General features: G+C 41.8%; 9 protein-coding genes and 1 long non-coding RNA gene across 15 annotated transcripts; 8 read left to right on the top strand and 2 right to left on the bottom strand.

Moving 5' to 3' along the window:
* Nucleotides 1-22877: 22877 nt before the first annotated feature.
* On the top strand, nucleotides 22878-25643 carry LOC131315216 (abscisic acid receptor PYL5-like). The gene is made up of 3 exons (XM_058344380.1): nucleotides 22878-23419; nucleotides 24340-24558; nucleotides 25024-25643. The coding sequence occupies exons 1-3, from the start codon at nucleotides 23321-23323 to the stop codon at nucleotides 25240-25242; spliced, it is 537 nt and encodes a 178-aa protein (XP_058200363.1). The 5' UTR covers nucleotides 22878-23320; the 3' UTR covers nucleotides 25243-25643.
* Nucleotides 25644-26868: 1225 nt separating this feature from the next.
* Nucleotides 26869-33202, bottom strand: LOC131315091 (rhodanese-like domain-containing protein 4, chloroplastic). 2 transcript variants are annotated; one of them, XM_058344271.1, is made up of 8 exons: nucleotides 32291-33202; nucleotides 30068-30170; nucleotides 29886-29972; nucleotides 29071-29145; nucleotides 28890-28964; nucleotides 28114-28194; nucleotides 27769-27978; nucleotides 26869-27206 (listed from the first exon to the last, which is right to left on the bottom strand). In XM_058344271.1, the coding sequence occupies exons 1-8, from the start codon at nucleotides 32941-32943 to the stop codon at nucleotides 27159-27161; spliced, it is 1332 nt and encodes a 443-aa protein (XP_058200254.1). In that variant the 5' UTR covers nucleotides 32944-33202; the 3' UTR covers nucleotides 26869-27158. The 2 variants fall into 2 exon arrangements, with proteins under 2 accessions (XP_058200254.1, XP_058200176.1); XM_058344193.1 differs by having other exon boundaries at nucleotides 26869-27978; nucleotides 32291-33113.
* A 2994-nt stretch (nucleotides 33203-36196) lies between these two features.
* Nucleotides 36197-41235, top strand: LOC131298030 (histone H3-like centromeric protein CENH3). 3 transcript variants are annotated; one of them, XM_058323314.1, is made up of 7 exons: nucleotides 36197-36567; nucleotides 36729-36751; nucleotides 37226-37262; nucleotides 37400-37515; nucleotides 39104-39178; nucleotides 40046-40121; nucleotides 40819-41235. In XM_058323314.1, exons 1-7 carry the CDS (start codon nucleotides 36513-36515, stop codon nucleotides 40872-40874), a joined length of 438 nt encoding a protein of 145 aa, XP_058179297.1. In that variant the 5' UTR covers nucleotides 36197-36512; the 3' UTR covers nucleotides 40875-41235. The 3 variants fall into 3 exon arrangements, with proteins under 3 accessions (XP_058179297.1, XP_058179280.1, XP_058179289.1); XM_058323297.1 differs by having other exon boundaries at nucleotides 36723-36751; XM_058323306.1 differs by having other exon boundaries at nucleotides 36199-36567; nucleotides 36726-36751.
* Nucleotides 41236-101240: 60005 nt separating this feature from the next.
* Nucleotides 101241-203300, top strand: LOC131334497 (uncharacterized). The gene is made up of 6 exons (XM_058369536.1): nucleotides 101241-101412; nucleotides 101552-101605; nucleotides 180650-180702; nucleotides 201045-201333; nucleotides 202532-202732; nucleotides 203200-203300. The coding sequence occupies exons 4-6, from the start codon at nucleotides 201187-201189 to the stop codon at nucleotides 203239-203241; spliced, it is 390 nt and encodes a 129-aa protein (XP_058225519.1). The 5' UTR covers nucleotides 101241-101412; nucleotides 101552-101605; nucleotides 180650-180702; nucleotides 201045-201186; the 3' UTR covers nucleotides 203242-203300.
* Nucleotides 103891-108706, top strand: LOC131334470 (uncharacterized). Its single transcript, XM_058369503.1, has 3 exons — nucleotides 103891-104235; nucleotides 104331-105239; nucleotides 105397-108706. Exons 1-3 carry the CDS (start codon nucleotides 103926-103928, stop codon nucleotides 108699-108701), a joined length of 4524 nt encoding a protein of 1507 aa, XP_058225486.1. The 5' UTR covers nucleotides 103891-103925; the 3' UTR covers nucleotides 108702-108706.
* Nucleotides 109017-109916, top strand: LOC131334477 (uncharacterized). Of its 3 annotated transcripts, XM_058369528.1 has the most exons (4): nucleotides 109046-109169; nucleotides 109275-109380; nucleotides 109497-109565; nucleotides 109740-109916. In XM_058369528.1, the coding sequence occupies exons 2-4, from the start codon at nucleotides 109288-109290 to the stop codon at nucleotides 109914-109916; spliced, it is 339 nt and encodes a 112-aa protein (XP_058225511.1). In that variant the 5' UTR covers nucleotides 109046-109169; nucleotides 109275-109287. The 3 variants fall into 3 exon arrangements, with proteins under 3 accessions (XP_058225503.1, XP_058225511.1, XP_058225495.1); XM_058369520.1 differs by lacking the exon at nucleotides 109275-109380 and having other exon boundaries at nucleotides 109017-109169; XM_058369512.1 differs by lacking the exon at nucleotides 109046-109169 and having other exon boundaries at nucleotides 109210-109380.
* On the bottom strand, nucleotides 127843-133527 carry LOC131330845 (uncharacterized). The gene is made up of 2 exons (XM_058364580.1): nucleotides 133407-133527; nucleotides 127843-128141 (listed from the first exon to the last, which is right to left on the bottom strand). Exons 1-2 carry the CDS (start codon nucleotides 133525-133527, stop codon nucleotides 127843-127845), a joined length of 420 nt encoding a protein of 139 aa, XP_058220563.1.
* On the top strand, nucleotides 177011-189303 carry LOC131330840 (uncharacterized). Its single transcript, XM_058364578.1, has 3 exons — nucleotides 177011-177093; nucleotides 188062-189173; nucleotides 189272-189303. The coding sequence occupies exons 1-3, from the start codon at nucleotides 177011-177013 to the stop codon at nucleotides 189301-189303; spliced, it is 1227 nt and encodes a 408-aa protein (XP_058220561.1).
* Nucleotides 192994-195144, top strand: LOC131330833 (uncharacterized). The gene is made up of 3 exons (XM_058364567.1): nucleotides 192994-193085; nucleotides 193903-195014; nucleotides 195113-195144. The coding sequence occupies exons 1-3, from the start codon at nucleotides 192994-192996 to the stop codon at nucleotides 195142-195144; spliced, it is 1236 nt and encodes a 411-aa protein (XP_058220550.1).
* Nucleotides 203301-204886: 1586 nt separating the features above from the next.
* Nucleotides 204887-205560, top strand: LOC131325190 (uncharacterized). Its single transcript, XR_009199608.1, has 2 exons — nucleotides 204887-205161; nucleotides 205293-205560. It is a non-coding gene; the product is annotated as an uncharacterized LOC131325190 (long non-coding RNA).
* The last annotated feature ends 82798 nt before the right edge of the window (nucleotides 205561-288358 follow it).

The following is a 288358-nucleotide window of genomic DNA, read 5'->3' as shown; positions in this document are numbered from 1 at the left end:
CATGAACGTACCAAGCACATCAAAATCGATTGCCATTTTGTTTGTCAGCATCTTTAGTCTGCCACCATTATCTTACCTTTTGTTGCCTCCATGTTGCAGTTGGCTCACTTCTTCACGAAGACCCACACTGCATCCCGGTTTTGTTTCCTCTTTGGCAAACTCTCGATGCTTCCCGCTCTCGCATCCCAAGTTTGGGGGGGGTGGATGGGGGCTTGAATGGAATGTATCTTGGTGTATCATATTGTAATCAAATCGTAGCTATTTATGGCAAAGATTAGACGTAATCCTATCCTACTATTTATGGCAAAGATTAGGCTTGATTAGACTTACCAAGCATTGTAATCTTTTAATTATCAATAATACAGACCAGTTTTTCTCCTATCTATTTTCACGTTTGTCTTGTTTCATCCTTGGCATCTAGTTTGTGGACCCCTTACAACCACCACCAAGAAGTTTAGGCAAAATGTTTTTGACCGAAATGAGGGAAAAAATATTGGAGGAAGACTTTCTCCTCTCCTAGGCTACGAGCTCCCGACGTACTAAAGAGTATAAAAAAATTCGAGGTTTGTCGAGAGGGAAGATTTTCTTTTCTTTTTTTCCCCCAAAAAATAGGGACTCTTGATTAAGTTGGAAAGTTCATTCACTTGCTTACATCAATCCCTAAGGTTGATCTGCTGGTCAAGGCCTGAGATTTAGGAGTTTGTTCCCTCCTAAGATTTTAGGTTTGAAACTTCTTGGTATTATCAACTCCTTTGAGCAGTCCATACGGAGCTTTGCTTTAGCTTTAATTAGGTTTTCTGTAAGTGATCGAGGTGCGTGTAAACTAACCCGAACACCTTAATTAACAAAAAGATCTAGATTTCCTCGAAAAGACATTGCAGTGAAGTGTTTAGATGTCCAGCTCCCGAATCATCTAGAAAGATTCAAGAACATAGGAAAACTTTAGACCTAACCTCATCATTTCCTATAAAAATGTAAAGCCATTCCATCGGTCCTCACAGAATTATGGACAGTCTAACTAAATTAGAAGGATCCCACATAACGGTGTCCATTCATAGTGTTTGCTTTTCCCCAATGTCAGTGTTTTTGTATTTTTCTTTTGTCCACTAAAGAGGTAGAAAGTAGAGAACATTTGGAGTGCTAGCTTTTCTTGGGAAGCTAGTTAGAATCTTTTTGAAAGACGTAACATCACTCCAAATTGTTTGCAATAGGTGTCATGCGGATCCGGGAGCCTGTAGTGAGCAAACTCACTAAATGGTGTAGTGAGTAATCGCAGCCAAAAGTATTTTCAACAATCCAGATCCGCATTATGCAACTTTGTCAAATGTAGTCTATTTCTACATCCGGTCTGTTGTTATGCAACTTTTTGTCGTTGGATTTTAAGTTTTTAGGTGGAGAGGTCCAATATTATAATAAGTAATCACCCGTATCCGTTACATATCCAACCGTTGTGAGGTACTTTAACACAACGGTGTGGAGTATTTCATCCTCTAGGTAAAGTGTTATACTTATTGTGCTATGTCAAGTGGTAGTACTCAAATAGTATTTCATGTGCTAAGTAGTTATCGTTGTAAGAACGTAAGAGTATCACTCTTCTTGCATTTTCAAATTTTAGCGGTAATAGTTGTAATTACGCTAGCATAATCAATCTTTCTCGTTCATAGTGGGCTTATTATTTATATCTAGTATAAAATCCTATAAAATTTGGGACCCCTAATTTTAAAAGAAAAATTGAGGGCCCAAGACGGAAGCCTTCCTCGCCTTCTCTCGGGGACGGGCCTCGTGTTAGTATTCAAATAGTGTTATTGTTGTTGTGCTAATCCATATTTTGTTTGAAGTGACATGATCTAATCCAACCAAATTTTATGTTTGTGAAGCATTATTCTCCTATAGTCGCATATGCTGAAAGATTAGGTGATGTACTTTTAAGAATCTTTGAATGTGGGCTTTATTCTGGAGTCACCCAATAATGGAATGCCTCTTGGATAACTCCATAATGCTAAGATGCTCTGACTTGGGGTCGCGTGTCCTTTTATCATGTTTTGTGCTCTGTTTTAGTTGACCCCTAATTTGTCCCAACCATGGCAATTTTAGTTGGAGTTGGACCACTTTTAGAGGGGTATATGGCGCATGGTACCCAACTTGAATTCCATCTGACAACTAAAATTAGCTGATCATTAAACTCTGGTTTGAGTGCAACACTTTTCTCAGGCACTTGGTTGCTTCTTCGAGCTTAGTTTACGTTCCGATTCGGAACTCTTTAGGCCAACCGATGGTCCGGTTAAGACAGTGGTGGACCAGTGCAAAGACTCAAGTTATCCGTTAGGATTCCGTGAGCGGATTTGGACCCCTTGCTTCTTAACTACAATTATAGTACTCAATGTTGAAGCACCCTGAGTGGTTGGTTGGGATTCATTTTTTTTTTTGGGCAAAATTGATAAAGGCTATTTTGGACATGGGATAACCTTAGGAGAGACATAAGGTATTTGTTGATTGTGTTGCGCGAGCGGGCAGGTTGGTGGAAGTATGATTCACCTCCTTCGTTTTCAATTTACGTGCAGATAGAGATTGCAGATTGGGGGTATCCCGTGGAAATTAAACATCTCCACTGAATCTTGAACTTCTTTTACGAAATTAACTGTACGAAGAGAGGTTGTGGGTCAGATTGTAAGATGAAAGAACGTATGGGTTGTTTATGTTCATACAACTTTGAAAAAAGTAAGACAGGTTGTGGGTCAAATTGTAAAGATGAAAGAAGTTTTGGGGCTGTTTATGTTCATTAAAAAGGACAACGGGTAACACAACTTTTCACCATATGCTTCTCTCTCTCTCTCTCTCTCTCTCTCTCTCTCTCTCTCTTATATTAGTATTAGACTAGTAGTATTCTTTTACATCGTGGAGGCACTTTGGCAACAAATGGGACAGGAACAATGAACATGGCAGAAGGGTTGATCATGTATAAAGTTTACTGTTTATATACATACACACCCATACGTACATAAATAGGTAGTATTTGCTTTGGGGGTTAGGTATCTCCGGATTGAAAAGTAGAAAATTAGTTTTAGAACAATTATGTAAACTTTATAAGTCCACAAGTCATCCTATTAATTTTGGAAGGTCTCAAGTCTATTTTAGGGTACTCTAGGGTTTAGGCATTTTCATAAAATTTTAAGGTGCATTTTTTTATTATAGGATAGGGTACCCTAGGGTTTAGGCACTTTTATAGAGTTTCAGGGTGCACTTTCTTATTATAGGATTTTAGTGGTTTAGACACTTTCACAGAGTTTAGAGTTTTCGTTACTTTTACAGGGTACCCTAAATTTAGGTTGTGTGGACTTGTGGGCATATGAAATGTCTATAGTTGACCTATCATTAAATCTCCCTTGAAAAAGACCTGTTGCTCACTCCAAGTATAGTTTGGATGCTGGTTATCCACCACTCTTTCAGTTGGAGAATTTGTGTATGTATAGCCCCTTTTTTATGGTACCAAAGTAGCATAGGGAAAATATGGTAACTCTTCTTGTCCTCCCCTTCTAGCCAATAATCCTGCATTATCACTTCTTCTTCTTCTTTTTTGGTAATTTTTGGTAGTGCGAGGTGTCTGAGTCCAGTTTGCGTATATCTTGGACTAATCCCTATAGTCCTTCGTTTCACATGCTTACGGGTGCGGTGAGGTGGTCCAAGAGTTACTGGCAAAGGGAATCGAACCTGAGGCCTTAGGAGGGAACAAACCCATAATCTCAAACCAAGACTATAAGACCAATCCGGTGGGGTTAATCCTGCATTATCTTCTCCGGCTAGGAGTGAGCAAAATGCATTTACTCAAGTCTATTATTGTAAGCCACCAACACACCCAACGAACCATATATATAGTTATGAATGTGAACTTTTTCTTTTTGAAAGAGCATCTTCAACCCAATACTCCCAATCAAGATGAAGGGTCAAAATAATGTTTTATATTCAAAAAGTAAATTTAGAGTATGTTACTACTCACCTCTTTCCCAACCAACTAGAGAAGAGTATGAGTTGGAGCTCTCCCACACTCTCAAATAGAGATTTAGAGTATGATTGGAGATGCTCTTAATTAAAATTGGATACCTTCTTGGAAGTTCTATAGAGTTTATCTTTTTATCCCCTAAACTAATCACTTTTTTGCTACCAGCTTCATCCCAAAACTATGAAAACGAACTATTTCATCCATCAACTTCCCAACTGCAACCCATTTAGTCTAATAGATAACAAGAGTTCAAATCTTGGACGGGAAAAAAGTTAACATGGCCACCAAACAAAGAGTCTACTTGCATAGATGGGGCCCATTTTGAGAAATATAAATCAAAAGTTAGCAGATTGGAATTAAGAACTTGTGGTCATTTGATTGAGCTGATTTTTTACAATGGTACCCGAAAACTTATTTTAACTTAAATGAACGTTTCGAATTGTTTGTTTGAGACCCCGAAATGGGCCTCGTCTGTGCGCGTAGTTTTATTGTTTGGGTGCCACGTAAACTTTTTTGTCTAAGATTTGAACTGACTCCCGTTATCCGTCATGTTTGTTGAAGTTATACTATGGATTTAGGATGTTGTAGTGCACTCTAAAATACGTAGCAAAATAACATAGTTTGCTCCTATTAAAAGTTGTTTAAAGCTTAATTAGGTTTATTTTGATTTAGACAGGTGAAAATAGAACCTAATTCAGCTCCTAAACAACTTTAAGTGAAAACAAATGTATGTCATTTTGTTGTGCAATACCACTGTAGTGCACCCTGCACCTTGGACAGGCCCGGCCCTGAGTTTTTCGAGACCCTAGGCGGAATTTGAAAATGGGGCCTTTTAAATGTTGATATATAAATTAGTTGTTCAATAATGGAAGCAAGATAGAATTGTGGCTCAGTGGCTAAGTTATTGTACTGCCCCTTTAGAACCTTAGGATGCGAGTTCGATCTCAAAATTGAAATTTTGAAACCATTTTTTAAACTCTTGGCGTTAGAAAAACAGAGAGGCTGAGGATCGAACTCGATACTTTACACTTATTGCCCGCGCATCTTACCACTGTGCCACATTAGCCTACTCATAAAATTCTTCACTACATAATATTTAATATATTCTTGTATTTCGGGGCCCAATTATTGGGCCTAAAATGAAAAGCCTTAGGCGGTTGCCTGGTGGGCCTATGCCTAAGGCCGGCACTGACCTTGGACTGCAACACCCCTCTATCCGCCATGCACACTCCCTGGTACTTTACTCGAAATATGCAGTGTTTTTTCTTTGCTAAACTTCCATTGGCGGGTTTTTTTTTTTTTTTTAGAAGCAACACTGCAAATATATATCATTAATAATATCCGAGGTTACATCATTACAAAATTGTATCAGGGAGTTCCCGATACCTAGAAGCAAGAGTATGGGCCTCCTGTACTCCAGAACGATGAACCTTCTTAATAATAACATTACACATCCTACGAATACTGAATTGAGGAAGGTCCATGGCAACTCTACCAAGGGAGGTCGGTGTAATTTCAACAATTACACAGGAGCCTTGTGTAATTATCAGAACTCTCGGAGATCTTTTTTTCGGGTATAGAATTGTGTCCACTCATTAAGTTAAGGAAATTGATATTCTCGCTCCCTTTTTTGATGCAGACACTTCACTTTGTTCATGAAGTTACTGGTAACTTCACCTTGAAAGTGGAGCGCCTGCATCAAAAAAGGGTGCGCGAATATCAATTCTCTAAGATAATAATAATTATTATTATTAGTAAAACAAAAGAAGTTAGTAATTGAAAAGGGTTGTGCAATAATGAAAAACAGTTAAAGTGCAGAACACAAGTGAAGTGAAACCCCTAATAAACTGAAAAGCTAGAAAGGGAATTAATTAAACGTCCTAAATGAAGTGGGGGGCCAATAGAACTTTTCATGAAAATACTTAAGTTAGTTTCCAAAAGGAGGACAAATTATTGGACAAAACAAGGGTACACTAAAGCCCCAATGCCTTTCGGCTTTACACTCTTTGTCCAGTGTCTCGGTCAAAGTGGCTTTGCTATTGTGGACAGGATTCTCCATAGCCAATCCGAACTGGTGAGGCAAACGAGCTGAATTGAGTTGAGTTTTAGAATGTTTATGCTTGTTTGTTAAATTTTTATTGAATTATATAGCTCGAGCTTCATCTCAGTGAAAATTTGGCGAGATGAGTACGAGCCGAGCTTGTCTAGGTTTGAGTCGAACTTGAGCTTGTGCACGAGCCTTAACAAGTTAAGAATATTGTATATTTATCCTCTCGTACAAGTTTGGGGATCGAATAAAAGTTTAAATTTGTACATAAATAAGTTCATACATATGTAAGATTATAAAAACAAGTAAAACTATAAATAAGTTTTCATAGTACTTTTGAAAGTTTATTATACATGCATATACATAGACACTTATACATATTTAAGGTTATAGGAGTATATAAAACGACGCGCATGCGCGCACACACACACTAACTAGGTTCATTAGCCTAATCGAGTCGAATACTGTCAAGTTCAAGTTCCGCTCCTTTATTGAATGAACCTAACATTGAGGCTTAGGTTCGGTTTATTTAGTAGATGAATTAAACTCGAACAAGTCCTTATTGAGTCGAGCCGCGAGTAGTACTTCACAAACAACTCAGTTCATCTACAACCCTAATCCAAACTAGTGGTTGTGTTCTCTATTGGCAAGTTTTTCTTGTGTATTGTTTTAAGACAAAGTGACCATAGATATATTAATAATTAATGTTCAAGTGCAAATAACAAAATCAAGGAACGTTTGTCTGCAGGATGAGAAAAGTGGAAGTATGAGATCCATTTTTTCTGTATTTGATTGTACAGCTTCATGTGGTAAGATAGTACACAATTCCCTAGAGGTGTATGTAGACACCCGAATTTATAGCTTAGCATGTATTTAAGCCTCACTTTGGATATTTTCCGATGATGAATAGGTTCTCGTAAGTATCTGGCTAAGAGTACGAACTCCTGCTTAAACAGTTGTAAACCTAAGTTGTTGGAATACTCTCTAAAATTCCTTTCTAAGCTTATCCACACCCTTATCTTCCCTTTCTAAACTAGTCGCCACTTTCAGAAGCAACAATCACCACTAATTTGTGTCGATGACTAGATATACAACTGATCACCACCTTCCTTCTCTACCTTACCTTTGCTGATCGCTAGATAAATAGTCGATCGCCAATTTTGGTGTCCATAGTCATTTTCCTTCTCGTCTAGAACCACAACTACCTTACCATTTCTGTCTATCGCCATTTTTTCTGGCGAGTACTGCTATATACACCGACCATTTTGGACCGAAACCGTACCGACGGCCGCGCGCGGCCTTCTCCGGCCACCGGACGGCCGATCCGAGCCGTCCAAAAATTTAAAAAAAAAAAACCGAGGGGCCCAACGCGGGAATCAACGTCATCCGATGTGTGTAGGGTGCTTGATCTAAACACCCTATTTTTCGTGTATATATGTATACACGAAAAATAGGGTGTTTAGATCAAGCACCCTACACACATCGGATGACGTTGATTCCCGCGATGGGCCCCTCGGTTTTTTTTTTTAAAATTTTTGGACGGCTCGGATCGGCCGTCCGGTGGCCGGAGACGGCCGCGCGCGGCCGTCGGTACGGTTTCGGTCCAAAAATGGTCGGTACACATAGGATTTTCCTTTTCTGGCGATCATTGATCTTGGTTTTTTGCAAAACATAGTTTGAATCCTCTTCGAACTTGTGGACACACGCCCCTGAAATTTCATTTATGTAAAAAAAATCGGGCGTGCCCTTTTTGGAAAAGCGCGGCAAAGCGTTACAATTCAAAGTCACCACTCGCGTTTTAGCAGTGAAACACCCAAGGAACCGAACTTGAAACATTTGCTACGTTTTGATTTGAAGAAGGCTTTTTAGACTGGTCCGTCGTCACCTTCGATATATGAGGTTCGGGAGCCGTGTTACGAGAGGAGAAAGGTTTTATGGCACCCCTCTGGCCCAATTCGGAGATCGGTCTCTACTCGGGCATTTTATAAAATATTTGCATTTTTCTCTCATTAATCATTTTTTTTAGCCATTTAGGGCGGAAGAATAGTTAAAGGGGATTAAAACTGTAACAAGCTGCATTTATGTGGCAAAACGTGATGGATGATTTGCTTTATTGAAATAAGTAAAATAGATTGAGAACAAGCACCTGTGAATGTTTTAAACAAACTAGAACACACTGACTCGAAATGATGTACACAGGAGAGAAACCTGCATGCAGAGCAAAAATGACCTGTGTACTCCACTCCACGACTGGTGTGCACCGGTAAGTTCAAACCCACAGCTTCTATTCTCAACCCTCTAGGCTCTGGAAAGGACCAGTGCACACCCAAGACAAACCACGCAATTTATATAATAGGGTATATACAGATACAGACAGTAGAAATGGATCTAAAGAAATACAATGAAAAGAACACCCATAAACAATGTGGGGAAATAAACATAGGCCAAGGCCTAAAGACCGTGCAAGGGTCAGCCACTGGGCTGGATATGACTGACGTACGCCAATCATCAGGCCCCGTACGCCAGTTGTACATCTTTGTCCAGTGCTTGGCTTTGCATTCTGGGCTCTGGATCATGACCAGAAAGATCCCAGAGGCATTCCAAAGCAGATATAAACAACTATTGAATGCTACAACTACGCAGTTCTAAAATACAGAAAGCTGTAAACTGGTTTTTAGCATGCAAGAATGTGATGAAAATAGAAAGAAAATAGAAAATAACTGATCAGTGATCCCCACGTCGGCATTGCACATGCAACTATGACTGGCGTACGGCTTAACCTTACTGGCATGCGCCATTGATAGCCTTGCACGATCCTTGAAACCTTGCCAGCTTTAGGGCTATGACTGGTATTGATTACCAGCCTTGACCTTGCCAGTCCCCCTTAGGGGTCAGAACAGAAAGTTATAAAAGGTGGTATACCTTTGGTTTGGAGGTTGATGGTGTGTTTTGAGCTTTGAACTTGAAGTTTGAGGGATGGATGATGAGTGAAAGGGTGTGGATGGTGTATGAAAATGGTTGCTTGCTTACTCTTTCAAGAAATGGAGCAAGAGAAAACAAGGAACCAAAAGAAAGAGAGGGAAAAAGGGCTTAGAGCCTTTATGGTGGTTAACCCCTTGCATATAAATGCAAGGGGGTATATATAGGCCAAGGAGTGAAGGAGAGGGGGTGATAACCGGGCTGGTTTAGGGCTGGTTGGGTTAGAGAGGGAGTCTCCCATGCATTAAATGCATAGACTAGTTGATGGAAGGTGTAGGAGAGAGGGGGCGAACATCCTCTGCACGTGTATAATCATCAGAGGAATGTACAGCGTACTGGGGTGGCTCAAAAGTCTCGCGCACGTGGTTGAATAAAGGTGATTTGACTGGTTTTGACCGGCATACGCCCATCCTGTACATGCATGCGCCAGTTGAAACTTGGTCAATGGTCGATAACTGACACATGGCAGTCTACCAGCGCACGCCAGCATAGTACCAGCGTAAGCCAGTAGGGTTTTGCTGAGGCCATTTGGTTCTGGCTTGAAAGGTTTGAAAAAGGGTTCGAAAGGGTTTGAATGAGGTTCGGGACATTCAAAGCTCAAACACTCTAACAATCTCAGGGTGTTCTTGACTTTAATCATCATTGGAGAATCAAATACCGTAAGTAAATCAATCTGGACAGTCCAGAATAGGGTGTCTACAGAACTCTTCCTTCCTAATGCTGGTTATACATTCCAGATCTCATACAACTCTATTTGATAGAGTTACAACCGGATTAAACACTCAATTTCGGATTTAATTAATGGGTAAATTTCACTGACCTCCCCTGAGGTTTCTGACAAATGCAGGAACCTCCCCTGAGGTTCTAATAATTGCACTGACCTCCCTTACTTTACAAACTATTGTTCAGATTCCCCCATTCCGTTAAATCCACACTAACACCGCTAGTTTTTGTTATTAATTGACTAAAATGCCCTTGAATATTACTAAACTAAACAATCAAGTCATTTTCTTCTTTTTTGTACTTTAATTGGAGTTTCTCAAATATTAAAATTGAAAAAACAAGGGTTCTCTATTAATCCGTAAAAAACCCTAAAAGTATGAATGCGAATCACTAAGTTACTATACCAGCAAAAACCATGCAAGCAAACAATCCCACAACGCAGAGATATACGTGGAAAACCCCTGAAAGGGTAAAAACCACGGGAAGAAATCAAATCACTATAATCATTGTGCAGTTACAGATATACCTATTCAAACGATGTAAATCCTCACAACGTTCTAAGTACTACCTGTCGAGTCACACGTACACCGCACCCAGTGATCTTGATTGCCAACGGCCTTGAGTCCACAAGCCTTCCAATTAACCTAAAAGAAATCCTTTCACAAATAGCACACAAATAAACTCGTTGCTTCCATCTCTGCTTCGAACAGCCGCCTACCTTTCTCTTATAAGCCGTGAATATATATGTGTAGTATATGTCGCACTTTTCTTTTTCTGAAACTTTGCTTTATATAATGCCCCCTCCAAAACCTAGGAAGAAACAAGTCCATATATAGAAACCCCTTTTGTTTTTTTTCGTTGCTTTTCATTTAAGAACAGAAGGTATCGATTGATATTCAGATTGATCCCTCCATCCATCGGTCTTTGCCAAGATCCCCGTGTTGCAATAGTCGACCTCCTTTTTTAACCAATACACTATCGATTACAAATAAAAAAGATTTCTTCCACTCTAATCCTATACAAACTCACTAGCCTATAAAAAATAATAAAATTACAACTCGATATAAAATATGTGTTTTGTCGAACGGAATTGCCAATACAATTAAGACCCCGGAATTTGGTCATTACAAAAAGTAACATTACACTGTTTATATAAGGTAATTTTAACATCAAATTAGACTCAATTATACAAACTTTTGTTAAATTTGAATAATTAATCAATCATTTTACATTATCATAGTCATTGTTTTTCCTTCTCTTCAAGGTGTAATTTTCCAAATAGAGGACTCAGAGAGATATCTAATCCATCATACTAGAGGGGAAAAAAAACATGGCTCTTTTCAATTTTTCTAAGAAATAAACTCAATTTGGTTTACTCATTGATCATTCTTTAAAGATTTCATCTATTTTTTTCTACTAGTACATTTCTGATGAAACATAATTATCACTAATGAAATAAGAAGGGAAAAAAAAAAAAAGGTTAAAGAACTTTTTACACCAACTTAATTTCGTTAAAAAATACAAGATAGTTTTTTTTGTATGTTGGAGTAGGCATTTGCATGCGTCTCTTATTTTCAAAATTCACGTCAGGGAGGAAAAAATAGACCATGATTATCAAACTGTAAAATGCATAACTCACGATACAAGTTTGACCAAAGTATGTATAACTCAAGTCTAATTTTGTTAAATAGTATTAAATCCCAAGTCAAAGAAAAAAGTAGCATACAAACATGAAAAAAAAAATTGAGAGAAAAGATACATTGACTTCGCTCATAACAAATAAGTCGAAATCAAGTTTTTTTTTTAATTTTTGTTTCGGAATGTGATGAGTTAGAAAAATACAAAATATTAACTTTATAAATAAAATGAGATACATGAAAAAAAATTAACTATATGAAAATAATGATCATTGAAATATAAGATGTATTAGTAGTTATTGAAATTTGACCAAATATATTTAGTTAGTTATAATTTAACATTAAAATTACCAATTAGAAAAAATAGAACGAGAGGAATTGATTTTTAGTTTACAATTATTCGAGGGCATTTTAGTCATTTAGTAGCAAATACTAACGGCGTTATTGTTGATTTAACGGAATGGGGGAATCTGAACAATAGTTTGTAAAGTAAGGGAGGTCAGTGCAATTATTAGAACCTCAGGGGAGGTTCCTGCATTTGTCAGAAACCTCAGGGGAGGTCAATGAAATTTACCCTTAATTAATTCACGTTTCTCTTATAAATAGAGGCCTAAACCTCCGAATTAAATAAGTTCAATCCCTCTCAAACCACCTTGAAGCTCTGCGAAAATCCCTACCCACTACTCAATCCCATAAAGCAAACCCTAGTCTTCAAATCGTTGAATCCCGAAGTCCATAAATATTTTATGTATTCACCAAACCTTCCAATAACCGAAGTCTTCCCTATGCTTTTAACCCATAAAAGCTAAGAAACCGTGCTTCGATATTTTACTGGGCATTGAGGGATCAAGGTGGGATAATCCACTAGCCCCGGTGAGCTAGCCATCTTCCGTTTTGGTTTAATTCTTTTACTCCTTTTTTTTTTTTTTTTTGCGTTTTCCTGTGTTTCTGTTGTCGTGGTGAAACTAGGAGTGGCGATCATCACAACTTTGTGGCGGTCGCCAGTGTTTTATATTGCATTTGGCAATCGAATTCAAGATCTAGCACTTTCGCCTAACCGTACCCTTGGCACCCGAATTCAAAATCTCGATCTTTTTGGTTTCTTGGTTCCTAAAACCCAGTGGCGACTCTAAACAGAATAAGTGCGCCACAACGGATACTTCTGATCAAACAAGGCATGCCGTAATGAGTGTCTACAAAAGAGTAGTTTCGCTAATTAGCCATCCTGTATGGTGAGACCTCGAAAGGAGGGTATCCACAATTTGATAACTCAGTAATCAATGAATAAGAGGTGGACTAGGTGGAACAGTTTTTAAAAAAAAATCTATAGACAAAAGTACTCAGGCTGGATTTTTTTGTTTGACGGGACTATATATATAGTAAAAGGACATATAATGTCATAGAGTACGTAGTTCCATCAAATTAGTAGTGATGTGACAAATAACATCACATTTCCTATGCATTGTATCCATTGGACATTTAATTTGGACGTAAGATTTACTTAACCAATCACCGAATACGTGGTTCCTACTTCCTAGCTAGATACAATTCAATCTGATACTAATATTCGGTTAATAAGCGGGCTTTTATTGAAGGAGTACATGCTAGTGTCTTTCATAATTAGTATATCTTATCATAATGCGAAATACAAATTTCCCGCCTATGAGATCTCTATTTCAGAAAAGTTCCTTATTCTTTATTTTAGTGTAAATCTTGGCATAACGCTAAGGTTTTCGTTGCCTGATGTGTTTAGCAATTCGAAGATCTCAAAATTTTCTTGCTCCATTCTGTTAAATATGAGAAACGATGTATTATTGATTGTATTCAAACCATAACTTAGCACGCCTTTATATAGGCTACTGGACGCATAACAAGGAAATAAGTATAATAAGGAAACCTAGACTAACTAAGAAACATAAATAATAATCTGCCTAAATTGGAAACATAATAATAAAGTTTAGAAAATATGGCAACATAATATTATGAAATATTATGTTGACATTCCCCCTCAAACTCAAGTAGGTCTACCAACTTGAATTTGAAAAAACAAAGATAAACTAGGAGCAGCCATGCCAAGCCAAAAGAAATCGAAAGACGCCAAGAAAGAGAAATGACCAGGAGAGCCAAAAACAGCCATGAGCGAGAGAAGCCATGACAATAGAAATTTGAGGTGAAATCTGAGTGCAGGAGTGCTTAGCCTCCGAACCTCGCCTTCCAATAGGGTTGAAACACCCCAAGCGTAGAGCTAGGTCGTCGATAGCATAATAACCGGAAAGTTCGGGATCGTACCCACAGAGAATCAAAAATAGCTTAAAAGGATTGTAGTTTGTAAGGATTTCGGCGTTTAAGACGGCCAACTTTCTGTTTTGCTTTGAAAGTGGAAATGCTAAATAAAAAGACTAGAAAAGAGATTTATAAACTTAACAAGGCAAGTCTAGAGATCGTCTATCCCTTGACAAAGGTCGCTACCGGTTCTCAAAATAACTCAAGCGAGAGACACGACCGCGTGCTCACACCCGGAAGATTTAACTTTAACGACTACGTTTATCAAAAGATGTGATTAAACGAAACTAAACCAACCTATTTTTGCTAATGTATCTAACACGTAAGAGGCCACGAGCCCTCGGTATGCTGCTTGCCAAGACCGCTTGACTAAACTTCATATCAAGGAGTTAATACCCCTCGCTTAGACCAAAATGGCTAGGTTAATGAAATTCCGAAAATCATGATTTTAAGCCCGAGGGTTCGAGAACCAAATAACACCCTAAGTCTTTAGGAAAGAGTAGCCCAAGACTTAGCCAAAAAACTACTCACACATATTGAAAAGGCTAGAAATTATACTAGGAAATGAAAATATGATTAACCGATAAAAACGAAAATAAACTTGATATTAGTGAGAATCAAATCTGTACAAGCAACTTTAATAAACGGGAAATTAACAAACGAGAAAGACTTACAAGTGTTCTTGAAAGATTTAACTAAGAAAGCTTGAAAGACATTAATGGAGAAAGACTAACTTAAACTAACTACCTACTCTTCACAAGTGAGAGAGAGAGGAGTATTTATACAAAAAGACTCTCTCTCTCCTCCAAAATATTCAGAAACACACCAAAAGTAGAAAGTTGCCACTTATGGAAAGTTAAAAGCTGTCAAAAAGTAAGTCGGTAAGCCTCCCGTATCGATACTCCAGAGTTGTATCGATACTGAGCTGTCTTGCTCTGAAACCCAGGATTCCCCGTAGACAACCCGTATCGATACTTCAAGATCCGTATCAATACGCTAAAGCTTGTAAAACCCACTGTTTTAATGAAGTATCGATACTCCAGGAACCGTATCGATACGGTTCTGTTATCCTTGCATCTTGGCCACAACTTCAACAGACAGCTCCCAGCAGCTTCACAGCTCCTCAGCATCTTATTTTCATTATCTAAACTTAAGTAAAAACTATATTTTAAACCTTTCTTTTACCTTTTTTTTACTTTAATTTATTTAATAAAAATAAGAAAGTACCCCCCATTTGAAAATAATGGTATTACCAGAATTTTAAGATTCCAATTAAATCAAAATGTCAATCCCTCACTTTTAGTACAAAACTGAAAACTGCACATTTTTCACAGGAGAAAATGGCTCAAAACATAACCTTACTCTTCAAATAAAACCTTGCAACTTTGTAGTTACTCTTAGAAAAATTCAAGAATCAATTACCGTCATTTTTTATCTCGAAAATCGATACATTTTCAGAAAGTCATTTTTTCATACTTAGACAAATTTTAAAGGGCCGATAGGGTCTTCGGGTACTTGGAAGCACTTAGGTCATCCATGGCGTTGAAATGCACCTTATTTGCACGTTTTATCTGAAAACACTAAAAATACATCTTACGTGCAATATCACTATAGAAGCTAAATAAACACAAGATAAAACAACATAAAACAGGACCAGTCGCACAAAATATCTACAATATTGGGTGCTCATCAACGAGCCAGTTACATATTACTACGAGTGCCCAGCGGACAATGATGAAGTTTAGGCCGCTTGTCGAGAGCAAAAATTCCACAGGGTACGAGTGCTTGGCGAACTGTGACGAAATTTAGGCTGTCCACCGAGAGCAAAAATTCCACAGGGCTTAGATCTTATAGCTCTGATACCATATTAGATATGAGAAACGATGTATTATTAATTGTATTCAAACCATAACATAGCACGCCTTTATATAGGCTACATGACGCATAACAAGGAAATACGCATAATAAGGAAACCTAAACTAACTAGGAAATATAAATAATAATCTGCCTAAACAAGAAACATAATAATAAAATTTAGAAAATATGGCAACATAATATTAGGAAATATTATGCTGACATGTTAGAATAAATGCTTATACAAAATAATATTGCGATCAAATCGTGATCTTGAGATTGTGATTTGATTGTAATTAGGATGATTTTACTTTATAGTTAATCAGTATGATTTTCTTTCCATAGTTAGGCTCTCTCTTCTTGTATAAATAGAGGCCTAATTGTATGATTTCAATAATTGAATTCAATAAAACATTTCTTCTCTCATATTTAATATGGTATCAGAGCTATAAGATCTAGGCATTGTGGATATTCGCTCCTGGCGGACGGCCTAAGCCTCGCTGCCATCCGCCGGGCACTTAATTACTTTGTCAATTTCCTCCACACTTTTCCGGTTGCTATCACCCACCAGAATGTCTCTTCATCACCAGCACGCCTCTTCACAACTAGCGCTCGTGGCTTTTCGATTCATGGCTTCTTCGTTTCTTTTCTTTCAAACTCAAGTTGGTACACCTACTTGAGTTTGGCTTGGCTTGGCTTGGGGTGGCACGGTGGCTCCTGGTTCTTTTTGCTTGGATGTTTCTAGTTTCTCTTGATTTTTTTAAACTCAAGTTGGTAGACCTACTTGAGTTTAGAGAGGGATGTTAGAATAAATGCATATACAAAATAATATTGCGATCAAATCGTGATCTTGAGATTGTGATTTGATTGTAATTAGGATGATATTATTCCATAGTTAATCAGTATGATTTTCTTTCCATAGTTAGGCTTTCTTCTCTTGTATAAATAGAGGCTTCATTTTATAATGTCAATAATTGAATTCAATAAAACATTTCTTCTCTCATATTTAACAAAGTTGCACCAAAAAAATGAGAAATAATTAAAATATCAATTTTCTTGTAATTTTCAATTTGTTCAGTTACCAGAAAAATTATAGAATCCACAGCTTCAACTTTTTCACTGAAAAACATTACTTTCCTGCAAAATAAGTCTTGCTAAAAGGAATGACTTCTTGTTTTCTTGTAAGATTTCTTGTCAAGAGAACACACACAAAAATACTCCGTAAATTTTATTTTCTATTACTTCATCTCACTTCACTTTTCTTGAAAATCAAATTTTCACACAATATTCCTGGCTGAATAAGCCAAGTAAATTGGGACGGGAAAAAGCCAAAGGACGACAATGAAACAGTATTTGTTGAGAGAGAGAGAGAGTAAACGACAAGCTGGGAAAGAGATAAGGGATTGGTGTGGACGATACGTAATTGTCCAAATATGCAGTATTGATTATTAAAAGTACTTCTTTTGGGTATTTATCTCCAAACACAAATACTATTCACGAGACAAAGGCTTAGGGATACCACTATTAGCTAGCCCAAAAAAAAAAAAAATCCTCCGTCCCAAAATGTTTGTCCGGTCTGCAAAACAAGAACTAAAAAATAAAGCATTTCTTTCAAGAAAAAATTCAAACTTTTTTCATAAATTAAAAGAACTCATCGATATCTAGTGAATTGATAAAAAAAAATTAATTTTTTCTTGCAAAAATTATAATATTTTTACGTCTTCGTTTGCGGACCAGATCAATATTTTGGAACGTAGTATATGAAAAATTAACTTAACCATAAAAAACGTAGGCTTACAGCTTACTCTTAACTCTTGAAATGATGCACTAGTGTTTTTTCCCCTATAATCCTCGGTGTACTCTGTCTCTCTCTCATGTTAAAAATTCTGAGCACAAGCAACATATGTAGGGACCCGAGGGCTCTGCTGCTCCAGGGGCGCAGGAGCCCCTGCCCACACCCACAAAACGGCAACGTTTTGATTAAATGAAAAATCTCAACCACTAATTTGCAATTCTATGAACCAGAAACGTGATTATGAGAGCTTTAGAGACAAAATTTGATTATGTCTCTTTAGAATAATATGATCAGAATAGTAAGATCTTCACACTCGTTCAAACAGATTAAAAATTGGATCACTTAATTTTTTAACCATATTTTTTAATATATAAATGGTCTCAAAAAGCTCAAATTTTCATCCATTTAAATCAGTGCAAAGATGTTATTATTCTTATCCTATCATTCTGAAGGGTCGTAATTCATTTTTATCTCTAGGGCTCTTATATTAAGTATATATTCTTTATTTAGGACCATATAGAGCAGAAATGTGATTACGAGAGCCCTAGAGATAAAAATGAATTACAACTCTTCAGAATAATATGATAAGAATAATAAGATCTTTGCACCGATTTAAATGGGGTGAAAATTTGAGCACTAATTTTTTTTAGACCGTTTATATATTAAAAAATATGGTTAAAAAATTAAGTGGTCCAATTTTTAATCTGTTTGAACGGGTGTGAAGATCTTACTATTCTGATCATATTATTCTAAAAAGACATAATCAAATTTTGTCTCTAAAACTCTCATAATCATGTTTCTACTTCATAGAATTGCAAATTGGTAATTGAAATTTTTTATTTAATCAAAACGTTGCCGTTTTGTGGGTGTGGGCAGGTTTTGTGGGTGTGGGCAGGGGCTCCTGCGCCCCTGGGGCAGCAGAGCCCCCGGGTCCCATATGCAGTGTCATGGCTTATATGGGTTTGAGTTTTGGAGGGTCGACTCTTAAGCAAAGTGGAAAACAAAATGCGGAAGCAACTAGCTCACAATTCATTGGAGGGTGATTAAGATGCAATAAGTATTTTCAAAAACACGAAAAAAAAATGTATGGCAGTTATGCAAAATATTACAATTCAAATTATAATTTTCTTGACTTTTTTTTATAAAGTAATGCTAAGTAAACACAAACAAAAGTACACAAACTCTCATAAAAATGTGTCTAGAGCTATTTGAAGCACGTGGAAACATACACCTTCCCCTCCCCCCTCCATATACCTCTGACCATGCATACACATTGGGCGATTCTAGAAGCATTCCTGTCCGGATATGGACACTCTTGTCAGTGACAATAACATTTTTGCTCGTTATATTAGTATAATTAAGAAATGCATAATAATGACAAATGCTTGGCAATACCCATAAATTTCCACCAATGATATGTTCAAACCCACAACATTTCACTGAAAATAACTTTTGGATTCTGGCCAACTGGAATAACCTCATTGGGTATTGATGCTACAGTCCCAATAAATAACAAAAATGCTCAAGCAATCTCTATTGGTTTGGAAGAAAAAAGATGAAGTTTTTTTATTTATGGGTAAATTTCACTAACCTCCCCTGAGGTTTCTGACAAATGCATAAACTTCCCCTCAACTTTTTGAAATATCACTGCCCTCCCTTCCTTTTTAAACTATTCTCCACACTCCCCCTTCTGTTAAGTTAACGTTGAATTTCTGATAGAAAAGTATGACATCACCATTTAAACTTTGATTTATGCCAAGATTACCCTTGCAAACATACCAACTACACATCCAAGACGTAAACAACCTTTTTTTCATTTCTCTTTTCTCCCTTCCCATGTATATCTCATACTTTTAATAAAATTATTATGTAACTCCATATATGCAAGTAAAATAAAAAGTTCATGTTTGTTTAAAAATTTTGTGAAGTTGCATAGTTTTAGAAAACATAAGTATTTTTTTCCGATAACTTCACAAATAAAAATTAGTTCCTTTATTTGTATTTTAGATATTGAGGAAAAATATTTTTGTTCACATAAATACTAATTGGATGTCTCTTGGAAAGCTGGAAGCTAGCTTAGGCCCTATTCCACTAACTAAAATAAGTTTTTTTTAAATAAATATTTATTTTTTGAATTAAAAGTTATATATTATGAGAGAACGACATGTCTCATAAAGAGGGAAATAAATACTTAAAAAATAAAAATCTTAACGAAATGGGGCCTTAACATTTTTTAACAGTAGAATATATCATAACGATAGCTTGTTTTCAATCAATTTGATATTTTAACAACTTGCTAAAGTGATATTTTACATTCAAAAATTTATGATTTCGATAGATATTTACCGAGCATTGACATTTATATTTTCGGTGGATTTTGGGTAGTAGAGATAAGTGTCTTACTTTTTTTTAAACATAGTTAGCTGACTTTTTTTAGAATAAGTGTCTTATAATTACAATCCATCTCAACATTGCTTAGCTTAGTATTGATGTTAGTGGAATAGGCTTTGAAATGGGATGTTTGGGGTTTGAGTTTATAAATAGATTTTGAATTCCCCTCAATTGTTAACTTACTTTTAACTTTCCTCTAACCCCCACTAATATATATCATCTACTAAGAAAAAACGTAGTTTACCCAAAAAGTAATACTCATCCCGTCCCATAATTTTGGTCTCTTACAAAAGTCCGTGCAATTTTTAAACTTTGAAATAATGTATTTACTAAAATAAATTTTTGATTTTTTTACATCATTCAAAAAAAAATTCGTGATCTATCAAACAAGATCCGTATTGCACAAAAAAATTTCAGTAAGTACATTATTTGTAAGCTTAAAAGTTGCACATAGTTTCATATGGACCAAAATTATGGGACAGATGGAGTAAGAAATATAGAAAATAGAAAATATTTTACAGTAATTAGCCTTCATGGAGTTTAAAGCACTATAGTTAAATAGAGTGTTGCGTAGAGTGTACGTCAAAAAATGGTTAGTTATAGAATCAAAAAGTAGAATTTGGAATTAGCTTGGTAGAGTTTTATAACAAGCCTATATTTACATGTAATCCCTCCGTACCAAAATGTTTGTCCGGTCAGCAAAACGAGAACTCAAAAATAATGCATTTCTTTCAAGAAAAAAATCAAATTTTTTTCATAAATTTAAAGAGCTCATCGATATCTAGTAAATTCTTTAAAAAAAAAAATTGGAGTTTTTCTTGCAAAAATTGTATTATTTTTACGTTCTCGTTTTGCGGACTAGACAAACATTATGGGATGGAGGGAGTATATGTTTTGCACTGGATTTTATATTCCAATAATCCAATCTATATATTAGTGTATTTGGCTATATAAAGTTGACGTGTTTGGTTTTTTGAAGTAGCGTGCTTGGTTACATCTATAGCAGGATAAAAGTGATATCGAATAAACAAGTCAATGTTTTCTGTTAGAAGGGTAATTTTGTCATTTAATCACTGAACTTAACACCATCTTGAACTGGATAACAGGAGGGGGGGAGTCTTGATAGTGTCAGCAAAAGCAAGGGAAGGCAGTGACATTTCAGAAACTTGGAGGGAGGTTTCTGTTTTTGTCAGAAACCTCAAGGGAGCTCAGTGAAATTTGCCCTTTATTTATTTACGAGGCACGCTTATCAATGAAAGCAACTCAACTTTATTTTTATCAAATTTATGCGTCTACAATACTCTAGAAACTCCTACAATGAACTGCACACCTAATTTAATTGTATATTAGCTCATTTGGTCATAGTTTTTTTTTTTTTTATGACTCATGTGTCTAGATCAGTTTACACGTTCCTCCATTAACCTTTATGTCTTAATTTTAACTGTCAATTTACTTAAAGCCCAATTAAAATTAGAACAAACCTCCTTATGCGCTGACCCCAAAGAAATTGACAGTACTCGAAATGTTTCGAACTTGAAATCCGAAAGGGGAAATAAATCCCAATTTCTAGGCTGGCCTTTGGGGGGTTTTTTTTTTGCCAAGTGCCCTTTCGGGGTTCTCATAGTTGACATCTAAAATCAATCAATCAATTAAACATAAATAAAATAACCAATGGGCGGTGCATTTGATGTTAAGTGGGTCCATATACAGCATGTACCAACGACCATTATCCCCACAATATAAGTGTATGCGGTCTATAATTATTAAACATTATGTGGAGATAATTTTGTTTAAAAGGGGCATGTCTCGAATAACTACGGGCTATATTTTAATGACCTCGTTTGTAATTTTTTTTTTTGTATCCAGAGTCTAGGAAAAAAATAGTGTTTGGTAATTACCCATCACATTACTTATTATGACTGAAAAATACTAGCAGTCCTCAATAGATAGTAGCGTTATAATCCAGCAAAATGTATAAAAATCTATGAAAATATAAATATGTGACTTTTAAATTGCAATATTTGATTTTTCAAGAAGAATAAGGGTCTATGGTAATTGAGTTAGCTGCTAATTTTTAATCGATGATTTGTAGGTCAAACCGTATAATGTACATTAACAAATAGAAAATTCTCGAAATTACTAAAAATCAGTGCATGGGACTGTATTAGGCTTAAACAATATAGTGTTAAAAAAAATTAGTCAATGCCCTTAGGGCACCAAGTAGCAACGCCCAAGAGATAGATTACTCCATCATTAGTGGACAATATTTTTTTTCCCAATAAAAAAAGAAAGTAAAGACAAGCTTATTTCAAATTGGTAAGTAATATTACACAAATGAAATGAATATGCTATAGACTGTTCTAGATATCTGCCGGGGACATTGTCTTCAACGCAAGATATAAGAATTGAAACCTCACTTAAGATCCTCACAGGAAGTGATCATTTGAATATCAATCCTCTTCTTATGAGGAATTCTTTACTTAGATTAAGTGTGGACCTCGTAGATTCCGATCGAATTTTGATAATTCGAACCGTTCAATATGATTAATTTATGATTTTAAGGGTACCTGAAAGAAATTAGCAAAAAATATGACTGGAAAGTGCTTTATTCGAGTAGTTTTTATTAAACGGTTCAATAAAAAACTGCTCAAAACAAGTACTTCCCGATCATATATTTTTGCTGATTTCTCTCAGGGGACCCTTAGAATCATATTCTGTACACATTGAATGGTTCAGATCATTAGAATTCGATCGGAAAAAGGAAGTCTGCACTTAAGGTCCTCACAAGAAGTGATTTTTTGACGATCGAATTTTGATGATCCGAGCCGCTCAATGTGTTCAGAACGTGATTTTATAGGTCCCTTTTGAGAAATCGGCAAAAAAAAATGATCGGAAAGGGCTTGATTTGAGCAGTTTTTTTATTGTACCGTTCAATAAAAAATTGTTCAAATGAAGCCCTTCCCGATTCTTTTTTTTTGCTGATTTCTGGCGATTACTCTTGAAATCACGTTTTGATCACATTGAGTGGTTCGGATCATCGAAATTCGATCGAAAAAAGAGAAAAATGAGGAAGTCCGCATTTTAACTTAAATGAGAACGTTCTTGTTTGAAACGGACTTCCTTATTTAAACCGTTGAATATATGTTATGGCCCCAAGGCGTCATACGAACTGAGAATAATGCTTTAATTCAGCCCCACTAAATAGTAACTATATAGACTTGAACTCCAAAGTATAGCCGGAGAAGAGAAATTTGAGTAACCCTTTCAGCCAACCACTTTGTGGTAAATTTTCCTCAACTTGTTTACATAATTACATTGTCCAATAGGTGCTGTCGCCAAGTGAACCGGTTTCCAGGTCGACCGCAGATTTGGAACCAACCGGGTTTGGGGGCATCAAACACCATGCAGGTGCAGTGCCCAATTTCTTTTTTCTTTGCAAAAAGTTAAGACTCTGAACTGAACTGAACTCAACCACGGAGAGAGAGAGAGAGAGAGAGAGGGAGAGAGAGAGATTATTACTGGATTATATCAGAAACGAGAGAAGGAAGCTAGTCTGAGGTGGTGGTTGTTTGTAATTGAGTTTGGATTGATTGTGTTGGAGTAAGAGAAGAATAATGGAAGGAGAGCACATAAGGAGGCACCACAAGCACGAGCCCAAAGACAACCAGTGCACTTCCGTTCTCGTCAAGCACATCAAAGCCCCCGTTGATCTCGTACTCTCTCTCTCTCTCTCTCTCTCTCTCTCTCTCTTGAGAAATTGAGTTGGTATTTGATTTCTTTTTGGTTTAATTTGCCATGGTGTTTGTCTGGATTTGAGTTCTGAGACTTTGGTTTGTGAATTTAGAGGCTTGTCTTCTGTTTCGAGTTCTATTTCGGATGGAAAATCGTTTTCTCTTGTTTGGTGTGAAAGAAAACTGAGGGGAGAATAACAACAAAACGAAGAATTAAATTAGCACAGTGAATTTTCCTATACACTTTCTTCGAAATTTGTTTTTCCTCTCCTTTCCTCAAGTTCCAAACGGGGCCGAGTGCTATTTACGAACGAAACTGCACAACACAGGATTCACTAGTTTGGTTTTTTTTCTTCTTTTCAGATGTTTTCTAGGCTACTAAAGGAAGGGATGATCATTTACAGTTTGATAACAGTTTGGTTCGCTTGTTTGATTTCCTTTTTCAGTGCAGATGTGAGAAGAAAAAAAGTTGGATTTGGGTACATTTTGTTTTGGTATTTTTTGTGTGTTTTGAGTTCTGAGACGTCGTTTGGTGAATTCAAAGACTCTGTGTATTGTGTTCTGATTTTGAGTTTCTTTTCGGACTACTGTTATCCTATTATCTTTTTTGAAATATGATTGGGTTTATTTGTGTTTATGTATTTGGTCGCCAAAAAATTTCAGGGAAAGTAACGAAGTTAGAAGCGAGAACTGCAAAACGCAGAATTGATGTGTTCTTTTTACCTGAGAGGAAGATGTTTATTTAGCGTTGGTCTACCTCTATAACCTTTGCTAACCCCTGATATCGAAAGCCTTGATTGATGCTGAGGGACTCTATGAACTGTTTTCTGTTTTCTCATTATTTTTACTTAAAAGGTTGAGCTGCGCTTCTTTCGCTTAATGAATTATTGTGATTTTGTTAGGTTTGGTCATTGGTGAGGAGCTTCGATCAGCCACAGAAGTATAAGCCGTTTGTGAGCCGATGTATCGTGCAGCAAGGTGACCTTAAGATTGGGAGTCTGAGACAGGTGAATGTGAAATCGGGACTTCCGGCCACTATGAGCACTGAAAGGCTCGAACTGCTTGATGATGAAGAACACATCCTCGGTATCAGGATTATTGGTGGTGATCACAGGCTGAAGGTACATTTACTGTTGTCTCATTCCCTGATTTCCTCTCTAGTTCATCCCGGCTAATATACAGGATTGTTCAGCTCTAAAACACCCTTATTTTTGCTGCTGTTGAGGGGCAATTATTTAACATTTCGAAACATTGGGTTGTTTCAACGCCTGTTTGAAAAATCCGATGACAATTTCGTAGAGCTCAAAATTGTTTCAACGCCTGTTGAAAAATCTGATGACAATTTCGTAGAGCTCAAAATTCATTTGTATGTTTCCGAAACCTTTTTTTGTTTTGTTTCCTAGCTGACTGAAACAATGTACCGAAACGAAATTATGTGTATCACATCATTGCTGTTTTTTCTGTCCCTTATACCAAATTCCTCCAATCATGGAGCGCTCCAGAAACTTTTTTGCTTTCTACTTGGGTAAATGCAGTTTCTCCAGAAACATTCAAATCTTGGTTTCTTTTGTTTCTTGATTCTGCAGAACTATTCTTCGATCATCACTGTTCACCCAGAGATAACTGAAGGAAGGCCGGGGACCGTAGTGATAGAGTCATTTGTAGTCGACGTGCCCAATGGAAACACAAACGATGAGACATGCTACTTTGTTAAGGCCCTCATCAACTGCAACCTCAAATCTTTGGCTGAAGTCTCTGAGAGAATGGCCATCCAGATCCGGGGAGGACCCACAGTGCGAGTCTGACTGGCGGGGTGGCAGGATTTTTAAAGAATTGTGATGGCTGTTGGTAAAAAATCCTGATTCAGTCACCCACAAGCTTTGTAGAGATTGGTTGGAGCAGGTCTTTCTCTTCCACTTTCGCACAAGTTTTGTATGGAGTCTTGCTCTTAGAGTAGACATTATCATCCTCTTTTCAATTTTAGTTTTGTCCTTGTTTGCTTCTCTTAAAGTGCTGCTCTTACTATTCGGTGAACTCTACGTATAAGAGAACTTTGTTCTCTTCCACTGGAATGTTCTTGGGTTTCGAGCATGGACTTCTGTAAGTTGTAGTGGTGTAAAAAATGTAAATATACGCGAAAAATGTGTTGTCGAGTTTGGATTTTCACGTTTGTGGTGGAAATGGACTTGTGGGGATGTGTTTCTTAGTTCCTGAATCCTGCATATGCTCTACAAGTCATCTGTGCATTTTGCATATAGTTATTGATTTTCTTCTTCTGTCAGTAACCAATCCTAGTGTTTGATAGGTCCATGATCCAAATTCAGTCAAAGGAGATGTTCTGATCATGGGTTGGAAAGCGATTTTTTCAAGTAAAAGAAGTAAAAAAAAAACTCCTTCGCGTCACTACGTTCTTAGTGGCTAGGTTTAGAAATCTTGTTCTTCAATATTGGCTCCGCAAAATCCTGGTCTATCCAAGTTTTTTGGGAAAGTTGACTTCATATGAAGAAACAAGCCAAAGAGATGAAGGGTATATAGCCTTGAAAAATCCAAACAAAGACAGACCCAACAAATCCATACAGGACTACTGGAGTAGCTAAAACCCAGAACAACTAACACAGACCTGAAGTTATTAGCACAGATGGCCACTTGACCACATGGAGCGAGATCAATTGATAACTGAATTTTGATACAATTATCTCCTCAAACCTTCTTATTTTCCAGTTTCTCGGGTGAATATTGAACAATAATCACCAAGTCATGTTACAGCTTAATCATTGCTGATTGCAGCATTTGCTGGTTCAGTTGGATAGATAGAGTTCTTTATCCTGAAAATGAAGATGTTCTTGGTGCAGAAAACACACCACAACAAGGTACTCATTATTTGCTGGGAACTGTCAAAATAGATCACAATCACTAAACCGGAACCAGTCATTTTTCCTTGATTCTCTCGCATCTTTGGAGGCCAAACACGTGATTCCTCCAATGTCTTTGCAGAATTATGCCTCTTCTAACTGCTACTATCTTAGTATTTCTTATTTCTGATCGAACCTTTGGTGCCAAGAATGGTTTTAGTTGGAGACAAAATCTAGATGGTTGAAATTTTTGCATGGGAGGGTTAATGTGGTTTTTGTGAAAAAAATCAAAGCTGGATCAGCAAGACGCGTGGCTTGGTGTACAGTACTGTAAGGCTCAGCACTCCATGAATCATAATGACCTGCTCCACATGCGATCGCATTTAGTTTCTTTCTTTTTTCTGGTATGCCAATTTGCGGGAAGAAGGAATTTACATAAATTCAGCCTAATGCCAAGAACGTACTCTGCCCTTCGAACTTCGAACATCAAAATCAATACGAGAAGGGAGAGGGGAGGGGAGGGGAGGCCGAGGCAATTTATGCATAATAACAACAGTGCTCTTTAAATGAACAATAATCTGAGTTCAACTGAGGGTACTTCATGATTAACATGTCGCAAAATTTTCTCTTTTATTGTATATTACACCCCACATAACCCTGGAAGTATTTCTATTAATACTAAAAGTTGAGCCAGTAGAACAACCACCTTTACATAAGAAACATACTAGAATGAGTAGCACAAGAAATACAAAAAAAATAAGATTGTGGCAAACTAGGAACTATTTGAACTCGTAAGCCAAAAAATTATACTGAGGAGGAGCATACATTACAACTCATGGTACCTGAGACTTCAATTTCAAGTTGCATCTCTATGGCTGCGTGGGGGTGGGAGATGTTGGAGGCTTCAAATCTGGATACTGCAACCAAAGAGGTAAGAGAGAGAAAAAACAGTTACTCGACACTACTACCCCCAAAAAATAGAAGAACTGTATAATCACAGGAAAATTATACAGGAACTATACAAACTGATACGGCAGATGTGAGTTTTAACGTTTGCTATTTGAGACCAAAAGACCCACCAAGACAGCCCATTGTTTAGAAAATGCCACGGCCACATCATTCTCATTGTACTTGCTACATAAGAACTCTGCAGAACAGCATTTTCCAAAGAAAAACAGAAAAAGAAAGAAAGAAAGGGTATGGAGAGAGATTAATGAAGAGCGAAAGAAAAAGCATTGGAAACATAAGATCAAAATAGAAATTCTCGATGTATTTAATGTATAAAAAACTCTGCAGGAATTCATTTTTCCCACAAAAGAAAGAAAGACCATGGCGAAAGATTCTGAGGAAAGGCAAGAAGATAACAAAGCGAACTCTTTGGATTCCCTGCCATTTTTCTGTCCCTTGAACCATAAATCCATGATAAGGGTACCAAAAACAGCATATAAAGGCTACTATGAGGGTGAAAACGAGAATTACAAATGGGTATGGCGAGAGTGGTCTTGAATTTCCAGGAAGTGATTCTGCTTTGACTTCTTCCTTGGAGACTGAATTGATTTTGGGAGCAGGTTCAGCAGCTGCTTCTACTTTCGGTAAGGACCCATCAGTGAGGGTAGGGCTTGCCTCCTCCACAGGTCCCGGAAGAGCCTTGCTAATATTAAGGGCTGGTAGAAGGGCCCTCCCAATTTGCTGGGTTTTAGAAAAAGAAAATCGGTGTTTAGGATATTAGATCATGGACTATTATAGTAATTATCATAAATTCCAAATGGAAAGTCAAATACATTTGAAACGGTCCATTGCTGAGAGTCAGGACTTCGTGAGTACCTTTATATCATCTCCAAGTTCTTTGGGGGCAACTTTGGTTGTCAATAACTCATCAACTTGTTGCAAAGTTTGCTTCCGGTCCTGTCATGGAAAATGGAAGTGACCTAATCTTTCTACTCACAAAGTACACTTCGAACTGTTTGCCAATATTTGGCAAATCGCTTCTCAGAAACAGTGTTTTTTGAAACAATAATGCTCATCATTTCACTTCATATTCATTTTCATAATTGCCAAACATTTCAACCATAACAACCAACAATACTTTCACAATCTGATCACTGAACAGTAATGCAAAATTTACATGATTAGCACTTCAAATATACGTGATTATCTTGCGAATCCCCAGTCCCGGCGTGGATGGCCTGCCTTTGACCGAACCGGGGAGGGGAATAGTCGATGTGTGCGTAAGCTGGCCCAGACACCTTGATTGTCGAATCAAGAAAAGAAACAAACCAGTAGCGTATTCCACGACACAGACATTTATACTATATTACTATGAAAATAACTAGAGATGTATAGCATTGGCAAGTCTTGAGGAATTCTGGTTAGGTTTTCATCATCCAAACAATTTGAAATTTGCTCAAACTGTTGCTCTACATAGTGCATGAGTCACCCACTATGTGTGCATATGGGACCTGCACACGAGTGTGTGTGTGTGTGTGGAGAGAGAGAGAGAGAGAGAGAGAGAGAGAGATTTTTGTGTCCCAAAGATGAAAACCACTCCTCAAGCTCTATAGTGAAAACAGAAGAATAAAATTCTAATTAACTCAACAAACCTCTGCGAAAAGGAGCTTCTTGCTGATAACTTGAAGAAGTGCAACTGAGCCTAGAAGTTGGAGTATTGTTTCTACCTAAAAAGATATGGCAAAAACATCAACAACGAATTTGTCCAAAAAATTGCACAAGACTTAGAAAATGCATAATCTATAATGAAAGCCCGAGTCTCAAAATCTCAACCTCTGAAAATGCCAATAAACCTAATCCCGTAGCAGCAGCAATCCCAAGGGTAAGAGATAATGCATCAGAGCCCTCCTGAAAAATCAACATGTCGCAAACAATTAGCCAAAATGACTCCAGGAATCTGTCATTTGCATTTTGGTCGCATAGCTGAAAATATAGGATGTGTATCCACTGATGTATTTATTTCAACTGAAAAGAAAAAGCTAGATTTGTGCTTGTTTCAATGGTGAGGTGAGGAATCTTTTACATCATCTTTGATAAGAGATATGTCACTAATGTTGTGTTTGGTTTACTGGAATGGAATGCGCAGTCTCTCGGAATCCTAATTCTGAAGTCTGGTTCTTTCAATAAAATAACAGAATGCAACTAGAAATGGAATCATCAATCAGCATTTTAGGTGAAGGGCCATTCCATTGGCAGACCACAACACTATTCCATTCTTTTCCTAATCAATTCAGCGAACCAAAAACTACCTAAAAGAGTTTATTCTCCTGAATGCTAAACTTGGCATCCAAATCCTCTCATGCTGTTAAAGCTTTGACTGAAGGGTAACAGATTTCTCAAAGAGGGAAACAGTCAACTTGGTTCACTTCTCAAGGGATTGATAAATTCATACAATTACTACCTTATAATAATTATACTAATATACTTTCTCCAGTCTAAACAATCAACTGTAGTTCAACACTTCATTAACAATGGAAAATAACACTTGTTTCAAGATTATGGGATATGAAACTGGAAAACAATACTTGATTGCTGAAATGGAGAAAGAGGTCAGAGTGTTCAGGCAAATATGAGGGGAAAATACATACTCCGATTGCACCTCCAATTGCATCTGTCAAATTGCTCAAATCAAGACTCAATGTTTTCTGTGGTAGTATCCAAGGAAGACCACTATTCTGCAAACACAAAGATTCGTCTTGAAATTTCATCAAACCGAAAATATAACGAAATAAACTTGGATGCCAAGTAGGAAAATGAGAATGGTAATTACCATCCATCCGCGGGGCCCTTCTGCGCCATCTTTTATGGCATAAGCAGCTTTGAATCCATTAGAGGTGACGAGCTCTGCAACCAGTTCAGAGTTCCCATCGAATCTGGCTTCCATCACAAACTCACAGCATTAGTTGCATGTGTTAGCTAGCAGAAGGAAACCCGTAAAATATTTACACCATTCAATCGAAAAAAAGAAGAAGAAACCTATGATTATAAATAAAATAAAAGAAAGAATAAAAGAGGCAAGGAGGGAGAAAGGAAATGAATAACTAGATGGAAGAAGCTTCTTGTCAGGCTTGCCGCCTTGAGCACGTTGTTTGATGCCATTTTCAGTTGCATACGTTAGGACACTTGGAGCTCTGAATCTGTTCATGTAACTGCTCAGGTGTCCAAGTTTGTCATTCTAAGATTATTTCTCATTAATTAACCTTTGTTCTGCAGAATAAATAGCTTATGCTTTTGGTGCACGGAGAAGATCTGATGCAACTCAAACCTCTAATATCTTTTGATTTTCTTGTCTGGCGTTGAGGGAAAAAAAGAGGATAATTTCTCAAATGTTATCTAAAAATGAAGTATGGCTAATGTCTCTTAAGTTCAGGTATGTAAAATCTGGAATCTATTTCGTTTTCCCGCTCTCCTTTTGTATCTGTGCACTAACAAATTCTTATTTAACCAAAGATATTCCATAAAAATGAAAGATAATGCCCTTCGTAGGCTGCTAATGTTGGAACAGCATCCATGTGAGGAGACTCGATAACTTGAACCGCTGCTTATTGAGCTTCGTTAAGAAAACTCCCTTGACTTTGAAGTGGAAACATTGTCTGTACATCAGTTTCTCTTGAGGCATAACACCTTCAGAAATTTTTTGATCCGCCAAAAAAGTTCTTTTAAGTATAAACTGAAAAGGACTTCAATGTAGAACCCATGTTGGATGTGTCAATGGACATAACCTTTCTGTTCTAGTTATTGCTTAGTCTATTCCTTTTCATTCCATTGGACACTATGTGAGTGCTGTTGACACAGGGATTTTGTATCTCTCACCAAATTTGCATCATTGTCTAACCATTACCACAATAGGCATGGCTAAAGATGTTCTTCTTTTCCTCCTCAATTCTCGGTTTGATTTTAAATTCATATCCTAAATTTTCTCTTGATTTTCCGCTTTATCCTCACCTTAATTACACATAATGAATTACAAATTTCAATCCGTAATTCACCCAATTCACAATTTCTCCAAAAAAACAAACGACGACTTATTCTTTCAACTATGGTTTTCATCTTCCACCCAAATTCAATGATGCATAACTCATTTATCATATCATGCAACAAACTAACAATCTATGGGTTGATAGGTAACCTCACAATTATATCATATACAATGTCAACTTTCTTTGTCAGTGACACCTATTATTACACTGGGCAATCTATCTATCTATCTATCAATATAGTATAGAAATGTAGTTGAAGCCAAAAAGCTCCCAACCCTCAATCTTAAATTCTTAGAATTTAGAGTTTCGTTTTTTAAAAAAATGAAAGAGAGAAAAACGTGGGAGTGGAGGAGGGGAAGAGAGAGAAAAGGAGGGGGGAGGGGAACGTGGGAGTGAGAGAGAGAGAAACTTATGAAAAGTTATTCTATGCCCCAACAAGGTACTGTCACGTAGTACTCTAAATTCAATTTACACAACATATGTCATTTAGTGTACAGAATGAGACTAATGTTACCGTGCATCGAACATGAGACAAAAAAAAATTAGATTATATTTTTTATCACTAGAGTTGTACCCGTTCGATACACATGGTTGAAAAAAACTAATGTTAATTTTTTATCTCAAGCATTGAACGGGTACAATATTTGAATTTTTTTGTTACAAATTAATTTGATTTAGTTTTTTTCAAGTAATTTAATTTGATTTAATATTTGTTACAATCTGAGTCGTTCATTGTAGAGCATGGACAGTCCGGATTTGCCCAACACTCATGTTGTTCCTGAGGGATAGCACACACTCCGGGTTTCTTTTCTATCAACTAGCGTCGTTTTCGTTCGATGCACGAGACAAAATATTCGTGTGGCTCCGCTACAAAATATCGAACTCACACAAACGACGGTAGTACATATTATTGCACTGGGTAATTAACTACTGACAACTAACAAGTAAAATGCACAATGCATATTATTATATAGGGCAATTAACTACTAAAAAATTGTGGGTCGAAAACTTACTTGTCTAGAATGAACAATGTGGTTTTTTCTGGTTCCTTGAACTTCAAAGAAAGCTTCTTCAAGAACCCTACCTTATCCTCCCCTCGATACGCAACCCCCACCGGCCTCTTCTTTAAACCCCGGATATCTGGACTGCCCACTTGCCTCACCTCAACCGGTGGCCTTATATCAACCAACTGACAGGTGGAATCATCACCCAATTTTGTATAAGCATTTTTTGGAGACTCAACTCCCCATGGCTTAGGGCTACTGAAGACCTGAGACAAAACTAGGGGCACCCCTAAAAGGGCAACCCCACCTGCTATAACTAGAGGGTTCTCTACTCCAAAATTAATGATACTATCAATAAACCCACCAAAGTCAAACTCAGAAGATTCCACAGAAGGGGATGAGCTTGCTGATTGTTGAAGTGCTTCCTCGTATGTCAAAGCCCGAGCAAACCCAGAACTAAGAACTGAAGACAACAGCAATAGACCCCCATGAAGATTTCTGCTGAAATTCTTTGAGATTTTTTGTGGGTTGTGGCTAAAATTGACAGAAAGTGGGAATTTGATAGGAGAAGAGGTTGGGAGTGATGAGATTTTTCTGGGTTCTGTTCTTCTTTCAGAAAGAACAGATAGGGGTGTCAATCCTACTGCATTGAGGGCTTCCATAGCATAATCACAAAGACTGCTTCTGAGGTTTCAGAGTATTGGTAGAATTGCCTTAACCACCATTAGAGTTGGATGACTTGGATCTTTCTCTCTCTTTTTTTGGCAGTTACTGTTCAATGTGAAGGCGGCCTTATTTTCTTGAGTCCCGGTGCAATTTGGCTGGTAGTTTTGAGTGTGGGGAAGAGAGTCGTTGGCAGGAGGGATGAGCTTTTGGCCAGTTGTGGTGTGACACGTAGCTAGTGAAATCAGAGGTTTTGTTATCATGTTGGCATTGGATGGGGGTGGTGACTTTAGCTTGCTTTTGTGTGGTTGAGAAGATGTCTAAAGAAAGTTATCGAAGTAGTAGTACTAGTCGTAACATAGGCAACTATATGTACATGTCATGAAGTACACTAGCACATGCAACTTAAAACACATTAGTTAAGCTGCAAAATATTTTCTTTGTAATTTATATTAATCTACAAGAGAAATAAACACACTCTATAGGCTCATCGATTGCTACTTGAGATCAATTATAAACTTGAAGATCTTGAGTTTAATTACCATTAATAACTCCATGACCTATCTAAATCTTGTGATTAGTTCTACGGGTAAAAACTTTTACACTATCTTGGTCAGAAGATCAACTTTCATAAAATTGAAGTCATTTGTTTCAGACAATATGAACTATATACAAAAACGCTTGTCTAGCATCCTTCAAATCCACTGATTCAATGATTTGGGGCTTTACATGAGATGCTCAATCCACCACACCAAACTCGATAAGCATACGTACTAGTTTTTCATTTAGAAAATCAATCATAAGCTGGATTGTTGGAAATCTAGATGCTTGTCATGGCAGGTAGACTCTGATTAATTCGGCTATACATGCTTATTCTTGCAAACCCATTGCTTCCATAAATCTATCGTCAATGCTCTTGATAAAACTAACCATGATTTCGTAAGTGGCTCGAGGATCACAAGAAAATTCACTTAGTTAATTGTGAGAATATTGTGATCAAACGAAAAGACTTGGGACTGCGAGGTATTACATATATTGAGATGCTGAATGTTGACGTATGCCCCATTTGAATCGGAGATTGGAGAAGGAACACTATTCCTCAAGGCCCTCCAATGTTTGCACAGATCTAAAAAAGCTACTAGGAATGGTCCTATTGGCCATGGCCCCTTAGCCCCTTTGGATGGTGGGATAAAAAGGAGAGTCATTTCTTACTAAATTTGGGTGAGAGAAGAAATGGCCAATCAAAATATTTTATTTTTGTAGTTTTCTCTCCATTTCTCACCAAAATATTCAATCCAAATGAGTGATTTTGCTAGAAACCACAATCCTTTCTTTTCTTTTGTCATGAAATCACTCCATCCAAAGGGGTTAAGGGATCTAGTTGAGGGCTACCTTTGAATGAACTTAATTCAGGATTTGTGGTCAGCGAGTAGATGGGATTTCTCTAACCTCTGTTATTCCCCAAGATACCACACAGAAAATTGAGAGTGTCACGCTCCAGCAATCCAATCCCCAAGTTGACCTTAACGTGGGGAAACATTCTTTTGTACCTCTATTCCTAAGCATTTCAGGCCATTGGATTAAGTTAAAAAATTTAAATTCTTTAGAAGTTTCAAAGAATTCAATGTCCAGAAACATATCGGAACATGGATATACCAAATTTCCAGAACACTTGGCGGATAGTATTTTCAATTGTAAGAGTTGTTCAACTGTCAAAAATTAAGTTGCTGCCTCTCATGTTTTTGATATTTGGTCTTGAATCTGAAAATCTAATGCCAAGCCTAAAATTCAAAATTTCCTTTAGTTGAAGCGGTTGTTTAAGCACCAAAGGCAACCTTGACACTGGGCATATAACAACGTACAGATGACAACTGCCCAATCTCCTTCTTATAATGCCATTGAGAGAATGCTTCCTTAATTAAGACCCATCTCCTTAATTTCCAGCTCTCGAGTGATTTGAATGGCCTATTTAAAGAGTGGATCCGGGGTGCTGTAGTGCACCCGGCACTATACGTGTAGTGTGGTCAATCCGGCCGTCCATCTCGACAATAGACGGCTCAAATTTTCATCTGAACAATAGACGGCTAAGATTTATAGGAGTTCGGATTAAATCCGAGCCGTTCGTGCCTAGATGGATGACCGAATCGACCGCACTACACCGTGTAGTGCGACGGGTGCACTACAACCCCTCCCATTCCTTAAATAGTAGGTTTCTTCCGTTGGAAGACAATTTAAGTACTAGAAAAATAGAGTATATTTTTACTAGTGATTGTGGAGTATCAGAAAAATCAATGAACTTATTGGACGGGTTTATAAAATAAAGTTTCAATAGGACTGGTCCCGTTCCAGAACGGGTTTTAAGTCCTTATTTTTTAAGAAGACAATTTCAAACTCAAAAATTATAGGCTTATTTAAATCTAAAAATATGAAATATGGATCTTGTTGGAAAGTTTTCGATGAGATCTTTTATACGATGCAAAAAAATTTAAAAAATTATTTTTCATTTACATTATTTTTTAGTTTGAAAATGTGAAATAAGCTGCTTATTTTTTAAGAAAATTTCTGGAACGGGGGTATATAACTTGAAAAATCCTTGTTCGGTTACCATTTTAGTTTAGTTTTAGTTTAATTTTTCAATCATTACTCTATTTTTCAAATTATTACTTTCTCATCTCTCTTTATCTCTCTCCAATTATTACATATCTCTTCAATCATTATCCTATTTCTCTCTCCACCCACTACCAAAACTAAACAAAACAAAAACCTAGTAGTAATTTCCGTTTATTTCTTGGAAAGGTTAGGGCATGGGTACCGAAGAGAAATTGGGTCTTGAATTATGGCCTCCTTTCGGTTCCTCCGCCCTAACCTTAACCCATATAAATTGGGCCTTGAATTTACGGCCTTATTCTTTTTGGGGTTTCAAAATTTCTGTGCACGATTTCTAATAAATTTTTTCTATCCATCTATTTATTCGTTTTAGGTCTTTCATATACATCTATTTATTCGTTTTGGGGTTTCCAAATTCTTGTGCACAATCTCAAAATTCCTTATTCGTTTTAGGTCTTCCCTTCAGGTCCTCCGCCCTCGCCTTAAACCCATATAAATTGGGTCTTGAATTACGGCTTTAATCATTTTGGGATTTCAAAATTTCTACGCACCTTATTTATCTATCTTCCCTCATTGTTCTCAAAAACCTCTCTTAAAATCCGAACCGACCCAACCCAACAATTATGGACGCCCTTATGAATCTGGTTCCAAAACCCGAATTGAAAAATTCTCGCAAACGGCTTCGCTCCGTGTGTCTAGAAAAGCATAATCCCGTTGAAAAAATCGAAAGTAAAATCGAGCGGGAATTTTTTCTTCTTTTTTTTGGGCGCTTGGGAAATCTATTTTCTTGTGTTTTTCACAGACTGCTAACATACTCTTCGAAATTCGGGAAAAAAAAAACAGGAAGGCAGAGAAAAATCCCAAGATCTCTTCTGAATCTCTCAGTCTGAAAAATCCTCATTCAGATTAGAGACAAGAAGAACAAGTTTAATCAGTTTTTGAGGAGCATTTCGTTAAAACCATGACCAGGATCAAGCATGTGGCCCAACGGAAACCTAATCCCCGTCGTCCCTCCGGTACACCTCTCTCTCTCTCTCTCTCTCTCTCTCTCTCTCTCTCTCTCTCTCTCTACAACTCTGCTCTGTTCAAATTCCCGAGCATTTTGCCTGATTTCTCAAACCCTAACTCCAATATGTTTCTCTCTCTAAAACAACAACTAAATGGGCAGCAGCAGCAGCAGCAGCCGCTGGAACTAGTTCGGTACTCTCTCCCTCCCTCTCCCTCTCTATGCTTTTAATATCTAGCTGCATTTAATATCTATGTTTTCTCTTGTTTTACTTCACACAGCTTAACATAGCTATACCTTTAGTTGTGTGCGTGTATGAATGGGAACGTCTTTCAGCTTTATTAGGTCTAAAAGTGAAGGGGTCTGACCTTCTAAGACTATGAGAGTAGCTACAACTTAGGTTTTGATGAATGCACACTTCCATGTCGATATTCGGAGCTTTGTCATTATGGAATTAAACTGGCTATTTAATAGGAGTGTTTTGAAATCCATTAGTGTCCCCAATAATACCTATACAGCTCCAATTCACCTTCCACTCCAGTTGCAATACGGCTACGCGATTAGGAATTTGTTGAAATTGAACACTGGACCACTTCGTTTTATATCTACGTCTATCTATATTAGAGTCTCGATGTAATATTATTGTGCTGTTTTACCCTCTTTGGCAGACGCCTATGAGAAGAAGTCCGAGGGCTGCTCCTCCAAGTGAGTTCACATTTAGTCTTTCTTTTTTCGTTTGCTGTTACCCTGTGTATTTGTTCGAATTGGGGATGATGATGTAGTACTTATTTGCGCTGGTTGTAAGCTTCTTTTTTAGAATGATTTGGGCATTTGATGTTCAGGTTCAAGCCAGCAAACAAAGAGGAGAAAGCGCCCAGGTACAGCTGCTCTTCAGGAGATTCGGAGATTGCAGAAGTCAACACAACTTCTCATTCCAGCTGCTCCTTTCATTAGAAATGTGAGCTCTCTCTGTCTTTCTTGCGTTCTCCCTACACACACACACACACACACACACACACACACACATGTATGCATAGCATTCCAAGAACTTTAATGGAGGAGCAACATGCTCTTTTGGAGCATGTAATGTAATTTGGAATGCTGAAACTACCCTCTAAACTGCTTTAGTTTTTGATTTCTCAACCTCTTTCAAGCACTTCAGATTCTGATGCTTCGTTTTTTCATTCTTCATCTTCTTTCAATTGCATCAATTGTTTTTCACAGCAAAGCCACCAGGGGTGCATGCCTTATTATATACTTCTCTGTGTATATTCTTTTATCCGAACTGTGACCTCTCTAGCTATCTATATGTGTGCATGTGTCCGTTAAACAGAAGTCATCTGATTGTGAATTACATTAAGTAGATCAGTATTATGATTTATCCCATGTAATATTCAAATACAGCTATGTTCTGTTAGGTTTTTGTATTTCTTGTTCAGAGAAATGTTGAAATGAGATTTAATGCCATTCATGCTATCTCAGATTAACGTCCTTGAATTCTTGATATTGACTGCTAACAAGAGGACAATAAGATGTATTAGATAGAATGAGCGTGGTCTCACAACTAGTCCTATGAACTTAAGTTCATGTTATGGTTTGAGGCATCGAATCCCCAAAACCATTACCTTTAAGTACATGTTATTTCCTCCTTACGAATCCAGATGTTGATGTTACCATGTCAAATGCTTATGGTAAAGTAAAGTCCCTGAAGTAGATTCCAAAGTTCTTTTGTTTTATCAAAGTGACACCATTCTGATTTCCGTGTTTTAATTCAACAACTCCAAATTCCATGCCTCAATTAGATAGATGGAACTAATTTCAATGGAGACTACGCTTTTGGAAAATGCTAATGACCTTGTGATCCAAAATTTTGCGGATGTGCCCACTAGAATGGTACTAATATGCTTTGTTTATCTACCGTTTGAAAGAAAACTATATAGTAGCTATCCTGACAGATTCCTACTATTAACTTTATCAACTGGGTGGTGCTAATGCCAAAACTGTTTTTGTTAATGCCAAAAGTGTTGTGCATAAAAAGCTTGTACCATGTGCAAAGTACAAGACTTTTATGCACAATAGTTTTGGCATTAGCAAAAACAGTTTTGGCATTATCATTTCCCTATCAACTTATCATATTACTGTAAGGACGTTTCAGTGATAAGTAAGAGCTTACTGTTGTTAAGGGCACAAAAGGGACACAACCTTGTTCCTTAGGAGTATAGTGTGCACAACCTTTTTACTGCAAAAATTGCAAAGAGTGAGCTCAAGGAAAGGGGTGAACAATGAGCATTAGTGAATGAGGGTTTGCAGAATTCTTACACTTGTTACTGGTTGCTTGACTAATGCAGTTTCCCATAGGCTATAGCACCATACCAGGCAGATTGTTTCGAAGGATACCTGCTAGTGTGTGAATCGAATCTAATATGAAGATCTGAATTTTACTTGCAGATCCTTGCAAATTTTTTTGAGTTTGTTTACTTCATCCCATTTGATCTTAGTGCGAGATTTTATTTGATATAGACTACAATTCTCATCATTTATGGCAGGTGAAAGAGATTAGCAACTTTATGAATCCCGAAATCACTCGGTGGACAGCTGAAGCTTTAGTGGCGCTTCAGGAGGTATTGTACCCTTGTCTAATTCAGTGAGTGCATGGACGTGGAGTTTTCTTTGATTTTTGGTCAACTGATTATGATGGTTGGGACTTTGCCACAACATTATTAGTTTGCAATGAACTTGCTGTAATAGTTAGTTTCCTTAACTAATTGAGTGAGTGCATGGAGGTGGCAGATGCTATATGGTCATATAATGAAAGCATTTTGACGTGGAGCTGATCACACGAATCTGAAAGTTGAAACAGTGACGAATCAGTAATTAGTTTGGCATCAGAACGAGAAAACATGGAGAAACCATATGCCTACTTCAGTTATTACATATGGATCTGGATTGGAATTTTTTTATATTTCCTGTAACTCAATCAGTCAATCGTTGCATAGCAAAAATAAAAATAAAAATCAGTCAATCATTATTACAAATTATGTATGGCGCTGTTGTCGCTCAAACTGGTGTCTGTTCATAAAAATAAAGACATAACTTTATGTTTGTATCAACAACTTCTAGAGGCCGCCCATCATGATTCTTGGAACTAATCTAGCCATCAAGCGAGCTGTTCATTAGGTGTTTATTCTTGAACATGCTCTATCTCGTATTCCATAAAAACTGTTCGGCAGATAGAAAGACTCTAGATGCTTTATCAATTTGACAATATATGCACTCATCAATGTCATCATCTCAACTGAGCTTCAGTACAACTACTTCTAATTAGCTACAGCTACGCCTCTCTAGATTTCAATCGTTCAAGTGCCATTTCTTGGTTCAAATCCTTGCCTATTGTTTTGTAAGATCATCACAGTGAGTAGCTGATACAGATGCATGTTGTAGTTTTTATGCCTTAATGGGTTGTCACTTTTTGCTGCTCACTTTTGTAGGCAGCTGAGGATTATTTGGTTCATTTGTTTGAAGATGCAATGCTATGCGCCATCCATGCAAAACGTGTAACTCTTAGTAAGTGAGAAAATTGATAGGGATTATTTCAAGAATTAGTTTTATTATCCTCAAGTCTCATCTTTCATGTTCTTGTTTTTTTGTGGTTGGTGGCTATGTATGAAAGCATTTGTTCATTGGTCTTTAACACAAAAGAGAAAAACTGTTATTTAAATTTTGTATCCGTAGACCTGGTCTTGTGCAATGGTAAGCATAGAACCAGCGGTCAAACCCGAGAGCTGCCACTTTGGACGAATGATGCTTGACCCCTGGCATCCTTAATTAATGGGAGCCAACACTAGATACTACCTTTCCTAAGTTTTGGTATCTGATTGCTATATTAAACAACTCTATTATGAGTGCAAATGACTATAGCAGCTGATTTTCACTTTCAGAAATTTTGTTTGCCGCTATTTGCTCTCAACAATTACCCACTGTGATCGAAGTTTTACGTTTTCCATTTCATTATTATTTTGGTATTCTTAAATAAGGACGAGGGTATCACAGAAATGGTAAGGATAGCTCAGGGGATACCATTTGGACTCCTTAACCATTAACATTCACTTAGTACGGCACTGCAATACACGCAATGGTCACTGCTTATGTTTTAGATGTTTAAAGCTTTTATCAATGTTGCTGATTTGGCTCTTCTACTAGCTGTACATTGAGCTTCAAACCGTCTAAATTTGCATCTTTTTTCTTTCTTTCCCTTTTTCAGTGAAAAAGGACTGGGAGCTTGCGCGGCGGCTTGGAGGGAAAGGCCAACCATGGTGATACCATGAAACCAGTTACCCATGATAGCAGTGGTGATTTGACCAATTAATTGATCTGTCGTTTTGTTGTAGTAGGAAGTAGTCCTAACCATTTAGATACACCATATCTTGAGCTGTAGCTAGTCCAATAGTTCAGCAGCTGTGTAAAGAGCTTTGAATTCTTCTACATTGAGCTTATTCTCCTTTGTCAGACGGTTGCAATAGGATGCAGAAGATTTTTACGTAGCTGACAATTTGTATCATTCACCATATAATAGCGGTGAAGTGTATAGACTTGTTGGAATACTTATCTACTCATTCCAGTTGTTCTCCTGCTTCATGATAAGGGAAAAAACTAGTATTCCTCTGGAACGTTCAGAGTCTCTGTTGTTTTGTTAGTTTAACTGTTCATCGATTTTTATGGTTGAGTTTGTGGGTAGTGATGTTTGCTTTAGTGATTGCATTTGCAGGTAAACATTTTGGATATTTCGTTTAGAGTTCAAGTTCTGTATCTCTTGAGGGATGAAGAGGTGAACGCAACAAGTAAATAGAATTGGGTAAATTGCAATCACCTCTCTTGAGGATACTGACAATTTCACTGACCTCCACTGTTTTATCTGAAATTGCGCTGACGTCCCCTGTCAGACTTGGTAAGTATGATCCCGTTAACGGAAAATAGTAATAGTAAATGACGTTTTTGACTTTTCTGAATATGGAGCTTTATGTCTCTAAGGTCAAACAATCATATGATCTGCAAAAGTATTTTGTTGTCATCGACTATATGTCTAAGGTTTTTATCGTATATGGAATTAGGATTTGACTTTTTAAAAAGGAAATTGAAGATATAATAGTTGCTTGCATTGGAGGAAGATTGGTTAAGTTTTACTATCATTTTGGAAAGCATAACATATTGTAATTTATATTACCATTTAAATGATAGAAAGTCTATCCACACAGACTTTTTGCACAGATTGTGCACAGTTTTTTTTTTTTTTTGGGATTCATCACGGGTTCCACACAAATGATTCAAATCGTTCAGTAAATGTAAAATACTTTTTCAAGGGTTTTTATAAAAAATCAGCTCAATTCGATATCTATAGATGGTCGATCAAATCATTTAACTTTTCATTATCCAAAAATCTCAATAAAAAGTTTGTTGATTGGATCGAGAACATACAAGTATTGGATTGAGTTGATTTTTCACAACAACCTTGGAAAAAGTGTTGTACATTTATTGAGCGGCTCGGATCGTTTGTATGAGACTCGTGGTGGGCCCCGCAAAAAAAAATGTGCACAATCTGTGCGCTTTCATTTGTGTGTGTAGCAGCCTTCTTTAAATGACGATATGTGTGCTGGAAAATGTTTGGATCACTGTTCGGTGTTCTAACTCAACGTAATCAATTCTAGTACTTAGGCCCCGTTTCGGAACTAAAAATAAGTATTTATTTTTTAAGAAGGCAATTTCAAGTTAAAAAATAACGTGTTTAGGCAAATAATTTTTCGAGCAATATGGATCTTGTTTGATAGATCTTATCGAGATCTTTTATACGATGCAAAAACAAAAATAAAAAAATTATTTTTTATTTACATTATATTTTAGTTTGAAAATATGAAATAAGTACTTATTTTTTAAGAAGGTGTTCTGGAACGGGGCCTTAATATTTGAAACATCCAGTACATTATTGAATTAAAAACATGCTTCTTCTTTACTTTCGTTTCGTTTATTTTTAAATTATTATGGTTACCAAACATGCTTTTTGTTTTTATTTTTCAATAAATAAACAAAACTCGTTTCTTATTTTTTAAAAGCAAATGCAAAACAGTAAAAATCTGGCAACTTTACCAAATAGAGTTTTAAGTAAGTTTCTTTGAGTGTTTGGTTTGCAGTTTTGAGATAAAAAAGTTTTATAGATTTGTGTATTTTTTCGTCTTTAGTAAATTTTTCTAACATTTTAACAAATTTTTTAACTTTTTGAATAGAGGTACACTATGTACATTCAAAAAGTATAAAATAAATAAAAAATTTGACAAAAAATCACTAAAGACGAAAAAGCACGGACGATGAAACAGTCAATTTTAGAGAGATTATTTCAGAGAGGAGAACCAAAACATCTTATCAACAACTTATTCACTACCGGAAATAACTTGACTTTTTTGATTTAATAATTTATTCACTACCGGAAACACTTAACAACTTTTTATCCGCAAATAAAAATTTACAAATTTTTCACTACCGGAAACACCTCTTAGTTGGGTTATTTTCTTTCTCCTTTTTGTGCGGGTGGTGATTACAATTTTGGATCAATCACTCCCCACGATGTTCCTCTTCAAAATTTAATCTCCAACCACTTTTCTACATTTCAACCACCACAATATAAATTTATTAACGGTCCTGCTAACGGGGTGCTTGATAGCATTGGATAAAAAAGCACCGTCTGCCATTAACTTATTTAAAAGTGATTGTTGGACATTTTAACTTATTTAACCCTCCGTAAAGCTTCACTACGTTCATTGAGAGTTCTCATTAACCTTTTTATCTAAAATTATTTTTATTTAAATTTTTGCCGTAATTTTTAAAATAAAACATTTATCTCGACAAGAGAAATCATATACAAATATGGACCAAAATTAAAAAAAGTTCGTATAACACGAACTTTACTTTAGACCAAAAAGACAGTTGTTAGATTCATGTTAAATTTTTTAGATTCACCATTCGTTTCGATGAGAGGAGTATACTGTAAAAAAATTACTACCAAAAGTATAAAAAACAATTCACTGAATGAACAATATACCAAAAACAACCATCTTTTTTGTATTTAGTATCGTTTTATATGAACATCTTTCAATATGGGTCCACATTTCTATATTTTCTGATAACTACCTCTTGTTGAGACTCAAGATAAAATATTATGACAAAAAGCTTAAAAAAAATTAAAAAAGATGGTATGGCTTTGTACCTATTGTTATGGCGTAAAAGATGCACTATTACTCAATAAAATTATCTTTTATCGAAAATTTTAATTAAAATGGTCATAACACAATTAATAATTATGAACCGATTTTTTAGATCAATAATGTTAGAGTCAACACTCCACCACAACACTAATCACACCCACCTACATGGTACTACATGATTAGTAATGGAAGAACATACACTTTAAAACTAGTTTACAACTGCCAATCATACAGTTCCACATTAGTGACTGTGGTTTGTAATGTGGTGAAGTGTTGTGTCCATAGTGTTATTAAAATTATCTACAGTGCTACGTGCACAGCAAAGAAACCCAACAAGAAACACAACCAATCTCTAACCGTCTATTATTGTAATTAGTGGTCATGATTCGCTCAAACACTTCTTCGAAAAAGTTATCTTTATCGTGGAATTTTTTTAAAAAAAATTTAGACCGTTCAAATACATCTTGACGATCAAAATTAGTTACACAACCTTCACAATAATTGTGCCTAGCATTTTAGTAAACCATCTTTTGTATACTATTGTTTTTCGGTTGTGGGACACCCGGTCTTGCTTTTGTGCATGGCTTTTTGTTGGTGTGTGAAGTGTTGTATTTTTATTCTGTGAATGGGGCCAATTTCGTCATTTTGCAGTAAAAGTTAAATAGTCTTTCCTAAAGCTGACAAGAGTTTGACATTCACTGCCGTCAAAAGTAACTGGCCACATTTGACGCGTGCGTTTACACCACTGACGGGGCATTGTTCCGGTGGTTAGCTTTTGCCATTTATCAAGGAGTGGTGCTAGGGACACACCCACTTACACACCCAAACACACACCCACCACTCACATGAGTGGTGGGTTCCACACATACTACACACTTTAGTGTGTGTATGGCACCCACCACTCATGTGAGTGTGGGTGTGTGTTTGGGTGTGTGAGTGGGTGTGTCCCTAGAATTATTGTTGCGTCAATCCGAGTGGATCGCGGCAATGGACGACTCAGATATCATCTTGATCGAACAGCTTAAATTTGTTCAGTCGTGGTTAAATTTGAGCCGTCTATTACCGAGTATAAACGACTTGGATTGGCCCAATACGCATGTACCTGGGGTTTAAATTCATCCACAATTAATTGGAACATTAATTTATTGGTACTGTAGGTGGACAAATTCAAGTAGTGCTTTGAACAGCACTGGAATGCTACGGCTTCACGTGCCTCTTGAACGTAACCTTAATTTGTCAATGAAACCCCTGTCCTGCAAAACAGACAAGGAGTGAGTGCACCTTTGCCTCTCGTGGCAAAGGCCCTCCGATGCCTTTGTTAGTATCACGTACTAGCAATCAAACCCTAATTATCAGTAGGAAAGCAAATAGAATGCAGTGTATTGCGTACCTTTCACCTCTAGGTTTACCTCATATTTATAGATTTATGGATGCTTGCTGCCCAAGCATCCATGTTGCCATAGGATTCCTAACTCGTATAGAAAACCCAGGATATCAAGGAGTCTCGTTTCCTTTATCAGTTTATGGAAAAGAGTCCTTTTAGGAGTCTTTTCCTTTAAGAGCCGAACATCCCATATTCGTTGGGTATCTTTCTCAGATCCTATATTCTTGGGATCTTTATCCCTTTATGGGACATGACTACTCTGGAACCTTCCAGAATGTTCCCTCAAATAGTACTTCTCTCTCTGTTCGGCCATCTCATGGCCGAACAGATGGCCTGGACCAATTACCTCACGTGTTACTGGTCCTAAGGAAACAATTTGAACCATATCCTTTGTAAGGAACTCTCCTCCTGTTCGGCTCTCTCTTGCCGAACAAGTTTCTATGAACAGTGGCATTTCATGTCATTTTCTTTGTATTTGGTCCTAATAACGTCTCATGTTATTGCACCGAGAATCGTACAACCTCTCTGGACCATTGACTTCTCATATTACTGGTCCACAGTGCTTTGACCCTTTTTTTGACCGTGCTCGGGCTCATTTTGCACCTGTTCGGGAATACCTCTCTACAATTGCTCCCCAGCTTTGCTCATTTATATTTTACTCAGATGACGAGTAAAGCTCTTTTACCGAGCGAAATCATTTTGTTCCTGCAATGTTTCATCACGTTGCTAAGAAAAAATTCATCTTTTCTTGTGGCCGTCACAGGCTTTTTAGCCCTAATCTTTACACGTGTCGATCATCGTATTGCTTTTACATTAAATGCGAACGAACGTGTTTATTGGAAAACGGAACGTTCAAACGGCGTCTGGGGTGACGTTTCACGTACATCACCAACCTTTAGGGTATTTTTGGGTTTTCGTCCCATTTTCAAAAATCTCAATCTTTCTCTTAGATTCCCTTAGCAGAAAGAGGCGATTTCAAGGTTTACCCGCCATTGAAGCTCTGTTCATCATTTCAAGACCTCCTTCTCTCTGCTTTTAGGGATTCAATCGACTATTTTTCGTAAGTCATCATTCCTCTCCTTACTGCTCTATTTCTCTTGGTGGATTGTTCACAATCTTTCGTTAGGGTTTCATCGTCCCCTTTCTTTATACTTCAAAGAACCCCAAAAGCGTTTCTGGTAATGGGGAGATTTCGTAGACATTGTAATACTCCTCAAACCATGGCTAGTTTCAGATCTCGATATGGGATTCCTGACAACGTAGCTACTGTTTTGGCTCCTGAGGATGCCATTCGTGAAAGCTTCGATTTTGACACCCTTCACATTCCAGTAGTAGCCGTCGTCGAAGGTGGAGTTAGGTTTCCCTTAGCCCCTCTGCTCCACCAAGTCTTAGCGTATTACAGGCTTTCGCCAATGCAGGTTTCTGCTAATTTCTTCCGAGTAGTTATGGGCATTAATACCCTAAACCAAATGTTAGGGACTTCTCTAGGCCTGTACGATATTCACCATTTATACAGTATTTCCAAAACTGGGGACACCCTCACTTATTATCTAAAAAGTAGGGATTCTAGAAAAAAGCTAGTCCTTGAACTCCCTGACTCTGCTCGAGGGGATGATGATGACTTTCTGATCGTTACGGGCAACTTCGAACCCAGAGACGAGGACGACCAAGTGATTGGTTTTCATGCCCCTCACATATTCGGGAGCCCACGTTAGTGCTCTCCCTTAATTTCATTTGTTTTGTCCTCTTTCATAGGAAAAGCTTTTTCGTGCTTCTAATTGCTTATGCTTTGCTTTGTTTCAGCATCAAATATTAACCGTGGTTATAACATCATAACCCCACAAGTTCACGTAGCTGATATCAAACGAGCACTTGCGTTCAACGGCGAAGGAACATACCTTGCAGGCCGAGCAAGAGCAGCTCAAGTACTTCTCAGCTACAAAGCTTCGTACGGTGGGTTTATTGATCGGAGAACCCGAGCAGCTGACATCCCTGCAATAGCTGGTCCTTCAAGACCATTCCCCGAACAAGAAGAGAGGCGTTCCCAGACTCCTCCAATCTCTGACGAACCTATCCCTCTTGCTGAGGAAGCTTCCAGTTCCACATCCAACTCGTCTTCCAGCGGCCGTACCTTCTCAACTTCAGAGATGAACCGGCCAATTGACTTGGGCAGCCTCCTCACCATTCCTGGTCGAGGTCGTGGTCGGGGCCAAAGTGTTCAAGGTCGTGGTTGTCGCCCCCAGACTCAAACAGATGCTCCCCCAGGATTTTCCCTTGAAGAGATTGAAGCCCTTCACCGTGAAAAACGTCAACGAGTGGAGGAAACTCAAGAAAGACCCCCAACATCCTCTTCATCACCTGCTCCCATCTGGGCTCCTCCATTCTCACACGGGAGCCGAGCAATCACTGCTCGGGACAGTGTCAAGTCAGAAGGCACTGCCCTTGCCCTGTCTCAAGCGTTTCTGCTGCCAGGAGATATGCAGAAGGAGGTGGCAAGCTCGCCTGACAACCTTTTAAGCTCGTTCATGTCTCACAATGCTAAGGTAAAATCTCGCTTTGTAAACCATAGCTTTCCAGAGCGTTTGGTATCCATGTTTAACTGTTTTGAACGTTCCAGGTGATGCAAAAAATGGTGGCCATGGCTCAAAAGCTTAGCCAGTCTGAGCCTCAACGTGTCAAGCTTGTAAGTGAGAACACCAAGCTCCAACGTACCATCATCAGGCTCGAGAAAGAAAGGAACCAAGCCTTGGGAGTGGCAGATGGTTTAAAGGGACAACTGAAGGGGGCGGAGGACAGTCTTGCTCAAACTTTGAAGGAGCTTGAGACGACCCAGACTGAAGCCAAAGCTGCTTTTGAGAAAGGATATAATGAAGGAATCAAGGTTGCCACGGAAAGCTACACAAGCCAAATGCCTGGGATACAAGACCAAGTCTGGGTGGCCTCTTGGACAGCTTGCCTTGCCAAAGCTGAGATTCCTGAATCATCTCCTCTCTGGACCAACATTGAGCTACCCAGTGCTGCTAGTCAAGAGGAGGATATTGCAGAGGAGATAAATGATGAGCAGGTGGTGAACGTGTCTGCTGAGCAACCTGTTTCTGAAGTGGAGACTCAATTGGATATGACCAACCCTGGCCAAAAGGAAGTCAGTGATGGTCAACTTGGAGATGAAAATACCACAGATGATGTGATTGCACCAGTAGCTCCTGTAATTGCTCCTACAACTGTGCAAGATCTCACTGAAGATGAATGAGCTCTGTCTTTCTTTACATCTGTTTTTGAATTATTCCTGTCAAGATACCTTTTCCACATGTTTCTGTCATGGGTGTTTTGAAATGTTTAAGTATTTCGTACTTAAATCGTTTAAATGTTTAAAGTTTCACGTACTTTTATGCATATATTCGTATGCTTCCAAGTTTGTGCATATTTTCGTATGCTGTAGACTGTTGATGCATATACTCGTATGCTTTTATGCATGTCTGTAGAACAATTCTCAAGTATTTCGTACTTGCGTTCTCACAAGTGTCACGTACTTAGAACAATTCTCAAGTATTTCGTACTTGTTTGAAGTTCACACAAGTGTTTCGAACTTGTGTTCAAGTGTCACGTACTTAAATGGATATCCTATACCCTGCTCCCCAATACGAATGAGGGAAACCAATGTCGTGATTCGTATTTAAAACAAATACCAAGAAAACAGCAGTCTAGACAAAAAACGTAACTTCATTCATAAACTGTAAAACCCAAGAGGGCGTTACTCGTATCCCTTGTAAAAATAACAAAACTAGAACACAAGAGAGTTTTATTCGTAACTCCCACACAATCACGATGTGCATAAAGAAAAATTATATAAAAAACTTTCTTAGATTATGGACATTCCAAGGTCTTGGCACTGGGTTCCCATCCAAGTCTGCCAATCGATAAGCCCCAATGCCTGCGATTTCTGTAACTCGATATGGGCCTTCCCAATTTGCCCCTAGCTTTCCCTCATTAGCCACTTTAGTATTGCCGAGCACTTTTCGTAGCACAAGGTCTCCAACACCAAACTCTCGTGGGTGTACATTCTTGTTATAACTTTTGATGAGCTGCTCTTGGTATGAGGCCAAGTGCACCAAGGCCCGTTCTCGTCGTTCCTCGGCTAAGTCTAACTCAATCTCCAAGGCTCTGTCATTTCCTCCACTTTCAACCAAAGTGGTCCTGTTGGTCGGCAGACCTATTTCTAATGGAATAACAGCCTCTGTTCCATATGCTAATGAATAGGGGGTCTCTCCCGTAGACCTCCTAGGCGTTGTTCGGTATGCCCATAGAACCAATGGCAATTCATCGGGCCATTTCCCCTTTGCTTTATCCAAACGTTTCTTAATCCCATCAAGGATTGTTTTGTTTGAAGCCTCTGCTTGTCCGTTGCTTTGAGGGTAAGCTGGAGTCGAATAATAATTTCTTATCCCATACTGGGCACAGAAAATTTTGAATTTCTTCTGAAATTGCGACCCATTGTCTGTAATCAACGAATAAGGTACCCCAAAGCGAGTTATGATGCTTTTCCACACGAACCTTTCTATCATAGGTTCAGTGATCTTGGCCAATGGCTCAGCCTCAATCCACTTAGTGAAGTAATCTGTTGCAACTAATAGGAATTTTCGATTCCCAGTTGCCTTGTGTAGTGGACCCACTATGTCCATTCCCCATTGAGCAAACGGTCAGGGACTTGTCAGTGGCACTAGGTCCTCGGCTGGTGTTTCGAATCATTGGTGAAAATTTCTGACACTTCTCACAAATTTTTACGTACACCTTAGCATCTTCTTGCATGTACGGCCACCAATACCCTTGGGTGATTGCTCGGTGGGCTATGGACCGACCACCAGCATGGCTTTCACATGTCCCCTCGTGAATTTCATGGAGGAACTTTTGCACCAACTCAGGATGCACACAAAGCAAGTAGGGTCCTGTAAAAGACTTCCTATATAGTTTTCCCTCTGGGGATAACCAGAACCGAGCAGATTTGGTCCTGATTTTATGTGCCTCCTTTTTGTCCAAAGGGAGTATTTTATCTCGTAAAAACTCCACTATTGGGTCCATCCAACTTGGTCCTTGGTTCACGTCCAAGACCATCTCCACACTTCTCCCAATGCTCGGCTCAGTCAGATACTCCACGGCTATTTTTCTTTTAAACTCAGATGGCACAGCTGCGGCTAACCATGCCAATGAATCTGCATGAGCATTCTTTCCAGAACTTATCTGCTCAATATACACCCTTTCGAAGGTATCGAGCAGATCTCTGGTCACCTGTACATATGCCGCCATCTTCTCGCTCCGGGTTTCATATTGCCCGGACAGTTGATGGACTACGAGTTGTGAATCGGAATACACCCTAATACGTTCAGCTTTTAGGGTTTTCGCACTTCTCAAACCAGCTAAGAGTGCCTCATACTCTGCCACGTTATTTGATGCATTGAACCCTAGCCGAACAGATAATTCCAACATTAACCCTTCAGGGGGTAAAAGCACAACTCCAATTCCTGAACCGGTGTTGCAAGCTGACCCATCAACAAACAACTTCCATTCTAAGGGATCTTGTTCGGCTAAAGCCTGTTTCTTCGTTACAGGAGGCTTTGCTTCATACTCCTTTCTCGTAGGAGGCAAAGGTGCAACTGCCGGTGAGAATTCTGCCACAAAATCTGCTAACACCTGGCCTTTGATTGCTGTGCGCGGCTGATAGTCGATGTCATATTGGCTCAACTCAACGGACCAAGTCGAAATCCTTCCCGAGAAATCTGCCTTTCGGAGCAATGATTTTAATGGGAACTCAGTGTAAACCACAACTTTATGGCTCTGGAAATAATGTGGCAATTTTCTAGTTGCTGTCCTTAACGCTAGGACCAATTTCTCGAGGGGCAAATACCTTGTTTCGGCATCTAACAATGTTTTGCTCACATAATAAACTGGGATTTGCTCGGATCCCTTATTTCTTAGAAGTACTGCACTTACAGCATGCTCAGAAACAGCTAAGTATAAAACTAGAGGCTCACCTGTTTCTGGAGTCGAAAGAAGGGGAGGAGAGGCCAAATATCCCTTTAGATCTTGGAAGGCTTGTTCACATTCTGCTCCCCATTCAAACCCTTCCCTTTTCTTCAACAGCTGAAAGAAAGGTCTGCACTTGTCACTTGATCGGCTAATAAATCGATTAAGAGCCGCTGCCATCTCAGTTAATCGTTGGACTTCTTTCGTTGTCCGAGGACTTTCCAGATTTTGTAAGGCCTTTATTTGGTCGGGATTCGCCTCTATTCCCCTTAGAGTTACAAGATGGCCCAAAAACTTTCCAGAGCCGACTCCAAACGCACACTTCGAGGCGTTGAGTTTCAACTTATATTTCCTCAAAATCTCAAAAGCTTCTCTCAAATCTGCAATATGGCCTTGCCCAGATTTACTTTTTACCACCATGTCATCTATGTAAACCTCCATAGTTTTGCCGAGCAATTTTCTGAACACGATGGTTGCCAGTCTCTGATACGTTGCCCCTGCATTCTTCAATCCAAAAGGCATGACATTATAACAGTACAACCCTCGTGGTGTAATAAAAGACGTCTTCTCCTGATCTGGCCCAAACATTGCAATTTGATGATATCCTCGATATGCATCGAGAAAACTCATCCGTCCATATCCCGCTGTTGCATCAACCAACTGGTCAATCCTTGGAAGAGGAAAACTGTCCTTAGGGCACGCCTTGTTTAAATCTGTGAAGTCAACACATACGCGCCATTTTCCGTTCTTTTTCTTGACGACAACAGTATTGGATAGCCATTCTGGATAATTAACTTCCCTTATTGCCTTGGCTTCCAACAAATGATCTACCTCTTCAATTACAGCGTCAACGTGCTGTACGGCTGCCCTTCGTTTCTTTTGAATGACCGGTTTATGCTGTGGATCTATATTCAAATGATGGCAGATAACATCTGCATTCACCCCAGGCATCTCCTCTGGTGTCCAAGCAAATACATCGACATAAGTTTTCAAAAAACTAATCAGTTCATTCTCTTCCTCTTCTGGCAGTGATTCCCCAATTAGAAAATACCTATCTGGATCAGTCTCGTTGATCAGTGTTTTCTTCAAATCCTCAACTACCCTCTCGGTTGGGTCTTTTCCAATATCCTCAATGGTCGGCAGATCCAGAATTTCCACAGTATTAACATGGTGGGTATTATGGACTCTTTTTATGATGGATACCAAACATTGTTGAGCTATCTTTTGGTTTCCTTTGATGTGCTCAATCCCATTAGACCCTGGGAACTTCACCATCTGATGGAAAGTTGAAGAGACTGCCCTCATCTTGTGCAACCATGTCCTCCCTATAATCACGTTATAGGAAGACGGTACATCTACCACCAAGAAGTCGGTTCGTAGCACCACTGTCCCAACCCGAACAGGCAGAGTTACCTTGCCTAACGGCCAAACTGCTCCTGCTCCAAATCCGACCAATGGAGTTACTTATTGTACCAAATCTTCTTGTGTGAGCCCTAGTTTCTTGAACGCATCATAGTATAGCACTTCGGTGCAACTCCCTGAATCCACCAGGATTCTCTCCATATCATATTCCCCAACTCGTAGGGTTATGACCAAAGCATCATTGTGAGGTACCTGGACTCCTCCCAGATCTTCATCCGTAAAAACTATGCCCTCGTTGCTTGCCCCTTCATTGCGCCCTCTTTTCTTCCCCAACTGCATTACATGTTGGTCATGTTTCACTTGTCTCTGGAGCAATCTCACCTCATTTCTCGTATAAGGTTCGGCTAATCCATGTATCATATGGATTACCCCTTTTGGATTCTGTTCGTAATCCAACTCCATTGCCTTGTCTTTATCATTGGAATCTTCTTGGATAAATTCTTTGAGGTAACCTCATGAGACCAAATCATCAAGATGCCGTTTAAACATCTCACAGTCCTCAGTCATGTGACCCCAATCCTTATGGTAACTGCAGTGCTGATTCGTAGCACGTTTTGCATCTTTATTCCCACCAAGAGTTGGGGGCCATTTAAAATAAGGTTGATTCTTTATTCGATAAAGAATCCTGTAAATGGGCTCTTTCCAAACCGTGTTTATGGAAAAGAACGACTTGGGATCCGGGGCTTGTTTATTTTTGTACTGCTCTTTCTTTGCCTGCCCATAATTTTTTCTTTCACGATAAGTTTTGGGCTCTGGCTTGTCAGCTTTCTTTATAGGCCCCTTTACTTGCTTGGCGGCCAACTTACCATCCTCTCGTAGGATGTCATCCTCGTTCCTGGCGTGCTGTTCAATTCTCTCCATCAATTTTGCCAATGTCTGCACGGGACTCATGTTTAGAGACTTACGCAGTTCCCCCCGAACAGGTAAGCCTGTTTTGAACGTGGCTATTGCGTATTCCTCACTACATCCTTCAATTTCGTTGAAGGTTTCCCAGTACTTCTTTGCATAAGTCCTGATCGGCTCGTCCTCTCCTTGTTTCATAAAAGAAAGACTCTCAAAGGTTTTGGGAGCTTTCCTGCTCGTCAAAAACCGTGCAGTAAATTCCTCGGCCAATTGCACCCATGTTCGGATGGAACGTGAGCCCAATTTGTGGAACCAGGACAGAGCAACCTTCCCTAAACTCGACGGGAACATCTTGCACATGATTGCATCATCTCCCTCATGCATAAACATCGCTTGCTGGTAATGCTGTATATGGGCCACAGGATCAGCATCTGTCTCGTAGAGGATGAATGTTCCGTGTTTTACCCTGGTCGGCAATCTTGCCTCCTGTAACCTTTTGGCAAAAGGGGAGGATGCTATATTCTGAAGTGCTTTCCGTGCTGCTTCTCGTGCAGTCATGGCTTCATCCTCTGGTCCTTTCTTGGATCTAATTCTTTCCCAATCGAAATCAGGTCTCTCGTACCTGTCCCTATGATGTTTCCTACTCCCTTCCTCCTCGGGGGTGGAGCTTCGACCTCTGCTTCTCCTTTTTCTCGGAGATACCCTCCTTCGCTCGGGTGTTCGGATCTTGCTCCTTCCTTTTCGTGGAGAAGCTTTATGTCGCCTTGGGGTCAGACTTCTGCTTCTGCTCCTCCTTCCTCGTGAAGGAGCCTTTTGGTACTGTACCAAAGCGTATTCACTGCTTCTAGAATTTTTTCGAGATAGTCCAGAGTCCTCCGGATGTTCTCTGATTCTCTCTAGTTCTCTGATTTCATGTTCTCGTTTTTTGATCAAACGAGCATACTCCTCAATTTCTTCTCTTCTTATCAAGAACGTCTTCGCTACGGTATACACTTCTGGAGTGTGCAATCGATTCATCCCCTCGATGGGATTTAGTCCTTCTCGTGGACTTCGATGCCGTCTCTCCATCTCTATTTCTGGAGTTGCCGTGGATAGTAAGGGGGTGGCCCTTACTCGTGGTCCTCTTGTGTCCTCCTTCGGGCTTTCTCGGAGCCCCGGGTGGAGATTTATCCCCTCCTCCAATTAACACATCCTTTGGGTCGTGTGGCGTTGCTGGCTCTACTTCCACCATGGTCGTATTTCAAAGGGAACTCTTTCGATTCCCACAGACGGCGCCAATTGTAGGTGGACAAATTCAAGTAGTGCTTTGAACAGCACTGGAATGCTACGGCTTCACGTGCCTCTTGAACGTAACCTTAATTTGTCAATGAAACCCCTGTCCTGCAAAACAGACAAGGAGTGAGTGCACCTTTGCCTCTCGTGGCAAAGGCCCTCCGATGCCTTTGTTAGTATCACGTACTAGCAATCAAACCCTAATTATCAGTAGGAAAGCAAATAGAATGCAGTGTATTGCGTACCTTTCACCTCTAGGTTTACCTCATATTTATAGATTTATGGATGCTTGCTGCCCAAGCATCCATGTTGCCATAGGATTCCTAACTCGTATAGGAAACCCAGGATATCAAGGAGTCTCGTTTCCTTTATCAGTTTATGGAAAAGAGTCCTTTTAGGAGTCTTTTCCTTTAAGAGCCGAACATCCCATATTCGTTGGGTATCTTTCTCAGATCCTATATTCTTGGGATCTTTATCCCTTTATGGGACATGACTACTCTGGAACCTTCCAGAATGTTCCCTCAAATAGTACTTCTCTCTCTGTTCGGCCATCTCATGGCCGAACAGATGGCCTGGACCAATTACCTCACGTGTTACTGGTCCTAAGGAAACAATTTGAACCATATCCTTTGTAAGGAGCTCTCCTCTTGTTCGGCTCTCTCTTGCCGAACAAGTTTCTATGAACAGTGGCATCTCATGTCATTTTCCTTGTATTTGGTCCTAATAACGTCTCATGTTATTGCACCGAGAATCGTACAACCTCTCTGGACCATTGACTTCTCATATTACTGGTCCACAGTGCTTTGACCCTTTTTTTGACCGTGCTCGGGCTCATTTTGCACCTGTTCGGGAATACCTCCCTACAGGTACTTAGGCTCCGTTCCAGAAATTTTCTTAAAAAATAAGCAGCTTATTTTACATTTTTAAATTCAAAAATAATGTAAATGAAAAATATTTTTTCAATTTTTTTTACATCGTATAAAAAATCTCATTGAAATCTTTCAAACAAGATCCATATTGCATATTTTTAAATTTCAATAAGGCCATAATTTTTGAGCTTGAAATTGCCTTCTTAAAAAATAAGGACTTTTTTCTCTTTCCGGAATGGGCTCTTAACCAAAATACCAAATAGACGGGAATGTAGAATTCAATTTCCAATATATACTGTAGGGAATGACTTCGGTGTTCCCGGTTATTTTGGGGACACCGTAACTTTTGGCATAACAAAACCACTATGTGCATAACCAAAATCTATTATAAGTATAACCAAAACCATTATAAGCATAACTGAACCATAACAAGGCATAACTATATGCCTTGATTGTTATGCCTTGGTTGGGTTTGGTTATGCCTTGATTGGTTTTTTAGATATTCCTTGGTTATGTCTTGTTTGGGTTCTGTTATGCTTGTAATGAGTTTTAGTTATGCTCATAATGGTGAAATTATGCTAAAAATTACGGTGTTCCCAAAATGACCGGGGACACCATAGCATCATCTTATACTGTATATATATATATGTTTTGACAAGAAAATCTTTACAGATTGATCGATGTACTGAGTTTTTTTTTTGAACTTCCGTGTAGTGGGAATGTGAGGATTTTGTACTGCATTTGGGATGTAAACTTCTTGCGTAATTATATGTTGGCTATAGCCAAATCCCTCTCATGTTGGGAACTAAACATCGAAAATTTGGTATTGAGGGTTGGAACTTGGAGTTAATGCTAGTATTTTGAAGAGAATAGATATGTATGTTTCGGGGGGAAAGCTATGGTACACAGGGTATACCGTATGTGTAAATTACGACAATTTATGATTTTCATTATGCCGATTTTTGGTTTTCTAATGCATATTTATAGTGCTAATTACCACTTGTACTTTAAAATTTACTTGTTGAACAGGTCATTAGCAGGTTATCCATAGTTAAAAAATATTGTTATTATATAACCATAATTATTTGTACCAAAATTCATAATACTTGTATTCTAACCAAATATATGTGTACAATATCAAAAATTAAATAATGCTACCCATAAATGTTATGACAACACCTAAAATTGTCATTTTCTTACCACAACTTGTCGTATCAAAATAAAACATATGTAAATACCACAAATTATGTAACAAACCACAATTGTTATGACAATACCATAAATTGACGTTTGTTTACCATAATGTGTCATACCAAAGGAAATTGATTAAAATATTTCATAATAAGACATGTCTAAAATACCACAAATTCAGTAATATAACCAAATTTGTTATGACAACACCATAAATTGATGTTTTCATACTCACAACGTGTTGTATAAAAAAAATTCAATTAGCTTGTTTAGTTAACGATAGTTTTAATCGGCAAAATACCATACCATAATTAAATAATATAACCACAATTGTTGTAGTAAAATCATAAAGTGGCGTTACCTTAGCACAACCTGTCGTATACATTTTGTGATGATATATTCCATAACAAAATGTAGTAGGCCGAGCACAACTGAGATCGCACCAGGGACCATTTCCACTCCACTGCCACCGTCAATTGCCGCATGGGGCAGCAAACCCACTCCACTGGGCTCGGCCTGAGAAGAGGCAACCAGTCGTCGGTTCTGCGTTTGCATTGCGTCCGGCGACCTAGGCGATTCATGTCAAGGTCGGCCACCATTTGGGGGCTACCTCGCAAACGATGTTCGCCCAGCCCAAATCCGCTTCGGTCTCAGCCTCCCATCAAGCTCGGCAACCGACAGATTCTTATGGGTTCGGCCATTTGTGTGGCCACGTGCCCATCCACGTGCAGAGGCGGTTATGCCAAGGAATAATCATGAGCGCACATGGGAGTGCCAGCTCACCCCCAAAAACGGTTGCCAGATCTGTTCGGTGACGTCACGGTAACGTCGCCTGGCACGTTCCCGTGCTTGGAGAGCAAGTTGGAGAGGCTCTATAAATACCTAGCGATGGTAACCCTAAATAGGTACATGCTACTACATACTCACACTCATTGTCTTCTGCCTCCTCTCTCTGCACAATACTTATCCTCTCGCCGGAGGGCCTTGCCGGGGCAACCCCCGGCCAGGTCTTAGTCGTGCGCTCCTTGTGCAGGCTAGGAGAAGACTCAATAGCCACCAGCGGAGGAGAGGATTGAGGATCACGGGCCACACAATTGGTGAACCTGACGTGAATCGCTTCTGATTCAAACGGCTCTCACATCCTCCAAACCCCCCTACTCCTCCGTGAAATAACGACCAAACCACTCACCATGGGTGGAGATCAAACGGATGTAGCCATCTCAGGGACCAAAGACGCTAGCGGAAATGTCATGCCCACAACACCCCATGAGAGGCACATGTCCATGTCCCTTGCCCCAGGATCCGGTCTCTTACCCGTCGCGGACGACGTAACGACGGCCTACATTCGTTTGCTATAGCGTTGCGATGACGAATGCGATAACGAGTTGGTTGCGCTAAGGGCGGAGGTGGCCCAAATGAAACAGCGCATGCAGCAAGAGACCACCCCATCCGCATCCAGATCTGGTGGAGGGGGTAGGAGAAGGCGAACGCCACCTCCACCACCACCAAAAAGGCGTCAGAACGAGGGAGGCCAACGCGGATCCGTAAAAGACCGCCTAGGCTTCACCCCGGCACTGGGGGACGCTAGAGAGATAATCCTTTACAAGCAACCCACCGCATCTAGAACACACCGCTCAAAAGAACACCACGATCGAACCAACACTAGGGATACCGAGTCATTTACAAGCACATACTCGACTGGTCGCGCAGAATTCTTTTGCACAACGGTTTCCCATCGTAGCCGAGATTCTGGGGAGACCAGACGCCATGTATCTGAACGACTCGGTGAAATCCCTGCAGAAAAGTTCGACAACAGCAACCAGGCTCGACGGAACGAAAAGGGCGTGCGTATTGACGAGCCAAACAACGAGACCAAATCCCGTAAGGACAGAGGAGAAACGGTTGACGAACATCGCCGGCTGACAGCAGATTTACGAGACAAACTCCGGCATCGAAACCGCGAAAAGTCTCCAGATAGAGAGTCCAAGAGAACAAAGACGGATGAGCACGGCAGGCCGCCACGCCCTGGTTTTGAGCGGCAGCTGAAGGATCTCGGCGTTTCTCCCTTCACACCCCACATAATCAACACGACGGCCGAACCCAACTTCCACCTGCCAAAGTTTACGAAGTTTGATCCTACCACATGCGAAGCCTACACCCACCTTATCCACTTCCGTCAAACCATTGAGCTATGCACCACAAGGGACGAAATCAAATGCAAAGCGTTCCCATCCAGCCTCGGCTCCCTTGGACTCCAGTGGTTCAACAAATTGCCCGTTGGATCCATACGGAACCTGGCCGACCTTGAACGCGCATTCAACACTCGCTTCATCACCAGTAACAGGACAACCAAAGAACCTGAGTCCTTGTACCAGATGAGGAAGCTGCCAAACGAAACACTCAGACACTACGCCGAGCGTTATTGGCAACTTTTCAATGAGATCCCCGGAATCGACGAGTACTGGGCTGCGCGCACCTTCAAAAATGGGTTAGAATCTGGCAGCAAAATAGTCAACGAGCTAGCTATTCGACCTCCGCACGGCATGGGAGAGTTGATGCGTGTCGTAGAACGATTTTGTGCCCTTGAGGAATTCTACGCGGACCGAGCCGCTCAGGGGATCCCAAGTTTAACAACCTGCCTGTTGATGACGGCTCCTCAGCTGCAGACACCAGTCGTAACTCAACAATCCCAGCCAAAGAAGCAGGTACACAACATCAAATAAGGGAAGAAACGCCAGCCAAAAGAGCACGACTACGTGGCCGAAACCACCCACTTCAAGGAACCCATCTGGTCCTTCCTAGAGGAAATCATGAGGCAACCATGGTTCGAATGGCCGCAAGGCAAGCTCGGCACGGACAACGGCCAAGCAGATCAGAACTCGAGAAAGAAGTGCTCGTATCACAATGAGCTCGGCCACTACACAACGACATGTGCTCCCTACAAGGCTTTGTTGGAACGTTTGGTGGCTCAAGGCCATCTCGATCAATACATTGACCGATCAAAAATGCCCACTCGGCAGACAAATCCCAACCCCAACGAACAGCGCCCACTGATACACGTCATCCACGGTCCAATGACGAAGGCATTCGAAACCGCCCTCAAGGCCGACATCGATCATGCCTCAACATCCAAACAGATACTCTCAGTTGGTTGCGGATCCAAGCGTCAACGACCATAGGACGTACCCAAGTGGACGATAAGCTTTACTGAGCGTGACCTTGAACATGTTCAAACTCCACACTCGGACGCCCTCGTCGTCACCATCCAAATAGGAGTCCACGACGTAAAGCGCGTCCTCATCGATCAAGGAAGTTCAGCAGAGGTCATGTATTACGACCTTTTCAAGAAGTTGGATCTACCAGAGTCAGCCCTACAACCTACCGACGTACCCCTCATCGGCTTCAACGGTGCACCTGTCTGGCCACTTGGCCGAATCTTCCTCCCAGTCGTTGTCGGCTCAAAAACTCTGACCGTCGAATTCATCGTCGTCAACGTTCCGAGCCCATACAACGCCATCCTTGGCCGAACTTGGCTCCACAGAATGCAAGCCATTACTTCCACCTACCACCAGGTCGTCCGCTTCATCGGCGCCACAGGAAGACAGGAAGATTTGCGAGGTGACCAAGTAGCCTCCAAAAAATGCTACGTCTCTGCCGTCCACAATTCCGCCAAAGCCAAACAAGTACAATGGGTTGAAGTCTCCGATGTGGCCGTAATCGACGACGTCGGCCAGAAAGCCGAAGACAAAGCAGAGGAGGATCTTGTCCAAATGCCAATCAACGAGGATGGCTCCCGATTCTTCTTGATCAGTTCTTCCATCAGCGAGACTGATCGCGAAGAAATGTTCCAATACCTCATGAAGAATGTAGAAGTTTTTGCCTGGACCCCCAACGAAATGCCGGGGGTCGATCCCAATTTCATCAGTCACTCACTCAACATCAAGAAAGACGCTAAGCCTGTCATCCAGAAAGCATGACGTTCTGCAGCCGAGCACGTTGACGCCGTCGTCGAAGAGGTCAAGCGCCTGCTGGAGGCCAACGCCATCCAAGAAGTACAATACCCAACATGGCTGTCCAACACTATGGTCGTTAAAAAGAAAAACGGCAAATGGCGAGTCGCGTGGATTATACCAATCTCAACGACGCTTGTCCAAAAGATTGGTTCCCACTGCCAAAGATTGATCAACTTGTGGACGCAATGGCAGGCCATGCTCGGCTAAGTTTCCTGGACGCCTACCGTGGCTACCACCAAATTGCCATGGACCCCGACGACATGGAGAAAACTGCTTTTATCATGCCACATGGCATCTTTTGCTACCGCGTCATGCCCTTTGGGCTCAAGAATTTAGGGGCAACGTTCAACAGAGCAATATTCAAGATGTTAGATGAACAAATCGGCCATACCGTGGAGGCCTACATTGATGACCTTGTCGTCAAAAGCAAGAAGGAATCCAACCACCTCCGAGACTTGGCGGAAGTCTTTGACATCCTCAAACTCCACAAGCTACGGCTAAATCCTGAAAAATGCGCGTTCGGGGTGAGCGCTGGGAAATTCCTCGGACACCTAGTCACTCAAAGAGGTATTGAGGCCGACCCCAACCAAATCAAGGCTGTTAAAGATTTGGGCCCACCAAGGATGATCAAGGAAGTACAAAGGCTCACCGGGATGGCAGCGGCCCTAAATCGATTCATCAGCAAATCCTCAGACAAATGCCACGCATTCTTCAACGCCTTGAAGGGAAAAAGTCGACGAAACTTCGAATGGACCCCGGATTGTGACTCAGCTTTGGCCGAACTAAAAGATTACTTAAATTCGGCCCCGTTGTTGGTAAAACCTAAGGAGTTCGAAACTTTATACCTCTATCTCACCGTCTCCGCCCGCGCAACCAGTTCTGCACTTGTACGGCGGGAAGGCGCCGATGACAAGCCCATCTATTTCACAAGCAAGACGCTCCTCCCAGCTCAAACTCGCTACCTACCACTTGAAAAGTTAGCCCTTGCTCTTGTTTCAGCGGCCCGGAAGCTCCTGCCCTACTTCCAATCCCACCATATCGTCGTCTTAACAGAACATCCCCTCAAAAGCCTCTTCCGAAAGGCTGATTTGTCTAACAGGATCTCCAAATGGGCGGTTGAGCTAGCAAACTACGATATCCGTTTTGAACCACGGACGGCAATCAAAGGACAAGTACTTGCTGACTTCATTGCTGAGCTTACTCCACAAAACGCTGAACTTCTCAACACACCCATCCCAACCCACAACATTGACGAGCATCAATCGTTGCCGAAACCTTGGCACCTTTTTCAAGGCGACATCTGGCGTCTACATGTTGACGGAGCGTCCAATAGCAACGGAGCAGGGGCCGGGGTCGTCCTAGTCTCCCCCTATGGAACACTACACGAAAGTGCCATCAGCATCGACTTCCCCGCCACCAACAACGAAGCTGAATATGAAGCGCTCCTAGCTGGCTTACGCTCTGCGGTTGCGATGGAAATTTCCAACCTTGTTGTTTACTGTGACTCCCAACTCATTGTTAACCAAATATTAGGCGATTATGAGGCTCGGGATCCGCGGATGTCAAAATATTAGGCCACCGCAGCCGAACTAATCACCCACTTTCCCAATTTCAAAATCGAACAGATCAACCGCGAGCACAACGCGCATGCTGACGCACTCGCTGGCCTTGCCTCAGCTTCGAAAGCAACCGAATTTCGGACAATCAGCTTCGGCAACATGGACCACCCAAGCTTTGATACCACTTCAAAAATTCTCAATGTTGAACTGGGCCCAAGCTAGATGGACGAGATCATTGCGTTCCTCAAAAATGATACTCTGCCGGCAGACAAGAAGGAAGCTTATCGTATCAGGAACAAAGCCGCTCACTTTTGGCTCTCTGAAAGAGGCCAACTTTATAGGGAATCTATCTCTGGCCCATACCTACTCGTGGTCCACCCAACACAGGTACACGAAATTCTCGCCGAACTTCACTCAGGAAGTTGTGGTTGCCACTCCGGCGGCCGTCCACTTTGCCAAAGAGCACTAAGCCAGGGATACTTTTGGAAGAATATGAAGAAAGACTGCGAAGATACAGTTCGCAAATGCCGACTATGCCAACTTTTTTCACCCATTCCAAAGCAGCCCACCCAGAACCTCTCTCCCATCACCAGCCCTTGGCCCTTTGCACAATGGGGGCTCGATATTATCGAAAAACTACCAACAGCTCCAGGTGGATTCAAGTTCTTGATCACCGCAACAGACTACTTCTCCAAATGGGTGGAAGCCGAGCCTCTTGTAACAATCACAGAGGCTGACGTTCACAAATTTGTCTGGCAGAACATTGTTACCAGATTTGGAGTTCCGTACGCCATCGTATCAGACAACGGAAGCCAATTCGTCGGTAAAGACCTGACTAGCCTCTGTGACGAATTTGGGATACGCTTCTTCAACTCTACTCCTGCATACCCACAAGGGAATGGACAAGCCGAGGCAACAAACAAGACCGTCTGCGCCGGGATCAAGCGCCGGTTAAACTCCAAGAGAGGAAAATGGGCTGAGGAATTACCACGTGTCCTCTGGGCTTACCGTTCTACTCCCCGGCGTTCAACCGGACAAATGCCCTTTTCAATGGCATTCGGCATGGAGGCGGTAATCCCACTGGAGTCCAAGTTCCCCGCTCTGCGGACTAAGAATTTCGATCCAAAGACTAACGAAGAAGCCGTACAACAAGAATTGATCTTGGCAAAAGAAAAACGCGACAATGCTCAGCTAAAGCTCGCCGAATACCAACAACAAGTGGCAAGAGGCTACAACCGAAGTGTTCGAACCAAGACCTTCAAACCAGACGACTTGGTCTGGCGAAAGGTGGTGCAAGCTAGCAAGAAGCAGAAATTCAAACCCAACTAGGAGGGCCCCTTTCGTGTCGTCAAGATTGCTGGAGAAGGCGCCTACGTGCTGGAGGACATGAATGGGAAAGTTCTAACTAACCCATGGAACGCACAAAACCTCAAGAAGGCATACATGTAGCCGAAACCCTTACAGTGTGCCTCATGTTCGGCCACTGCCTATCTTATTTTTCTTTATTTGGCTTTAGCCCAAGTCTTTACATTTTAACCTATACTTCATGTTTGTGGAATCAAAGAAATTTTATCTGGCTATCGTCATTTACACTTCCAAATTCCTTTCTATTCTATCTCAGCTTACTTAGCCAACCACAAACGTTGACCTCGGTCACACCCATAAACGGCTCTTATGCCTCTGCTTCGGCCACTATTACTGCCCAAAAGAAGCAAAACGGACATCAGGTCCACCGAACCCAAAGACACACAATATGGCTGGAATTTGGGCTTCGGTTCGGCTTGGCAAGACTCTGAGGTCAGCCACAGCCTGGTTACACTCACATTTTGGTGAGCAAACCACCCACAAACATTACAACACTTCACAACCTTGGCTAGGGGCTGGCACCTCAACTGAGCCCCAAATCAGAGGTAAAGGCACTCAACGACCTTTGGTGGCTAACCTAAGTATCATCCACTAAACAGACCGAGCACAACAACACGCTCGGCACACTCTCCACTCCATTCTACTATACTTTGGTTTAGGCTCGGTAATACCTACGGCTAGCAACTTCAACAATTGGACAAACATTCCTACCACTAAGCCAAACCCAAACCAAAGTGGGGGTTACAGGATAACCACTATTCCAATAACCAGGGCTCAGCAAACTTTCACATCAACACATCTAATATGGGCCAGGCTCGGCTTTATTATCACTATGCATTGTTCAAAGCTCGGCAAACACCAACATGATGAAGCAGTTTCTACTTTGCTACATGTCAACATAACAGCCGACCCAAAACCATAGAAGGGGCTACGGATAACTATAATCTCAAACAAATTCCAAACGAGCAAGTATGACAAATTCAAGAAAGCATTGCAAAAAGATAAGTCATTCATTTAAAAAAAGACATTGCATTCGAGCTCGGCGAAATGTTCTAGCCTTCATTACATCTGGAACGGCAAAATCCAAAATTGAATCCGTCCAGTCCAACAAAAAAGTTCAAAATCAAAGACAAAAAATTAACTTTAGCCTCGGCTACAGCATCCTCAACCTTCGGCAGCCCCCTCAACAGTAACTCCAGGCCCAGCGGCACCTGCGTCGACATCAGCACCACCACTGGCAGCGGCGTCCTTGGCCCGAGCATCTTTATCCACATTCACAAACTCCTGCTCAGCAGGAGCAGCAACTTTCTTGCCACCATCACCAGCCTGCTCCAAACCTGCCAAGTCTACTGCAACGACGTCAGCGTCGGTCAGGTCTTCAATGTCATCCTCGCTCTCGGGAAATTCCTCTGGCGGGAGAGGTGCACACTCCTCTTCAGTATATGGGAGGACGAGCTCGAGAGCTACTGGAGCAGGAATTGACTTCATCAAATTCGTATCAGCCTCCAGCTGCATAACTCCACAAGCGGCCTTCACGCCGTCCTTGTATCCCGTTCGGTAGGTGATGGGGATCCTCATCCTGATGGCGTCATTTACCATGGACTGAGCCTCCCGCATGTACTCGGCCCCAGCTCTATCAAAGCCAGCCTGATACGTAGCCCCATCAACCTCCTTCATCTTTCTCTTCTCCCTCCTCAGAACTTTGGCCACCTCTTGCTCGGCCTTCTTCATTCTCTCCTCCATCTCATCTCTTTCCTTCTCAAGCTCGGCGACCTGCGATTTTACCATCTTCAAACTTCCTTTGTAGCTTCTCACCTTCTCTCGTTCGACCTTCAAGTCATCATGAAAGCGAGCGCGCTCGGCAAGGACGAGCTCGGCATCTTTTGATGAGCGGAGCAAGGCCTGTCTAGCCTGAAACAAAGAGCGTCGGCATGAAAATACTCAATGATAAAAATGAAGGTGAAGTAAAAGCACCAAGGTCGGATAATACCTGAACAAGATAAGCACCAGCATGAATCAAGCTTGGCTGGAGGCCCTCAGGAATTTTTTGCATGTCCTTCGGCAATGCCAGACCTTGGAGAATGGCAGTGGCTAGCCCATGTTCAACTTTGATAGATTCCTCCACCATGACGACTCTGCCTTCGGCCAACGCATAGGATGGAATGAACTCCTGAACGACATGGCCAATCGAGCCTAAAGGTTGTTCGGCTGCCTTTGAGCCACCAGCGGCTGATGACTCGGTCTTTTCTTGCTCACTAGAGCGAGAACTCGATGGTTTGGTCGGGAAGAAGTCATGGGTGACTTTTTGCCTCTTCTCAGCAGGCTCGGCAAACCCAGGCTCCTGTCGAACCGCTTTGCCATCTCTTATATTGACACGAACAATGTTCCGTCGGCCCATTTTACCGGTATGATCGGGCACAAGTGTTTGAAGTGGAAAATTAATACCCGAAAGTTCGGCTTGCTGACTCTCTCCGAACCAAAACTCGGCCGGCTTTTTAAAAGTTGGCAACTTCACTCTCGGCTGCTTGCTGCCCCCTAATGGCCCGACCTTCTTCCCTCGACTCTTATCTAATTTGCTCGGCCCGGTTTCCTTTCCCCTCCTCCTCAGCTTTCCCTTATAAGACGGTTCGTCGCCCAACAGCGTCGGCGCGTCCCTACAAGCTTGAGACAGGAGGGCGTCGACGTGCGTCTCAACAGATAAAGACTGCTGAGTCTTTGTTATAGCCCGATGATCTACAAGAGGAATCAATTATTAGGACAAGAAAATCACATGCATTGCCAAAAGTTGACGTCGGCAAAAGCAAAAAGAGCGTAACTACCTCGAGAGTCTTTTATCTTCGGCACCATGTACTTACGTACGGCTTGGTCGCCGAGTTCATAATTCCCCCTCACTTCCACGTAAAGATTGGCCCATTTGTCAGTATCGGGCAATCCGTCTATCAAAGGCATCTTATCTCTACGGGTGGACAAGTACCGACGCTCGGTCTGGCCGTGCTTGGACATTTTATAAGTATGAAAGAGGTCGGCGATCGTGAACTCTAAATTGTGAAGCTCTTTCAACTTGATCACAGACATCACTATCCTATAACTATTGATAGCAAAAAAATGGGGGACAAGACTAAACCGAGCCAGCAGCTCTCTCAAAAACGGGTGAAGCGGGAACCGCAGACTAGCTTCGCAGATGGCCATCAAAGGAACGGTGATATGCTCGGGACGTTGGTCCCTGTGGTCCTGGATCCGGTTGCTAGCCACCTGACTGACAACTACATCATCAGGAATATTGTATTCTCGGCAAAAAGCTTGGTACTCCCTAAGGTCCCCGCTAAAGAAATGGGCGTGAGGGCAAACTTGACCCCTCTCGTAGAGGTCGGCGACCCCTCTGCCCTCGGATTTGGACTCACTGTGCCCAGAACGAACAGAGGAGGGGGCGTCGGCTTGAGGAAAGAATCTGGATTCGGCCTCTGGCTCAGGATGAGGCTCGGCATCAGAATGGGTCGACGATGTGAAGGTTATGTCAGGCTCGGTATTAAATCCGTCGGCGCCGTACTCATAGTCACGTTCGGCATTCGAATCATTAGAATCAGTAGACATGTTCGAGGCGATGGACGATATTTGGTGTCGGCGTCTGTGTTTTTCCAGCCACTCACGGAAAAACGAATCTCCAGAATCTTCCCCCGAGCTTTCAGAGTCGGAAGAAATGACTTTGACCGGGTGAGCCAGACCTATTAACACAAAAGCAAAATAATGAGAAACCTTATCGTCGGCGACGGACGAGGATTTCTACATGCTCGGCTACCCTACTGGCCCACCCTAACTTCGTCCTATGGGGATTCGAGCTCGGGAGAATCTAAAGTTCTTGTCATGGGGCTGGGCGTCGGCCAAGACCAGCCAACAACAAAGTTGGGGCTCGGAGGAACAGGATGAAGGCGAAGATGAACAGTCGTCCATCTCAGCCCTCGTACTGTTCACACAGAACAGAAAACCCCCACAAAACCCAGGAAAAACGACGAAAAAGGATGCAAAAACTGTAGAAAAACAAGGAGAAGTAAAGTTCGAACGTATACCTGGAATTTTTGTAAGAACTGGTGCTGAATCCACTAAGAATCAAGACCAGAAGATGAACGAGCGTAGAACAGAGCTCTGGCAATGGAGGTTTAGAGAGAGAAACTAATCGTGCCCTCTCTCTACCCCCAGCCCTTTATATAGAGGTAGGGTTTGGGAATTCAAGTTTCCCGCCCAAATCATTGCGTCGCCGAACCTACAACCATTGAGCACCTGACGCGTGGCCTGATGAGACGGCTTGGCAGAGCCCTACGCGTGCCAATTGTCCCCCTGTTAGCCGTACCCAACGAGAAATGGACACCTGGTGCACCTCCATTGGTCCACGTCCATGACGGTTTAAGAAGGTTTTGAGCTCGGCCAGGTTCTGATTGGCTACCGTGATTCATGCTCGGCTTCGAGAAGACTCGGCCAAAGTTTGAAATCAATCCCAACCGCGCGCTCGGCGACGGCTGAGATTGAGGGGCTATTGTAGTAGGCTGAGCACAACTGAGATCGCACCAGGGACCACTTCCACTCCACTGCCACCGTCAGCTGCCGAATGGGGCAGCAAACCCACTCCACTGGGCTCGGCCTGAGACGAGGCAACCAGTCGTCGGTTCTGCGTTTGCATTGCGTCCGGCGACCTAGGCGATTCATGTCAAGGTCGGCCACCATTTGGGGTCTACCCCGCAGACGATGTTCGCCCAGCCCAAATCCGCTTCGGTCTCGGCCTTCCATCAAGCTCGGCAACTGATAGATTCTTATGGGTTCGGCCATTTGCGTGGCCACGTGCCCATCCACGTGCAGAGGCTGTTATGCCAAGGAATAATCATGAGCGCAGATGGGAGTGCCAGCTCACCCCCAAAAACGGTTGCCAGATCTGTTCGGTGACGTCACGGTGACGTCGCCTGGCACGTGCCCGCGCTTGGAGAGCAAGTTGGAGAGGCTCTATAAATATCTAGCGATGGTAACCCTAAACAGGTACATGCTACTACATACTCACACTCGTTGTCTTCTGCCTCCTCTCTCTGCACAATACTTATCCTCTCGCCGGAGGGCCTTGCCGGGGCAACCCCCGGCCAGGTCTTAGTCGTGCGCTCCTTGTGCAGGCTAGGAGAAGACTCAATAACCACCAAGCCACTAGCGGAGGAGAGGATCGAGGATCACGGGCCACACATAAAATAAAAATGTCGTAAAAAATCCACAATAGTTATACCGAAGCAAAATATTTACGTAAATTAAATTCCAAATATTGAATAAAATAATCACAAATATTATAACAATACCATAGATTGTTGTTACCTTAGCACAATGTGTTATATGAAACTTAACCTAATTTTTTTTCAATTCCCACCACATAATTTTTTCAAAATTTAAAAATTGCTACCATATTATCTTAATTTTCAATTCCCTCCATACTATTTTTTCAAATTTTAATTTTTCCTACACAATACCACAATAATTTAAAATAAAAATGAAGTTCTCGCACAAAATTTTCATCCAAGAAATTCACCATAAAATAGGTACTATGTCCAAATTTTCGAATACAACTACAATTTCCTCTCAAAATATTAGTCTAAATCAGTTTCTTTCTCTACAAAATTTAATTCAAAAAATCAAAATTCCTTTGTGGAAAAATGATATGTCACTAAAAAAAATAATTATCCAACTGCCTCAAATACATACACTTTTGACACTAAAATGGAGTACAAAAAAATAAGTGTGAATATCAAAAAATAGAGTGTGAAAATTACTCCTTTTTGTAATTGGTGAAATTAATTATATTACTACCCAATCTTATCAATATTCAGGGCGGTGCACTTAACAATTGGCACTATATATTTGACATGTGGATTGGTGCCAAACCTTCACTCTATGCATACCAATCTAAATTTAATGGTGGTCCTGGGAACTAGGTCGTGGAAGTACAATCTAAATAATTTTGTAAATTTATTGTCATTGTACTTTCTTTCAAAAAAAATATTATAGTCGACATATTGATTTACACCAATGACATAGGCTATAGTATGATCTACAAGTGCAAGCCCAGCATTAAGACAGAGCCATTTGAGGCCATTGTCTTCTCAAAATTTCAGCCGGGAAATAGGGCTCCTACGAACAAGAGAGTATAATATAATTAATAGCCTTTAGAATTACAAATTCTCAATTGTGTACCATAGTGATAAGATGTTGGTGTTTGAAAATTTATCTAAAATATCTGGGGTTCAAGTCTTGCACCCTTCATTTTTATTTTTTTTAAAAGAATGTTGTTATTTTTTAGGATACATAGTTAGTCAATGAAGTTTCGTACTTCAACAAATCTCGTCGTTCAATTTCAATACAACATTAAAATCTAATAATGCATCATCTGAGCCCCACGTAAGGTGGTTTTTTTTTAATTTTTTAATTTTTTTATCGAAATATATCGTCTATCTTTTACAATTTACATAATATCAATTAGGTCATTCGTACCAAGAATTAAGTTGATGGCTTATAGTTAGACACTTAATTGAATGGAAAATATCATTCTATTATTTAATCTGCGTGCCGATGATGGAGCTTCCTAAACCTGATCGAGGCAAAAATTTACGTAGGTGACTTAATCAACAAACATAAAAAATTTAACTGATTTAATTGTCATTATTATGTCAAGGTTGCATGGCTACCTTTCATTCAATTACATAGAGGACTTGGTTTCATATCAAATATAAATTGCAGGGAAATGCTACGGTGTCCACCTGCCGTTTGGAGATACCGTAATTTTTGGCATAACAGACCATTACAAACATAACTAAGATTAATGATGTGTATAACCAAAACCTTACACAGACGTAACCCCCAAAATCTCCAAAAATTCTGGGGATTTTGGGGGTTATGCCTTTGTAAGGCCTTAGTTATACATGTCACTGGTTTTTATTATGCTTGTAATAGTTAGTTATGCCAAAAATTACGGTATCCCCAAACGGCGGGTGGACACCGTAGCATCATCCTTGAATTGAATGTACAATCTAAATGTCGTTAGTGAATATATTTTTAGAATGATCGATCAGGGCTGTTAGGATTTCAAGTTATACAATATTTAATTTGTGATAATTTAGATATGTATCTTGCTTGGGTATAATAATTATCGATTGTGCTATGACATATTTTGGTCTTGTACTGTATCTAGTATCTTTTGATCTATTTTTTTTGTACGACACATTGTGGAAAGAAAGTGCCAATTTTTTGTGTTGTCATAACAATTCTGGTTATATTATATAATTTGTAGTATTTTACATATGAGGGAGAGGGAGAGGGAGAGAGTCAAGGAGGAGAGAACAACCTGTTACCTGTTAAGCCCTTTTTTTATTTTATTAATTGATTTAATAAATGGGTGGTCCGGATTATTCCCTTTGAAATCTAAGGGTTTAAAATCATAATGCGTACGATACACCCCCTAATAAGGGATGTGTACCATAGGACTCTTCGTTTCGGATATTGAATGTAGTTACTTGATCTGTTTGTTTTTCTTTTCTTTCCTTTACAGAAGATTGCATGTTCCATACTAACCGCCCAAACTGAGGACCCAGGTGGTCCCCAGGTAAAGAAAAAAGTTTCAACTTCGACTTCTATCGTTACTATTATTATTATGTTATTTTTTTTCATTGAGTTCATTTTCTCTTTTTGTGTTAACTAATCTGGGTGGTTCCACTTGTCTTCTTTCCCCATCTTCTATCCATATGTACATAGGTGTGGATATAATATTAGTGTAGCAAAAGTAAAGGATAGGGAGAGGGGAGGCTGAACTTTCGGTTAGAGGTTAAGAACTCTTAGTTTGGAGCATGTTCAACAGACTTCTCGTCCCTAATCTGTCTCTAGGGATCTACGGTCATATGTAATATATACACACACACTTGTATAAAAGAGCCGGCAGGTGGCATGGCATTTATCAATTTCAGATGAATTTTGCCCCTCAATTGCAGCCCTCCTGCACTGCTGCTTGTGCCCACAATTGTAATTTTCCCCTTACCCACGTGATGCAATCTTTGCGCTTGACGCTCTCGATCTTCGCCTCTTGTAAACACCCCAATTTGGCCCTCCGAATAATCTTTAAGTTCCCTGATGATGAAATAATGAAAAAATATACCTTCAAGGTTTGGATTGTTGCTCCTTTGCTACTCCTTCTCTAAACCTCAAGAAAACCCCTTTTCTAAACATGTAGGGTGGCCCCCGGTTCAATTGCAAAGAGAAAAATGCGTTTGCTTAGTCAAAAACAACTTTTTTCCATGACACACTGATGGTAAAATAGGCACACATTTTAATGTATAAAACGTCTTTGAGTAAATTGGGTTAGAAAGAGGACTCGACAGCTTTCCAACACTTTGAACCGTGCTCAAATCCGAGTTCGGGAGTGTTCGGGGTGCCCCCGCGAAGTTTGGTGTGCTGTGCTGACGCACAATACCGTGCGACATTTCAAAGCGTCGCGCGGCATTTCAAAAACGCCACGCGGCATTTCAGAAAATTTCAAAAAAATCACTCCACCGCACGAGACTTCAATATACTGCACGGCATTTCTCTTTATATCGCGCGGCGTTTTGGGAAAAAGTTCTGACAGTTGCAAAAAGTTGTCAGCTACGTCTGCAGATGCAGCAATTGAAAAATGGCTTGGCTAGAGCACGTTTTTCACATTTTTTGCCTTTGGGTGCACTCCAAGCATATTTTTGCCTATAAATACACCCTCCCTCTAGTTGAGAAGCACATCTTCAACTCCAAATAAAGTTACTCTACAATTTTCTAGACTCTCACTCTCTCTCTAAAAATACCCTCATTCTTCTTCTCCTCTTAAGTTCAGTAAATTACTGACTTAGAAGGACCTCCACCTCAAAGCATCCAAACAACCTCACATCCTTCAATTCCCATTCAAACATTTCAAGTCCAAATCAACTTCCATTTCTCCATCTTCAAGCACATCCAAGCTTCGATCAAAAGGTATAAACAAATTCCTTGGGCTAAACCACGTTTAGCTTTGAAGGGATCCGATCGAGGCCCTTCTCGGTCTTTCTATACTGAGTTTGAGTCTCAAACGAGCTTTATATTCAAAAAGCATAAAAAAAAGTTTCTACACTGTAATACGCTACATCGTGCGGCATTTTATAACACCGCACGATGTAGTGTATTACACTGTGTATTATTTTATTTCTTGTACATATTCGTTCTTATGTTATTCTATTTAGTCTGTTTATTACTTTTTTGTGCGCGTACATTCCAGAATCAAGTTTCATGTTAAAAGTCTTTTTGTTTTTTACTTTATTAAATCTTTTAACATTTCAAAAAGCTTTTAACATTGCTTTACATGATAAGATGAACAAAAGGGTTTCGTAAGTCATTTTTCAGAGATTCGGAAAATATAATTGCAAACCTATGTTTGTTTTGTCATGTAAAAGCGAACTGATTCTGGAATGCGTAGACAGGTGCACCGCACGGTGTTTTAGTCACACCGTGCGACGTATCCGAGTCGCCGTGTGGCGTTTCACATGATATTGATAGACTGCTGTAACATTGTTATTTCACTTTCTGTACATTGTTCATCCATTTCATACTGCATAGCTCGCACCACAAGCACGTCAATGTGATATATTAAACCCCATATCACTTTCCTGTACATGTTTTAATCAAAGTTAAGTTTTTTAAATGATATTAAATCCCTCATTTAAAATGCTAAGTAGACACCGGTTTTACCGAGTGAGCGGGGTACTTTTTCAACAAAACCTTCTCCGTTCGTAACGTGACTCTCGAACCCAAAATCTCAACGTTTTCGCTAGATCAAAAGCCTTTCTTTTCAAATCAAGCTTTTGGTTTCTCGGATCATCCATCTCAAAATTTTGGGTGGCGACTCTTCGAGCACGCACAGAGCCGGGGAGCCCACAGTGGCGACTCTGCTGGGGATCAGGTTGCATTAATCAAAGTTTGGAAATTAATACATAAATGAACAATTTTTCGAAAGTCTGTCAAAAAAGTACGCTCCACGCTGTTGAAGAACGGAATGGTAATATAATAGGATTTCACATCCGACCAATCCGGAATGAGACTTTTACTATTGTTCGCTTGTGTAGTTTTCTCCAAAGTGTTGATTAATAGAGAGGGCCAAGCTTAAAAGTCATTTTTCTTGGGGGATTTAAAATCATTTGAAAATCTTAACTTTTTTTTTTTACACTTCGCACCGCACAAGTCTCGCCAGTGTGTTTCGACAATCTTGCCCGGTTTATCGGTGACAAGCTCTCTTGGGATGCCTTGCAGCCCTCGACGATGATGAGCCATCGTACTGTTCGACCACTGTCTTGCAATACACTTGACATGGGGAGTACATCTTGGCTCTAGTCTAGAGAACCCTTCTAAGACCAAAACCGGCCTTCTGCACTTGTACATAGCCATAGAACCTTCCCAACTAGGACAGGAACCCGTGGCTAGGACTTATATGATATATTCTATTTATGTGCATCCTCTTCTTGTACATACATATCATACATTCATCATGCACTCATGTAGGCTAGAAGTCGGACCCCCGCAAACCAGTAGGCTAATCCGCCTTTTAGAATAATTCTAGGTTCCACGGTCTTTAAAAAGTTGCTAACACCCGATGAAGAGTCATGCCCCATGGGACGCACGTTGCTTGATACTAATTAGTCCTTAAAAGTGACATGCTTGGGAGAAGTCAATTCTTACCAAGTCTTCAATGCGTTTTTCAATCAAAGGTTAAAAAAAAAAAACAATAAAGCAAAAAAAAAATGGTTTGGGGAGAAATGACTAAAGTATTAATGCTGTGATATTTACACTGTTTAAGCTAATAGCGTCACGTCGCTCACGCCACCTGGTCATAATACCGCGTCATTTTTACCACGTCATTTCAAAAATGGAAATTGAACCTTTGAAAAAAAAAAACGCAAATGAAGACTTAGTTTGTTTTTACATCTCTTAAGCTTCATTGTTTATAAAGGATACATTGTCAAAAGAAACTCTGAGGATCGAGACAACTTTTTAGAATCGTTTTCTGTGAGTCTGGGAGACTTAAAATCTATGGAGTTTGAGATACCTTCGATGTTCGCCGTGCCCAAACGGCCCCTCTGGTTTGGATCTAGCCTTAGGATGTGCTTGTATCTAGGTTTCGACAACCTCATTGCTTTGTCTCGGATGGTCAAGATAAGGAGATTGACTCTGATTCCGAAGCATTCAGAATTTAACCTGCCTGACACGACTTACTCGTGGCTGCTGAAACCCTTGGTACAGTCATATCCTAAGTGAGATTTGGAGCTGAGGTAGGTCTTAGGATGTAGATGACCCCGACGACATTGTATGGACATGATTGTCGGGCAGAATTTGAGTCACCTTTTTTTCTTTACTATCAGTTCTGAAACATTTGAGGGACTTTACCCAATTGGAACCGTCCGGCTCAAAGGTGGGTTTGAAAAGAGAAGCTTAGTCACTAGTGGTGATATCTGAAATGGTGGGTCAAGGGAATGAAATAGGGGAAATCAGGCAAGCCATGGTTAACCTAGAGGATCAACTCAGGCAGTCAATTACGAACATAGATAGTGGATAAGCACCCAATAATGCTTATTCTTGGTGCTTAAGTCCTCTAGTATTTTGTGTTTGTACATATATGTTGTCATTTTTATGCGATATTGCACGTACGGTGTGTTTTTAGTGTTTTTAGGTAATTCGTATAAATAAGGTGTGTTTGAATGCCAAGGAATGCTCCCGGTGCAACTAAGTACTCAAGGCCACGTGTCACCCCATTGTGGTGCATGAAAAGATGGTTTGGAGGTTGCTCGAGTCACCCAAGGGTCAAGGGAATTGAAGGAGAAGTGAAGAGTGAGGATTTTACCAAAGCAATTCACATTCCGACCAGCTGAGGGTAGAATCATCATAACTTTTGATGAACAAACTACTTTTGATCCAAACCACTTGGGATAGAAAGTAGACTTGACAAGCTTTCCAACGGTCCAAAGAACACCCAAATCCGAGTTCGGGAGTGTCCAAAGCGAGCCCGCGAAGTTTGCCCAAAAATCTATAAAGCGGATACCGGTACTGGGAATTCCCAGTACCGGTACTGGGTGTCCAGAGATCAATTTTCTAGCCCATTGAAGCCTGGTACCAATACTGGGAGTTGCCCAGTATCGGTACTGCATGGAAAAATCTACAGATTTTTGTTACCTTTTTCAACCTTCCATTTATGAAAAGTTTCCACTTGTGGAATGTTTTTGGGATATTTTAGGGACCTTTTGGTCTTTTGTAAGGGATATTTTGCAAAGCCCTATAAATAGACTTGTATGCCTTTTATAGAAAGAGGGCCATTTCTAGTCTTTTTAGGCCTAAGCTTTAAGTCTTTTTCTTCCTAGGACTCCATTGATGCTCTCAAACTTTCTTAGTTAATTTCCTTAAGAACTCAAGTAAGTATTTGTCTTATGTTAATTTCTCGTTTATTAATATTGTAGCTACGCTTTGGATCATTGCATAAATCAAGTTTATTTTCGTTTTCTTCGGTTAAATCTTGTGCTCCATTTTCTTACTATGTCTAGTCTTTTAGCTATGTGTGAGTAGTCGTTTAGGCTTGGCATTGGGGTGATTAACGCCTCGTGACTTGGGTTAATCTTGTCTTTCTCAACTTAAGACTTGAGGTTTGGTTTGTAAATGAGCGTAGTTCGCCCTTTTATGTAATAAAACTTGTCGATGTTAATCTCCGGTGATCATGTGCTTGCACACATGGTTCTGAGAGCTATGTCTTGGTTCGTGTTTGCCAAAAGAACCAAAGAACTTGCTCGCTTTCCAAACTATGCTTCTAGTTCATGACCTTGATATTTAGTTTGAATTCAAGTCTTGGCATTGTTAATCTCCGGTGATCATGTGCTTGCACACATGGTTCCGGGAGCGATGTCACGCCTTGTGTTTAGCATGTTATTCAAACTCTATATCAAGTCTAACCATTTTCACCTCTAAATCTTCCGATTGATAACCTATGCCGTGTGATTCAACCGAGTTTTTATTGAGAAAAGTTAATTGGCTTAAGTTACAGGCGTTAGTAACTCCATTGCCTTGCCGCCTTTAATTCTTAGCAAAAACTCATTTGCTAGTCTTTTTCATAAGGGTATTTCTCACCTTTCAAAGAAAAACTAAAAGTTGGCCGCCTAAACGCCACAAACCCTTACATCTACAATCCGAATTAGCTATAAAGATTATCTCTGTGGGTACAATCCCGGACTTTCCGGTATTTATGCTGATGACGACCTAGCCTACGCTCGGGGTAATTCAACCTATATCAGCGGTTAGGTTGTGACGAAACAATGGTCAGCTCAAGTCAGTCATTGCCGATGTCCAAAAGAACATGACCATGATGTTCGAATCAATGCAAGAAATCAGTGACCACCTACCAGCCAAATCTACTCCGAGCCCAGAATCATCGATCGCCGGGGATGCGCCCGTTGTTGACCCCCAAGTGGCAAAATTGATTGCCAAAATCAGCAAACTCAAGGAGTCTATCCTCAAAACAGAAAGGATGGGGAGGAGTGAAATAGACATGTATCGTTTAAGTCTATTTCCCAATGCAAAACTGCCTGAGAAGTTCAAAGGGATGAACTTTGCCAAATTCGATGGGACTACTGATCCAAAGGCCCACTTGCTAGGGTATGTTGGGTCCCTTTTCCATGCGAAGGGTTGAAAAAGATGCTATGGCTCAATTGTTCCACGAGTCACTTACTGGCCTAGCTTTACAATGGTTCCTTTCCTTGGCACCCTCGAAGAAAAAGACGTGGGAGGACATTGGAATGGCTTTTGTGTCCCAATACGACTTCAACGTTGAGCTGAAATGGCCACCTGAGAACTTGAGAATACCAAAATGGGCGAAAATGAGAGTTTCACTGACTATGTAAAAAGGTGGAGAGCCAAAGCTGCCCAAATGCACAATAAGCCAGACCTAAAAGAGCAGATACGTATCATCACTAAAAACCTGCCCAGTGCCTTTGCCCCCTACATGGTTTTGTCGCAATCGTCTCCTGATTTTGAGACCTTTTATGATTCTGGATTGGCTGTTGAAGAATCCCTTAGGGATGGTACCCTCGAGAAGAAAGAACCCGCCTTAAAAGGCAAGGGACTCCATCCCGTCGATGGCGAAGTCCTTTTCGAAAATAGCAATACTTCCCACGTCAGGAACTCCTCAAATGCCAAACCCCTTGAAATAAACCCGATAGCTGATAAACCAACTCGTACCTTCACCTAATTCAGTACACCCCTATCCATACTCTATGAACAACTCCTCAATGCCGGTCTCATCAAACCGCTCATTCCAACTCCTCTACCCCAAAAGCTCCCATCCGCCATGTTGATTACTCTAAGATTGCAGGTCAAACGTAGGTTGGCTATTACTAGTTCGCACCCTTTACGCACTAGACTAATAGCTATACACCCTGCAACTGGTACGTGGCCAAGGCCACACGATCTCCGTCTTGGGTAACTCCGAGGGTTCTGAGGATCATCTTGACCTCATTCAGCCACGTCTCGACTACATCAGGGTTGGTGTCTCCATGAAAGGTCGGAGGTCGGCGTTTGCAGAACTCGTTCATCGCTCGAGTTCGGGTCATAGGACCGTCGTCGTGGTTTTGGTTTTGGCGGTTAGCGTTCAAAGCAGCTACGAATGCTTGCATGATTTGGGTTAGGTCGGGGTTCGCGTTGGAGGGTTCTCCGTTATCGTATCCTAATCCGCGGTGCGTATTAACAATCTACGAGGGAAAATCGAAAGGGGGTTTTTGTTTACTAAAACCAATTTTCTTTTTGCAAATGGTCTATCTTTCAAAAGTCAAAATTAGCTTAACAAATAGTATGCAACGGTACTCTTTAAAAATAAAGCAGGTTTTTCATAGATAAGAAAGAAATTACAATCATAAGCATAGAGTTCTACTATAAAACAAGTAGACTGAAAACAAGGTTCCTAATACAAGTTTAAAAAAGACCCTAATCCTTAGCATCCTACATCCCGAAGGATTACAATCGGCCTAAGATATGCCTAATTGGCATCGTTGGTTTCGGGTCTCGCCCATCCTCGAGATTCTCTACCATCTCTCATCCAAAGCTTGGCGTAAACAGCGTTCATACTCCTTTATGGCTGCGGCAAGTGCGACGATCACGGCGAGAGCCCAGTACCAAAAGGTGTTGAGATGGTTGTTCTCGGCGAACCACCGTGGCATGCCTATTGTGAGTACCGCACAAAACAAGACGAGGGTGAAGAGTTGCAACCATAGGGTTTGGATTGATATGGTTATTTCGGCTCGCTCAATTTCTCGGAATATGGCGTCTTTCGGAAATCCTCGTCGTCGGGTTGCCATGGTTCGGCTCGGTTTGATAGGATAGGATTTGGAGGGGTTATGATGGTGAGAGGGATGAAGAAATGGAAGTGGTGGTGGGGTATATATAGGGGCCGAAAAGGTTGGAGGAGGAGGGAAAATGTTTGAAGTTTAAAATTTTGAAATATGAATTTTTGGAGGTAAAAATTTTGAAATTTGAAGTTTTAGGGGGGAGTGTGGTTTGCCGGCCTAATGGGGCTATGCCTGGCACCCACTCGGTGCAAGGCTCCCACTCTCGTCCTTTAAAATATTTATTCAAGAACGGCTCCTCCACGAACTAGTAAATAAAATTTGCTCAATTAGCAACGTTTTTAGGCAAAGGTTTAATACAAAAAAATGTTTTCGAGTTTCTAAGTTCCACTTTCGATCCTTGATTTAAGTCATCATCCAATTGTTCGGGAATTTCCAGCTCAGCGGTATTGCCAATTTCCGCGCCTTGCTTCAATCCGAAGATTGTTTTGACAGAATTCCACCAAATTTGGGACGGTAAACTTAAACTCAATTCACGTTTGTGCAACGGTCAAACTATCTCATCGTTCTACCCATTCTACCCATGGCCGAGGTTTTGAACCTAAAGCTCTGATACCAATTGTTGTAACGCCCCGAATTTTGGGTACGTTAAATAAGACAATTTCATTGAAAACCTCAAAATAGAGTCTGGCTCTTATTACAACAAAACTCCCACAAGAGTTCAATATTTACACATATGAAGGGGGTTCTAGGGTTCCTAATTGCAGCTCCACCTGCTCCTCCATCCTAGCCAGCTCCAAAAGCTTCCAAGGTGTACTGTTCATCTTGATAATCTACAAGGTCTGACACATTATACCAGCGTCGCCACCGATATAATATGTCAGGGTCACCAAAAAGGCAACACCGTGAGCTACAAAAGCTCAGCAGAAAAATCCCATACCCGCTAACCCATAGCTTACAAACAACAAGATATCATAAAACATCTATTTCCACATGATACGTAGATACACAGCTACAAAAGACAATATCAATAACACATCCACATTCGTTAATCATCTATCGTTGGTGTCCAAGATTTCCGTGTTTCTCCTACGCGACTCGTCGTAGACCGTGTCAACATTTTCATTTACAAATCAACCTTTCAAATCATTTGTTTAACACACCCAACCTCGGTTCCGCCGTTCCAGGTTCCCGAGTATCCTCACAATGGTTCCGCTGTCCCGGGTTCCCATTGGCACACAAAAACATTTGCATTGGCTCCGTACTGCGGATAACCAAGCCATACCTCACCATGGTTCCGCCGCTCCGGGTTCCCATGGGAACGCACACATTTCAAAACCTTCGGTTCCACCGCTCCGGGTTCCAGAGTATCCTGCAATGGTTCCGCCGCTCCGGGTTCCCATTTGGGGTTTTCGAAAAACTAAACCCTCGGTTCCGCCGCTCCGGGTTCCCGAGTATCCCCACAATGATTCCGCCGCTCCGGGTTCCCGAGTATCCCCACAATGATTCCGCCGCTCTGGGTTCTCATTGGGTTTTTCACAAATCTTACTTTTACACACGCACACAACTCACATAATGCCACCCAAAATCGGTCATTATGTTGTTTCAAAATATTTCTTTCCTCGGAAAACATTTCCTTTCATTAACCACACCCTAGGTGTCATGTTTCTACTTTCTCGATTCTCGTGTCTCGTTACATGCAAAGACTCCGCGGTAGGACAAAAGTGAGCAGGAATTATTCTAACAAGATCATCCAATTCTATATTACCTATCACGCTCAATCACTACTTATAGCATAACGCCACATGTACGGATGCCCTTGGAGTGTATCACTTATGCTTATTCAAAGCACAACGCCACATATACGGACGCCTTTGGAGTGAAATCACTTATGCTTTACCACACCACAAGTAATACAAGCAATTCATATATACATACTCATAATCATCTTCAATATCAAAAATACAATTACTTCGAGATAAGTAAGTAAATAAAGATAACCTACTTTATACTTGGGGTGGACAATAAGGATAACTACCGTTCTTCTTAGCAATTCAAAACAACAACGTTATACTTGAGTAAGTAAGTAAATAGGAAGTAAGTAAGGATTTTCTTACCGTTCTTCTAGGCGGTAGTAATGGTTACGGAAAGTACGTCGGTGGTCGGATGGAGTAACTTCCTACGGTATGCCTTCGGGAGCTTCGCAAGAGAAAGGTCTCTCTCGAAACCTAATCTTGACTAACACTACTCTACTTTATGGATCGAAGGGTGGTCGAGTGGCGGTCTAGTGGCGGCTTAGGTTGAGTTTCTTGAAGAACTCAAGAAGAACCCAAGAACAAGAAGAACAAGAGAAAGAACAAAGAAAGAACAAAGGAATTCTAGAGAGAAGTTGGAGCAATGAGAGGTGTGAGTTTAAAGCTTGAAATGGCTTGCTATTTATAGGCCAAGGCATGCCCTCTTCCTCTCTCCCAAGGCCGGCCCCCCCTCTCTCTCTCTACCTCAAATTTTGACACATGGCAAGCAATCTTGGAAGATCAAGGTCTAAATCCTAGGCTTGAATGGCTAAGATTTGTCCTTGGATGGATTATGGAAGATTTGTTGGAAGATTTGGAGACAATGGTACAAGATTTTGTTTTAAACAAAGCATAGAAGTACAATGGAGAGTTATGTTTGGTTAGGAAGAAGATTTACCCAAGGATTTGAAAGATGTAGGAAAGATCATGGAAGATCAAGGAAGTACAACCCAATCTCCTTCTTTCCTCCTTCCTCTCTCTCTCTCTCCTCTCTCCCTCATCTCTCTCTCGGCTACTCTCTCTCTCGGCAATTTCTCTCTCTCTCTCTCTCTCTCTCTCTCTCTCTCTCTCTCACAAGTACACTTATATATATATATATATATATATGCATACTACTAAGAACACAAATAAAATAATAGGTACCTAGTACTTGACTCAAGGAAACTTAAAGACTAAGATTTCTCCTACTAACAAATAAATAAGCACATGTTGGAGTAAACTAATAAACTAGTGTACTAATGTACTCTAGGAAGATAAACTCACCAATAAACTAATCCAATTGGGTACAAAACCCCAATATAAAATAATAAAAGAGGTACTTTAAGAATCTTAGGCCTTAAAGGCTACTAAGTACTTTAATAATAAAATATTGTGTACTTTTATCACATGGGGTTTAAGAGAAAGACTAGTTTAATAAACTCATGTACTTGTTTGAAAGACTAAACCTTTTACCCAATGGATAATAAATCCCCTAACATTTATTGTCCAATGGACAATAGTAACTAGGAAACTTTTATATTAAAATAATCAAAAGTTGTCCTTTAAAGCATGTGACAAAAGCCCTATATTTAAATATAGGTGTGTTACCAAGTACCCCAATTAAATAATAGGCTAGGATTCTCCCCATTAGTTTATAATAGAGTACAAGTACTAGTTTAAGAAATAAAGTACTTTAGAAATCTAGGGTTTAGATATACCCCCATTATTTTAATGCATAAAATCACATGGGAATCCAAATCTTGATTATTAAAATAAAATCTTGTACTTGGTAGGAAGATTTGGGTTATTGCCCAATGGATAATAATTTCTCTAGCGGGTAAAGACTAATGGATAAAAGAAGTACAAGTACTTTTGTACTTAAAATAAGACTTTGAAAAGACTACATGTACTTTTAGTCAAATATAATAATGAAAAGCTTATTGTCCAATGGACAAAGATTACCCTAACCATTATGGACCAATGGGTAGAGGCAAAGGTTCAAAAGGTTCAACTAGTAACTGGGTGAGTTGGTTGCTCGGTTCCTCCAAGTAGTCGGTTGGAATCTAATTTGATTGGTCAAGTAGGATTTTTAGTCGAGACCAAAATCTAACTACGACGAAAATTTACAGGAGATCATATAGCCACCCAAAGGAAAAATAAGTAATTCAAATAAAATTCAAATATTTAACGAAATTTTTACTGACCAAAAATCAGGTTTGTTACAATTGTACCCATTCTTGATGAATCCAGTATTTCAGTATTGGAATCCGAATCAACGGCGGAACAAACAGAACTTAAAGAGTTGAGGAAGGCTGTGGAGGAAATGGGCCAAAAAATGGATACGCAAATAATCCAAATAGGGGCTTTAACACAAAAGATGGATAGTCTCCTCACCTTCATAGTCTCGGATCCAAATCTAAATCGAAATGCTAAGGAAGACATGGATGAAGAGCGTTCACCCCCAAAGATGAAGCTCTCCGAAATGTTCAAAGGCCTAGCCGAAGCAAGCGAGACTTGCAATACAAGCAAAGATTCCGTTAAGGGCACCCCCGGTACTACAATGAGCCCTTAACTTAACCACATCGCCAAATCAAGAACCTCACCCCACTTCTCTGCACCCCAATCCTTGGTTTATGGGGAACTCCTTAAAGCTGGCCTTATCAAGCCACTCCTTCCAGCTCCTCTACCTCAAAAGCTCTCAGCATCCCATAAACCAGGTACCTTCTGCATCTTCTATCAAATGCCTGGCCACAACACAAATGACTGCATCCGCCTTCTCCATGCTATCTAAGACCTCGTTGACAACAAGGTCATTAAGGCACCTCCTCAACCAAAGCCAGACCCCATGCCCAAGCGCAATCCTTGCATTAACACCGCCTTTTTCAGCAAAGAGGAGTAAAATGTCAGGAGCCATGCAACTGTTCGACTTTCCACGAGTTTTGGAAATTTTCGAAGTTTCGAGTCAAGTTTTCATCATTGTTGTGTCAGTTTGTACTTCGAGTCTTTCATGCTTTCGCTTTCGTGTCTGTACATTGAAAAAAAAAAAAAAAATCAAAACAAAGAGTCAGTTTCGTAATCTTGAACTACGTTGTGACCTGATTCCTTTACGGGATACGTAGGCAGCCTCACCCTGAGGCCCGGTCACGGGCATTCGAGTCGATCCCAAAGTTCGGTCATAGTCTTTCGAGTCAATCCCTACTGGTCCAGCCTCTGTCTTTCAAGTATCGAGTATTTGTGTCAAAATCATCATAATAAACTCAGGTTTTTGTGATTATCCTCAGCCCAATTCAGAATTGTTTTTCGCCATCACTTGAGAATCATAATAATCATTTCAAAACACGAGATAATTTTTGATTGAACCCTCACCCCAGGCAAGAAGAACAATTTCAAGAAACTGCTCCCCGACGCCATTCCAATGAACAATGCCTTAACTCTAAAAAAAAAAAAAGAGAAGAAGAGCTCGCTAGGTTAAAAACTTCAAGATCTGACCTAGGCAAAAGTTAGAGCAGACAAAAGCCTCTTAATGAGCATTTAGGATTCAGTTGTTAGATTGTGCAATCCAAAATGAAGAAAGGCCATCGTTTCTTTCATCCTACGCATAAAGATATATCCTTTGATAGCCCTTTTGAGTCTCAATCAAATTCTTTGAAAAATAAGCCCAGCTAGCCAGCTATCCCCCGCATCGGAGTGAAATGAAAAATAAAAGTGCCGGAAGAAACATTGAGATTTAAAGCATCAAAAGGATGAAAGTGCCAAACACATTGAGATTCAAAGAATTAACATGATGAAAGTGCCAAACACGCAGAAAGGCATTGAAGGCATAAGAAAGCAAATGAAAAATGAAAAGAAGACACCTACAGTTCAAAGATAGCTGCTAGCTTTGAAAATCCAAAAGAAAGTGAAAATTTTGAGCCTAATATCCTTTCTTTGTCAAGCCCAAACCATGGCATACATTACAACCCAAAAAGTCCTTTCAGATTGGAAAGCACAACTTGATAGCGAGAATCCTAGGTGTTACGTTAAAAGGCATCAATACATCTAGGCATTGTGCGAAACCCACATCAATCAAAACAAAAATTCAAACGGGGACATGGGTCATCATTAGCAACTTGGCTCATGATAAAAACTCTTGTGTTTTGATCAATTGATGGAATAAAACAAATTTCGAAGGGAAAAATCACAAAAACTTGATTTGTCGTAAATTATGGGACATGAATCCAGTTTTCTTCAAAGAGTTAAAATCTCCACCCAATCAAAGGCACTATTCGAAAGCCGCTTCATAAACGGTCTTTCTCCCCTTCGTATATTTTGAGTCAACATAGTCCTGTCAAAATCCCCTCCATTTGCTAAAAAGTCGAACTAGTCGTCTTGGTCTTGTCAATCTTAAATTTGTGAAAATCACCCTTGAGAGAAGCTCGTTAGGTTGTAATCATAGCCTGGATTGCACTTGGTCAACTGCCTATCAAAACCATTAGGACTGGGGGTCATTAGTCACTGGGGTACATTGGCTCAATGCTGTCTACTAGGGAAAGAAAATCCAAGACTCAAACCTCGGCCAAAGGGAAACCCCAGCTCAAATCCGATGCGGAATCCAACCCAAATTGAAGCTCCTGATAATACCGGTCTACTGGCCAAAGACAGTAAAGCAAATAGGGTGCTCAAACACGTCCCCTGTTTTTCAAAGAATGTCATCATCATTGTCGTTCGGTGTCATAGGTGAGTCTCGAATGATTGTTCAAGAATCGATTCCAAGATCAATCCACAATCTTTTAGGCCTGTAGTTTCTCTCAAGCTACGGTATAACCGACCTAGAAGCCTTTTAGTCTCTTGAGCTGTGGTTTGTCCTTTGGGACTACACTTTGTATAACACTTCATCCTCTGGGACTGTACTTTGTCTCGCACTCTATCTACACTTCGTCCTTCGGGACTCACTTTTGTCATACTTGCATTGATTTTACATGCTCATGTGACATTCCATGACATATCAACTTGCATCATCATTCATGTATTGTCTCAATCGAACGTCAAATGCAAGCCTCTTTCAAAAATTCAAGCTCTTCAAAATTCAAACTATTCAATTACAAGTCTCTTCCAAAATTCAAGTTTTTCAAAATTCAAAATCTTCAAGCTATTCAATTTCAAGTCTTTTTCAAAATTCAAGTTTTTTAAAATTCAAGTCTCCTTCAAAATTCAAGCTCTTCAAGTTCAAGCCACTTTCAAAAATTCAAGCTATTCAAATTCAAGTCTCTTTCAAAAATTCAAGCTATTCAATTCAAGCTCTTCAAGTTCAAGCCACTTTCAAAAATTTAAGTCTCCTTCTAAATTCAAGTCTCAAATTCAAGTCTCTTTCAAAATTCAAGTTATTCAATTCAAGTATCTTTCAAAATTCAAGCTATTCAATTCAAGTCTCTTTCAAGCTATTCAAATTCAAGTTAAATCTATTTTCAAAATTCAATTCAAAATTCATGAAATTAAAGTTTTTCAAAAAATCAAGTCTCTTTGCCGTCTAAGCATTAAAATATGTCAAAATGACCATGCCTTGGTCAAAAGGCGCATTTTTCGTCCTCCGGGACTCGTCGCGATTTTAGTCCTCTGGGACTCATCTCAATTTTTAGTCCCCTGAGGACTCGCCTCAATTTTTAGTCCCCTGAGGACTCACCTCAATTTTAGTCCCCCGAGGACTTGTCTAAATTTTGATCCCCTGAGAACTTGTCTCAATTTTTAATCCCCTAAGGACTCGTCTCAAGTTTTAGTCCCTGAGGACTCGTCTCGCTTTAGCCTCTCGAGACTTGTATCAAGAAATTTCATGACACTCGACACTACAGGCACTCAATCTTCTGAAATTTATTTGCTTTTGCAATTTGTCCTCCGGGACTCGTTTTACCTGCATTGTCCCGATTGAACTACGTTGGTCTGATCCCTACAACGGGGTATGTTGGCAGCTCCATGAGCGCGACCACCTTTATTGCATTCTTGCATTTAACTTAAAGACTTTGGAGCGATGGATTGCAATGGTACCTAAGTTCCTGTAGGGAGGTATTCTCGAACAGATAAAACAATGGCCGAACACGTGGTACGAAGGATCACGGGATAAATACGATAAAAACAAAACACCATGAGCGGTGATCGACGATTGGCGATATAAATAAATGGCATGAGAAGTCATTGGTCCAAACTGTTTGATTCGGCAGAAAGGGACATGAGGTGACCAGTCGAGGCGGTCTGTTCGGCGACGAGATAGCTGAACAAGGAAAGAACTCTAGTCAAGAGTAGTAGCAGAGGAAGTACTCTGGAAGATTCCAGAACCATAATATCCCGTAAGGGATGAGATCCCGAGAGTATAGGATCTGGAAAAGATACCCAACGAGAATGGGATGTTCAGCCAACTATGGAAAAGAGTCCTAAAAGGACTCTTAAGTAATAAATTGATAAGGGAATGAGAATCCAAGATATCCAGGATTTCCTATACGAGATAGGAATCCTAGAGCAACAGGGATGCTTGTGCAGCAAGCATCTATGAATCTATAAATAAAGAGGTAAACCTAGAGGTAAAAGGTACGCAATACATTGCATTCAGACGATATTTCCTATTGTTAATTAGGGTTATACTAACTTAGGCATCGGAGGGCCTTTGCCACGAGAGGCAAAGGTGTACTCACCCCTTGTCTGTTTTACAGATTAGGGTTCCGACGAGAAGCTAGGCTTTCGGTCAAGGAGCACGAGAAGCTATTATACCAACATATTGCTATTTACATAGCGCAGTTTTTGTCCACCTACAATTGGCGCTGTCTATGGGAAATGAAAGAGTTCCCTTTGAAATACGACCATGGTGGAAGTAGATCCAGCAACACCACACGATCTAAAGAATCTGCTAGATGGAGGAAGAGATAAATCTCCACCCATGGCTCTGAAAAAGCCCGAAGTCGGACCTATAAGGACCACGAGTAAGGGTCGCCCCCTTACTGATCATGACAACTCAAAATAGAAAGGGAAGAACGACCTCAAGATCCATAAGAAGGAGTAAATTCCATCAAAGAGATGAGTCGGTTGCACACTCAAAAAGTGTGCACTACAACGAGGATGTCCTCGATAAAAAGTGGCAAGAAATCGAGGAATACACTCGTTTAATTAAGAAACAAGAGTACAAGATCCGGGAGTTAGAAAGGATCCGAGAACACTCGGAGGACTTTGGACTCTCACGGAGAAATTCCAGGGGAGATGAGTATACCATGGTGAAATACAGAAAGGCTTCTTCACGAGGAAGAAGGAGCAGAAGCAGAAGTCCCACCCCAAGGCGACATAGAGTTTCTCCCCAAAAAGAGAGGAGCCGAACACCAGAATGGCGAAGGGCTTCTTCAAGGAGAAGGAGGAGCAGGGGCCGAAGTTCTACCCTTGAAGAGGAGGGGACTAGAAAACATCATAGAGACAGGTACGAGAGACTTGATTCCGATTGGGAAAAGAATCGACCCAACAAGACAAAGGGACTAGACGATGAGACCATGATTGCACGAGAGGCAGCACGGAAGGCACTCAGTAATATTGCATATTCCCCCTTTTCAAGGAAGCTACAGGATTCTAGGTTGCCGAGTAGAGTAAAGCACGGGACGTTTGTCCTCTACGAGACAGATGCTGATCCTGTGGCACACATCCAGCACTACCAGTAGGCAATGTTTATGCATGAAGGGGATGATGCAATTATGTGCAAGATGTTCCCATCAAGTTTAGGGAAGGTGGCTTTGTCTTGTTTCCATAAATTGGATCCGCACTCCATACGAGGATGGGTACAGTTGGTCGAAGAATTTACTGCTCGGTTCTTAATGAGCAGAAGGGCCCTAAAAACTTTTGAAAGCCTCTCCGTTATGAAGCAAAAAGAGGATGAACCGATCAGAAACTATGCAAAGAAGTAATGGGAGACTTTCAATGAGATTGAAGGTTGCAGTGAGGAGTACGCAATAGCAACGTTCAAAACTAGGTTGCCTGTTCGGGGGGAGCTGTGTAAATCTCTGAACATGAGTCTAGTACGAACATTGGCAAGATTAATGGAACGGATAGAGCAGCACGCTAGAAACGAGGATGACATACTCCGGGAAGACGGTAAGGTGTTTGTCGAGCAAGTCAAGGGGCCTGTGAAGAAAGCAGATAAGCCAGAACCCAAAACTTGCCGAGAGAGGAAAGACTATGGGCAGGCAAAGAAAGAACCGTACAAGGATAAACAAGCTCCGGATCCCAAGTCTTTCTTTTCAATAAACACAGTTTGGAAGGAACCCATATATAGGATTCTTTATCAAATAAAGAATCAGACTTACTTCAAGTGGCCTCCAAGTCTAGGTGGAAATAAAGATGCAAAACGTGCTACGAATCAGCACTGCAGCTATCACAAGGACTGGGGCCACATGACTAAGGACTGTGAGATGTATAAGAAGCATCTTGATGATTTGGTCTCTCGTGGCTACCTCAAGGAATTTATCCAGGAGGACCCAAAAGATAAAAAGAATGCCTTGGAGATGGATTACAAACAGAATCCTAAGGGGATAATCCATATGATACATGGATTAGCCACACCTTATACAAGAAATGAGGTTAGGCTTCTTCAAAGGCAAATCAAGCACGACCAACATATTATGCGGTTAGGAAAGAAAAGAGGGCGAGAAGACAACAAATGCAACGAGGGCATAGTTTTTACAGATGAAGACTTGGAAGAAGTCCAAGTGCCCCACAATGATGCTTTGGTCATAACTCTACAAATTGAGGAATATGACATTGAGAGGATCTGATGGATTCAGGGAGTTGCACAGAGGTGATGTATTATGATGCGTTCAAGAAGTTGGGTCTGGCCCAGAAAGATTTGGAGCAATCCACAACACCCTTGGTCGGGTTTGGTGCAGGTGCCGTCTGGCCCCTGGGGAAAATAACGTTGCCTGTCCGGGCTGGGTCAGTGGTATTAAGAACAAACTTTCTGGTGGTAGATGTTCCTTCTTCCTATAACGCGATTATAGGAAGAACCTGGTTGGACAAGATGAGAGCCGTCTCTTCTACTTATCACCAGATGGTGACGTTCCCAGGGTCTAACGGGGTTGAGAAAATAAAGGGTAATCAGAAGGTAGCCCGACAGTGCTTAATTTCCACCATTAAAAAAGTCCCAAAGGCCCATCATGTTCACACGTTAGAAGTACCGGATCAACCGACTATCGAGGACGTTGGTAGAAGTCTAACAGAAAAAGTGGTTGAAGGCCTGAAGAAGATACAAATCAACGAGACTGATCCTGAAAGGTATTTTTTAATTGGGGAAACATTGCCAGCAGACGAAGAGGCCGAGTTGGTAAGATTTTTAAAGGAACATGTTGATGTGTTTGCATGGGTACCAGAAGAGATGCCCGGAGTAAATGCAGATGTGATTTGACACCACTTGAATGTTGATCCACAACACAAGCCAGTCATTCAGAAGAAGAGAAGGGTAGCCGTGCAGCATGTTGATGCTGTGATCGAGGAGGTAGATCATTTGTTGGAAGCCAAAGCAATAAGGGAAGTTTACTATCCAGAATGGCTATCCAACACCATGGTTATGAAAAAGAAAAATGGAAAATGGCGTGTTTGTATGGATTTCACAGATTTTAACAAAGCATGCCCAAAGGATAGCTTTCCTCTTCCAAGGATAGATCAATTGGTTGACACAACTGCTGGGTACGAATGGATGAGTTTTCTCGATGCGTATCGAGGATATCATCAAATTGCCATGTTTGGGCCTGATTCGGAGAAAACTTCTTTCATTACACCATGAGGGTTGTACTGTTATAGTGTCATGCCCTTTGGATTGAGGAATGCAGGGGCAACATATCAAAGACTGGCAACCATTATGTTCAAAAAGCTGCTCGGCAAAACTATGGAAGTTTACATAGACGACATGGTGGTAAAAAGTAAAACCAGACAAGACAGGACCATATAGCATATTTGAAGGAGGCTTTTGAAATCCTGAGGAAGTACAAACTAAAGCTCAATGCCTCGAAGTGTGCGTTTGGAGTCGGTTCTGGGAAGTTCCTAGGACATCTGGTGACCGTAAGAGGGATCGAAGCTAATCCTGATCAAATAACAGCCTTGCAAAGGCTGCAAAGTCCCAAAACCACCAAGGAAGTCCAGAGGTTGACTGGAATGGCTGTAACACTTAACAGATTTATCAGTAGGTCAAGTGATAAGTGCGGACCCTTTTTTCAGTTGTTGAAAAGAGAGAAGGATTTGAATGGGGAGCAGAGCGCGAGCAAGCCTTCCAGGATCTGAAGAAGTATTTGGCCGAGGCCCCACTTTTGTCAACTCCACTGCTTGGTGAGTCTTTAATTTTGTATTTGGCTGTTTCTGAACATGCTGTAAGTGCAGTCCTGTTAAGGGATATGGGATCCGAGCAAATCCCTGTCTATTACATGAGCAAAACATTGCTAGACGCAGAAACGAGATATCTGCCCCTTGAGAAGCTGGTCCTAGCATTAAGGGCAGCAACAAGAAAATTGCCACATTATTTCCAAAGTCATAAGGTTGTAGTTTACACCGAGTTTCCACTGAAATCACTGCTACGAAAGGCAGCCTTCTCGGGACGAATCTCAACTTGGTCCGTTGAGTTAAACCAATACGACATCGACTATCAGCCGCGCATGGCAATTAAAGGCCAAGTGTTGGCTGATTTTGTGGCGGAGTTCTCACCTGCAGTGGCACCCCTGCCGCCTACGAGAGAGGAGTAGGTGACTAGGCCACCAGCAAAGAATGTTAAAACCCAAGCCGAACAAGATCCCCTCGAGTAGAAGTTGTTTGTTGATGGTTCAGCATGTAATACAGGATCAGGGATCGGAATTGTCCTTTTTCCCCCTGATGGGGTAATGTTGGAGCTATCTGTTCGGCTAGGGTTCAGTGCATCAAATAACATGGCGGAGTATGAGGCACTCTTAGCTGGATTGAGGAGTGCAAGAACTTTGAAAGTAAAGTGAGTTAGGGTGTACTCTGATTCACAGCTTGAGGTTAATCAACTGTCCAGGCAGTACGAAGCCCAGAGTGAGAAGATGGCGGCATATGTGCAGGCAGCCAAGGATCTGCTTGACACCTTCGAAAGGGTATACATTGAGCAGATAAGTTCTAGACAGAATGCTCACGCAGATTCACTAGCCTGGTTGGCTGCGGCCGTACCAATTGAGTTTAAAAGGAAGATAGCAGTGGAGTATTTGACTGAGCCGAGCATTGGAAGAAGTGTGGAGTTGGTCTTGGACGTGAACCAAGGACCAAGTTGGATGGACCCAATTGTGGAATTTTTACGAGATTAGATACTCCCCTCCGATAAAAAGGAGGCTCACAAAATAAGGACCAAATCTTCTAGGTTTTGGTTGTCACATGAAGGAAAATTGTATAGAAAGTCCTTTACAGGTCCCTATTTGCTTTGTGTGCACCCTGAGATGGTGCAAAAATTCCTACACGAAATTCATGAAAGGACTTGTGGAAGCCATGCTGAGGGTAGATCCATTGCCCACCGAGCGATCACTCAAGGATATTGGTGGCCACACATGCAAGAAGATGCGAAGATGTATGTAAAAACTTGTGAGAAGTATCAGAAGTTCTCACCAATGATTTGAACACCAGGAGAAGACTTGGTGCCATTAACGAGTCCTTGGCCATTCGCTCAATGGGGAATGGACATTGTGTGTCCACTCCACAAAGCTACAAGAAACAGGAAATTTTTGTTGGTAGCAACAGATTATTTCACCAAGTGGATTGAAGCGGAACCATTTGCTAAAATCACTGAACCTATGATAGAAAGGTTCGTGTGGAAAAGCATCATTACTTGGTTTGGGGTCCCCTATTCTTTGATTACAGATAACGGGTCCCAATTTCAAAAAAAGTTTAAGGCTATCTACGCCCAGTATGGGATAAGAAATTATTATTCGACCCCGGCCTACCCTCAGAGCAATGGGCAGGCAGAAACATCCAATAAAACCATTCTTGATGGGATCAAAAAAAGGTTGGATAAGGCAAAGGGAAAATGGCCCGATGAGCTGCCTTTGGTTCTATGGGCGCACCGAACAATGCCGAGGAGGTCTATGGGAGAGACCCCTATTCTTTGGCATATGGAACAGAAGCAGTAATACCTCTGGAAATTGGTTTACCAACCAATAGGACAACATTGGTTGAGAGTGGGGGCAATGATAGGGCTCTCGAAATTGAGCTTGATCTTGTCGAAGAAAGAAGAGAGAGAGCCCTAGTTCATTTAGCCTCTTACCAGGAGCAACTAATGAAGAGCTACAACTGGCACGTTCACCCACAGGAATTCGGTGTTGGAGACCTTGTGCTTCGTAAGGTGCTCGGCAATACCAAAGTGGCAAACAAGGGTAAGTTGGGGGCTAATTGGGAAGGCCCATATCGAGTAACTGAGATTGTGGGCATAGGGGCTTACAGATTGGCAGATCTGGATGGGAACCCGGTCCCTAGGCCCTGGAATGTCCACAATTTGAGAAAATTCTTTGTTTAAAAGAATCTAGTTTTATTTTTATAATACGCTACGTGATTATGTGGGGGTTCGAATAAAGCTCCCTTGTTTTTTTATTATTTCTTAGTTACAAGGGGTACGAATAACGCCTCATTGAGTTTCAAGATTATGAATAAAATCACTTTTTTGCAATATATCAAACTTATGGAGTTATGAATTTTTACTGTTTAAATACGGAGCTAGAAAGCTCTACATCGTCTTTCCTCGCTAACGTATTGGGGAGTAGTGAGGTAATAGGTGTAGTTTGAATTATGAGCAAGTTTTGAATTATGAGCAAATTCAAGTTCTTAAAAGTATGAACATACTTGATTATTTACCTAAGTATGAATAAACTTGGAACTCACCGATTCTCTAAGTACGAGAAACTTGGGGCGATGAGAAAGCACGAAACACTTGATTCGTAGGACACAAATTCCTTATGAATAAAGTCCAAGTATGAACAAACTTGGGAATGCATACGAGAACATGCAATAAACTAGTACGAATAAACTTATTTGCATATGAATACATGCAATATTTCAGGATCAAGTATGAGTAACTTGGGTAAAAAAGCAACTTAGTTAAAGTACGAGAGACTTAACTTTTTTTTCAAACAAGATAACACCAATGCATACGCACATATGCATTTAGAGAAAACGAAGAATGCAAGATATTCATATGAAATGGTGTGCAGTAATAGCAAACACTGTAACAGCTACGACAAAAGTTCATTGCCGAGCAAAACAGCCATACTTGGCCACCAAAACAACTGTCGTGCCCCGAGGGGTCAAATGCCTGTGTTATCAAAAGTATGTATGAACTAGTGCCGCGCAGGGCCAAACGTTACGGTCTCGCAGGACTTCCAAAAAGTTTTAAATGTTAAAAAAGCATATTTACTAAGTTAATCCAAATTTTGGATCTCTGGGAGAGGTTCGCTTATGGCCTCTGCATTAACCTCAGTACCAACACCTCCATCAACAACATCCTTGTCAAGATTAACAGTCTCATCAGGTGTATCCCGAGCAGGTGAACGGATAGCAGAAGCATCTTGGTTTGCTGTTTGAGTGTCTTCATTAGCAGTAGCAAACTCGTTAATCTGTTGGTCAACATCCTCCTTTAGGGTCTCTTCATGCTCTTGAGAGGCTGCAGCACGGCTGCTCGGTAGATCATTCTCAACCCAGAGGGGTGAATCTCCAGCAACTCCAACCTTTGTCAAGCAAGCCTCCCAACATGCAGCCCAGATCTGATCCTGGATTGATGGCATTTGATCAACATAGCTGGCTGTTGCAACATCAAAACCCTTTTGGTATCCGTCCTCGTAAGCCGCCTTCTTGGTACTGTCAATTTCTGATAGTGCTTGGTTCAGACTCTCCTCAGTAGTTACAAGTTTGGCCTTTTTGTCTCGTCTGCTTCTTGTTTTGCCTTGTCTCTCTCTCTTTCTAGTCTTGAGACTGTACGAAGCAGCCTGGTGTAGTCGTTCAGAAGTCTGATTCTTTCAGCTTCAGCTTCTTGAGCCTTCTGGCCCAACATGACCATCTTTTGGATAAACTGTGAAGTACCAAAAATGACATAAATGCTAAGAAATTCAGCTACCACAAGGAAGGTAAAAGCAAAGGTTATGAGAAAGTTTTAGTTACCTTGATTCCACTGATGAGACCAGTGGACACAAGCCGGTCAGAAGGAGATGAGGATTCTTTCTGCATGTCAACGGGGAGCAGTAAGCCTTGCGTAAGGGCTAGTGCAGTCTCTGAAGAACTGGCACTGTCCCCAATGTTTACTAGGCGATCACCCCTTACGAGTCGAGGGGCCTAGGCCTCGTGAGTTACTTGGGTGCCCGGTGAAGGAGTTTCCAGCATTGATGCAGAAGCTTGTGCATCAGGGACTCCGACATCTTGATGCCTAGGGTGTTTGTCCCTATGAGCATCAGTTGTCTCAACAAAACTGTCCCGTTCTTGAGGAGAAGATGAGGATCGTGTTAAAGCTCCCCTGGTGCGACAAAGTGGCGGGGGAGCATGACCGGCTGATACCCCTCTACCGGCTGCACCACGTCCCCGAGAAGAAACAGTAAGGAGGATGCTAAGATTCAGGGGTTGACGAGTCATAGTACCTAAGTGTGGGGGAGACGGACAGTAACCAGAGGAAGATGATTGGCTAGTATCACAGGTGAGAGCTTGTTGTTCGGGCTGTTGCTAAGGAATGACCTGTCTTTTTGAGGATCTTGTGAGTCTCAAACGGGGTAAAGGGACGCCTTCTGAGATGGGAACCTCACCTAATTGTCCGGCAATAGTAACTCTAGAAATGGATCTCGAGTTCCTCGGCTAGGGAGCGGTTGAGGTTAAGGAAGTACTAGCGCTTGGGTTGGCAAGTCTTCTATCAATGAACCCCTTGTAACCAGGATCGTAGCCTTGCAGGACGTTGGCGTCATGACCCCTACCAGCCGATGGAGTACCCGGCTTTCCTGTGTACTTTAAGATTCTGTTTATCTCTGCTGTTCGGACACAGCTGGGTTCTCGGCGTGGACATTTGTTAGCATTGTCCGCTGCAAATTGATAAGTCAAAACAAAAAGTTAGAAGATGCTTATGGAGGCAGTCAACAAAAAAATTAATAAAATATGAAGCAAATCAAAAGCATACGTGGGTAGCCCCATATGTGGGGGCAGTGAAAGCCCACTACTTGACCATCCTCCCCCAGTGGCTCGAAGCCTCCAATGGTGTAGAGGAAATCGATTTCGTGATCCCAAGCAGAGTCTGATAGGTTTAGCACGAGACATTTTTATGCCTTTCTAACTTTGAAGTAAAAAGTGTTATACTCAGGGTTAAGTACGATGCTGTACCACCATTGGATGTCCCATAAGCCTATTTGAGTTTCCAGAATCCTATTTAGGGCTATAACCCCCATTACTAGTCTAAAACCATTAGTCGAACTTGCATGGGTGTGAGTCGATACCAGTTTAGGACTTGGCGAAGTAATGGGTGGAGGGGAAAATGGACTCCACCCTCGACAATAGCAATGACTGGGATACACATCCTATCCCAAGTACCATCATCCCTATCCGTTCCCAATGGGGCAAGTTTGAGTCCTACATTATCAAGAATGTTATACTCTGTCCTAAATGCCACCATGGCAGTGGGGGTTTCACAGAGTTTCCTAAATTTACCAGGCTTGGGACCATTTGCATCTGCCATGGATATACTTGAAGGGAAAGAAAAACTCAGAAATGGGAACGAACGAAGCCCTAGAAACTGACGAGAAGAGAAAGAAATCTCAGTGGGTAACCCAAGCAAAGAAGTAAGAAATCTTATGAGATTAATGAAAGGGATATCTGTGACACGAGCGAGTTGCAGACGGCGGCGATGGAAGAGGAGTGGATGTTTTTCGCTTGGATCATAGTGAGAGGAAGATGAAATTCGGTTTTTGGTAAAAGAATCCAGAAGATTCCTTTTTTAGGTTTAAGGGTGTGAGATGAAGACGAAGCGTCTCCTCTATACACTGTTACGAAGAAAGTAACGGAAAGAGGGTTTTTGAAAGACGCCGTTTGGCTGAAACGTCAGTCAGAATTAAATGGGAAGTGTACGAGATGTGCCACGTGGAATTACTACTTCGAGGAAATGATGACTAAACTGCCAAAACATCGAAATAATTGAAACCATGACTGCACAGGATCAAAAAGTTCGACTTGAAGTGTACTTATAGCTTTACTTATTGCCCTCGAACTGTGGCAAAAAACCAAAGCTGGGGAGCAATTGTAGGGAGGTATTCCTGAACAGATAAAACAATGGCCGAACATGTGGTACGAAGGATCACGGGATAAATACGATAAAAACAAAACACCATGAGCGGTGATCGGCGATATAAACAAATGGCATGAGAAGTCATTGGTCCAAACTGTTTGATTCGGCAGAAAGGGACATGAGGTGACCGGTCGAGGCGGTCTGTTCGACGACGAGATAGCCGAACAAGGAAAGAACTCCAGTCAAGAGTAGGAGCAGAGGAAGTACTCTGGAAGATTCCAGAACCATAATATCCTGTAAGGGATGAGATCCCGAGAGTATAGGATCTGGAAAAGATACCCAACGAGAATGGGATGTTCGGCCAACTATGGAAAAGAGTCCTAAAAGGACTCTTAAGTAATAAACTGATAAGGGAACGAGAATCCAAGATATCCAGGATTTCCTATACGAGATAGGAATCCTAGAGCAACAGGGATGCTTGGGCAGCAAACATCTGTAGGTGGACAAATTCAAGTAGTGCTCTGAACAGCACTGGAATGCAGCGGCTTCACGTGCCTCTTGAACGTAACCCTAATTTATCAATGAAACCCTTGTCCTGCAAAACAGCAAGGAGTGAGTGCACCTTTGCCTCTCGTGGCAAGATGCCTTTGTTAGTATTTCGTACTAATGGAACCCTAATTATCAGTAGGTAAATATCGAATAATGCAATGTATTGCGTACCTTTTACCTTTAGGTTTACCTTATATTTATAGATTCATGGATGCTTGCTGCCCACGTATCCATATTGCCCTAGGTTTCCTACCTCGTATAGGAAAACTAGGATCTCTTGGATTCTCGTTCCCTTATCAGTTTATTTCCTTAATCCTTGTAGGATTCTTTCCATATCAAGCTGAACATCCCATACTCGTTGGGTATCTTTCTTAGATCCTATATTCTTGGGATCTCATCCCTTAACGGAATACCAGTGATTCTGGACCCTTCTAAAATGTTCCCTCTAATAGGACTTCTCTATTTGTTCGGCCATCTCATGGCCGAACAGACGGCCTGGACCAGTTACTTCACATGTAACTGGTCCTAAGGAAACAATTTGGACCATATCCTTTCTAAGGAGCTCTCCTCCTGTTCGGCTCTCTCTTGCCGAACAAGTTTCTTGAACAGTGGCATCTCATGTCATTTTCCTTGTATTTGGTCCAATAACGTCTCATGTTATTGCACCGAGAATCGTACAACCTCTATGGACCATTGACTTCTCATATCACTGGTCCATAGCGTGTTGACCTTTTCTTTGACCGTGCTCGGGCTCGTTTTGGACCTGTTCGGGAATACCTCCTTACAGCATCTATGAATCTATAAATAAAGAGGTAAACCTAGAGGTAAAAGGTACGCAATACATTGCATTCAGACGATGTTTCCTATTGTTAATTAGGGTTTTCTGCTAAGTACGTGATACTTAGGCATCGGAGGGTCTTTGCCACAAGAGGCAAAGGTGCACTCACCCCTTATCTGTTTTGCAGATTAGGTTTCCGACGAGAAGCTAGCTTTCGGTCAAGGAGCACGAGAAGCTATTATACCAACATATTGCTATTTACACAGGGCAGTTTTTGTTCACCTACAGTTCCGTTAAAGAGGGACTACTGTAGACACCCCAATCTGGGCCTCCGAATAATCTTTAAGTTCCCCGATAATGAAATAAGGAAAAAATATACCTTCAAGGCTTGAATTGTTGCTCCTTTTCTACTCATTCTCTAAACCTTAAGAAAACCCCTTTTCTAAACATGTAGGGTGGCCCCCGGTTCAATTGCAAAGAGAAAAATGCATTTGCTTAGTCAAAAATAACTTTTTTTCATGACACACTGATGGTAAAATGGGCACACATTTTAATGTATAAAACGTCTTTGAGTAAAACCAATTGGGTTAGAAAGAGGACTCGACAAGCTTTCCAACGCTTCGAACCGTGCTCAAATCCGAGTTCAGGAGTGTTCGGGGCGCCCCCGTGAAGTTTGGTGTGCTGTGCTGACACACAATACCGCGCGGCGTTTCAAAGCGTCGCGCGGCATTTCAGAAAATTTCAAAAAAATCACTCCACCACACGAGACTTCAATATGCAGCATGGCATTTCTCTTTATGTCGGGCGGCGTTTCGGAAAAAAGTTCTGACAATTGCAAAAAGTTGTCGACTACGCCTGCAGATGCAACAATTGAAAAATGGCTTGGCCAGAGCACGTTTTTCACATTTTTTGCCTTTGGGTGCACTTCAAGCATATTTTTGCCTATAAATACACCCTCCCTCTAGTTGAGAAGCACAGCTTCAACTCCAAATAAAGTTAATCTGCAATTTTCTAGACTCTCACTCTCTCTTTAAAAATACCCCCATTCTTCTTCTCCTATTAAGTTCAGTAAACTACTGACTTAGAAGGACCTCCACCTCAAAGCATCCAAACAACCTCACATCCTTCAATCCCCATTCAAGCATTTCAAGTCCAAATCAACTTTCATTCCTCCATCTTCAAGCACATCCAAGTTTCGATCGAAAGGTATAAACAAATTCATTGGGCTAAACCACGTTTAGCTTTGAGGGGAGCCGATCGAGGCTCTTCTCGGTCTTTCTATACTGAGTTTGAGTCTCAAACGAGCTTTATATTCAAAAAGCATAAAAAAACAGTTTCTGCACTGTAATACGCTACATCGTGCGGCATTTTGTAACACCGCACGACGTAGTGTATTACACCGTGTATTATTTTATTTCTTGTACATATTCGTTCTTATGTTATTCTGTTTAGTCTATTTATTACTTTTCTGTGCGGATACATTCCAGAATCAAGTTTCATGTTAAAAGTCTTTTTGTTTTTACTTTATTAAGTCTTTTAATATTTCAAAAAGATTTTAACATTGCTTTACATGATAAGATGAACAAAAGGGTTTCGTAAGTCATTTTTCAGAGATTCGGAAAATATAAAAATTAGTTTTGCAGACCTATGTTTGTTTTGTCATGTAAAAGCAAACTGATTCTGGAATGCGTAGACAGGTGCACCGCACAGTGTTTTAGTCACACCGTGCGATGTATCCGAGTCGCCGTGCGGCGTTTCACATGATATTGGTAGACTGCTATAACGCTGTTATTTCACTTTCTGTACATTGTTCATCCATTTCATACTGCACAACTCGCACCACAAGCACGTCAATGTGATATATTAAACCCCATGTCCCTTTCCTGTACATGTTTTAATGAAAGTTAAGTTTTCTAAATGATATTAAATCTCACATTTAAAATTCTAAGTAGAGACCGGTTTTACCGGGCGAGCGGTGTGCTTTTTCAACAAAATCTTCCCCGTTCGTAACGTGGCTCCCGAACCCAAAATCTCAACGTTTTCGCTGGATCAAAAGCCTTTCTTTTCAAATCAAGCTCTCGGTTTCTCGGATCATCCCTCTCAAAAATCCGGGTGGCGACGCCCGGCCGGGGAGCCCACACCTCTCTCTCAACCTTCCACATCATTCCCTCCTCTCCGTTTCGATCCTCCCTTCTCTCTCTCTTTCTCCTCTCCGATGGCGATGGCGTTACTCGAAAACCCTCGCCACTCCGTTTCTTGATCTTTGACTCTCTCTTGACCTTATATTCCATGGCGACGACAGCAATGCTGACGATAATGACGATGAAGAGGATGGCAATGAAGAAGGCAAAGGACATGTGATTTTGTTTAACTATACTAAGTTTTACGGGTTCAATTTGCACAGATCTGTTCTTTCCGGTTTGTATTCTCTTTGTTTTCTCTTTGCTTAGATTTTTTCCGGTTGAGAAATTCTATTGATTTTGTTTCTTGAAAAATTGATTGAGTTTGAACAGTCAATAGATGCTCCTTTCGGCCATGGAGTTTAAGAGATGGGCTCGGGCAATAAAGAGCGAAACACAGTTCTTGTACAAGTATAAAATGAATGTCCTGATTAATTGCTTGAAGTTTTGACTTTGTTTGTCTCTAGGCTTTTGTGTTGAGTTATGGATTGGCTGAGAGATTTATGAATGAAAAGGAAAGCATAATGGAAAAGATAAAAAATAATGAGAAATGATGAGAAAAACAATAAGCGACCAAAAATCTATCACAAATGATGACAGATTTCCTTTCCGTCTTCTTTTCTTTCTTACTCTTTTGGCACAATTGTTATACTTCATGGCTTTTAAAGGATGGAGTCGTTACTGATCTCCAAGAAACTAAAGATGCTTTGGTAAGAGCATCTGATCTACCCCTTTTAGTTCTAATTGTTGGAGTGGGTGGTGCAGATTTCAAACAAATGGAGGTATCCGTAGTTTTCTGTTGGATTCCTAATATTGCATATAGTTTTCTATTACTCGTAACTTTTTGTTACCATAGCCATTTCCTGTGAACCATGAAGTGTTAAATCCTCAAAATATTACTTTTGTTACTTTTTTCTACAGGAAGGGTAGCTACACGAGATATTTTGTAGTTTGTTCCAATGCGTGAAGTGCATGGTGAGTTCATTCTTATTTTGGTTTATACTATTTCAAGGTTCAATAACATTTAAATTTACCTATGAAGTAAGGACAAGACTAGGGGTGATTCGGTCCGATTTTTGGGACCGAACTTGTTATTTGGTTTGGAAATAATCGAAATCAGAACCGGTCAAAATAATCCAGTCCGGTTTGATCGGTTTGCTAGCAACAACAACAGATTTAGCAACTTACCCTCCCCTCCCCCCCAAAAAAAAAAAAAGATTCAGCATCACCAGTCGACACCCACAGTAAGCCCTAATTTGGGAGAGAGACTCACGGTATCAACAGTCGCCAACTCACCACCACTTCTCCGTCGCCATTGCCATTGCCAATGAAGAAGAAGGGGAGAGAGGGAGAGTGATTCATCCAGAGAGAGAGAGAGAGAGAGAGAGAGAGAGAGAGAGAGAGAGCATTCTACGCGTGTGGAGAGGATAAGACTGAAAGGAAAAAATATAATTATTATACCTATATGTATCAAAGGGGCGCGCAGCCCAGCGGTATGTTAAGGAGAAGAAGAAGAAGGGGAGAGTGATTCAACCAGAGAGAGAGAGAGAGAGAGAGAGAGAGAGAGAGAGAGAGAGAGCGCATTCTGCGCGTGTGGAGAGGATAAGACTGAAAGGAAAAAATATAATTATCTATGCTACTCTTTTAAATGTACGAAGGTGTTTTCTACTCTTCTTTTCCCACAAATACCCCTAGCAATTGCCACTAATCACTGCCCCACCCCACACCTGTTCCCAACCGATCCGATGCAACACTCCAACGAAATCATGATACAAACCAACAACGGTCTCCCAAACCAGCCTTACTGCCTCCCTCCGTTAGCCCATACTCCTCAACCGCTTGACTCCATTGCTGACGTCCACGCCTTCAACGCCTCCCTCCGTCTGCCCATATTCCTCAACCGCTTCACTCTACTGCCGACCACGAAGCCTCCAACTCCAACAACATACTGGACTGAACTGAAGACCATTCCAACATAAGTCCAACACAGGCAACCCATGCATTCAACTTTTCCCCTGCCTTTGATTGCAAACACTCTCTCTCTCTTTCCCCCTTTCAAAGACATCATCCACCAATGTCGACAACTCTGTAGAAAAAATTTCCACACGCAAACTGTTTGACAAAATGCACCTTTAAGTTCTTTGGAAGGCATGTATTCCACTTTCCCCCTGCCTTGGATTGCACCAACGCCAACAACTCTAGACACCTTCATTACGCACACTAACTGTTTGCTTGAATGTGCCTAGAAAGGCAATTGTTCTCATTGTCTTGTTGCATTTGTTGTTGTTCTATTCTGTGGGTTTTTGAAATTAAAAGTAGCCACAAGAGATTTCCCTTTACCTTTATGCAAAATTTAAAACTAGCAAGCTCTTTTTAAAAAACCCCTTTTTGTGCTGCAAACATCAGCAAGGTAAACTAGATTCTCCTTTCTATCTCCGTTTTGCATCAACCATATATCAATTAAATTCCTACTTTCCCTTTCTGCGACTCCATTTTGTTGCCGCGTATGAGGCGCTGTAACATGAACACACGCATGACATGAATACCCAAGCTAAAAATCAATCAGAAATGGAAGAAATAGTTGAAAACAAAGAGGGATGAGTACGGAGTTGAAGAGTGTTGGACTAAAAAGTACACCATTGCGCCCCTCTTAGGAAATCACATTCCATTTGGATTTGGGCCAAATAGCGAGGTTCTTCTAGCTAGGTTCGACAACAGGCTGATTTTGTCGTACAACAATAGTACACGAGAGATAAAGGAATACAAACAGTTATGTGATTTGCCCGTTGGAAGGTTTTTAAAAGATGTTTTTCTATACTCAAAGAGCTTAGTATCTGTTAAGAGATGAGTTGATGAAGCTTGATCAGGATGGTACTGCGTTTACACATTTCTAAACAAGAAGGGGAAGGTGTTACGGCATACCAATCAGCTTCTAAAGTTCTTATTGATAGTAGTATTCTACTCAAGCAACATGGCACTATAAAGCAATTTATTCATGTTTGCATGTTTGTCGAGAAGTGTGAAAGTATGGTATTTCTAGGTCTTGAATTTCTGGCATAGGTGCGAAAGTTTGGTCCAAAAAATGTCTTTTTACTTGATTTCTATTTTCTTCTATATTCTCCTTTGTAATCTGAGATTGCATTTCGTAAGCTCAATTACTCTTCGGTTTGAAGGTTTTGCGACCCTTTTGTTGACTAACTGATTTGTGATTACTCCATAATAGGACTAAAGTGGAGTTGCTAAATTTTACGATTCCCTTTACCTGCAAAATTACACGCACTTCATACATTATGACATGACGTTTAATTGTTCCCATTCTTGTTCTTTATTATTGAAGAAAATGGACGAGACACAAGGTTTGGATTGCCTTCACCAAGATGAAATCAGCCGGCGCCGCTTTCGTCAAAGGACGAGATATGCAAGGTTTACACCTACACAAAGAGCAGAATATATTCAGAAGTCAATGCAAAATAGGAAGAGGAAACGCAATGCACATTATACTCCTCCAAACACAAATCATTGTTCTGAATTCTCAAATGGGAAAACACAAAATCCATCGCTAAATTTCGCTATGGAGGACAACCTAATGGAGTCAGAAACGAATGGTTAGTACTTTAGCATAAGTTATTTGATCTAAACCTTAATAGTATATACTTTCCCCAAAGGCCTTACCCTTTATTTGTGAATATGCAATTCATAGGACAACAACTACAGGAAGTCCATCTTTCCCAACCCCATGAACTGCGGACCATGGCAAATTGCCGATTTTGTCAGGGTAAAAGGTTCCAATACGAGCCTCCAACTTTTTGCTGCCACAACGGAGAAGTAGTTCTAACAAGCCCATCTGTCCCATCAAGGTTACGTAACTTGTTCACTTCTCAAACTGTTGAAGCTTTGGAATTTTGCAAACACATCCGTGCCTATAATAGCATTTTTGGTTTCACATCCTTTGGCGTCACGTTAGACAAAAGACTTGCTAATTCAACAGGAGGAGTTTACACATTTCGTGCACAAGGGCAAATTTACCATGAATTGCCATCTTTGATTCCATCAGCTACTTCTCCTTGTTACTTCCAACTATACTTCTATGATACTGATAATGAACTCCAAAATAGGTTAGACATTATGGAAAACAAGGAGGTCAAAAATAAAAAACCGTTACTTAGCCCACACATTGTCAGAACACTAATGGATGTGCTATCTACAAACCCTTTAGCCATGTTTCTTAGGAGACTAGACCACAGTTCCTTGGATTCATGTAGAATACACATAAGGACTGATGTCAAGCTCGACCAAAGGGTTTACAACTCCCCATCGGCTGATCAAGTGGCTGCAATATGGATAGAAGGAAATAATGCAAATGTCTCTCATGAAAGAGAAATTATAGTGCACTCAAACTCTGGACATAAACATAAAGTGCAACATTATTATGGTTGCTATGATCCGTTGCAATACCCGTTATTATTTCCTAGAGGTGAGGTTGGATGGCATCAAAATATCATGAGAAGAATTCAAGCTCGCACTAGCAATGGTGCATCAGATAGGCAAAATGATTCGTCTTCTCACAGTTTCAAATCAGCTGAAGATATTTTTAGACAAGAACAAGAAGGTACTTAACTTTTCCTCTTTCTTACAATTTGAAATTGCAGAAACCTTAGTTGCATACTTACCGATTCCATTTGCGCTCTTAACTTGGAAAAAATCACGTGCGAGGTACAAGCACCTTTCAGAAATGTAGCTTATCTGGTACTAAACATTTTGTACAGGTGTTGATGGTTCTAATACAAAGAAGGTATCATGTCGAGAATACTACTGCTATAAGTTGCAAATTAGAGATCCCGATCCTTCAGTTCTACTTCTATCCGGTCGACTCTTGCAGCAATATGTTGTTGACATGTATATAAAATTGGAAAATACAAGGTTGGACTACTTCCGGCAAAAACAATCAGACATAAGGGTTGAACTATACCAAGGGATTGTTGATAGTGTATTAGCTGGTGAGAGCAGGGGAAGTATGGTGGGAAAAAGAGTTGTATTGCCTGGATCCTTTGTTGGTGGCCCGAGAGATATGCGTCGCAGGTACCTTGATGCAATCGCATTAGTCCAACGCTTTGGGAAGCCAAACCTTTTTATCACAATGACATGTAACCCTGATTGGAAGGAGATCAAAGACTCCTTAAAACAAGGCCAACTTGCACAAGATAGGCCAGATTTAACCGCTAGAGTTTTCCGAGCAAAATTGCAAGACCTAAAAGATCAGCTTTTTAAAAAAAGCATTTTTGGAAAGGTCGCTGCACATGTTCATGCCATTGAATTCCAAAAGAGAGGTTTGCCTCATGCTCATATGCTAATCATTTTGAAGCCAGAGTTCAAGATTACCAGCTCGGACAAATTTGATCAATTTGTATGTGCAAAACTTCCAAATCCAATCCAGTTTCCTGATTTGTATGAGAAGGTTGCCAAACATATGATGCATGAGCCTTGTGGAGTATTGAACAAAAAAAACCCATGCATGCGTGGTGGCAAATGCAAAAACCGTTACCCCCGCTCTTTTGCAGAGGAAACCTTGCAAGGAGAAGATTCTTATCCAATCTATAGGAGAAGGAAGGATTCCTTTACAGTTCATAAGCGCGGCGCTATAATGGATAATAGGTGGGTCGTACCTTATAATCCATATCTTTTGAGTAGATATAATTGCCATCTTAATGTTGAGATATGTTCGGGGGTGAAAGTAGTTAAATACCTTTACAAGTACATATACAAGGGCCATGACAAAATTGTAGTCGACATAAACCATAATGAGAGGGATGTTGTCATTGATGAAATCAAGCAATTCCAAGATGATCAGTGGGTGTCAGCACAAGAAGTGATGTGGAGAATATTCGAATTTGAGCTGTATGAAATGTATCCTGCCGTTATAAATCTACCACTACATCTGCCAAATAAGCAAACAGTTCCATACGGGGGAAATCAAGATTTGGAGAATATCATAAACTCTGATACAGCTTCCAGAACAATGCTTACAGAATTCTTCAAATTTTGTCTGAACGATAAAGGGAAAACACCATACCTTTATAGAGAATTTCCTGAGCACTTTGTGTGGAATAGGAAAGGCAGGTATTGGAGCAAAAGGAAAATGCGGGCAGTTATTGGTCATATTAACAGTGCCAATCCGGTTGAAGGTGAGAGATATTACTTGAGGGTGTTGCTTAACCATGCTAGAAGGCCTACATCTTATGCTGATCTGCTAACCGTTAATGGGGTCAAATGTTCGTCATTCAAAGAAGCTGCTGAGAAGAGAGGATTGCTGCAAACAGATAATTGGCTCTCAGAATGTTTAGCTGATGCTGCCTCTTTCCAAATGCCACAAGCTCTGCGTCATCTTTTCGCAGTAATTTTAGTATACTGTGATCCAAGTAATGTAAGGAAGTTATGGCAAGACTATTATGAACCTATGCCAGAAGATTTCTTACGGCTTGAAGGCGCCAATGAGGAGTTGCGTTTGTTAAAGACATTAAAAAGTATCGACCTGTTCTTGGAAAGTATTGGCAAGAGTATAAAGGATTATGATCTACCAGCTATTAAATCACAGATAGTTGAAAATGAGAGTTTTGAAAAAAGGGAAGTACTTGATGAATTAGCTGTCAAAAACCCTCCTGAAGATTGTTTAGCACTTGAAAAGTTGAACCCGGAGCAGAAGTATGCTTATAACGTCATTCTTGACCATGTGAATAACAACAAGAATGGGAGTTTTTTCATTGATGGCCCTGGTGGAAGTGGGAAGACGTACTTGTATCGTGCTTTACTGGCAACAATCAGATCAAATGGGATGATTGCCCTTGCGACTGCAACGTCAGGGGTAGCTGCTTCAATCTTACCTGGTGGACGTACAGCTCATTCTAGATTTAAAATACCAATTGATGGAAATGATTCAAGTGTATGCAATATACCAAAGCAAAGTGGCACTGCTGAGTTGATACGTAGGGCTAAGTTAATAATATGGGATGAGGCACCTATGGCCAAGCGATGGGCTATTGAAGCATTAGATAGAAGCTTGAAAGATATTATGAGTACTAATTCTGTGTTTGGAGGCAAAGTTATTGTATTTGGAGGAGACTTCCACCAAGTTCTCCCTGTAGTACCCCGAGGTACAAGAGCTGAAACAGTGCATGCAAGTTTAGCAAAGTCATATCTTTGGACCGAAATGCAGAAGCTGATATTGAAAACGAATATGAGGGCTCAATCTGACTCAACTTTTAGTGATTTTCTTCTTCGCGTAGGAAATGGGGTTGAACCAACCGTAGATGAAAACATGATAGAAATCCCTGAGGATATGATAGTGAGATATGAGGGTCGTAGCTGTGAAAGTTGCTTGATTAATGCCGTTTTCCCATCTCTTAAGGAAAATGCTAATTCAGCAGAGTACATAACTCAGCGTGCTATTCTTGCTACAAGAAATGAATCCGTTGACATGATTAATGACAGGCTGATAGCAACCTTTCCTGGTGAAGAATGGAAATATGTTAGCTATGACGAGGCAATTGACGATACTCATTGTTATTATCCAGAGGAGTTCCTTAATACTTTAACCCCAAATGGCCTTCCTCCACATGAGTTGGTGCTTAAAGTTAATAGCCCAATTATGTTATTGAGAAATCTCAACCCAAGTGTAGGACTGTGTAATGGGTCCAGAATCGTATGCAAAGGTTTTGAACGTAATGTAATTCATGCAGAGATCACTTTAGGACAACATGCAGGAAAGCAGGTTCTACTAAACAGAATCCCTCTTTTGCCAGCTGAGAATGATTCTTATCCCTTTCAATTCAAGTGTACACAATTCCCAATTCGTTTGTGCTTTGCAATGACAATTAACAAGGCTCAAGGACAAACAATACCGAATGTCGGAGTATATTTACCTCAACTAGTGTTCTCTCATGGCCAATTATATGTTGCGTTATCTCGGGGCATTTCAATGTCAACAACTAAAGTCCTCATCAAGGCGGAATCAAAGCGACAGAGGAAGAAGGACTATGCCAAGAATATAGTCTACAAAGAAGTCCTGACTTCATAAGCGTAGATTTAAGATATATCAAGGTTCATTCCAACTTCTAAAGTTGAAACTTTGTAAAAAATAACAGTTCCTTCTTTCTTTCTTTTTCAATAGCACAAGATTTTTACTGAAATGTTTGCACATGCATAGTTTGGTCAATTGTGTAATAGATGGCTTGATCATATTGGTGGTGTGTTTGCTTCGATAGATATGTTTGGTCTGGTCAATTTTCATCGATCTTCACTAAGTTCCTGAGGCGATGGCTTCGTCCTTCACATAATTCATATTTGGCGCACACTTATGCCGATTTGCAATATTGAATTCTGATTGGTAACAATGGCATGTTACATAGGCAATTCATGTTCGATTAACATAACTATTTACGCTAGACTGCAATTCAGTACCTTAATTGTGACGTTCTCCTTATTATTTCAGATTAACGGAGAAATTTATTCTCGAGTCACTGAAGAAAGGGGGCATCCTTTTCGGGTATCTCTTTTATCTTTGTTTTGAGGAGTATACTTTCTTTATGTTGAAGATGTCAGAAAAATCAGATGAAAAATTACTCATGCCAGTTTGGGGATGTTGTTACAGTGAGGTTGATGACATGATGGTTGAGCGATTGGGTGCTGTTTTCATGCCCGATGGTCTCGGTCACTTCTTAGGAATCAAAACCCATTATCCTGGGGGCTACTCGAAGGTCATTGTGATGAAATAGTAGTTATCTCTTCTGCATTTATTATTTAGAGTTTGCCTTCTGTTCATATTAGCACCAGTGTAACTGTAATGCAATTTCAAATATTGCTTGATACTCAGGGAGCAAAGAGACCCTTGGAATCTGGGTTAAGTGCTTTACGTACAACTAGAGAACTCCAGGAAGGAATGGTATGCTATGAACTTTCTGCTAGAGGAACTTGCTATTGCTATTGGCCTAATTATTTTGACTTGTTCTAACCATACTTTTCCGTGTTAAGTTACCAATTGTCCAAAAAGTTTAAGCAGTTAGGAAATGAGCCAACAATGTATTTTAAGCTATCTAACATCCTTCCTCATGTGCAGCCCCGTATTGCATGTGAAGATGTAAGTGTGTTTGCTTCGATAGATATGTTTGGTCTGGTCAATTTTCATCGATCTTCACTAAGTTCCCAAGGCAATGGCTTCGTCCTTTACAGCGATGGCTACTGTGTTTCGATCTGTCTCCATTGCTGCTTCGGTTTCTCAGGTGGAAGGCAGTGAGGATCATGGGTGGCCATTGAGCGGTGTAGCGGTAGCTATGGAAGTCAAAATTTATATAGTCATTCCATCTCTATTACAATTCTAGCCTCCCTTTTCAGTCATGTGTATCTAGGTATTACCCAATTTTAAAATCATATGACTGCATTTAATTTCTCCTTTTTCTTGGTTTAGGAAGAGAATTCTAATACAGATTGAGCAGCAACTCTATAAATTTTTCCCAATTTCTTGATTCGTATTACTATTGTCTCTGTCATTTGGGAAAATACTACTGCATTGAGTATGTTTGTGAAATTGACTTTATCACTTTGTTTAGATTGAATACAACTTCCATTCGTCCTATATTAGAGCTAACAATAATTATTTTTACAAACTAACTTAAAGAACTAAAGCTGACTTTGATTAACTTTGTACTTTTATTCGCCTTTTGCCCATCTGCAAATTCCCAGGATTTTTTGGGTCTCCAGACATAGCCCAGCACTTGGATTGAGATTTCTCAATAACTTAATTGGCCTATTAACTCATTTGGAGGTAGGCCATTTGGGGTTAATGTAAATTACTGCTTTAATAAAATAATTCTTCAAAAAATTATTAATGAAATGGTTTCCACATGCTTAGTTTTGTCAATTGTCTAATAGTGAAAAAAAAAATACTAATTGATTACTAGCTGACTGTTTGCCTCCTAGATATTGAGTTCCCTTGAAAGGTATGATCATATAGTTTGGTTCGAGAGAAGTTTTCGCAATCTTATTTTTCAGTTTCCAATCACTTGAGAACAAAAAGGAAAAATGCTAGGTACCAAAATTATTTTGGGTGCTAACTTAAATTTTAAACGTACTTAATAATTTTGCATTAGTTCTCGGTGAATTATTGATTTAGATTGATCCAGTTCCATAGAAATTGAAGGCCCGAACCATTATTCACATATCCATGAATTGACCTGTTATTTATAACAGAGACGGACCCACACGGGGCACCGTGGGGGCACATGCCCAAACTCAATTTTTGAAAATTAAGATTATCTTTTAAAAAATCCAATAAAATTATGATAGTGTTTTAATTTTCTCAATTTATATGTTCTATTTCATAGAGCTAAATTTTTACATCATTTTTTAAAACAAACAAACCCTTTTCTGTTAAATATACATAAGATGAAATTCCATATGTATAAGTGAAGAATTATAATCGTACTGGTACAATTCATTAATTTGTGTACTCCAACTAATGCTGACTTCTGAATCTGTCTCTGATCTATAGCCTTTTCATTTAAGAATGAGATATCTGTGAATATTGAACCACATAATTGAAACAACTATGATTCCATCCTGTATCAACTACCGTGGAACTCCATTCACAGAATAATATCCTATACTACTGACATTCCAACACTCTTATATTGCTTCACAATGGTTCGCCCCTATAAAAGCAAGGATAGAATTCCTGTCCACCTTCAACTTCAAATTACTGACTACAAACCATATACAAGGGAAAAACAACTGAAGTGCCCTGGATTCCCATTTTGTTGTAAAGACAACCACAATAACTTCCACAAAGGTAATTCCAATTGGTTCTTTGTTTCCAAAAACCTGGTCATTCGTACTTTCGCAAACAGAAAGAAATTACCTTCACTTTCGGAAACCCATCAGTGCCAATTTTGGGGGCATTTGGTTATCTCATTATAAATACCGCAGACAAGGTATTAGATGAAATGCCAGTGAGAAAAAATCCACTTAGGATACATCTTACCTTTGATCAATATTTTGACTTCTCATGATTCTTTTGCCAGATGGTTAACAGTTAATTCTTTGACAGGAGAAAGGTGGCTTGGTCCCACAATAACAGAAGAAAAATGGGTAGACCCAAGAAGATTCAAAATGTTGCGAAGTCGAACAATGGTACAACGCAAGCAGAATCAAATGATTTGCAATTTGATTCTACTATTGGCATTGAAGAGAATACCAAATTCACAGGTAACCACCAAAAACCAAAAAATGAAGAATGACTTTGATTGGTTTTTTTTAATGAATTCGATTGGTGTAGCTTTGACAATAATTCCTTTTCATTTCAATGAGTACATCAAATGCACATATAATGTAATTAATGCACTGGTAGGTAACCAACCAAAAAACGAACCTATACGAGGAAGAAAGAAGCCACACAGGTTGCATCTCCTGAGAAAAATGCCAACAGTATTGAAGAAGTTGCTTTTGGAAAAATGGCGATCTTCAAAATATTAGAAGATCTGACATCGTTTTTAAGAGGTACTGAACAAGATACTTGGATAACAATCTGTCTCAACGTTGACCAAGATGAAGACAATGTTACAACACTGAAGGCTTAATTACCCCAAGACATAGACCATATGATAGAGAAGGCTTTCCAAGCAAGGCAACATCAAGTGAAGGCGGAATTCCCTAAAGAAATACAACATGTGATAGAGGAGGCTTTCCAAGCAAAGGTCAAAGATTTCAAATGGGAGTTACACAGTGCAATTTTGATGAAAAGGATCGAAGTGGCTAAGTTCAAGAAAAACAATGTCACAAAGATGCATATACTAATCAACCCACATCCGATACCAAAAAGGAGAATCAAAAAGCATCACAACAACCAATCACTGCCAAACATAATCATACCACATATGCAGAGTAATAACGCAGGACACAGTACGGTGAATCATATGCAAGGATCTTCAACAACTATCAAAATGCTTATGGAATATCTATATTGGGGATAGAAAGGTATGCTTCTTACTCACATTGCCAAATAGACCATTTGTACTTGTAATAAAATATATGATTAAAAAAACTTTTTAATTTATTCATGCAGGCAACCTCAAACCAATGTACCAGCAATAAAGAAGAAGAGAAACCAGATCAAAAAAGAGGAACTCGACTACAGTGGCATAAATGTGTTCAACTTTAGACCCAATTCTACACATTTTTTTTTTAAGGATTATCCCAATTTTTGAGGAACAACAATTCTACACATATTTGTACAGGTACATCAAACCATGTACTTTGATTTTTTACATATGCTTTTTTTTATCCGACATTTTCCTCTTCTTTTCCCCCCTTAATTTTGTTAAACAACAATTACACACATTAGTTTGGACTTCGACAATCAAGTATTTCGATTTATAATAAAATACAAACAATTATAATTGTTGATTATAATCGTTGGTGAATGCACAATTATACATTGCGTTTATGTAGGCAAAACAAACCACGTGCAACGCACGTGCACAATAACTAGTTATACCTATATGTATGAAAGGGGCGCGCAGCCCAGCGGTATGTTAAGGAGAAGAAGAAGAAGGGGAGAGTGATTCAACCAGAGAGAGAGAGAGAGAGAGAGAGAGAGAGGATTCTGCGCGTGTGGAGAGCATAAGACTGAAAGGGAAAAAAAATATGTTCGAGTTTAGGGTTTGTGGTCACTAGTTTTTATGTAGGAATACCAGGTATGTATATAATAAATATAATTATTATACCTATATGTATCAAAGGGACGTGCAGCCTAGTGGTATGCTGAGGCTGTGACATCCTTTGGAATCTCGAGTTTGAGCCCCATCCTTTATGATATTTCTGTATATGCAAAGTACAGGTCCAGTCCGGTGTGAAAGTCCTATAAATCGGAAACCGAACCGGATTAAATATTTTGTATTCTATCAAACCAAACCGGACTGGTTTTGCCTAAAAACCGAAAAAATAGACCGGTTTGGTCTTTTCTTGTTTTTCAAAACACCCCAGGCTAGACACTCACTCGATGACATTTAAATTTCTTTAGGCTCTTCATGCCCTCTCTTCATTTCTAGTTTCTATCAAGTATCAATTTGTGCATATGTGCTTACATATCCAATGTTAGTTTTTATTCTTTTTCTTCCTCTCTGATACATTGAAAATCATACTCATCAATTATCACTTTAGTAGATTTGGGTGCAAATAAATACATTTAGTTTGGGTATATGGTAATTGCAAAACCCTGACCAAATCGACTGTTGTAATTCCTATCAGAATTAGAAAATTTAAATGCTGGACTAAAACCTAGGTCAATTAGGGACAAAAATGATAAATGCAAGAGATGATGGACGGGATCCAACACTACCGTGTGAGAGAGAGTCTTGTAAAAGCTAAGCATTGCTTACTGGATTCTTTTATTGCTTACTGGATTCTTTTATTTATCTTACCGAAAAAACGCTAAGAATGGAGTTGGGCAATCCTCGAAAAGTTGATCATGCACCTTTTGCCCTGGAAAATTGATGTTGCATATTGGGATAACTCCACTAAAGGTTGGAAGATTCAGTGGCGGGTACATATGCATTGTAGGTTGATTTGGAGGTAACCTGTATAATTCATTCCAATGTCTCACAAATTCACAATATTTTGAGCTAATCTTGCATCTCTTAATCTGAATTGTAGGCTTAGGATATGTTCTTTGGTGGTTTGTTACTTGTAACTTCATGTTCTTAGTTAAGAATTCATAAAAGGAAATGCGTTGTTTTCGAACCTATATAATGCTACGTCAATTGCAGTATATTACATGTGGAATCAATCGAGCAAAGAAATCCCAATCATAGTAGTGTTTTTGGTTTCTTGAGTCGCCGGTTTCTTGAGTCGCCAAGAAGAAGTTTTTTTATCAGTAGTAATTTTATTTTGTAAGTCTAGACCAATGGATAGACTTATTTATCATTTGCTTGCACAAAAAGAAGACTAGATATCAACTCAAAATTTCAAAAAATATCCCTCCCTTCTCGTGCTCCTCACATAAAGTTTCTGTAGCACTTCATAATGAAATAAACTTTGAATAGCTCAATTCGATAATTGGGAAAGAACATTATGGAGTATATAATAGTAGACTTAATGTGATTTTGTTCATTTTTGAAATGACCTACTCTGGATGCAATTTTGTTTAGGTTTTTGTGAGAAGCACGTTGTGGCATTGACATATTGATGACTGATCTGCAATACTTTTTGAATGAAACTGTGTGTGTGTGTGTGTGTGAGAGAGAGAGAGAGAGAGAGAGAGAGAGAGAGAGACATCACCCTCTCTTTTAATTTTCAAATAGTTTGCAAGTATGCTACTTTATTGCTTCCTGCTTGATCAGTTTTAGCTAACTATTAATCGCTTATGTCCATTGAAACTATTACTTTAGAACTCTCAAAGCTCAGTAAATTTGAGAATTCTGTTTCAAGAAAAGATCCAAACATGTGCTCTTCCCAAGCTTGATCAGTTTTAGCTAACTATTAATCGTTTATGTCCATTGAAACTATTACTTTAGAACTCTCAAAGCTCAGTAAATTTGAGAATTTTGTTTCAAGAAAAGATCCAAACATGTGCTCTTCCCACCTACCCGTTTATTGTGTTTTCTACACAGTGCATTCTCCTTTCTTCACTTTACTCTTTGTCCTACCGTGAATAATAATGATGAGTTTTCGCTTGCCATTTTTGGCTTGATTTTTCCAATTAAGTCCCTTGATTGGACAGGCTCAAGGCGGAGGCTTGGGGTAATTCCATCAATTTGCTCAGTTCTATCTTCGTAATTAGGAGTGTCTTCGAGGACAATTGAGAATGTGTCTTTCCTGTGGGAGTACATGTGTTCTTCTCCCATCCAAGTATTCCCTTCCACTTTACTCTCCCTCCCTTCCCAAAATATGCACCATTGCGAGCAACACCTCTCTCTCTCATCCCCCACCTCTCTCTTTCTATCTCTCTCATCCCCTCCGTACTTTGAACTTTGAAGAACGAAGATCATCAACGCCTTGATCGCCAATTCACTGATAATCTCTTTCGACCTCTCGACCTCCTGTTAAAAAATGGGTTTCGAACTGTCTCTAAAATGGTCTTTAAGAAACCTATTTATTCGACCTCTCAACCTCCTGTTCAAAATGGGTTTCAAACTGTCTAAATCTAAAATGATTTTTAAGAAACCAATTTATATTTTGAAAGTAAAAATCTAGAAAGTGGGTCTACCGAAAGTGGAGAAAACAATTTCTATAACCTCTTTGTTAGTATCAATTCCTTCCCCCCCCCCCCCCACACACACACACACCTCTCCCCTTAACCTCTTGCTCTAACTATATCTCTACCTCTTTCTATCTCAGATGTGGTTAATTTACTCCATGGTCAAGTTTCGGCAAATGTACGATCTCTAATTTTTCCTTTTTATTCAACTTCTTGAATTCTAGAGTTCTCATAAATTTGATTTACTAGTTGGAGGCTATATACATGGTACTCCTACTATTTAGGCTTTCTGGAATGCTTTGTAGGATCTATGGGTAACTGATTATGTTGTTCACTTAATTTGTTTGTAAGTCTCTCTCCGAAGTATTCATGATTTATTTGATTCCATCTATAAAAATTCCTTCATGTATCTATGGGCTCCCCGACCGGCGAGCACCCGAGAGAGTCGCCACTCGAATTTTTGAGATGGATGATCTGAGAAACCGATAACTTGTTTTGAAAAAGGCTTTTGGTCTAGCGAAAACGTCGAGACTTTGGGTCTGGGAGCCACATTACGAATAGGGAAGGTTTTGTCGAAAAGCACCCCACTCGCCCGGTGAAACCGGTCTCTACTAAACATTTTCAAAAAGGAAACTCTTCATGAATCTTTTGGAAAATAAAGCTCTTTTAGTAAACAAGTAAGAGGGGAAGGGACATGGAAAAATATATCACATTGACGTTCGTGTGGTGCTGTCTGTACAGAGATGATAAAAATGATGCAGTGCATAAAAGAAAAGAGAAGCTTCTAAATAAACTGTTTGAGTCACTATGATCCCCTTCACGGCATACTGTAATGCTTTACAGTACGGCTTTACAGTACGCCGTGCGGGGTTTCTGTTCTGTTATCAGATCGTCATCAGCCCTCAGAGTATAACTTTCACCACTTTGACAGGCATCTGAAGATGCTCAGTCATTGGATCACTATAGAACAGTACCATTTTATCAAGCAATTGACATGAAACAACTTTTAGTACATTTAATAGCTTGAAATGATTGAGAAAGCTTTGTTTATAAATGAAACATGGCTCGTAGATATGGCCTCATTCTGAGAACGCTGACAACTAGTTTCTTCTTAACAGAAACAGGCCTTATGAAAGATGACTTGGATGCAGACAGTTTGGACAAGAAAAACAGTAGCTGATGAAACGCCGTGGTACCTTCAGGTCAGTAGCTGCTTTGTTTTCTAAAAAAAAAATGGTTTTTAAGTCAAAGCTTTACCAAAGGAGGGTTAAGTCTGACAGCAGAAGAAGTTCCCTCAGGGTTAGAACTGAGCCTAACCCAAGGAAACTTGATTTTTACCTTTGATCTTCCGCTTGGACAAGGACGGATGATGGTGGATGAGCGTTGGTGAGGTCGGTTGAAAGAAGAGGGGTATGGATGTATGTAATAAATGGGTATATTGGGTGGTTGGGATCTCAAATTGAGTAAAAGGACTCTCTTTTAATGATGAAGAGAAAAATGGGGACTTTGAGAAAGGAGAAGCCCAGAGAATGTTTTTAGAGCAAACCTTCTCAAGACTTGGAAGTGAGGAGTGGGTATGAAAGCATGATGAGAGAGAAAGAGAGTTCAAGGCCCCTTTTCCTTGAGTGGAGGGTGTATTTATAGGCAAGAGCCAAGGATTTTGAATTCAAATGGTGGAGGTATTTTCTGGGTGGGTCAAAAGTGCCTTTTCAGCTTAGCCAACTTGTGCTGTGGCTCAAATAGGCATGGCCGACAACTAGCTGAGCCAGTCAGAACTTTATCCGAAATGCCATGCGATTTACCTCATGACCTCGTGCGGCATAATGAATTCTATTATGCCGTGCGGTGTAGAATTGTTCCGCGCGGTATTTTAGGTCCAGTCCAGGGCTTTTGGGCTTTTGGTTTGGGCTGAAGGGGTCCTTTATCCAAGCTCGCAAAGTAATCGTTTCCTTTATTTCATCATCGGGATGTTTAAAGGCTCTCTAAGGTCCGAATTGGGGTGTCTACAGTAGTCCCTATTTAATGTAACTCAGACACCATTGATTGGTGCGAGTGACGCTTAAAGAAATAAGCATCCCAATCCGTTGCTCTAAGATCTTTAAACAGAGATAAAAACGAATGAAAACTGAAATGCAAGCAAATGACGATGGTGGTTGCGCTCATGGAGCTGTCTACGTACCCCGTTGTAGGGATCAGACCAACGTAGTTCAATCAGGACAATGCAAGTAAAACAAGTCCTGGGGGACAAAATTGTGAAATCATGCTACAAACTTGAGAAGATTGAGTGCCTGTAATGCTGAGTGTTGTGAAATGACTGTGTGTGTGTGCAAGATGAGCCTTCGGGGGGCGAAAATTCGAGACGAGACTTCGGGAGGTAAATTAAGGCGAGACGAGCCCTTGGAGGGGTGCAAATTCGAGACAAGCCTTCGGGAGGCAAATTGAGACGGGACGAGCCCTTGGGGGGCGAAAATTCGAGATGAGCCTTCGGGAGGCAAATTGAGACGAGCCCTCAGAGGACGAAAATTTGAGACGAGACGAGCCCTCGGAGGGCAAATATAGAGAAAGAATGCGAATATGGCGAGTCCTTGGGGGGAAAAAAAATTTATGAGTTGCGAAGGATAAAAATTAAAGAATCCTTTAAACAAAGCATGACATTCTAATGGATTTCTCTGCAAAACGGCCGGAATTTTTGAGTCCCAAGGAGATTTTGGTGGCGGAGTTGAACAATTTCGAAGAAAAAGATTTTATCCATGCAAAACCAAAACGCCGCGCGGCTTAGCATTGTGGCGCACGGCATTTCAATTTTCCATGCAACTCCTCGATTACCGAGAACAGTTAGCTGGTTTAAGGGCACCTATTAATACAGGCGTGCCCGTTCGACGGCTTCAATGTCTTTATAAGGAAGGGCGGTGCCCCATTCCATGCACCAAAACTTCTCAAAAACTCATATTTCTCCCATACTTTCTCAAAAACAGGTTGTTTCCAAGAATTCTTCAAGGACGAAAATGGCAGACAACAACCTCATCGCACGCGTCATTGCTCTTGAGGCCGAGATGGCCTCATACCGAGAGGAGATTGAACATCTCACCACACAAATTGCGAGATTGATCTCGACCATCTGCACTCTCTGTCGTGCAGTCTCCAACCTCCAAGACTTTGCTTTTGACCAGTTGGACGACAAGCACGATCCCGAGTACGCGCCGGAGCGTGGGTCTGATGACACTGCGGAGGATTCCGAGGGGAATCCGAACGGTTCCGATGACCATTCGGATGGAGGGAATGATGCTTTCGGCGAGGGGAGCGATTGAAGATGATGAAGAATGAAGACCAAGGAAAGGGGCAGTAGGATTTCCTTTTGGTTTTTCTGTTTTGTTTTTGTTCCTTCTCCTTTTTTTTTTTTTTTTGAACGAATGTAATGAAAATCCCGGGGGTTTACCCTGGGTTTTATGAATGAAAAGTCCCCGTTTCTTGTTGCCATTTAAATATGCTTTCTGTTCTTGAACAAACTCCAACGAATTCAAACGATCATAGCCTCAAACATCGAGAAACTGTTTAGAATTCGAACTGTCAAAATAGGATGAAACGTCGTGCGTAGCTCTCGGAAAGACGCACGTTAGGATGAAACAACATACCCTATATGCCTGATCAGTAGGCCGCGCAGATTGTTTGAAATGCCGTGCTGCACTATAGGCTAAGAACCCGGTCCAAATGTAATTCCGGACGAGCCGATTTGAGAGAGGGGTATATACGATCGAGGTGTATTCAATACACCTCACTCCGTTCGAATTCTCTCTCTCTTTCGCGCCTTCCCTCTCTCTCGACTCTCTTTCTCTCAGCTCTCAGCTCTCAACTCTCTCTCTTGGTTTTCTCTCTCTCTACTCTCTCTCTCTCTGCTCTCTTGGTTCTCTTTCTCTCTCACATTGGGTTATGGATGACATTGAGATGCCCGGTGGTGATCAATCACCACGGCTCGAGGTTACACCACTCCCGGTCCCTCCGGAGAGCGACGTGGCGATCGGGGACGTTCCAAAGTCCATGGGGGACTCGGCTACAGCGGCTGCCATAGCTGAGGAGGGCACGGCTGTGGCGGTTGCCACGGTGGGTGACGGTGGCGGTAGCGAAGAGGATGGGGTGTTGGCTGGCTATGCCCAGACCACAGAGAGTTTGGGTGCAATGGCACCGCGAGGTGAGGACGAGGCAACGGGCCGATCGGAGGTCGCGGTTAGTTTAGAGGAGAGGGTAGCGAAGGCCCACGGTGGCAATGGTTCGGAGAGGGCAGCTGAGGAAACAGAGGCTTCCCTCGAGAGGGAGCCTCAGATCGACTTGGGGAAAGGCCTCGTTGTTGATGATGAGTCGGTGGAGGAAGAGGTGACACCGAGGATGTTTGTAGGCAGTGGTGCGGGTGCGGGGTCGTCACGACCCATAGGTGTAGGTGACTCTTTGGAGACAGCATCCCTTGAGGACTTAGTAGAGACTCTTCAGGAGTGCCTGGGTTGGCGGAGGCTTTGCTCGAGTCCCGTGGGAAGGAGCTCCGGGCCGAGGTTGAGACTGGAGCGGCCGAGGGGCCACAGGTAGAGGAGGAGTAGGTTTCGGTCCCACGGAGGATCGTGGTGGATGAGGCGACCGTAGTTTTGGGGGGGAACCGTCTTTTTACCGAGGAGTCCTACGTGCCACTTAGGCATGTGGTGGTGCCTTCGCTCCTGGATGCCTATTGGCCAGAGAGGACTGCCTATGACGAGGCTTTGTTTCTGAGGGAACCATAGCAGCACTTGTCTTGTGCCGAGATGAGGTACACTTTGATATTCATATTTTGATACAATGCGCCATGCCTTTCAATTCCATACCTTTGAATATTATGCTTATCTTTGAGTACCGTGCCTATTTATTGAATGCCATCAATTTGTTGTAACAGGCGATCACAATCTCGTGCTACGAGGGTGCGGCCGAAGTGCCGAAGTTTTGGGAGAGGCTCCTGGAGTTCTCGAGGGGGATGGTGAGAGTGGCAGGCTTTGGGGAGTTCATTGGCATGTTGACGAGGGCGAGTAATGATCGCTAGGTGGTGAGGGCACTCGTTGAGAGGTGGTGGGACACGATGAACTCGCTTCACTTCTCTTTCGGCGAGATGACAGTGACGCCGTTGGACTTTGTGGCGATCACCGGGCTGAGGGTCAGAGGTGACCCTATCCCCTATGACGCTATGGCAAGGAGAGACCCTAAGTTCCGGAGGCGTCTCCTGAGGCACAGGCTGAGGGCGGAGAAAGGGGACGCACCATATGCTCAGCTGTTGGAGTTTTGGATGGAGCCCCCGGAGGGTAGAGTTCAGGAGGAGCAAATGGCGAGGTGTTTCTTGTTGTACGTGCTCAGTGCGTCTCTATTTCCCAACAGACGCAACCGATTGCATTTGTCGTTCCTGCCGGCCTTGAGGGATATTGAGGGAGATTGCCCATTTTGATTGGGGTGGCGCGGCTTTGGGGGCGTGCTACGCCTTCATGGGATCTCTTTCCCGAGGAGCTGGGAAGAGCCTCGGTGGCTATTGGCGAGTCTGGGAGGTATACCTTGAATCCTTGCTTTTCATTTTTAGTTAGCTTTCCATTCACGTACTTATATCATTTTGTGCTAACCCTTGATGCTTTGAATTCTGTAGCTTTGGACATACGAAGTACTGGACATGTACCCCCCCAAACGTCGTGTCCCGATGATACGATACTCCCTCGGGCCCTCCGTTGGTCAAAGGAGTATCGGGGAGTGAAGAAGGGAAAGGGTGATCTGAACGCCTGTCGGCTGTACTTGGATGAGCTACGTCCCGACCGGGTATCTATGCACCTTAGGCTTCTCAATTTACATTACCTGTGTATTTCCATTGGGTTGATTTCTTGATGAATTCTTCCCGGTGCAGGTACACTGGCACATCTGGGATCATTTTGAGATTCCATATATGGCCCAGAGTAAGGATGCGACAAGAGGGAGGGTGCTGCTTGAGTCCCCTTAGGGCTGGGAGTGGTACCTGGGTGACCAGGTATCACGTCAGACATTAAGGCTGGATGCTTTTCGAGTCCCTAGGCCACTTCCTCCTTTTGTTTAGAGGACGAGCGAGTACATGCTAGAGGAGGTGGAGCGTTTCACATAGCCAGACTCTCAGCTCGAGTGTTTCAGGCCGGTGCTGACTATGCAGAGTACTAGGCTCAGTGCCTGATGTAGGGCTTTGGGGTCCGTGCTGCCTGGGAGGCCTAACGGCAGGTGCGAGGTGCTGGAGGTGGTAGGAGAGGAAGGGGAGGAAGGAGAGGAGATGGAGGCAGAGGAGGCGAGAGCTCCCGTGGTGGCGATGCAGGCCAGAGGGAGGCTAGGTTGCCTGCGTTGTTCTAGACGGTGGACGTGGTGACCACTCAGGGAGTCCCTGGCCTTGTGGAGGTGCCACATCTTTCTGTCGAGCCTCCGGAGTTCGTTGCTCAGGTATAATTTACCTTCGTATGTCTTATCACTGTTACTGCATTTTCTGATTCTTTCCTTTCAATGTACAGGTGACTCCGGAGTATGCTAGGGAGATGGCGGCGACGATGATAGGCTTGGAGCAGCTGGTGCGGCAGTACGCCATGGGCCACTCCCCACCTGTACTGACTCGTGCTGGAGGGACGATGGTAAACCCTTTACTCTTAGTTGCTCTCTATTATCCTTATTCATGATTATGATGCGAATGCTTTATGAATGTTATTGCAAACTAGAGGAGGAGCGGCTCGGGGTTACGCAGGAAGTCTGTTCGCATGCCTACGCAATAGGCTTCCTCTGCAGGCTCTCGAGAGGAGCGTCCGTCAAAGATACAGCGGCACTGAGGAGGAGCCTATTGTCATTTCAGACGAGACTGAGGAGCCTACAGTTATTGATCTGGAGGATACCTCTGGCAGTACTGTGCCTAGAGTGACTCGTACTCAGGAGGTTGTTAGCTCCGAGGCAGAGGAGGAGGTCTTTGAGGAGGACGAGGATGATGACTGAGTTTCCTCTTTTGCTTTTGTCTTTTGATGGAGCCTGCGTGCTTCTTTTTGTAGGGTGCCTGTTTACCCTTGGTAGGTAGGATTTTGAGCATCGGGCTTGCATGCCTTGTCTTGGAGTTCGACTCATGGATCCCTTTGGGATTGTATATGCAGAGATTACTTTTTCATTATCTTTTGTCGTTCAATTTCTTTTATTGCTACTATTTAAAGAAAATTGAGTAACCAAGACTATTACTGTAATGTGCAACTAGCCAATTATCCAAAAATGAGTCGGGTACGCAGTTTTTGCAAGGATAGATATGTTGACAAAGAAGTAGAATTCAAAGAAGTAAAATATGACTGTTTTTGAAAAAATTGATGTTTCACCTGAGAATTTACACAAATGCCCCTATCAAGGGTTCGAATATGACTGTGACTGCCCTTGAATTCTTGACATATAACTCAGAAATTCATCTTTATGTTTGGAACATGCTAGAAAACTAAGGAAATGTTGACTTTGGAAGGTGACAACTTCGAATTTTGACTTGGGACTTGAACCGGAACTCAAACCAAGTCACTTTTGACCATATTGACTTGTGAGGCTCGAAGAAATGACTTGAAACGAACCGAGATGCGATCTGACACCTTGACATGGCTTAGAAACAGGATTATGTCGACTTTTCGTACTATGACCTTCAATCTCGGGAGTTAACTCAAAACGAAACGTCCCTGAAGTCCCAAATACATGTTGGAGTGTGTTCTGGTGGTTAATGGTGCCCCGAGATACCTTAAATCCATTATATGCTCTTGTTGTCAAAAATTGCAGAAATGCAGACACAGTATGCTGTGCAGGCTTCTAAAACGCCGTGCGTTATTTCATAAGATTCCACGGTGTTTTAGTAAAATACCATGATGATTTTTCCGGTTTGGATATGCCGCGCGTGGCTTCATTATGCCGTGCGTGGTTTTTTTCTGACAGCCTGCATTTTGTTGTTTCCCAAGACAGATTTGCATGATGGTTGAAGTTTGACTTGTGTAATGGCATTTCTAAGCCAGTGCATGTCTGTATTGTGTTCCCACGCTATGACCAAGCCTTTTCTTATGCAAGATTCACGGGAAATTTGCACTTTTGAAACCCGAGGCTCTTTGAAAGTTGAAATTGTCTCCTCCATCCCCCTTATAAATTCTGCCCAAATTCTTTCCATCCCACTCGGCTCTTATTCTTCTGAAGCTCATTCTTCCTCCTAATGGCCCTTTCGCTTACCGGTTCACTTTGTCCATGGCTAGCTTCAATGGAGGGTGTTGATTGGCTGAACTTCCGAGCTCATGGTCTTTTACTCTATGAGGTATCTTCGCAACATTCGTCTTTGCCAATGTGATTCGACTTATCGAAATGTTTTCTCCTCCGGGTGATCTTGCGGACATAGTTTATGAAACTCAGCGCATGACTGCCCTTTGCATGTGCCTACTCGCGGCCTATCTTTTGGTACCCTCCACTGGTCATGCTAGCTCAGCTCTGGTCAGCATTGCCATTCAAATTGAGGCTCGAAAGGACGTGATCCCCACGGTTTTGGCTGAGACGTTGATGGGTTTGGACAAAGTTTGCTCTAGAGAGGCTGAAGCTTTTGGGGGTAGTCCTCTCCTCCTACATGTTGGCTTCTCACTCAGCTCTCCTTTTTCGGGTTTTTTCCACGTTCTCATTTTACCTCAACGCTCGGTTTGGCTTTCTATGGTTTCTTACTTGTTTTTCTCTCTTTGGTAGATCTGGCTTTGTGATAAGGTGAATGTGCTAACCATTCCTCATGGCAATTGGGCATATGAGGCTAGGTTGTTGTCCCTCCAATGCTTCGAGTTCGAGGACAGGCGTGTTCCTGAGTGGGTCAACTTCTTTAGGCATCTGCGAGCTGAGACAGTTTCGTGGAGGTGTTCGTGGCTAGATCTCCCTCCTATGATTGTGCATTTCATGGGCCCCCAGTGGGTCGTCCTTACTGGTTTAGAGGCCTTTACCTTCTATATCCCATACCAGATTCAGCGTCAGCTTGGTCTTAGACAAGAGGCCCCTGCAGAGGTTCCCTTATTTTGCCACTCCGTTCTTTGCAACTAGCAACGGCTTTGGAGAACTTGTGAAGTGACTGATGCACATCCTTACCCATCCGTGATGGTTCGCTGGAGCTACCGGAAATGGCTTAGGAGGGATATTGCCACGAGGGCTGGGGCCCAAGGAAACTAACTCAATCCTACTACCCTAATTACGGAATAAATTGTGGACCCCGCTTTCATCATGTTGCACTTTTTGTTTCCGAAAGTCATGCTCAGCCTTATGTATTATAAGTAGTTATCGTAATAAAATGAGTCGTGGAGGGTTTCCCTTTCCTTGATTCAATGTTTTGAATTCCTACAACCTGGATTTTTATTTTGATTGATCGTGACCGGGCCTTAGAGTAAGGCTGCCTACGTATCCTTATGGTAAAGGAATCAGGTCATAATGTAGTTCAGGTTAAGGTTCGCTTTGGTTTTGACACTCTCCTTTTGCACTCCAAATTTTGCCTAGTACTACCCTTTCGGGTTTTCGGTCTAGCGAGCTCATTTATTGCATGCCTTAATTTTTGCCTAGGACACCCTTGCGGGTTTTCATCCTAGCAGGCTTTTGCTCTAACTTTTGCCTGGGTTTGCCCGCCCTTACGGTTTTCAGCCCAGCGAACTTCTCTCAGGGATAATAGCGCTTAAGTTGATCCAGGTTGACCAAAGTTGAAAATTCGTTTCCGTCCAAGTTAATGAGTTGCGTAGCTCCTCCGAATAGAATGGTCTTGATGATGTATGGCTAGATCACTTTGGTCGGAACTTCCCGCGTGGATCATAGACTAGGGCCCGGATTTCCTTTAAGACCATGTCACCTTCTGCTAAGTCCCTAGGCCTTACTTTCTTATTGAACGCACGAGCAATCCTTCTCTGATACCCCTGAATATGATAAAGAGCCCTTAACCGACGCTCGTCAAACAACATGAGCTCTTCAAATCGATTGCTCAACCATTCTGCCTCCTGGACCTCACACTCGATCATAGTCCGAAGAAATGGAACTTCCAACTCAATGGGAAGTACAGCCTCCATACCATAAACCAGAGAGTAAAGAGTTGCCCCCGTTGGTGTACATACGGATGTGCGATATCCCCATAATGCTAGCGGTAATTGCTCATGCCAATCTATTGCGGATTGGATGGTGTTTTCCAAAATAGCTTTGATTGTCTTGTTGGCTACTTCCACGACCCCATTGGTCTGCCGCCGATAGGTGGTTGACTTGTGTACTTGAACCTGGAACTCATTCAAGACTTCCCTGGCTCTTCCCTTGAAATGAACCCCATTGTCGGATACCAACGCCTGAGGAACTCCATACCGGTGGATGACATTTTGCTTGATAAAGTGTGTTGTAGGGGGATGAAAACAATTGATGCTTCGGATCAACTGGACTGCAACGGCTCTCTCGGGCCTCTTCACTGGAACCCTAATTCGTCGTCGGAACCCTAATCTGCAAAATAGATAGGGGGTGAGAGCACCTCTGCCTCTCGTGGCAAAGGCCCTCCGATGCCAAAGTTAGTATCTCGTACTAGCAGTCAAACCCTAATTATCAGTAGGAAAGCAAGAATGCAAAGTATTGCGTACCTTTTTCCTCTAGGTTTACCTCATATTTATAGATTTTTGTATGCTTGCTGGCCAAGCATCCGTGTTGCCCTAGGATTCCTAATTCGTATAGGAATCCCAGGATATCAAGGATTCTCGTTTCCTTTATCAGTTCATTACCTTAATCCTTGTAGGACTCTTTTCCATAACAAGCCGAACATCCCATACTCGTTGGGTATCTTTCTCAGATCCTATATTCTCGGGATCTTATTCCTTAACGGAATACTATTTATTCTGGATTCTTCCAGAATGTTCCTTATGCTCCAATACTTGACTGAAGTTCTTTCTTTTGTTCGGCCATCTCGTTGCCGAACAGATTTCCTGGACCAGTTACTTCACATGTAACTTGGTCCTAATATAATCAGAATTTCTCTATCTGCCGAACAGTTAGTTTACACCACTGACTTCTCATGTCATTGGCCTTTGATTAGCCGAACAGACTACATGGACCAATGACTTCCCATATAATTGGTCCATATTGCTGTTTCACCGAACTGCTCGGCGGTAAGTCCTATCGTACTTACCACGTGCTTCCAAACATCTCGTGTTCGGCAACTAAATGTATGTGCTCGGGAATACCTCCCTACATGTGTGACCTGAACTGCTGTTAGAGTGGCGTAAGAAGTAGCTTCCACCCATTTCGTGAAGTAATCAATAGCTACTAAAATGAATTTGTGGCCATTGGACGCAGCTGGTACAATTCTTTCGATGATGTCGATTCCCCATACTGAGAAAGGCCACGCTGAGGTCATTTGATGCAGTTCGGAGGGCGGGACATGCATGAGGTTGGCATGGACCTGGCACTTGTGGCAACGCCGCACGTATTCCACACATTCTGTCTCCATGGTGGACCAGAAATACCCCTGTCTAAGGATCTTCTTAGCAAGCATCATGCCGTACATGTGAGAGCCGCACACACCTTCATGAATCTCTTCCATCACCCTTCTTGCTTCTGCACCATAGACACATAATTTGTGCATGCCACAGTGTGACCTTCGATACAAATTTCCTCTGCAGATGATGTATTGAGCTGCCATCCTTCGGAGGGCGATTTTGTTTATCTTACTTGCTTCAATGGGGTATTCTCCTTTTTCCACGAACCTCCAAATGTCGTAATACCAGGGGTGACCATCATCGGGCTCATCAATAGTCATGACATGTTGATATATCGGCGTATCTCTTTGTTCGATCACAATCGGCCGTAGCTTCACACCAAGAAGGATTTCGACCATAGATGCTAAGGTCGCCAAGGCATCTACGAATTGATTTTCAAGTCTCGGCACATGAGTGAAAGTCACCTTATTGAAATGGGGGATGAGATCTTCGAGGTCCTAATAGAATGGCTTCAGTTTTTCCTCCTTGAATTTCCAGTCCCCGTTGGCCTGCGACACTACCAAGTTGGAATCTCCCACCACCTCCAATTTCTCTATGTCGATCTCAATTGCTGCTTCCATTCCCACAATGCAAGCCTTATATTCTGGTTGATTATTGGTAACCTCAAACTTTAGCCTGAAGGCGAGTGGGATGTGAGACCCGTCGAGTGCTATTAATAGTACACTAATTCCAAACCCCTTCTGATTTGCAGCACCATCGAAGTATAACCTCCAAACATCCTCAGCCAGAGTGTGGGCTACCACAGCCCCGGGTGCGATCGGGGCGGCCCGAAAAACATACCGCTCCATCGAATCGATTTGAAAAATTTGAAGAGTCGCCACCCGGATTTATGGTTTGTCACCCGAGAAACCGTTTTTGATTTGAAAATTGATTGATTTGAATTGAAAACCAGAGATCATTCGAGGGTTCGGAAGCCATGTTACGAGGGGGGAAGGGTTTTACGGCACCCCCCTCGCCCGGCGCGATGTCGGTCTCTACTAAACATTTATGGGATTTTTCAAAGGGATTTTGTTTCATTAAGCATGTAGCAGGTATCCACAGGTATAACAAATAGAAGGTGTATGCTAGTGTTGTGTACAAGGAGTGATGAAATGATGATGGACACATGCATGATGGCAAAGCAGTGTAAACTGCCACTGGATCAACTCTCGAGCGCTCGAGAGCACTCTCGAGCGCTTGGGAGTGCTACTGACCAAATCCTGCAGAGTTTGTTGGTCACAAATAGGATGCCAAATAACAGTGTATGCTGGTGCACGTGTATAGGGGGGTGATTATGTGGTGAAAGACAGCAAGATAACAGGAAATGAAACACTGCTCACTGGCTTCACTCTCGAGCGCTCGAGAGCACTCTCGAGCGCTTGGGAGTGTTTGAACCCCACCTGCACATTCTGTTAGTACTGACAAAACATAATGTAAAGACTGCAAAATGAAATAGTATTAAGCAGACCACTGGCTCAGTAGAGGACTTGAAAGACTGAGATAGGACCTCAAGTTTTCAAATCATGTATCCTTGCCGTTGCACGAACAGATCTACAATTTTAAAAGAGCAAATATACACATCTATGCATGCAGAAGCTCAGAAAACACAGAAAACTGGGAAAATGGAATGCAATGGCATGCATGCACTCCCGAGCGCTCGGGGATGGCTTCGAGCGCTTAGGAGTGAGCTGCATGCCAGCTTAAGCTTACTCTCAAATAGAAAATGGCACCACTTCATCATGCAAACACCCTTATCTAAGTTTTTAACAAGAGAAGATCTTATTTTTAACTTAGGAAAACTTTGTTCTTACTTGAGATTTGTAAGAAACATTTCTGTTTTAGGAAAAATGATCTTTTGTGTCTGCATGCCAGAATAAAACCATTTTATTTTAAAGTGCACCTAACCCCCAGCCTACTACTTACCAAAATGCCATGCATGGGACTGGAAACAATCCCGAGCGCTCAGGAGCACTCTTGAGCGCTCGAGAGTGTTTCCAGTAGGGGTTTTGGGAAAACATTATTCGTGGACTCTTTGCTCTTGCTTTTTCACTAAGGTCTCCCAACCATGCACCCAGCATTAAGGACTGGGACAGGCTGAGAGACCCCCCCCCCCCCCCCCCCTCAGAAGGGAGAACAGCCTCTTGATTTGAACCAAGGATAGAAATATTTCTACCTTTGCTTGACACTTTGCTCCTTGGATGGTAGTGAAAGGTGAATGTATAGTGAAAAAGACAAGAGATCAGAAGCTAAGAGTATTATGAATTTCCTGCCCTTTTCCTTGATGATTTTGAAAAAAAAACCTTTGAAGTTGGGAAAGAAGTTTGAGTTGGAAAGCTTTTTCCCTTGAACAAGAGAGAGAAAAAAGGAGGGGCTTAGAGAGAGAACTTTCGTAGTCTCCTTCAGCTAAAAAACCAGGTATATATATAGAGCATATAACCCATGGTTTTGAAAATGAAATGATTTTGAAATAAACCCTTTTTTAAAGAAAGAAATCTTCAGCTGATATCTTCTCTGACTGAGGTTGAGTGTTGACTCACCTCAGCCGGCTCAAGGGGAATGCAATGATGGCTTGCATGGATAGTGGGAATTGTTTTCACCCATTGGGCACTGGGAAAGGTCTCGAGCGCTCGGGAGTGGTCTCGAGCGCTTGGGACTTCACTCTAGAGCGCTCGAGAGTGAGCCAGGCCAGTGGTTTTTGGAAAATAGTTTGGAGTGCTTGGGACTGCTTCCAAGCGTTTGGGAATGATTTTGACCATTTCCTTTTTAAATCTTTTAAGGAGCAACATCTCAATTGGTACATGGCTTGTTTTGATCCATATTCATCATTGGGGAGTCTCAGGGCCACAAATTAAGGAAATTCGACAAGTCCAAATTGGGGTGTCTACACAGAGTCATTACGTCTTCATCGGGAAACTTGTGGGTAGCATGCCCTTTGAAAATTTATGGATTTCCAAATGCGAGAGCCCAGAATCGAGGGAGCGCGAGGACGGATGGCAAGCGCTCGCAAATACAGAGTCACCACTTGGGTTTTTTTGAAGGTCTGACACCCAAGGAACCGTATTTCGAAGCACCTGCCGTGCTATTTGATTTGAAAAAGTTAATGAACCAGTCTATCATAACCACATCTGGGTTCGAGAGCCAAGTTAAAAGAAGTAAAGGGTTTTATGGCACCCTTCTCGCCCAATCCGGAGATCGGTCTCTTCTTAGGCATTTTGTGAAAATATTTGAGATTCTTCTTTTATTTAACCAATTTTTAGCCAATTAGAGCGGGGGAACAATTAATCGGGGATTTAAAACTGTAACAATTTGCAAAGTGAGATTAAAAATAACATGGATGAATGACACAGTTTGAATAATGAATGGGATAAAACTCAAAACTGTGACCAGATGTCCAAACAGTGCACTGGTATGAATTTGATACGAGCAGTGGCCAACTTGCATGCATGGATCTGCCAGCATGCAAGTACACCATCACGCAACAGACCCATACCCTCACGCGAGCATTGATATCTCGCCAACAGATTGAATCTTATCCCCTTCTGGGCTCCGGAATGACTAGTGCACACCTAGAGACAAACCAAGCAGTTTATATGTACTGAAAGTAAATGATTATTACAATCAGAGTGAATGGAATTGAGATACAACCCCTGAATAGTAGGGGTATTAAAACAAAGGCCATGGACCAAGTTGCCCCATGCAAGGGCGACTTCTGGAAACAGGCTGACCATTGCGCGACGGAGTTAGTTCATCATGCGAGTGTCCTAATTGGACTTCCAGGAATTGCTTTGCATGCCTGGGCTCTGAGACATATTCTGAAGCAACCCAGAGGCATTCCAAAGTGAACAAGTAAACAATCGAAGCTAACCTACAAATTTTAACATGCAAAGCAGTGGATTAATTCTAATCATGCTTCAAGGTGATTTATTACACTATGGAAAACAGAAAAATAACTAGCATCCTATCCCCACGAGTAGCGTCGCATAATGACTAGAACAGTCGCGTGTGGGAGTGGCTTCATCGCGCGTAGGAGTGCCAGCGGACGGTTCTTATAACCGTGCTGACTTTAGAACCAGAACTGGTATTGATTACCAGCCTTGATCCTGCCAGCCCCCCTCAGGGACCAAAAAAGTAAACATGCAGTAAAGTTATACATTTGCTTGAGTAACCTAGAAGTGGATTGAACAAGGTGGTAAAACTTGGAGAATGAGTGTATAGAGATGGCTTGAATGAGGGAATGTCAAGTGTATCTGGGTTTGTGTGCCTTTTTTTTGCTTGATTTCTTGTAAACCTTTGGAAGAAGAACCATGAGGGGTACTTATAGGAGATGGGAAAGTGCTTGGTGGGTGGAGGACTTGGCCTAGCAACCAGCCAACAAGGCTGGTCAGCCTTCCTTGGTGGAGAAAGAGGCCAACAAAGTGATGGGAGTGGTTGTGAGGGTGGTGCTACCTATGCACCTGCAAAACGCTGTTCAATCGTCGAAAACGGGGTTTTACAGATCAGTAGCCCCCTGATCATCACAAAATCAAGTTGGAAAAAGGTAAAAGTGACAGGTGTTGACCATCGCGCGATGGTCAACAGTCAAGGCTTTGACTTTGACCAACACCTGGCAGGCAAAGCATCGCGCGGGAGATTCAATTAATTGCGCGACGGTCAAAACCTGAGGTCAGGGTTTTGACTTAGGATTTTGGGTTTATGATAGGTTCCACTCACTCCAAGCTCAAACCATTTCACTCTTAAGACTCTTTTTGATCTGATTCATCATCGAGGAAACAAGAAATCGAAAAACAAAGTAAAACAATTGGGAAAGCAGATTAGGGTGTCTACAGTAGTCCCTCTTTGATGGCACATAGAGCACCATTGACTAGTAAGGGTAACGTCAAAGATTTCTAGACACCCATCAAATTTACCCAAAAGCCGATTAAATGCAAAATGCAAACAAGTATATAGAAATACCGTGCACCAACGGGTCGAAGAGCGGATCAATCATTGAAGAAACTCTCCTGGGGAATAAAAAAGATGGACGGATGGATCGTCACTGAGTTGAAATTGGACAGATGGATCGTCATTGATTGAAATTGGACGGATAGATCGTCATTGATTTGAAAATGGATGGATAGATTGTCACCGATTTGAAATTGGACGGAGGGATCGTCGCTGATTTGATAGTTGGATGGAAAATCGTCATAGACTTGACAGTTGGACGGATAGATTGTAGCCGATTAGATAGTTGGACGGATAGATTGTCGCTAATTTGATAGTTGGACGGATAGATCGTCGCAGACTTGATAGTTGGATGGATAGATCGTCGCCGATTAGATAGTTGGACGGATAGATCGTTGTTGATTGAAAATTGGACGAATGGATTGGTGTTGAATGAAATTGGATGGATGGATCGCCGTTGATTGAAATCGAACGGATGGATCGTCGTTGATTTGAAATTGGATAGATAGATCGTCGTTGATTGGAAAATGGGACGGATGGATCGTCGTTGATTTGAAATTGGACGGATAGATCGTCGTTGATTGAAATTGGACGGATGGATCGTCGCTGAGTTGAAATTGGACGGATGGATCGTCATTGATTGAAATTGGACCGATGGATTGTCGCTGAGTTGAAATTGGACGGATGGATCGTCGTTGATTGAAAATTGGAGTGTGTGCGGGCAGACCATTGCTGGGGATACAAAAGTGCTCCGGATTTGAAGATCATTTAATTCATGGCGACCATCAAAATTGCTGCGGTGCCATAACAAGAAACCATGGGCCTTCGTAAGAAAGACGAACATGATCGGGCCTAGAAGCCCAATTGGACCGTCGCGCGACAGAGCCACTTTGTCGTACGAGGGAAGCTTGTTAGGGCTTGGGTCTGGAAAGAGCCCAGACCCGGCCCATACCTGTTTTCTTCCCTTTTCTTCCTGGGGACGCTACAGAAATCAGTTCCCAGCGGTTTCAAAATTTCAAAACTCCTCACAACTCTCAAACTTTCCAAATCCCATCTCAAACCCCAGAATTTCTTCCCAAACCTTTGATTTCTTCACGAAAATCAATAAACCCACGTGCAAACACACACCCATGGCGGATCACGGCAATGGTGGCGGTGGAGGAGAGGTAGTTGATCGTCCGGGAGGATGAGGGAGGACCCATGGAAGTTGAAATAGCAGAGCAACAGTCAGCGGGGGTTGTCGCAGACGTAGTTGCAGTGAAAGCAGGCGGTGGGGATGGCGTACAAGGCCACGAGCAGGAGGTAGGTGGCGAAGGCGACCATCGCACGACGGAGCTAGGGCGTCACGCGACTGATGAAGCTAGGGCCACAGGGCCCATTGTTCGGCCATTGGACCCGAGCGTAATAGTGGAAGGCTCGGTGGTGATTGGTGGCGATTCTGGAGGCGCCAGGGGCAGTGGTGCTGATGGTGATGGCATGGGGCCGAGTGCGTTTACGCTGAGGGACCCGACGAGAGGCAAAAGTGCAGCGGTTGAGGAGGAAGAGACCACAAGGATTCCGTTTGTGTACAGAGAAGAGGATATACTCTTCCGGCCAGCGGCGACATCGTCAAGCCATAGGCCGATCACCAACTAGGATCTCGCAGAGCTCCTGAGCGACGAGCAACTAGCCTGACTCTTGGAGGATAACCCCGCAATAGGGGCTGCTGTTTTGGAGGCTCGAGAGGAGCGAGAGAGGGAGAGAGCCGAGGAGGAGGAGACTCTAAGAGGCATGGAGGCCGAGGAGAGGGCCGGAGCTAGGGTGTATGGGTCCAGAGTGACGGCAGTGACAAAGGCGGAGAGTTTGACTCGTGTCCCTTTTACAGAAGAGGGGTTTGTGCCACCCACACCACACTTGTTTGTGCCATCGGGCTTTGTAGCATATAGGCCACGGCGGACGGAGTACGATTCTGAGCTCGTCCTGAGAGATCCCGAGACCCATATTTCGAGCAGCTAGACAGAGGTAAACTTCCAAAATCCCTTTTGTAGTTTCAAATTTGAATTTGTCTGCTTGTACTTGAATGTCGAAACACACACGGTAATCCTTAAAAGAAAAGTCCGAACTGCGATACCATGATCTTCATATCGAATGCCATGCATGTAACATAACTTGAACCAACCATTTGTTACCAGACTGCATTGATTACCTAGAACTTGAGAATGAAAACCTTGCATGCTAACGTGCCCTCTTGTTGCTTGTTTTTTTGTCTGAAACAGGCCAGAGCAAGGCAGATGGATATCCATGGTTTCGGAGGCGCGTGTAGCTCCTTGGCATTGTACCAAGGTTTGCCCGCAAGGGTGAGGCAGTTAGTGGATGAAGCGGGCTTCAGAGAGTTCATCTAAACCCTCACTCCGGTCAGAAATGACCATGCCGTTCTAGTAGCACTTGTAGAGAGGTGGAGGGATACTACTAACACCTTTCACCTACCGCTTGGGGAGATGACAATGACACCTACTGACTTTGCAGCGATTACCGGCTTGAGAGTTAGGGGCGAGCCTATCTCGTTTGATTCGGGCATTCATGAGGACCCAATGGCTCTGGAATGGTTCTTGGGATAAGCGCCCAAGATTGAGGAAGAGATGGCGAGGTATGGGCAGTTCACTAAATACCTCAAGAAAAAGGTAACAACTAAACAGGAAGCGGAGCAGATGGCCCGGGCATACCTACTGTACCTCTTTGGCATGTCCTTGTATCCGAATTGGCGTAGTAAGGTCCATTTGTCATACTTGCCACCACTGAGGGACCTGAGGACAGCTTCGCGCTTCCATTCGGTGGAGTGGCATTGGGTGCGGCCTATGATGTAGGGAGGTATTCCTGAGCACATACATTTAGTTGCCGAACACGTGATATTTGGGAGCATGTGGTAAGTACGATAGGACTTATCGCCGAGCAGTTCGGTGAACAGCGATATGGACCAATGATATGGGAAGTCGTTGATCCATGCAGTCTGTACGGCTCATTAAAGGCCATTGACATGAGAAGTCAGTGGTGTAAACTAAACTGTTCGGCAGTTAGAGACACTCTGATTACGTTAGGACCAAGTTACATGTGAAGTATCTGGTCCAGGAATTCTGTTCGGCAACGAGATGGCCGAACAAAAGAAAGAACCTCAGTCAAGTATTGGAGCATAGGGAACATTTTGGAAGAATCCAGAAAATAGTGGTATTCCGTTAAGGAATAAGATCCCGATAATATAGGGTCTGAGAAAGATACCCAATGAGAATGGGATGTTCGGTCAGTAATGGAAAAGAATCCTAAAAGGACTCTTTTCTAATGAGCTGATAAAGGAAACGAGAATCCTTGATAACATGGGTTTCCTATACGAATTGGGAATCCTATGGCAATAGGGATGCTTGGGCACCAAGCATACGAATGTCTATATAAACAGAGTAAACCTAGAGGTAAAAGGTACGCAATACACTGCATTCTTATTGCTTTCCTACTCATAATTAAGGTTTGATTGCCAGTACGTGATACTAACTAAGGCTTCGGAGGGCCTTTGCCACGAGAGGCAAAGGTGCACTCACCCCCTGTCTATTTTGTAGATTAGGGTTCAGACGACAAATTAGGGTTCCGGTGAAGAGGCACGAATAAGCCGTTGCAATCCAAGGTGATCCGAAGCATCAACTGTTTTCATCCCCCTACAACTGGCGCCGTCTGTGGGAAACGAAAGATTTCCCTTTTGAAATACGACCATGGTGGAGGTAAATCCAGCAACACCGCATGACCCAAAAGATGTGTTAGATGAAGGAAGGGACAAATCACCACCTGGGGCTCCGAGAAAGCCCCAGGGTGGGCACAGGAGGACCACGAGTAAGGACCGCCCCCTTACCGTCCATTACAACTCCAAAAATAGAGATGGAGAGACGGCTTCGAGATCCACGAGAAGGAGTAAATCCCATCGAAGGGATGAATCGATCGCGCACTCCAGGAGTGTGCACCGTAGTGACGACGTTCTTGATAAAAAGAGGCAAGAAGTCGAGGAGTATGCTCGTCTGATTAAAAAACGAGAGCATGAGATCAGGGAATTGGAAAGAATCAAGGAACATCCGGAGGATTCCGGACTATCTCGGAGAAATTTTAGAGGCAGTGGGTATGATGTGGTACAATACAGAAAAGCTCATTCACGAGGAAGAAGGAGCAGAAGCAGAAGTCCAACCCCAAAGCGACGTAGGGCTTCTCCACGTAAAGAGAGGAGCAAGACCCGAACACCTGAGAGAAGGGTTTCTTCACGAAAAGGGAGGAGCAGAGACAGAAGTTCCACCCCCGAAGAGGAGGGAACAAGGAAACACCATCGAGACAGGTATGAGAGACCTGATGCTGATTGGGCCAAAGCCACGGCTCACAAGTCCAAGGAGTTCGAGGATGGGACTGTGACTGCACGAGAAGCAGCACGCAAGGCATTAAGTAATATTGCGGCCTCCCCATTTACAAAGAGGTTACAAGAGGCTAGGTTGCCGAGCAGAGTGAAGCACGGTGCGTTCGTACTTTACGAGACAAATACGGATCCCGTGGCTCACATACAGCATTATCAACAGGCTATGTTTATGCATAAAGGGGATGATTCCATCTTGTGTAAGTTGTTTCCCTCCAGTCTTGGCAAGGTGGCTTTATCCTGGTTTCATAAACTGGCCCCACGATCCATACGAGGATGGAGGCAGTTGGCCGAGGAATTCACTGCTCGGTTCTTAACAAGCAGAAAAGCCCCAAAGACCTTTGAGAGTCTTTCCACCATGAAACAGGAGGAGAACGAGCAGATCAGGGATTATGCAAAGAAGTACTGGGAGACTTTCAACGAGATTGAAAGTTGCAGCGAGGAGTACGTAATTGCTACCTTCAAGACTGGTTTGCTTGTTCGGGGAGAGTTGCGTCGCTCGTTGAATAAACATCCGGTAGCCACTCTGGCCAAATTGATGGAACGGATAGAGCAACACGCCAGAATGGAGGATGACATACTCCGTGAGGATGGCAGGACGGTTGCTGAACAGCCGAAGGTATCTGCGCCAAAAAGTGGATAAGCCAGAGCGCAAGACTTATAGAGAGAGAAGAGAGTATGGGCAGGCTAAGAAAGAGCCGTACAAGGATAAGCAAGCTCCTGACCCTAAATCTGTAGGGGGATGAAAACAATTGAAGCCTTCTGATCAACTGGATTGCAACGGCTTTCTCGTGCCTCTTCACCGGAACACTAATTCGTCGTCGGAACCCTAATCTGCAAAAATAGACAGGGGGTGAGCGCACCTCTGCCTCTCGTGGCAAAGGCCCTCCGATGCCAAAGTTAGTATCACGTACTAGCAGTTAAACCCTAATTATCAGTAGGAAAGCAAGAATGCAAAGTATTGCGTACCTTTTACCTCTAGGCTTACTCTGTTTATATAGACATTCGGATGCTTGGCGCCCAAGCATCCCTATTGCCATAGGATTCCCAACTCGTATAGGAAACCCAGGATATCAAGGATTCTCGTTTCCTTTATCAGTTTAATAGAAAAGAGTCCTTTTAGGATTCTTTTTCCTTTACTGGCCGGACATCCCATTCTCATTTGGTATCTTTCCCAGATCCTATATTCCTGGGATCTTATTCCTTAACGGAATACCGTTGTTTCTGGACTCTTCCAGAATGTTCCCCATGCTCCAACAATTGATTGGAGTTCTTTCCTTGTTCGGTGACCTCGTTGCCGAACAGACTACCTGGACCAAGGACTTCACATGTAACTTGGTCCAAACGTGATCAGAATGTCTCTTATCTACCGAACAGATAGTTTACACCAGTGACTTGTCATGTCATTGGCCTTTATTTAGCCGAACAAATTGCATGGAGCAAGGACTTCACATGTCATTGTTCCATATCGCTGTTCTTCATACTGCCCGGCGATAAGTCCAGTCGTATTCACCACGTGCTCCCAAACATCACGTGTTTGGCAACTAAATGTATTTGCTCGGGAATACCTCCCTACAAAATCTTTCTTTTCTATCACTACAGTTTGGAAGGAGCCAATTTATAGGATTCTTTATCGAATAAAGAATCAGCCATATTTTAAATGGCCACCAAGTCTAGGCGGAGACAAAGATGCAAAACGTGCTACGAATCAGCACTGCAGTCACCATAAAGATTGGGGCCACATGACCGAGGATTGTGAGATGTACAAGAGGCACCTTGATGATTTGGTCTCTCGGGGCTATCTCAAGGAATTTATCCAGGAGGATCCAAAAGAGAAAGAAAAAGCCATGGAGCTGGGTTACGAGCAGAACCCTAAAGGAGTAATCCATATGATACATGGATTGGCCACACCTTGTACAAGGAATGAGGTTCGGCTGTTACAAAGGCAAGTCAAGCACGATCAGCACGTGATGCGACTGGGAAACAAGAGAGGGCGAGAGACTGATGTTTGCAATGAGAGCTTGGCATTCAGTGATGATGACCTGGGAGAGGTCCAAATACCCTACAACGATGCATTGGTCGTAACCCTACGAGTTGGGGAATATGACATTGAGAGGATTCTTGTGGACTCAGGAAGTTGTACAGAGGTGTTGTACTACGATGCGTTCAAGAAGCTGGGGTTGGCCCAAACAGATTTAGAGCAATCTATAACACCCCTGATCGGCTTCGGTGCAGGAGCAGTCTGGCCCCTTGGAAAGGTAACACTACCTGTTCAGGCTGGGTCAGTGGTGTTGAGGACAGATTTTTTAGTAGTCGATGTTCCCTCTTCCTATAACGCGATTATAGGAAGGACATGGTTGCACAAGATGAGGGCAGTCTCCTCGACTTACCATCAGATGGTGAAGTTCCCATGATCAAATGGGATTGAGGTACTTAGAGGCAACCAGAAAGTGGCACAACAGTGTTTGATTTCCATCATCAAAACAACCCCAAAGGTCCACCATGTTCATACGTTAGAAGTACCAGATCAACCAACCATCGAGGATGTTGGGAGAAGTCCGGCTGAAAAGGTGGTTGAAGGCTTGGAGAAGATTCAGATCAACGAGACTGATCCTGAAAGATATTTCTTAATTGGAGAATCATTACCAGCAGACGAAAAGGCTGAATCAATAAGATTTCTGAAGAAGTATATAGATGTATTTGCATGGGTGCCTGAGGAAATGCCCGGGGTGGATGCAGGTGTGATCTGTCACCATTTAAACATTGATCCTCAGCACAAGCTGATCATTCAGAAGAAACGGAGGGCAGCCGTGCAGCATGTGGATGCAATAATTGAGGAGGTCGATCGATTACTGGAAGCTAAAGCAATACGTGAAGTCTACTACCCGGAATGGTTGTCCAACACCGTTGTAGTGAAGAAAAAGAATGGGAAGTGGCGTGTTTGCGTAGACTTCACAGACCTAAACAAGGCATGTCCGAAGGAAAGTTTTCCTCTGCCCAGGATTGACCAATTGGTTGACGCAACCGCTGGCTACGAGCGAATGAGTTTTCTCGACGCGTATCGAGGGTATCATCAGATTGCCATGTTTGGGCCTGATCAAGAGAAGACTTCATTTATCACACCACGAGGGTTATATTGCTATAGTGTTATGCCGTTTGGGCTAAAGAATGCTGGGGCAACATACCAAAGACTTGCAACCATCATGTTCAAGAAGCTGCTTGAAAAGACTATGGAAGTTTACATAGATGATATGGTGGTAAAAAGCCAAGATAAGCAGGGACATATTACTGATTTAAAAGAAGTCTTCGAAATCTTGAGGGAATATAAACTGAAACTCAACGCCTCGAAATGTGCGTTTGGAGTTGGTTCAGGAAAGTTCCTGGGTCATTTAGTAACCATGAGAGGGATAGAAGCTAATCCCGATCAGATTGCTGCCCTACAGAGGCTATAAAGTCCCAGAACCACTACGGAAGTCAAGAGGCTGACTGGAATGGCTGCAGCACTTAATAGGTTCATCAGCAGGTCAAGTGACAAGTGCAGACCCTTTTTTCAGTTATTGAAAAAGAGGGAGGGATTTGAATGGGGAGCAGAATGTGAGCAAGCCTTCCAGGACCTGAAGAAGTACCTGGCCGAACCCCCGCTTTTGTCAACACCGCAACAAGGTGAGTCTTTAATTCTGTACTTAGCTGTTTCCGAGCATGTAGTAAGTGCAGTTCTGTTGAGGGACTTAGGGATGGAACAAATCCCTATTTATTATGTTAGCAAGACATTGTTAGATGCGGAAACGAGATATCTGCCTTTAGAAAAGCTTGTCCTGGCACTTAGGACAGCCACAAGGAAGCTGCCACACTACTTCCAAAGCCACAAGATTGTGATTTACACTGAGTTTCCATTGAAATCACTGCTACGAAAAGCAGACTTCTCGGGAAGGATCTCGACATGGTCCGTTGAATTGAGCCAGTACGATATCGATTATCAGCCACGCACGGCAATCAAAGGCCAAGTATTGGCTGATTTTGTGGCAGAGTTTTCTCCCACTGTAGCTCCCCTGCCTCTTACGAGAAAGGAGCAGGCAACAGAGACATCACCCATAAAGAATCAACCCCCAGCCGAACAGGATCCCTCGGAATGGAAACTGTATGTCGACGGATCAGCATGTAACACAGGGTCAGGGATTGGGATTGTCATTTTTCCTCCTGAAGGAGTGTTGATTGAACTATCTGTTCGGCTTGGATTCAGTGCATCGAATAATGTAGCTGAGTATGAGGCACTCTTGGCTGGGTTGAGGAGTGCAAAGACCCTAAAAGCAGAACGGGTTAGGGTGTATTGTGATTCATAGCTTGTGGTGAACCAGCTGTCCGGTGAATATGAAACTCGAAATGAAAAGATGATGGCCTACGTACAGGCAGCCAAGGACTTGCTTGATACCTTCGAGAGGGTATATATTGAACAGATAAGCTCTGGACAGAATGCTCATGCAGATTCATTAGCTTGGTTGACTGCAGCTGTCCCAACTGAGTTCAAAAGGAAGGTGGCAGTAGAATATCTGAATGAGCCGAGCATCGGGAGGAACGTAGACTTGGTCTTGGACGTGAACCAAGGACCAAGTTGGATGGACCCAATCATGGAGTTCTTATGAGACGAGATACTCCCTTCTGACAAAAAGGAGGCTCACAAGATAAGAATCAAATCTGCTCGGTTCTGGCTGTCCCTAGAGGATAAGTTATACAGGAAATCCTTTACAGGCCCATATTTGCTATGTGTGCATCCTGAGATGGTGCAGAAATTTCTTCATGAAATCCACGAGGGAACATGTGGGAGCCATGCTGGAGGCAGATCCATTGCCCACCGAGCAATTACCCAAGGCTATTGGTGGCCACACATGCAGGAAGATGCAAAGGTGTATGTGAAGATTTGTGAGAAGTGTCAAAAATTCTCACCAATGATTCGAACACCCGCCGAGTATTTGGTGCCTTTGACAAGTCCCTGGCCGTTTGCTCAATGGGGGATGGACATCGTGGGTCCACTACACAAAGCGACTGGGAATCGAAAATTCCTGCTTGTGGCAACTGACTATTTTACTAAGTGGATTGAGGCAGAACCACTGGCCAAAATCACTGAACCTATGATAGAAAGGTTCGTGTGGAAAAGCATTATCACTCGCTTTGGGGTCCCTTACTCATTGATTACAGACAATGGATCACAATTTCAGAAGAAATTCAAAGCATTCTGTGCTCAGTATGGAATAAGGAATTATTACTCAACTCCAGCCTACCCTCAAAGTAATGGACAGGCAGAGGCTTCCAATAAAACAATTCTTGATGGGATCAAGAAAAGGCTGGACAAAGCCAAAGGGAAATGGCCAGACGAGTTACCTTTAGTTTTATGGGCTCACCGAACAACGCCCAGGAGGTCTACGGGAGAGACCCCTTATTCATTGGCATATGGAACAGAGGCTGTTATACCTCTAGAAGTTGGTCTGCTGACCAACAGGACCATTTTAGTTGAAAGTGGAGGTAATGACAGGGCCCTTGAAATCGAGCTTGATCTCGCCGAGGAGAGGAGAGAAAGGGCATTGGTCCATCTGGCATCCTACTAGGAGCAGCTAATGAAGAGCTATAACAAGCATGTTCACCCTCGAGAGTTTGGTGTTGGGGACCTCGTACTACGAAAAGTGCTCGGCAACACCAAGGTGGCCAATGAAGGCAAGTTGGGGGCCAATTGGGAAGGCCCTTATCGAGTTACCGAGATTGTAGGTATAGGGGCCTACAAATTGGCAGATTTGGATGGTAATCCACTTCCAAGGCCTTGGAATGTCCATAATCTATGAAAAATTCTTTGTTTAAAGAAGCATTAAGTTCTGTTTTAGACTTGCACTACGTACTTGTGTGGGGATTACGAATATAATTCCCTTGTTCTAGTTTTGATTATTCTAGTTGCAAGGGGTACGCATAACGCCCTCTTGAGTTTTACAGATTATGAGTAAAATCACTTTTTAGTATAACTGTTGTGTTCTTGATATTTGTTTGAAAAATACGAACTACGAGATTAGTTTCCCTCATTCGTATTGGGGAGCAGGGTATATATTTAAGTACGTGAAACTTAAACACTTGTATGCCTTGTTTAAGTACGTGAAACTTAAACGCAAGTATGATTCTTTAAGTACGTGAAACTTAACGAATACAAGTATGAAAACACTTGAATGGAATTTAAAGTACGAGACACTTGGAAAACAATTGGCTTGTATATGTTGGCCACAACTATTGAAGTACGAGAAACTTAGACCATTTTATCAGTACGTGACACTTAACAAGTATGAAACACTTGTATGGATTTTTAAGTACTTGAAACTTAAACGTTATCAAAATACATGTATTTTTAAGTACGTGATACTTAGAAGTTTTTTGAGTACGTGAAACTTAACTGCCGTTCTCAAGTACGAGATACTTAGAGCATTTAAAAAGTACCTGACAAAGTACAGGCGATGATGATTCACAAGATTTGCTACGTATTGAAAGCATAACGAGTATACGTTAGCCATAACTATTTAAGTACGAGACACTTAAGTAGAAATTAAGTACGAGAACTTAAAGACAGTACAAGAAATCATGTTGCTACAAGCACGAAATACTTATGCAAACAAGCAAAACAAATGATGATCAACAGTACGGAATACTTGGATTAAACTATTTGCATCCAAACAGATGCAAACACGAGGATAGCCGAACAAAACATAAAAGGTTATGCCATGAAGGGCCGAATACCTGTGTTAACAAAGTATTGATAGTACTGGTGCCTCACAGGGCCAGAATATGTTTATGGTCACGCAGGACCAGCAACCAAACTCAAACAGTTCATATTCTCACCAGCTCAGTCCACATTCTGGACTTTTGGAGTGTTAGTGTTGATCTCAGTATCTGCACCATCCACGACAGCGTTCTCCTCCAAGTCAATGGGCTCAAGGGTTGAAATCCGAGCAGGTGATTGAGCAGGATGCACATCAGCAGCCGTGTCTTCTTCAGCATTGGCAAATTCTTCGATCTGTTGTTCAATGTCATCTACTGGATGCTCCGCTGGTTGTTGAATGATCTGGGCACGGGTGCTCGGCAAATCATTATCTTCCCAGAGGGGCGAATCTTCTGCAACCCCCATTTTAGTCAAACACGCCTCCTAGCAAGCAGCCCAGATCTGATCTTGGATGGCTGGCATCTGCTCCACATAACTGGAAGTGGTAGCATCAAAGCCCTTCTGGTATCCATCTTCGTAGGCCGCCTTTTTTGTATTGTCAATTTCGGACAGTGCCTGACTGAGACCCTCCTCGACAGTTTCGAGTTTTTCCTTGGTCGCTGCTGCTTCCGCCTTTGCCTTGTCTCTCTCTCTCTCCAGCCTTGTCATTGATTGAAGTTGCCTTGTGTTATCTCTTAACAGCCTGTTGCGCTCTTGTTCAACTTCTTGATATTTTTGACTCAGTACCACCATCTTTTGAATAAACTATGGGTTACCAAAGAGAGTTAGTAATCAAGTATAGTACTAGGTTTGCGACTTATTTGAGGAAAAGTTTTAGTTATTACCTTAATACCACTGATGAGACCAGTGGATACTAGCCGGTCATGTGCAGATCCAGATTCCTTCTGCATGTCAACAGGGAGCAGCAACCCTTGAGCTAGGGCAAGTGCTGTTTCTGATGAACTAGCACTGTCCCCAACATGAACAGGACGGTCTCCCCTAGTGAATGGAGGAGTCCATGTCTGGGGAAGTACTTGAGCAGTTGGTGACACAGGAAGATGGGTTTCTGTATCAGCTTGTGAAACAGAACCAGCTGGGTCCTCAGACCTAGGCCGTTTGTCCCGATGAGCGTTAGCAGCATCAAGGGAACCATCCTCTTCCCGAGGAGAAGATGACGATCTTGCTGATCCCCCCAATTGCGACGTGATCGTGGGGGCAGGGCGCCAGTTGATGCTACCCTGCTGGTAGCACCACGTCCCCGTGTAGAGACAGTGAGTAGAGAGCTCAGGTTAAGGGGTTGACGGGTCATTGTACCTGGATCACGAGGTGATCGAGAATAACCGAAGGAGGAAGACTGACTGGTATCACGATTTAAAACCGGTTGTTCAGGCTGTTGCTGTTCAGAAACTGGTCCACGTGTAGATCTTCTAAGTCTTAAACGAGGAAGTGGCACGCCTTCCGAAATGGGGACTTCACCAGGTTAACCAGCAACAGTAACACCAGCTTGAAGTCTTGAAATACGTTGTTGAGGAGCAGTTGATGTGGATGTAGAAGCAGCACTGGTGCTTGGATGGGCAAGTCTTTTGTCAATGACCCCTCTGTATGAAGGGTCGTATCCCAGCAGTATATCAGCGTCTCGACCCCGACTAGCTGTTCGGGTACCCGGCTCTCCTGTATATTTAAGGACCTTGTTAATGTCCTCTGTTCGGATGTTGCTCGGTACACGTCTGGGATGATGGTTAGCGTTTTTAGCTGCGAGATCCGAATTGAAAACAACCAAAGTTAGACATATAGAAAAGCTATAAGAGAGCAGTAAACGAAGAATTGCAAAAGTTGTAAAGCAAGAGCATACGTGGATAGCCCCATATGTGGGAGCAATGGAGCCCTAGCACTTGGCCATCCTCTCCTAGTGGCTCAAAGGCTCCAGTGACATAAAGGAAATCAATCTCATGATCCCGAGTAGAGTCTGGCAGGTTGAGCACGAGACGCTTTTCTGCCCTTCTAACTTTGAAATAGTAGGTATTGTACTCAGGGTTTAGTACAATACTGTACCACCACTGAATATCCCAAATTCCAAGCTGGGTCCCTAAAATCTTATTCAGAGCAACTACTCCCATTATCAGCCTAAACACATTTGTTGATACTTGCATAGGGGTGAGACGGTACCAGCTTAGGATCTGACGAAGTAGTGGATGAAGGGGAAAACGAACTCCGCCTTCAACAATGGCTACAATCGGGATACACATTCTATCCCATGAACCGCCATCCCTGTCTGCACCTAATGGGGCGAGTTCGAGTCCCACGTTCTCAGGAACGTTATAATCCATCCTAAAAGCCGCCATGGCGGCGGGGGTATCACAGAACTTCCTAAACTTACTAGGTCTAGGAGGGTTGTCATGTTCATCCGCCATGGATATACTCGAAGGAAATGTAAAAGTAAGAATGGGCGTGACTGAAACCTTAGAAATGACCTAAAATCTGAGAATGAAATCTCCGATGGAAACCTAAGCAGAAGAAATGGAGTTAGAACGAGAATCTTAAAAAGATACCGTGACGATTTCCTGGAATGCAATCGAATTTGCAGATGGCGGAAAGCTTAGAGAGAGAAAGACTGAAAGTTCGAGTGTTTTGGGTGAAAACCCAAAAGGAGCCCTTTCAGGGGTTTAAGGGCGAGAGACGGAGACGAAACGTCTCCTTTTACGCCGTTACAGGTTAAAGAAACGGAAAGCAAAGTCTATTTTGACGCCGTTTCAAAGAACGTCAGTTCGAAATTAATGACAGGCATACGAAACGTGCCACGTGGAGTCATTACCTCGAAATGGTATAATGACGGAGGCGCCAAAAGGCATCAATGAAATATTGAATTTATGACTGCATGAGATCAGAAGAGTCTGGTCTGAATAAAATTTTGTTTCTAAGCTTCATATATTGCCCCCGAACAGTGGTAAAAAGATGAAGCTGGGGAGCAATTGTAAGGAGGTATTCCCGAGCACATACATTTAGTTGCCGAACACGTGATATTTGGGAGCACGTGGTAAGTACGATAGGACTTACCGCCGAGCAGTTCGGTGAACAGCGATATGGACCAATGATATGGGAAGTCGTTGATCCATGCAGTCTGTATGGCTAATTAAAGGCCATTGACATGAGAAGTCAGTGGTGTAAACTAAACTGTTCGGCAGTTAGAGACATTCTGATTACGTTAGGACCAAGTTACATGTGAAGTATCTGGTCTAGGAATTCTGTTCGGCAACGAGATGGCTGAACAAAAGAAAGAACCTCAGTCAAGTATTGGAGCATAGGGAACATTTTGGAAGAATCCAGAAAATAGTGGTATTCCGTTAAGGAATAAGATCTCGATAATATAGGGTCTGAGAAAGATACCCAATGAGAATGGGATGTTCGGTCAGTAATGGAAAAGAATCCTAAAAGGACTCTTTTCTAATGAGCTGATAAAGGAAACGAGAATCCTTGATATCCTGGGTTTCCTATACGAATTGGGAATCCTATGGCAATAGGGATGCTTGGGCGCCAAGCATACGAATGTCTATATAAATAGAGTAAACCTAGAGATAAAAGGTACGCAATACACTGCATTCTTATTGCTTTCCTACTGATAATTAGGGTTTGATTGCCAGTACGTGATACTAACTAAGGCTTCGGAGGGCCTTTGCCACGAGAGGCAAAGGTGCACTCACCCCCTGTCTATTTTGTAGATTAGGGTTCAGACGACAAATTAGGGTTCCGGTGAAGAGGCACGAATAAGCCGTTGCAATCCAAGGTGATCCGAAGCATCAACTGTTTTCATCCCCCTACATATGGTTTCTTGGGCGACTCGTCGAGGACGGAGATGAGTACTGTTGGGTATTGGAGGATCTGGGAGGTATGATTTCAATAGAGTAAAGCACAATTTCATATTACACGTACATCCATTTGCTTGTATAGCCTGCTTGATTGTATTATTGTATGCACTGATGATTTGCTTTGTTTGTGAACCATGCAGCTCTGGGCCTACGAGGTTTTGAACATGTGCCGCCCAGCATCCAAGAGCTTGGATTTGGGAAATCTCCCACGTGCTCACATCTGGAGCAAGATGAACATGGGGGAGAAGAAAGGAAGGGGAGATCTGAATGGCTTTCAGTATACTTAGATGAGCTCCGCCCCTCACAGGTATGTCATGAAACTTGACCGAACAAAGTACACAGCCTTTTGTATTGCTTTATTGCTGTCGTTGATCAATACTTGCATCGTTTGCCAATCTTTCGCGCAGATCGAGTGGGATCCTTGGAGAGTGGCAGGGCTAGAGCCCGAGTACCTGGCTAGGAGTAGGGTTGTGACGGCTAGTAGAGTTTTGCTGGAGTCAGCCTTTGGTTGGCAGTGGTACTTGGGAGACCGGGTGGCACACCAGTCGCTTGGCTTCACTGAGTTCCAGGTGCCGGGGCCACTTCGACCATGGCCCTCACACATAGGGGAGTACACACTGGCTGAGCTGGAGACGTTTACGCAGCCTGACACCGACCTGACATGCCACTTACGTCCTGACATGGACTATGCAACATACCAGAGGGAGCGTTTGACGGGGCCGCTAAGAGTCCGGGAGTTCAGAGAGGTCCGGAGTCAGGCTTATGGAGCCGCTGAGGAAAGGAGAGCTGCAGGAAAGAGACAAAGTGGTGGCGAGGGCCGTGTGAGACGGGGTTTGAGTGGACCAGTGAGAGGTGGGCCACCAGAGTTGCCGTGGAAGATAGCAGTGGTAGACTCTCAAGGCAATCTAGCCTAGCTACACCTAGCCCCTGCCAGAGTTGAGCCTGTACCTATTACTGTTCCAGTAAGACATTGTTGTTTCCTTTCATTGCATTTCACTAAAATTGAATTATCGCTGAATTGCCTTGATAACTCCCAAATCACTACTGCAGGTACCAACTGAGTGGGTGAACGCAGCTGTTCGTCGCATGCTTGCACTGGAGAACGTAGTAAGAAGAGCAGCGAGCGGTTTGCCGTTGGACTTGCGCTATCCAGCACCAACTTCTCCACCGGCAGTTCGGAGATCTCAGGTACCCCTTTCAGAAAACGATACACTCCTGCTTTCAATACTTGATATACGCATCCCCTTTCAATACATAATATGCCTAAAAAGCCTTTGATTTAAAATTGACCATACCTGCTTTCAAACATTTGATATATAGTATGCACAACTTATATACTAATGCTTAAAATTTCACAACGCAGGCACAAAGACAGGCGGCTCTTAGGAGAAAAAGCGCCAGAGACCCTCCACAGAGGAAACTGGCTGAGAGGGCTAATACTCCTCCGGTTACTACTAGGCGACAGACGAAAGGCTCACAACCGACCACCCCGAGTGAGGAGGCAGCCCGAGAGGCCGTGGCGCGCGCAGAGGAGCGGTACCAAATCATGATGCGCCAGAAGCCCTCACAAGATGAGCCGGTCCGCAAGAAGCGACTAATCTTGCCTAAGGTCTCTGAGGAGGAGGACAAAGAGGAGGAAGAGGGGTCGTCCGACGGTAGCGGCTTTGATGACACCGCAGACGATCCCGAATACAAGCAAGAGCCTAGAGAGATAGATGACGACGATGGCGACGGAGATTGGCTCGGAGAGGATTGAGGGCTACTACGAAGCCTCCTTTACTTCCTGCACTTTTGACTTTTACTTTCGGGTCTGTGTGCCCATGTAGATAGGTAGATAGCGGGCGAATACGCCCCAGGTGACATTTGACAGTTGTTTTGAGGCTTGCGTGCCTTTTTGATTTGCGGGCGGATGTGCCCAAGTAGACATGATGACTTTGATTGGCCGAAGTGCCAAACATGCAATAGTTTTCTTCATTTTGACACGGATAAATCATGGTTTAGCTATAAAATTTGCAATTTCGTGGTTTATTTACTCTTGCAATAGATTAGAGCAGATAAAATTCACCACGAATACTAAACTTGCATTGATGACATGCTGAGACTGCTTACAGACACATAACTATGTACAAATGTGACTAGCTCAGAAGAAAAATCGAGGATACATCCTAGGACACGACCAGGATACGAGGATACAGGAAATAGAATGAAATTTTGGGCAACAACAATAAACCAAAACTCAAAATACTTCAATTTTGATAAAGCCGACACCTCTATGAGGTCAAATATGTACAACATGACGTGTACAAATCAACGGAACTGAAAAATACATTCCGGAGCAAAGTTTAGATCAAAAAGTGCTAAAAAAGACACAAAAATGGACACAAGATGCAAAACACAACTTGATTATGTCCCGGACCGAAACCGACACCTCCGTACAGTCATGTTAGGTCCAAATGACCTGTACGGCATGAGAGAAAGGGGCGAAAGTCTCTAAAATGAATTTCGACCACCCGAAACCTTAATTCGAATTTGAAATGGGCCATCAAGGGTCCAAAATCTTCGTTAAGCGCGATATTTCGAATCCGATGCTTGGACATAGCCACACATACCTATAATGACATGTTGGAACCATTAAAACTGTAAAATAACCCTTGGAACAAAAACAACCAAAACTGGACAGTAGCTGCTGTAAATTGTCAAATTGCAGGCTGCAGCATGGCGCGATAGACTGGGAGGATCGCGTGATGGAGGAACAATCGCACAATAAAGTGAGACCATCGCACAATGGATAGTCCCTGCTAAGCCACCTTTGTTTGACCACATCAGATCTTTAAGGCACAAGAAGCCTTATCATTGTCCTTAGCTGTCCAGAGCACCTCTGGGACAGCTCACAGGTGTGCCCTTGTATTGAAGGGGGCATTGCCACCTTGCTTAGATATTTTCCTTAAAAGGAAGGATATTTTTTTCAAGCCTTGGGCTATAAAAGACCATGCCCCTGCAAATGTGAGGCATATCCTCCAAAGTTAAAACTTTCACCACCTTCACAATGGCAAATAACCTCTCTGTCTTGATCAGTCCATGGCTAACAGCCTTTGTAGCCGGAGATTGGCTATCATTTCGATCTCACGGGCTGGCCGCTTTTCGTTTCCTCCAAAATGTGAGGGTCCGTCCCGAAATTCTGATGGCGGCCCTACAGTTCTAGGACCCGGAGGTTCATGTTTTTAGGTTCGGGGACAACGAGATGTGCCCAACTGTGGAGGAATTTCAAGCATTTCTCTAAGGGTTTGCTTCGAGCGTGATTGTTGTACCACCTTACAGGAAGAGCATGCCAAAACTTTTGCAGTCAAGTCTCGACATCTCAAGGGGAGCAGCCGAAAAGTCTGTTAACTGAGGGGCAGATCAACATCATGCGCCTGATGGAGTGGTGTATGGGCCTGAAGGAAACACAGAGGACACCGCCGTGCAGGCTCGACGCCTATTTGCCCTGACTATCAGTGTACTGGCTGCTTACTTACTAGTATCTCCGAATGGGCAAGTCAACCCCTCGTTGGTGAGCGTTGCCACTCAAATGGGTGCCCGAAGGAATGTGGTGCCGCTGGTTCTGGCAGAAACGCTCATGGGCTTGGATTTGGTTTCTACTGGCTAAACAAACATATTCGGCAGTAGTCCACTCTTGCTGTAGGTAAGCTCTCACTCAGCTCACCTTTTTCTAGTTTTCACACATTTACATTTATCTCATCTCTCGGCTTAGGCTATATCGGGGCTCCTCACTTGTTTTCTCGCTCAAGTTTTATATGGCTCCTTACTTGTCTTTTCACTCACTCATACAGCTATGGCTATCAGACAAATTGGGACTGCTCACAACACCGGAGGCAAACTGGCCTCATCTGTCAGGTCGAGTGCATCAGTGCGGGATGATCTACCTGGAGATGTCCGCGAACCAGTGGTACACGTTCATGAAGGAAATACTACCGAATGAGATCATCTGGAGGTATGAGGCCCTGAACATTCCAGACATGGCCCTTAATTCTGCAGGTTTCGAGAGGATGGTGATAGCCGGGCTGACCGCTTTCACATTCTACATTCCCGGTTGCATTCTCCGTCAGCTAGGGATAAGTTAAGGACTGCACCGAGCCGGAATCGAAACTTTCAATATCCCTGCATTCATTGCACCGAACTTGGCCGGATATGAGCACAATTAGGGCCTGTGGCAACTTGGCGGAACAAAACCAGATTTCGGCACAGAGCTCATGTATCGATACAAAGCGTGGCTAAGAAGGGAAATCACGAGAAGACAAAGTGACAACAGACTCCCGACAGGCTCTGATGATCTAGAATAAACTGTGAGCCTATTAAGGCCTCTACCATTTTATTCTGTTTTTATGCTTAATTGTTTTTTTTTTAAGACTTTGCTTTGCTGTGTAATAGAAGTAGTAGTTGCAATAAAATTGAAAGATTTAAAACTTTCTCCTTTTGATCCAAATGTTGAGCTCCACGCCGCTTTGAACATTGAAAAAAAACTCCAAAATGGAAAACCATGGATCAAGTTGGTGGAATGTGACCGAATCTCACGAAGAGACTGCCTACGTATCCTCTTTCAAGGAATCAGGTCAAAACGTAGTTCAAGCTTAGGTTCGCTCGAGTATTTTTCTCTCCTTTTACGCTCTAACTTTTGCCTAGTACCGCCACTTCAGGTTTTTAGCCTAGCGAGCTTTTGAATATTGCCTATTTATTTTTTCCTGAACCACCTTCTCAGATTTTTGGTCCAACAGGCTTACTCTAATTTTTGCTTGGAACCGCCCACCCTTGTGGTTTTTGGCCCAACGAGCTTTTCTCAGGGATAGTAACGCCTGAGTTGATCCAAGTTTACCAAAGTGGAGAACTCGTTGCTGTCGAGGTCTATGAGTTGAGCTACTCCCCCAGAAAGGATGGTTTTGATAATGTAAGGCCCCGAACGCTTCGGACAGAACTTGCCGAGGGGATCGAAGACAGGCGCCCGAATCTCCTTCATAACCATGTCTCCTTCAACCAAATCCCTATAGCTAGACTTCACCTTCTTGTTGAATGCCCATGCGATCCTTCGCTGATACCCCCGAACATGATATAAGGCACAGAGTCTCCTCTTATCGAAGAGCATGAGTTTCACAAACCTCCCGCTGAGCCATTCAGATTCCGTGAGTCTGCATTCTGCCATGATTCTCAATGACGGTATCTCGAGCTCGATAGGGAGTACCGCTTCCATCCCGTAAACTAAAAAGTAGGGTGTCGCCCATGTGGATGTTCGAATTGATGTTCGATACCCCCAAAGTGCCAGAGGTAGTTGCTCATGCCAGTCCCGGGCAGACTCAGCAGACTTTTTGATAATCGTCTCAATATTCTTGTTTGTCGCTTCGACAGCTCCATTTGTTTGAGGGCGATAGACGGTTGAATGATGGATATGGATTTTGAACTCTTCAAACAGTTTCAAAACCCTGCCTTTGAAGTGAGTCCTATTATCTGACACAAACGCTTGAGGTACACCGTATCGATAGATGATGTTCTTCCTGATAAAATGGACAACCTAAACTGCAGTTAGGGTTTTGTAGGATTCAGCCTCCACCCACTTGGTAAAGTAATCTATCGCTACCAAAATGAACCTGTGACCGTTCGAAGCAAACGGTCTGATCATGCCAATGACATCAATGCCCCACACAGAGAAAGGCCAAGGAGAAGTCATGCCAAAGAGGTTAGAAGGGGGAACATGCATTAGATTGACATGGATCTGGCACTTATGACAACGCCGTACATAATCCACACACTGAGACTCCATCGTGGACCAGAAGTAACCTTGCCGTAGGATTTTCCTAGCTAGCATGACAGCGCTCATATGAGTACCGCAGACTCCTTCATGAACTTCTTCCATAATCCTTGTGGCTTTAAAACCATTGACACAGAGTTTGTGCATCCCACAATGGGATCTCTTGTATAACTTCCCTCCATAAAGGATATACTGGGCAGCCATCCTACGTAACGCAAGTTGATCCTTTTTAGAAGCTTCAACCGCATACTCCCCACTTTCAACAAAATTCCATATGTCGTGGTACCATGGTAGGCCATCATCTACATCATCGATGGCGTTGACATACTGATAGGCAGGACAGTCCCGCTGTTCGATAGAATAGGACGGAGTTTGACACCCAAAGGAAGTTCAACCATGGAAGCCAATTAGGTTGCCAAGGCATCGACAAATTGATTCTTCAAGCGGGTAATGTGAGTAAAAGTAACCTTGTTAAAACGAGGAATAAGATCTTCCAAGTCTTGATGATAAAGTTTCAATTTCTCTTTGCGAACTTTCCAGTCCCCGTTGGCTTGAGATACAACAAGATTAGAATCACCAATGACCTCGAGTTTTTCCACACCGAGGGTAAGAGCGGCCTCCATACCAACAATACAGGCCTCATACTCAGCTTGGTTGTTTGTGACATCGAAATTGAGCTTGAACGCAAGCGAAATGTGAGAGCCATCAGGTGTAATTAACAGTACTCCGATCCCATATCCCTTATGGTTGGCCGCTCCATCAAAATAGAGTGTCCATACGTCTTCGACAACTGTTAGCACTTCCTCATCTGGGAACATGAAATCTGAGTCCTCTGGTCCATCGACAGGGTGATCAGCCAATAAGAGCGACCAACGTGCTAACTTACCAGTAAGTGCTGGCTTCTCAAATAGATACTTGAGAGGATCCATTCGAGAAATCAATTTCACTGGATAAGCCAGCATGTAGTGTCTCAACTTCTTAGAAGCCCAAACAAGAGCCCAACATGTCTTTTCCAGAGCTGTGTAGCGATCTTCACATCCGACCATCTTCTTGTTTAAGTAATAAATGGCCTTTTCGACACCCTTATCTCCTTCTTGAGCTAGTAAACACCCAATAGACAAAGGATTCACAGACAAATAAAGTATCAAATGCTTCCTGGGAACCGACGGCATGAGGACCGAAGAATTCTTGTAAAGACCCGTATTTTAGGCCTATATTTTTTTTTTTATATAATTGTACGGCTTGTCGAGATAAACGGTGTGGATATATGGAATGGCGTATTTGTGGAAGGATATAAAGGTAAATAGATGAGAGTTGCATGTGTGAGTGTGTGGTGTGAGGGCATGGGATTATTTCCCTCACCTCTATTATTCCCAGGGAACATCTTTCCCCTTTTCATTTTTTTTTTTTCTTCTTCTTTCTCTCGGCTGTCTCTCTCTCGGCTCTCCCTCTCTCTCGACACACACACTCTCTTTTTCCCTCTCCAACCCGGACTCAAAACCCATGGTAAATAACCTCCAAACCTTCATCCATTCACGTTGTTGAGCTTGAAATTTCGTGGGTTTCGCTCGGAGGAGGAGATTCGGTTGATTTTGAAGTTTTCGGAGTCTAGGGCTTGATCAATCGCTTGGGTTTCGATCGAATCACTTGAGGTAGGGAATTCTACCTCTCTTTATATGTTTTATGAGTGATTTAGTGCATAAATCGTGCTTGTAATGTTGTGTTTGAGTTTGGATTGAAAATTCGTAGTTGCTGTCAGAATTGTCTGTTTTTCCTGGTTTCCTACCGGTAGGCCCGTCCCTTCTACCGGTAGAACGTTGTTACTTTACCAGAAAATCGATTCCCTACCGGTAGGAACTCTTCACCTACCGGTAGAACGATTGAGAAATTCCTTCGTAACCAGCTCAAACGTACAGCAGCAGCTCAAAAGCTGCTCAACGTATCGAACTTCTACCGGTAGGGATTCCTTACCTACCGGTAGGTCAAGCACAAATTTGAACGTTGGCCTTTCTGTTCCCAAGTTCTACCGGTAGGACTTGCTTGCCTACCGGTAGGTTACGTGAATTGGAGTTTCTACCGGTAGGACTTGTTCACCTACCGGTAGGTCTAGGTTTTACCGGAATGTTAGCCTTTCTGTTTTCAAGTTCTACCGGTAGGACTTGCTTGCCTACCGGTAGGAGACTAGAAGTTTCACCTGCTTTCACCTGCTTATTTGAGCTGCTGCAGTATCTTTCAGCTGCTTCCCTATATCCTTCAACTCGTATGTCGAAGCTTTTCTTTGACTCTTATGAGTTTGTTTACGCATCATTCCAAGTGTTTTGGTGAGTATTACTCGTTCCTCACTTAGAGTGGCATTCAATGGACTAGAGTGAACATGTCTAGGGATTTGATGAGTAGTTTTGCAATCCGTTTTCTCTCTTAACTCGTAAGATTCTTAGATTCCCACAGTGCATGCTTTTACAGACTCCGAGTATAGAAACTAGATAATCGGGCATCGTAGAGTCTAGTCGTGGGTTGATATGTGGTATGCGAAGGTACGGGGGTGTACTTAGGGGTACGGTGAGGACGTGTGTATTTGAGTATATGCGATATGGTAGATTGTTGGTCTTATAATACCATGCGATTGATTAAATGGTCTTTGGATTTAATTGAATGAATGGATGTTTGTGAAATGGGAAGCGGAATGAAAGTGAATAACTAATGGACAGAGTATTGTAGGAATTTATGTATGGGCTTAGTACGTCATGTAAGATGCGGGTATGTAAACAAAAGAGGAGGCATGAACATGTATATTTGTGGAGTCACATAATGACTAATTAAAATTCAGTGGTATAACCGTTAAAGGGATGATGAAATTGATTATGAAATGATGTCGATTGTGAAAAGTGTGAAAGGTGACCCAAGTGGTCGTTATTGAGGGAAAAGACTCGGGGTGACCCTGCGCTCGAGGGAACTAGACCCGAGGTGACCCAACTGATTCATATTATTGGAGGAAAAGACTTGGGGTGACCCTGCGCTCGAGGGAACTAGACCCAAGGTGACCCCACCTGATTATTGTTATTGAGGGAAAAGACTCGGGGTGACCCTGCGCTCGAGGGAACTAGACCCGAGGTGACCCTAGTGATTATTTGATGGGAAATACCGGATTAAAGGAAAAGAAAGGTGTTGCAATTAAGGGATTTAATGAAGATCAATGTGGACACGAGAAAGATTGTACTACCATACGAAGAATAATAAGATATTTTGATTTGATTATAGACAAATGTGGGATGACGTGAGTTTAATAACGTAACTAGTTAAAGAAGTAAACGGATAGTGACATTGATCTGAAGTCTAGGACTCTTAGGCGATAATTCGCAGCTTGTTGGTAGTCATTTGTGGTATAGGCGTATCTGTCAGTACTCATCCATTCTCGGTGCATGGTTCATTCAAATTACATATAGCTTGAGTTTAGAATTTTCTACTGGGCTAGTGTAGCTCAACCAAATCTTTCTTTTCAGGTTCTGATGCCGGGCAAATTATTGCATGCATTGTGTGCTCGACAGTAAAAGACTTTTGGAAGCTGACTTCACTGGTTATTTCGTCATCTTTGTGAAGATCTCATTTTGTTAAAGGTGGTTTTGTAACTAATTATTACTGAATTTTCTTTTGACTAAAGTTGTAATTATCTAAACTTAAGGACTTGTTTGTAAATTAAACAGGTGGGAAACTCATTTGGGTAACGTATATGATATGCGAGGTTTCTCTTTTATTGAAATGTATTACTTTATTATGTTGAAAATCGAGGGCGTGACAACTTGGTATCAGAGCATAAGTTTAGAATACCTCGAGACCGTGGGGAGACTTTTAGTCTCATGGGTTCAAACATTGCTGCATCTTTTTACAAAATCACATGTGTGCTTGCATGAAGAGTCGGTATGTCGATGTGACATTGCATATATATATATATATATCACAATAGAGTGGCGCAAAGTTGTTGACTTCGGTTGGAAAGGTTGGAGAGTTGTAGCACATAATTAGGTGGCTAATGTTGATGATTTCATTTGTTATGCTTCCATAGTAGGATGTCTTCGAGACGTGGAGATAGGTGTGGTGAGACCGGGGATCGTGAGCACCAGGGCTGTAGTGCAACGGGGAGAATGAAGCGAGCCAATGTACCAGGGATGAAGCGATGTTTCCTGAGATCGTTGAGTGTGCGAAGAGTGTTGACATTCTGGAAGGTGCGCAAGGTGGTGTGAATGTGGGAGAAACTAGGCATCGAGTCGTTAGCACCAGATCATCTTCAGAGAGTGTTGAGGGTTCAAAAAGGAAGAAACCTAGAGTATCAAATCACTTTACTCAGGACCAGCAGGGCTTTAAGCCACCTCTTTATATCGGGACTCCAAGAGCTCTTCTCAAGTGTCAGACTATGTGTTATCGATGTCGTCAGTTTGGCCATATTCGTTCTCAATGTCCACGGCGTGGGGGATCTTGTTATACTTGCGGTGAACGTGGCCACATGGCAAGGAATTGTCCTCGGGGATTGGGAGTACATGGTGAGTCGAGCTCGATGCAGCAGGAAACACATACGTCGAAACAGCAACAGATGCAGTTCCGCCGCTAAACTACCACTTCCTCATATTCTCTAGCTCTTAGAAACGTCGCTTGTTGAGGTATTGTCTTTTTCTAGTTGTTTTACTCATTCTTTACAATACTTTTGATTTGGAAGCATTTCACTCATTGAGAATCCTATTCTTGTCCATGTTTGGAATAGAAAATAAGAAATCTTAGTCCACGCGTGTTGAGAAATATCGATAGATCATATTTGCCCAGATTAGAGGTTAATCATTCCATATTGAAGTGTTGTCCTTGACCTCTTTAAATTGTTTATATCGAGATTTGGTTTGATTTGGACAGGGATTGTTTGTATCCATGATGATTGGTGACATCTCAAATGTGATTTTAGAAGAGTTGTTTCTTTTATTACCATCTTTCGTTGGCCAAGCTAAATATTGTTAGAATTGTATCGTAATTTATTCTTCCGTGAAGTCCAGTGGGTGGATGACCCGTTATAATTCTCAGTATTTAAGTCAATTGTCATACGATCCCTTCCTAGCTTTTCTTGGACATATTTAAATTCTTGTAGCGAAGTATCTTATGACACTGTTGCTATCAAATTTGAAAAGTGTTTCTCGTTCCCTATTCAAGGTCTTATTTGACATCATCCTGCTTGAGATAAATTTTCATTGGTCAGTTTAGATTTCCTTGATGCGATTATCATTTTCGTCGTTTGCTTGTAACCGTTATCCCATATGAGTATTTAATTTGCAAACATCAATCTATTGAACCCAACCTTTGACTATGTACCGTATGAAATACAAATTCGTTAGCACTATCAAAATTTAGACCTTGTTCCCATTATTGCCTGCTTGGGCCATCATCCATTTTGGTCCCATGACTAAGAAGTCATATGATTTGAACTCATATCCGTTTTGTATCTGTTTGTTTGCCCTTGCCTGTTTGGTTGGTTCGAATTTCCATTGTTGGAGTCAAATCTTGTGGTGACATATCTATTGATGTCTATTCATTGACACCGTTCAATACAAATTCAATTGTGGAAATTACTTTCAATGGTATTTTACTCTGTCGTGGTTCCTCGATTCTGGAGGCACATGATTCATCTTGTGATGCTTAGTCTCAAATTGTTGAAAGTTCTACTCATTTCTAGTATGGAAAATTTCCTATTTTGGATCAATTGGTTTGCGCGAGATCAGTCTCATTACCTGGAACTTATTCATAATATCGAAATCTTTCGTTTGAAAAATGTTATCCGTTGACTCCTCTGACTTGTAAAGCAATAAGAGAGTTATGACCTGTCACTTCAAATTTCGTGAGTTGGCATAAATAGGTACTTCGAGTTTGTTGCCGAACCGCCGTAAAGATTCCAAGTGCTCTCTAAATTTCAGATGCCCTATTGCTGTTCTTCAAATTCTTGATTAATGCTGCTTGAGTTTTGTAGCTTATTCGTTTCATTTGAGATGACGAATCGAATCCTTCTCGTAATATAGAATGACCCAACCTAGAGTGAAAATTTGGTGCGGCCTTTAGAAGGATTGGCTTGTGTTATGGACCCGCTAAAACAATTAATTCGATTCGCCAACGATAGTTGGAAGCTCGAGGGAGAATGACCGAAAAGAGAAAGGTAAAGATCGTCAAAGATTGCTAACTGCGGAGGGCTGACCAAAGGATTATGTTGACCGTCGACGTCACCCAATGTTATTTGAAGAAGGGAAGTCATGAATTTCGTAAAGCATAGTTGCGTTGGGGTTTGTCTCGTTCTGGGCAGAAAAGAAGCGTTCACCGTAAGAAAGATAGTTTAAGTGTCGGACACTATGTGCGTGTTTTGGGATACCCAGGCGACAACCGGTGAAATCCACTTGGAAGAGGCGCTTGATCACCGCCCATTCTAGATGGAAGTCTCGGGAAGTCAATTGGATTATCTGGTTATACTTAGGAGGTAAGATCTCTATAGTGAGATAGATAATTGTGTATAGGATTTGTATAATAAAGAAAAGTTTAGAAACTGTGAACCGTTTGACGTTGCCGCCTAACTTTTTCAAAATATATGACGCATTCTGTATACGGAGATTGAGGAGGTATGAAATAAATCCATTGCATGTGTTAGAAAGGTCCGAAATTGAATTAGAAGTTCAAGTGTCCTATGATGAGAAACCGATGCGTACCTTAGACTCGCGTAGTCCATTGTTGAAAGGTAAGCTGATGTTGTTAGTGCATGGTCACGTGGAAATGGGGGTACGAAGTTCGAAAGATATACGTGTGTTTGTTGTGGTCTGCTTGATATGAATCTAGACGTAGACTTCGATGGTTATTGAATTGTTGTATAATGGATAGTGTTACAGTTGGAGTATGTTGATGTGATGCTTGGCATGATTAGGCTTGCCTTATCTAATTTCGAGGACGAAATTTCTTTAAGGAGGGTAGGGTGTAAAGACCCGTATTTTAGGCCTATATTTTTTTTTTTATATAATTGTACGGCTTGTCGAGATAAACGGTGTGGATATATGGAATGGCGTATTTGTGGAAGGATATAAAGGTAAATAGATGAGAGTTGCATGTGTGAGTGTGTGGTGTGAGGGCATGGGATTATTTCCCTCACCTCTATTATTCCCAGGGAACATCTTTCCCCTTTTCATTTTTTTTTTTCTTCTTCTTTCTCTCGGCTGTCTCTCTCTCGGCTCTCCCTCTCTCTCGACACACACACTCTCTTTTTCCCTCTCCAACCCGGACTCAAAACCCATGGTAAATAACCTCCAAACCTTCATCCATTCACGTTGTTGAGCTTGAAATTTCGTGGGTTTCGCTCGGAGGAGGAGATTCGGTTGATTTTGAAGTTTTCGGAGTCTAGGGCTTGATCAATCGCTTGGGTTTCGATCGAATCACTTGAGGTAGGGAATTCTACCTCTCTTTATATGTTTTATGAGTGATTTAGTGCATAAATCGTGCTTGTAATGTTGTGTTTGAGTTTGGATTGAAAATTCGTAGTTGCTGTCAGAATTGTCTGTTTTTCCTGGTTTCCTACCGGTAGGCCCGTCCCTTCTACCGGTAGAACGTTGTTACTTTACCAGAAAATCGATTCCCTACCGGTAGGAACTCTTCACCTACCGGTAGAACGATTGAGAAATTCCTTCGTAACCAGCTCAAACGTACAGCAGCAGCTCAAAAGCTGCTCAACGTATCGAACTTCTACCGGTAGGGATTCCTTACCTACCGGTAGGTCAAGCACAAATTTGAACGTTGGCCTTTCTGTTCCCAAGTTCTACCGGTAGGACTTGCTTGCCTACCGGTAGGTTACGTGAATTGGAGTTTCTACCGGTAGGACTTGTTCACCTACCGGTAGGTCTAGGTTTTACCGGAATGTTAGCCTTTCTGTTTTCAAGTTCTACCGGTAGGACTTGCTTGCCTACCGGTAGGAGACTAGAAGTTTCACCTGCTTTCACCTGCTTATTTGAGCTGCTGCAGTATCTTTCAGCTGCTTCCCTATATCCTTCAACTCGTATGTCGAAGCTTTTCTTTGACTCTTATGAGTTTGTTTACGCATCATTCCAAGTGTTTTGGTGAGTATTACTCGTTCCTCACTTAGAGTGGCATTCAATGGACTAGAGTGAACATGTCTAGGGATTTGATGAGTAGTTTTGCAATCCGTTTTCTCTCTTAACTCGTAAGATTCTTAGATTCCCACAGTGCATGCTTTTACAGACTCCGAGTATAGAAACTAGATAATCGGGCATCGTAGAGTCTAGTCGTGGGTTGATATGTGGTATGCGAAGGTACGGGGGTGTACTTAGGGGTACGGTGAGGACGTGTGTATTTGAGTATATGCGATATGGTAGATTGTTGGTCTTATAATACCATGCGATTGATTAAATGGTCTTTGGATTTAATTGAATGAATGGATGTTTGTGAAATGGGAAGCGGAATGAAAGTGAATAACTAATGGACAGAGTATTGTAGGAATTTATGTATGGGCTTAGTACGTCATGTAAGATGCGGGTATGTAAACAAAAGAGGAGGCATGAACATGTATATTTGTGGAGTCACATAATGACTAATTAAAATTCAGTGGTATAACCGTTAAAGGGATGATGAAATTGATTATGAAATGATGTCGATTGTGAAAAGTGTGAAAGGTGACCCAAGTGGTCGTTATTGAGGGAAAAGACTCGGGGTGACCCTGCGCTCGAGGGAACTAGACCCGAGGTGACCCAACTGATTCATATTATTGGAGGAAAAGACTTGGGGTGACCCTGCGCTCGAGGGAACTAGACCCAAGGTGACCCCACCTGATTATTGTTATTGAGGGAAAAGACTCGGGGTGACCCTGCGCTCGAGGGAACTAGACCCGAGGTGACCCTAGTGATTATTTGATGGGAAATACCGGATTAAAGGAAAAGAAAGGTGTTGCAATTAAGGGATTTAATGAAGATCAATGTGGACACGAGAAAGATTGTACTACCATACGAAGAATAATAAGATATTTTGATTTGATTATAGACAAATGTGGGATGACGTGAGTTTAATAACGTAACTAGTTAAAGAAGTAAACGGATAGTGACATTGATCTGAAGTCTAGGACTCTTAGGCGATAATTCGCAGCTTGTTGGTAGTCATTTGTGGTATAGGCGTATCTGTCAGTACTCATCCATTCTCGGTGCATGGTTCATTCAAATTACATATAGCTTGAGTTTAGAATTTTCTACTGGGCTAGTGTAGCTCAACCAAATCTTTCTTTTCAGGTTCTGATGCCGGGCAAATTATTGCATGCATTGTGTGCTCGACAGTAAAAGACTTTTGGAAGCTGACTTCACTGGTTATTTCGTCATCTTTGTGAAGATCTCATTTTGTTAAAGGTGGTTTTGTAACTAATTATTACTGAATTTTCTTTTGACTAAAGTTGTAATTATCTAAACTTAAGGACTTGTTTGTAAATTAAACAGGTGGGAAACTCATTTGGGTAACGTATATGATATGCGAGGTTTCTCTTTTATTGAAATGTATTACTTTATTATGTTGAAAATCGAGGGCGTGACAATTCTGCAAGTAATTCTGAATGGACATGAAAGCCGCTTGACACTTGTCTGTCCATACAAATGGAGTGTTCTTCTTTAGAAGACGAAACATCGGCTTGCAAGTCAAAGTTAACTTGGCGATGAATCTGCTGATGAACTGAACCTTTTCCAAAAAGCTCCGCACTCCCTTTTCAGATTCTGGTGGCCTCATCTCAGGCACAACCTTTATCTTTGATGGATCGATTTCAATCCCATGAGAGGTAATCAAAAAACCAAGCATTTTACCAGCTGTGACACTGAACGTTCATTTCTGCGGATTGAGATGCATGCGATACTTTCGGAGTTGCTTGAAGAACTTTCGAAGAACAAGGATATGCCCCTCACAAGTTTTTGACTTAGCAATCATGTCATCTACATAGACCTCAACTTCTTTGTGCATCATGTCGTGCAAAATGGTCATAGCAGCGCACTGATAAGTAGGACCGGCATTCTTCAAACCAAACGGCATGAGCAAATAGCAATAAGTCCCCCATTCAGTGATGAACGTCATTTTCTCACGGTCTTCTGGTGCCATGAGAATCTGATTATAACCTGAGAAGCCATCCATGAACAAGAGCATGACATGTCTCGCCGTATTGTCAACGAGCACATCAATTTGTGGCAGGGGAAAATCATCTTTAGGGCTTGCCCTGTTCAAGTCCCTGAAATCAACACACACCAGGATTGTCCATTCTTCTTAGGAACCGGAACAATGTTGGCGACCCAGGTAGGGTATTGAGAAACCATAAGAAAATCGGCGTCGATCTGCTTAGTGACCTCATCCTTGATCTTCTGCACCCAATCCGGCCTCATCCGCCTTAATTTCTGTTTTACGGGTTTAGCATCTGGCTATAGAGGAATTCGATGCTCCACTATCTCTAGGTCAATGCCGGGCATGTCTTGATGAGACCATGCAAAAATATCACCAAACTCCGTGAGCAGTTCTTTGAAATCCTAATAAACCTCTGGGGACAAAGTGGAGCCCACTTGAACCATTCGGGGATCACTCTCATCTTTCAAGTTTAAAAAAATTACTTCTTCTTTTAATGGCTGAGCATGCCTTTGATCTTCCCTTTTGATAAAGGTACAGACTTTCTTGGGAATATCCCCATCCAAATCTATCCCTTCATCGTCAGGGTCGACACAGTTTATGTGTAAGTCATCAAAGTAGTCAGAAGTAGGTTCTTTCATTCCAAAACCCCCTTCAGGGCTACCAAGTACAACAGAGTCAAACTTAAAATAAAAGCTATGACATGGAGGGCCAAGAGGCACAAACTCCGACTCAGAGCTAGACTCAGAAGACTCCGTGTCAGACTCAGACTCAGACACATCATCAATGCAAGTTAAGTGCGGTTTGAAAATGCAATTTTTAAGGCTACCTTTGGCTTCTGTAATAAGAGAGGTGGGATCCTCGAGGGCATCAGGCCCGAGCATGAGCACTTCGGCTTCTTCAGCTTCCTCGGCCAAACCCACTTGGGAGAACTCGTGAAACAGCTGCTCCAAGATTCCCTGATTGAAAGATCCCAACCAGTCAGTCCTGACCTTCGGCTGGCTGAGCTTCTTCTTGAATTCCATCCCTGCTGGCTCCTCATCGTTATCCGACCAGGTGTCGTTAGCGAAAATCTCAAAAATCGGTAGCAGCTCCCCGGTCTCTAAATCGATAAAGGGCTCAGCCTGCCCTATGTAAACAGTGTTTCCCTTCTCGCAGACGAAGTAGCTGTCAGGATCACCATAGAGGGTTCGAGGTTTTCCCGTACATTTCCTTCTTTTGGCATCATTGGCTGAGGCAATGTACCCCAAACCAAAGCAGCCCTCGCAGGAAGGAAAGGTAGGAAATTTCGGGATCCCTTGTTGGTGAATCCCTAAGCCCAGCCCAGGTAGATAGGATATCCTCCTCATAATATCCAAAGCAATAAAGCTTATGAAAAAGTCCCTAACGTTGATGGCCAAAACAGAGCCAGATGTGTCGAAAGAGAAACCTCTGAGATCCACGTCTTATTCATCTTGCACAATTCCCAGAACCGGAGTACCATCCTCTTTCAGCGGGCAAATGCCTGAGTCCCCGTAAATTGTTAACGTGCTAGTAGGAAGTCCCAGCATGACTTTTTGGTGGAGAGTAGATGGCACAACCATGATGTCAGATCTATGGAGCCACGGCCTACCAAGCAGGAGGTTGAAAGTGGCAGGGATGTCGACAACATGGAATTCAACATCCATTTCAAAGCCCTCAGCATCGAGCTTGAGCATCAGCGTACCCTCGACTACATGACGAGTGCTGTCGTATGCCTTAGTCAATCCTAGACGGTAAGCCACCCTTAAAGGCCAGACATTGATTGCTGAATCGTTGTCAATGAGAACAGCCGGAACCCAGAGCCCTCGGCATTTGACAGGGATGTGCAAGGGGCGATTGTGGTCAACCCCTTCAACTAGCAGGTCCTTATCAGTGAAAATCACGGTGTGCTTGGAAGTAGGTGGGAGGATAAGAGATATCATTGCTTCAGGAGTGATATCAGTTTGAACCTCAAGATGGGAGAGAGTATGGCAAAGTTTCTGACGATGCTCGCGAGAAGAACAGATCAATCCCCAAATTGATACAGCGGCGGGAATCCGCTCAAGTTGTTTCTGAATCATGTCCGCATCCGGTGTGTCAGTAGGTACCTCAAGTGGTGCAGACCTTGGGAAGGTAGAGGGCTCGTTCCTTTGGTTAGAAGGGTTGGACGAACTTCCAGCCTGCAGATTAGTAGGCTGAAAAATCCGTCCACTCCTCGTAACATTGTGAACGCTTCCCAAAGAGGGCACGACCTGAGAGTCTTGATCAATATCCCAGAGGTCAGCAGGGACCTCACCCAGTTTGTGCTTCCCTTTGTCAGTTGTTGGTGCTACCGTAGGAACTTCCAAGTCTAAACCCAAATCTTCAGCCAAGTCTTTTATCAGCAGCGAGTCCCAGAAGTCCAAATCCTTGACTGCCACGACCTCTGCAACAGGTTCTGGATCGGGAATGAAGGGAACATCCCAAAGCCCGTCAGCGGCCAAGGAGCGATTGACAGTCCAAACTTCTACCCCAACTTGAACATTGACTATATCATTGACGTGGAAGTCCTTGACCATGATTCTGCAGTCTTCCCTAGTCGGAAGAGGAACCATAGGGCGTGGAAGTCCCTCATCAACGATGTAGAAAGTAGGGTCATGCTCGACATTAGATACCGAGTTGACAAGCCTGTCGATGGTAGAGGGGAAAAAACATTCCCCTAAGACGCGAGGTTCTTCTTGAACGAAATCATCCTCGATAAAGTGAGTCATGTGATCTGGCAAAGTGTAGCCTTGAAGAGGATTAGTGTCAAAATCCAATGGAAATTGCCAAGTGGGTTCGGGATCCCAATAGTATTCCTTTTCGAGAAGCAAAGGTTTGAGTTATTGGAATAGCATTTACAAGGAGACACCGTCCAAAGGATCGAGCATCGTCTGGTTGTGTCCGACCTGCCATTCTTCATTCCAGGCCTGGTCATGCTCAGGGAGCAGGAGATACTCGAGGTGTAATGGGAAACCTTCTAGCTCAAGTTGGTTCCACTCTTGGATTAAAGAAGCGGCATAATCATCACCGTCGGCTATAGACCAACCCACAGCCTGCATGCTGAGTTCAGGCTCTTGCTTAAAGAATGCTGGTAATGTAGCCTTGAATTGGCTTTCAAAATTCCGAGAAGAACTAGGATCTGTTATGACCGGGATAGGATCACGACGAGTCGAGGTAGGACCAAGTCGTATAGGCTGAATAGGGTCATCATGGAGATCACCAATTATTTTGTTGAAGAGATTGAGGCCTGTTTATAAGAGTTGCAGAGTTGGATTAGGATGAGAAGGTTCTCCGATGAACATGAGTTCTACTTTTGATTCCAATGGAATAGTTACGATCGGTTTGGGCTGATTCATTGGGATTATATGGTCGGTAGGGTTGAATATGTTGGAGCAAGGGTTGATTTGAGTGGAGCTGAAGGATATGTGGTTGATATGTGGAGCAGCATTGTGCTTTGGCATGGAATTGGAAAGAATGTTTGGTTTTTGAGATGGCGAAGGTGGAGCCTGAAGGGTCCCTTCATCTATAAGATCCTGAATCGTATGACGAAGGCGAAAGCAGGAATCTGTAAGATGGCCAGCCCCTTGGTGATAGGCGCAGTAGAGATTGGCTTTGAAATTGGGTGAAGGATTTATGGGTAGAGGAGTTGGATCAAGGGGCTTCAGATGACCTGACTTGATCAACTTTTCCATAACAGAAGATAATGGTGCCTCAAATGCGGAGAAGCTGCGTGGTTGATTGCGCGGCCGATTGTTCTATGGAGTTTGCACTTGATTGACGTCGGCAATGTGATTGGTAGTATTGAAGGAGGAGGCCTTGGTGCCACTGGTTGCTGTGTTGGAGAAAGTCCCACCTCCAAACAGTGCATTGGTGTTTCCTGAGTATGCCCGAGGTTTTGACTTCGGAGGGTTAGAGGATTCTCCTCTTGATAGAATACCACTTTGCAGCACATCCTCGATGGCCAAGCCAGAGTCGAAGAAGGTTTCAAAGTTTGCCGACGCTTGAAAAAGAACCAAATGTTTAGCATAGTCTGGCTGAAGATTGCGGGAAATGATGCAAAGTTGATCCCTCTCACTGGGACGCTCAGTCATTAGAGCGGATTTAGCCCTCCACCTCTTGACAAAGTCCGCGAAGGACTCCTTGGCTTCCATTTTGGTGGATTCAAGTTCCCGTGTTGTCATTTTCAGCAGGGAGTTATAACTGTATTGTGAAATAAATGCAGCAGCAATATCTTCCCAAGTCTTCCTCTTGGCAATGTCTAGTGACAATAACCAATGAAAAGCCAGACCAAAGAGAGTCTGAGGGAATAGTTGCAACATGGCTTCGGGCTCAATTGACAAGAGCTTCATAGCAGCGTGATAACTATAGAGATGAGTCTTAGGGCCACTACTGCCATCAAACTTGGCCAGGTCTGGCATTTTGAACTTGTCAGGAAGCTTGGCATTGGGATACAAACAGAGACGGTCCAAGTCGATTCCCCCAGCACTGATCTTTTCAGATTTAGAGATAGACTCCTTCAGCTTGGTGATCTTGGCCATAAGAGCAGCCAAATCAGGATTTTGAGCAGGCCTAATGACAGCAGGGTTCAGGATTGTGGCTATTGGGCGAGCTTCTCTCGGATTGGGTTGAACTATGAGTCGCCTTGCATGATTTGGGTCCTCGACAAAGATAGGTTCTGCATGAACATCCTCATCAACCTCGCCTCCCGCTTCTGCTATTGGCGGAAGATGAGTGTTAAAGAGGTCATTCAAATGAGTAACATTGGCATCTGTCTGAGCAGCCCTCTATTGCATGGTGGCGATGCTATTCTGAAGGCTTGTGAACATTGCTTCCACAGTGAGTGGTTGGGGTTGATCTGCCATGACTGACATTTTCAGAGGAACTTGATGAAGATGAAGTAGTTGGCGATGTCAGGAGTTTAACTTACTGAATAACTGAAGACGAACCTGACTCAAGAGTAGCCAACAGAGAACGCGGAGAGTCTTCCGTTGTGACTTACTAGGACTATAACCTGACAAGCCTTTGAATCGGATTCTGATGCAGACATTCCCAAGTGGGTTTGCCTTTCTGCTTCGATACTCTCTGTGGTGGTGCAATGATTCAAAACTTTGCTTGCAGTAAAGTAAGAAAAGGCATAATAGGGGTCCTGCAATAACTTTAATCTAAAATAAAAGACGAAAGCAAAAGCGCAATCACCGTCGTCAATGTCGTCCTAGACTCTAGAACTAAAAGACAAGTCTGTCTCAAGATATTCGGACACTGCCAGAATCCTCAGAAATCTTTTCAAGGGTGTATCCATTGAATAGATTGACAAAGACGAAGAGATGTCAAAATGGTCTAAGCCTTTGACTATTCCGTTCTCGAAGTTTCAACTTTGAACGCAGAACAACTCGGTGTTGATGACGTGATACCGGAACCAGGGCGGCGTAGGCGACACAGTGCCATAGCCTAAACAGTGTACGTGTTGCTCACGATAACCAAGGTGGTATAAGCATCACCGCATTCTCTCCGTTGTTCCTTGTTTTCTGTTTGAAACCTCGATCGGGCATTAGACAAGGACTTAGAAAGTCTTGATTTCTCAAAGTCTTGTTGATCTAAGGACTTTGAAAAATTGATAACATGCACCATCGAGATGCATGACTCTTCATCGGGCCTAGGCAACATCCTAATAAGCATAAGATAGACACGAAAGAGGGACAACCTAGAAGCTTCCCTAAACATGCTCCTACGCAAAATGTTATGTATGTACAGAGCATGCGATAGGGAAAGCAGTAACACGTAGACAGTTTATGGGGGTTAGATGCGAGTAGATCTTACCCTCTAGGTACCTGTCCTAGTTTGAAGGGTGCTAGTGCTTTGTATATGCAAAGGCTGGTTTTGGCTTGTAACAGGTTCCTCGGACTAGAGCCAAGATATACCTCCCGCTGCCCGCGTAATCGCAGAGCAACAGTCAAACGGTAGAATGACTCATCATCGTCGAAGGTTGGTGGTCATTCGGAGTCCTCGGGCTCCGGTAAACCGTGCCGGATTGCCAAAATGATCCAACGAGGCTTATCCCACATCGATGCAAATGAAGAATGTTGAAAATTGATTTAAAAAGAAGAATCACAAAATCGCAAAATGCCTTTTCAAATTTGGCTCACTTTATTTAGTCCATTTTAAAAGGAAACTACACAAGTGATCAATTGAAAAAGTGCCAAATTGGATTGGCCGAACACGAGGTCCTGTTAAATCACCATTCCGACCTTCGGCAGCGCAAAACTCACTGTTTTGATAGAATTTTAAAGGATTGTTCATAAGTGTATTAAACTTTTAAGCATAGATTAATATTGGTTCAATTTTCCCCAGTAAAGTCGCCACTGTGGGCAGCATGCCCTTTGGAAATTTTTGAATTTCCAAACGCGAGAGCTCGGAATCGAGGGAGCGCGAGGACGGATGGCAAGCGCTCGCAAATACAGTCGCCACTTAGGTTTTTTTGAAGGTCCGACACCCAAGGAACCGTATTTCGACGCACCTGCCGCGCTATTTGATTTGAAAAAGTTAAGGAACCAGTCCGTCATAACCATATTTGGGTTCGGGAGCCAGGTTACAAGAGGGGAAGAGTTTTATGGCACCCCTCTCGCCCAATCCGGAGATCGGTCTCTACTTAGGCATTTTGTGAAAATATTTGCGATTCTTCTTTTATTTAACCAATTTTTAGCCAATTAGGGTAGGGGAACAGTTAATCGGGGATTTAAAACTGTAACAATTTGCAAAGTGAGATTAAAAATAACATGGATGAATGACACAGTTTGAATAATGAGTGGGATAAAACTCAAAACTGTGACCAGATGTCAAAACAGTGCACTGGTATGAATTTGATACGAGTAGTGGCCAACTTGCATGCATGGATCTGCCAGCATGTAAGTACACCATCGCGCGACAGACCCATACCACGCGCGAGCTTTGATATCTCGCCAGCAAATTGAATCTTATCCCCTTCTTGGCTCTGGAATGACCAGTGCACACCCAGGGACAAACCAAGCAGTTTATATGCACTGAAAGTAAATGATTATTACAATCAGAGTGAATGGAATTGAGATACAATCCTTAAACAGTGGGGGTATTAAAACAAAGGCCATGGACCAAGTTGCCCCATGCAAGGGCGACTTCTGGAAACAGGCTGACCATCGCGCGATGGAATTAGTTCATCGCACGAGTGTCCTGACTGGACTTCCAGGAATTGCTTTGCACACCTGGGCTCTGAGACATATTTAGAAGCAACCCAGAGGCATTCCAAAGTAAACAAGTAAACAATCTAAGCTAACCTACAAATTTTAACATGCAAGGCAGTGGATTAATTCTAATCATGCTTCAAGGTGATTTATTACACTATGAAAAACAGAAAAATAACTAGCATCCTATCCCCACGAGGAGCATTGCGTGATGACTAGAACAGTCGCGCGTAGGAGTGCCAGCGGACAGCTCTTGTAACCCTGCTGACTTTAGAACCATGACTGGTATTGATTACCAGCCTTGATCCTGCCAGCCCCCCTCAGGGACCAAAATAGTAAACAGGCAGTAAAGTTATACCTTTGCTTGAGTAACATAGAAGTGGATTGAACAAGGTGGTAGAGCTTGGAGAATGAGTGTATAGAGATGGCTTGAATGAGGGAATGTCAAGTGTATCTGGGTTTGTGTGCCTTTTTTTTGCTTGATTTCTTGTAAACCTTTGGAAGAAGAACAACGGGGGGTATTTATAGGAGATGGGAAAGTGCTTGGTGGGTCAAGAACTTGGCCTAGCAACCAGCCAACAAGGCTGGTCAGCCTTCCTTGGTGGAGAAAGAGGCCAACAAGGTGATGGGAGTGGTTGTGAGGGTGGTGCTAGCCATGCACCTGCAAAATGCTGTTCAATCGACAAAAACGGGGTTCTACAGATCAATAGTCCCCTGATCATCATAAAATCCAGTTGGAAAAAGGTGAAAGTGACAGGTGTTGACCATCGCGCGACACAGTGACTCCATCGCGCGATGGTTGAACCAGCCCCCGCGATGGTCAACAGTCAAGGCTTTGACTTTGACCAACACCTGGCAAGCAAAGCAACGCACGGGAGATTCAATTAATCGTGTGACGGTCAAAACCTGAGGTCAGGGTTTTGACTTAGGGTTTTGGGTTTAGGATAGGTTCCACTTCTTCCAAGCTCAAACCATTTCACTCTCAAGACTGTTTTTGATCTGATTCATCATTGGGGAAACCAGAAACCGAAAAACAAAGTAAAACAATTGGAAAACTAGATTGGGGTGTCTACAAAACTGAAACTCGATATCTTCACTTCCTTTGACTGGGCAATAGGCCAGGAATTCAGCAACAGCTCTCCCCTTTACAGATTTCCCAGTAACATATATTAATTCGAATTCTGCTAGCATTAGTAACCATTGTGCCATCCTCTCGGTGAGAGTTGGCTTCTCAAACAAGTACTTGAGAGGGTCCATTTGAGAAATCAGCCTTACTGGGTAGTTTAGCATATAATGTCTCAACCTTTTAAAAGCCCAGACGAGTGCCCAGCATGTTTTCTCCAGTGGAGTATAACGCTCTTCACATCCCACCATTTTTTTGCTCAGATAGTAGACATCCCTTTCAACCCCATGGTCTCCTTCCTGTGCCAACATACACCCCATGGAGGACGGAGTGACTGATACGTATAGGATCAAAGGTTTTCCCGACACAGGGGGTGTCAATACTGGCGGACTCCGTAGATAAGCTCGGATTGCTTCAAAAGCTATTTGGCACTGATTGTCCCATTTGAACGGCACACCCTTCTTGAGCAAACGGAAGATTGGTTCATAAGTCAAAGTTAGCTTGGCAATGAATCGACTGATGAACTGTACCTTGCCGAGAAAACTCCTCACATCCTTCTCGGACCGTGGTGGTTCCATTTCTAGAATAGCCTTGATTTTTGACGGGTCAACTTCAATACCACGGGTGGTAATCATGAATCCGAGCATTTTTCTAGCTGTGACCCCGAACGTGCATTTGGCTGGATTAAGGCGCATCCTATATTTCCTGATCCTTTTGAAGAACTTCTTGAGCGCAGGCAGGTGCCCTTCTCATTCCTTGGCTTTAACAATCATGTCATCAACATAGACTTCCACTTCTTTGTGGATCATGTCATGCAACAAGGTCGTGGCGGCCCACTGGTAAGTAGATCCTGCATTCTTTAATCCGAAAGGCATTACCCGATAGCAAAAGGTTTCCTATTCAGTGACAAACGTGGTTTTCTCCCGATCTTCTGGGGCCATTAGGATCTGGTTGTATCCTGAAAAGCCATCCATGAAGGAAAGTAAAGTATGCCTAGTGGTGTTGTCGACCAGCACATCGATGTGAGGCAAGGGGAAGTCATCTTTTAGACTTGCTTTGTTGAGATCCCTGAAATCAACATAGACCCTAATCTTGCCATCCTTTTTAGGGATGGGAACAATATTTGTGACCCATTGTGGGTATTTGGTTGCCATTAGAAACCCTGCATCGATTTGTTTAGTGACTTCTTCCTTTATCTTAAGCACCCAATCAGGTCTCATGCATCTTAGTTTCTGTTTTATGGGTTTTGCATCAGGATAAAGGGGGATCCGGTGTTCCACGATTTCAGGATTGATTCCGGGCATATCAACATGTGACCATGCGAAAACATCCTCGAATTCTTTTAGCAAACTTATGACAGCTTGACGCTCTTCCGCAAACAGCACGAAACCGACCTGAATCATTTAGGGATTCTCTTTATTTCTCAAATTTATTATGACAACTTCTTCTTTCACAGGCTGAGCATGCCTTTCTTCTTCCCTTTCGACTAGGGATCGGATCTCTTTAGGAATGTCCCCATCGAAATCGATCTCTTCGTCATCAGGGTCGACACAATTTATTTCAAAATCAGGGAAGTAGGCAGAATCAGATTAATTTATTCCATCATTAACAGAGGCCTCAGAGGCACCATACATACGGGTAGACTCAAATTCAAATACAGACCATGAGGAGTGGGGCCAAGACGCACCAACTCTGACTCAACAGACTTAGAAGACTCAGATGACTGGGACTCGAGCTCAGAGTTAGACCCTCGACATGCTGCACTTGGTAGAAAGATCCAATTCTTGTAATCTTCAATGGCATCCATGATGAGCGAAGTCGGGTCTTCGAGGACCTCATATCCTATCATTAGCACTTTAGCTTTTTGGACCGTACTCATTGGTTCATCCCCCCTAACCAAGTTCTCTAGGCTTCCCATGTTAAAGACTTCAATCCAATTGGTTGGTCTTGCTGGCTTCTTTGGGGCCTTAAATTCTTCCTCACTTTCTAGCCAGACATCGTTGGCAAATATTTCAAACCCCGGTAATAGAGTGTTGGTCTCTTTATCCCAAAACGGTTCTGGCTCCCCCCGGTAGACCTGTCTTGCTTTCTCTTTGACAAAATAGTCTTCCAGTCTGTCTCCCTTGTTTGTCTTACTGCCATTTAAGGGTGAATAATCGAGTTCGATAGTGCGCATGAGGGTTCCACGGGCTTCGAACTTCGCAGGCCCTTAAAGTTTCTTTCCCAATCCCAACCTTTGGCATGTAAGACATTTTCTTCATTATCTTAATGGCGACATTGCTGATGACAAAGTCATTATCGATTCTAACCGAAAAGACAGAATTAGAGGTATCTAACGAGAAGCCGCCCAGAGCGATATCTTCCTCCCCATGCCGGATTTCCAAGAGTGGGGCATTGTCTTCAGTAGGCGCACGGATCCCAGAGTCTCTGTGAATAGTGAGCATTCTTGTCTTAAGTCCTAGACAGATTTTTTGATGAAGGGTAGAGGGTACAGCCATGATATCGGATCAATGCAGCCAGGGTCTGCCTAGCAACAAGTTGAAAGAAGCAGGGATGCTCACTACGTGGAATTCCACCTCCGTTTGGTATGATCCAAAGGTCATAGCAAGCATGAGGGTTCCAACCACATCCCGGCGGGTGTTGTCATATGCTCGTACTTTGACCTCTGATGGAGAGAAGTCCTTATTTTTGTACCCCAAGCAGTAAGCAACACGGAGCGGGCAAACATTGATCTGTCCCCTCGGCAGGCAGATCTCGATCGGTAAAGGTTATGGCATGCTTGATGGGTATGGTTTCAATGAGTGCCATAAGCTCATCTGGGGTTATACCAGAGGGAACTTTCAAGTGGGAGAGGGCTTGGATGAGTCCTTCTCGATGTCGAGTGGAATGAACGAGTACATCCCAAACAGACATTCTAGCTTGAGTCTATTCGAGCTGTTGCTTGACCATTCCTTCAGAGTTTTTCTCAGGACGGGAAGGTTCTTTGGCTAGTAGGACGAAAGGTTGGAAAGTGTTTTTGGTTGGGGTAACAAAAGGGTTTGAAGGCTCTTTGGCTAGTGGAGCTGCGGGATTAGAGGATTCACCAACTTGGAGGTTGGTATACACGGCCACTCCTGGTCAAGTGATCGATCTGACGGTACTTCGATTCTTCACTCCATAAGTCAATAGGGGCCTTGCGCTTTGTTCCAATGGAGGTATCCTAAAGGTTGGATGCTAGATCAGCGATAACTAGATCTTCCCAAAGGTCCTCTGGTTTCCATTGTTCAGCTTCCATTACTGTTTTATTTATGGTCCATTCTTCATTTCCCACTTTTATATTGATAACTTCGGAGTTGGCCCATGGTTTAGCTCTTAGTTCGTCTTCCCATAAATTCATCAAAGCAACATTGACGTCCTCCGGGAAAGTGACCGAAGGTTCTGACTCTGCTTTTTCCGCAATGTAATCCATGGGGTTGAATTCACTGCTGGCTACCTCTTCTTCAGGCTCCGGAGGTTTGTAGGGGTGGTTTGGGTGAGTTGGGACAAGCTCCGGCCATCCATAGGCTGGTAATTCGGGTTGGTATTCTTCAGCGAACATTGCAGGTAGGGAGAATGTATCCAACGGGTCATTCCAAGCGAAAAGTTGATACTCGCTCAGGGTTGGATCCCATTCCCACTCAAAAACCCCCTGAGGGATCTGATAGTTCATTCTACCCTTCGAACATTAGAACCCATCGAGAGGGTCAGCATGAATGTTCTGCCAGTCAACCTCCCATCCATGTTCAAATGGTGGTTTTGCATTCCCTTGAAAGTTGGCTGTTTCGAACTCTTCCCAATCTGAAATGAGGTCTCCCCACATATTATCCCATTCTTCTAGGAAGCAGAGAGCAGTTTCTTTTGAAATTTTCATAATCGGCTTGGGTTCAGTATAAGGGGTGATGAAAAGGGTTGGATCAAAATCCTGGATGGTTTGGCCCGGGGTTAAGGTGATTTGGTTAATACGAAATGAGGTATTATGTTGTGGTAAAGGATTTGAGACGGTATTTGGCTTATCTGGAGGTGGGGTTTCAATCACGTTATTGTCGATGAGGTTTTGGATCTCATGACGAAGGCGTATGCAATTGTCGGTGGTGTGGCCAGGCATCTGGTGGAATTCACAATAGACACTCTGGTTTTGGTTTGGTGGAATGGTTTGTGGGGGCGGAAGAGGTTTTAATACCCCGGCTTCTGCCAGTTTCTTAAGCAGAGTAGACATGGGGTTACTGAATTGGGTGAAAGCTCGGTTCTTGGTTTTTGGCTTTTCAGAAATTTGGCTAACTTCTGCGGGTTTAGTGGATGAGGTCCCAGCTTGATTTGTATTCCCGAAAAGAATGTTACTGTTGCCAGAATACGCTCTTTTGGACTTCAATCCTGCTTCCTTCTTTTCCAAAGTACCATCCCGTAAGGCTTTTTCCACGGCCAATCCAGAGTCATAGAAAGTCTCAAAATTTGGCGCGGCCTGGGAAAGAACCATGTACGGGGCAAAGGAACTTGGCAGGTTCTTCATTATAATTCGTATTTGCTCCTTAAGATCCGGCTTGTTTTGCATTTGGGCGGCCTTGGCTCTCCAGTGTTTCACAAAATCAGCAAAGCTTTCTTTTTCTCCCATCTTAGTACTTTCTAGCTCCCTCGTGGTCATTTTCAGATCGACATTGAAATCATATTGGGCTACAAAGGCTGTCCCAATGTCTTCCCAAGTCCTTTTCTTTGATGGCGGGAAAGGAACCATTGCAAGGCTGGACCGGATAAGGATTCATGGAATAACTGTGCCATAGCCTCCTTTTCGATTCCTCGCATGGAAAGTGAGCCAGCATACCCTTGGAGGTGCACCCTTGGGTCACCAGTGCCGTCAAACTTCGCAAAGTCCACACCTTTAAATTTCTCCGGCAACTTTGCATTAGGGAATAAGCATAACTTGCTCATGTCGACTTCACCTTTCCCAAGTCGCCTGGTTTCTTGAACGGATTCCTCTAACTTATTAATCTTGGCAACGAGAGAGGCCATCTTAGGATCCATTGCTGGCGTTTCTTCTTTGGGCTGTTCGAACTGTGGAGGAGGCTTAGCCTGGAGCTTATCACTAACTTCTTGCATGGCCTCCATCACCATGATTCGATCATTTTTCATGGACAAGGTGGAAGCCTTAAGTTGTGCATCGACGTTGGCAATGGATTGTTTAAACTGAGCATCCAAGGCGGCCACGTTTTGCCTAAGTTCCTCTACCTTATCTCCTTGGTTGGCCATCGGTAAAGGGGTTTTCGAGTGGTATTAACGGTTCCTGTGGCATTTCTATTGACAGTTGTTTTTCCTATACTACCGGGACCTCAAACAACTGTGTGCCTTCCAAGGTGTCGATATGAACCAGTCTTTGGGAAGGACGAAACCAATTGAGTACAGCCCTTTCTTGCAGACAACCAATGTTTCTGAACTGGCAACAAAGTAAGAGGAGAAACTCAAGGCTCATCACGGATACTTAGCCTACCCTTCCTCATGCCTCTTAGAGACTAGTCCTAATACCTACCGTGATCCAGATCTCACTTAAGGTGTTTGTATAGAAGATTTTCGACAATCTGGGTAGGTGCTGTCAGGCAGGTTAAATTTTGAATGGTTCGGAATCAGAGCCAATCTCCTTACCTTGACCGTCCGAGACAGAGCAATATGATTGCCGGAATCCAAATACGTACACACCTAAGGTTAGTCCTCGATCAAGGAAGCCATTCGAGCATGGCAAACACCAGAGGTTTCTCAAACTCCAAGGAATTAAAGTCTCCTAGACTGACCGAATCCTAAGGGAGCCCTACCCTCTAGCCTACAAAAATGCAATGATGCATGAATGATATGTATGTACAGAAAGAGAAAACACATAAACATGATATATCACATAAGTCCTAGCCATGGGTTCCTGTCCTAGCTGGGGATCGTTCTACGGTTATGTACAAGTGCAAAAAGCCGATTTGGGTCTGGAAAAGGGTTCCTTGGACTAGAGCCAAAATGTACTCCCCATGTCAAGTGTATTGCAAGACAATGGTTGAACAGCACGATGGCTCATCATCGTCGAGGGTTGCAAGGCATTCCGAGAGAGCTTGTCACTGGTAAACCGGGCAAGATTTCTGAAACACACAGGCGAGGCTTATGCGGTGCGGAGTGTATAGGATAACAAAGAGCTTTATTTTCCAAAAGACATTAAAAATTCCCTTTTGAAAATGTTTTTCAAGCTTGGCTCACTTTATTAATCAATACTTTGGAGAGAACTACACAAGCGAACAATAGTAAAAGTCCCAGTTCGGATTGGTCGGATGTAAAATCCTGTTATGTCACCATTCCTTTCTTTAGCAGCATGGAGCGTACTGTTTTGACAAACTTTTGAAAGACTGTTCATTTATGTATTAATTTCCAAATTTTTGATTAATGCAAAAATCCCCAGCAGAGTCGCCACTGTGGGCTCCCCGAACGGCGCACACCCGAGAGAGTCGCCACTCGAATTTTTGAGATGGATGATCCGAGAAACCGATAACTTGTTTTGAAAAAGGCTTTTGGTCTAGCGAAAACGTTGAGACTTTGGGTCTGGGAGCCACATTACGAATAGGGAAGGTTTTGTCGAAAAGCACCCCACTCGCCCGGTGAAACCGGTTTCTACTAAACATTTTAAAAAAGGAAACTCTTCATGAATCTTTAGTAAACAAGTAAGAGGGTAAGGGACATGGGAAAATATATCACATTGACGTGCGTGTGGTGCTGTCTGTATAGAGATGATAAAGATGATGCAGTGCATAAAAGAAAAGCGAAGCTTCTAAATAAACTGCCTGAGTCACTGTGATCCCCTTCACGGCATACTGTAATGTCGCGCACGGCTTTACAGTACGCCGTGCAGGGTTTCTGTTCTGTTATGAGATCGTCATCAGCCCTCAGAGTATAACTTTCACCACTTTTGACAGGCATCTGAAGATATGCTTAGTCATTGGATCACTTTAGAACAGTACCATTTCATCAAGCCATGGATATAAAACAACTTTTAGTACATTTAATCGCTTGAAATGATCAAGAAAGCTTTGTTTATAAATGAAACATGGCTCGTAGATATGGCCTTATTCTGAGAACGCTGACAACAAGTTTCTTCTTAACAGAAATAGGCCTTATGAAAGATGACTTGGATGCAGACAGTTTGAACAAGAAAAATAGTAGCTGACAAAATGTCATCCGTTTGAACACACTACGCCGTGCGCCGCATTGAAACGCCGCACGGTGTGGTGCCTTCAGGTCAGTAGCTACTTTGTTTTCTAAAAAAAAAATGATTTTTAAATCAAAGCTTTACCAAAGGAGGGTTAAGTCTGACAGCAGAAGAAGTTCCCTCAGGGTCATAACTGAGCCAACCCAAGGAAACTTGATTTTTACCTGTGATCTTGTGCTTGGACAAGGACGGATGATGTCAAATGAATGCTGGTGAGGTCGGTTGAAAGAAGAGGGGTATGGATGTGTGTAATAAATGGGTACATTGAGTGGTTGGGATCTCAAAATGAGTAAAAGGACTCTCTTTTAATGATGAAGAGAAAAATGGGGACTTTGAGAAAGGAAAAGCTCAGAGAATATTTTTAGAGCAAACCTTCTCAAGACTTGGAAGTGAGGAGTGGGTATGAAAGCATGATGAGAGAGAAAGCGAGTTCAAGGCCCCTTTCCCTTGAGTGGAGGGGTGTATTTATAGGCAAGAGCCAAGGATTTTGAATTCAAATGGCGGAGGTATTTTCTGGGTGGGTTAGAAGTGCCTTTTCAACTTAGCCAACTTGTAGCTGTGGCTCAAGTGGGCGTGGCCGACAGCTAGCTGAGCCAGTCAGAACTTTATCTAAAATGCCGTGCGGTTTACCTCATGACCTCGTGCGGCATAATGAATTATATTATGCCGTGCAGTGTAGAATTGTTCCGCGCGGTATTTTAGGTCCAGTCCAGGGCTTTTGGGCTTTTGGTTTGGGCTGAAGGGGTCCTTTATCCAAGCTCGCAAAGGTATCATTTCCTTTATTTTATCATCGGGATGTTTAAAGGCTCTCTAAGGTCTGGATTGTGGTGTCTACATTATCTTTCAAGTTTCCCCCACATAAGGTCTATTTATAGTGTACAACACTAAGTACTTTGGAGTGTTTTATGGCAATGGCACTATGATAAATCTAAATGGTCATTGTTGTGGATAATAATCCTTCATGAGTAGGTTTTACAGATACATCAGTGATGTTATCAGTACATAATTTGCAGCAATAATCCATATACTGGTTGTTGATTTTTTTTGGTAGTACATGTTGGTTGTTAATCCAGCTTGCATATACAATTTGTGTTCTTTCTTTTCAAGTTGAAGCTAGAAAATCAATCATTTGAGTTGAGTGAGTTGGTGATATGTGTATCTCTAACTTGGCCTGGCATCTCATTTAGGTGTGCTTATTGTTGGCTCATTCACCTCCTCTTGGCTTCATTATGGCTTAGGTGTGTTTGACAATGGATTATTAGGTTGCACTAATGACAATTATGCTTTAGTTTCGTATTTGTTAGGTTGCACTGGTTGTTGAATTTTTTTTTTTTTGAAGTACATGTTGGTTGTTAATCCAGCTAGCATATACAATCTGTGTTTTTTCTTTTCAAGCTGAAGCTAGAAAATCAATCATTTGAGTTGAGTGAGTTTGTGATATGTGTATCTCTGACTTGGTCTAGCATCTGGTGTAGGTGTGCTTGTTCTTGGCTCCCTTCACCTCCTCTTGGCTTCATTATGGCTTAGGTGTGTTTGACAATGGATTAATAGGTTGCACTAATGTCAATTATGTGTCAAGGAAACAATGCAAAGAGTGTAGGCAACCAAAGGAGGTAGCAGCACTGCCAGCTATTACAATACATGGAGTTTCTCTTCGAACTGATCCACATTCTCTATGCGTTGTATTGGGTTCCATTCTTATGTGTTTGTTTACGTCTTAGTTTTGCATTTTCTACAGAATTAAGTTTTTGAAAAATTTACTCACAGGTGTGAATTAGTGTTGGCATCTAAAAAATGTTTCGGTTCGTCATGGTACTGAGGTTAAATGTTATGTTATTGTAACAACTCCAATTTTTAGTAAATAAAAATCTCGTTGTTTATTCAAATTTCTTAATTTCTCTTGGATGGCTCTATGATTTTTCTGTTAATTTCTTATAATCCATCATACTTAGATTATATCTCTTGGCTAGTATAGTTAGCTTCTAATTAATGAGTTGGAGAAACCTAACTACCAAACCATTTAGTTACCTTTTAACCATTACCTATTGGACGATAAATGTTAGGGAATTCTTTATCCATTGGACAATAGAAAATCTAGATTTTCTACCAAAAGTATTTAATAGATTTTGTTAAAGTACTCATATATAGTTATATATGGTTATATATACATGCCTAAAGGACATATGGTATTATTCTAGTGTATATAGTACCTCACTCTTTTATCCATTGGTCAATAACCGCTAGGAAAATTATTACCCATTGGATAATAGTATTAGTCTTGCCAACAAGTACAAGGGTTATTTAATTAAATCATTTCCTAGATTTCCCATGGGATGATATGCTTATGTATATATATGTATGTACTACATAATATATTACCCTAAGATATCCTAGGTACATAATCTAATATTTTAATGGAGCATGTGCCTAATAGGACTATTTTAATAGGGAATTTAGATCTTATAATTTTTTATTGGATATTGAAAATCTACCTAGATTACATGGGTACATATATATATATATATATATATATATATATATATATCATATTATATAAAAGCCTAGATTTCTTAAAGTATATAATTTATTAGTTTAATGGAACATGTGCCAAATTGGATTATTTTAATAAGAGATCTTGATTTGGAAATCTAGTACTTGTGTACTTTTATATACTTAGTCATATTTATATACATACTCATATATGTTGTACAAGAGAGAGAGAGAGAGAGAGAGAGAGAAAGGAGGGCCGAGAGAGAGAGGAGGAGAGAGAGAGAGAAAGGGAGGGAGAAAGAGAGAGGAAAAGAAAGAAAGATGGGATTGTACTCACCATGATCTTCTTACATCCTTTCAATCTTGGGTTGTATATCTCTTCAAGCCATATATAACTTCCATTGTCCTTATTTGTACAATTACAAATATAAAACCATGTACAAACCTCCTTTCCTCCACCAATCTTTCTATAATCCAATCCAATCCAAAGTACCAAATCTAGCCTTGCATGCCTAAGAACTAGGTAGGAGTTGTACAAGCAACCCATAACCTAACCTATCAAGCTTTCAATCAAGCTTGACAAAAGGAAAAAAAAGTGAGATATATATATATAGAGAGAGAGAAGCTTGGCCTATAAATAGAAAGCCATTCCAGGCTTAAACTTACACCTTCACTCCTTTGATCTCATTTCTCTCTAGAAACCATTTTCGTTTTCTAGACAGCCTACTGCCCTTCACAAATCCTCATTTTTCTCCTGCTTAAAGTAGTTCTTAGAACCAACTCCCTTCAAAAAAGTTGTAGAGCACTTCAATACCTCCAAGTTAGACCCAAGAACCACCTTAAACGGTCAAGAAATGACAAAGATATTGACATCCGAAGTTTAGTAAAAATCTCGGATTTCCAGTTCCAGACAGCATATTGTCTCTTCCTAAATCATCATTTTTCTCCTACTTAAGGTAGTTTCTAGGATCAACTTCCTTCACAAAAGTTGTAGAGCACTTCTAGAGCTTCAATTTCGACCCAAGAACGATCATATTCGGCCAAATATTGACCAAGTTACTGCCATCCAAAGTTTGGTCTAAATTTTCAAGTTTCACCGCCCGTAGAATTTTCCAACTAGCTTATTCGGCCCCCGACTAGTTTCGGATCAAGGTAGATTAATCGCTAGTCATTCTCCCTAGTATAACTTTAGTTGTTTTTGCTTATGATATGACAAGTTAAAGTATTAGAAATAATTAGCAAGTTCGTTTTACTAAAATCTTGAAATGAAATTACGATCTTGTAGAATCATCTTATTCCCTAAACCCAAGTATAGTGTAGAACCGTATGTTAGAAAATAGAATATCTTACTCTTTAGTTCAAAGTATAAGTTGAAGCATTTTTAAGTATATATGGTTATCTATCGTTATTTATGTTCCGAATGCATGATGGAAAACCAATTCGTTTTTGATGGTATGAACGTGTTGAATAAGGAACTTTTACCTCAATAAACATATGTTGTTTTGAATTTTCCACAAAAGAGGAAAGAATGAATTTTTGAAAGATGAAAACTTCTCGCTTGTTTGGAAGTATTCGTATTTTGATCTTTAGGATGGTTATGAGCATACATACATGAATTGCTTGCATTACTTGTGGTATAATATTGAGTTGGATGACCTTGTTAGTTTAAAGATTTCAATGAATGATGTCGTATGTAAAAAGTCCTACCGCGGAGTCGATGCATGAAAACGAGACACGAAAATCGAGAAAGTAGAAACATGACTCCTAGGGTGTGGTTAATGAAAGACATGTTTTGAAAAGGTGAAATGTTTTGGAAACTGTAACAACCCTGATTTTTTTTTTTTGTAAGTAAAAATTTCGTTAAAAATTTGAATTTTATTTTAATACTTGGATTCGCTTCCAAAAAATTCCTTTTGTAATTCTAATAATCCGTCATAATTAGATTTTAGTGTTTTTTAAATTATATTTCTTGGCTAGAGATTCTACTTGGCAAATGTAGTTCGATTCTAACCATTTTGTTAGAAGAACCTAACTACCAATTCATCTAGTTACTTTCTCCTAACTCTAGATGAGCCTTTTGAACCTCCTTGAACCTTCCAAAACCCTAGTGGAACCCTTTGGACCTTTAACTTTTACCCATTGGACGATAAAAGTTAGGGAAACTTTTATCCATTGGACAATAGATCTTTCATCCAAGATCTTTTGATAGAGGATATAGTTATATATAGGTATATAAACACATGCCTAAAGGACATATGGTATTATTCTAGTGTATATAGTACCTCACCCTTTTATCCATTGGTCAATAACCGCTAGAGAAATTATTATCCATTGGATAATAGAATTAGCAAGTACTAGGGTTTTATTTAATAATCATTTCCTAGATTTCTCATGTGATGATATATTTATATTAATATATGTGTGTGTACTTTATAATATATACCCTAGATTTCCCTAAGATTTCATAAGTACAAAATCTAGTATTTTAATGGAACATGTGCCTAATTGGATTAGTTTAATAGGGAATTTTAATCTTATAATCTTTTATTAGATACTTGGGATCTTTATAGATTGCATGGTACTTTATATATATATATACTTATATTATTATAAAGTACCATGTGCATATTAGAATTTTTTATTAGAAAATCTTGGCTTTGAAATCCCTTAGTACTTTAAGTACATTATATATATATATATATGTGTGTGTGTGTGTGTGTGTGTGTGTGTGTGTTCTTAGAAGAGTATATATATATGTACTAGAGAGAGAGAGAGAGAGAGAGAGAGAGATTTGGTGTGTACCTTGCCTTGATTTCTTTCATTGTACTTTGACTTGCTTGCAATCTATGGTTATATATTCTTCCAAGCAAAATCTATCCTTCATTGTCCTTTTATGTTCTTTTAAACACCAAATCTTGTACAACCCCTCCTTTCCTCCATCAAATCTTCCATAATCCTATTCAAAGTACCAAAATCTAGCCTTGCATGCCTAGAACTAGGTAGGAGTTGTACAAGCAAGCCATCAAGCTTTCAATCAAGCTTGACAAGTGAAAGAAAAATCAAAGACATAGAGAGAGAGAGAGAGGATTCGGATGAGAGAGGGGAGGGATGAGCCTTGGCCTATAAATAGCAAGCCATTCCAAGTCATTTCTCACACCTTCACTCCTTGCTCCAACTTCTCTCTAGAATTTCTAAGCCTTCCAAGTTCCAAAGTTCTAGTTTCTTGAGTTTTCTTGAAGTTCTTGAGAGCTACCACTAAACCACCCCTAGATCTTTAAAGTAGTCTAGTTTAGTTAGCAAAATTGTTTCTAGGGAGAGAAAATCCAACTCTCTTCCTTTCGAAGCACTTCGGGGCCGTTACGCCGCCGATTCGCAAAACCATCAACCGATTCTCAAACCCGACCAACTACCAAGAAGTAAGGTAGAGTCCCTCATTCATTAAACCCAAGTATAGTGTAGAACCATATGTTGAGAAATAGGATGTCCCTACTTTTTAGTTCAAAGTATAACTTGAAGTATTTTTAAGTAGATAAGGTTATCTATCGTTTATTATGCTTAGAATGCGTGATGGTTAACAAACTCGTTTTGCTAATGGTGGTATGAACATGTTGAATAATTGACTTTTACTTCAATAAACATATGTTTTTTAGAACTTGCCAAAAAGGAAGAAAGAACGGCTTTCGAAAGATAAAGACTAATTGTTGATAGGAGTATTCATATTTTGATCTTAAAGATGGTTGCGAGCATGATTACTAATATAGAATTGGATGATCTTGCTAGTTGAGTTTCAAGATCTCAATGAATGATTTATGTATATGTGAAAAGTCCTACCGCGGAGTCTATACATGAAAATGAGACATAGAAATCAAGAAAGTTAGAAACATGACACCTAGGGTGTGGTTAAAGAAAAGGTGTGTTTTGACTTGAATAAAATATTTTTGAAAACTACATAATGGCCGGACGTAGTAGCCATTGTGTGGGTGTGTTTTTCGAAAACCCAATGGGAACCCGGAGCGGCGGAACCATTGTGGGATACTCGAGAACCCGGAGCGGCAGAACCGAGAGTTTTGAATTGTGGATTGGTTATCCGTGGAGAGGAGCCAATACCAAATTCAATGATTTTGTGTGTGTTCCAATGGGAATCCGGATCAACGGAACCATTGTGAGGTTGTGTGCGTTCCCATGGGAGCCCGGAGCAGCGGAACCATGGTGAGGAATTGTAGAGACCCGTGTTTAATTTCAATAATTTTAATGTTAGAATAAAATTAGAATATTGAGGTAAAGAGAAAGTGTGATTTGAATATGTGATTTGGGTTGAATGTGATAGAATCTGGAAGTTTGGGGTGAAATTGTAATTGATGTGTGTGGTGGTATAAATAGGTGAGAGTGAGTGGTAGAGAATCATTCTCCCACTCACATCTCTCTCTCTCTCTCTCGGTCTTCTCTCCCTCCCGCCCGATTCTCTCTATCTCTCTCACTCTCTCTCTCTCTCGAAATCAAGCCTATAAACTTGAGACCCATGAAAATTAACCTTCATTCCTCCTTCCACGCGCGATCTTGAGCTCGTATTTCGTGGGTTTGAGCTCGGAGAGGAGTATTCGGATGATTCAAAGTTTTCGGAGCTAGGGCTTGCTTGGTTGGGCTTGGATTTCGTTCTTCGACTTCGAGGTAGGGATTTCTCTCATCTATTATATGTTTATGTGTTGATTTGGTGTTTGAATCGCACCTTAGATCATTGGTTTTGTTGTTGGAATTGTTCTGGTGAAATCTGAAAATCGTGCACTGAAAACCCAAGTCCTACCGGTAGGAGTTTTGGCCCTACCGGTAGAAACGCTGTCCAGTAGAGTCATTTTCGTGAAATTGTGGTCTCCTACCGGTAGGAAAATGTGTCCTACCGGTAGGAAATGAAAAATTCAGCATTTTGGCAAAACTTCGAAAGGGCATAACTTTTTCATCCGAACTCTGTTTTGGGTAAATTTTATACCGAAATTCATGTGCCGGAAGTCTACTTTCCAATGGTGGTGGTCTCATCTCCTAATTCTTCACCGATAAGATTTGGTAGCCAAAATAAGATGGATATGTTTGTATACGTTGGATATTCCTTTTTCCTTAGAAACGTTGAGCGAGCCACGGACGTCCTTAAGTACGCCTGAGTACATAATTGAATGATTAGATGAGGTTAGTGGTATGCTTAAGTCTTTATAGTAGTCGTTGGATTCCGTATGAGCCTATTGATATCGAAACGAGGGTTTAGAGAATATATGGAACATAGGTGAGCGAAGGTTGTGTGTGTTGACATGCTATGTGAAAAGCGAACATGTGGAACACCCCTTTGAGTTAAACAACGCTAGGCATGGATATATGAGACATTTTCTTATATTTGATATGTGGTACATCTCTTGTGTAATTGGTACGGTTTTATGAATTGCAAGGTGAAGATCTATGAATCGTTGTTAGGGAATATCCCTTGATATGTAAGTGCTTGTATGGTGATGAGAAACTAATTACGTAATGATAGCTAGTTGACTGAGATAAAATTATCCCTACTACTTCTTTGTGAATAAGTCTTTGTTGTGAATTCATTATATGTGATTGAGATGAATGGCTGAGTTGTGAGGTGTATTGGAGGAATTGTGGTAGAGTGATCTATACTATATGATCGATGTGATTCAGTTCTTTTAGTGAGGAAGGTATTTACAGGGAGTAGCGAGACTCCATAAACAGCCCAGAAAGAGTACTTGCTTGTGATGTGTGACGTGTGATGTGGGATTGCAACGGTGATGTATATGAGTAAACGAAAGGGTTTGTTTGATGAATATACGAAAGAAATGATTGGTTGTCGAAACAACACCATAGAGTCATCTATCAACAGGTCCTTTTCTTTAAACATGGGACGTTATGACTAAAGTGAAGTCAATGAGCGGATAGAGTATTCGGAATAGGGTGTGGTGGTTAGCCTAGAGTCTTGGTGTGTAGTCATGGTACTTCATCTATGTCGTCGACAGTGGGAAAATTACTAGTCGTGTTTTGTTTCTCCTTTGAGATACCGTATGTTGCCTCTGTTATTCATTCTACCTGTCATCCCATTTGCATATAATAGTTGTGTAGATTTCTCTACTGGGCTAGTGTAGCTCAACCTATCATTTTCAGGTGTGAACCCGGAGCAGTAGCATGGAGCGAAGTGCATGCATTCAAGTGCATATTTTCGAAAGAAGTGGCAAAAGAGACTCAAGGACTTTTGATAAAACATGTTTTGGGAATGTAATAGCACCTTAACTCTATTTCTTTTTATGATCTAATATATTCAAACTCTTGGAGTTGGATCTGTAATTTAATGATTAGGATTTGGTGAACTCTTTTGGGGTATTATGTAAGATAATGTGAGGGGTTTTATTTATGAAAAGCTATCTTTATTTATGTTGAAAATCGAGGGCGTGACAACTTGGTATCAGAGCATAAGTTTAGAATACCTTGAGACCGTGGGGAGACTTTGAGTCTCATGGGTTCAAAAAAAAAAATTATTGCATTGTGACATGACTTGTGTGCTACTGAGTGATTGACATGCATCCAACTAGGTGGCATTGCATTTATGTTACCGTATAGTGGCGTAGAGTTGTTAGAAGAGATTGGTGGAGTTGGAGATTCGTAGTGTATCTTTTGTTGATGATCTTTTTATTGTTTCTTTGTAGTGAGATGCCTCCGAGACCTGAGAATAGACGGGGTAGGACTGGGAATCCGAGAATGGAGGCAGGACAGAATCAGCTTGCTAGGGATATTGTAGCGGCACTTGCGGCGGCTAATCTTTTGCAACCACCCCCTAGGGATAACGTGAACAGTCGGGCCATAGTAGCCATGCGAGAGTTTAGTCGTAGAAATCCACCTCAGTTCGATGGAGAAAGTAGCGACCCCCTTGTGGCTGATCATTGGCTTGCACAAATTCGTAAGATCTTCAACGCACTAAAGATTACGGAGGACGACCTACGGGTGAGCATAGTAGCTTGTCAACTTACCGGTGAGGCGAATGAGTGGTGGGAATCTGTTTTAGGAGTAAGGAGAGACGTTAGGAGGGCGGCTGGAGTTGCAAATCAGGAAATTGAGCCGGTTGAGGAAAGTTTGACTTGGGCTGAATTTGAGACACTTTTTGAAAACCAATATTTTCCAGAGTCGTATCGTGAACAGCTTAGAAACCAATTCGAAAGGTTAGATCAAGGTGACATGACCGTTTCAGAATACGCCACTAGGTTCCAAACCTTGTCCCGTTTTGCGCCAGAGTTAGTTGCAACCGATGGTAGGAAATGTAGGCGTTTTGAGAAAGGGTTATGTCTGTCTATCAAGAAGTTTGTGGTAGGTCAACGAATTGAAAGGTTTTCTGACATTATCGAGTGTGCTAGAAGTATTGAGTATACGGAGGAAATACCAGAGGAGCCGAAAGTGCAGGAGTCAAGAAAACAACCCGTTGGTAAGAGTGTATCTATAGAAACGTCTGGAAGCCAAGGGAGGAAGAGACAAAGAGAACAGTTTCTGTCCACCTCAGGACAGCATAATTTAGAACCACCTACTCTTTCTAAAACGTCAGGAGTATCGTCTCGGTCAACGATTGTGTGTTATTGGTGCCGCCAGTCGGGCCATCGTGCAGTAGACTGTCCTCAGGAGAAGGAATATCATGGTCAGAGACCACCTCGGGTTTGCTACCGGTGTCGTCATCCGGGGCACTTAGCGGTAGATTGTCCACAATCGACAAGTAGAGGGAGCGTACAAAGACCCACGGGGTCGGGTCATGCGTCTCATACCGCGTTGCAAGGTAACGTGAATTTATGTGTTATGTTGAGATTACTTATGCATATACAAAGTGCTTATTTGCCAAATGATTGTTATTATGAAGTGCATGGTCTATTCTAGTGTTGGATAGCATTGCGGAGTTGTCTTTATGAACTTGTCTGATAAAATCTAAGTGTTGTGACAACTAGACTAGTGGGATGAAAATATTCAAGATTTATAAAATGAATAGAAATCGTGTAAGGTCTTGTGGGATTGAAATGAACTAAATTACTATTGGGCTTCTTAGAGCCACGAGTTATGAAGTATTGGACACTGTGTGAGCCCGTGGTTGTGTAGGGTACTGTGTGAACTCGTGGTGAGATAGGGCACTGTGTGAGCCTGTGGTATCTGGGCACTGTGTGAACCCGTAGGGTATAGGGCACTGTGTGAGCCCGTGGTTGTATTGGGTACTGTGTGAACCCGTGATGGTATTGGGCACTGTGTGAGCCTGTTGTTGTATAGGGCACTGTGTGAGCCCGTAGTATGCTGGGTACTGTGTGAGCCCGTACTATATTGGGCACTGTGTGAGCCCGTGGTTGTATTGGGTACTGTGTGAACCCGTGATGGTATTGGGCACTGTGTGAGCCTGTTGTTGTATAGGGCACTGTGTGAGCCCGTAGTATGCTGGGTACTGTGTGAGCCCGTACTATATTGGGCACTGTGTGAACCCGTTGTTGTATTGGGCACTGTGTGAGCTCGTGGTTGCGTTGGGTACTGTGTGAGCCCGCTGGGTACTGTGTGAACCCGTTGACGTGTAGATGTATTCGGTACTGTGTAATTGCAATAAATTGTGCGGAAAGTCTATGATTGGTTGACTTATTACTGTATTTGGTGTATAAAATGTGTTGCTATTTAGTTTCAACGTACATGTTAGAACTAGTGTGCAATGTTTCGTTCTTAGGATGTGGTGCTGGATAGATAATGATATAATGTGAGGGTACTTGCTACATGCTAGATAGATAATTTATTGAAGGTGTTTGTATGGACGATTTAACCTCTTAGTTAGATGTAATGCTACATGCTAATTGGAATCTCTTGTCTCGACTACTAAATTTGTTGCAGCTTATGAATTGATGATAGTTTTGCATGTCTTTCAATTTTTGTATTATGGTTTCGTTGAGACAACTGCTAGTTTGGTTAATCCTTCGTGAAGTTGTTGAATAAGCAAGACTACCCTGGACGTCGTAGACATATGCCGAACATGAATTGAGTTCTTTACTTGGGGCACCGTGTAAGTATAGTGAAATGTGTAGAGTGGTGGATCTTGGTCTAGAAAGCGGTTACATTTACGGATGTACTTATTTTGAACTCAAAAATTTTCTAAAAGGGATAATGCTTTGTGAAAATTGAATCTTTGCATAGTTCATTTTCAGCAATGATAACGATACAGACTTGGAGTCGGCTATATCATAATTCATTTTTATGTTGTCAAAATTGTCATTATTTTCAAATGACCAAGTGAGGTGTTCGTAATTGATTGTTGATAATATCTTTCCAAAATGAACATTCCTTTTCAAATTCTATAGAATTTTGCCACACGTGGGCATGTTTCAATGGCTTTATAACTACTCGAACTAGTTGGAAAATTCATGAACTTGTTCAGTTTAGATTTCATCATGTCGAACACTTTAACTTTTGTTCGGCGTTTGTCTTTTGAGAGAGTTTGTTTTGAGCTAGCATTGGAATCTATTAGAGCTCTACTTGTGTGAGTCTTGGTAATTTGAGTACGTCGAAAAGTAAAGAAATGAGGCGAAAAAGAAATGTATGAAAGTTGATTTCCCTATAAGCGTACATGAAGAATCTAGTAAATCTTGGGATGAATGAATTAATCTTAGAATTTGTTGATTATGTATTGCTTGACAAGGTTGTTGAATTATGACGTTATGAAATTCTCCTTTGTGTTTGGACACGGCCCATGGAACCGAAATTGGTTAGTCAGAAGTAATGAGAATGGATATGGTTTGTGAGATTGGAATTAGTTGGTAACATGATTATGATTTGTACGAATACGATAACTTCGTGATTTACCGTGCATGAGCATCATAACTTGGCGATTGTTTGGTAAGAAGCTAAGCTAGTTAGTTGTGGCATTATAGAGTTTTCTTGCGTTTTGGACCCGGAATTGGCAGATACAAAGCGTTGTGTGGTGGGCACGGCCCTTGGGACTAGAAATTCATTGGTGGTATTCCTTTGCTCATTCTATGCAAATTTCGGGACGAAATTTCTTTAAGGGGGGTAGAATGTAGAGACCCGTGTTTAATTTCAATAATTTTAATGTTAGAATAAAATTAGAATATTGAGGTAAAGAGAAAGTGTGATTTGAATATGTGATTTGGGTTGAATGTGATAGAATCTGGAAGTTTGGGGTGAAATTGTAATTGATGTGTGTGGTGGTATAAATAGGTGAGAGTGAGTGGTAGAGAATCATTCTCCCACTCACATCTCTCTCTCTCTCTCTCGGTCTTCTCTCCCTCCCGCCCGATTCTCTCTATCTCTCTCACTCTCTCTCTCTCTCGAAATCAAGCCTATAAACTTGAGACCCATGAAAATTAACCTTCATTCCTCCTTCCACGCGCGATCTTGAGCTCGTATTTCGTGGGTTTGAGCTCGGAGAGGAGTATTCGGATGATTCAAAGTTTTCGGAGCTAGGGCTTGCTTGGTTGGGCTTGGATTTCGTTCTTCGACTTCGAGGTAGGGATTTCTCTCATCTATTATATGTTTATGTGTTGATTTGGTGTTTGAATCGCACCTTAGATCATTGGTTTTGTTGTTGGAATTGTTCTGGTGAAATCTGAAAATCGTGCACTGAAAACCCAAGTCCTACCGGTAGGAGTTTTGGCCCTACCGGTAGAAACGCTGTCCAGTAGAGTCATTTTCGTGAAATTGTGGTCTCCTACCGGTAGGAAAATGTGTCCTACCGGTAGGAAATGAAAAATTCAGCATTTTGGCAAAACTTCGAAAGGGCATAACTTTTTCATCCGAACTCTGTTTTGGGTAAATTTTATACCGAAATTCATGTGCCGGAAGTCTACTTTCCAATGGTGGTGGTCTCATCTCCTAATTCTTCACCGATAAGATTTGGTAGCCAAAATAAGATGGATATGTTTGTATACGTTGGATATTCCTTTTTCCTTAGAAACGTTGAGCGAGCCACGGACGTCCTTAAGTACGCCTGAGTACATAATTGAATGATTAGATGAGGTTAGTGGTATGCTTAAGTCTTTATAGTAGTCGTTGGATTCCGTATGAGCCTATTGATATCGAAACGAGGGTTTAGAGAATATATGGAACATAGGTGAGCGAAGGTTGTGTGTGTTGACATGCTATGTGAAAAGCGAACATGTGGAACACCCCTTTGAGTTAAACAACGCTAGGCATGGATATATGAGACATTTTCTTATATTTGATATGTGGTACATCTCTTGTGTAATTGGTACGGTTTTATGAATTGCAAGGTGAAGATCTATGAATCGTTGTTAGGGAATATCCCTTGATATGTAAGTGCTTGTATGGTGATGAGAAACTAATTACGTAATGATAGCTAGTTGACTGAGATAAAATTATCCCTACTACTTCTTTGTGAATAAGTCTTTGTTGTGAATTCATTATATGTGATTGAGATGAATGGCTGAGTTGTGAGGTGTATTGGAGGAATTGTGGTAGAGTGATCTATACTATATGATCGATGTGATTCAGTTCTTTTAGTGAGGAAGGTATTTACAGGGAGTAGCGAGACTCCATAAACAGCCCAGAAAGAGTACTTGCTTGTGATGTGTGACGTGTGATGTGGGATTGCAACGGTGATGTATATGAGTAAACGAAAGGGTTTGTTTGATGAATATACGAAAGAAATGATTGGTTGTCGAAACAACACCATAGAGTCATCTATCAACAGGTCCTTTTCTTTAAACATGGGACGTTATGACTAAAGTGAAGTCAATGAGCGGATAGAGTATTCGGAATAGGGTGTGGTGGTTAGCCTAGAGTCTTGGTGTGTAGTCATGGTACTTCATCTATGTCGTCGACAGTGGGAAAATTACTAGTCGTGTTTTGTTTCTCCTTTGAGATACCGTATGTTGCCTCTGTTATTCATTCTACCTGTCATCCCATTTGCATATAATAGTTGTGTAGATTTCTCTACTGGGCTAGTGTAGCTCAACCTATCATTTTCAGGTGTGAACCCGGAGCAGTAGCATGGAGCGAAGTGCATGCATTCAAGTGCATATTTTCGAAAGAAGTGGCAAAAGAGACTCAAGGACTTTTGATAAAACATGTTTTGGGAATGTAATAGCACCTTAACTCTATTTCTTTTTATGATCTAATATATTCAAACTCTTGGAGTTGGATCTGTAATTTAATGATTAGGATTTGGTGAACTCTTTTGGGGTATTATGTAAGATAATGTGAGGGGTTTTATTTATGAAAAGCTATCTTTATTTATGTTGAAAATCGAGGGCGTGACAACTTGGTATCAGAGCATAAGTTTAGAATACCTTGAGACCGTGGGGAGACTTTGAGTCTCATGGGTTCAAAAAAAAAAATTATTGCATTGTGACATGACTTGTGTGCTACTGAGTGATTGACATGCATCCAACTAGGTGGCATTGCATTTATGTTACCGTATAGTGGCGTAGAGTTGTTAGAAGAGATTGGTGGAGTTGGAGATTCGTAGTGTATCTTTTGTTGATGATCTTTTTATTGTTTCTTTGTAGTGAGATGCCTCCGAGACCTGAGAATAGACGGGGTAGGACTGGGAATCCGAGAATGGAGGCAGGACAGAATCAGCTTGCTAGGGATATTGTAGCGGCACTTGCGGCGGCTAATCTTTTGCAACCACCCCCTAGGGATAACGTGAACAGTCGGGCCATAGTAGCCATGCGAGAGTTTAGTCGTAGAAATCCACCTCAGTTCGATGGAGAAAGTAGCGACCCCCTTGTGGCTGATCATTGGCTTGCACAAATTCGTAAGATCTTCAACGCACTAAAGATTACGGAGGACGACCTACGGGTGAGCATAGTAGCTTGTCAACTTACCGGTGAGGCGAATGAGTGGTGGGAATCTGTTTTAGGAGTAAGGAGAGACGTTAGGAGGGCGGCTGGAGTTGCAAATCAGGAAATTGAGCCGGTTGAGGAAAGTTTGACTTGGGCTGAATTTGAGACACTTTTTGAAAACCAATATTTTCCAGAGTCGTATCGTGAACAGCTTAGAAACCAATTCGAAAGGTTAGATCAAGGTGACATGACCGTTTCAGAATACGCCACTAGGTTCCAAACCTTGTCCCGTTTTGCGCCAGAGTTAGTTGCAACCGATGGTAGGAAATGTAGGCGTTTTGAGAAAGGGTTATGTCTGTCTATCAAGAAGTTTGTGGTAGGTCAACGAATTGAAAGGTTTTCTGACATTATCGAGTGTGCTAGAAGTATTGAGTATACGGAGGAAATACCAGAGGAGCCGAAAGTGCAGGAGTCAAGAAAACAACCCGTTGGTAAGAGTGTATCTATAGAAACGTCTGGAAGCCAAGGGAGGAAGAGACAAAGAGAACAGTTTCTGTCCACCTCAGGACAGCATAATTTAGAACCACCTACTCTTTCTAAAACGTCAGGAGTATCGTCTCGGTCAACGATTGTGTGTTATTGGTGCCGCCAGTCGGGCCATCGTGCAGTAGACTGTCCTCAGGAGAAGGAATATCATGGTCAGAGACCACCTCGGGTTTGCTACCGGTGTCGTCATCCGGGGCACTTAGCGGTAGATTGTCCACAATCGACAAGTAGAGGGAGCGTACAAAGACCCACGGGGTCGGGTCATGCGTCTCATACCGCGTTGCAAGGTAACGTGAATTTATGTGTTATGTTGAGATTACTTATGCATATACAAAGTGCTTATTTGCCAAATGATTGTTATTATGAAGTGCATGGTCTATTCTAGTGTTGGATAGCATTGCGGAGTTGTCTTTATGAACTTGTCTGATAAAATCTAAGTGTTGTGACAACTAGACTAGTGGGATGAAAATATTCAAGATTTATAAAATGAATAGAAATCGTGTAAGGTCTTGTGGGATTGAAATGAACTAAATTACTATTGGGCTTCTTAGAGCCACGAGTTATGAAGTATTGGACACTGTGTGAGCCCGTGGTTGTGTAGGGTACTGTGTGAACTCGTGGTGAGATAGGGCACTGTGTGAGCCTGTGGTATCTGGGCACTGTGTGAACCCGTAGGGTATAGGGCACTGTGTGAGCCCGTGGTTGTATTGGGTACTGTGTGAACCCGTGATGGTATTGGGCACTGTGTGAGCCTGTTGTTGTATAGGGCACTGTGTGAGCCCGTAGTATGCTGGGTACTGTGTGAGCCCGTACTATATTGGGCACTGTGTGAGCCCGTGGTTGTATTGGGTACTGTGTGAACCCGTGATGGTATTGGGCACTGTGTGAGCCTGTTGTTGTATAGGGCACTGTGTGAGCCCGTAGTATGCTGGGTACTGTGTGAGCCCGTACTATATTGGGCACTGTGTGAACCCGTTGTTGTATTGGGCACTGTGTGAGCTCGTGGTTGCGTTGGGTACTGTGTGAGCCCGCTGGGTACTGTGTGAACCCGTTGACGTGTAGATGTATTCGGTACTGTGTAATTGCAATAAATTGTGCGGAAAGTCTATGATTGGTTGACTTATTACTGTATTTGGTGTATAAAATGTGTTGCTATTTAGTTTCAACGTACATGTTAGAACTAGTGTGCAATGTTTCGTTCTTAGGATGTGGTGCTGGATAGATAATGATATAATGTGAGGGTACTTGCTACATGCTAGATAGATAATTTATTGAAGGTGTTTGTATGGACGATTTAACCTCTTAGTTAGATGTAATGCTACATGCTAATTGGAATCTCTTGTCTCGACTACTAAATTTGTTGCAGCTTATGAATTGATGATAGTTTTGCATGTCTTTCAATTTTTGTATTATGGTTTCGTTGAGACAACTGCTAGTTTGGTTAATCCTTCGTGAAGTTGTTGAATAAGCAAGACTACCCTGGACGTCGTAGACATATGCCGAACATGAATTGAGTTCTTTACTTGGGGCACCGTGTAAGTATAGTGAAATGTGTAGAGTGGTGGATCTTGGTCTAGAAAGCGGTTACATTTACGGATGTACTTATTTTGAACTCAAAAATTTTCTAAAAGGGATAATGCTTTGTGAAAATTGAATCTTTGCATAGTTCATTTTCAGCAATGATAACGATACAGACTTGGAGTCGGCTATATCATAATTCATTTTTATGTTGTCAAAATTGTCATTATTTTCAAATGACCAAGTGAGGTGTTCGTAATTGATTGTTGATAATATCTTTCCAAAATGAACATTCCTTTTCAAATTCTATAGAATTTTGCCACACGTGGGCATGTTTCAATGGCTTTATAACTACTCGAACTAGTTGGAAAATTCATGAACTTGTTCAGTTTAGATTTCATCATGTCGAACACTTTAACTTTTGTTCGGCGTTTGTCTTTTGAGAGAGTTTGTTTTGAGCTAGCATTGGAATCTATTAGAGCTCTACTTGTGTGAGTCTTGGTAATTTGAGTACGTCGAAAAGTAAAGAAATGAGGCGAAAAAGAAATGTATGAAAGTTGATTTCCCTATAAGCGTACATGAAGAATCTAGTAAATCTTGGGATGAATGAATTAATCTTAGAATTTGTTGATTATGTATTGCTTGACAAGGTTGTTGAATTATGACGTTATGAAATTCTCCTTTGTGTTTGGACACGGCCCATGGAACCGAAATTGGTTAGTCAGAAGTAATGAGAATGGATATGGTTTGTGAGATTGGAATTAGTTGGTAACATGATTATGATTTGTACGAATACGATAACTTCGTGATTTACCGTGCATGAGCATCATAACTTGGCGATTGTTTGGTAAGAAGCTAAGCTAGTTAGTTGTGGCATTATAGAGTTTTCTTGCGTTTTGGACCCGGAATTGGCAGATACAAAGCGTTGTGTGGTGGGCACGGCCCTTGGGACTAGAAATTCATTGGTGGTATTCCTTTGCTCATTCTATGCAAATTTCGGGACGAAATTTCTTTAAGGGGGGTAGAATGTAGAGACCCGTGTTTAATTTCAATAATTTTAATGTTAGAATAAAATTAGAATATTGAGGTAAAGAGAAAGTGTGATTTGAATATGTGATTTGGGTTGAATGTGATAGAATCTGGAAGTTTGGGGTGAAATTGTAATTGATGTGTGTGGTGGTATAAATAGGTGAGAGTGAGTGGTAGAGAATCATTCTCCCACTCACATCTCTCTCTCTCTCTCTCGGTCTTCTCTCCCTCCCGCCCGATTCTCTCTATCTCTCTCACTCTCTCTCTCTCTCGAAATCAAGCCTATAAACTTGAGACCCATGAAAATTAACCTTCATTCCTCCTTCCACGCGCGATCTTGAGCTCGTATTTCGTGGGTTTGAGCTCGGAGAGGAGTATTCGGATGATTCAAAGTTTTCGGAGCTAGGGCTTGCTTGGTTGGGCTTGGATTTCGTTCTTCGACTTCGAGGTAGGGATTTCTCTCATCTATTATATGTTTATGTGTTGATTTGGTGTTTGAATCGCACCTTAGATCATTGGTTTTGTTGTTGGAATTGTTCTGGTGAAATCTGAAAATCGTGCACTGAAAACCCAAGTCCTACCGGTAGGAGTTTTGGCCCTACCGGTAGAAACGCTGTCCAGTAGAGTCATTTTCGTGAAATTGTGGTCTCCTACCGGTAGGAAAATGTGTCCTACCGGTAGGAAATGAAAAATTCAGCATTTTGGCAAAACTTCGAAAGGGCATAACTTTTTCATCCGAACTCTGTTTTGGGTAAATTTTATACCGAAATTCATGTGCCGGAAGTCTACTTTCCAATGGTGGTGGTCTCATCTCCTAATTCTTCACCGATAAGATTTGGTAGCCAAAATAAGATGGATATGTTTGTATACGTTGGATATTCCTTTTTCCTTAGAAACGTTGAGCGAGCCACGGACGTCCTTAAGTACGCCTGAGTACATAATTGAATGATTAGATGAGGTTAGTGGTATGCTTAAGTCTTTATAGTAGTCGTTGGATTCCGTATGAGCCTATTGATATCGAAACGAGGGTTTAGAGAATATATGGAACATAGGTGAGCGAAGGTTGTGTGTGTTGACATGCTATGTGAAAAGCGAACATGTGGAACACCCCTTTGAGTTAAACAACGCTAGGCATGGATATATGAGACATTTTCTTATATTTGATATGTGGTACATCTCTTGTGTAATTGGTACGGTTTTATGAATTGCAAGGTGAAGATCTATGAATCGTTGTTAGGGAATATCCCTTGATATGTAAGTGCTTGTATGGTGATGAGAAACTAATTACGTAATGATAGCTAGTTGACTGAGATAAAATTATCCCTACTACTTCTTTGTGAATAAGTCTTTGTTGTGAATTCATTATATGTGATTGAGATGAATGGCTGAGTTGTGAGGTGTATTGGAGGAATTGTGGTAGAGTGATCTATACTATATGATCGATGTGATTCAGTTCTTTTAGTGAGGAAGGTATTTACAGGGAGTAGCGAGACTCCATAAACAGCCCAGAAAGAGTACTTGCTTGTGATGTGTGACGTGTGATGTGGGATTGCAACGGTGATGTATATGAGTAAACGAAAGGGTTTGTTTGATGAATATACGAAAGAAATGATTGGTTGTCGAAACAACACCATAGAGTCATCTATCAACAGGTCCTTTTCTTTAAACATGGGACGTTATGACTAAAGTGAAGTCAATGAGCGGATAGAGTATTCGGAATAGGGTGTGGTGGTTAGCCTAGAGTCTTGGTGTGTAGTCATGGTACTTCATCTATGTCGTCGACAGTGGGAAAATTACTAGTCGTGTTTTGTTTCTCCTTTGAGATACCGTATGTTGCCTCTGTTATTCATTCTACCTGTCATCCCATTTGCATATAATAGTTGTGTAGATTTCTCTACTGGGCTAGTGTAGCTCAACCTATCATTTTCAGGTGTGAACCCGGAGCAGTAGCATGGAGCGAAGTGCATGCATTCAAGTGCATATTTTCGAAAGAAGTGGCAAAAGAGACTCAAGGACTTTTGATAAAACATGTTTTGGGAATGTAATAGCACCTTAACTCTATTTCTTTTTATGATCTAATATATTCAAACTCTTGGAGTTGGATCTGTAATTTAATGATTAGGATTTGGTGAACTCTTTTGGGGTATTATGTAAGATAATGTGAGGGGTTTTATTTATGAAAAGCTATCTTTATTTATGTTGAAAATCGAGGGCGTGACAGGAATGGCTTGGTTATCCGCGGAGAGGAGCCAATGCAATTGTGTGCCAATGGGAACCCGGGACGGCGGAACCATTGTGAGGATACTCGGGAGACCGGAACGGCGGAACCGAGGTTGGGTGTGTTAAAAACGATTTTGAAAAAGTGATATGGTTATGGAAATGTTGATAAAATGTTGATACGGTCTACGAGGAGTCGCGTAGGAGAAACCCAGAGAATCTTGGACGCCAACGCTAGTTGAATAATGACTGTGGTTGTGTTGTCGTCTGTCAAATATGTTTGATCTATGTGAAAATCTTTGATTTTATGGTTTAATGCTTGTAAGTTAAGGGTTAGTGGGTATGGGTTACTCTATTGAGCTTTTGTAGCTCACGTTGTTACCTTTTGGTGACCCTGATATATTATATTGGTGGCGACGCCGGTATAATGTGTCAGACCTCATAGATGAATAGGGTGAGCTGTATACATTGGAGGCATTCGGAGCTGAGGAGCTTGTTAGGATGGAAAAACGGGCGGAGCAGTAGCTAGGAACCCTAGTTCCCTCCCTTGTGGATTAAAAGTACTCTTGTAAGACTTTGTGATGTAATAATGAGCCAGACTCACTTGTTTTTGTAATAAAAAATCTTATTAACGTACCCAGAATTTTGGGGCGTTACAGAAACCGCAATGTGACCGGACGTGGTAGCCCATTGTGTGGTGTGTGTTTTGTGTGCCAATGGGAACCCGGGAAGGCGGAACCATTGTAAGGATACTCAGGAGACCGGAACTGCGGAACCGAGGTTGGGTGTGTGGATTGGTTATCCACGGAGAGAAGCCAATGCAATGTGTGCCAATGGGAACTCGGGACAGCGAAACTATTGTGAGGATACTCGGGAGACTAGAACGGCGGAACCGAGGTTAGGTGTGTTAAAAACAATTTCGAAAATGTGATATGGTTATGAAATGTGGAAACTGTTGATACGGTCTACGAGGAGTCGCGTAGGAGAAACTCAGAAAATCATGGACACCAACGTTAGTTTGGATAATGAATGTGGATGTGTTATTGTTTGTCAAATATGTTTGAACTACGTGGAAATCGTTGATTTTATGGTTTAACATTTGTAAGTTAAGGGTTAGAAGGTATGGGTTATTCTATTGAGCGTTGTAGCTCATGGTGTTACCTTTTGGTGACCCTGACATATTATATTGGTGGCGACGCCGGTGTAATGTGTGAGACCTCATAGATGAACAAGGAGAGCTGTATACATTGGAGGCCTTCGAAGCCGAGGAGCTTGTTAGGATGGAAGAGCAGGCGGAGCAGTAGTTAGGAACCCTAGTTCCCTCCTTTGTTGGTTAAAAGTACTCTTGTAAGATTTTGTGATGCAATAATGAGCCAGACTCACTTTGTTTTTTGTAATAAAATGTCTTATTAACGTACCCAGAATTTGAGGGCGTTACAGTTATCCTGAGTGCTTCTGCTTCAGTTTCGTATTTGTTAGCTGTTACATACAGTATTAGATTTCTGCCATAAAAAATTAAAATACAGTATTAGATTTTTTGTTTTTGTTTACAGAGGTTGCCCTGTTGTCTTCGTCGATACTTTGATGCAAATGGTTCTAGCACTTGGGTTCTCCTGAGACATGGATTGAAAGCTTGGGGAGTAGAGATTGTTAATCATGAATTTCGTGAAGTTTGGGATTCTTTCCGTGTAGCGCATGACTTGCAAGTGGACTATAAGCTTATTCTGGCATGTGAGCATAAGTGGATCTTTCATATTATTATGTTTGATAGAGATGGTCGGGAACTTGTGTTTGCTTGGTCTGGTCCAAATGCGCACTGCCAAGATTTGCATCCTCCTTTGGGTGAGTACACTAATATTTTGAATGAATACTCTGCCCTAAAATATTTTCTTTTTTTTGGCTTTGTTTAAGTGTTCCTACTATAGTGAAATTGCATTTATACCCATGTGCCATTCCTTTTTTTGTTATAGGTAATTTAGCACTGCTTATTTTGTAGAGACCTGTAATTTATTTAATTACTGAAAATGATTAATTAATGTCAAAATGAGAAAGAATGGTTTATTGGTGGTTGATTAGATTGAGGATTGAGGTCGTGAAATAGAAACTAGAGGGGGTGAATGTATGATTTACATATAAGTTAATATATATAGTATGTGTGAGAGTGTAGGAGATAATTATATCTCCATATCTCACTCTCTCTCATCTGTCCCCCTTCCTCTCTCATCCGGCTATCTCTCTCTCTCCTCTCCTCTCACTCAAAACTCCACCTCATCTCCCAAAATCTTCAAGAATCAACCTCCCTCAAGCCTTCCATTCGCGTTCTTGAGCTTGGAGATCCGTGAGTCGAGCTTGAATCGAAGTTTCGGAGTTCGAGAGGCTAAGGCTTGTTCAAAAACGTTTGAATCTCGGCCATTGTAGTGAGGTAGGGACTTCTTTACCTCTTTTATATGTTTATATGTTGATTTGGTGTAAAATCGTGCCTTTGATTGTTGGATTTTGGTTGTTGTACGTGCCTTGAAAATCTGCTGGAATCGCCACCCGAAGCCTTATCGATACAAATTATGTGCGTATCGATACAGTAAGCTTATCTTTTTGGACAGTTAATATTGTATCGATATGGTTTTTGTGCGTATCGATACCAAAGCCTTATCTCCAGTTTTGCTCCTGTTGTCCCTCCGTTGATTGTTTTGACCCCCGATCACTTCTAAAAAGTTTGTAACATTCTAAACAGATTTGAACTTGTAATTATGTTGATTTGGGCCGTGGTGCTAAAGTTGTAGAATTTTTAACTTTTGGGAACTCTTTTGGTATTATTTATGTTATACGAGGATCTTTTATCAAATTGGATTATTTATTTATGTTGAAATTTGAGGGCGTGACATATTTCCCTTCAGCTTTGTGGCTCAGCATTCCATTTGCCTCGTCACCAACTCCGCAATGTATGCGATGGCTTTATTTTAGGTGTATTCCTGGTTTTGCAGTAGCTACTCAATTAAGAATACATATTAGCTTAGGTTGACTCACATTCTTTTTCTTGTAGGAATTTGAAACTCGGCTTGAACAAGCCTTTGAGGTTCTTGGACTTGAGCAAATGATGATTAGGATGGCTAATCGTAGTTGGACTATACCAATTGAGAATCTGTACCTCAATGTTGAAGCGTTCAATCAGTTTGTGGATGCTTCTAGTTTGCAGTTTCTTGATTACCTCATGGTTCCCGTGTTGCCCACTGTCATATTCCGGGTGGTTGTCTTTCATGGACGTAATGATAGTGAAAGGATTTATGACTGGTTTTAGTCCAGTTCTGTACTTGGTTTGGTAGCTCCTGCTACGGTGTGCGTTGCTGGATGTGTTCTGTGAAGCCTAAGACTTATCTATAGCTTGTTTATATTTTCTTATATAGTTGTGGTTACGCTTACGATTGCTTATGAACTTGTGCTTAAGACTGCCTATGAACTTAATGTACATATGCAGTTAATGTTGACTGGTGGCTGTGTATCTATGCACACAGTGCTTAACCTGGTAACTTATGATATGTAGTATGTATGTAGTATGCTTTACGTTTTCCAAACCCAAAAATGGAAAAGACAAGTGGGTTATGCTTTTGGGAATGATGATGAATGGGTTACTTTAAACAGATCTACGCATGGTTTTTGCCTTATCATAGTATGTTACGTCTTGTCGCTTCTGTTTTGTGTTCTGTTTTGTAGGACACCTGGCGTCATTTGGCTATCTTGCGGGACTCGCGATGAATTTTGGCTTTTGATTTGTGCTGCCTCCTTTGTTACGCTAGAGGGTGTTGGTAGCTTCCTGTCACGCCCTCGATTTTCAACATAAATAGATAAATCTTTCAAAGAAAATTCTCGTGTTTAACTAACATAATACCCAAAAGAGTCCATAATTCCCATAAGTACCACTTACAAGCAGACGTACTTTCCAAAAGCTTTTTGATGTTTCTTCTCAGCTTATTGTCCTAATGCTCAAGGAAAAATATGGAAGAAGTAGAAAATTGAAGGGATAGTTATTTTCATAAAACTTAATGTACAACAGGTTGTTGGAATTATTGTAGTAAAAAATAATTGATCTGAGTATCAATTTCTTTTTTTTGGTTCTTCCACTAATCTTTTGCTTCTCAAATCTGTTTTGATAGGCATGAATTTCCATGATTTCTTCATCTTCATAGCGCACTTCTCGTTTGCCAACTTGGTCTTACTTTACCTTCTTGCAGGGGATAATAAAAATTTCATTGGGCTTTCATCACAAAGAGCACACCAAATATTTTTCAACCTTGAATCTGCACGGGATACTACATTAAAGATGAATTCTACAGGTTTGGCACAAAAATGGTGGTATCTCTCTATTGATTTCAACATAAACCTAGCGTACTCTGCATTCCTTGAACTAGGCATGGTTTTAGGTAGAACATCTACATGAGCCATGCAATATAAGAAGTTTTAGTGCATGATTTGGTGAAATTTGACTTTGTTGACCCTTCTGCATCTCATATCTCTGCTCCTGAAGACATTGCAAGTTTGATAGATTATGCCTTCACAAAGCTCGGTACCCCTAGCTCTGGAAAACTTCAGGCCGTACCGATTGAGGAAGGCCAAGGTTTCGATTTTTCAACCAATTAGCCACATTCAAGGTGACAGGATTTGAACCTATGGCCCTCTATACCCCAAACAATTTTCACATTAGTGGATTGGATGGTCTTTGAAGCTCAGCTACACCACAAGAAAAGTTTCCAACTATGAAATTCGAGCTTTCTACAGGGACTTCAGCACTTAGACCTTGTTCGGTTGTGGGATTTAGATTTTGGATTCTAATCATTATCCTATTTCTCTTTCCACTCATTACCCTTATCTTCAATCATTACTCTAATTTTTCTCTCTATTTCTTCCAATCATTACCCGTATTTCCCATCATTTCTCTATTTCTCTCTACACTCATTACCTATAAATCCAAATCAAAAATCCCAAAACAAACAGGCCCTTAGTGATTCCCAAAATTTGAGAAGGTGATTATGGAGAAAGGTAATTTTCCTAGCACTATCGCCCTTTAAGTTTGGAAATAAATCTTTTGGTTTGAGCGGTTTGCTTCAAAAAACTCATAACTTTGTGAATTTCAAATTGCAAAACAACGTAGATTCCAAAGATGTGTAAATTCGGTTATGAATTAGTGTAAATTAAAACACTTTTGGTTAACAACTTGCTATTAATATGTTGCTTAACGGGCACGAAAATCTCGTGCTGGCACGAGGGCTACCACCTAGTGATCATTAAACTTCAAAATGTCTCTCATTGAGCTAGATTTCATTATACAGCACTGCTTTCAGGTATGTGAAACTCAGAGTTCACTCTTGAAGGGAGATGCAATTGCCAAAGCATTCAGTTTAATTACAGGTCTGTTTTGGAGGCTTTGATATACTTAACTTGCAGTGGTTTCAGTGTTTCTCAATTTAAATCTAGAACATCTGACCTCAACTTTCATGTATTTACTTGAAAAACATGAAGACTCCTGCCAAATGGTAATTTTTTCCACAGACTAAACTTTGTGAATATTGAATTATGGACAGGCATGCGGTCAAAGCCCCGAGCTCCTCCCACTGCTTGGGAACTTACGGTTTCATACCTTGGTGTGTAATTAGAATTGACTTGTTGCACTTGCAAAGGGTAATTCTTTTCCAATCCTCAGACGTCAAAGTGCCAGAATATCAATTAGTGAATGCTTCTCTAATTAATCTCTGATCTCATTGGTCCTAATAAATTCCACATTCCCCATCTCCTATGTCAACTACTCAAAGTTTTGGCTGGAGAAAACACGGAATTCTATCTCCTCCACCAAATGAAGCTTTTCACGATTCATCGCCTATGCACACTTAACCAACTAATGGTACTTTAACGATTCTAACGGAATTCTTTTTTAGGTTACACTCACTTTAGTTGTAGAAGATAGAAGGAAATATTAAATCCATCATTCTTGCACTAGAACATTGCAGTCCAACCACTTCAGATACCAAGGATCCTACTCATAGGGTCTGATTTGGTGCTTGAGCATACAGAGAGAATGGATTGGAAGAGATACTTAACTCAAAGGGCATTGTTGAAGGTCAACAAATTTTGAAAAGTTGCATTCGTACGTGGTGCATATATTCCATCAAAGTTGGATATTATATAATAATTTCCATTAACCTTTCAACTTAGTTGGATAGCATACAGTAAAACCACTCTCTCAGCTTAGTTGATGGGTGACATTGACACAAACATATATGGTGCTTTTTTCTCTCTTGATTGTTCTATTTCAATTTCTTTCCATGACTAATAGTAAGAACCATCGAAAGGGGAAAAAGAAATTTTGAGTTGTACTCGGACGCCAGCAACATTTTATTTTTTCAACTTTCTCTTCTTTTCTTTTTTCAATTGCTTTTGCTGGCATGAATTATAATTTGAAAGCTTCTCTTGGGGTGGATGTTCGCAATTGAAGGCATAGTTAGGGACTTTCACTTTCCTTTTCTTTTCCATTTTTATGTTGATTTTTTTTCCTTTTGCCTTACTTTGGTTTGCATGACTGGTAACTAGGTTTTTGGATGATGCACTTTCTCATGAAATTTTTTTGGTCTTGAAGTATTCAGAAGTTCTTTGTTCCTGCATTTTCTAGATGGATGAGCTTTTCCATGACTTCGAAATTTATCATCCGTAATTACTGCATTTTGCCAATTTTGGTCATATTTTCTTCTTAAAAGCATGACGCTATATTCTCTATTGAGCAAACATAGCTGACTTCTCAATTTTTAATGTCTTGGTAGGAGGTGATGTGGTTCGATTTGGTCCTCGGAGTTGCTTGAGAGATTTTTCAAGGTTGTGGTTCCTGAGAGCTAGTATGGCTTTATGTGCTGTTTTGTTTTACATTTTAGGAATTTCCAGATGGGTTTGTATTCCCTTTGAATCTATGAAGTGGCAAAAGTTTAAACTAAGAAGCCCAAGATATGTTTATGCCAAAAAAAAAAAAGACATGTTTATTTCCTTTTATTAGTATATTAAAAGTAAATAAAAAGGGAATAAAGAATAATTAGAAATAATAGAAAGGTTACATCTAGGACCGAACCAATGATTTGAACGACACGCCCCAAGTTTTTTTTATCAAGCACAGAATCCCTAGGACCATTGAAGAAAGGGGTTCATTACGAATAAGCTAGGATAACCTAACAAAGTTGAGTAACAGCTAATTTGTTGTATGTTTTGATTCAGAGTTAATTAAGTAAACAAATACTCCATACTAATAAGTTAGGATAACCGCCATGTGTAAGCGTGTGAAACGGTTGTGAGACGGACTGAAGGGCAAGGTGGGTGCAAGCTGGCCGGGACACACTGCATTACCAAAAAGAGAGAGGTTAGGATAACCAAACATGGTACGTAGCTGTAGAGACTGTTTAATTGCAGTACCACTATTTTGAGAAGATTTTTAGTGCCGAGTAGCTACCACGTGGTGCTCGAGCAACACATCTGGGCCGTTCAAAAGTGTATTGGACTACGCAGATTGAAACACTCTCACCCCAGCACTCTCTTTCCAAATTCGAGCCGTCCAAAACCAAAATGGACGGCACAGATGCACTGAGCGGGTGTCCAAAACACTTTTGAACGGCCTGAATATGTTGCTCGGGCACCATTTCAGCCGGGTGACGTGGTACCCACCCGGCACCCAAAAATTTCTCCACTATTTTCGTTTTAAGGTTTGAGTAAATTTTTCGATTAACTAGTGTGGGCTCTCCGACCAGAATTTCGAGAGTCACCACTCAGATTTTTGAGATGGATGATCCGAGAAATAGATAGTTTGTTTTAGAAAAATAATAAGGCTTTTGGTCTAGTGAAAACCTTAAAAATCTTGGGTTCGGGAGCCAGATTACGAGAGTGAAAGATTTTGTTTAAAAAACACCCCTCGCCCGATAAAAATTGGTTTCTACCAAGCATTTTAAATGGAAGATTTAATATCATTTGATATATAGACTTAACTTTTTGAAACAAACAAGTATGGGAAAGGGAGATGGGGTTTAATATGACACATAAATGTGCTTGGTGTGCTCACTATATAGCATGAAATGGATGAATAATATATAAAAATAAAATAACAGTACAACTGCGAATTGCTAATGTTAAATAAAATGCCGTGAGGTGAAACAAATACGCTGCACGGTCTACCTAATTAAGTAAACATTGTGATTCTTCTTCTTTTTAATCGATTTCTAGCATTTCTCATTTGCATCGATGTGGGATAGCCCCGTTGGAGTGTTTTGGCAATCCGGCACGGTTTATTAGAGCTCGGGGACCCCGAACCCCAACAACCTTCGACGATGATAAGTCATTCTACCGTTTGACTATTGCTCTGCGATTACACGGGCATCAGGACGTATATCTTGGCTTTAGTCCGAGGAACCTGTTACAAACCAAAACCGGCCTTTGCTTATACAAAGCACTAGCACTCTTCAAACTAGAACAGGTACCTACAGGGTAAGATTTACTTGCATCTAACCCCCATATACTGCCTATTGGTTACCGCTTTCCCTAGTGCATGCACTGTACATACATACCGTTTTGCATAGGAGCATGTTTAGGGCGGCTTCTAGGTTGTTTTACTTTCGAGTCTGTCTTATGCTCATTAGGACGCTGCTAGACTCAATGAAGAGTCATGCATCTCGATGGTGCATGTTATCAACTTTCAAAGTCCTTAGATCAACGGGACTTTGAGAAATCAAACCTTTTTAAGTCCTTGACTCATGCCCAATTGGGGATTCAACCGAAAATAAGGAACCACAAAGTATTGATGCTGTGACACTGATATCACTCAGGTTACAAGTTCGAAGTCCCTTACAGTTGCCCCGGCTAAAGCTCGAAGTCGCTGACGCCACCCCGGTTGAGGTGCCACGCCATTAATACCGAGTTGTTCCAAGTTCAAAGTTGAAACTTCGAGAATGAATAGTCAAAGGCTTAGATTATTTTGACATCTCTTAGTGTTAGTTGATTCAAACAAGGATACACCCTCGAAAAGAATTTCGAGGATTCTGGCAGCGTTCGGACATCATGAGACAGACTCGTCTTTAATTGTAGAATCTAGGAGGACACTAACGACGATGACGTGTACATTGCATTCTTATTGCAAATAACTACTGCAGGAACGTCACTGAGCTTTCAATTACTTTACTGTCTAGTTTGAAGCCATTACACCGAACATGAGAGTATCAAAAGGAAGAGCCAAACCTACTTGGGAACGTCTTTAGAATCCGGTTCAAAGATTTATCAGGCTAGATTCCTTATCAGTCGCAACGGAGGCTTCTTCAGGTTCACTGTTGGCCACTCTACAGGTAGGTTCACCATCGATATTGCAAAAAGCCACGCCGCTGGCTTCCCCATTTTCAGCTTCTTCATCAAGCTCCACTGAAAAACCTGCGATGACTGATCAGCCGCTCAGTCTTGAAACCGTGCTCACGAACCTTCAAAACAGCCTCATTGCTATGCAGCAAAGGGCTAACCAGACTGATGCTTCCATCTCCCACTTGAATGATCTGATCACTACTCGACTTCCGCCAGCTCCCGAAGAGGAAAGTGTGGACTCTGACGATAAGGACATCCATGTGGAGCCTGTCTTGGTTCCGGATTCAAACTGCGAAGGGCGCCTCATTGTGCAATGCTTACCTAGATAGGCTTGTGTGCCTGTTCCAAACCCGAATCTTCTGGGTGGTGGACCTATTCAGAACCCTGAAATGATAGCTCTAATAGCCAAGACGGCCAAACCCGAATCTTCTTGGGCAATCAGTCATTAGAGCGACTTTGGCTCTCCATCTCTTAACAAAATCCGTGAAGGACTCTTTTGCTTCCATTTTGGTGGATTCTAACTCCCGAGTGGTCATCTTGATATAAGAGTTGTAATTGTACTGTGCAACAAAGGCAACCCCAATGTCTTCCCAAGTCTTTCTTTTGGAGATGTCGAGCGACAGAAACCATTGAAAGGCAGGCCCAGAGAGAGTCTATGGGAACAATTGAGACATAGCCTCACTTTCCACACCCAGTAGCTTCATTGTAGCATGATAGCCAAAGAGATGAGTCTTAGGATTACCGCTCCCGTCGAACTTAACTAAGTCGGGCATCTTGAGTTTGTCGGGAAGCCTAGCATTAGGGTATAGGCAGAGATGGTCTAGGTCAATTCCTCCTACACCGATCTTTTCAGATTTTGAGATATCTTCTTCCAGCTTAGCCATCTTGGCCATAAGAGCGGCCATGTTAGGGTTTTGAACAGGCCAAATAGCAATAAGGTTCGGATTTAGAGCAGGCACACGAGCCTCTCTAGGAATGGGCTAAACATTGAGATGCCCTGCATGATTTGGATCCTCGACAAAGACAAGTTATACATGAACATCCTCATCATCCTCGCCTTCCTTTTCAAGCACTGGCACTGGTGGAAGATGAGTGTTGATGAGATCATTCAGACGGGTGATGTTAGCATTAGTCTGAGTTGCCCTCTGCTGCATAGCAGTGATATTATTCTGGAGGTTCATGAGCATGGTTTCCAGAGCGAGCGGTTGTGGCTGATCTGCCATGACACGTTTTTCTGATGAGCCTGAAGAAGAAGTTGAAGATGGGGAAGCAAGCGGCGTGGCTTTTTGCAAAATCGATGGCGAACCCGACTGTAGGAAGGCCAACAATGAACTGGGAGAAGCCTCCATTGCGACTGATAGGGAATCTAGCCTGACAAGTTTTTTAACTAGATTCTGAAGATGTTCCCAAGTAGGTTTGGCTCTTCCTTTCGGTACTCTCTTGTTCGGTGCAATGGTTCCAAACTAGATTGTAAAGTAATTAAAAGCTCAATGACGTTCCTGCAGCAAGGAGTTAATTGCAAAAAGAAATGCAATGTACATGTCATCATCGTCGGTGTTCTTCTAGACTCTATAACTAAAAATGAATCTGTCTCATGACGTTCAAACGCTGCCAAAATCCTCGGAATTCTTTTCAGGGTGTATCCTTTGAATAGATCGACTAACACTAAGAGATGTCAAAATAGTCTAAGCCTTTGACTATTCCGTTTTCGCAGTTTCAACTTTGGAGTCAGAACAACTCGGTGTAGATGACGTGATACCGGAACCGAAGCGGAGTAGGCGACACAGCGCCATAGCCTAAACGGTGTACGTGTTGCGCACGATAACCAAGGTCGTATAAGCATCATGACATTCTCTCTGTTGTTCCTTATTTTTTGTTTGAAACCTCGATTGGGTATTTAGATAAGGACTTAGAAAGTCTTGATTTTCCAAAGTCTTGTTGATCTAAGGACTTTGAAAATTGACAACATGCACAATCAAGATGCATGACTCTTCATCGGGCTATGGCTGCGTCCTAATAAACATAAGACAAACTCAAAAGAAAGACAACCTAGAAGCCGCCCTAAACATGCTCCTATTCAAAACGGTATGTATGTACAGTGCATGCGATAGGAAAAAGCAGTAACACGTAGACAGTATATGGGGGTTAGATGCAAATAGATCTTACCCAATAGGTACCTATCTTAGTTTAGAGAGTTCTAATGCTTTGTATATGTAAAGGCTAGTTTTGGCTTGAGGGGGTTCCTCGGACTAAAGCCAAGATATACCTTCCGCTGCCCACGTAATCGTAGAGCAACAGTCAAACGGTATAATGACTTATCATCGTCGAAGGCTGTTGGGCATTCGGGGTCCCCGGGCTCCGGTAAACTGTGCCGGCTTGCCAAAACGCTCTAACGCGGCTATCCAACATCGATGCAAATGAGAATGCTAAAAAGTTGATTAATGGAATAGAATCACAAATTTGCAAAATGCTTTTTCAAATTTGACTCACTTTATTTAGTCCATCTTTAGAGGAAACTACACAAGTGATCAATCGAAAAAGTCCCAGATCGGATTGGCAGAACACAAGGTCCTGTAAAATCACCATTCCAACCTTCGGCAGCGTGAAGCTCACCGTTTTGACAAACTTTTAAAAGATTGTTCATAAGTGTATTAAACTCTAAGTATATATTAATATTGGTTCAATTGTTCCCCAGCAGAGTCACCACTGTGGGCAGAATGCCCTGAAAAAGGCAGAACGATGAGCGCACTTTTGGTAGACGAGCGCTCAATTTAGAGTCGCCACTCGGGTTTGAAGGTCCGACACCCAAGGAACCGAACTTGAAACGCTTGCTGCGCTGTTTGATTTGAAAAAGTGAAGAAACCAATCCGTCATAACCATATCTGGGTTCAGGAGCCAGGTTACGAGTGGGAAAGGATTTTAAGGCACCCCTCTTGCCCAATCCGGAGATCAATTTCTACTTAGGCATTTGCGAAAACATTTGTGATTCTGTTTGATTAATCAATTCTTTAGCCAATTAGGGGCGGGGAACAGTTTAATGGGGATTAAAGCTGTAACACGATTTGCAGGATGTGAATGATAGCATGAGTGTAAAAGCAGTTAGTATAGGATGAAAACAGACTGTTGTGGGAGTTTAAATAGATTGGAAGGGTATTGTTTTGGAGTGACGTGCGCAGGTGGAAACCAACATGCACTGATCAAGTCACTGCATGCTGATCACACATGTGCGCGCTACTACACTGCCTGCGCGCACCAGTAAGCCTAAGCCCACAGCTCTTATTTTCAAACCCTCTAGGCTCTGGAAGGACCAGTGCACACCCAAGACAAACCAAGCAGTTCATATGCAATTATAATGAATAGTTTAAAGGCTGAAAAGCCCTATAAATTAACAAAACACCCCATAAACAGTGTGAGGACAAAACAACAGAAATACAAATTGAACTAAAACTAGCAATTCTAACTAAAGAAAGTACTAAATTGGTTGTTAACATCCTTACAGTGATCTATACAAAGTAAAAGACATAAAACAAAATTCATTACATGCCAATTCATTACGGGCTCTATCTTTCCCGGATCAATAGACACCCCATCCTTCGATACAACGTGACCCAAAAATTTGACTTCGGACAACCAAAATTCACATTTGCTAAGTTTGGCATACAAACGATGTTCTCTCAAGAGTTCAAAAATGATAGATAGGTGAGTTTGGTGTTCCTCCTCCAAAGGTGAGTAAATAAGGATATCGTCCACAAAAACAACTACAAAATGATCGAGATAAGCACGAAAGATGCGGTTCATCAAATCCATGAAAGTTGTCGGCGCATTTGTTAATCCAAAGGGCATAACAACGAACTCGTAGTGGACATACGGGGTACAAAAAACGGTCTTAGGAATGTCTTCCCTCCGAACCCTCAACTGGTGGTAACCGGACCTTAAGTCGATCTTAGAGAAATAAGTTGCGCCTCGAAGTTGATCAAACAAGTCGTCGATTCTAGGCATTGGATACTTGTTCTTAGTGGTGATGCAGTTTAACTTACGATAATCAATACATAGACGAAGCGACCCATCTTTCTTCTGGGCGAACAAGGCCGGTGCTCCCCACGGTGACGTACTCGGACGAATAAACCCCAAATCCTCTAATTCTTGCAACTGAACCTTCAATTCCGTCAATTTGGCAGGTGCGAAACGATAAGGAGGTATGGAGATAGGAGCAGTACCAGGAAGTAAGTCGATAGTGAATTCAATCTCTCTCTCGGGTGGTAAACGAGGTAACTCCTTTGGAAACACGTCCGAAAAATCACAAACAACAAAAGGTAGCTCCCCACGCGCGGACACATCCTCATCTAACGCCAAACTCGCTAATATATAAGGCATACATTGACTCACGCTCCTGAGACTCACACAGATATGGTTCTATCTGTTCCCGACGCTCCCCGAAGAACTCAAAACAAGAACCCCCAGGCGGACAAATACGGACCCCGACGCTCGAAGCAATCTATAGTAGCATGGAACATCGATAGCCAATCCATTCCAAGAATAAGGTCAAACCCTGACATATTCAGCACAATAAAATCAAAAGTAAAACGACGATCTTGAATAATAAGCTCACAATCCAGGCAAATGCGATTTAATGGCGACCTACCTCCTATAGGTGTGTCAACAAACAATGGAGGACTAATACTCTTGATTTCCAATTCCAAAGCACAAGCAAAAGATGCAGCAATAAAAGAATGCGATGCTTCAGAATCGAATAATACTCTAGCAAAGGAGTTAAACAAGAGAAATGTACCCCTCACAACCGATGTTTCCGGGGCCTGAGAAGTGATACGAGGTGGTGGAGGCGGAAAAGCAGAAGTGATAGCAAAAGCCCTCCCTTGAGTAGTCTGACCCTGAGCATGTCCACCCCGATGACCGGAACCCTAAGTAGGCGTAGACGAACTAGCTCCCCTCTCAACCTGAGATCCCTGAACCGAAGTGGTCTAACGAAAATGAGGCTGTTGTTGCCTCTGATTACCCCGAAAAGATTGCCGATTAGAACTCTGTCCACCCCTTGATTGTTGCATCGAACCAAACTCGCTACGTGCCCCATCCCCACGCGGGCAATTCCTAGCAAAATGATCGATTTTCCCACAAGTGAAGCATGTTCCCAAAAGCCGAATACACTGGGCGCGAATGTGCCCCGCTTGACCACACTCATGGCATACGATTGAGGGTCTATTGGAAACTCCCCGAGTCCCAAACGAAGGAGAAGGTGGAGGCCTAAAATTTGACGGACCCTGCGAAGTCGACATTTGACCCCTTTGTCTCTTCCTTCCATGACTACTGAAACTCCCCGATGAAGAACTCATACCCCCCACTGGTTGTCTCGGTTCCCAAACCTTAGTATTTTTTGGTTCTCCAAGTTTCAAGTTTGGTTGCTAGCTCCAAGTCTATTTCTTTCTCTTTTCTTGGTTTTCTTGCTTGCTCTTCTTTCATCCATTGAAAGAGTAAACAAGAAACCCCTTCCATACACCTCTTATAGTCAAACATCCATCACCCTCCATCATCCAACCCTCAAGTTCAAAGCTCAAACATCTCTCAAACCTCAAAACCAAAGGTATACACCTTTGTACTACTTTCTGTTCTAATCCCTCAGGGGGGGCTAGCAGGGTCAAAACTGGTAATCAATACCAGTCCTGGCCCTAAAGCTAGCAAGATTTCAAAAAAAAATGTTTCTGATAAGAATCGGCGTGCGCCGGTCATAAGCACGTGTACGCCGATCCGTGGCAGTACGTACAATTTTTAACTTGATCTGTCTAGAACTGGCGTACTCTAGTTCGGAGCCCTTCGGAACTGGCATGCTTCAGTTGTGAACTAGGGTTTGGATTTTTGTTTTATGCTTTATTTCTTGTCTATTCATCATTGTGAGCATGCCTAATAACCAATTTACTGCTTTCCATAGTTAAAGTTGCTAGTTTTACTTTCTTAATATTATTTCTGCTGCTTTAGAATGTCTCTAGGGTCCTTCTAATCATGTTCCAGAGCCCAGAAGATGCAAAGCCAAACACTAGACAGAAAGGTATAACTGGCGTACCGTCATCAATGACTGGCGTGTGACAGTTAGATCTCATCTAGTGGCTAGCCCTTGTATGGCAGCTAGGTCTTGGCATCTGTTCATTTCCCCACACTGTTTATGGGGTGTTCTGTTCATTTTATGGCTCTAAAGCCATCTCTACTGCCTGTAACTATATTTATTCTGCTATATTGACTGCGTGGTTTGTCCTAGGTGTGCACTGGTCCTTTCCAGAGCCCAGAGGATTGAGAGTAAGAGCTGTGAACTTAGATCTACCACCAGCGCACGCCAGTGCTATGGTGGAGTACGCCGATTATCTCCGTATGCAGTGGCCTTGCCAATGCATACAGGTTGTCTCTTGCGCGTGTCATTCTAGGTCAATGTGTCCCAGTTTGTCTAAAATGCTCACAGGTGCTTGTTCTCAATTTATATTCATTGTTTTAATCAATTATCCATCACATTTTGTCATATAAATGGAACTTGTTATAATTTTAATCCCCTATAATTGTTCCCCCACTCTAATTGGCTGAAAAAATGATTAATGAGAGAAAAATGCAAACATTTTACCAAATGCCCTAGTAGAGACCAATCTCCGGATTGGGCGAGAGGGGTGCCATAAAACCCTTCCCATCTCGTAACCTAGCTTCCAAATCTCAGATATCAAACATGACGACGGTCCAGTCTACAAGCCTTTTTCAAATCAAACACGTAGCAAACGTTTCAAGTTCGATTCCTTGGGTATTTTACCACTAAAATTTGAGTGGCGATTCTGAATTGTAGCGTCGCTTTTCCAAAAAAGGGTGCACCAGATTTTATACACGAAAACAGAATTTTCGGGGCGTGTGCCCATAGTGGCGACTCCGCTGGGGACTCATTGCATTGATCAATATTTGGTAATTAATACATAAATGAACAATTTTTCGAAAGTCTGTCAAAACAATACACTTCGCGCTGCTGAAGAACGGAATGGTAATGTAACAGGATCTCATATTCGACCAATCCGAACTGGGGCTTTTCCTATTGTTCACTTGTGTAATTTTCTCCAAATGTTGATCAATAAAAGTGAGCCAAGCTTTAAAAGGCATTTTCAAAACATTGCGCTTCTCTCTCCTTCAATCATTCTTCAGCATTCTTTCATGTGCATCGATGTTGGCTTGCCCCATTGAGGTGTTTTGGGTAACCGGCACAATTTATTGGAGCCCGAGGTCCTCGAACGCCCAACAACCTTGGACGATGATGAGTCGTACTACCGTTCGACGGTTGCTTTGCTACATCCGTTGCAATGGAAGGTATATCGTGGCTCTAGTAAGAGGAACCCCCTTAAACCAAAAACGGCTTCTACATGTGTACAAACCACTAGAACCTTTCAACCTAGGACAGGAACCTGCAGGGTAGGATTATTTGCATCTAACCCCCATATACTGTCTATGTGTTACTGCTTTCCTTATCGCATGCCTGTTCATTCATTGATGCCGTTTTGCGTAGGAGCATGCTAGGGCGGCTTTTTAGGTTGTCTCTTGTTGAGTCTATCTTATGCCTATTAGACGTTGCCTTAGCCTGATGATGAGTCATGCATCTCGATGTTGCATGTTATCAATTTTCAAAATCCTTGGATCAACAAGATTTTGGGAAATCAACACTTTCTAAGTCCTTGTCTAAAGCCCGATCGAAATTTCAAACAGAAAACTAGGAACAACGAAGACAATGTTATGATACTTACACCATCCAGGCTAAAAGTGCTAATCACTTACACCGCTCAAGCTCTGGCACAGTGCTGCTTATGCCCCTTCGGTTAAAAGTATCACATCCTCTACACCAAGTTGTTCCGATTTCAAAAGTTGAAACTTCGAGAGCGGAATGGTCAAAGGCTTAGTCTATTTTGATATCTCTAAGCATGAGTCGATTCAAATAAGGATGCATTGTCAAAAAGAATATCCGAGGATTCTTGGCAACGTCCGAATGTCATAAGATGGACTCTCTTTAGTTATAAAGTCTAGGAGGACACCGACGATGTTGACATGCGCATTGCATTCCTTCAAATTCTTTTAAAAGCTTGTTGCAGGAACGCCACTAAGTTCTCATTTACTTTGCTATCCAAAGCTCTAAGCCATTTCATCGAAGGAAAGAACCAAACCAACATGGGAGATGCCAAGGTTATTTCATCGTCACTTCCAAAGCCATATCACCCTCCTCAATCATCAATCCAAAATGGCAGCACAAACAGAGCTGGCTGAGCTGAAGAGGGCTATACAAGAAATGAACCAGAAAATGGACAAACAAATGGTTATGGTTTCGGGGCTGGTTGACCTTTTTACCTCTGTCATGTCAAAGCCAAATCTGGGGCTAGTCAAAGAACCTCCTCAGACCTGCCACACTCCTGCGGTTGGAACCAAGTTGTGCTCGAGAGACATGTTCAAAGACCTGGCTGAGTTTCATGAAGCCAGGACTCACCTGAAGGAGGATGCTAGATCCTTGTTCAAAGCGAATGCAGAAAGGGAGAATATGCGCGACAAAGAAATCAATCCCAAAGGCAAAGGAGTGCGCCAAGTGGAAGGTGCAGTGTTGTGCAGCTACGAAGCAAGCAAAGGTTCCACCTTGAGCTCCCAATCCAATCGCCGGAACCCACCAAGGACCTTCTCCCGTTTCTCTACGCCTTTGTCCTCGATTTATGGGAAGCTTCTCGAAGCTGGCTTCCTCAAGCTACTCCTTCCAACTCCTTCACCTCGAACATTCCCGGCATCCTACAGCCTGAATGCCTATTGTGCTTTCCATCAAATGCCTGGCCATCTCACTGATGCCAGCTTTCGCCTTCGACATGAAATTCAAGATCTCATCGATAATGGCACCATTCAAGCTCCACTCCCATCAAAGCCCAATGTCATATCCAACTTCATGCCTTAGCACGGTTCCAACCCATGTGTTAGCCAGGTATCCAGCAGCTCCACTCAAATCAAATCAAGCTCCACTCAAATCCAACCTAGCTCTACCATATTCAACCCATACCTTTTCATTATCCCAGAAAGTCAAACCAAGCCAATTTTGTCTCTCCCATCCGAACCCGAGGTTAACCTGATGGCCATAGATGCAGTCGAGGTCCTCACTACCGATACCTGGGTTAACAGTGATGAGGAGCCTACAAAGGAGGAATTCAAGAGGAAGCTTAATCAATCAAAGGAGAAATTGGGCTGGCTGAGATCCTTCAATCATGAGAGTTTGGGGTTGTTGTTCAAAGAGTTATCTCAAGTGGGTCTGGCCGAAGAAGGTGAAAAAGCCGAAGTGCTGTTGTTTGGGCCTGTTGTCCTCTAGCTCCCATCTCTCCGCGAGGAAGTCAATGGTAACTATAAAAGTTGCATTTTCAAATCGCGTCTATTTTGCATTGACACTTTCGAGTCTGAGTCTGACATAGTGTCTGTCAAGTCGTCTAAGTCTAGCTCTGAGTCGGAGTTTATGCCTCTTGGCCCTCCACGTCATAGCTTTTATTCTCAATTTGAGTCTTTTTGGATGTACTTGGCAAATCCCGAGGGATTTGATGATATGCATTATCCTGCTTCTAAGAACTTCGCTTGCTTTTGAATAAACTGTGTCGACCTTGACGACGAAGGGATAGATTTCGATGGGATCATCTCCAAGAAAATGTGTTCCCTCGCCGAAAGGGAAAACAAAAGGCATGCTCAGCCTTTAAAAGAAGAAGTAATTTAAAATAAATTTGAAAGATGGGGAAGACCCCCGGATGGTTCAAATTGGTTCAGCGCTGTCCTCGTAAGAGCATTGCACCCGTTCCGACTTGTTCAAAGAATTCAACAATATCTTGGCATGGTCTCACAAAGGCACGCCTAACATTGATCATGGGATAAAGAAGTATTAAATCCCCTGCTACTGGATGCCAAGCCAGAAAGCAAAAGCTCAGAAGGCTCCAGGCCTTGTACCATGCTCAAAACAGTAACAACAGCATTCCATCAAGCGCACATTAAAGAGGTACAAAAGTGGCCTGGAGCGGGGCATTTCCAACCAAAGCAGTCAAAACCATTCACTGTCAGTCATTTTCATCTGGGGCTGTAGTCAAAAATCACCGACCTCGGTGGCAGCAAATCAAAACCTCGGTCAACATGGATTAACACAAGTGTTGCTTTTTCCTAAGAGAAGCTCGTTAGGCTGAAAACCCCAAGGGTGGGCAGTTCCAAGCAAAAGTTAGAGCAGCCTGCTAGACCGAAAACCTATGAAGGCGGTCTAGGCAAAAATGAATTGGCAAAAAGTCAAAAGCTCGCTAGACCGAAAACCTGAAAGGGTGGTACTAGGCAAAAGTTAGAGCATAAAAGGAGAGGTAGAACACACGAGTGAACCTTTGCCTGAACTACGTTTTGACCTGATTCCCAGAAAAGGATTCGTAGGCAGTCTCTCTTCAAGACTTGGTCATACTTTATCAATTGGATCCATGGATGACATTTTGGTGCACATCAAGGGTCAAGAAAGGTCGAGAACAAGACAAGCCGAAGTGCTGACTGACAGGCTGAAGTCCATTGATTCATTTGAGAATCAGAAGATGGAAACCATTCGTCTTTCAAGTTTAATACAAACTGCTATTTCAATTTTAAAGCTGGGCAAAAGCCTTAAAATATTTTGAAGCATCAAAAAAAGAACGAAATGCTTATGAGGCCTAATGGCTAACAGTTTATTCTAGGTTTAGCGACGTTTAGTTTAAGCGGCTACAGCAGCTTTGCAATCTCACGCGCTAGTTTGAGGCTCACACGCACTTGTACAAAAGTGATGCGCGTTGGTCTCAAGCCTGCTCGCGCTTCTTCAATTCCTGCATCAGACAGTACTAGACAGCCATCACGCCTAACAAAGATTTTTGGACCCTCGGGGGCACATTTCAAATTCAAAGCACCTCGAATCTCGTTCAATGGGCTTTTGCCAAGTTTTGCCATGCTGTGCAGGTCATATGGTCATAATGTGACCGCACGGGGGTGTCGGTTTCAGTCCGGGCATATATGAGTCATCATTTGCGTCTTTTATTTATCTTTGCGACACTTTTCAAGTTTTTCAATCCATTGTCATATCGGGAAGCTTTTCCTGATTTTACCGATTTGTATAGGTCATTGTACATTTATTGGACCTTATGATAGTGTCAATTTCTCCTGTCTAAGGGATATTGTGAATTTTGGCACATTAATGCCCAAAATTTCATTATTTTCCATATGTCTAGGAGTCCGTGACATATCCGGGGCTCTTCTTCCTTTCTCATTTGAGCTAGGCGAGTCTGTACATATATGTGTTTGTTTGTCAATTCAGTTCGCTTGTTGATGCAAATTAGATATTAGCGATTGGTTTATGCATTCTTTTAGACATTCTCAAAAGAGAGTCAAATAAATTGGAAAATGAAATTTACATTACTACCCTACCATCTGTGGTCTGCAAGTAGTGGAATCTTGTGAGCAGCGAGGGCATCTCGGCTCAAGGCCAAGCAAAGCTTATCTATTGGGCTCATCCGCCCAAGCATCAAAGAAAAGGGGCACGCCGACCCAATGCCACTCCTAAATGTCAACTGGGGCATGCCGGCCCGCTTAACGTCTATTTATTTGGGAGCGCATCTCAGAAGCAAAGGACAGTAAAGTAAAGAGGCTCAGTGGTAGTCCTCAGTGGTAGAGCTCGGCTTCGTTCTCATCGTTGTCGTCATTCTTGATCTCCTTAAAGCATCTAGGGCTCCTCTCCCATCCTCATCTTCTGAGGAGGCTTTGCTGACGGGCTCTTTCTCTCTCACTCTTTCTCAATCTCTCAGACTACTCTCTCTGAACCTCTAAAAACTCTTTGGCGCTAGCCACCCTTTCTAGGGGCCTCTCTTTCAACTGCACACCTCCAGCTACTGGTTATCTATTGCTCTCGCATCTCTGAGCTGGGGCTAAGATGACAGTATTGCTTTGTGTAACTCTTGTTTATGTGATCATCCTAGGTCATCATCCTCTAGAAGCTGCCCTAGTTTGCCCTTGCATTTTCAATTTATGCATTCAATTTAGTACATATCATTGCATACGTATATCAACTATTGAAAATAGGAAAAGTCTATCAAGTGCCAAAGCATGCTTATCTAGCGTCGAAAGTAGCAAGTAGTTTGGATTTTAGGGGTTCATACCTGGGATCTAGTCACTACTGGAACTGGAGCCGGAGCCGCTGCTCTGGCATAGTGCAATTGTAAATGGGGGGTGTCACATGCCGTTTTCCCTATCCATTTCTCCATAGCAAAAGTCAAGCACACAGCCTCACTGTCCCACTCTGCTAGCACCTAGAGCACACTTTGGCGATCAGAATACAATTCAAAGCTGCAATGGCTTGCGCTACCCAAATCCAAGTTCACAGACGGCATGTTATCCTGAAGGAAGATTCGCCTGTCCTGTCAGAATCAATGACGATTAGCCATGTCGTCCTTCAAATCAACAACGGTCTACCCGTCTTTCAAATCAATTCAATCAATGACGATCAGTCATAACGTCCCTTTTAAATTCAATCAACGACGATCAGCCATATCATCCTTTAAATCAATTCAATCAACAATGATCAGCCACGTCGTCCTTCAAATCAATGATAGTCTACCCGTCCTTCAAATCAATTCAATCAATGACAATCAGTCATGTCGTCCTTTCAATCCATCAACGACGATAAGTCATGTCGTCCCTTTTAAATTCAATCAATGACGATCAGCCATGTCGTCCTTCAAATCAATTCAATCAACGATGATCAGTCATGTCATCCTTCAAATCAATGACGGTCTACCCGTCCTTTCAATCAATTCAATCAATGATGATCGGCCACGTCGTCCTTCAAATCAACGACGATCAGCCATATCGTACTTTAAATCAATTCAATCAACGACGATCAGTCATGTCGTCCTTCAAATCAACGACAGTCTACCCGTCCTTTCAATCACTCCATCAATGACGATCAGCCATATCGTCCGGTTCAATCCATAAACGTCATTCAAAATATTGTCCGCTTCAATCCATCAACGATGATCAGCCATATCATCCGGTTCAATCCATCAACGACGATCAGACATATCATCCTTTCAATCCATCAACGACGATCAACCATGTCGTCCGTTTCAATCCATCCATGACGATCAGCCATGTCGTCCGTTTCAATCCCTCAACAACGATCACCATATCGTCTGTTTCAATCCATCAACAATGATCAGCCATATTGTCCGTTTCAATCCTTCAACGACGATCACTCATGTCATCATTTCAATCAATCAACAATGATCAGCCATATCGTCCTTTCAATCAATCAACGGCGATCAGAGTATCTTCCGCTTATGTCTTTCAACGGCATTCAGAATATCGTCCACCATCCAAATTCAACGATGGTCCGTGTTATCCTCAATGATGACCCACCATCCAACTTAGCGACGGTCTGTCCATCTAATCAGCTCAATGACAGCTCACCCATCCAATCAGTCTACAACAACCATCCGCCTATCCTGATCCACATCGGTCTATAGTTAGCATAGCTTCCAGCAGTCTTATTGCTCTGTCTCGGATGGTCTTTGATCATCGGTCTACAGTTAGCATAGCTTCCAGCAGTCTTATTGCTCTGTCTCGGATGGTCTTTGATAAGAAGATTGGCTTTAATTCCCAACGGATGGAATTCAACCTACCTGACACGACCTACCTGTGATTGTTGGAGTTCTTTGTGTTGAAGAAGGTTTGATCCCCAGCGGCAAGGATTTGCCCACAACTGATTATTCCCCAGGAGAGTCCGCCTCGGCATTCAATGATGGTCCACCCATCGCTGTTTCCCAACAGAGTTCAAACTCTTTTCCAATGGTCTTAAGATGGTCTTCCCATTTTCGATCTCTCAATGGATAGTATTTTTATATACATGTCCGCATTTTCAATTTTCTTCTGGATAGCCTTGAGAGGGTGTCTAGAAACCTTTAACGTTACTTGTACCAAGACAATAGTGCGCCAAGTGCCGTCAAAGGGGGGCTACTGTAGACACGCTATTTTGGACATTCCAAATTAGTTTACTTACGGCATTTGATTCTTCGATGATGAAACGAATCAAGAACACCCCGAAAATGTTAGTATGTTTGAGCTTTGAGCATTCCAAAACCCTTTCAGATCCCTTTCAAATTCCCTAAACCATAACCAAATGGCCTCAGCAAAACCCAACTTGCATACACTGGCACTCAACTTGCGTGCGCTGGTCCTCTGCCACGTGTCAGTCATCGGTCAACTTTGATCGTACGCCAGTTCCGAACTAAAGTACACCAATCAAACCTCTGGTCAAACTTGTATTTTTCAGCATGCAAAAGCCAAGGTTAGGGGTCTACAGCACATGGGAACCTTTTAATCCATCGAAAAAGCAATCTTCGCTAGGGGACATTTCTTACATCCATCCCATCACCTTTTCCTCTCATCCAATGAGAAAGAAGTCTTAAGGGCTAAGGCACTAGCCCCTTTGACTGGCCTTAACAGGGCTCTCTCCCTTTCCCCCTATATATACCCCCCTCCATTAGTCTTTCAAGGGGTTGGTTCTCCAAGTTTCAAGTTTGGTTGCTAGCTCCCAGTCTATTTCTTTCTCTTTTCTTGGTTTTCTTGCTTGCTCTTCTTTCATCCATTGAAAGAGTAAACAGAAGACCCCTCCATACACCTCTTATAGTCAAACATCCATCACCCTTCATCATCCAACCCTCAAGTTCAAAGCTCAAACATCTCTCAAACCTTAAAACCCTAGGTATACACCTTTGTACTGCTTTCTGTTCTGATCCCTGAGGGGGGCTAGCAGGGTCAAGGCTGGTAATCAATACCAGTCTTGGCCCAAAAGCTAGCAAGGTTTCAAAAAAAAAAACATTTCTCACTAGAATCGGCATGCGCCGATCATAAGCACGCTTACACCGATCCGTGGCAGCACGTACAATTTTTAACTTGATCTAACTGGGATCTATCTAGAACTGGCGTACTCGAGTTCGTAACTGACGTACTTCAGTTCGGAGCCCTTCGGAACTAGCGTACTTCAGTTGTGAACTAGGGTTTGGATCTTTGTTTTATGCTTTGTTTCTTATCTATTCATCATTGTGAGCATGCCTAATAACCAGTTTACTGCTTTCCATAGTTAAAGTTGCTAGTTTTACTTTCTTAATATTATTTCTGCTGCTTTAGAATGTCTCTAGGGTCCTTCTGATCATGTTTCAGAGCCCAGAAGATGCAAAGCCAAACACAGGACAGAAAGGTATAACTGGCTTATGGTCATCAATGACTGGCGTGCGACAGTTAGATCTCATCCAGTGGTTGGCCCTTGCATGGCGTGCGATAGTTAGATCTCATCCAGTGGTTGGCCCTTGCATGGCAGCTAGGTCTTGGCATTTGTTCATTTCCCCATCTATTTATGGGGTGTTCTGTTCATTTTATGGCTCTAAAGCCATCTCTGCTGCTTGTAACTATATTTATTCTGCTATATTGACTGCGTGGTTTGTCCTAGGTGTGCACTGGTCCTTTCCAGAGCCCAGAGGATTGAGAGTAGGAGCTGTGAAATTAGATCTACCGGCGCACGCCAGTCCTATGGTGGAGTACGCAGGTTTTCTCCATATGCAGTTGTCTGGCCAATGCATACAGGTTTTCTCCTGCGTGCGTCATTCTTGGTCAGTGTGTCCCAGTTTGTCTAAAATGCTCACAGGTGCTTGTTCTCAATCTATATTCATTGTTTTAATCAATTATCCATCACAATTTGTCATATAAATGCAACTTGTTACAGTTTTAATCCCCTATAATTGTTCCCCCGCCCTAATTGGCTAAAAAATAATTAATGAGAGAAAAATGCAAACATTTTACAAAATGCCCGAGTAGAGACCAATCTCCGGATTGGGCGAGAGGGGTGCCATAAAACCCTTCCCCTCTCGTAACCTGGCTCCCGAACCTCAGATATCGAAGGTGACGACGGTCCAGTCTACAAGCCTTTTTCAAATCAAACACGTAGCAAACATTTCAAGTTTGGTTCCTTGGGTATTTTACCACTAAAACCCGAGTGGCGATTCTGAATTGTAGTGTTTTGCCACGCTTTTCCAAAAAAGGGCGCACCCAATTTTATACACGAAAATGGAATTTTCGGGGCATGTGCCTACATTGGGCGAGGACGTTCTTATCAATCTTCAACTTTGGGGTGCTCGGCTTGCCCGCGCTGATAGTCTGGCGACCCCTGAGATGGCTCAAGGTGGTCTCATCGATCTCCATACGATCAGTAAAAGGATACAATCAGGGCATCTATCAGCTAGGGGATCATATCGAAGCTGTTAGGGTAAAGTTGGAAGTTACCTTTCGGGTTAGGACCGAAAAGAAAATAGAAGAGCTTCTCCGGGGTCACCAGCTTGCTGTACCTGGTCGACTTCTTCTTTATTGCCCTAACTATGTCTTCAAGATAGTCAGCCTCGGGTTGAATGTTTTCAATTTCATTTAGGTCTGGGTCACCCCAAACCAGATTGATTCCTGGGGTTACGGGACCCACGATCTCTGTTTCCTGATACTCCCACCCCTCACCGGAGATAAAGAAGAATTTTTCTTTCTAATGCTTTACTGAAGTGGGCAGTTTGAAGATGATTTGGCGATCATCTCGGGCTTGAAAGAACCAAAACCCCAGCTCTGACGTTTTTATGAAATAGTAACAGAGGAAGTCATTTACCGTCATCGATCGACTTCGCTCTCCTATCTCCTCGAACACCATTATAGCCCTATAAAAGATCTTCCAAGCGTTCGGCATCAACTGACCCGGTGCCAAACGAAGGCGGGCCAAAAGGTCGGGCACTATTCTTGAAAAAGGAAGTCGCAAACCGGCATGGAAGGCCTCCTCTTACAGGCAAACCTCGTTCTCCAAAAATGCACGCGCCTTATCTTCTGCGCTTGGTGCTCGGAGAACAACGGTCTTCGGGATTTGGTATGCGACTCTCAAAAGCGGTAAGTCTGCCTCATATATGAGCACACGTATCCCTTCAGCAGTGAAAGGTTGAGAGCAGATGATTTGGTAGACGTCAGCAATTGGGTGGCCTCCAACTTCCAGATCGGCCATCTCTTCGCTTGAGGAAATGGTTTCTAGGTCAATCGGTGAGCGGGTACCAGAGGAACTTTTCCAAAATGACGTTAGAACCACGTATCAAAGGATGTTCAAGAAGTTCTGGGAGCCTTCCAAGAAATTCTATTGACCGATGTACTCATGCAATGGGGAAAAGGGCTCTTGGCATTTGATGATTTGCTCAAACCAAACCACAGCCTATACGCACAGAATATCTCCCTAAATGAGGGATCTTGGGAGATCGAAGGAAAGGCTGCCAAGGGAAGGTCGGTTTCTGGTGAGAAGGGAGGAAAAGACGCTAATGGGATATCGACTCCTAGAGCGGGGAATATCGAATGATCCAACGTGGGTAAAACGGAAGTAAGGGAGAAGAGGAAGCGAGGAAACTCGGAAGTGATAGTGACAGCAAACGGTTTTCTCCTCTGTATACCTTAGCAAGCGCGAAGAGCGAGGAGCCGTGGGTCATCTAGGTCGTTCAATATGGGTCCAATTGAATGGCCCAGTTCAAATCGTCCCAAGGATTGATCTGGGCCGTCAAAACTTCTTTGGCCGAATCAACGGACGATTTCACTTAGCACTCTGTTTGAGAAGGGGAGGTACCATTTTGGCGGCAGGCGCACGCTTGAGCATTTAATGACCTCGTGGCTCGTGCAACGGCTGTTATTCTAAATTCCCATCGCCGAGCGGTTGCTTCTCGGCTTGGGAATGGGGGGCTACTGATGAGGGAATTTTTAGAATACCGATGTCGAGTGACAGATGAACGACACCTATCGTGGGTGAGGCTCGTCTCATAAAGGGTCGACCGAGCCAATCCCAACAAAAGAGTTGTCCCACGTTCTCACGTATTGGGTAATACCTCTCGACAATCCCGGGGCAAGATCGTGGGTCAACCACGGCCTTGAGTATGCCTGATTCCCCCATATCCTATGGCCCATTACTGGAGATAACCGTTGCCAACACCACCACGGTTGATAGTCATGTAAAGTAGTATATAAACAGTAGACGATGTGCAAGTAAGGTACGCTCTCGTTTTTCCTTCTTAAATTGCAGAGCAAATAGTTTCTCTCCACACATACTAACTTAACCTTCGGAGGGTCCATAACTGGAAACATCTCCAGTCATTGGACTTCTTGCAGGAACCATCACCAAGACGAAGCTTGGATTGACCGTCCAGCTTTTGGCATCAACATATAATATCAACAAATGTTTTCTTAAATCCTTTTTGTATGTTCCAGGTAATTGACCACATTGCCAAAAAATCTTGAGTCTGCCCTTAAGACTACACTTGGCGTGTTCACGCCAAACAAACATAGCACCATGTAAAGACCCGTATTTTCTGGAAATGATTTAAAGCTTTTATAAATGCAAAACTATTAAATAGATGAGAAAATTATGGGTTTATTTGATTTGAGGCTTAAATGATAGAATTATTATTTGAGGGAGTGTGTGTGTAATTGGTTTGGGTGCTAGTATATAAGGGTTGTGTGTGTAGTAGGGGATCAAAGTCCTCCCTTGTCTCTCTCTCTACCTCTCGGCTCTCTCTCTCCCTCTCTCATCCGACCCTCTCCCCTCTCTCTCACCTTCTCTCTTGAATCTTCACCCCAAAACTTAAAACCCATGGTTATCAACCTCCGTTCCACCCTCTAAACGTGATTATAAGCTCGTGGTTCGTTGGTTTGGGCTCGGAGAGAAGTATTCATGGAGGATTTTGAATTTAAAAGCTAGGGCTCGCTTGTTTGGGTTGGATCTTCGCGTTTACGCTTCGAGGAACGAATTTCTTACTCATTCTTTGTGTTTATGGGTGATTTTGTTCTTTGATCGTGCTTTGGATCATTGTGTTATGTTGTTGTGTTTGCCCTTGAAAACTTGCAGAATCGCTACTCGAAACCCCATGGTATCGATACAACATAAGTGTTATATCAATACTACAAAATTATCTTTCTGGACAGTTAATGTTGTATCGATACGACTTTGGTGCATATCGATACCAAGACCCTTAAGTCTGGTTTTTCTCCTGCTACCCCATCTTCGACTGTTTTGACCCCCAATCACTTCTAATCCCCTTTGGACACCTCAAAACCTATTTCAAGCATGCTTAATTGAATTCCTTTGATTTACTTAAGTTATCCTCGTCCCGTTGGCTTTCCATCGTTAGAGAAAGAGTAGTATCTTACTAGATAAAACTCAATCGAAATGCATCTTATGGGATTGATTGTACTTGAGAGTGATTGTGGTGAGAGGTGATATACACAATATGGTATGACGTGGGCGCTTGGGTGGTGGATAAGGGTCTGCCTAGTGGTCCAGAAGAGAATAGGGTAACTCGTATCTTCGTGCTTCGTCTTAATTGATCATCCTAGGTTCCTTTGGCACTCGTTCTATAGATTCTCGTTTAGAACCTAGCCGATAGTGTGTTGTGGAGTTGTTATGGGTTCAGTACGTGACGTAGGGTGTCGTAATAGACTTAGAGGAATAATGTGGACTTAGAATATTTATCGATGTATAATGGAGCATGCTTATGAGTTTGCAATATATTGTTGATGATGTATGAACGAATGTGACCTTGGGAAATGTTGTCTTCTTGTGTACAGATTGATAATGTACGTGTCTTTGCATGAGTTGTAAAATTTGAATTGAGGGTCTTGCAATGCAAGGTGTGGTAATGTGGAGACTCTAGAGGGCCCGCAACGCAAAGTGTGGTAATGCGGAAATCCAGATGGAGAGAATTCACTGTAACGCAAGGTCTGGTAATATAGTTGAATGTCTCATGTGATGAAGGAAGTTATGATTGATTATAGAAGTTCATGTTGTTGCTTGGGCTATGTATTGCTTGAGATTTTAAATGTTGAAAGCAGGAAATAAACGAATGATTCCATCAAAGTTTTGAAAAGGAAGATATCTGATTTTGGAAAAAAGGGACTTTTTTGAAAAATCCTCCGGTATTCCTGAGCGAATCAACAGTTCGGTATTTGGACACAGATCAACGAATTATGGTATTCAAGCGAATCAATGGAGTTTGACCCATAAAGGTTAAGGGTTTTCTCAAAAAAAAAATGGCAGTAAAAAAGGAATGTTTTCTTTTATGAAAAGAGATTTGATGTTAATTGGTAAGAAATGAGGAAGTTAATTGTAGCATTCATCTGAGGAGTTTTTAAAATGGTTTGAGAAATCGTCGTGGGTTGTCTAAATCAATGTGAGTTTAATGCTACTTCTAGTATGAAGTACAAAAGGTTAGGGATATCTTTAAGACGTATAAAATCCCGTAGTCGAAATCTATCAGTTCATTGTGGTGCCTCTTTTGTATCCCTTGTCTGCTTCTCAAAAATCATTCACTATTATAACATGTCTCATTACATTTACATATAGCTTGAGTGTAGAATTCTCTGTTTGGCTAGAGTAGCTCAACCTATCATTTGCAGGTGTCAAAGAGGAAGTTGGCATGGTGTGCATCCCGTGCTTGTTGATCATGGGTTCGAAGGTATAAAGAATGTGACAATTTGTATTTGTTTTGAAAACAGTATTTGGTAGAACGTTTAATGTAAACAGCATTATTATTTTGGTATTTTGAATAACTTGGGGATTCGAGCCAGGATTGTAAGTTTTGAACTCAACTTTGAGTACAGGGAAAAATATGTCTTTTGGGTATTATCGGTACTTCAGTGATAATTTTAATTATTGAGAATGATTATTATTTATGTTAAAAATCGAGGGTATGACAAATTGGTATCAGAGCTTTAGGTTTGAATACCTAGAGACCGTGGGGAGACTTAGTCTCATGGGTTCAAAAAGAAAATCATTGCATATTTTAACAAAAACATGTGCGTGCTTGTATGACTGACGTGTGTTCACTGATTTGGCATTGCATTCATATCTATATGAAACAATGAAAAGCTGATGCTCTTGTTTGAGAAAAAGAGAAGTCTGATCTCTTTGTAGTGGCTATGGTTGCAACCGTTGTTATCGTTATTGTTACTGTTGGTAGTCTTGGTCTTGAGCCATTTTTGGTAAGGTGCCCTTTTTGGATGAGACGTTAAACGGAAAAGATTCTGAAAGGCTGAGATTGTTGTAGTGCTTATGCATAATGGTGAGGTCAACAAGTGAAAGACGATATCTATTAGTATGTAATAGAAGCGTTAGACCATTAGTAAGATTTATGAGCTAAGTGTTTAATGTAGTTTATTTGAGTTGTGTAGATTATGTGGTGAGTTTTGAATACTTTAAGTAAAATTTATGTGATGTGGGGTGCTTTGAGTGTAAGTATATGAAGGGTAATATTTCTTTTTGCATCACAAGAACCATAATTTGTCTAGGAAGTGAGTGAGATGTATCATAGCTAAAGGGTTGAACTTGTGAGTACCTTGAATGTGTTCGAATGAATGACGTTTTGTTGTGGTAGTGGTTGTGGGTTGTCATTGTTATGATGGTTATTAAGGTAGTGATTTTGAGTTTAGGTAAGGCCAATTGAGCCCGCGTGGAGAGCTGTATGTGTTTGAGGTTGACTTAGGAAGATAAGGGTTATTGATAGGGTGTCTAGATACAGTATGTGTCTTCTGGACACCCAGGCGACTACCGATGAGATCCAGTTGGAAGAGGTGCTTGATCATTGCCCCTTTTAAATGGAAGTCTCGGAAAGTCAATTGGACACTAGGATTGTATATAGGGGCTAGATCTCTAGGCTTGAGAAGAGTTATAGTGTTGTAGTCATCATTGCTAAGGTGAATGTCGTGATGGTGTCGTTATAGCAGATTGATAGGAAATAGTGAAGACATTGTTTGATGAGAGGGACAACAAGACATGAGGTGAACTGTATCGATGTGACTAGAGTTGAGTGATTGATGTAAGTGTGTGGTGAGAAACTTGTTTGAAGTGAGGGCGATATGAATGTGAACTATTGAGGTATGCCATTAAGATAATGAGTTTGTTTGAGAGAGACTAAGAGATAATAGTGATAATGATTGTGATAGTAGAGATGGTGTTGGTAATGAAAGTTGTTGTTCTTAAGGTTGAGTGTAGATGTGGCAAATGCCTTTGAGGGATATTGAGGTTGACATGATTACTCGATTGAGAGAAAATTATGAGCTGTGACACTTGTGCTAAGTGGAACTGTTAGAGGTTATTGGTGCGAGTGAGATTGACTCTTAAGTAATAAAGTAGTTAGAGTCTTAGAATATAACGAGAAGTATAGACATGTTGTTAGGTTGTAATATTGTTGAAATAGAGGAATAACTAGAATTGATAATACGTGTATCCGTGGTATAATGTTTAAGATTATGAATATGAGAAATATGTGATTTGCTTTGACTAAATGAATAGGAATGCTTGAGATTGGTAAAGTGAATAGACGTTGTACGACGTATTACGAGATTGAAAAGAACGAGATAATTGTTGGGCTTTTTAAAGCCACAAATTGTGAAGTATTGGATACTTGGTGAGTCTGTTGGACACTCTGTGAGTCTTTTGGATACTGAGTGAGTTTGTTGATACGTGAATATGTTTGGTGTTGTGTGACCTATTAAACTGTACAGTTGATTTGTTGGGATATTTCATGTATGAAATTTGTTGCTATTTAGCTTAAACCTACATGTTTGACTTGTTTGATAGCTCCAATGCGTGAAGTTTGCTTTTAGTATACAGTGTAGAATAAACAATGAAACGTATGTGGGTATTGGCGATGAGGAATTGTTTTTGTGTAGTTGAAATTTGGTGTATGTCTTTTCTTGAGTAGAGACAGTATTACACGAGGAATTAAGTTTAAGGAAAATGTGGGCAACATGCCCTTCGGAAACTCCCGGGTTTCCGAACGCGAGAGCCTGGTTATCGAGGGAGCGCGTGCGCGGACGGCGAGCGCTCGCAAAATACAGAGTCGCCACTTGGGTTTTGAAGGTCCGACACCCAAGGAACTGTATTTCGAAGCACCTACTGGGCTCTTTGAAAAAAAGTTTAAGGAACCGGTCCTTCATAACCATATCTCAGTTTGGGAGCCAGGTTACGAGAGGGGAAGGGTTTTAAGGCACCCCTCTCGCCCAGTCCGGAGATTGGTCTCTACTTAAGCATTTTGCGAAAATATTTGCGATTCTTCTTTTATTAAACAATTTTTAGCCAGTTAGGGTGAGAAAACAGTTAATCTGGGATTTAAAACTGTAACACCTTTTGAGCATGTGATATGAGAATAGCATGGATGGATGGATATATTAGAAAATAAATGAGGTAAAATCCAACACTGTGGCTAGACATCAAAACAGTACGTTGGAATGAATCTAATACAAGCAGTAGCCAACTTGCATGCATGGATTTGCCAGCATGCAAGTCAACCATCGCGCATCAGACTCATACCATCGCGCGATAGTCAAGTCCCTCCAACAGGTTCAATTTTACCTCCTTCTGGGCTCTGGAAGGACCAGTGCACACCCATGTTCAAACCAAGCAGTTTATAAGAACTGAAAGCAAATAATTATTACAAACAGAATAACCAAACTTTACATCAGAACCCCAAAACAGTGGGGGTATTAAAGCAAAGGCCTAGGGCCTAGTTGCCCATGCAAGGGTAGTTTCTAGAAACAAGAGAACCATCACGCGATGGTGTGAAACCCTCGCGCGTTGATCCTGACTGGACTTCCAGGAATTGCTTTACATGCCTGGGCTCTGAAACATACTCAGAAGCCACCCAAGGGCATCTTAGAGAATTTAAACGAACTATCTGAACTAAGCTATGAGTTTTAGCATGCAAGACAATGGGTTAATATTTAAACATGCTTCACAATAGTTTATAATACCATAAAAACAAGAAAGGATCAGCATACCAACACCACAAGGACCACCAAGTGCTGACTAAAACAGTCGTGCGAGATAGTGGGTCCGTCGCGCGCGGGAATGCTAATGAGTCAATTCTTGTAGCCCTGCTGACTTTACAGCCAGGACTGGTATAGATTACCAGCCTTGGTCCTGCCAGCCCCCCTCGAGGATCAAAATAGTAAACAGTAAGGAATTATACCTTTGCTTGAGTGTTTGAAAATGGTTTGAACAAGGTGGTTGTAACGCCCCGAATTTTGGGTATGTTAAATAAGTAATTTTATTGAAAATAAACTGAGTCATGCTCTTTATTACAACAAAACTTAAAAGAAGTACTTTTATTACAAACGGGAAGGGAACTAAGGTTCCTAACTACTGCTCCGCTTGTTCTTCCATCCGGGCTAGCTCTTTGGCTCCAAAGGCTTCCAAGGTATAAAGTTCACCCTGTTCATCTATGAAGTCTGACATATTATACTGGTGTCGCCACCAATATAATAGGCCAGGGTCACCAAAAAGGCAACACCGTGAGCTTAAACGCTCAATAGAATAATCCAAACCCTCTAACCCTTAACTTACAACGATATAACACATAGTCAAAGAATTTCTCATAGCATGCTTATCTAGCCAATACTAATAACGACAACACATTCGTATACGATAAACATTTAACGTTGGTGTCCAAGATTTGTGAGTTTCTCCTACGTGACTCCTCGTAGACCGTGTCAACATTTTCCACATTTCATAAACGTATCACCTTTTCAAAAACTCGTTTTTAACACACCCAACCTCGGTTCCGCCGTTCCGGTCTCCCGAGTATCCTCACAATGGTTCCGCTGTCCCGCGCTGTAACGCCCCGAATTTTGGGTACGTTAAAAAAGACATTTTATTCATAAAATCAAATGGAGTCTGGCTCGCTATTACAATAAAACTCCCACAAGAGTTCAATATTTACACAAATGGAGGGGGTTCTAGGGTTCCTAACTACAACTCCTCCTGCTCCTCCATTCTTGCCAGCTCCTCAGCTCCAAAAGCCTCCATGGTGATCTGCTTACCCTGATCATCTACAAAATCTGACACATTATACCAGCGTCACCACCGATATAATATGTCAGGGTCACCAAAAAGGCAACACCGTGAGCTACAAAAGCTCAACAGAGTAATCCTATACCCGCTCACCCATAACTTACAAACAACAAGTTATAAAAAAACATCAATTTCCACATGATACGTATATACACAGCTAACAATGTCACATCCACATTCGTTAATCAACTATCGTTGGTGTCCAAGATTCTCTTTGTTTCTCCTACGCGACTCATCGTAGACCGTGTCAACATTTTCACATTTCAAACCAACCTCTCAAAATCATTTGCATTGGCTCCGTACCGCGGATAACCAAGCTACACACCCAACCTTTTAAAATCATTTGCATTGGCTCCATACCGCGGATAACCAAGCACACACCCAACCTTTTAAAATCATTTGCATTGGCTCCGTACCGCGGATAACCAAGCACACACCCAACACCCAACCTTTTAAAATCATTTGCATTGGCTCCGTACCGCGGATAACCAAGCACACACCCAACCTTTTAAAATCATTTGCATTGGCTCCGTACCGCGGATAACCAAACACACACCCAACCTCGGTTCTGCCGCGCCGGTCTCCCGAGTATCCTCACAATGGTTCCGCCGCGCCGGGTTCCCATTGGCACACAATTGCATTGGCTCCGTACCGCGGATAACCAAGCTACACACCCAACCTCGGTTCCGCCGCGCCGGTCTCTTGAGTATCCTCACAATGGTTCCGCCGCGCCGGGTTCCCATTGGCACACAATCGCATTGGCTCTGTACCGCAGATAACCAAGCTACACACCCAACCTCGGTTCCGCTGCACCGGTCTCCCGAGTATCCTCACAATGGTTCCGCCGCGCCGGGTTCCCATTAGCACACAATTGCATTGGCTCCGTACCACGAATAACCAAGCTACACACCTAACCTCGGTTCCGCCGCGCCGGTCTCCCGAGTATCCTCACAATGGTTCCGCCGCGCCGGGTTCCCATTGGAACACACACAAAACACACACCACACAATGGGCTACCATGTCCGGCCACATTGCGGTTTCCAAAACATTTTACCTTTTTCAAACATTTCTTTTACACACGCACACAACTCACATAATGCCACCCAAAACCGGTCATTATGTAGTTTCAAAATATTTTCTTCCTCGGAAAACATTTCCTTTCATTAATCACACCCTAGGTGTCATGTTTCTACTTTCTCGGTTCTCGTGTCTCGTTTACATGTAAAGACTCCGCGGTAGGACAAAAGTAAGCAGGAATCATTCTAACAAGATCATCCAATTCTATATTACTTATCACGCTCAATCACCACTTATAGCATAACGCCACATGTACGGACGCTCTTGGAGTGTATATCACTTATGCTTTATTCAAAGCACAACGCCACATGTACGGACGTCTTTGGAGTGAAATCACTTATGCTTTATCACACCACAAGTAATACAAGCAACTCATATATGCATACTCATAACCATCTTAAATATCAAAAATACGAATACTTAAAGTAAATAGGTAAAGATACACTTCATATAATTAGGAGTAGTAGATAGGGAGAATCTACTTTATACTTGGGGTGGACGATAAGGGAATCCTACTTATACGTTGAGTTAGTGGACAAGGGACTCTACCTTACTTCTTGGCGGTAGGGCGGCTACGGAAAGTACGTCGGTGGTCGGACGGAGTAACTTCCTACGGTATGCCTTCGGGAGCTTCGAAAGAGAATGGTTTCTCTTGAAACTTCTTCTTGACTAATACTACTCTACTTTATGGATCGAAGGGTGGTCGGGTGGCGGTTTAGTGGCGGTCTTGGATGAGTTTCTTGAAGAACACAAGAACAACTCAAGAACATGAAGAACAAAAGAAAGAACAAAGAAATTCTAGAGAGAGAAGTTGCTAGGTGAAGGTGTGAGTTGAATGGCATGGGAATGGTTTTATTTATAGGCAAAACCTTGGCCCTCTCCTCTCTCTCAAGGCCGCCCCCCCCCCCCCCCCCCTCTCACCATACTTTAAATTTTGACACTTGTCAAGCACTTATGGAAGGTCAAAGTCTAATTGCTAGGCTTGCATGGCTAGGTTAGGCTAAATGGTAGGCTTGCATGGCTAAGATTTGTCCTTGGATGGGATTATGGAAGATTTGTTTGGAAAGAAGGAGACAATGGTACAAGATTTGGTTTCAAACAAATCATAGAAGTACAAATGGGGAGTTAAGTTTCGCTAGGAAAAAGATTCACCAAGGATTTGAAAGAATAAGGGAGATCAAAGGAAGTACAACAAAATCTCTCCCTCTCTCTCTCCTATCTCTCTCTCTCGGCCCATCTCTCTCTCTTTCTCTCTCTCTCTCTCGGCCTCTCTCTCCTCTCTCGCCCTCTCTCTCCTAGTATACTACATATATATATATATATATATATATATATATATATACACACACACATATAATAATCAAGAAAGAATAAGAAAGGTACAAAGTACAAGATTTACAAAATCAAATACCCAATAAAGAATTACAATTAGGCACATGTCACATTAAATAAATAAACTAGTGTACTAATGTACTCTAGAAAGATCAACTCCCAAATAAATTAATCCAATTGGGTAAAAAACCCCAATATAAAATAATAAAAGAGTACTAGGAGAATCTTAGACCTTAAAGGCTACTAGGGCTACTAAGTACTTTTAATAATAAAATATTATGTACTTTATCACATGGGGAAAAACAAAAGACTAATTTAATGAACCCATGTACTTATTTGAAAGACTAACCCTTTTACCCAATGGATAACAAATCCCCAAACTTTTATTGCCCAATGGACAAAAGGTAAAAGGAAACTTTTATATTAAAATAATCAAAGAGTACTTTAAAGCATGTGACAAAAGCCCTATATTAAATATAGGTGTGGTACCAAGTACCCCAATTAAATAAAAAGGCTAGGATTCTCCCCATTAGATTATAATAGAGTACAAGTACTAGGAAATCTAGGGTTTAGCTATACCCCAATAGTTTAATGCATAAAAGTACATGGGAAATCCATACTTAATTACTTTAAACAAACTTTGCACTTTGTTGGAAGATTTGGGCTATTACCCAACGGATAATAATTTCCCTAGCGGGTAAAGACCAATGGACAAAAGAGTACAAGTACTTTTTATTTAAAATAAGACTTTGAAAGACTACATGTACTTTTTAGTCAAAAGCTTATTGTCCAATGGGTAAAGATTACCCTAACATCATGGACCAAAGGGTAAAGGTAAAAGGTCCAAAAGGTTCATCGAGTAACTTGGTGAGTTCGGTTGCTCGTTTCCACCAAGTAGGGTTTCTTAGTTGAGAGCAAAGTCTAACTACGACAAAAATTAACTAGAATCATATAGTCACCCAAGAGAAAATAAGTAATTCAAATAAAATTCAAATATTTAACGAAATTTTTATTGACCAAAATTCAGGGGCGTTACACGGGCTCCCATTGGCACACATTGCATTGGCTCCGTAACGCGGTAACCAAGCACACACCCAACCTCGGTTCCGCCGTTCCGGACTCCCGAGTATCCTCACAATGGTTTCGCCGTCCCAGTCTCCCATTGGCACACAAAACACACACCACACAATGGGCTACAACGTCCGGCCACATTGCGGTTTCCAAAACATTTCACACTTTTCAAAACACGCCTTTTCATAAACCACACCCTAGGTGTCATGTTTCTACTTTCTCGATTTCCGTGTCTCGTTTCTCATGCATAGACTCCACAGTGGGACTTTTCATATACGATATCATTCATTGTAATATTCAATCTAACAAGATCATCCATTTAAAAACTACTTGACATGCTTGAATCACGTAATAACAAACATCATGCATTTCATACACTTCCAACAAAAGATAACATTATCTACTTTAAATGACATGATTAAAGTTTCTTCCTAACGGACTTATTTTTGGGTACAAGACTATATTTGGGAAAATAGGTAAGGATAACTACTTGGGATGGAAGATAAGGAGATCCTACCTTGCTTCTTGGCGGTAGTAGTCGACTAAGAAGATTTGGTCGTCGGTTTTGGATTTCGGCGGCGTAACGGCGTCGGTTTGCTTCGAAAGGAAAAGAGTTGTACTTTCTTTTCCTAGAAACAACTTTCTAACTTAACTAAGCTACTTTAAAAGCTCTAAAGGTGGTTTTGGAAAGTGGTTTGGTGGTTTCTCTCAAGAACACTCAAGAACACAAGAAAACTAGAACTTTGGAAGCAAGAACTTTTGGAATTTCTAAAGAGAAGTGAGAGCAATGGTTGAAGGTGTGAGTTCAAAGCTTGGAATGGCTTCTATTTATAGGCCAAGCTCTCCCTCTCTCCCTCTCTTGGCCGGCCCCCTCTCTCTCTCTCTAAGTCTCACTTTCTTTCACATGTCAAGGTTGATTGAAAGGTTGGAAGCTAATTTTGGTAGGCTTGCATGGCTAGGTTAGTCCTTGGATGGGATTTTTGGAAGATATGTTGGAAAGGAGGAGACATGGGTACAAGATTCTTGGTTAAACAAATTGAAAGTTGTACAATGGAGGACAATGGGGTTAAGATTTGGCTTAGGAAAAGAAATCACCAAAGATTTGAAGTACTTTTGGAAGACCAATGTCAAGTACACATCAAATCCTTCTTCTTCTTCCTTCCTCTTTCCCTTTCTCTCTCTCCCTCTCCCTCTTTCTCTCTCTCGGCCTCTCTCCTCTCTCTCTCTCTCTCACGGCTCTTTCTCTCCTCTCTCCTCTCTCTCTCTCTCTCTCTCATGTACTAGCTATATACATATGTATATGTATGTACTAAAATGCAAGAATACAAATAAACAATAGATACTTTTGTACAAAAGGGTCAATTTAGTCTTAAAGGGTCAAGATTCACTCTTTAAACAAATAAAAAGGTACGAGTACTTAATTAATATAATAATGTACTTTTGTACTCCCGGGAATCTTAACAAAATATTATTTTAATGGGTTAAGTACTTAGTTGGAAGATGAACTTATTACCCAATGGATAATAAAACCCCTAACGGTTATTAACTAAAGGATAATAAGGTACGAGTACTTTAAATACTAAACTAAGTTTTTGAAAAAGACTACATGTCCTTTTGTCATTACACATGTGTTTATATATATATGTACTTACCAAATAAAATAAAGGAATGGCTTTGGTCCAATGGGTAAAAATTACCCTAACGATCATTGTCCAATAGACAATAGTTACTAGGGTACTTTTTATAGTAAAATATTCAAAAAGTACTTTTAACGTAATTATAAAAGTCTACTTCCAAAAGATTATAGTACTTTGTTCAAATCTTTCAAAATCCTTTTAATATAAAGAATTGGGTTTCTATTATCCAATGGATAATAGTTCCCCTAACATTTATCGTCCAAAGGATAAAGAATAAAATCAAAACAATAAAGAAAATAAATAAACAATTTCTAGTCTAGGGTTTGAAAAGGTTCAAGATGGGCAAAACGGTCCATCCATGGTTAGGGAAAAGTAACTAGGTGACTTTCTAGTTTGGTTACTCCATCAAGCCGGTTAGAAGCTAACTAGGCTTGCTAAGTAGGGCTTAAAAGTCAAGAAACGATCCTTGAGGGCTAAGGTGTAAATAGGGTTTCTAGTCGAAGAGTAAGATGATAAGGCATTCGATTGCATATAGACCAACCGTTAAGAATTTAATAAGTAAAACTATCGAGCAGTTAAGAGAAATTACGAAATTTCGAATAACAACGAGATTTTTATTGAATGAAAATCGGAGTTGTTACAACCTATCCCCCTTAAACAATTTCGTCCTCGAAATTTGGTCGACGCTAGGATTCGAACGAATGAGGGTACTTCATCTTCATGGTTTCTTCCCTTTCCCATGTGGTTTCTCCAGCTCCTCGGTGCTTCCACAAAACTCGTACCAACTTGATGGTCTTGTTTCGGATAGTCTTTTCGCTTCGGTCTTGAGTCTCTATCGATTCCTCTTCATATGTCGCGTCTTCTTCGATGGTGATGTCTTCCCAATTGAGAACATGGGTGGGTAAGGCTAGATACTTGCGAAGCATGGAAACGTGAAACACGTTATGCACTCGGTCCAGCTGGGGTGGCAATGCCAGGCAGTATGCAACCTTCCCGATTTTCTCCACGATGTCAAATGGTCCGATGAAGCGCGGAGACAGCTTCCCTTTCTTCCCAAATCTGATGACACCTTTCTTTGGTCTGATTTTCAGGAACACATGATCTCCCACGGCAAAGGTTAATGGTCGGCTTCTTTTAGCCGCATAACTCTTTTGTCGGCTTTGAGCGGTCTGGATCCTCTGTCTGATAGTCTTGACCTTTTCCGTGGTATCTCGTACTATGTCAGGCCCGATCAATCCCGTTTCCCCAGCGTCGGTCCAACAGTCTGGAGATCGACAGGGTCGACCGTATAGAGCTTCGTAAGGTGCCATCCCGATGCTTGCTTGATAACTGTTGTTGTAGGCGAACTCCACCAACGGTAAATGCTGCTCCCAATTTCCAGAGAAATCTAAGGCGCAGGCTCTCAACATATCTTCCAGGGTCTGAATAGTCCTCTCCGTTTGTCCGTCTATTTGTGGGTGAAAGGCCGTGCTAAGCCTTACGTCCGTTCCCAATGCTTTCTGCAATCCTTTCCAAAAGTGTGATACAAAACGTGGGTCTCTGTCAGATACTATCGAGATTGGTACTCCATGGAGGCGTACGATTTCTCGAATGTACAACATGCTTAGTTGCTCCACGTTTTCTGTCATCTTGACAGGCAGAAAGTGTGCAGACTTGGTGAGTCGATCTATGATCACCCAGATGGCTGTGTTGGACTTGGCAGATCTTGGCAGTCCCGTCACGAAATCCATCGAGATGTGCTCCCACTTCCAGGTCGGTATTGGTAAAGGTTGAAGATCTCCTCTAGGTTTCTGATGCTCGGCCTTGACTTGTTGACACACCAAACAGGTAGACACAAACCATGCTACATCTTTCTTCATTCCTTCCCACCAGTATGTTCTTCGCAAGTCGTGATACATCTTTGTACCGCCAGGGTGAACTGCGAAGTTCGAATGGTGAGTCTCTCGGAGTACATCTTCTTGAAGGGTTCCAACATCAGGCACAAACACTTTTCCTTTGAATCTCAGGCTGTTATTCTCCTCGATAGTCCATCCTGGCATCGCCTTTCCTTCTCGGATTCGATGTCGGACGAACTCACAATTCTGCTCGAAGGTTTGGGCTAGTAAGATTTCCTGATGGAGTGCTGGCTCTGCAACTAGAGCGTACAATCGAGCGTTTCCACTCGCTAATAACGATCGCAGGTTGAACTCGTTAAGGGTGTCCACCATCTCCCATTCCTTGATGGCAGTCTTGACCTTCTGTGCTCTGTCCTTTCGACTCAGAGCGTCGGCTACCACGTTGGCCTTGCCGGGGTGATACTGGAGCGTAAACTTGTAGTCCTCCAAGTATTCCATCCATCGGCGCTACCTCAGGTTTAACTCCTTCTGAGTGAACAAGTATTTGAAGCTCTTGTGGTCGGTGAAAACTTCGAATTGTTCTCCCCACAGATAGTATCGCCAAGATTTGAGGGGGAACACTACTGCGGCCAATTCTAGGTCATGGGTAGGATAATTCTTCTCGTGAGGTCGAAGTTGTCGAGATCCGTAGGCTACAACCTTTCCGTTCTGCATCAGCACGCATCCCAAGCCATCTCTCGAAGCATCGCAATAAACAGTATAATCTATTCCTCGTTCAGGGATGATAAGTACAGGTGCGTTGGTCAGTCTCTTCTTCAATTCTTAGAAAGATTTTTCACAGGCTTCATTCCAATCCAGCTTCAATCCTTTCTGAGTCAACTTGGTCATTGGCTTGGCCAAGGTTGAGAAGTCCGGGATGAATCTTCGGTAATACCCCGCCAATCCTAGGAAACTCCTGATTTCGAACACTGAGGTCGGCTGTTTCCAGTTCAGCACTGCTTCGACCTTGCCTTCGTCCACTGCAATCCCTTCCTTGGATACTACATGTCCCAAGAACTTAACCACTTCTAGCCAAAACTCGCATTTACTTGCCTTGGCATAGAGTTGGTTATCTCGAAGCATTTGTAGCGCTATCCGAAGGTGCTCTTCGTGCTCTTCTTTGTTGGCAGAGTATATCAATATATCATCAATGAACACCACTACAAACTTGTCTAGGTAGGGTTGAAAGATCTTGTTCATGAGACACATGAATACTACCGGAGCATTGGTCAGCTCGAATGGCATCACTACAAACTCGTAGTGGCCGTATCTGGTACGAAAAGCCATCTTGGCAATATCCTCATCTCGAATCCGTAATTGATGATAGCCTGATCGGAGATCGATTTTAGAGAAGCAGGTTGCTCCCCTTAATTGATCAAAAAGGTCATCGATCCTAGGCAACGGATATCGATTCTTGACGGTGACTTGGTTGAACTTCCTATAGTCGATACATAATCGCATCGTCCCTTCTTTCTTCTTCACGAACAGAGCAAGTGCTCCCCACGGTGAAGTACTCGGCCTGATAAATCCCTTGTCCAACAGCTCCTGCAACTGGGTCTTGAGCTCTTTTAGTTCGGCCGGGGCCATTCGATATGGTGCCATCGAGATTGGTGCCGTTCCTGGTTGAAGTTCTATAGAGAAGTCTATCTCTCTTGGAGGTGGTAAGCCAGGAAGTTCCTCAGGGAAAACATCGACGTATTCGCACACGATGTGAGGAAATCCTAACTCCATCCTGTCAGTTTCTTCCATTTGGAGACTAGCTAGCCATCCAAATAGTTGATTCTGCCACCTAGATCTTTTTGTTGTCAAACTAGCTGCTTCTCTATCCCCTTTAAAACGGAAACGAGTTCCCTCAGGAGTGTAGGCCGTCACTGTCTTCTGATGACAGTCTATGACTGCTCGGTGAGCCGATAGCCAGTCCATGCCTAGAATTACGTCGAAATCCACCATGTCGATCACTCTGAGATCGCAAGTCAGGCGTAGGTTGGGTACTTCTAACTCGCACCCTCTACACACTAGATTAACTGATATGCTCCCCCCCATTGGTGATACTACCTTCGTACGTTTGCTAAGGGGTTCCGTTTCTAGTGCTAGGGCAGTTACGCAAGCAGTAGATATAAACGAATGCGATGCTCCAGAATCAAATAAAGCTTGTACACAGGTGCTATACAATAGTAGTGTACCTTGGATCACAAAAGGATCTTGCTCCTGCTCCTCAGCCTGTAGAGCAAAGATACGTCCTCCTGCGCCTTGCTGGGTTCCAATGGGTTGCTTTCCTTTGTTCTGCCCGTTCAGCTGCTATGTTGAACCTCCAGAGTTCTGCTTCACAAAGTTGGCCTGCCCGAGCTGTTGAGTCTTCTGATTCCAAAAGCTCTCATTCTTCTCTTTCTGGGGCTGGGGGCACTCACGCCTGTAGTGACCCATGGCCTGGCAGTTGAAGCACTGGACCGTTGCTCTGCTCTAGCTGCCCCTCTGCGGTTTACCATGCCCGGATGCAGCAGTCTTCCAGGGTTGGTTGTTTTGCGCTGGGGTGAAAGGCTTGGTTGGGTAGGGTCCGCGGTTGTTGTTAGGTGGCTGGTTTCGGATAGGCCCGCCAGTGTTGCCCGTTGCCTTCCTCCATCGAGTTTTGAAGTCAGCCTCCTTGCTTTCCAGGTGGAGAGCACACTGAACCACACCATTATAGGTGGTAAAGGCTTGTGCCACTACGGCCTTTCGAGCGGTAGTCAGCCCCCACTCGAATCTTCTTGCTTTACTGTCTTCGGTTGCCACAGCGGTTGGGGCGTAACGGGATAGCTCCTCAAATTTGGCCGCGTACTGGGTCACGATCATCGTCCCTTGTTTCAGGTTCATGAATTCTTGCTCCTTGGCTAGGCAAAGGGGTGTAGGGAAGCATTTGTCGAGGAATAGGGTTTCAAACTCGGCAAATGTCATGGTGGCGATGGCATGGGTGGCCTCCATTAACTCCCACCAGTAACGGGCTTCTCCTTTCAGCTGGTAAGTGGCTAAGGCCACACGGTCTCCGTTCCGGGTGATCTCCAAGGTGTCCAGGATCACCTTGGTCTCTTTCAGCCAAGCTTCCACCATGGTAGGGTTAGGATCTCCGTTGAAGGTCGGGGGTCGACGCTTGCAAAATTCATTCATTGCCCGGCTTCGGGTCATTGGTCCATCATCGTGATTCTGGTTATGGCGGTTAGCGTTTAGGGCAGTTACAAGTGCTCGCATGACTTGAGCTAGGTCGGTGTTAGTGTTAGAGGATTCACCATTCTCGTACCCTAGTCCGCTGGGTCGGTTCACCATCTACGAGTAAAAATTGTACGGGGGCGGTTTAGTCTACTTGAGAATTTTCCTTGTGTAAACGCAATTTTATCGAATAATATGCAACAGTATTTTCGAAAACAAAGCAAACTTTTCATAGATTAGCAAGAAATTACAATCATAGAGTTCTACTATAAAACAAGTTGACTGAAAAAGAGATTCCTACTACAAGATGAAACGATCCTACTACAGGTCTTTCTGGCCTTAGCGCTTTAAGGGCAACTCAAGCTATTAGGATCTTATTCTAATACTCCTACTCTACTGACGAGGCGAAACGAGTCCGAATAATTCTCTCAGCTGTTCCATCCAATCCTTCTCCCGGATCTCGAGCCAACGCTCTCCCTCTCGGCGAATCTTTTCACCAAGCTCCCTAAGCAGTGAGTCCTGAGGATCGAGTGTCAAGTACTGCTCCTCATTGGTGAAGGGTGTCATTACCACTATGTCGAATAATTGCTCATCGGTCTCAGGGTCGCGGACTCCCAAGTGTGGGATGGGAATGGGGCTCTCGGGTGATATCAAGGTCTTGTAGTATAGCAGGTCCGCTACGGTGATAAGGGTACGGCAATCCATATCTACAATAAGGAAAGTTATCTATTAGACTTAAGATGGTGGGATGTAATCACATGCACACAATTATACATAAACAGTGATCATGTCAAATAGAGAACACAAGTCTTTTATTTCATAATAAACAAGTACAACATAGAAGGCTTACTAGCCACAACTTCCTACTAGGATTGATTACATCAAAAGGGTCCAACTACTACTTAAGCTTCCTTGATTAATCTAGAAAATACTAGGGAACTCCATTCGATAAGTGCCTATGTCGGTCTCGAAAGGTGGTGGTGGCACATCTCCGGAGTCAGTGGTTATATCCATGACTTCGGGTTCTGCTCCTAGGAATGCTTCTGCCCCTTCATCGGATTCCCAATCTTCGTCGTCGGTCGGCGCATCGAGATTTGGTCCGTTCATCGCTTGTTGCCAATCTTCTTCGTCGCTGAACTCTTCAGGGTCCTCTTCGGGTTCTTCCATAGGTTCTTCCTCCTCCGGATCTTCCTCGGGATCCTCTTCGGGTTCTCCCGCTATCATGTTGATGGGCGGGATCATCGGAATTTGGGTGAGGGCTGCTCCCGCATGGTCCTCTCCATTTCCCTCAATCAAGAATTCCACATCGTTGGGAGGTGCTATTTGGACTAGGACGGGTGCTGCTTCGGCATCATCCCCTCCCTCGGGAAGTATGATAGTGCCATGCTCTCGATAAAAGTCATTGGTGTAGGGAAAGGCATATGGGAAGTAAAGATCTTCTATCAGTTGGTTCGTCATTGACCTTAGGGTACTCGCGAGATGGTGCGCTTCGGCTAGTAGGTTGATTTGGTAGGAGCTCAAGTGATTCATCTACAAGGAAAAGACTTCTATTAGCTAAGCTTTTGAAAGGAAGTTTTTAGTAAAAACTTAGAGAAAAACTTTTTAGGTTTCTACATTCCACATTCGATTCTTGATTTAAGTCATCATCCAATTGTTCGGGAATTCCCAGCTCGGCGGTACTGCCAATTCTGCGCCTTGCTTCAATCCGAAGATTGTTTTGACAGAATTCCACCCAATTTGGGACGGTAAACATAAATTCAATTCACGTTTGTGCAACGGTCAAACTTATTTTGTGGTTCTACCCATTCTACCCATGGCCGAGGTTTTGAACCTAAAGCTTTGATACCAAGTTGTAACGCCCCGAATTTTGGGTACGTTAAATAAGTAATTTTATTGAAAATAAACTGAGTCATTCTCTTTATTACAACAAAACTTAAAAGAAGTACTTTTATTACAAACGGGAAGGGAACTAAGGTTCCTAACTACTGCTCCGCTTGTTCTTCCATCCGGGCTAGCTCTTCGGCTCCAAAGGCTTCCAAGGTGTAAAGTTCACCCTGTTCATCTATGAAGTCTGACATATTATACCGGTGTCGCCACCAATATAATAGGCCAGGGTCACCAAAAAGGCAACACCGTGAGCTTAAACGCTCAATAGAATAATCCAAACCCTCTAACCCTTAACTTACAACGATATAACACATAGTCAAAGAATTTCTCATAGCATGCTTATCTAGCCAATACTAACAACAACACATTCGTATACGATAAACATTTAACGTTGGTGTCCAAGATTTGTGAGTTTCTCCTACGTGACTCCTCGTAGACCGTGTCAACATTTTCCACATTTCATAAACGTATCACCTTTTCAAAAACTCGTTTTTAACACACCCAACCTCGGTTCCGCCGTTCCGGTCTCCCGAGTATCCTCACAATGGTTCCGCCGTCCCGGGCTCCCATTGGCACACATTGCATTGGCTCCGTAACGCGGTAACCAAGCACACACCCAACCTCGGTTCCGCCGTTCCGGACTCCCGAGTATCCTCACAATGGTTTCGCCGTCCCGGTCTCCCATTGGCACACAAAACACACACCACACAATGGGCTACAACGTCCGGCCACATTGCGGTTTCCAAAACATTTCACACTTTTCAAAACACGCCTTTTCATAAACCACACCCTAGGTGTCATGTTTCTACTTTCTCGATTTCCGTGTCTCGTTTCTCATGCATAGACTCCACGGTGGGACTTTTCACATACGATATCATTCATTGTAATATTCAATCTAACAAGATCATCCATTTAAAAACTACTTGACATGCTTGAATCACTTAATAACAAACATCATGCATTTCATACACTTCCAACAAAAGATAACATTATCTACTTTAAATGACATGATTAAAGTTTCTTCCTAATGGACTTATTTTTGGGTACAAGACTATATTTGGGAAAATAGGTAAGGATAACTACTTGGGATGGAAGATAAGGAGATCCTACCTTGCTTCTTGGCGGTAGTAGTCGACTAAGAAGATTTGGTCGTCGGTTTTGGATTTCGGCGGCGTAACGGCGTCGGTTTGCTTCGAAAGGAAAAGAGTTGTACTTTCTTTTCCTAGAAACAACTTTCTAACTTAACTAAGCTACTTTAAAAGATCTAAAGGTGGTTTTGGAAAGTGGTTTGGTGGTTTCTCTCAAGAACACTCAAGAACACAAGAAAACTAGAACTTTGGAAGCAAGAACTTTTGGAATTTCTAGAGAGAAGTGAGAGCAATGGTTGAAGGTGTGAGTTCAAAGCTTGGAATGGCTTCTATTTATAGGCCAAGCTCTCCCTCTCTCCCTCTCTTGGCCGGCCCCCCTCTCTCTCTCTCTAAGTCTCACTTTCTTTCACATGTCAAGGTTGATTGAAAGGTTGGAAGCTAATTTTGGTAGGCTTGCATGGCTAGGTTAGTCCTTGGATGGGATTTTTGGAAGATATGTTGGAAAGGAGGAGACATGGGTACAAGATTCTTGGTTAAACAAATTGAAAGTTGTACAATGGAGGACAATGGGGTAAAGATTTGGCTTAGGAAAAGAAATCACCAAAGATTTGAAGTACTTTTGGAAGACCAATGTCAAGTACACATCAAATCCTTCTTCTTCTTCCTTCCTCTTTCCCTCTCTCTCTCTCCCTCTCCCTCTTTCTCTCTCTCGGCCTCTCTCCTCTCTCTCTCTCTCACGGCTCTCTCTCTCCTCTCTCCTCTCTCCTCTCTCTTTCTCTCTCATGTATTAGCTATATACATATGTATATGTATGTACTAAAATGCAAGAATACAAATAAACAATAGGTACTTTTGTACAAAAGGGTCAATTTAGTCTTAAAGGGTCAAGATTCACTCTTTAAACAAATAAAAAGGTACGAGTACTTAATTAATATAATAATGTACTTTTGTACTCCCGAGAATCTTAACAAAATATTATTTTAATGGGTTAAGTACTTAGTTGGAAGATGAACTTATTACCCAATCGATAATGAAACCCCTAACGGTTATTAACCAAAGGATAATAAGGTACGAGTACTTTAAATACTAAACTAAGTTTTTGAAAAAGACTACATGTCCTTTTGTCATTACACATGTGTTTATATATATATGTACTTACCAAATAAAATAAAGGAATGGCTTTGGTCCAATGGGTAAAGATTACCCTAACAATTATTGTCCAATGGACAATAGTTACTAGGGTACTTTTTATAGTAAAATATTCAAAAAGTACTTTTAAAGTAATTATAAAAGTCTGCTTCCAAAAGATTATAGTACTTTGTTCAAATCTTTCAAAATCCTTTTAATATAAAGAATTGGGTTTCTATTATCCAATGGATAATAGTTCCCCTAACATTTATCGTCCAAAGGATAAAGAATAAAATCAAAACAATAAAGAAAATAAATAAACAATTTCTAGTCTAGGGTTTGAAAAGGTTCAAGATGGGCAAAACGGTCCATCCATGGTTAGGGAAAAGTAACTAGGTGACTTTCTAGTTTGGTTACTCCATCAAGCCGGTTAGAAGCTAACTAGGCTTGCTAAGTAGGGCTTAAAAGTCAAGAAACGATCCTTGAGGGCTAAGGTGTAAATAGGGTTTCTAGTCGAAGAGTAAGATGATAAGGCGTTCGATTGCATATAGACCAACCGTTAAGAATTTAATAAGTAAAACTATCGAGCAGCTAAGAGAAATTACGAAATTTCGAATAACAACGAGATTTTTATTGAATGAAAATCGGAGTTGTTACAGTGGTGGAGCTTGTGAAATAAGTGTATGATGATGGCTAGAGTGGGAGAATATGAAGTATATTTGCATTTGTATGCCTTCTTTTGCTTGATTTTTTGTAACCTTTTTTTTGAAAGACAATGGGGGTACTTATAGAACAAGAGGAGGGAGTAAGGTAGTGGGTGGCTAACTTGGTGGAAAAACTAGCCAATAAGGCTGGTTGAAGGAGGCTTGGTGGAGAAGGGTTCCAACAAGGTGATGGGAGAGATTGTGAGGGTGGTGCAACCTATACACCTGCAGAACACTGTTTAGTTGACGAAAACGGGGTTCCTCAGGACAGTAGCCCCCTGATCATCACAAAATCAAGCTGGAAAAAGGTGAAAGTGATAGGTATTGACCATCGCGTGAGGGAGTGACTCCATCGCGCGACGGTGGTACCAACCACGCGATGGTCAACAATCAAGGCTTTGACTTTAACCAACACCTGGCAGGTACTTCATCACGCGAGAGAGTCAATTGATCGCGTGATGGTCAACCCTGAGAATAGGGTTTTGACTTAGGGTTTTAGGGTTTAGGATGGGCTCCACTCACTACAAGCTCAAACCATTTCGCTCTCAAGACTATTTTTGATCTGATTCATCATCGGGGAAACAATAAACCGAAAAACAATGTAAAACAATCGGGAAACTGGATTGGGGCGTCTACAGTAGTCCCTCTTTGACGGCACGTAGAGCACCATTGACTAGTACGGGTAACGTCAAAGATTTCTAGACACCCCTCCAATTTACCCAAACGCCGAAAAAATGGAAAATGCAGACGAGTATATACAAATACCATGCACCAATGGATCGGAGAGCTGATCAACTATTTGAATAAACTCTCCTGAGGGAATAAATAAGATGGACGGATAGAATGTCATTGAGTAGAACTAGATGGATGGATCGTCGTTGATTTGAAATTGGACGGATAGATCGTCGTTGATTTGAAATTGGACGGATGGATCTTCACTGATCTGAAATTGGACGGATAGATCGTCGTTGATTGGACGGATGAATCGTCGTTGATTGGACGGATAGATCGTCCTTGATTTGATAATCGGACGGATAGATCGTCATCGATTTGAAATTGGACAGATAGATCGTCGCTGATTTGAAATTGGATTGATGGATCGTAGCTAATTTGAAATCGGACGGATGGATCGTCATTGATTTGAAATTGGACAGATGGATCGTCATTGATTTGAAATTGGACGGATAGATCATCCTTGATTTGAAATTGGACGGATGGATCGTCGTTGATTTGAAATTGGATGGATAGATCGCCGCTGATTTGAAATTGGATGGATCGTCATTGATTTAAAATTGGACGGATAGATCATCGTTGATTTGAAATTGGACGAATGGATCGTCGTTGATTTGAAATTGGACGAATCGATCATTGTTGATTTAAAATTGGACGGATGGATCGTCGCTGATTTGAAATTGGACGGATGGATCGTCGTTGATTGGAACTGGACGGATAGATCGTCGTTGATTGGATAGATAGATCGTCGTTGATTTGAAATTGGACGGATGGATCATAATTGATTTGAAATTGGGTCAATTGGACTGTGTGCGGGCAGACCACTGCTGGGGATTCAAAAAGTGTTCAATTTGAAAGTCATTTAATTCATAACGACCATCAAAATTACCATGGTGCCATACCAAGAGACGATGGGCCTTTGTATGAAAGACGAACATGATCGGGCCGTCCAGAAGCTGCATTGGGCCTGGAGGCCCAATTGGACCATCGCGCGACAGAGCCACTCCGTCGCACGAGAGTCTCCTGTTAGGGCTTGGGTCTGGAAAGAGCCCAGACCCGACCCACACCTATTTTCTTCCCTTTTCTTCCCGGGGACGCTACAGAAATCAGTTCCAGTCAGTTTTGAAATTTCAAAACTCCTCTAAACTCCCAAATTCTCCAAACCCTAACTCAAGCCCTAGGATCTCTTCCTAAAACCAAAGAACCCACGCACAGTAGCAACCATGGCAAAACACGGCAATGGTGGCAGTGGATGAAAGGTTGTTGATCGTCCAGACGACGAAGGAGAGCCAATGGAGATTGACACAAGAGACCAACAGCCGGCGCAATCCGCCGTGGGTACTAGTGCAGTTGTAGCAGGCAGTGGTGATGGAGATCAAAGCCGCGAGCAAAAGGTTGGTGGTGACAATGAGCATCGTGCGACAGAGCCAGATCATCGCGCGACAGAGGAGTCTGGGACCACGGGGTCTGTTGTTTGGCCATTGGACCCGAGCATGGCAGTGGAAAGCTCGGTGGTGATTGGTGGTGGCTCTGGAGGCGCCAGGGATAGTGGGTCTCCACCGAGAGATCCGGCAAGAGGCAAGGGTGTGGCAACCGAGGAGGTAGAGACCACGGGGGTTCCGTTTGTGTAGAAAGAGGAGGATGTACTCTTCCGGCCAGCGGCTACATCATCGGGCCACAAGCCGATCACGAAACAGGATGTCGCCGAGCTCTTAAGTGACGAACAACTAGCCTAACTTTTGGAGGATAACCCCGCAATAGGGGCTGCTGTTTTGGAGGCCTGGGAGGAGCGTGAGAGAGTGATAGCAGCTTCAGAGGCTACAGTGAGGGCTGAGAGGGAGAGAGCCGAGGAAGAGGAGGTCCTGAGAGGCATGGAGGCCGAGGAGAGGACCGGAGCCAGGGTTTACGGGCCCAGAGTGATGGCAGTGACAGAGGCGAAGGGACTAACTCGTGTCCCTTTTATAGCAGAGGGGTACATGCCACCCACACCACACTTGTTTGTGCCATCGGGCTTTGCAGCATATAGGCCACGGCGGACGGAGTACGACTCCGAGCTCGTCTTGAGAGACCTTGAGACCCACATCTCGAGCAGCTAGATAGAGGTAAATTTCCAAAATTCCCCTTTGTAGTTTCAATTTTGAGTTTGCCTGCTTATACTTGAATGTCGAAACATATACGGTAATCCTTTAACAGAAAAGACCAAACTACGATACCATGAACTTCACATCAAATGCCATGTATGTAATCATAATAATTTGAACCAACCATCCGTTGCCAAGTTGCATTGATTACCTAGAACTTGAAAATGAAAGCCTTGCATTCTAACATGCCCCTTGTTGCTTGTTTTGTATTTGGAACAGGCAAGAGCGAGACCGAGAGACATTCGCGGCTTTGGAGGCACATGTAGCTCCTTGGCAATGTACCAGGGTTTGCCGGCGAGGGTGAGGTAGTTGGTGGATGAAGCAGGCTTCGGAGAGTTTATCCAGACGCTTACTCCAGTCAGAAATGACCTTGTTGTCTTAGTTGCACTTGCAGAGAGGTGGAGGGATACCACCAATACCTTTCACTTACCTCTAAGAAAGATGACAGTGACGCCTACGGACTTTGCGGCGATCACCGGCTTGAGAGTTGGGGGTGAGCCCATCCCGTTTGACTCGGGCATTCACGAAGATGAGGCGGCTCTGGAGTGGTTCTTGGGAGAACTGCCCAGGATTAAGGAAGTGATAAGCACCCGAGAATGTAATGTAGGGTGCGCTAGTGTATAGTCTTAGTTTAATTTAAGTACTAATTAGTTATTGTTAATGATATTTGCCTGTAAAGTGTTCTAGTTTTGTTTTGTAGGTGAATTGCCAAATAAAGGAATTTTTAAGGCTAAGGCAAGACACAAGGTCAGGCAAGGATGACCCGACGGCTAGAATTGCTCAGGCAGAAGCAAAACAGCTCGGGCATAGCCAAGGCAGAAGTTGCCCAGCTCAAGCAGAAGTTACCAAGCTCAGGCAAAAGTGACCCGACAGCCAAGGCAGAACAGAATTGCCAAGGCAAGGCAGAGAACAGCCAAGGCAAAAGTCAAGGCAGAGGATTACGGCCAAAGCACGAACTATCGAGCTCAGCATCGATGTAAAGGGAGAAAGCCCATCGATGCCGAGGCAATTAGAGGAATTAGGTCAAGGCAGCTCGGCATCGATGTAAGGTTTTATGGTCCATCGATGCCGAGGCCGTTAGTGACGCACCTTAAGCCTTTTTGCCATCGATGCCGAGGGCCTTAGGGGCGAATCTTCAGAGCATCTCACAGTATATTTTGCACGTGGATCCCCAGAGTATAAAAGTTTGTGACATCATTTTGTACAAAAAAGTAGAATAGATTCAAGTAGTACAATTTCTAGATCTAGATTAGATTTCATTGCAATTCAAATTGTTCTTAAGTGTTCTTCATTTTCAGTTTTAAACATTTTAATTTCTGCCTTTAGTTGTTAGTTTTTGATATTGTCGCCTTAATTAAAGTTGTTTATTTACTCCCGATCTATCTTAATCTCTAATTTAATTCAAGTCTTGTTATTTCATTATGTTAAGTAGATTTTTGCTTACTCCTATCTCAATAGTTATGGGTGAGTAGTTTTCCAAGGTTAGGTCATGGGGTGATTAGCACCTCATGGCTCAAGTAGAATTGCGTTTTTCACCATAAAGTTTAAACCTTTGGATTCGATTATTGATGTGGGGTTCAGATTTATTTGTCAAATCGCTAAGGTGTTAATCTCCTTGATCATGTGTAGGTAGGAGCATCGCCTACCTACCACACATGATACTTGGGGCTCTGACGCACGAGGCATTTGCTAAATAGATTTTAGAGCTAGCTTGGTGATCGAACCAATCTATTTTCCGATTCGGGAATTTTAATTTTGTATCCTGAATTGTGTATTAAGGTGAGAATTGCAGTTTTAAATTGAGTCGTGAGTGTTAATAAATCCTAGACCTAACCTGTCTTTTACCTTAGTTTATTAGCGTTTCGATTTAGCCCCTTTTGATTTCCACTACTCACGTAAAACGAAGTTGGCTATCTAAAAGCCGAAAGCCCTTACTTGCATCTACAAATCCAGCAAAACCGTATTAATTATTCCCTTGGGTACGATCCTGGATTTTCGGATTATCATGCTTCAACTGACGTATTAGGCCCTACGCTTGGGGCGTTATCTCTTACATCGGAGTGAACGAAGCATTTTTGGCGCCGTTGCCGGGGATTTCTTATTATGGCTTTCTTGGAGGTTCGACAAACCACTGTAAGTATCCCGCTTTCGTCTAGTAGTAGCAGTAGTAGTTTAGTAGTTTATGTGTTAGTAGTTCGTATTTAGTTTGGTGGATACCTCTAACTAGGCCTGTGCAAAAAACCCGCAGGTACTCGGACCCGACCCGACCCGACCCGAAGGGTCACGGGCGGGGTCGACCACTTGCTTCGGACGGTGCGGGTTCATATTCCCTAAAAAATATGACTTCGGTTCAGACTTCGGGTTCAAGTTTTTTTAACCGTCGGGTCCGACCCGACCCGACCCTTTAATATATAATATATGTTATTATTAACCCTAGGCATATAAAAGGAAAAGCCTTCCACTTTCCCCCATTCTTCCCAGTTCCCAGACGCCCCAAACCAAAACCCTACCGACCTACCCCAAAACAAAAATGCCGCACCCCACTGAGCTCACTGGCCCCACTCCCTCGCCTCCACCGTGACCCTTCGTCGGTCACCGTCTCTCTCTTTCATCAGTCGTTTCTTCCTCTCTCTCATCCATCTCGCATCTAGCTGTTGAACTTTGCTGAATCGCCATTTTCCACGGTCCAAACTCCAAACCTTTCCAATAGGTAAATCTCTCTCTCTGTCTGTCTCTCTCTCGTAATAAAACTGATTTTTGGGGGGGTTTTGATTTTAACAGACATTTACTTTTTGGGGGTTTTTAATTTCTTTGAGTCATGGGTTTTCAGTTGAGTTTTGATTTATGTGTTTTCTGCATGTTTATGCAACGTGTGTAGATTGCTGAGTTTTGATTTATTTTGTGATCTCTGTTCAGGTTATGGATTATGCTTCGGGTGATGAAGTTGAAGCTGTTATCCATGGTGGTGATACTCCTACTGTGCCCAGAAAATCTACTAAGAGAAAGGCTAAGGCTAAGGCTAAGGCACAAAAACAAGGAACTGGACCAACTGGCCGACCGAAATCGGTAGCATGGGATCACTTCGATAAAATCGAGGCTAAAGACACTACGGATGGGATACAACGAGGTATTTGTAAGTATTGTCGTAACGAGTATATGGCTGATCCTAAAATGCATGGAACAAGTAGCATGTTGGCTCATATTACAGTCTGCAAGAAGTACCCTTACAATAGAGAACCAACAGGCGGTCAACAAACTTTAAGTTTTGAACCTAAAAAAGATGGAAAAGAAGGTTTTGAACTTGTTGCCACAAGTTTTTCTGCAGAATCTGCTAGAACTGCTCTTGTTGAGATGGTTATGCTTGATGAATTGTCATTTGCGTTCGTAGAAGGGGTTGGTTTTCGAAAGTTTTGCAAGGCTTTACAACCAAAGTTTGAACCTATATCTCGTTATACTGTTGCTAGAGAAGTCGTCAAGATTGTCAATAGAGAGAAGGCTAAGTTAATGAATGTACTACGAGGTCGTAGGATTTCTCTCACTACAGACACATGGACATCGATTCAAAATCTAAATTACATGTGTCTAACTGCACACTTTATTGATGACGATTGGAAACTTCATAAGAGGATTTTGAACTTTTGTATTGTCGATGATCATAAGGGTGATACAATTGGTAAAAAGATTGAGGCGTGTTTGCTTGAATGGAACATTGGAGGTGTCTTTACTATAACAGTAGACAATGCTAGTTCAAATGCCACGGCTATCAGGTATTTGGTAAAGAAAACAAAGGATTGGGAGGGAACCGTCTTAGGTCATGACTATTTACATGTTCGTTGTTGTGCACATATTCTCAATCTCATTGTTAGTGATGGTTTGGAAGAGCGTGCTCCATCTATTGCTTGCATACGTGAGGTTGTGAGATATGTAAGATCCTCCCCTAGTAGGCTTGATTCTTTTAAGAAATGTGTCTTGAAAGAGAAAATTGAATCCAAGAAGTATTTGTGCCTTGACGTTCCGACCAGGTGGAACTCCACTTATTTAATGCTTGATGCTGCTCAAAAGTTTGAGAAAGCTTTTAACCGGTTACACGAAGAGGACTCCAATTTCAAGGCAATTTTTAAGGATGATGAGTTTAGTGAGGAAGAAGAGGAAAACGATAATAATGGGGCAATTGGGGGAAATAGAGGGAGTGGGAGAAATAGAGGGAGTGGGGAAAAGAGGAAGCCAACCAAGAAAGATTGGGGTGATTGTAGAACGTTTGTCCATTTCTTAAGGCTTTTCTATATTGCAACAAAGAGGTTTTCAGGTTCCCTTTATGTCACTTCTGATGTTTTCTTTAAAGACATGTATGTGATTCAATTGGAAGTAGAGAAATTGCTTAAGAGCAGTGATATTCTTTTGTTTTCAATGGCATTGAGTATGAAAGAAAAGCTTGATAAGTATTGGGGACAGGGAGACAAAATGAATTTGTTGTTGTATGTTGCTACGGTTCTTGATCCTAGAAAGAAGCTAGACTATGTGGAGTTTTGCTTCATAAGATTGTATGGTGAAGATATTGCTAAAGCAATGAAGGAAAAAGTGAAGAATTGTTTGATACGTTTGTTTAACGACTATGCTAAGCATGATAAGAATAGTGTGGAAGTGCCTAATGTGCGTGAGGCTTCGGCTATGACTATTGATGATTTCGATGATCCCCATAAATCTTTAGCCAGTCAATTTTCTTCTTACATGGAGAAGCAATATTCCACTTCGTCCAAGTCTGAGGTGGATAAGTACTTAGCTGAAACTTGTGAATCAGAAGATGATGATTCAAAGTTTGACATTTTGATGTGGTGGAAGAACAATTCTGTGAGGTATAATGTGTTGTCGCAAGTGGCTCGTGATGTGTTAGCATTTCCCGTCTCTACAGTTGCATCCGAGTCGGCTTTTAGAACCGGAGGACGCATACTTGATCCTTTTCGCAGCTCACTTTCTCCTGTGATGGTAGAGATGCTTGTATGTGGACAAAATTGGCTTCGAAATGATGTCCCCATTTCTCTTCGTAAGGCAATGGATGACATTGAGCAATATGAATCCTACGACTCAGGTAATTACTTTAAAATGTACGTTGTTGTTTTGTTAATTTACTTTAATTACATTCACCAATATTACTAGTTATCTTAATTTTTTTTCTTGCTAGTTTTACTGGATCAAGATCAACCTCGAACTCAAGCCTTGGTTCAGGTTGATTAACTATCATCAACAATGGATTTTGGTATGAAATTTCTACCTCAAACCTCATTTGCATTGCTTCACTATATTCTATCTTTTTAAACTTTTAATCGAACTTGTTTTATTTTTTTCAGGTATAATGCTTTTTGTGGATATTTTGCAGCCGAACACTCTAATTTTATGGCTGTTTTTTTGTGGGTTTGAAGTGGTATAGTATGAATGGGGTATAGTTTTTGAAGTGGTACAAAATCAACATGGGGTACAGTCTTGTTGAAGTTTGAATGGGGTATAGTTTTTGAAGTGGACTTTAATTTACTTTGAATGCGGTATATTCTGGATGGGGTATATTTTTTGTGAATGTGCAAAGCTTGACTTTTGATACTCTGTTGTTAGTTGACACTTGACACTAGACAGAACTCACAGAAGTAACTAAGTGTATTAAACTTGAAGTGGACTTGATTTCTTTGAAGTTTGAATGGGGTATAGTGTTTGCTCCTTTTATGGTATTGTGGACGAAAACTGCATTTAAAATGTAATTGGTGTACTTTTTTTTGATGTTTGATGGCTGTATTTATTGTATCTATCAAGCATGTGAAACTTATGAACTTGTTGCCAAGGTTTGGTTGATTCTCGATCTACTGCCTCTGTTTCGTTTGGCTGAGACTTCCGCGTCTGCGGATTCTCAAGTTGCTGCTCTAGCGTCTGCCGTCTGCTTTGTCGGGTGCTGAAGCATCCTGAATGGGTTGGCCTAAATCTACTATTTAAAACTAGTGGAAGCCCAAACAAGAATGGGCTACACATGATTATGTGGCCATTGGGCTCAGAATATAATTAAAAAAAAATGATTCAAACAATAATATTCCAATAACAGAATTACAGAAGCCCAATCCAAAAGCCCAATTCTTCAGTTTTTGTGCAACCCGACCCGACCTGACCCGACTAAGGGATCGGGCTCACAGACGGTTTTCATCTCTCGTGCGGTGCGGTTACGGGCCTGCATATACTTACCCGAACATGGTCGGGTCGGGGTCGGGTTTCGGGTCAAAATCGACCCGCCCGACCCGTGCCCACCCTTACCTCTAACCTAGTTTTGCTAAACTTGAGGTGTAACGAAGCCAAGCTAAATATCGAGTTTGTTCTTAGTTAGTTTAGCATAGTTAATTTAGTTAGTTAGTTTAAATTTGATTGCATTGCTTAGCCGAGGTGGTGGCATAACCCTTTGCATATTCTGTCTGTTGAGTTGAGGTGGCGGCATAGCCCCTCCAGTCTGATAGTTTGTTGGTAGTTAGTTAGTATTTTTGCTTGTGTATGCGTGTTTACCGAAGCCCAATTTCAAATCGGCTTCATCGTTCTTCTTCACCACCAAGAATCCGTAGCATCGCCAGGGCATATCCTGCCCACTCTCCGCTTCGCAAACTAAATCGCAATCGCAAAGGCCCAATGGCCGAAGAAGTTCCAGTTCGTACTCTACGTGATTATCTGAATCCAGAACGGGCTCCTCAAGTATCTCCTATCGTTATTCCAACTCCGACCGCTGGGAATACATTTAAATTCAAGGCTGAGTATCTTCGAATAATTCCAGAATTTCGGGGGCGAGAATTGGAGGATCCTTATTTGCATATTCGGGAGTTCGAGAATATTCTACATTCTTTCATTACAGTTCCAGGGCAACTTGATCAAGCCCGCCTGAAGTTGTTCCCATTCACTCTTAAAGACAAGGCGAAACAATGGTTCAACTCTTTGCAGCCTCAATCTTTGCGTAACTGGGGAGAAGTTCAGGATGCTTTCACCACTAAATTCGTTCCAGCCAGCAGGACGAAGTTACTTATCGATCAGATTCAATGTTTCAAGCAAAGGGATGGAGAGACTTACCACAAATATTGGGAGCGCTACAAAGACTTGCTTATGTCGGTTCCTCATCATAACCTTCCGTTGTATCTCAGAGTTAACTATTTCTACATAGGGTGTTCTCAAGAGAGTAAATAACTTTTGGATACTATGGGTGGAGGTGATTTTATGGGAAAGACACCGGAGGATGCTTGGGATTATTATGAGTCACTAGCTGAGAAAACCCAGTCTTGGCAATTTGCAGTTCCAGGAGATAGAGCGATGTTCAATCAAGGTCCTTCAGGTTCAGGAAAATTCTCTATTGCGGAGCATACAGCTTTTGAAACTCGATTGGAGGAGATTGCTCGAAAACTTGACAAGTTGGAATTAAAGAGTGCTCAATCTCAAGAAGTGAAAGCAGTGCGCCAAGTGGAGGAAGTTTGTGTTATTTGTGAGATTGTGGGCCATTCTACCGAAGTGTGCCCCAATATTCCTGCTCTTAAGAATGTGATTAATGGGATTGCTCCAGAAGAAGTACATGCAGTGCAACGCTTTGACCCTTATTCTCAATCTTATAATCCGGGGACAAGGCAACATCCAGCTTTTCGTTGGAATCAATCTAATGAAGGGAATTCTTCTCAAGTTCCACCGCAAGCTCCTCAATTACCTTGGAAACAACCTCAGAATGCTTTCCATTTCCCTCAAGCTCAAGGTCCACCTGGTTTTGCTCCTTCTGCTCCATTTCCACATGCAAACCAATTTCAACAACAACCTGCTCAGTTTCACCAACAACCACCAAAGCGTTCTTGGGAAGATCAATTCAGTGCTCTTTTGCAAGGTCAAACTGCTATCAACGAGCAACAAACTCAGATGATGAATGACATCATAAATCAGTTGGGCAAGTTGACAACTACGGTGGGTTTGTTACAACAAGAGAAAGGGAAGTTTCCTACTCAACCTCAACCTAATCCGCAACCGAATTCTAATCCGACTTCTCAAGGTCTTCACTTTGCTAGCTCTTCGGTGACTTTCCCCAAGTAAGCAAAGGCTATTATTTCTCTTCGAAGTGGCAAGACGGTGGATAACCAAGTAGTGATGCCTCCGGGACCTACCTTTGTACCTTCCCCTATCGAACGTTCAATTCCAACCCTTGGGGAATCTCCTAAGGAAACAAGCAAGGAAACTCTTGAAGAAGAAGAAAAGGATAAAGGCAAGAACAAGGAAAGTGTATTGGAACCGCAAGTTATTCCAACACCGGCTCCGTATCCTAATCGTTTGAAGGCTTTGGCGAAACCAAATTTGAATGCGGAGTTGCATGAATTATTTAATCAAGTGAAGATCAACATTCCTCTCATTGATGCAGTCAAGCAAATTCCCTCATATGCCAAGTTTCTTAAGGATTTGTGTACTCGGAAGCGCAAGCTTAATGTTCAAAAGAAGATATTCCTTACTGAGCAAGTGAGTTCTATCATTTAAACGAATATCGCGCCTAAGTACAAGGATCCGGGGAGCCCTACTATTGCTGTCACAATTGGAGGAAAGCGTATTGAACAAGCTTTGCTCGATCTTGGTCCAAGTGTTAATCTACTTCCATACTCTGTTTATCAAGAGCTTGGGTTGGGGGAGATGAAGCCTACTCATGTCAGTCTATAGTTGGCCGATCGGAGTGTTCGTACACCGAGGGGAGTAGTAGAAGATGTTTTAGTGCAAGTTGGCCAATTCGTTTATCTGGTGGATTTTGTCATTCTTGACACCAATCCGACTGCCTCTTTAGCTACTTCTACTCCGGTGATTCTTGGAAGACCCTTCTTAGCCACGGCGGATGCAGTTATCAACTGTCGAAATGGACTCCTCAATATGACCTTCGGTAACATGAAGATGGAGGTCAGTGTTTTTAATATGGGTAGTCAAATGGGAAATGACGAGAACGTGAATGAAGTGAGTTTTATCGATACTCTCGTAGAAGAACACGTGGATGAATTACTTTTCAGTGATCCTTTGGAAGTTGCTCTTACAGCCGAAGAGGTCGAATTTCTCGAGTCGTCTGAAGTGAGTTATTTGAGTTCATTGCTGGGTGAGGAAGATGAAGCTTGTGCTATAAGTTCTTGGACTCCAAAGTTTGAAGAGTTTGAGGAGCTACCACCAATTGAGAAAAAGGTTCTCCCGTCTAGTGTTGAGCCACCAAAATTGGAGTTGAAACCCCTACCTGATACTTTGAAGTACGTTTTTCTTGGAGACAATGAGACCTATCCTGTGGTTATTTCCTCTTCTCTTGGGAATCTCCAAGAAATGAAGTTGATCAATTCACTAAGGAGGCACATGAAGGCTATAGGATGGACAATTGCTGATATCAAAGGGATTGATGCTACTCTTTGCTCTCACCATATTGCTTTGGAGGATAATGTCAAGCCATCCCGCCAACATCCGATTATGAAGGATGTAGTTCGTGCTGAAGTTTTGAAGCTCTTGGACGTGGGAATCATTTATCCTATCGCCGATAGTAAATGGGTAAGCCCGATTCAAGTTGTACCAAAGAAATCCGGAGTTACAGTTGTGCAAAATGAGGAGAATGAGCTCGTACCTACTCGTGTTCAGATTGGATGGAGAGTTTGTATTGATTATCGTAAGCTCAATGCAAGTACCAAAAAGGATCACTTTCCCTTACCATTTATTGATCAGATCTTGGAGAGGATAGCCGGCCATGCATTCTATTGTTTCTTAGACGGTTATTCCGGTTACAATCAAATTGAAGTTGCTCTAGAGGATCAAGAGAAAACGACATTCACTTGCCCCTTCGGAACGTTCGCTTATCGTCGTATGCCTTTCGGGTTGTGCAATGCTCCGGGGACTTTTTCACGATGCATGATGGGGATTTTTAGTGATATGGTTGAAAAGATAGTAGAGGTTTTTATGGATGATTCCTCTATTTTTGGCGATTCATTCGATTCATGCTTGGCCAATTTGGAGAAAGTTTTAACAAGGTGTGAAGAGAAAATTTTGGTTCTGAATTGGGAAAAGTGTCACTTCATGGTCACTCAAGGGATTGTTTTGGGGCATATTATATCGTCGGATGGTATCGCGGTGGATAAGGCCAAGATCGATCTTATTTCCAATCTCCCGACTCCAAAATGCGTGAAGGATATTCGTTCATTTCTCGGGCATGCCGGATTCTATAGTCGGTTCATCAAAGATTTTAGTGCTATCTTTCGACCCCTGTGCCATCTTCTTGTCAAAGACGTTCCGTTTGAATGGACCCCCGCATGTGAGCAAGCTTTTGTTAAGTTGAAGGCTAGTCTTACCATTCCTCCTATTGTGCAACCACCGGATTGGAGCCTCCCGTTTGAGCTTACGTGTGATGCAAGTGACTATGTTGTAGGTGCTGTCTGGGGGCAAAGGAAAGACAAACATCCGTATGTTATCCATTATGCAAGCAAGACTTTGAACGATGCTCAAGTAAATTACACTACCACGGAGAAAGAGTTACTTGCGGTAGTGTTTGCTCTTAATAAATTCAGGTCTTATCTCATTGGTGGCACTCCTATTGTTGTGTATACAGACCACTCAGCTCTCAAATACCTACGTACCAAGCAAGATGCCAAAGCTCGTTTGATACGATGGATTCTACTTCTCCAAGAGTTCAATTTAACTATCAAGGACAAAAAGGGTGTCGAGAATGTGGTAGCCGATCATTTATCAAGGTTACAGTTCGAGGATCCTACTCCGAGTTTACCTATTGTGGACACGTTTCCGGATGAACAATTGTTTGCTGTTTCGAGTACCTCATGGTTTGCAGATATAGTGAATTATTTGGCTACGGGACTCTTACCGCCACATTGGTCTCCTCAAGAATGTCGTCGGTTCCTTCATGAAGTACGAATGTTCTCTTATGATGACCCTTATCTTTTCAAATATTGTCAAGATCAAATAGTACGTCGTTGTGTTCCAGATTCAAATCAACGAAGAATTCTTGAGTTTTGTCACTCAGAAGCTTGTGGAGGCCACTTCTCTTCTAAGAAGACTTCTGCCAAGGTGCTACAATGTGGATTTTACTGGCCAACCTTGCATAAGGATGCTCATCACTTCTGTGTAGCTTGTGAACGTTGTCAAAAGCTTGGGAGTGTGTCTCGGAGGGACGAAATGCCATTGACTAACATTATGGTGGTTGAGATCTTTGACTGCTAGGGCATAGACTTCATGGGACCGTTCCCCGTTTCTTTCGGCAATTTGTACATTTTATTGGCGGTTGATTATGTTTCAAAATGGGTAGAAGCCATCGCAACACGTACCAATGATGCCAAGGTAGTGGTGGAGTTTCTCAAGGACAACATTCTTTCACGTTTTGGGATGCCGAGAGCAATCATAAGCGACCAAGGAACTCATTTTTGCAATCGTGTTTTTGGGGCATTAATGAAGAAGTATGGTATCATTCACAAGGTCTCCACTGCTTATCATCCACAAACGAATGGACAAGCTGAGTTAGCAAATAGGGAAATCAAACACATTTTGGAGAAGACGGTGAACCCGAATCGGAAAGATTGGAGTCTTCGTTTGACTGATGCACTTTGGGCTTATCGCACAGCATACAAGACCATCTTAGGAGCTTCGCCGTATAGTTTAGTTTTTGGAAAAGCATGCCATCTTCCGGTAGAGCTCGACCACAAAGCATATTGGGCAATCAAGACACTAAATTATCGTTTACCGGCCCCCGGAGCACACAGAAAGCACCAACTCAACGAGCTTGAAGAAATTCGAAGAGATGCTTATGACAACACTTCCATCTACAAAGCAAAAGTCAAGGCCTTCCACGACAAGCGAATTCGCCAGAAAGAGTTTGAGGTTGGACAAAAGGTACTCCTATACAACTCTAAGCTTCATTTGTTTCCTGGTGAATTACGTTCTCGTTGGGCTGGCCCTTATATTGTTGAACATGTTCATCCTCATGGAGCTGTTGATGTTGTAAATCCATTGAATGGTAAATCTTTTAAAGTTAATGGCCAAAAGCTTAAACCATTTCTTGGAACCTTTGAGTTTGGAGAGCCGGATGAGGAGTTAATCAACCCAGTTTACACAGTTGATTAGTTTGATACTTAAAATTGCACGGGAGCGCAAGCGTAACCGCTGAACTTAACTGTTTGTCGGACCCGGCCCCCGGGTAGGAGGTACCCTCCATTGACTTGGGTATATGTAGCTTCGCACGCCGCTACTGAAAGAAGGATCGTGTGCCCAGCTCCGGTTCGAAGGGCAAATCATTTAAAATCAGTGACATAGGGCTTTAATTAGCTTTTCTGATAGGAGTAATTCACAGTAAACCACTCACGTCTCCCAGATTAGCCCCAATGGGGGCGGTATAGATCCTTAGGATAGGCCTTGATACTCCCGTGCTAACGCACTTGGCTCTATCTTGTTGCTTGCCCGGTTACGATCTTAGGGGACGCTGGACTTCATTGTTTGGCGGAGTCTAGCTGTGACTTTGACTCTCCGAGTTCTGATATTAAATTTGTATATTTTGTACATATTTGTTCTTTCTTTCTTGCTTTGTTCTCTTTTAGTTTAGTTATGCATGCTTTGTTTTGTTGTGTTTTGTTTGTTTTGTTCTGTGTTTGCATCAAATAAAATCTTGGAGATACATCACATGCAAAAGATTTCATCAATGTGTTAGTGTAAAAAAGGGCTTTCATTAGTTCTTCTTAGTAATAGTTTATCGTTAATGATCCATGCTCTCCGCGATTGCCCCTAATCGGAGGCAACTAGGTCTGTGAGTGGGGTTTGATATTGCCTAGAGTGCACGCTAGGTTGTATTGCATCTTGCTTTGTTTTGATCCTAAGGGATGCTAAACTTAGTTGTTTGGCGAGGTCAAGCGATAAATTTTATTACGGGCGCTAGCAGAACAAATTCTCGACGGTCTAGTATAGCCACCCATTTCTTACCCCAACGGTAAGGAATGGGAAGAAAAGTATGACTCGTGTGATCACGTGATGATCGGGTGGTGCATCGCATTCCATTCTGTTTTGCATATTTTTATTTGTTTTGTGTGTTTTCTTTATCTTCTGTCTTCTCACTTTCTGTTTTGTTTGGAAGCCGGATAACATGGGCCGGTAGTTCTAACGTCATTTGTTTTGTGGAAAGTCGTTCTCTTAAGTCTTCTGCAGGGTTTATTTGCTACCACACCAGCCTTGGTAGTTTGGGTCTAAAGCCGGGTTGAGTGAGGCATTCAGGAGCCCTAAGCATGGGTGTGGCTACGAGCCGCGGTTGTTAGTCCGATAAAGCTTTGGGTATGGCCCTATGTGACTAGCTATGGTTCCGAGTTGGTAGAACCGAAGGAGTAAACCCTAGAAGCATCTAATCTAGCTGGAACAAAACAATGACATAAAATCCTCCAACTTGGTCGAGGTATTTAGGGGTTGACATTCCCCTTGGACGGTACATTCGCGCACTCTTCCTTTCTTTGCTCTTGTTCCTAATGCTATGAGGGCATAGCATCGCTTTAAGTTGGGGGGGAGGGGTTAGCTTATGTACTATTGCTATTTGTTTGCATTTTGTGAAAAAAAAAATTTGAAAAAAATCCAAAAACAATAGAAATTGAAAAACCAAAAAAAATTGAGAAAATTGAAAATTTTCAAAAATAAATAAAACTTTTACTTGCAATCTCTTCCTTTTGTCATAATTTTTAGTTTTGTTCATGACTTGTTGCATGCTCAATCGTTGTTAGTTAGCAAGAGTTCGTAGCAATCCTAAGAAATTTTGTGCTTCTCAATTTACATGCTTAGTTGAAAAATTGAATGGTTTAAGTATTGAGTAAGTTTTTGAGCAAGTTTTGGCCCATATCCCCACCATTCAATAAACATACTTGTAGTTAGGTGAATAATCGCATGTCCATGTCTAATTGTGTTTAAATGTCGATTTTCAATCATTTTGGAATCCAAAGCGCACTTAGGAAAAGATACAAGGCCTTTTTTGCATGATCATACCACATATGAGTCACTTTTTCCTATTTTGCATCCTGTTATTCTCCCATTCTTTGCTTAACCTAGGCGACCGGTTGTTTGGAGGGATGTTGGTAGGAGTGTTCAAGTTTCAAAAAGGTGTTTTGGGAGTGTCGGATAAATTGTTGAAAGTTATGGGTTTTAAATTGAAGGAAGGGCAAAATTGTTGGGTTATTTGATTCGGCATCGATAGGAAGGAAGGAGATCCATCGATGCCAAGGTGGTTCAACAGGGGGTCACTATCGAGCTCGGCATCGATGGGTTAAGAAAGTTTACATCGATGCCAAGAGGGTTTCATCAAGCAGTTAACACCATCGGCATCGATGGATGTTTTAAGTTTACATCGATGCCGACCAGCTTTCAACAGCAGATCAGTCAGGCAGTCCAGTGCAATGCAAACCAAAACATCTTTCAACTTCTGAACCCGATTACCCCCTTTCCTCACCTCCATTTTCTCTTAAAACCCTAACCAAAAACCCCCAACAACCCATCCAATCCTCCATATTCTCCCACAAAACACCCATATTCTCCATCCCCTTCAAAAATCTTCATGTGTTCTTCACCAATTTCGGGATTGTCAAGCAAAAAAGAGGTAAACCCAATTTCCCCTCTTTAAATCTGAAATTTTCTTATTTTCCCACATAAATCCCTAATTTTTTCTATTTTCCACCCATATATCCAACCCCCACCTATATTTTACCCTCCAAATCATCCTTTCCAACCCAAAATCAAAAACCCTAAAAAAACCCTAGTCAAAAATCCGAAAATACAAAAAATAAAACCCTAGCCTTTTTCAACCTACAATGCCGAGAATCAAGCAAACCGCACACCTTGCTCCCCCTTCTCAATCAGAAATAGAGGAGGAGAATGATTTTATGGCTGAGAGTGAAGAAGAAAATCAGCCCGCGGAGGCTTCGGGATCTAGGTGTAAGAGGAGGAGATGGACTCCGGGTCAGATTGCAGCGGATAAGAGGAGGGTTTGGGAGGATAGTTTTACGGGCAGAAAGTTCAAAAACGAGTGACAAGTGGATGCTACGGCTTTGCCCGATGATCACACAGGGCTTCGGTACATCATGAGGAAAGGTTTGAATTTCTGGACTGAGTAGTTATTTGGATATAATAAGAATACTGTTATTGAGTTTTATAAGTTCATGATTATTCCTGAGGGTGATTGGGAAAGTGACCCGACTGTTGGAATTGTTTCGAAAGTAGGGGGAATTGATATTGTTATTACTCCTAATGATATTGCTGCATATCTGAAAATTCAAAGGCCCCCTCCTGAGTCTGTGAACTACCCTAGAAAGGATGAATTGATTGATTTGCAGGTTGTGAATGAGACTTTGTATAGTGACCCCACTTTGGCTTCATTACCCCATGTGCCCGGAAATTTCAAAGCAAGCTTTAGATTCCTGAACAAAGTGATACATTATAATCTTTATCCCCGAGGCTCATAGAGTAGACCAACAAGGAAAAGTGGAGAAATTTTGTTTGCACTTACGGCTAATGATCTGATAGTAGATTAAGCTATGTTTATCTTTACTCAGCTGCGTGATTTTAGGGCCAATACTCTGATTACTGCCAATATGCCTTTCCCTTGTATGATTACTAGTTTGTGTAAGGAAAAAGGAGTTAGGGGAGCAGCTTATGAGCAATTGGAAGAACTCTCTCCGGGGCCTATAGATGACACATTTGATGTGAAGAGCTCATCTCAGATTCACACTACTAAGGGTAAACAGGCGAGAAAGGGGGATTATTTGACTACGATGCCATCAAGGAAGGAGAAACAGGGGTCTTGGATTAAGAAGCTGTTCTGTCAAGGGGTATCAATAATTAACTCTCAGAGAAAGGAGAAGGTTGAAAGAAGAAAGATGATAAGGGAATAGGAAGCACAGAGGAGAGAGATAGCCTGACAGACATCGATTCTGGAGCAGCAACATGGGGTGAAGTATGTCCCCGAGCCGGTTGATGAGGGGGAAGTGAGTGATGATTTTGCAGGGTATGAGAGTGAGGAGTTGGCTGATTGATGGGATGACTTGCTGATAGGACAAGGTGGTGACTTGTGGTGGTAATCCGATAGAGAGTCGGTGGCTCTAGAAATTCCCCTTACTTGGTCGAGGTCTTGGTTGGTTGACATGCCAACTATTCTATCCTTTTATTTTGTTGCATTTCCATTTCATAGTATAACTTTGCACATTGTTAGTTAGTAGTTGGTTTATTGGTTTGGCCGGTTTGGCCTTGACTCGGTTCATTTCATATGTTGGCGGCGGTCACTCGGGTAGTTAACCAAGCTAGAAATAGACCGTCGACCATTTTTGCGAACCCGTTCTTTGTAAGACAAGCTGAAAAAGACCTTAGTTGATCTTTTGTGCGCATGGATTCCATTTTGATTGACTGTCTGATATTTGCATAACTAGTTAATGGCCTGCTTTCCTGTCGTTATCCAAAATTCATCTGTTAGTTGTTAATTCTGTTGAATAAAAGTGCTTTAGTTGTTTAAGGCATAGTATTTCTTGTTCGCTAATGCCTGTTGTCGAGCACATCTTCGGTGGATATGGTTTAGTCTAAATTCGTAGGTTCTGTGTCCTGTATCCTCCCATTGTTCGAGGACACAGACCATTTTGACTTGCTCTTAGACTTGCTTAATACTTAACCTATTTAGTTGAATACTGAAAATGTGAAGTTGTAGAAATGAAATAAAAAGCTGGATTGTTGAACTCTTGCTAGTTGATAATGTTGAGCATGTTCTAAGTTGTGAATTCGGAAGGATTGCATAGTTGCTAGTTTTCTAATTTTTTGCATTTTGTTCGCTAAGGACTAGCAAACCTTAAGTTGCGGGGTGTGATAAGCACCCGAGAATGTAATGTAGGGTGCGCTAGTGTATAGTCTTAGTTTAATTTAAGTACTAATTAGTTATTGTTAACGATATTTTCCTGTAGAGTGTTCTAGTTTTGTTTTGTAGGTGAATTGCCAAATAAAGGAATTTTTAAGGCTAAGGCACGTCACAAGCTCAGGCAAGGATGACCCGACGGCTAGAATTGCTCAGGTAGAAGCAAAACAGCTCGGGCACAGCCAAGGCAAAAGTTGCCCAGCTCAAGCAGAAGTTACCAATCTCAGGCAAAAGTGACCCGACAGCCAAGGCAGAACAGAATTGCCAAGGCAAGGCAGAGAACAGCCAAGGCAACAGTCAACGTAGAGGATTACGGCCAAAGCACGAGCTATCGAGCTCGTCATCGATGTAAAGGGAGAAGGCCCATCGATGCCGAGGCAATTAGAGGAATTAGGGCAAGGCAGCTCGGCATCGATGTAAGGTTTTATGGTCCATCGATGCCGAGGCCGTTAGTGACGCACCTTAAGCCTTTTTGCCATCGATGCCGAGGGCCTTAGGGGCGAATCTTCAAAGCATGTCACAGTATATTCTGCGCGTGGATCCCCAGAGTATAAAGGTTTGTGACATCATTTTGTACAAACAAGTAGAATAGATTCAAGTAGTACAATTTGTAGGTCTAGATTAGATTTCATTGCAATTCAAATTGTTCTTGAGTGTTCTTCATTTTCAGTTTTAAACATTTTAATTTCTGCCTTTAGTTGTTAGTTTTTGATATTGTCGCCTTAATTAAAGTTGTTTATTTACTCCCGATCTATCTTAATCTCTTGTTTAATTCAAGTCTTGTTATTTCATTATGTTAAGTAGATTTTTGCTTACTCCTATCTCAATAGTTATGGGTGAGTAGTTTTCCAAGGTTAGGTCATGGGGTGATTAGCACCTCATGGCTCAAGTAGAATTGCGTTTTTCACCATAAAGTTTAAACCTTTGGATTCGATTATTGATGTGGGGTTCAGATTTATTTGTCAAATCGCTAAGGTGTTAATCTCCTTGATCATGTGTAGGTAGGCGCATCGCCTACCTACCACACATGATACTTGGGGCTCTGACGCACGAGGCATTTGCTAAATAGATTTTAGAGCTAGCTTGGTGATCGAACCATTCTATTTTCCGATTCGGGAATTTTAATTTTGTATCCTGAATTGTGTATTAGGGTGAGAATTGCAGTTTTAAATTGAGTCGTGAGTGTTAATAAATCCTAGACCTAACCTGTCTTTTACCTTAGTTTATTAGCGTTTCGATTTAGCCCCTTTTGATTTCCACTACTCACGTAAAACGTAGTTGGCTGTCTAAAAGCCGAAAGCCCTTGCATCTACAAATCCAGTAAAGCTGTATTAATTATTCCCTTGGGTACGATCTCGGATTTCCGGATTATCATGCTTCAACTGACGTATTAGGTCCTATGCTTGGGGCGTTATCTCTTAAATCGGAGCGAACGAAGAAGGAAGGGATGGCAAGATACGGGCAATTCACTAAGTACCTCAATAAAAAGGTGACAACTGAAATGGAAGCAGAGCGGATGGCCCGGGCATACCTATTGTACCTTTTTGGCACAATCTTGTACCCGAATCGGCACAATAAGGTTCACTTGTCATACTTGCCTGCATTGAGAGATTTGAGGATGGCCTCACGCTTTGACTGGGGTGGAGCGGCATTAGGCACAGCCTATGGTTTTTGGGCAACTCGTCGAGGACAGAGATGAGTACCGCTGGATATTGGAGAATTTGGGAGGTATGATTTCCATAGAGTAAAGCACAATTTCAGATTATACTTGTATCCATTTGATTACATAGCTTGCTTGATCGTATTATTGTATGCACTGATGATTTGATTTGCTTGTGAACCATGCAGCTCTGGGCTTACGAGGTTTTGAATATGTGCCGCCCAGCATCCAAAAGCTTGGACTTGCGGATTCTCCCGCTTGCACACATTTGGAGCAAGAAGAACATGGGAGAGAAGAAAGGGAGAGGCGACCTGAACGGCTTTCGGATATACCTCGACGAGCTCCGACCCTCACAGGTATGACATGAAACTTGACCGAACAAAGTACATAACTCTTTGTATTGCTTTAATGTTGTCGCTGATCAATACTTGCATTGTTTCCCTATCACATGTGCAGGTCGAGTGGGATCCTTGGAGGGTGGCAGGGCCAGAGCCCGAGTACTTGGCTAGGAGCAGGGTTGTGACAGTTAGCAGAGTGTTGTTGGAGTCAGCCTTTTGTTGGCAGTGGTACTTGGGAGATCGGGTGACATGCCAGTCACTTGGCTTCACTGAGTTCCAGGTGCCGGAGCCACTTCCACCACAGGCCTCACACACAGCGGAGTACACGCAGGCTGAGCTGGAGACGTTCACGCAGCCTGACACGGACCTGACACGCCACTTGCGTCCTAACATGGACTATGCAACATACCAGAGGGAGCGTTTGGCAGGGCCGCTAAGAGTCCAGGAGTTCAGAGAGGTCTGGAGTCAAGCTCATGGAGCTGCTGAGGAGAGGAGAGCTGCAGGAGAGAGACAGAGTGGTGGCGAAGGCCGTGTGAGATGAGGCCTGAGCGGACCGGTGAGAGGTGGGCCACCAGAGCTGCTGAGGAAGATAGCAGTGGTAGACTCTCAGGGCAATCCAGCCGAGCTACACATGGCCCCTGCCAGGGTTGAGCCTATGCCAATTACTGTTCCAGTAAGACATTGTTGTTTACTTTCATTGCATGTTACTAGAATTGAATTATCACTAAATTGCCCTAACAACTCCCAATTCACTATTGCAGGTGCCAACTGAGTGGGCGAACGAAGCTGTTCGTCGCATGCTTGCACTAGAGAATGCAGTAAGAAGAGCAGCAAGTGGTTTGCCGTTGGACTTGCGCTATCTAGTGCCAACTCCATCATCAGCGGCTCAGAGATCTCAGGTATATCTTTCAGAAAATGATACATTCCTGCTTTCGATACTTGATGTGTGCTTCCTTGCTTGACGCATACTATGCTTTGATAGCCATTGGTTTGGAATTGATCATACCTGCTTTCAAACATACAATATGCATAATGTATACTAATGCACGAAATTCATCATGCAAGCACAAAGGTAGGCGGCTCCTAGGAGGAAGAGTGCTAGATACCCGCCACAGAGGAAATTGGCAGAAAGAGCTTTGCCTCCTCCAGTCACTACTAGACGACAGACGAGAGGCCCGCAGCCGACCGCCACGAGTGAGGAGGCAGCCAGAGAGGCTGTGGCGCGCGCAGAGGTGCGGTACCAAATCAAGATGCACCAGAGGCCCGCACAAGATGAGCCGGTCAGCAAGAAGCGACTAATCCTGGCTGAGGTTTCTGAGGAGGAAAACGAAAAGGAGGAAAAAGAAGAAGGACATAAGGAGGGATAAGAGGGGTCGTCCGACGACAGCGGCTCTGATGACACCACGTGTAACGCCCCAAATTTTGGGTACGTTAAATAAACATTTTATTGAAAATAAACTGAGTCTGGCTCTTTTATTACAACAAAAACTTAAAAGAAGTACTTTTATTACAAACGGGAGGGAACTAAGGTTCCTAACTACTGCTCCGCTTGTTTTTCCATCCGGGCTAGCTCTTCGGCTTCAAATGCCTCCAAGGTGTAAAGTTCACCCTGTTCATCTATGAGATCTGACATATTATACCGACGTCGCCACCAATATAATAAGTCAGGGTCACCAAAAAGGCAACACTGTGAGCTTAAACGCTCAATAGAATAATCCAAACCCTCTAACCCTTAACTTATAACAATACAACATATAGTCAAAGATTTCCACATAGCATGCTCATCTAACAACAACACATTCGTATACGATAAACCATCAACGTTGGTGTCCAAGATTTGTGAGTTTCTCCTACGTGACTCCTCGTAGACCGTGTCAACATTTTCCATATTTCATAAACGTATCACTTTTTCAAAAACTCAATTTTTAACACACCCAACCTCGGTTCCGCCGTTCCGGACTCCCGAGTATCCTCACAATGGTTCCGCCGTCCCGGGCTCCCATTGGCACACATTGCATTGGCTCCGTAACGCGGATAACCAAGCACACACCCAACCTCGGTTCCGCCGTTCCGGACTCCCGAGTATCCTCACAATGGTTCCGCCGTCCCGGTCTCCCATTGGCACACAAAACACACACCACACAATGGGCTACAACGTCCGGCCACATTGCGGTTTCCAAAACATTTCACACTTTTCAAAACACGCCCTTTTCATAACCACAACCTAAGTGTCATGTTTCTACTTTCTCGATTTTCGTGTCTCGTTTCTCATGCATAGACTCCGCGGAGGGACTTTTCACATACGATATCATTCATTGTATCATTCAATCTAACAAGATCATACATTTCAAACTACTTGACATGCTTGAATCACTTTATAACAAACATCATGCATTTCATACACTTCCAACAAAAGATAACATTATCTACTTTAAATGACATGATTAAAGTTTCTTCCTAACGAACTTATATTTGGGAAAATAGGTAAGGATAACTATTTGGGATGGAAGTTAAGGATATCCTACACATACTTAGAGTTAGGGGACAAGGAATCCTACCGTGCTTCTTGGCGGTTGTAGTCGGTTAAGAAGATTCGGTCGTCGGTTTTGGATTTCAGCGGCGTAACGGCGTCGGTTTGCTTCGAAAGGAAGAGAGTTGTACTTTCTCTTCCTAGAAACAACTTTCTAACTTAACTAAGCTACTTTAAAAGATCTAATGGTGGTTTTGGGAGGTGGTTTGGTGGTTTCTCTCAAGAACACTCAAGAACTCAAGAAAACTAGAACTTTGAAAGCAAGAACTTTTGAAATTTCTAGAGAGAAGTTGGAGCAATGTTTGAAGGTGTGAGTTCAAAGCATGGAATGGCTTCTATTTATAGGCCAAGCTCTCCCTCTCTCACTCCTTGGCCGGCCCCTCTCTCTCTCTCCTAAGTCTCACCTTTCTTTCACATGTCAAGGTTGATTGAAAGGTTGGAAGCTAACTTTGGTAGGCTTGCATGGCTACTTTGGTCCTTGGATTTGATCTTTGGAAGATATGTTGGAAAGGAGGAGACATGGGTACAAGATTCTTGGTTTAAACAATTGAAAGTGGTACAAAGGAGGACAATGGAGTTAAGTCTTGGCTAGGAAAGAAATCACCAAAGATTGGAAGTACTTTGGAAGACTAATGTCAAAGTACACATCAAATCTTTCTTCTTCTTCCTTCTTCTTTCCTTCTCTCTCTCTCCCTCTCCCTCTTTCTCTCTCTCGGCCTCTCTCCTCTCTCTACCTCACGGCTCTCTCTCTCTCTCTCCCATGTACTAGCTATATACATATGTATATATATGTACTACTAATGCAAGACAAAAAATAAAATAATGGGTACTTTTGTACAAAAGATCAAACTAGCCTTTAAGGGTCAAGATTCTTCTTAATAAACTAATAAATGGGTACAAGTGTACTAAGGCAATTTACATCATCCAAATACTTATATACATATGTACAAATATATACTAGGGCTAAAAGGGTTAAGATTCTCCCAATAAACAATTAAAAGGTACAAGTACTTTAATTAATATAATAATGTACTTTTGTACTCCCGGAAATCTTAACAAAATATTATTTTAATGGGTTAAGTACTTTGTTTGAAAGATGAGCCTATTACCCAATGGATAATAACATCTCTAATGGTTATTATCCAAAGGATAATAAGGTACGGGTACTTTAAATACTAAACTAAGTTTTTGGAAAAGACTACATGTCCTGTTTGAAAATACACATGTGATATATATATATATATATGTACTTACCAAATAAAATAAAGAAAAGGCTTTTGTCCAATGGGTAAAGATTACCCTAACGGTTATTGTCCAATGGTCCATAGTTACTTGGGTACTTTTATTAGAAAAAATAATCAAAAGTACTTTTCAAATGTCATTTCTTTAAAAGATCAAAATACTTGTTCAAATCTTTCAAAATCCTTTTAATATAAAGAATTGGGTTTCTATTATCCAATGGATAATAGTTCCCCTAACATTTATCGTCCAAAGGATAAAGAATAAAGTTAAAACAATAAAAGAAAACAATTAAACAATTTGTAGTCTAGGGTTCAAAAGGTTCAAAAGGTTCAAGATGGGCAAAACGGTCCATCTTTGGTTAGGGAAAAGTAACTAGGTGACTTCCTAGTTTGGTTACTCCATCAAGCCGGTTAGAAGCTAACTAGGCTTGCTAAGTAGGGCATATAAGTCAAGAAACGATCCTTGAGGGTCCAAAGTGCGATTAGGGTTTCTAGTCGAGAAATACGATGATAAGGTGATCGATTGCTTAAATACAAACCACAAGGAAATCAAATAAGAAAATCAACGAGCAATTAAGAGAAATTAAGAAATTTCAAATAACAACGAGATTTTTATTGAACGAAAAATCGGAGTTGTTACACCACGGACGATCCCGGATACAAGCAAGATCCTAGAGAGATGGACGACGACGACGGCGACGGTGATTGGCTAGGAGAGGATTGAGGGCTAATACCAAGCCTCATTTACTTCCTCCACTTTTGATTTTTTATTTTGGGCCTGCATGCCCAAGTATATAGGTAGATGGTGGGCGAATAGGCCCAGCTGACATTTGATAGCTGTTTTGAGGCCTGCGTGCCTTTGATTCGCAGGCGGATGTGCCCAAGCAGACATGATGATTTTGATAGGCCGAAGTGTCAAACATGCAGTAGTTTTCTTCATCTCGACATGGATAGATCATAGTTTAGCTATAAAATTTGCATTTTCAGGACTTATTTACTCTTACAGTAGATTAGAGCAAATAAAACGCGCCACCAATACCAAACTTGCATTGATGACATGCTGAGACTGCTTACAGACACACACATATGTATAAATGTGACTGAATCAGAAGAAAAATTGAGGATACGCCCTAGGACACGACCAGGATACGAGGATACAGGAAATGAAATTTTGGGCAACAACAAGCCAAAACTCAAAATATTTCAGTTTTCATAAAACCGACACTTCTATGAGGTCAGATATGTACAACATGACTTGTACAAATCAACAAAACTGAAAAATACATCCCGGAGCAAGGTTTAGACCAAAAAGTGCTAAAAAGACAAAAATGGACACAAGATGCAAAACACGACTCGATTATGTCCCAGACCAAAATCGACACCTCTGTACAGTCATATTAGGCTCATATGACCTGTACATCACGAAAGAATAGGGCAAAAACCTTTGAAACTAATTTCGACCACCCGAAATCCCCATTTGACCTTGAAATGGGCCATCGAGGGGCCAAAATATTCATTAAACGCGATAATCCGAATCCGACACTTGGACACAGACATATATACCAACGGTGACTTGCTGGAGTCATCGAAACTGCAAAACACCCCATAGAACGGAAATTGACCAAAATTGATTAGTAGCTGCTGCAAACTGTCAAATTGCAAACCAAACCATCGCGCGATGGACTGGGAGGGTCGCGCGATGGAATAACAATCGCGCGATGAAGTGATACCATCGCGCGATGGATAGTCCCTGCTAAGCCACCTTTGTTTGACCAAACTCGAATCTGAGACATTGGATGCCTTGTCACTGTTCTTGGCCATCCAGATACCTCTGGGGCAGTTCACAGGTGTGCCCTTGCATTGAAGGGGCAATGCCACCTTGCTTGGATATTTACCTCGGAAAGTAAAGATATTTCACCAAGCCTTGGCTATAAAATAGCATGCCCCTGCCAATATGTGGCACATCCTCCAGAGTAATCACTTTCAACACCCCTACAATGGCAAATAACCTTCCAATCTTGATCAGCCCGTGTCTAACGGCCTTTGTAGCTGGAGATTGGTTATCATTTCAATTTCACGAGCTGGCCGTTTTTTGTTTTCTTCGAAACGTGAGGGTCTGGCCCGAAATTCAGATGGCGGCGCTACAATTCTGGGACTCAGAAATTCATGCTTTTAGGTTCGGGGACACCGAGCTGTGCCCAACTATGGAAGAATTCCAAGCATATCTCCAGGGGTTTGGTTCGAGCATGATTGTCGTACCACCTTACAGGAAGAGCATGCCAAAACTCTTGCAATCATGTCTTGACATTTCGAGGGGAGCAGCCGAAAGTCTGTTAACTGAGGGGCAAATCAACATCATGCGCCTGATGGAGTGGTACGGGCCTGAAGGGAACACAGAGGACACCACCTTGTAGGCTCGCCGATTTGCCCTGACGATCAGTGTACTGGCCGCTTACTTGCTAGTATCTTCGAATGGGCGAGTCAACCTCTCGCTAGTGAGCGTTGCCGCTCAAATGGGTACTCGAAGGAATGTGGTGCCGCTGGTTCTAGCAGAGACACTCATGGGCTTGGATTTTGTTTCTACTGGCCAAACAAACGTATTCAGCGGTAGTCCACTCCTACTACAGGTAAATTCTCACTCAGCTCACCTTTTTCCAATTTTCGCACATTTACCCTTTTACTCATCTCTCGGCTTAGGTCATATCGGGGCTCCTCAGACAAATTGGGATTGCTCATAGCACCGAAGGCAAACTGGCCTCATCTGCCCGGTCGGATGCATCAGTGAGGGATGATCTATCAGGAGATGTCCGTGAACCAGTGGTACATGTTCATGAAAGAAATGCTCCCGAATGAGATCATCTGGAGGCATGAGGCCCTGGACATTCCAGACATGGCCCTTAATTCTGCAGGTTTCGAGAGGATGGTGATAGCCGGGCTGACCGCTTTCACATTCTACATTCTCTGTCAGCTAGGGATAAATCAAGGACTGCACCGAGCTGGAATCGAAACCTTCAATATTCCTACATTCACTGCACAGAACTTGGCCGGATATGAGCGCAATTGGGGCCTGCGGCAACTTGGCGGAGCAAAACCAGACTTCAGCACAGAGCTCATGCATCGATACAAAGCGTGGCTAAGAAGGGAAATAGTAAGAAGACAAAGCGATAACTGTAACGCCCCGAATTTTGGGTACGTTAAAAAGACAATTTATTGATAAAATCAAATGGAGTCTGGCTCATTATTACATCATAACTCTCACAAGAGTTCAATATTTACACAAATGAAGGAAGTTCTAGGGTTCCTAACTACAGCTCCACCTGCTCCTCCATCCTAGCCAGCTCCTCAGCTCCAAAAGCCTCCAAGGTGTACTGTTCATCTTGATCATCTACAAGGTCTGACACATTATACCGGCGTCGCCACCAATATAATATGTCAGGGTCACCAAAAAGGCAACACCGTGAGCTACAAAAGCTCAGCAGAAAAATCCCATACCCGCTAACCCATAACTTACATAATAAAGTAAACACATACTAAACTAACCAAAAAGAATTAACAATGACACATCCACATTCGTTAATCAACTATCGTTGGTGTCCAAGAGTTTCGTGTTTCTCCTACGCGACTCATCGTAGACCGTGTCAATATTTTCCACATCACCTTTTCAAAAATCATTTTTTTAACCCACCCAACCTCGATTCCGCCGTTCCGGTCTCCCGAGTATCCTCACAATGGTTCCGCCGTCCCGGGTTCCCATTGGCACACAAAAACATTTGCATTGGCTCCATACCGCGGATAACCAAGCCATACCTCACCATGGTTCCACCACTCCGGTTTCCCATGGGAACGCACACATTTCAAAACCCTCGGTTCCGCCGCTCCAGGTTCCCGAGTATCCCACAATGGTTCCGCCGCTCCGGGTTCTCATTGGATTTTTCAACACACACCACACAATTGGCTACCAGGTCCGGCCACATTGCGGTTTCCAAAACTTTTCACCCTTTTCAAATGTTTCTTTTACACACGCACGCACACAACTCACATAATGCCACCCAAAATCGGTCATTATGTTGTTTCAAAATATTTCCTTCCTCGAAAAACATTTCCCTTCATTAACCACACCCTAGGTGTCATGTTTCTACCTTCTCGGTTCTCGTGTCTCGTTTACATGCAAAGACTCCGCGGCAGGACAAAATCAAGCATGAATCATTCTAACAAGATCATCCAATTCTATATTACTTATCACGCTAAATCACCACGTATAGCATAACGCCACATGTACGGACGCCTTTGGAGTGTATCACTTATGCTTACTCGAAGCACAACGCCACATGTACGGACGTCTTTGGAGTGAAATCACTTATGCTTTATCACATACCACAAGTAATACAAGCAACTCATATACGCATACTCATAACCATCTTAAAGATCAAAATACGAATACTTAAAGTAAATAGGTAAAGATACACTTCATATAATTCGGAGTAGTAGATAGGGAGAATCTACCGTTCTTTCTTAGCAATTCAAAACTACAACGTTATACTTGAGTAAGTAAGTAAATAGGAAGTAAGTAAGGATTTCCTTACCGTTCTTCTAGGCGGTAGTAACGGCTACGGAAGGTTAGTCGGCTATCGAACGGAGTAACTTCCTACGGTATACCTTCGGGAGCTTCGAAAGAGAATGGTTTCTCTCGAAACTTCTTCTTGACTAACACTACTATACTTTATGGATCGAAGGGTGGTCGGGTGGCGGTTTAGTGGCGGCTTAGGTTGAGTTTCTTGAAGAACTCAAGAACACTCAAGAACAAAGTAAGAACAAAAGAAAGAACACAATTTTTCTAGAGAGAGAAGTTGCTAGGTGAAGGTGTGAGTTGAAATGCTTGGAATTGCTTGCTATTTATAGGCCAAGGCATGCCCTCTTCCTCTCTTTCAAGGCCGGTCCCCCCTCTCTCTCTCTCTACCTCAAATTTTGACACATGGCAAGCAATCTTGGAAGATCAAGGTCTAAATCCTAGGCTTGCATGGCTAAGATTTGTCCTTGGATGGATTATGGAAGATTTGTTGGAAGATTTGGAGACAATGGTACAAGATTTTGGTCTAAACAAATATAGAAGTACAATGGGAGATAGATTTAGGCTAGGAAGAAAGATATCACCAAGGATTTGAAAAGATGAGAAAGATCATGGAAGTACAACCAAATTTCTCTCTTTCTTCCTTTCTCTCTCTCTCTCTCTCCCCCTCTCTCTCTCGGCAATTTCTCTCTCTCTCTCTCTCTCTCTCTCTCTCTCTCTCTCTCTCTCTCATAAGTACACTTATATATATATATATATATATGCACATATAATAATAAAGGTACAAAAGTACAAGATTTCCAAAATCAAATACCCATAAACAATCCTAATTAGTCACATGTCTCCAATAAACTAATGGATATTGTACTCTAGCAAATCTAGGGTATTGATACACATGCACAAATGTATTCTAGGAAGATCAACTCCCCAATAAATTAATCCAATTGGGTACAAAACCCTAATATAAAATAATAATAGAGTACTTAGGAGAATCTGAGGCCTTAAAGGCTACTAAGGCTAATAAACACTTTCCATAATAAAATATTATGTACTTTATCACATGGGGTTTAAGAAAAAGACTAGTTTAATACACCCATGTACTTGCTTTGAAAGACTAAACCTTTTATCCAATGGATAATAAATCCCCTAACATTTATTGTCCAATGGACAATAGCTACTAGGAAAACTTTTATAATAAAATAATCAAAGTCCTTTAAAGCATGTGACAAAAGCCCTATATTTAAATATAGGTGTGGTACCAAGTACCCCAATTAAATAAAAAGGCTAGAATTCTCTCCATTTAAATAATAATAAAGTATAAGTCAAATCTTCAAGTCTTTCAAGTACAAATCAATCAAAGGAATGACTAATGGCTTTAACCAAAGGGTAATAATTTTTCTAGCGGGTAAAGACCAAAGGATAAAAGAAGTACGAGTACTTTTATACTTAAATAAGATTTTGAAAAGACTACATGTACTTTTAATCAAATACTATAATGAAAAGCTTATTGTCCAATGGACAAAGATTACCCTAACCACTATGGACCAATGGGTAAAGGCAAAGGTTCAAAAAGTCCAAAAGGTTCATCTAGAAACTAGGTGAGTTCGGTTGCTCGGTTCCTCCAAGTAATCGGTTGGAATCTAACTAATTCAGTCAAGTAGGGTTTCTAGTCGAGAGTTAACCAATAACCAAAATCTAACTACGACGGAAAATAAGAAATCATATAGCCACCCAAGAGAAAATAAGTAATTTAAATAAAATTCAAATATTTAACGAAATTTTTACTGACCAAAATTCAGGGGCGTTACAATAACTCACTCCTAACAGACTCTAACGATCTAGAATAAACTGTGAGCCTGTTAAGGCCTCTAGCATTTTATTCTGTTTTTATGCTTAACTGTTTTAATGGCTTTGCTCAGCTGTGTAATAGAAGAAGTAGTTTGAATAAAATCGAAAGATTTAAAACTTTCTCCTCTTGATCCAAATGTTGAGCACCACGCCGTTTTGAATGTTTAAGAAAATTCCAAAATGGCAAACCCCTGATCAAGTTGATGGAATGTGACTGAATCTCACGAAGAGACTGCCTACGTATCCTCTTCCAAGGAATCAGGTCAAAACGTAGTTCAAGCTTAGGTTCGCTCGAGTATTTTTTACTCTCCTTTTATGCTCTAACTTTTGCCTAGTGCCGCCACTTTGGGTTTTCGGCCTAGCGAGTTTTTGAAAATTGCCTATTTATTTTTTCCTGAACCGCCTTCTCAGGTTTTCGGTCCAGTAGGCTTGTTCTAATTTTTGCTTGGAACTGCCCACCCTTGTGGTTTCGGCCCAACGAGCTTCTCCCAGGGATAGTAACGCTTGAGTTGAACTAGATTCACCAAAGTGGAGAACTTGTTGCTGTCGAGGTCTATAAGTTATGCTTGTAACAACCCTGATTTTTAGTAAGTAAAAATTTCGTTAAAAATTTGAATTTTATTTTGATACTTGGATTCGCTTTCAAAAAAATTCCTTTTGTATTTCTAATAATCCGTCATAATTGGATTTTAGTCTTTTAAAATATATTTCTTGGCTAGAGATTCTACTTGGCAAGTATAGTTAGATTCTAACCAATTAGTTAGAGGAACCTAACTACCAATTCACTTAGTTATGTTCTCCTAACCTTAGATGAGCCTTTTAAACCTTCTTGAACCTTATGAACCCTCCAAACCGTAGTGGAACCCTTTAGACCTTGAACCTTTACCCATTAGTCGATAAAAGTTAGAGAAACTTTTATCCTTTGGACAATAGGATTTCCATTAAAATATCTAAGTTAGATTTGTTAGGTACATATATACAATTATATATATATATATATATATATATATATATATATATATATATATATCCACATGACTAAAAGGACATGTAGTCTTTCAAAGTCTTATTCAAGTATTATCTTTTTTTTAACCATTGGTCAATACATGCTAGGATAAATATTACCCCTTGGATAATAGAGTTAATCTTTCCAATAAGTACAAGGGTTATTAAACAAACCATTTTCTAGATTTCCCATGTGTTGATATACTAATATATACGTGTATATATATATATATATATGTGTGTGTGTGTAAGTACTTTATGGACTTAATACCCTAGGATTCTCTAGGTTCAAAATCCGTTATTTTAATAAGAAAACATGTGCCAATTGGATTATTTTAATAGCAAAATTTTACCCATTGGACAATAATTGTTAGGAAAATTTTTATCCCTTGGGTAATAGCTAAGACTTTTGCTATAAATAGCACCCTTTCCCAAGTCATTTCTCACACCTTCACTCCTTTGCTCTCACTTCTCTCTAGAAACCATTTTCGTTTTCCAGTCAGCCTACTGCCCTTCGCAAATCCTCATTTTTCTCCTAGTTAAAATAGTTTTTAGAACCAACTCCTTTCGGGAAAGTTGTAGAGCACTTCAAGATCTTCAAGTTAGACCTAAGAACCACCCTAATCGGTCAAGAAATGACAAAGATACTGACATCCGAAGTTCAGTAAAAATCTCGGATTTCCAGTTCCAGACAACATACTGTCTCTTCCTTTATCACCATTTTTCTCCTACCTAATTTTTTTTTTCTAGGATCAACTTCCTTCACAAAAGCTGTAGAGCGCTTCTAGAGCTTCGATTTCGACCCAAGAACGATTGTATTCGGCCAGAGATTGACCGAGTTACTGCCATCCAAAGTTCGGTCCAGATTTGCGAGTTTCACCACCCGTAGGATTTTCCAACTAGCTTATTCAGCCCCGACTAGTTTCGGATCAAGGTAGATTAATCTCTACTCATTCTCCCTAGTATAACTTTAGTTATTGTTGCTTATGATAAGGCAAGTTAATGTATTAGAAATAGTTAGCAAGCTCGTTTTACTATAATCTTGAAATGAAATTACGATCTTGTGGATTATTCTTATCCCCTAGCTCTAAGTATATGTAGAATACCTCTACTTACTCTACGCTGTAAAGCATTAATATTCTTATCCCCTAGTTGTATGTTGTTTGTATATCGAAATGCATGAAAGTATTCATATTTTGATCTTTAAGATGGATATGAGCATGTATTATGAATTGTTTGTATTACTTGCCTTATTGTAAAGCATAAGTGATTTTCACTCCAAAGGCGTCCGTACATGTGGTGTTATGCTTTAAGTTGTGGTTTGAGCATGATGATTTGATCTTGCTAGTTTAGTTTCAAGATTACAATAAATGATTTATGATTGCATATGTGAAAAGTCCTACCGCGGAGTCGATGCATGAAAACGAGACAAGAAAAACGAGAAAGTAGAAACATGACACCTAGGGTGTGGTTAATAAAAAGGCGTGTTTGAAAAAGGTGAAATATTTTGGAAACCGCAATGTGGCCAGATGTGGTAGCCCATTGTGTGGTGTGTGTTTTCTTTCGAAAACCCAATGGGAACCCGGAGCGGCGGAACCATTGTGGGAATACTCGGGAACCCGGAGCGGTGGAACCTAGGGTTTGGAATGATTTTGAAAAACCAAATGGGAACCCGGAGCGGCGGAACCATTGTGGTATACTCGGGAACCCGGAGCGGCAGAACCGAGGGATGAATTGTAGTTGGTTATCCGAGGAGAGGAGCCAACACAATTGGTTTAATGATTTTCGAAAACCCACATGGGAACCCGGAGCGGCGGAACCATTGTGAGGGTACTCAGGAACCCGAAGCGGCAGAACCGAGGGTTTTGAATTGTGGATTGGTTATCCGTGGAGAGGAGCCAATGCCAAATTCAATGTTTTTGTGTGCCAATGGGAACCCGGTGCGGCGGAACCATTGTGAGGATACTCGGGAGACCGGAACGGTAGAACTGAGGTTGGGTGTGTAAAAATGATTTTGAAAATGATGATTTGGAAAATGAAAAGTGGAAAATGGTGACACGGTCTACGACGAGTCGCGTAGGAGAAACTCAAAAAATCATGGATACAAACGATAGCTGATTAGCGAATGTGGATGTGTCATTGTGAACGATTTTGTTAAATAGGCATGTATTATGTGGAAATCGTTAGTATTATGATCTTCTGCTTGTAAGTTAAGGGTTAGTGGGTATATGTTATTCTATTGAGCTTTTGTAGCTCATGGTGTTACCTTTGGTGACCCTGACATATTATATCGGTGGCGACGTTGGTATAATGTGTCAGACTTTGTAGATGAACAGGGTGAGCTGTACACCTTGGAGGCTTTTGGAGCCGAAGAGCTGGCTAAGATGGAAGAACAGGCGGAGCTGTAGTTAGGAACCTTAGTTTCCCTTCCCTTGTGTAATGAAAGTACTCTTACGGAGGTTGTGATGTAATAAAGAGCTAGACTCTATTTTGAAGTTGCAATAAAATTGTTTATTTAACGTACCCAGAATTGGGGGCGTTACAGTGTTGCTCCCCCAGAAAGAATGGTCTTGATAATGTAAGGCCCTGAACGCTTCGGACGAAACTTGCCATGGGGATCGAATACAGGCGTTCGAATCTCCTTTGTAACCATGTCTCCCTCAACCAAGTCCCTAGACTTCACCTTCTTGTTGAAAGCTCGTGCGATCCTTCGCTGATACCCCTGAACATGGTATAAGGCACGGAGTATCCTCTCATCGAAAAGCATGAGTTCAACAAACCTCCCACTGAGCCATTTAGATTCCGTAAGTCTGCACTCTGCCATGATTCTCAATGATGGCACCTCGAGCTCGATAGGGAGTACTGCCTCCATCCCGTACACTAAAGAATAGGGTGTCGCTCCTATCGATGTTCGAATTGACGTACGATACCCCCAAAGTGCTAAAGGTAGTTGCTCATGCCAGTCCCGGGCTGATTCAGCAAACTTTTTGATAATCGTCTCGATGTTCTTGTTTGCCGCTTTAATAGCTCCATTCGTTTGAGGGCGATAAACAGTCGAATGATGGACTTGGATTCCGAACTCTTCGAACAACTCCAAAACCCTGCCTTTGAAATGAGTCCCATTATCTGACACGAACGCTTAAGGTACACCGTATCGATAGATGATGTTCTTCCGGATAAAATGGGCAACCTGAACTGCAGTTAGAGTTTTGCAGGATTCGGCTTTCACCCACTTGGTAAAGTAATCTATCGCCACCAAAATGAACCTATGACTGTTCGAAGCAGACGGTCTGATCATGCCAATGACATCAATGCCCCACACAGAGAAAGGCCAAGGAGAAGTCATGCCAAAGAGGTTAGAAGGGGGAACATGCATTAGGTTGGCATGGATTTGGCACTTATGACAACGCCGTACATAATCCACACACTGAGATTCCATGGTGGACCAGAAGTAACCTTGTCGTAGGATTTTTCTAGCAAGCATGACACCACTCATATGAGGACCGCAGACTCCCTCATGAACCTCCTCCATAATCCTTGCGGCTTTAGAGCCATTGACACAAAGCTTATGCATCCAACAATGGGACCTTTTGTATAACTTCCCTCCACAAAGGATGTACTGGGCAGCCATCCTTCGTAACGCGAGTTGATCCTTTTTAGAAGCTTCAATCGGATACTCCACTCTTTCAACAAAATTCCATATGTCGTGGTACCAGGGTAGGCCATCATCTACATCGTCGACGGCGTTGACATATTGATAGGTAGGACAGTCCCATTGTTCAATGAGAATAGGGCGGAGTTTGACACCTAAAGGAAGTTCAACCATGGAAGCCAAGGTTGCCAAAGCATCACCAAATTGATTCTTCAAGCGAGGAATATGAGTAAAAGTAACCTTATTAAAATGAGGAATAAGATCCTCCAAGTACTAATGATACAGTTTCAACTTCTCTTCGCGAACCTTCCGGTCCCTGTTGGATTGAGGTACGACAAGATTAGAATCACCAATGACCTCGAGTTTTTCCACACCGAGGGTAACAGTGGCCTCCATACCAACAATACAGGCCTCATAATCAGCTTGGTTGTTTGTGACATCAAAATTGAGCTTGAACGAAAGCGGAATATGAGAGCCATCAGGTGTAATCAAAAGTACTCTGATCCCATATCCCTTCTGGTTGGCCACTCCATCAAAGTAGAGTGTCCACATATCCTCGACAACTGTTAGCACTTCCTCATCTGGGAACACGAAATCTAAGTCCTCTGGTCCATCAACAGGGTGATCGGCCAAAAAATTCCCCAACTACTCGTCCCTTGACGGATTTCCTCGTAACATACTCAAGATCGAACTCTGCCAACAAGAGCAACCAACGTGCTAACTTACCAGTAAGTGCTGGCTTCTCCAACAGATACTTGAGAGGATCCATTCGAGAAATCAATTTCACTGGATAAGCCAGCATGTAGTGTCTCAACTTCTTAGAAGCCCAAACAAGAGCCCAACATGTCTTTTCCAGAGGTGTGTAGCGTTCTTCACATTCAACCATCTTTTTACTTAAGTAATAAATGGCCTTCTCAACACCCTTATCTCCTTTTTGAGCTAGTAAACACCCCATAGACGAAGGATTCACAAACAAATAAAGTATCAAAGGCTTCCCAGGGATCGGCGGCATGAGAACCAGGGGATTTTGCAAGTACTTCTGAATGGATATGAAAGCCGCTTAACACCTATCTGTCCATACAAATGGAGTATTCTTCATTAGAAGACGAAACATCGGCTCGCAAGTCAAAGTTAACTTGGCAATGAACCTGCTGATGAACTAAACCTTCCCCAAAAAGCTCCGCACTCCCTTTTCAGACTTTGGTGGCTTCATTTCAAGTGCAGCCTCAATCTTCGATGGGTCAACTTCAATCCCCCGAGTAGTGATCAGAAAACCAAGCATTTTACCTGCTGTGACCCCAAAAGTACACTTCTGCGGATTGAGACGCATTCTATACTTACGGAGTCGTTCGAAGAACTTTCGAAGAACAGGGACATGCCCCTCATGAGTTTTCGACTTGGCAATCATGTCATCCACATAGACCTCAACTTCTTTGTGCATCATGTCGTCTAAAATGGTCGTAGCAGCACGCTAATAAGTAGGACCGGCATTCTTCAAACCAAACGGCATGACCAAATAACAGTAAGTCCCCCATTCAGTGATGAACGTAGTCTTCTCACAGTCTTCTGGTGCCGTGAGAATCTGATTATAACCCGAGAAACCATCCATAAATGAGAGCATGGCATGTCCCACCGTATTGTCAACAAGCACATCAATATGCGGCAGGGGAAAATCATCCTTAGGACTTGCTCTATTCAAATCCCTAAAATCGACGCAAACCCGGATTTGTCCATTCTTCTTAGGAACCGGCACAATATTGGCAACCCAAGTAGGGTATTGAGAAACCATAAGGAAACCAGCATCGATTTGCTTAGTGACCTCATCTTTGATCTTTTGCACCCAATCCGGCCTCATCCGCCTTAGTTTCTGTTTTACGGGTTTAGCATTTGGCAGTAGAGAATTCGATGCTCCACTATCTCTGGGTCAATGCCGGGCATGTCTTGATGAGACCATGCAAAAATATCACTTAATTCCGTGAGCAATTCTTTGAAGTCTTGGTATTCCTCTAGGGACAAAGTGGAGCCCACTTGAACCATTCAGGGATCGTTTTCATCTTTCAAATTTAAAGAAACTACTTCTTCTTTTAACGGCTTAGCATGCCTTTGATCTTCCCTTTCGATGAAGGCACGGACTTCCTTGGGAATATCCCCATCGAAATCTATCCATTCATCGTCAAGGTCAACACAGTTTATGTATAAATCATCAAAGTAGTCAGAAGTGGATTCTTTCAGTCCTAAAGGCCCTTCAGGGCTACCAAGTACAACAGAGTCAAACTCAAAATAAAAGCTAAGACGTGGAGGGCCAAGAGGCACAAACTCCGACTCAAAGCTAGACTCAGAAGACTCTGTGTCAGACTCAGACTTAGACACATCATCAATGCAAGTTAAGCGTGGTTTGAAAGTGCAATTTTTAAGACTACCCTTGGCTTCTGTAATAAAAGAGGTAGGATCCTCGAGTAGGGATGGCATTCGGGGCATTCGGGGCGGAAAATGGGTATTCCGTACCCGATCCCCGAACCCGAAGTTTGTTCCATATCCGCCCCGATCCCCGAACGGGGAAGGAAGAATGGAACCATTTCCGAGCCATTCGGTTATCGGGTAATCCCCGAACCGAATGGGTAACCGAATGGAATCAAAAATAATATGTTCACCCGAATTGACCCGAACCGAACCGAACCGAAATATTATCAATTTTCAAGCATTTTAAAAAACTGACCACTATTATCAATATTGGCTTATCAATATTATCAGTTTTCAACCGAAATATTATCAATGGTTATAAAAAAACTGATCACATTGCAAAAGATGGTCCAACATATTTAACATAAACCTAATAGAGCCACTACAACATGCAACCATCAACAGATTTCAGATATCAATTTTCATCACAGATTCCAACCATCCAACATATCAATTTTCATCAC

This window comes from Rhododendron vialii, chromosome 1a (assembly GCF_030253575.1).
Source record: "Rhododendron vialii isolate Sample 1 chromosome 1a, ASM3025357v1".
Taxonomy (NCBI): Eukaryota; Viridiplantae; Streptophyta; class Magnoliopsida; order Ericales; family Ericaceae; genus Rhododendron; species Rhododendron vialii.
The sequence above is the reverse complement of the archived record's forward strand: the minus strand, read 5'-3'. Positions and strand labels throughout refer to the sequence as shown.

What these genes read in the sequence shown, in the direction of transcription:
- LOC131315216 (XM_058344380.1), top strand. Translation starts at nt 23,321, where the DNA reads ATGGAAGGAGAGCACATAAGGAGGCACCACAAGCACGAGCCCAAAGAC. An exon ending in TCAAAGCCCCCGTTGATCTC is followed by an intron (nt 23,420 to 24,339) that starts GTACTCTCTCTC and finishes TGATTTTGTTAG; the next exon opens with GTTTGGTCATTGGTGAGGAG. An exon ending in GTGGTGATCACAGGCTGAAG is followed by an intron (nt 24,559 to 25,023) that starts GTACATTTACTG and finishes TTGATTCTGCAG; the next exon opens with AACTATTCTTCGATCATCAC.
- LOC131315091 (XM_058344193.1), bottom strand. Translation starts at nt 32,943, where the DNA reads ATGGAAGCCCTCAATGCAGTAGGATTGACACCCCTATCTGTTCTTTCT. An exon ending in ACATTGTTCATTCTAGACAA is followed by an intron (nt 30,171 to 32,290) that starts GTAAGTTTTCGA and finishes GATGGAAGCCAG; the next exon opens with ATTCGATGGGAACTCTGAAC. An exon ending in GTTTATTGGCATTTTCAGAG is followed by an intron (nt 28,965 to 29,070) that starts GTTGAGATTTTG and finishes ATATCTTTTTAG; the next exon opens with GTAGAAACAATACTCCAACT.
- LOC131298030 (XM_058323297.1), top strand. Translation starts at nt 36,513, where the DNA reads ATGACCAGGATCAAGCATGTGGCCCAACGGAAACCTAATCCCCGTCGT. An exon ending in CTGCTCCTTTCATTAGAAAT is followed by an intron (nt 37,516 to 39,103) that starts GTGAGCTCTCTC and finishes CATTTATGGCAG; the next exon opens with GTGAAAGAGATTAGCAACTT. An exon ending in CTTTAGTGGCGCTTCAGGAG is followed by an intron (nt 39,179 to 40,045) that starts GTATTGTACCCT and finishes TCACTTTTGTAG; the next exon opens with GCAGCTGAGGATTATTTGGT.
- LOC131334470 (XM_058369503.1), top strand. Translation starts at nt 103,926, where the DNA reads ATGACGTTTAATTGTTCCCATTCTTGTTCTTTATTATTGAAGAAAATG. An exon ending in AATGGAGTCAGAAACGAATG is followed by an intron (nt 104,236 to 104,330) that starts GTTAGTACTTTA and finishes TGCAATTCATAG; the next exon opens with GACAACAACTACAGGAAGTC. An exon ending in TTTTAGACAAGAACAAGAAG is followed by an intron (nt 105,240 to 105,396) that starts GTACTTAACTTT and finishes CATTTTGTACAG; the next exon opens with GTGTTGATGGTTCTAATACA.
- LOC131334477 (XM_058369512.1), top strand. Translation starts at nt 109,210, where the DNA reads ATGTTGAAGATGTCAGAAAAATCAGATGAAAAATTACTCATGCCAGTT. An exon ending in ATCCTGGGGGCTACTCGAAG is followed by an intron (nt 109,381 to 109,496) that starts GTCATTGTGATG and finishes CTTGATACTCAG; the next exon opens with GGAGCAAAGAGACCCTTGGA. An exon ending in GAGAACTCCAGGAAGGAATG is followed by an intron (nt 109,566 to 109,739) that starts GTATGCTATGAA and finishes CCTCATGTGCAG; the next exon opens with CCCCGTATTGCATGTGAAGA.
- LOC131330845 (XM_058364580.1), bottom strand. Translation starts at nt 133,527, where the DNA reads ATGGGTCCTCCCTCATCCTCCCGGACGATCAACTACCTCTCCTCCACC. An exon ending in TTTTCGTGAAGAAATCAAAG is followed by an intron (nt 128,142 to 133,406) that starts GTTTGGGAAGAA and finishes GGGCTGTGGTAG; the next exon opens with CCCACACTCTGGCTGAGGAT.
- LOC131330840 (XM_058364578.1), top strand. Translation starts at nt 177,011, where the DNA reads ATGAACCAGTCTTTGGGAAGGACGAAACCAATTGAGTACAGCCCTTTC. An exon ending in GTTTCTGAACTGGCAACAAA is followed by an intron (nt 177,094 to 188,061) that starts GTAAGAGGAGAA and finishes GTTTCTTTGTAG; the next exon opens with TGAGATGCCTCCGAGACCTG. An exon ending in GTCTCATACCGCGTTGCAAG is followed by an intron (nt 189,174 to 189,271) that starts GTAACGTGAATT and finishes GGTCTATTCTAG; the next exon opens with TGTTGGATAGCATTGCGGAG.
- LOC131330833 (XM_058364567.1), top strand. Translation starts at nt 192,994, where the DNA reads ATGTATATGAGTAAACGAAAGGGTTTGTTTGATGAATATACGAAAGAA. An exon ending in ATAGAGTCATCTATCAACAG is followed by an intron (nt 193,086 to 193,902) that starts GTCCTTTTCTTT and finishes GTTTCTTTGTAG; the next exon opens with TGAGATGCCTCCGAGACCTG. An exon ending in GTCTCATACCGCGTTGCAAG is followed by an intron (nt 195,015 to 195,112) that starts GTAACGTGAATT and finishes GGTCTATTCTAG; the next exon opens with TGTTGGATAGCATTGCGGAG.
- LOC131334497 (XM_058369536.1), top strand. Translation starts at nt 201,187, where the DNA reads ATGACTTGCAAGTGGACTATAAGCTTATTCTGGCATGTGAGCATAAGT. An exon ending in AGATTTGCATCCTCCTTTGG is followed by an intron (nt 201,334 to 202,531) that starts GTGAGTACACTA and finishes TTTTTCTTGTAG; the next exon opens with GAATTTGAAACTCGGCTTGA. An exon ending in TGCCCACTGTCATATTCCGG is followed by an intron (nt 202,733 to 203,199) that starts GTGGTTGTCTTT and finishes TCTGTTTTGTAG; the next exon opens with GACACCTGGCGTCATTTGGC.